At 38.9% G+C, this 286,790-nt stretch overlaps 7 protein-coding genes and 4 long non-coding RNA genes across 21 annotated transcripts; 3 read left to right on the forward strand and 8 right to left on the reverse strand.

Moving 5' to 3' along the window:
* Positions 1-6,121: 6,121 nt before the first annotated feature.
* Positions 6,122-33,142, reverse strand: jakmip2 (janus kinase and microtubule interacting protein 2). 2 transcript variants are annotated; one of them, XM_026181553.2, is made up of 24 exons: positions 33,003-33,142; positions 20,229-20,476; positions 18,285-18,539; positions 17,895-18,137; positions 16,443-16,652; positions 15,933-16,031; positions 15,636-15,782; positions 15,388-15,528; positions 13,802-13,858; positions 13,380-13,502; positions 13,016-13,144; positions 12,290-12,373; positions 12,106-12,168; positions 11,916-12,014; positions 10,782-10,883; positions 10,599-10,652; positions 10,450-10,515; positions 10,293-10,361; positions 9,696-9,773; positions 9,436-9,486; positions 8,860-9,012; positions 8,668-8,733; positions 8,276-8,352; positions 6,122-6,533 (listed from the first exon to the last, which is right to left on the reverse strand). In XM_026181553.2, the coding sequence occupies exons 2-23, from the start codon at positions 20,355-20,357 to the stop codon at positions 8,302-8,304; spliced, it is 2,469 nt and encodes an 822-aa protein (XP_026037338.1). In that variant the 5' UTR covers positions 20,358-20,476; positions 33,003-33,142; the 3' UTR covers positions 6,122-6,533; positions 8,276-8,301. The 2 variants fall into 2 exon arrangements, with proteins under 2 accessions (XP_026037338.1, XP_026037336.2); XM_026181551.2 differs by lacking the exon at positions 8,276-8,352.
* Positions 33,143-33,608: 466 nt separating this feature from the next.
* LOC145431450 (uncharacterized) lies at positions 33,609-35,736 on the forward strand. Its single transcript, XR_013911750.1, has 2 exons — positions 33,609-34,866; positions 34,950-35,736. It is a non-coding gene; the product is annotated as an uncharacterized LOC145431450 (long non-coding RNA).
* A 350-nt stretch (positions 35,737-36,086) lies between these two features.
* Positions 36,087-55,760, forward strand: LOC113030279 (sodium- and chloride-dependent GABA transporter 2-like). The gene is made up of 14 exons (XM_026181556.2): positions 36,087-36,494; positions 36,592-36,726; positions 37,315-37,455; positions 38,223-38,304; positions 38,606-38,738; positions 44,503-44,637; positions 44,738-44,841; positions 44,957-45,081; positions 46,071-46,183; positions 46,275-46,409; positions 53,236-53,338; positions 53,510-53,610; positions 53,735-53,905; positions 54,895-55,760. The coding sequence occupies exons 1-14, from the start codon at positions 36,293-36,295 to the stop codon at positions 55,027-55,029; spliced, it is 1,815 nt and encodes a 604-aa protein (XP_026037341.2). The 5' UTR covers positions 36,087-36,292; the 3' UTR covers positions 55,030-55,760.
* Positions 55,761-57,612: 1,852 nt separating this feature from the next.
* Positions 57,613-102,714, reverse strand: p4ha2 (procollagen-proline, 2-oxoglutarate 4-dioxygenase (proline 4-hydroxylase), alpha polypeptide 2). 7 transcript variants are annotated; one of them, XM_080307244.1, is made up of 16 exons: positions 102,507-102,714; positions 95,904-95,971; positions 73,031-73,130; positions 71,161-71,257; positions 70,854-71,005; positions 69,674-69,811; positions 69,206-69,445; positions 67,527-67,723; positions 66,595-66,771; positions 66,129-66,199; positions 65,633-65,732; positions 63,887-63,940; positions 62,272-62,337; positions 59,227-59,295; positions 58,754-58,850; positions 57,613-58,150 (listed from the first exon to the last, which is right to left on the reverse strand). In XM_080307244.1, exons 1-16 carry the CDS (start codon positions 102,565-102,567, stop codon positions 58,080-58,082), a joined length of 1,758 nt encoding a protein of 585 aa, XP_080163370.1. In that variant the 5' UTR covers positions 102,568-102,714; the 3' UTR covers positions 57,613-58,079. The 7 variants fall into 7 exon arrangements, 6 of the variants coding, with proteins under 6 accessions (XP_080163370.1, XP_080163371.1, XP_080163373.1 ...); XM_080307245.1 differs by lacking the exon at positions 62,272-62,337 and adding an exon at positions 62,399-62,458; XM_080307247.1 differs by lacking the exons at positions 62,272-62,337; positions 95,904-95,971; positions 102,507-102,714 and adding exons at positions 62,399-62,458; positions 78,729-78,892.
* Positions 102,706-149,668, forward strand: pdlim4 (PDZ and LIM domain 4). The gene is made up of 7 exons (XM_026183286.2): positions 102,706-103,048; positions 113,865-114,016; positions 123,814-123,895; positions 136,887-137,152; positions 139,062-139,219; positions 145,701-145,839; positions 147,331-149,668. Exons 1-7 carry the CDS (start codon positions 102,956-102,958, stop codon positions 147,533-147,535), a joined length of 1,095 nt encoding a protein of 364 aa, XP_026039071.2. The 5' UTR covers positions 102,706-102,955; the 3' UTR covers positions 147,536-149,668.
* A 10,768-nt stretch (positions 149,669-160,436) lies between these two features.
* Positions 160,437-162,900, reverse strand: LOC113030833 (uncharacterized). Its single transcript, XM_080307249.1, has 4 exons — positions 162,768-162,900; positions 162,499-162,558; positions 162,344-162,402; positions 160,437-162,237 (listed from the first exon to the last, which is right to left on the reverse strand). The coding sequence occupies exons 2-4, from the start codon at positions 162,511-162,513 to the stop codon at positions 160,476-160,478; spliced, it is 1,836 nt and encodes a 611-aa protein (XP_080163375.1). The 5' UTR covers positions 162,514-162,558; positions 162,768-162,900; the 3' UTR covers positions 160,437-160,475.
* A 1,744-nt stretch (positions 162,901-164,644) lies between these two features.
* On the reverse strand, positions 164,645-170,654 carry LOC145431452 (uncharacterized). 3 transcript variants are annotated; one of them, XR_013911753.1, is made up of 6 exons: positions 169,065-170,654; positions 168,784-168,841; positions 167,537-168,528; positions 166,891-167,157; positions 166,603-166,692; positions 164,645-166,326 (listed from the first exon to the last, which is right to left on the reverse strand). It is a non-coding gene; the product is annotated as an uncharacterized LOC145431452 (long non-coding RNA). The 3 variants fall into 3 exon arrangements; XR_013911754.1 differs by lacking the exon at positions 166,891-167,157; XR_013911752.1 differs by having other exon boundaries at positions 166,603-167,157.
* A 1,881-nt stretch (positions 170,655-172,535) lies between these two features.
* LOC113030660 (uncharacterized) lies at positions 172,536-180,985 on the reverse strand. Its single transcript, XM_026182299.2, has 10 exons — positions 180,928-180,985; positions 179,701-179,740; positions 179,455-179,515; positions 177,834-177,918; positions 177,602-177,659; positions 176,948-177,268; positions 176,345-176,611; positions 175,729-175,995; positions 175,039-175,170; positions 172,536-172,985 (listed from the first exon to the last, which is right to left on the reverse strand). The coding sequence occupies exons 1-10, from the start codon at positions 180,949-180,951 to the stop codon at positions 172,885-172,887; spliced, it is 1,356 nt and encodes a 451-aa protein (XP_026038084.2). The 5' UTR covers positions 180,952-180,985; the 3' UTR covers positions 172,536-172,884.
* Positions 180,986-192,013: 11,028 nt separating this feature from the next.
* On the reverse strand, positions 192,014-194,518 carry LOC145431630 (uncharacterized). The gene is made up of 2 exons (XR_013911970.1): positions 194,046-194,518; positions 192,014-192,509 (listed from the first exon to the last, which is right to left on the reverse strand). It is a non-coding gene; the product is annotated as an uncharacterized LOC145431630 (long non-coding RNA).
* Positions 194,519-239,029: 44,511 nt separating this feature from the next.
* On the reverse strand, positions 239,030-240,086 carry LOC113031030 (uncharacterized). Its single transcript, XR_013911971.1, has 4 exons — positions 239,690-240,086; positions 239,421-239,480; positions 239,266-239,324; positions 239,030-239,161 (listed from the first exon to the last, which is right to left on the reverse strand). It is a non-coding gene; the product is annotated as an uncharacterized LOC113031030 (long non-coding RNA).
* Positions 240,087-243,804: 3,718 nt separating this feature from the next.
* On the reverse strand, positions 243,805-251,488 carry LOC145431451 (uncharacterized). 2 transcript variants are annotated; one of them, XM_080307243.1, is made up of 7 exons: positions 251,210-251,488; positions 250,977-251,034; positions 250,050-250,370; positions 249,444-249,710; positions 248,850-249,116; positions 248,484-248,609; positions 243,805-245,327 (listed from the first exon to the last, which is right to left on the reverse strand). In XM_080307243.1, exons 2-7 carry the CDS (start codon positions 251,029-251,031, stop codon positions 245,227-245,229), a joined length of 1,137 nt encoding a protein of 378 aa, XP_080163369.1. In that variant the 5' UTR covers positions 251,032-251,034; positions 251,210-251,488; the 3' UTR covers positions 243,805-245,226. The 2 variants fall into 2 exon arrangements, with proteins under 2 accessions (XP_080163369.1, XP_080163368.1); XM_080307242.1 differs by having other exon boundaries at positions 250,977-251,488.
* Positions 251,489-286,790: the final 35,302 nt, after the last annotated feature.

The following is a 286,790-nucleotide window of genomic DNA, read 5'->3' on the forward strand; positions in this document are numbered from 1 at the left end:
GGTGACTTTGGCTTCACAGAGAGGTGAAAGGACTGGTGAAAACTTTCATCAAGTGGATTAGAAATAACACCGACCTGCCTAACCTGTGTGTGTGCGCGCGTGTGTGTGTGTGTGTGTGTGTGTGTGTGTGTGTGTGTGTAAAAGAGAGAGGTGAAGAAAAGAGCTCTTAGACTCCACAAATCTGAAAAAGACTTTCAAGGTCAGTCACACTGTGGGCTACAGTGAAGTCCAACAAGCCACGTCCTCAGGTCTCATCTAACAGGTTGTCATCAGTGAATTAAAGCCGTGGCTGTTTTCAGCCAAAGGGCCACTTCACTGGGGCAGCATCTGAAATTTCCAGGAGCTCCTGATAAAGAAACCGACTAAGGGCACAACAGACAAAATCAAACTCAAATGACTCAAGTGACCAAGCCTGAAAAATGAAAATGAGAAAATGTAATTGTGTGTTTATTTGTTTGAGTTGTTACCAAGGCAGCCTCTATTTTTGTGTGTGGATTAAAACCACAGGAGAAGATTTTATCTGTATAAACAGATAACAGACTAGTCAAAAGGTTTCACATTGGATAATTTACAACAGGGAAAAGTCTGCCTGCAGGGATGTGCAGACATGACCATCTTTTCTTTTTTTGCATGGAAACATGAAGAAACACAATCCTACAAATACAAAAGCATATCTAACACACTGCATGATCATAGAATGCACAGGAGAAAGAGGAAAATAATGATCAAGCACGATGCTTTTAAAAGATAGCAGAGTGTATTTTTTTTTCAGTGTACTGAAGCAAAATTAAACACAAGTAGCACTATTCTCTGCTGAGTTCCACTGTGGCAGTTTCCGTGGCTCTTTTGGCATCTAATGCAGTAACTTGACAAGGCAGAAGAAATTTCCCCTCACATGAATGTGATTAAAGCGTCAAGGTTTGCAGAGATGCCAAGAGCCTGCTAAAATTCCCTGTCTTGTGTTTCCTCCAGTATCTTACTCGGTTTAGACGGTGAATAATGCTGATGGAAGAGAGACAAATGACTAACAGCGTTCCTTGGAGTTTCAACCTTGTAACAAATTTGTGTTTTGGCCGGCCACACATTCATAAGCTGACACCGACCGCTTTGAGAATTAAACATAATGTGAGAGAACAAGGACAACGCTCTGAGGCCAGCGCAGAGTGTGTTTGTCTTTAAGTGTTCCCTGTGGTGTGGGGCATCAGCAGACTGACTGGGAGGCAACAGAGCCGTCAGCACGCAGTGTCTGGCTTTCAGTGTGTCACTGATGTTGTCATAGCTGCAAACCATAAAAACAAAACATTCAGTCGGTTGTTTACTTTACTGTCACTGTCAAAGAAAATTCCCCGTGATCACGAGCCCAATGAAAGACATTGTGTTACTTCCACACATTCTGAATTTCCTGCACAAACCCATATTTGGCACTAAGTCAATAAGTTCACAAACTAACATCATTCTGAATTAATGTGGCTTTTAAAGTAATGACTGCATCACTGGAGCAGAGCAGGAGACTCACTCAGTCATGATAGTAAACGTGGATGTAAGGTAAGCCAGCACCATACAACAATGGCCTTTATTCTGCTAGTGGGTTAAGTGCATGCTCATTCGGGCATGATTGAAGCATGGCAGGTAGGACAGAGTTTGGCAAATTCACGCCCAGTGGTCTTCATGGATTTGGCACAAGAGGCCTTACGGCGACTTAGACCTTTGAAGAAGTAGGTAAGTGGGCCACAGTTCCACAGATAAGTCGACAGGGCTCAATTCAAATGGTACACAAAAACACATAAAATCTCACATTCCACCACAGGTAGGTTTCTGGTTTGAGTTTGATTTAAAAAAGATCAAATATTCACTGTCAAGTTGTCTTGGTTATGTAGCAGCCATGCACGTCTGTTAAATCATGGGATTTTTTTTTCCTGCCACAAAATGTCATTCCTACGGCATTATTAGAACAGCAGCCTAAAATCAGAAGCAGCAGTAAACCATCAGCATTATACATCAACTTATATAAATGCCTACTGGCCTGATGTAGCCAAATAAAAAGGAATGGCAGCCCAGGGTACTGCAGAAGCTCACATCTCGGCTGTTTTTCTTGTTTTCACTTTGCTTGTGAATTTACCCAAAAATTGCTGAATTGTGCAAATCTAAATCTATAGTTTCAAAAAGTGAAAGCAAAAGCTTGAGGTGGCAATCTCACAGAAGTATGAACTATAATAATAATAACAACAACAGATTGCATTTTTATATAGCGCTTTTCTTGACCCCTCAAAGTGCTTAACAATACCACTATTCATTCACTCTCACATTCATACACTGGTGATGGCAAGCTACAGTTGTAGCCACAGCTGCCCTGGGGCAAACTGACAGAGGCGAGGCTGCCATATTGTGCCATCGGCCCCTCTGGTCAACACCAGTAGGTGGTAGGTGAAGTGTCTTGCCCAAGGACACAACGGCCGAGACTGCCCGAGCCGGGGCTCGAACCGGCAACCTTCCGATTACAAGACGAACTGTCAACTCTTTGAGCCACGATCGCCCCGATTGCCCCTTAGCAGTCCTGACTATGAAGTCAGGACTGCTAAGCAGCTGGGGACACCAGGCCAGGCAGCTGCATCCGCCTGGAATGGTTTGGCTGCTGACCAGCTGCGGCTGAAATGAGGTTAAAGAGCCTCCCAGGATGGATGTGTCAGACTTTTCAATCTTGTATCCCTAACAGTCAGGCCGGCTTCTTAGCACATGAACAACACTGAAGTGTTCGTGCTATCTGTAGTTTGACTTTTAAACAACCCACTCTTCCGACTTGTGTCAAATGTGCTAAAAAGGTTTGTGCTGGTAAAGCATTTATTGTGCAGAAGAAGCAGTTTTCATCTGCACCCAGCAAACGTGTCATCAAGGATTACGCTAGAAGGATAATTATCCGTCCATCCATCCAAACTTCCTCAACACAGTATCTCTTTGATGGCAAAAGTGACATTGTGACAAAACATACTTTTGGCAATAACTATTAATGGCAATATTTCACTTTTAAAAGTTTAGTCACATGAACTGATGCAGTGATGATAGGTTATACTATGTCATTATTTGACTATGATATCTTATAGCTTTTTTAAAGTAGCCACAGACTGTGACCATACAGTTGGTAGGATTCATAGTTAGTAACACTAACATCTGGGGACACCTATAACAGGTTCATATGATTTACCACATAAATCACATGAACCTGAACAGATCTGATTTCAACTGCAATTTGAGTGATTAGCAGAGGCATACAAGCACAAAGGGGAGTTTCATTTAACTTATTTAGTAGTGTTTTCCCCCTCTTTTATTCAGTTATAGGAGACAGTTGTTCAGTCAGACGATACACTAAATATAAAAGTGACCTCTGTGTAAGCGGTGAAAGGAGGACAGATAAAAGTGCTTTCATGACAGATGTACTTTGGCAGAACAAAGCCTGGCTCAGCCTCTGTTCTCATCAGGATTGTCAAGAACAGCCATGACTCCAATTTTTCTTTTTTAAAGCAGACTCCTAACCTGGACTGACTCTTCTCTTTGTACCATACAGCTTAGAATAAGCTTAGAGTATGAAAAGCCTACTATTTAGTAAACTAATGAGGAAACTGGAAAGCTGAAGCCTTCAGTGTCATCTTCTTTAAAGTAAGCAAATGACTCAGCAATGCTCAACCAGACTTTTTACCCTTTAATATTAAGCAACTTAGAGAAGCGCCAGTAAACACGATATTTCTGTCAAGGATTTCTGTCCGTTTTTGAGCGGTACATGCTCGGAGAACAAAGATGTGAGTAAGCCACCCACCAGCTACAGCTCAAAGCCTATGCTCTCTTTTTATGAAGGGGAAGGAAATCTTGTTACAAACAAAACCAGTGTGAGAAAAAGATGTTTGACACGATGATACGGGGAGATATAGAAATTACTGACTTTGGAAATAGTATGTAAAAAAACATCTTTTGCTAAACACTTAAATATTTGAAATACATAATAAAACAACAACTAATTGAGCGTGACAAAAGCAGATTACGTGTCATTAAAAAAGGAGTTTAAAAAAAAGCAACTGTTTTGCAGAAAGAAGACAAATTAGTCTTCAAGGTCATAGGCCATATTTTTTTATTTAATCTTTTTTTGTTTTTTACAGCATTACGTTTTTCTGTTTATCAAATAATCTAAATGAAATTAGGAGGGATTATATATTCTCCTTGGAAGACAGACAGAAGAAGGAGAAAAGAAAATCTCTGTAAAATAAAAATAAAAATGAATACACATTACATGTAATGTCACACATTACATTCTCGTAATGTATATTTGTGAGATACATAAATGACCCGAAAAAGAAAAAATAGATTAAACATGGAAATACAGGCAGAAAAAGGGGGGAAAGTGCATTTAAGGCAACTGCTGTTGAGTTTGCACAATATTTTCAGTCGCCCCCCTCGATAAGTTAAAGTGAATGTACTGGGCTGTAGTTACTGTCCGATGTGTAATGAGATCCAATGAGAAGGTACCCTCGGCCTTACAATAGGTGATTCAGTGGCAGATACAGTAGCTCGGGTAAAAAGGGGAGCAGGCAGAGTATTAGTAGTAAATATTTTAGGGACTGGGCAGAGTCAGCTTAGCGGGAGAGAAGTGAAGCAGGTGTTGTGTTGCATCCACTTTCTCCTGTTTCCTTTTGGGGGAAGTGGACACCTAAGTGGCCAGCAGAGTTTAGCAAAACAGGGCCATTAGTATCAAAGATGTTTTGGTTAGTAGAAAAAGAAGAGACCTGCAGTTTTCTTGGGATAAAGGAAGGTCTGATGTTGTAGTGTTGTTTTATAATTTTTTCCTTTCATCCTTACAAAATTCAGAGTATGGAGTGAAATTTTGCCCAACAAATACGGACAACATGACTGTTACATGTTGTTTTGTGACCAGAGCTCATCGGAAACCAGTCTGAAATATTTACAAGTTTGGTAAAAGGTCATGTTTCTTTAAAGGGCAAATTGGGAAAGTTGCACAGGTCGACAGCAGCACCCCCTGCTGGCCAGCTGGAGCAACATGATATAGACAGTAGAACAACAAATCCAATACACGGTATGTGATAAAGGATGGGGGGGGGAAGGAAAGGGGTGGCAAATATTTATATTATTCCACATTCATATTAAAATTATTTTTTTCATTTATAATTTTCAAGGAAACAATGTTCATCTTTGCAGCCATCACCACAATAAAACAGAGCAATTTACACCCTTGTCAAGTCATTTCTAAACTGCCAAGTACATCAACTGTTCAAGCTGCATCAGAGAATAAACAAAAGTTTCCACTATTCACAGAAAAAAGGGGAGACTACATGAAATTATTCAGACACATGTACATATTAACAATGTATATATTACAATACAGAATGGGGATGTTTTCTCTTGGGCTGTCAGTGGTAGGAGCTGTAAAAGAAAAACAGAAAGGAGGGGAAAAAAAGACAACCAGGGGGTAAAGCTTTTACAGTCTGCTGGCTTTTGAGAAAAAATGAAGATGCAGTTTGACAATCCGTATGTTTTCCTGTACAGATCCAGGCTGAGTGGAGCTGAGTGGATCCAAGTGTGGCATTTCTCCCAAAATCTATTTTCACCTTCCTTCACTCGAGTCTGTTATGTGTGTCCAGTGAAGACATGTCAACCTGAGTGTCCCGTATCTCCCATTAGTGTCTGTACACACCAGCTTCTGCAGTGTAGCTGTGTCCTTTTGCAGACGTGACCTCTGGAGAGTGCAAGCAGTGTGTAAGCACCATTCTCTGAACAGCAATGTCAGGGCAGTTGGTTGAAGAAACCAGGTCCCGAAAGTTCCTTGTTATAATCTGACCTGAGACCAGCACTGTTTAAATGGCCTCTGCGTGCGTAAGGCCCTGAGTTGGCTCGCTTCAGTTCACCGGGTGGTTGCATTCAAGAACTTCTTTTCAGGTTTGAACGCCAAAAGAACAGAGGGGGGAAAAGAAGAGCGGCCTGTGGTTTGTTTTCCTTGTTGTTTATGAGCTCTCTGTCTGTTTATATTCCCACTGGGGCTAAATGTTGGTCAGTGATATATTATTACCCTGCATGGCAGAGAGAACATATCCCAGGCTTTGGTTTTTAAATTGTCAAAGCATGTGTTTGCAACTGTGTGTGTGTGTGTGTGTGTGTGTGTGTGTGTGTGTGTGTGTGTGTGTGTGTGTGTACATGTCTGAATGCACTATATCTGTTTTCCCAATTGCCTGCCATTCCTTGCAGTCTGTATTCTCAGCTGCTTGGAGAGATATTTAATGTCCTAAAAATATCATCCTGGGCAGCAGGATGAGAACCAACCTCACCCGGTTAAAAAACAATATTAATAATAATAATAATAATAATAATAATAAATCTGAAGTGTGATCCGACCAGCACACAATACATCCAGCTATACCGACAGCAGTCACTGATGTTATGACACGAGCAGCCACTGCTACACACACCGTTTCACACTTGTCCAGAAAATAAATAACACTGCAGTCACAAACAAGATCCCCAAGCTGACATACCACCTGAGAGAAAGAGAGAGAGAAGTCATGAAAGATTAGATTAGAACACACAAAACGTGCAGCATGTGGCACATTTTTATCATCTTTAGATATCGGTATGCTCAGTCAGTAGCAGTAGAGTAGCCCCTATGTCAAAAGATTATAATCTCTGTACTCAGCTGTCACTCATGAGAATATTAGAATTTTACTACTATTTGTTTTTGCTTTACAGTCTACGACTAAACTCACTGGCCACTTTATTAGGTATGCGTTTCTAGAGCTGCACTGTGGTCATAAAAGGATGGATATGGTAAGCAGCGATATTTAGGGAGACTGTTGTGTTGAAACAATCCTCAGTTCGTACTACAAATCAGAAAGAGTGTCAAGAAAATATCCCCCTCATCATTACATCAAACAGCAGCAGCCTGTACTGTTGATATAACGCAGCATGGTATGGTTTCAAGTTGTTTACGCCAAATTTTGACCCGGACATCCAAATGTTGCAGCAGAAATCGAGTCTCATCAGATCAGGCAATCTTCTACTGTCTACGTTTGCTGAGAACGTGCAAGATGTAGCCTCAGTTTCCTGTTCTTAGCTGACAATAGTGGCATCTAGTGTGGTCTTCTGTTGCTTCGAAGTCCCTTAAATCACCTTTTTTCAGCATGCTGATGCTTGATTTGATCGTCAGCGTGCCGTCTTGAACATGTCTACAAACCTAAATGCAATAAGTTGCTGCCATGGGATTGGAACTAGTAACATATAAGGAGTTGTTTGTATCTAAACTATGTGTGACGTGTAAAGTACCAAAATAACACCTATATGAGACACATTTTTAGCTTCTAATGTTAGAGATTCTGCAGCTGGTTTTGGGCTGTGCAGGGCTCTCTCTTCCAGAAGATGATTGAATAAAGAATTATAAATGTTTTGACCACTCCTGAGTCGGGTTTTCTCTGTTCTATCATGGGGATCAAAGAATCGGGTTTAAGATAAGTCACTTGTGTTAATGAGTGATTGAAGAGGTGTGCCTAATAAAGCGGCCATTGAGTGTTCTTCCCAGTATTCTTTCCAGTCAAAGTGCTTTTGCTTGCTTTTACACCTCTTGTAAACCACCTGTAAAATTTCTAACCTTCCACGCACAAACAGCTGAGCAGCAGAGAACAAACCAGAGCAAAAAGGTTAGTGAACACTGGACTTGTTATCTTCAGCTAGATGGGAACATGAATTTTTTTCTCCATATATTGTTTTTACATCAGCCATAATAAATTATTTGGTAACTTTAGTTTTAGTCTATAAAAACACAAATTGCTGGGTGAAAAACAATCATCTAGAACAATTTCACAAACCTCAAAGGGTTTCTGCAATGCAGGTATAAACAATGGTAATAACCAAAGAGTTGACAATGAAGAAATATATAATGGATAGAAAGGTGCTCATGGTATCTGCTACCAAGACGGTAAAAATAGAATGTAAACATGGAGCGAAACACAGAAAACATGGAAAAAAATATCACGAAACTGTAACAAAACTGCATAGGTGGAAAGATGATGAGAGTACAAAGAAAAAGTAATGACAGATGAAGGAAGGTGGGAGAGTGTGCAGACCAGGGTCAAATCTTTTCTTGATTCTGAAAGACACAGAGCCACCCAGTGGTCAATTTGTAAAACTGTTTGAGGTTTATGGCTTTCCTCAGTAAAATATTTAACCAAGGTCAAAAAGAGGGATGGCAGTGATTTGAATTTTCTACCGAAAGCCTAACAGGACTCACCTCTGCTACAGGACACGCCAAAGACTTCAAGGCCAAAGGATAAAGGCAAGAGAAAAGAACAAGAACAGAAACAGAAACTATAGGAAGAAAGAAAGATGAAGGAGGGACAAAGGAAGAGAAGAAGAGAATTAGAGGAACACTTGAGACATGTTAGTCACAGAAGGGACAGGAACAGAGGTTCACTGTGCAGCGGGCGTGGCTCATTGTGAATTATGAAATCATATTTATGACTATCACATGATTTGAGACTGATTCCCTTTTTATCTTTTCTTCTAAACTATCAAAATTCAATTAGCGTTCCTTTATGAGTGTAAAGCCAAGCTGCTGATCATGAGAAATGAGATATTTCTGCATCCAATTGTTTTCACATTAGGCCATCAAACACATCCTACCTTTTCCTCCAGGTCTTTAATCTGCCTCCTCTGGATTTCTGTCTTATCTTCAAGATCACGAATTCTCTGCAATTATTTAGAGAGGGGAAAAAAACAATAACAATACCAGTATAAAGCATGTGACCTACAAACCTACTTCCACGCAAAGCTCTACTGTATCATCAGCAGCCACATTTACAGACAGCAACAGACCTGATGGGCCTGGTGCAGAAGTTCCATCCTCTCCTGGAGGATCTGGCAGTCGTACTCTCGACTCTTCCTCAGCATCTGCCTCCTCAGCTTCTCCACCGCCGTCCGCAGCTCGTCCCTCTGAAGCTCATCCAGAGGCTCGCCGTACTTTATCACCTGGTGAAAAGAAGACAGACGTGAAGCACAAATACTGGATTGTGATTGATCTGAAAGACTCCTTACACCTCCAGTGTTACTGCTCTTTATCAGCTGAGGCTTTATCAAATCATAAGAATCCTTGAGGGCTTGTAGAAGCCTTTTCTGTTTCTTTATCTCTGTTAATAATCTCACACCAGTCATTCGTTTACCAAGAACTAGCTGTGCCAACAGCTTCGATGATCCAAATTATTTGGGAGGAATTTGGCATTTCTTATCTTAATTAGATAAACCTCACCCACTGTATCAGATGACTGTGGTGACATTTCAAAAGATGGGTGAGACTCAACAAAGCTACAACTGTTTTTGTTTTCTTTAGCCTTTTTTTGGTAAAAATGTATGGCTGTACGGCAATGCATAAATGCATGATGGCAAATCAAAGACCTTGTCTTGCTGCAGGGCGTTGTATAAGGTTGCTTCCAACTCCTGGATTTGCTGTGAAGAGAAGCAATGTAGAAAAGTGTTGTTAGTTAAGTTTGTAAGAACTTATTCACTTTTCTTCAAACGGCTACACGCCTAACAATACTGTCATGATTCTAATCATAAGATTATGTGTCACCTTGGGAACTGAAATTTAGACCCCAAATAAAACGAGGCACTGTTTTCTCAGCCCCAGATGTACAAGAGACAAAAAACACACCCACCATGTATGCCTGATCCAGGGCCTGTTTTCTGTAGTCCAGCTCCTCTTCCAGATATCCTTTCTGTTTGCAAAACATCTCCTGTACACATGGAGCATATTAGGACCAGTGTTTAGCAGAGAAAGAAGTGATAACATAAACTTAAACCACTTCCTAACATGTGGTTTAACTGTTTGAAACTATAAGATATGGATCTGTGAAGAAAACCCAACATCAATGACAGATTTTTTGTTTGTTCGGTTTACTAGTCATAACTTCCAGGAAGGATCTGGGTACAACGTGGAATATTCAATAAACCATCGTCATTATTTCTCTTTTTTCCTTTCCTATCTATTCTTTTTTTTTTTTTTTTAACTGAGCCCAGTGCCACTAAGTAACATTTAACGCCTCCCTGTTAAAGTGTCACGGTGCAAGTCTAGAACTTAATGTGCAGCAGGCACATGGTGCTTCAAATACTGGTTATGGAGACTCTTTGGGTATGATGTGACTTTATCCAAGGAATGTTAATTAAATGTCTTAAAGGCAGAAGGTTAAGCAGAAGAATCAGTCATATCACAAATGATAATCATGAAACAAAGTCTGCCCCTTGTTGTGTCCCACCATCTCTATCTCCAGGTCCATCATCTTCTGGTGCAGTGCTGCCTCTGTCCCCTCAATCTGTTGAATCCACTGGAAAATAACAAGCAACAAAATATGATTTATTAAACAACAGAACAATCTGATGTTAATTTAAACACAATGTAGCTTCCAGCCTTACCTTTTCCGCAAGTGACAAAACAGTGCTAGCCTGAATAATAGCCACTTGCTCCTCATTCCTTAAGTTCTGCACAAAAAAGACATTTAAACCTTAATAATGTAAATGTTTTAGCGACGGAAAATGAAATGTTAAGTTCCGTATGAATTTACCCCGTTGTCTCCGAGGATATCCAGCAGTTTGATGAGATCTGGTATGCATACATCCTGTGGAAAGAAGACAATAAAGCTGATTAGGGCGTAAATACATATAAATTCCTTTAATATTTAATCTTTGCTGTTTTTAGCTACTTAACGATAAACTATGATAAAGCATCAGCCCGTCTCACTGCGCACCTTAACTCCTTCCTTCATACAGTAGATCTGCAGTGCACTGACTCCCTCAGAGAAAGGATGCATTCTCAAATGGTTGAATGGAGGAGACCTCCTCTCGCGCTCCTAAAACAGCAAAAAGAAACCCACTTTTTATTATGCAAAAAGTCTTCTGCAAGCCTCCTATGAATTATAACAGCATTATAACATAATCTCTATCATAGGAGCCTAAAATTAATATTTAAATCAGGAGAGAAAAAAACAGGACGAGTGACAGTCTTACCCGGAGTTCTAATGATGGATTATATCAGTCCCTATCAGTTTCTCTTTGCATGCTTGAGTTTTAGTACGCAGCACTGTCTTTGTTCAGCTACAAAGTTTCTAACTTGGTTCACAAGTTCATTGCAAACGCTGTCATCTGACTAGTGACATGCCAAACCTGACAGCAGCGCTGGAGGTTTTTAGTTTAAACCGAGGCTGAATCACTTTGATGTTGCCAGAGGTGAAATCAGGTGAATGTGCACGGCACGTCCGAGCAAGAACTTTTCCTCTGTGTTCACTAGGTGGCAGTTAAAGCCTTGGTAAGGTGCTGTCAGTCACTGCACCAGAGCGAAGCCAGAACACAGAAACTGCTGTCAGCTGGTTATCGAGCTTGGAAATCAGAGACTCTTGGAGCCATTCCAAGACACGAGGCATGCACCCTGTTAAACAACGATTCTGCTCTTCTCCACAGTCCTCGAGTTAAAGCAGGGATTGTGTTGTGTTGTTCTTTTAAAACCTCACTGTGTTCAACTCAAAGTTTACCTTGTACTTTTACGAAACGATATAATCCCCAGCCTTCAGAAAAAATTCGATAATTTCGGACACCACTTCTTTTCCCCTGTAAAGTGGCTACAGTCTCTCCTGATTTGCCATGAAATATTTCACTGTGGTTTAATTCACTTTAATAAAATCTATGAAATGTAAAACCAATGTGGCTGCTTTAATCACCAGAGTGTTGTTTGTGTAATAATTACACTAAAATCACTTTTTCTCAGCTCTTGGGAAAGCAAAACGTTTTTAACTCAGTAAAAAACACACAAGTTATTTAGGCTCACCTGATTATTAGGCGCACAGACAACCCTTATCTTACTTGGTAGAAAACCCTTTGTGACGTACCTCTAGCTCCAGTATCCTAAACTCTAACAGTTCATTTTGATCTTTGGAGTCTTGAAGCTCCTGCTGCAGCCGATTACAGTCTGACTCCAACTTTTCCACCTGGGTGCCACAAAGGATCAGAATGAATGTGTCTGTTTTCATTTCCACTATTTCATTGTTCACTGATTATCGAAAAAAATGTGAGTCCAACCTTTTCTAACAACTCCTGATTCCTTCTTAGGAACAGCTGCTTCTCTTCAACCCATTTGGAGTCCTGATTAGTGGAAAGGTACACATCATTTCATATATTTATTAAACAAATATGGTTATTTTTTCCAATCCCTTCATGCACACATGCAAACACCTTCATTCATACGTGTGTTTACGCATCCTACCTGTCCCTTCAGGGTTAGTTCCTTCTCCAAGTCCTCTATCTTGGCTTTATACCTGAGAACCTCTGCTTGGAGCTGTTCGTGAGCCTGAACCAGGAGCAAAACAGATATTCATTAGAATTTTTTACAAATCTTGCAAGATTTTAATTTTTGTCTGACATTCACTTCTGACTGCACTCAGGCTCTATAATGGGATCTGTTTAAGCCACACCTAAAACTCTCACAAATGTTGTTTTGGTTTTTTGAGGGTTTTTTGCAGCATTTCAACCCAACATACGACGTACATAATGTCGCTATATGCAGACATTAAAAGAGAACGACTGAAAAGTCTAAAAGAATGTTTTGTGTCCTGGTCAAGCATGGGACATTACCCAATCAATGACGGCAGCTGAACTAATTAAAAAGTACGTCTGACATCCACATGATGTGGCCACGCTCAAAATGACTCTTTTACAGCCTCATACGATAGAATAAATGTCAAAAAATGATTTTATAAATCGTGTGTTTAGATGAATACTTCAGACTAGTGGTAATAAAATTCTCAATAACTGAATTTCTCACTGCTAAGGCAGACAGACGTAACCTTGAATGAACCGTGTTGTACCTCCAACTTAAATAATCCTCGGGGGGACATTAGAATTTTTGGGGGATTGTAACTTTACAGTTTCAGACCAGATCAGAGGTTTCCAGACTGAGCAGTAACTAGTTAATTAATCTTTATACATGTACCTTAGCTTCGATTTCAGCATCCAGTAGGCCTCCTTTCTGTTCCTGCAGCAGGGCGTAAGCTCGCTGTAAGGCCTGGTATTCCCTGGTGAGCTGACGGAAACGTAGCTCTGACTCCTCGTTGGCTAGACTCTTGATTGATACACACAGGAAAAAGATCAAAGGTTATGATTCTAGGAGACAGCATCATTATACTGATACATCTGATGAGCTAACATTACCCAGCTGGTATGACTGAACAAATTTGATGTTGATAGCAGAAGTTTAAAAAGTAAAAACACAATTGAAGGCCCTGATGTGAATATAAATGAGATTACTGAGATTAATGCTAGACTATCTTTTGGATATGATAAATATAAGCTCATACATCATCCAGGTCTTCCTCAGGAGTAGCAGGAGTTCTGTCCATTCGAAATGAAGCCACTGAGGATGTCTCTGAGTCCATAGACTCTTCATCATACCCAAAGAAAGTATCAACCACGATATGCCTCTGCAGAAAATAAATACCAAAATCTTTCACGATAGAGCAATCAATACACTTTTTTTTCCTTTTGGTGCTTCACATTTAACAAAAAGCCATGTTTTGTGTTAAATACTGTCAATTTTTAGTTTTGTTTCTTGCATTATTAACAGGTCGAGTTTCTCCTTGCACTCATTTGTTTAACTACAGTTTACACTCTTATTGAAACAATCCGCTCAAACAGGACTGACTTCCATACTGTTTTTTAATGCACACTTTCTACACACACTTTAAATTAAGCAGCCATTAACAAATTGAATTTATCCTACCTTTATTGGCCTTGAACTTCTTTTATGCCGTTTCTTTCTTAGGAGTTTTTCTCGGTCCTGGAAAATCAGACAGATGAACAACACACTTTAACAATACGACTAAAGACACAGTTACTTTCTTTGATTTTCTTTCTTTAGGTTACATGATCAAATTTATAGAAGCAGCAAAATTACAAGAGCTACCCCATAGCAAAAATGCTATAGGTGTGCAAAAGTCATGAGCCACCCCTCAATTCTTTATATTTGTTTCCAAGGAAACAAAAAGTGGTCTAGAGCAATAGTTCTCCAGGCTTTCTGAATATCTGTGAATGTTTACACACTGGTTTTTAACTTAATTTCAGTCCAGTACTAATTATTTTCAGAGAAACATTTTGTTTGTTTGTTTAAACACGTAACACTGACCTAAGAATCATCCAAGCATAAAAAAGGAACCTAACTCAATAGACAAACCAGTGGTGCATTTCTTTAGTTGGATATAATAAAAAATGATGACGATAACACAGTTTGATATGTTTCAAGGTGATTCTCAAAGAGCTATTAGCAAAAAACCTAACATATCTCGCATGGTGTACCGACCGTGTATCCTTGAAAGAAATTAGGCAGCTGAACAAGTGAAGGACAAAAGAAGAAGTGGCAGGGCTAAAAAGGTTCCTGCAACAATATGTGAAAGTCATGACCTTTGAGAAACAGATCCATCAAAGACCTGACACCGGATCTGAGATCCAGCTAGTCCTTCAGTTGATCCATCAAGCCTCATCAGAGACGGTCTCAGTGGAGTAGCAGCTGTTTCCTTCTTAAGGAAGGGAAAGAGAAATTCCATCAATTTTGATTAAAAATTGGTGGAATTATATAACTTGAAAAGTATCATCCATATTTTTATTTACCACACAATACCACCTGGAAAGGCTCAGACTGGCAAGAGCTTCATTTTATTTTCAGCATGATGACGATCCCAAACACACTACCAGTGCAGTAAAAGCACATTTAGATAGAAATGTTGGCTTCCCCAGAGTCCGGACCTCAACATTACTCCAGCAGTGTGGCATCATTTTAACAGGTGAAGCAACAAAAGGCAGCCAAATCCATAAGAGATTTGGGGTGTCCTTCAAAAAGCCTGGAGAACTATTCCTGAAGACAAAATGATGGGTGGCTCGAGACTTTTGCAAAGTAGTGTACTACAGATGTAAACAACACATATGTGGTTTTAGAATATGTGTGATTGAAATACCATCAAAATGGATGATTGTAGACAAAAAACGTATAAACTGGGATATGCTCTATACTGTGCTTGATTTTCTAGTTTTCTAGTAAGGATAGTCATGGCAATACATTTTCACAAGATTAACAAGCATTACACCAATTTTCAGCAAACTATGTCCTGTTTGGAGCAGGTCCCTACTGTGGGTCATCTTGACCATGATGTCATAATAGCTCATTATCCTCTGAAATTACTTCCTTTTCATCTGAATCTATCTGACCTAAGCAGAAAGATTCAGTGTTGTATCAGGACTGTGTCAAAATGTCAGAGCATCACGGCAACAACATGGCTTACTTGATAAATTACTGAAACACTATAAGAAACATACTCTTGTCAGTTCATCAATCATGCTTTGCTGCTCCAAGACTTGAAGCTTGAGAAAGGCTATTTCCTGGTCATCATGGGCTTGGTCCAGGTCATTGAGAGACTTTAGCTTCTTCAGTGGAGGATGAGAGTTTATCCTCTCCTTCTGCAGATCCACAAAAAACACAGAGAAGTGTCCACTGAGATCACACTATTCAAGTGTAAGTCAGCGTGCGTATATACAGAATGAGGCTACTGATACTTTGTGCAGACCATCTCAAGGTTTTCTTTCATCAGGCTCTTCAGCTTCTCCTCCAGCTTCTGGATCGTCTGGGTCAAATCATCATTCCTCTTACTCAGCAGCTTGTTCTTGTCCAGCAGGGGCTTACACTGCTTCTCTGACTCTCGAACACGTTTCAGCTAGTGAGGGGAAAAAAATCATAAATTTAATTTAAATGGTGATTAAGGAAGACCCGTAAGAAAAGAGATGACAACGAAACAGCAGCTGGGAACTTTCAAGGAAAAGCAGAAACATTAAAAATGAATTAAGTTTCTTGAATTTCATCGTACCAGTTCATTCCTCTCATCCCCCAGCAGCGAGTTGCGGTCCTCCAGCTTGCGTATAGTCGCATTGAGTTCAGCCATACGCCTCTGGTTTCTCCTCATGTCCTGAAACAAACAAAATGCAATCCTTTATCATTTGACCAATCAAGTCACAAGGGAAGTGTGAAGAATACGTGATGTAATGGACTGCAAAACAGAACAGTCCATCCTGTCTTGTAGTGGTTTTGTTTTGCACTGATTAAAATTAAATTATAGCTTGGAGCTGATTCATGTGCGGACCGCCCCTCTCTTATAGTCTTTTATAGTTTGGCACTTACAGAAATGCCTGAGTGTGTACATGACATGGTTTCCATTTTGACTATTAGACTTTTAAAACAATCTAAACCAAGTGCACTCAAGTGCTTCAGCAAAAGTATTGAAGTGAATTCAAGAAGTAAGACAGTTTCTTTTAAATTAGCAGTTTAATATTATTTGTTTTAATTCCCTGAGCTGCTTCTCGATGGTTTCTCTACTTACTGGGCTGCCACAGTGCTCCGCACCATCTCCAGCTCTGCCTGGGATTTCTCTTTTTGGGCTTCCCAGGCCACACTCAGCCTCCTTAACAAGGAATAACTGTTCATCCAGGGCATCCTTCTGAAGCTGCAGCTTCTGTAAGTAACCCGATGTCGATTCCAGTTCTTTTTCCAGAGCGAAAATGGTGCGGTCCTTACCTTTGATTTCGTCCACCTGTGGTGTGGGAGAAGGAAATGGAAAAATCATTAAGTAATGGCTGAAAGGAAGGCGTTTTATTTCCGATGCTATCCGAATTGTTCCCATCACTCTTTATGACATTATGATCAGAATTAGGGTTTTAAATGTTAGAACAGAAAGTTTAATATGATTTTTGTTTGTATTTTCTTTTAATGTATTTCTAAAAAACTAACAAACAACTGTAAAGAAACCAGACCGACTTACACAAGTAGAGAGGAACAACAGACCCATAAATAGTTGACCCTAACCATGTTATGCTTGAACCATGAAGCAATTATGAGAAATTTTTTTGAAAGTGCAGTGTTTATTGAGCCTTCTGATTAAATTTTAAAATGACATAAATGTAATATAAAATTGAATATATGACGTTTAATTTGTATTATGTTTGCTACATCTGGCATTGTCGTGCAACCTATCACTTAAAGGATGTATTCCACAAATTATTTTGCAATTATTTTGTTATTTTCAGGGCTTGATCAGTATTTTTAAAGCTTGTTTTAAAGGTGTGAAAAGATTTTATGCAGATATTTTAATATCATGTTGTTGTTGTTTTTTTTATTGGCTAAATAAAAGCTAATTTTAGGCATTTCGACTGACCGATAAATTACAAAGACTGCCTTGATAGCAATTTGGAAGGAAATTTGCAGCATTAGATGTGTCCATAATTAAACTCTCTCAGCACCAGGTTTCTACGTTATGCAGGTTACAAATGAAAATGTTTTCCCTGCTGCTCTTTTGTTCTTACATAGGTTGCATTAAACACAAATGTAGCTCATTTAATTAGATAGAAATCTACCCCATTCTTCTCTATGCAACTCGCACTAAAGTGCGGACTACTGTATACTCTGTTGTAGACACAGGCTAGCTAGAGAAACTATTCAAGTAATGATTCCTGTTAAAATTCTTTGAATACTTCTCGAAGTCTCGTGAGAGAGTGAATCCATTATAGAGTTGTGTCTACTAAAGCTCAAACAATAAAAGATTTTAAAGAGTATACCAACACTTATTTTTGGTGATTTAAAAATCTGTTTTTTTTCTTTCAAACACATAAAACATAAATAGATTTCCCTAACATTTTTTATGTGTAGTTATTTATGAGTCCTAAGGTCACAGATTCATGGACGCAGAAATTTTGACATGCTCATTATTCATATGTTTAAGATACATGTGAAACCTGTTTCTAGTTTTATGGTGTTTATTTGCAGTGACTGTTCATACCAGTCTGCGGATGTCTTTCTCACAGTCCCATTTGATCTTAGAGATCTGCTCCTGGTGCTGCTGGTGCTCCACCCGCAGGTCCCCAGCCTTCATCTTGTCAGCCTGGATCATGTTGCTGAGAGCCTCGTCAGTCTGCTTTTTAGTAGACTTCAGCTCTGCTATCTCTTGCAGGAGTTTAACTCTCTCCTGGTCAAAGAAACGACGTGCGTCCTCCTTGGCTTCAAGAGTCAGTGCTGTGCGTACCTGAAAAAGTGAAGGCAGAAAGAAAAAGGTTGACTAGGTTGATAAGAGTTTTATTTATTTATTCTTTTTACATTTTTCTGAAACACAAGTAAGTGTAGGGTGGAATGAAAATCTTAAAATCTGTTTAACGGACATCTTTAAACTCACCTTCTCTCCACTGCCATCACGCATGGCATTCAGTGCTGCTTTCAGCCTCTGGTTTTCCTGGTCTTTGATTTTAGCATGGCGGGCCAGTTCTTGCTCGTGCTGCCGTGTCAGGTTTTCCCTGAGAGCCTGGAGCTCCTTTTGCTTTTCCTCATGCCACTTTGCCCGCTGCTCTGTTAGCATGGCAGTATGACGGTGCTGCTCCTGCTCTCGCACCCGCTTCACCTCTTGCACCTTGTCTCGCTCCAGTTTGCTCACCTTTAGAGGAACACGGAAGGAAGGGTTTGGTTATTTTTCATAAATACATACTATAAAAATTTCTCAAGCTGTCAGTGATGGTTCTGAACATTTTAACATTTAAACTTTATTAAGGTTTTAAAAATACTGTATTTACACAGAAAGTGGTCCAAGAGATAATAGTCCAGATATATATATACACTCAACAAAAATATAAATGCAACACCTTTGTTACTGCTCCCATTCCCCATGGGATGGACGTAGAGACCTAAAATTCATTCCAGATACACAATATAACCATCCCTCCCAAACAGTGGTCACAAATCAGTCCAAATGTGTGGTAGTGGGCACATCTGCTATATTGAGATAATCCATCCCACCTCACAGGTGTGCCACATCAGGATGCTGATCTGACATCATGAGTAGTGCACAGGTGTACCTCAGACTGCCCACAACAAAAGGCCACCCTGGAATGTGCAGTTTTGTCTCACAGCAAAATGCCACAGATGCCACAAGCAATGAGGGAGCGTGCAATTGGCATGCTGACAGCAGGAATGTCAACCAGATCTGTCGCCCGTGCATTGAATGTTCATTTCTCAACCATAAGCCGTCTCCACAGGCGTTTCAGAGAATATGGCAGCACATCCAACCGGCCTCACAACCGCAGACCTCGTGTAACCACACCAGCCCAGGACCTCCACATCCAGCAGGTTCACCTCCAAGATTGTCTGAGACCAGCCACCCAGACAGCTGCTGGAACAATTGGTTTGCACAACCAAACAATTTCTGCACAAACTGTCAGAAACCGTCTCTGGGACGCTCAACTGCATGCCCGTCGTCCTCATCGGGGTCTTGACCTGACTCCAGCTCGTCGCCGTAACAGACTTGTGTGGGCAAATGCTCACATTCGATGGCGTCTGGCACGTTGGAGAGGTGTGCGCTTCACGGATGAATCATGGTTCACATTGTTCAGGGCAGACGGCAGCTGAGAATGTCCCAGTTCTTGCATGGCCAGCATACTCACCGGACATGTCACCCATTGAGCATGTTCGGGATGTGCTTGACCGGCGTATACGACAGCGTGTACCAGTTCCCACGAATATCCAACAACCTCGCACAGCCATTGAAGTGGAGTGGACCAACATTCCACAGGCCACAATTGACAATCTGATAGACTCCATGCGACGATGTGTTGCACTGCATGAGGCAAATGGTGGTCACACCAGATACTGACCGGTTCTGGGTCCCCAGACCCCCAATAGCGCAAAAAACTGCACATTCCAGGGTGGCCTTTTGTTGTGGGCAGTCTGAGGTACACCTGTGCACTACTCATGATGTCAGATCAGCATCCTGATGTGGCACACCTGTGAGGTGGGATGGATTATCTCAATATGGCAGATGTGCCCACTACCACACATTTGGACTGATTTGTGACCACTGTTTGGGAGGGATGGTTATATTGTGTATCTGGAATGAATTTTAGGTCTCTACGTCCATCCCATGGGGAATGGGAGCAAAAACAAAAGTGTTGCGTTTATATTTTTGTTCAGTGTACATACTATAAAAATTTCTCAAGCTGTCAGTGATGGTTCTGAACGTTTTAACATTTAAACTTTATTAAGGTTTTAAAAATACTGTATTTACACAGAAAGTGGTCCAAGAGATAATAGTCCAGATATATATATATGTATATGAGATGTAGTACAGTACCTTGCATTTTTCTTGGTGCAGCTCTATCTGAATGTCAGTCAACTTGGACCTGAGATCTTCATTAGCTGCCTGTAAGGCAGAAATAAGGGCTTCGGGCTTCTCGCCCTTCGTACGCCCTTTCTTAGCCATTGATTCAAGAACTAGAGAGGCTGTTCTAATGCTTTCATTGAGACTTCATATAAGCGTTCCGAGGTGCTCCCAAGGTTTCCAGTTCCTCCTCTTCCTCATTCTCCTATTAGACACAAGGGCTTGGGGTAGGAGGAGAGACAAAAGAGTGACAGAGTTAGACAAAGCAAGTCCAGATTTACTTTAAACAGAGTATGATTAAGATTCTTGTACTTTGAAATAATAAATTCCTGGAAACATAGCAACAAAACTGATGTTTTGCCCCGTCAGACTTCAGACAAGCAAACCAAAAGGTATGAAACCACTGTAGGAATCACCGATTAGGGGAAATACAGTGTTTTAGCAAGCTTGTCCTGCTACACTGTATAAGCCCAGATAAAAAACACTGGTCTCACCCAGGATTAGGACAACCATGCATTGTTAACATCGCAAGAGCACATGGAAGAGAGACAAGGGTGGAGGTGTTAATGCTAGGCTATAACCTAGCTAAAACCTAGCCCTAACGCTAAGCTCCTCAAACCAATTTCCACCACCAGCTTGTTGGCTAACGAAGGCTATTTCATTTTTAGGTAATTATATAAAAATGATGAATGAAGTCTAATCTTATCTAATGTAATCTGAAATATGTAACTGAAAAATACAGTAACAAACTTGGGAATAGTGCATATTTGGGCTAAATGTTCATGCCAGTTAACAGGCTCAAAATGAAAACATGCACTACCTTAGTTTGGTAGAAAAGACAACATGCTCCAATTATTAAACGTCAGTATAAATGGTAAAAATATAAATACACTACAGTTTTGTTGGGCTTTTCAAGTATGATTGACCACTTGGGACTTTTTACCGTATCTATCTATCTGTATATATATGTTATCTGTTCAACATGCAGACACCACTGATACAGTTTTAAAACTACCAGCGTAGTAATTAGTGGTCAACCTCTACTTTCTGAGTAACAGTTACCCAAAAAGTCATGGACCTACTAAATTCATTAGGACTCCCCTTGGGGAGACCAGCTTTCTTGCAGTTTGGCCACATGCAGTTGAGAAGTTGTGGAATTAAAATGGTAATCCTTCAAAGCCACACTGCTAGCATGGCATAAAAAATGGAGATAAGGGTTTTTTGAAGAATTTAGTTCTAATTTGTTAATATTCAGATCTCCCAGCAACCCATTTAAGGTTAGGGATTAGGCTAATATTAGCCTCATGTTTATGGAATTTTGCACTTGGCTTACCTAAATGGAAAAGCTCATAATTATGACAATATTAACTCGGTTACTTTCTGATTTATTTGTTTGAAACCTCCTGTGAGCAGTTTCCTCTGCACTTATACAGATTTATCTCAGGAGCCCCTGCCTTTTTGCTTTCAAAACCATGTGAGACACCTTGTCCCGTCCATTAACTGGGACCTGTGAAAGGAAAGCCAGAGTTGGTCCCTGTTTTTTTTCCTCACTTTGTGGCATAAAGCAGTTTGATGCCACTTCCTAAAAGTATTTTGTTCTCAGCCTTATAGAATCTGTTATATTCAATATTTTTTTATGCCTGTAAATTCCGCATGTCCATAAAAAAGTTACATAAAACCTTTTAGAACTGTAGTTCTTTGTGACTGTTGCTCGGTCAGCTTCTTTCATGTGCATTCGATTTCTTGTTTGACTACAACTGTTACATGCCTAATTATAGTCACGCAAGAAATTATAGTCACTCATTAACATAACAAAAAAGCAGTAAACACAATGCACACAATAGAAACATCCTCATAATTTTTTACTATCAGTATGATGACCTACACATGCATGATGTTATGGTAAATCCCTAAGGTCATACAGATCCAGTGTGTCACAAGAAGCTTTGCCTAGACAGAAAGAAGCCAATAATGACAATTTCTGTGGCAAGAGATTTTCATTTGAGAAATTTTGCGGTGTAAATAAAACCTGAACAAGCAAGTAGGAAGTGAAATTGTCCTGATCATATTGGCTTATTATCAAACCAAAGTGGTTTTGGAACAGATGGTTGTCTGGATATGCCGAGTCAGTGGTAATCCTTCCTGCCCCACAATCTGACTTCTGTTTGTGCACAGCCTGAGGTCATCTGAAAGCCAACGACCTGCTAAAAGCCACAGATAGACTTGTGCAGCAAATATAGGACATTTGGGCTAAAATAAGACTACGAGAGACTTGTCCTATCAGTTTACTGAACCCAGTCTATTTTCACACATTCACACACTAGTCTGGGGTAAAATAATGCTCAGTTCATTTCAATATTATTTATATAGGACCAAATCACAACAACAGTCACCTCAAGAAGCTAAGGTCACCTAAAGATGGTAATGCAGGCCTACCGCACTTACTGCATCTGCGTGTAAGATGTACAGTAAGGCTTCAATGTCTTGCTCAGTGGTAGAGAAAAATAAATGGCAAACTCATGAGCCAAAAGGACAGCTTTTAGCTCATATATATGTTGCTTTACTGATTAAAACAGACATTGTTCTTATGGCAATCAAATTAATTACACAAGAAGGTAAATATAGGCTTTACCTTGACCAATCTGTCTAAAAAAAATAATAGATAAATAATAAATACTCAAATTACCATCTGGAGTTGCAGTCTAAAGATTACAGGTTTGGTGCCTTTTTTAATGTATTATGCATATGCTAACATGAAATATGTTAATTATGAAAAACAGAGTATGATGTATTGCGTGTGACTGTGTGTACAACACACATGTTGTATTTAATATTAGTCATAAAAATGTATTCTGCTGAAATTTTTAACTTTACTTTTAATACCTTATGAAGAACACAGAAATAGATAGTCCCTTGATGATTTGGATGATGAAGGTTAGCCATTACTAGGCTCTTGTAATGGCTGTGCTGCTAAAATTCTTCTTAAATGGCATATATATACATATAAATATGACTATCAGCTATTCGTGACTTTGCCTGTTCTATGCAGATTCAACCAAAGGTTTATAGATTAAACTGTTTCTAAACTCTTTGGAAACATTGTTACAAGGTCACTGTTTTAACACATTTGTAGAGACGTGCAGACTGTTTTCCTCTAATACACTACCCACAAAATGTTCATATGAAAGTGAAAAAGACTGTGCATTGTCACAATGACTCACAAGGAACTGGACTACGTCCCTCATAATCTGAAGTGGAATGACATAACATTGCTTAACAGATTTGACGATGCAGATTAGAGATGAAGTAATCATCACGTTTAGTCCACACGGGCTCCTTATTTTGCAGTTAGTTTACAGTGCGGCTTTTCAGAAGTACTGCTGACGTTATTAACCTCTGGGGGGTCCTAGAAAAATGCATACACTATTGGGCTTAGTGGCACAAAATGATCACGCCCTAAAAAGCGCTGTAAAAAATTTATATATTAATATTTTTTTCCACTTTAAATTAGCCAGTCTTTTAGACCTACTTCTCCTTGAAATATTCATATCAAGTTTTAATTACATTTCGCTGATTTTAACCCTTTATATCCCGGTTTCGTCACATGAGCGCACTGCTTTTTTTGCCCCAAAAAACAAAAAACTTGAATATTTTCCAAAAAAAAACATTTGAGGTAATATTCAATTGTTATTATAATTAGGCCTTTAGATGGACTAAAGATTGGCACTAACAATCATTTTGACCTGCCATTATTTTTCTTGCAGGAGCACATTAAAAAATGCATGAAAAATGCAAATTACCCAAAAGTGCAATAAAAATATTAAATATTAATTTTTTTTTTCACTTTAAATTGGTCAGTCTTTTAAAACTACTTCTCCTGAATATATTCATATAAAGTTTTAATTATATTTTCGTTGTTTTAACCCTTTAAATCCCAGTTGTATTACATGAGTGCCCTGTTTTATTGCCCCAAAAAACAAAAAACTAAATATTTTAAAAAAAAAAACATTTGAAATAATATTTGATTGTTATTATAATTAGGCCTTTAGATCGATCAAAGATTGGCACCAATATTTATTTCGATCGACTTTTAAATTTTTTTTTAGGACCAGAAAATGTTCCCCAGGGGGCGAAGCGTCTGCTGCTTCCCAGGAGGAGTGCCTCAATCGCGGGTGTGCCTCGCGCAGCCGCGGGGCATATTGTTCGGTCTTCGTATTTCCAGCACACACGTGCGATACCACGTGACAACAAATACGTCATTTCCTGTTGATTTAAAAAAAAATGGCACCGTCTAACTGATCTGGGGTCAGAAATTGTCCCAAACGAGGAGCGGCCCAAGCTGCTGCTGCATGCGGGGAATCAGTGTGCCTCTTCCGGGTGTCTGTCTCGAGCAGACCGCTGGAAAAGGTGGATGTTCGAGTAGGCGCCAAAGGTGGAGCAATGGCGCCACCCGGTGGCCAAATAAAAAAATTACAATTCTAAGGTCTCTAGTGCAAAATGAAACCGAAAGTTAAGCCATCGCCCGACGTCAATATTAAAAATTCTGCAATTAAAAAAAAGCGTTTATAATGGGTTTCAATGGGGCGCAACTCGACCACTAAGCACAATAGTGTGAGTTTTTCGCTAGCTTAGCCACTGAAGCTAATTTCCGGAAGTCATACTGAAATTTTAACAGTAAATGGGACCAAACTTTTTTTTGCAGACTTTCGCTATATTCCATTCAACACAGTGCAAATGGCGTGTAAACGAAAAATGAAAACAGCCGCAAATCGACCCAAGACCACCCAGAGGTTAAGCATCACTTCAGGAGGCTGTCCAAAGTAACACTAATGAAGTAGCAACAAGTAGCAACTTCAAAAATGATTTGCAATAAGAGTGCAGGACAGTTATGTCATGTACATTACCATTTTAACACCACTGTCTGTAATCTATGAACGAATTTGAAAATGTTTGCAGAGGAAACTTGAGCTTACTCGAGTTTGCATCTTCAGTAGATTTCTAAGTATGATGTGAAAGTATAACCAGATTTGCACCCTTAAACATGAAATATTTCAACAGATATTTTTCCTGCCAATTCAATTGTATATATATATATTTGTTTTCTTAATATTTAATTAATTAGATCGACTATTATGAAATAATTAAATATTTGGCCATATTAACAAGTCCCTATAACAATTTTTCCAGAGCCACAAGTGATGTGAAAAACACTTTTTGGAGGATTTATGTAGTTTTCATGTTGTTTTGAAGGCAAACCGGGTTGTTTCTTCACCCATCGCGTGTGTTTTTGAACACAGAAAAAGCAAATGTTGACTGGAAAATATACATTTGATATAAGTTTACATTGGTGTATTGTACACAAGTTTTTATAATATGGAAAATACTAAGGCAGTTGAGGTACTCTACATTTACAGGAACACTTCCTGTTTCTTTGATATTCATAATGTTGTTATACAATGTACAACACTCTCCTTTGTGGCATGAGTGCAATACCCATATATGAAAACTCTAATAATAGTAATGCTGATAATTCATTGACAAGTCATCTTATTTCATTTTGGTTAAACTGACTAGACCATCATCATGCAAAGCCAACCGCCTCACCATGACTACTAATACTGTATTAACCTACAAACCATCCGCAGAAGCCAGATACTGTTCTGGAGGAGTAGGCTAGATATGTATTTGCAATAAGCCTAAGTCAATCTGATTGCAGTTACGTTCCCCAGCAGGGAAATGATCTGTTGGCTAGCCAAATTAACATTATTCACCCACACAGAGGCATTATAGGTCCCACTGCTCAGTGCAACACAAGTACCCACTTTTTAACCTTACAGGCTTCTACTTCTAGTTTTCACTTTCAGTATCAGGCATCTTTGGTGACTCTCAACAAGATTTTTAGGGAAGGATTGTGATTCATATTTCCTTGCTTGTTAACAAATAGCAAAAAAATACTTCAGAGCTGTCATTTGTGATCTATATTTCCCTCAGGAACAGCCAAGTAATATTCTTACTCAGCACTGTCCTCTTTTCCAATGAGAGCCAGTTTAATATTTAAACATGGGGTTTTATAGCGGGAAGCCTTGCATATAAAGTAAGGAATTTTTTGGAAGCTGCTAAATGGCAGGTAATGGACAATTTAAGCTAGTCTGAGAGGCATCTCTCAGATATATTTTAGTATTATATTATGATAAAATTATAATGCTGTGATTGGGGATCATCATCATAAAAACTGTAGCTCACTAGAACACTAAACTCTAAACCTATATCTTATATTTGGACAAAGCTGACTGGTTACAAGCCATTTAGCAAATTATTCATGTTTCATTTGCATAAAAAGTTTAAATAGATTCAAATGAAGAAATAAATAAAACAATAAAGGATGCTAAGACAACACAAGACTCTTTTGTAAAGAGACAAATTTCAACCCTAATACTGCAAAAAATGACAACTTGCTATATTTTTAAAAAGTGCAATATACACTCAACATACTTCACACAACACAATCACTCAAAATCTTTACAACAATATTAGCAATCAACATCACACAAGACTAAGAAACTATATAAAAGAAAATCTTAGAGTATCAGTACCTTATACAAGCTTCCTGGTAGCCGTCGAAACTAACTGTAAGAAACCCGACAGCTACAGCAGCCTCTTGGATAAGAAATGACATAACTGGGTAACACTTTATGGACTCACAGACTAAGACAAGTTAATGAAAATGCATCTTTCATGCCAAGAAGGGTTTAGGGAACCAAATCTTTCAAACTCTGTTGACAGTATTCCTCTAAGAACTAGTGAGCACTCAGCAGATCAAGAAGATCAAGCATCCATCACAGCAGCATCACTTGAATAATACATTTTTAACTATAGAGATTTAACCATTATCTCTAAAATGTATAGCTCATGTGAGCAAACCAGGATGCTAATGCTATGAGATCAAATATATGTGGTGACCATACCTCTTTAATCCACAAAGACCACTATTTTATGCATTTGTGACCAATCACGTTCACCTTCAATTCAGTGCTGATATTTAAAACATGTTTCTTGGACTGCTGTCTATGTTCCCAGTGTTTATACCGTATACAAGGATATCTTTATAGGTCAGTACTGCATGGTAAGCAATCGACTTGAGTTATGTGGAGATGACAGGCAAAGAGATGCCAACCAAGTATAAAAATTAAAAAAAAAATACTCAACAGCAATTTCTCCAACAATTAAATGGTCCATAATTCTAATTCAACAATTGTTTAATTGCACTTGAACAAAGATGGACATTTATTTATTTATTGTCAGTTGATTATTTTGAAGTTTTTAACAGGGTCTTAAATATTGTTGATATAATAAACATACATGCATAATATCAATTAGAAATCCAACTTACCAAAATATTTTGTCTCACAGACAGATAGCAAAAGCAATTATTTTGTGTCATGGTACTACTGTACACCTGACAAGCAGAGGGTAAAGTGAGATTTGGCAGGCGTGAAAAGATTGTGTGTAGCAGTGTATGGGGAAAAGAACCACCTAGAAATAAGTCACAGTAATTTTCATTGTGAGATTTGTTATGTACAGGCTGTCATCGGCTGACCAGATTCTCTGCTCTTTGTGGATTTAGTCAACTGAATTCAAACAAATAAGCAAGGTTACACGAGCTACCGTGGCTGCTTTCCAACACCTAGACAGCATAAAGCTAGTGCAAAAGGAAGGATTTGGCAAGTGAATCTAATCAGTGTCATTACCTTAAATTTAAAGTGATGTCTGCAATCCTAGATGTAACCTAACACTGAACATGAACACCACAGCCACTCTGCATCCAGCATATAGTGGTGCATTACTGGAAACTTCACCGCAGTCTTTCAAGCTAGTGACTTCAGCCTGCTCTAAACGACACCCTCTGAAAAACACAAAGTTCTTATACTTCACTTTGTTTGGAATGACTTTCACAGTATAAAAAAAAGAAATTTGCAACATTATGTTTCGATCCAAACACTACAGAATCAATTAGGACATTACAAGAAGCTTTAAAATTCCAGTTTTTCAAATGTCCTTGCAGTTTCTACCTTTGAAAAATCTCTTATCTTTCTCGCCTTTCCTCACTTTCTTACATCTTTCTCCATCCCTGAAAATGTCACAGATGTTGTAATGTAATGGATTTCTTTTTCCACTCCCTGAAAAATAAACCGACTGTACGTCTACCTAGCAGACACGCTGTGGCAAGCTACATTAAAACATGTTTTTGTGTTTGGTGATATTTGCTTTTTTATTTTTTATTTTTTTATTACCTCACTGAAGAAAAACTCCTTTTACTGTATTATGCATAAATCCCCCTATCAGGTTTAGTTGCTCTTTAACTGAAGGTGCCAGAATGCCATTAATAACTATTAGCCCAAAATCCACTTTCCTTTTGGTATAATTTTCATCAATTCCTGAGAGAGAAAAAAAATCTACATCTCTAGTGTCTAAGTGCTTAACTATGGTTTCGAGTTAGTTGATATTTTTGTCGGCTATTCAGTCCTAAAAAAGTTCCAGGTGAGCTTGAAGCTTCACTAAGAAATGCATGTAAAACAGGAAAAAGTCACAGCTGTACTGAGTGACTGCTACTGCCTTTTGAAGCTGTATGGTAAATGTGACATCTTAAAGACTTCTGGTATTCATTTCGAGGCAGATTTTAGATCACCTAAAATAATAATATTGTAACTGTCCAATTTCTAATCCAATACTGAGAAACAATGTGTTGATCTAAATGTTAATGCAATTTGTTGCTGAGCAAGCAGAACAACAACCTTATCTGAGCTTTTCAATGATAGTAGGGGTCAGAAGCTTCAAACAGAGTTCATTAGAGTGTCACGACTAAGCCATGAAGTCAATACACTACAAAATACATTAGAATACACAGAACAGAGAGCTAAAATGTGAAAAAGCTCTAAGGAACTGCACAGCTGGACAATGACCTAGGAGTTTTAAAGTGTGATGGCATCATTCACATTATAAAATGTCCCTAAGTTAGGCTTCAACAACCACTGGTCAAACACACTAAAAACAAAACCATGTAAGTGGAACACGTTTTGTAGTAATAGTACTGTGATGACTGGGAGATATGATTGGTAAGTCTTAACTAAAACCATCCATGCTCACAGTAACTGATTTTTTTAATATGAAAAAAACAGCTAAGAATGAAAAAGAACTGATTTTCTCTTTGCACTCTGAATGAGTGTATGTGCATGTATCATGGTGTTGGTGTATCAATGTGAGCTTGTGTGCATTAAATACTACGACACGAAGCACACTGGCACCATGACCCACTTTTGACTCCTCAGACATTAAATTTGGTTGTTAGCGCTGGATTTTCCAGCAGACTATCAGAGGGAGCATTAGAAATACGAGCCGCAGCTTCAGTGTGACTGAAAATAGAGTTAAAACACAGAAATGATTGATGGTCACAAGGACGCATTTTTGCATTGTTTGAACAATTGCTAGTGATTTAATGTTAACCTGGACTACATGCTGATTCTGCATATAGCAGTGTGTGTTACAGTTTTGCCAAATGCATTTAAATCAATGGCAGCTAATTCACTGCCATTGATTTTATGTATCATAAAGAGATTACATACAATCTTTGCTCCAAAACGGGACCCTACTGATTTCTGCAAACATTTATTTATACAGTATGTGGTAAACAGTGGTCAAGCTTGAAGATGACTGAAATAACCCCTTTATATGTAAACTTACTCTTGTGGTAAGGGCATGTAAAACACCTTATCTTTTTCAGAAAACAGGCGTCAGCACTACTTGTAGGACTATACCTTTTACAGTAAGCTTTTTTTAAGTAAGCTTTAAGCTTTTTACAGATGCTAGAATTCTGTGGATAACATTCTGAAAAGGTTCATTTTCCCCATATCGGGATTTTCTCAAAGCCTAGCCATGCATTTTTTCCCTAACCCTGTCCAAACAGTCACATGGTTGGAAGTCTTTTGTTTAATATGTGCCACCACCAAGCCTTCCACCTATTGATGTGGATTTTTACACTGCTTTACTATGAACACTAGTAGTGCAAAACTGAAAACATACATGCCAGCCACTTTTTAGGTACACATTGCTAGTACCAGATTGGATCACAGTTTCATGCAGAAAATATCCCATTAGCGTCACACCACTAGCAGCAACCTGAACTGTTGAGGATGAATGGATGCATGCTTTTATTTTGTTTACATCAAATTCAAACATTCGACAGTTGCAGCAGGAATCGAGACTGATCTGACCAGGCAACGTTATTTCCAATCTTCTATGGTCCAATTTTGATGAGCACATATGGGTTGTAGCCTCAGTTTGCTGTTCTTAGCTGACAGAAGCAGCACCTGGTGTGGTCTTCTGCACCCACAACCCATCTGCTTCAAGGTCCAAGGTATTACATGTTCAGAAATGCTCTTCTGCATACCTTGGCTGCAACAAGTGTTTATTTGAGCTATAGTTGCCTTTGTTATTAGCTCTGTCTGGCCATTCTCCTCTCTAACTTCTGGTTCAGAGAACTGTGAATCTGATAATTCAACTGTCTGGACCATGTCTACATGCAGGTACAATGTGTTTCTTGTATACATAATTCTCTGCCAAATTCAAAGCACACAGGAATAAATACCCTACTGTATGTTCAGTCATTCAATATGATTCATAAATGTCACAATCCACCTAACAGTTATCACTTAAGGCTCACAGATATGATATGATATGTGTAATATGATTTTGTAAACACAGACTGAACACTGTTGGCAGCTCGTGTTCCAGATGTGAAGCAGAAATCCAACCTCCTCCCTAATACCAGACCTAGACGCACAGACTGATCTCTTTAGCACTGTTATGTCCACGTGTTTGTGACTGCTCAACCAACTGTCACTTTCAGCTTTATCTTTCTGTCATGTTCTTTTTTCAGCAAACACAATCTTGCATTTCAGGACTATTTTTGATTTAGTTAATCCCCATTATGCAACCCTCTCAGTAAAAGTTAGCCAGACCAATGCCAGTATTGCCCCAACATCGAGGGGCAAACTAAGTTTAATCAGTCTGGTATAGAGCTGTGACATAACCTGGTTCAACGTGCCATCACTTTGGCTGAAGTGAAGAAGAACTGTTCTTCTTGTTTTCGGATTACATTTCAGTCCTGACCAAAAGATGCTTTCTAATCCATTTGCCTGAGGTCAAAATACCAACCCTGTGTATAAGCAGAGCTCTGCTAATGCTGGAAATAGTGCAGGAAATGGATCTAAATGACTATGGTGTACATCTGCTCCATGTTTAAAATACTTGGTTTTCTTTTCATTTTTTTATTTAATAATTCATATTTAAACAAATTAAAGTTGAAAAAGTAAATATAATTCTAAAACAATAGTTTATTAATAAGAGTAGGAAATAAGGTGTATCTTGCAAGATTAACAAATTGAAAAATACATTTGTTGAAACAGGAAACAGAGATGGTGGTTTGCATTGTTGTTATTGCAAATTTTAATTTGTAATTTTTCCTGTATACCTGGCTAAATGTCCACAGACATTATAACATCTACAATATGGCTGTAATATGTAGTGATGGCTTGCAATTATAGTATGGCATTAGCATTGACTGTTATGTTAAAGCTGCAAGCTTTAGTAGTTGTTCAGGACGATAAATTCCTCTTTATACCCAAAGTAATCCTTGATGATGCATGGATAAGAACTGAAAATAGGATTCTAGACTTAATGATACAGGGATATATATAACTTCCTCACCTCTGCTCAGCTGGTTCTGACAACAGCAACATATTTAACATATTTATAAAGCATTATTATTAGTAATAAGCCCACAGGCCCAACCAAAGAAAAAAAGGTCTTATCTCATTTTTTTCGTGTTTTTGCCATCTCCTTTTGCCACATTTTGCAATTGGTGTTTTGTATTGGATGACTCTTGCATTTATAAAGCAATCTATAAACAATTAGCTTGTGGTCAGTTATTAGCCTGCATCTGCCCTGGCCATGAAACAATACTGTGACAAACACCTTCCCAGCTGGGGTGATGTCTGTTAAATCAGGCCAGTGTAACACCCCGAGGCAGTTGTAGGCTACAGACTCTGAGCCTCAATCTGGAGGCCTTGCCAACCCACTGTGGACTAGCATCCTCTTGCAGCATCACTGCAGCATCCTTTCCTTTTACGACACGGCCAGCAATGTGTAACGATCTGTCAAGCAGAAGAAGAAGGGAAAAAACAGAACTCATGTCCAGAAAAACCACACGTGCCTAATAATTATAGAAAAGGATGCTTATCTGTCTTTACCAAGAGGCACAAGCAACACCACCTGGGATCCACACAGCACAACAATCACGGCTACGAAAAGCTCGAAATATGCTCGATGTAGCGTGAGCATCCGGCTCTGCATGGCGAGGAAAATCCGGACTCAGGCTCCATCCTCGTCATCTTTAAAGGGTTTGCTGGTGTAGGCCGAGCTCTGCCACTTCCGACAGGCAGGCTAGATCTCTGCTGCCGGCTAAATAAGACACGCTTTAGGGTTTTATGCCACAGAACGCGATGGTGGCCTCTCCTCGCTCCAGTAGAGGTGAGATTAAAAAAACAAAACCAGTTTATATCTCTCGCTTCGCTTCTGGGCTGATCAATGTGAGTCAAGCCAACAGGCCCGCTAGTCTCAGGAACTCCCAGTTCAGACGGTGATAAACCTCAACTACAGCAGCCACACTGCCGACAGATTTCATCGCCTTACCTCACAACAGATTCCCATCCAATGTGAAGACCTAACGGGTGAGAAACCACATCCATGGCATGCTTCCGTTACTAACTAAGAGAAACACAATCGCCTGCTATGATCTCTGCATCAGCAGCAGCCCCGTACAATGAAGTGATGGCCGGTGGTGATGATGCTGGGAGCCCCGCCCTCCTGTCAGCGTAGCCAGAATGAGCTCACTGATTTTCAGCCCAGCCGGCTCCAGTACCGCTGCAGTCCACCAGTGCAACAGCACTGCTGTACAAAACCTGCAGCTTTTCTTTGCCTTTAATTTTTTCCCCCAGTAGTTTGTTTTCCCGTATTTGCCAGATGACATACAACGCTTAGTTAAATTACATGCACGTCTTAAACACACAAATATCTGTATGACTTCTAATTTTCTGCTTCTAAACTCAGTCAAAACGGAGGTTATTGCACTCAGCCCTAAAAATCTTAGAAGCATGGTGTCTAACCAGTCTAGATGCCATTACCTTGACCTCCAGGAACACTCTAATTAAACTTTGAGACATTTTTGATGTTCAGTTTGCATATTAAACAAATGTGCAGAACCAAAGTTTAATTTAATATCCTTCTCTTCAGTTACCAGGTCTTGAATAATCACACATCATTATATTTTAAAAACCTCATAGTACCTTATTGTTCTAAGTTCTTTGCTCTCAGACTGCTGACTTACTTGTGGTTCCTATAGTTTCTCAGTGTTGAGTTTGCAGCAGAGCCTTCAGCTTTCAGGCCCGTCTTCGGTGAAATCAGCTTGCAGTTTGGATTCAGGACACAGACACCTCCTTTACTTTTAAGATAAGGCTTAAAACTTTCCTTTTTGATAAAGCTTATAGTTAGGGCTGGATCCAGTGACACTGAATCGTCCCTAAGTTATGCTGTCGTAGACTTAGACTGCTGGGGGCTTAGAGTTTCTTCTTCGTTCATCTGTTTTTCACCTAGTGAATATTTTTTAACTCTTTTTTTTATAGTTTGTCCTTTCTCCAGTCTCCCTCTGCTCTGTTCTTTTCCCCTTCATCCCCAACCCAGCATGCCAAATGGCTACCCCTCCCTGAATCTACTTCTTGATTTCTTCCTGTTAAAAGGGAGTTTTTCCTTCCCACTGTCACCAAGTGCTTCAACATCTGTATTGACTGATATTTAGGGGTTCTCTCTAACATATTGGGATCTTTAACCTATTATATAAAAAGGTAACAGTTGAGGTGACAGCTGGTTTTACTTGTCACTATATAAATAAAACTGAATTAAATGAACTGACATTTTGCAAAAGTTCACATTTGGGGTGCTTCAGTGTCATCTTTCTGCCTTTGTATCATTTTCAGATCCTTGGTATTGAGTATTAGCGCAGTTTAAAGAGTATGACAACTTATCTCGATCAGAAACTGCCAACACATGATAATTCATGATAAATAATTATAATGCATAACAAATAATTCTGCCCTGCCTTAAACAGTGAATTAATTTTAAGGAGGCAAAGTTCTGAGGCTTATTGCTTTAGAGTGTTGCCCAAGCTTTTCTTCTGTTTGCAGGAGTAAACAGGAGTAGTTGCTGTCAGGGTCCTGGGACTGGGCGACCCAGGATCTCTGAGCAGTTATGAATTATATTATTATTATCATTATTATATGTATTTTGGTGTTGCTTCCCTTCTCTGTGCTTGTGTGTGTATATATGTGTGTGTGGCTGAGCACCCGTTTATAGGCGGCGTCAGGCCTGGAGGGTGTGGTCCTGCAAGGGGACTGGCCACACCCGAAGCCACACACCTGCTGCTGATCAGGCCTCGTCGGGGGAGCTACTTAAGAGAGTCTTGGAGCTCCCACCGACGCGGGATCATTGCATGAGACTCCACGTTAGTCGTCCTGTTACCGAGTTAGTGTGTGTATGCCCGCAAGTTGTATGTGTCCTGACGGCTGCGTCTTTTGTTTCCCGCAGGAGGAGCGTGGAAGACACGGGAGCAGCGAGCACCGGGGGGTGCTGACACGGGAGCGGAGAGCACAGAAACACTGACTATTCACGGGGAGACACGACACGGGAGTCTGGGAGAACACGGGGATTTATTGCTACGTTGTTTTTCACTTTGTAAATAAACACTGCCTATACATAGAGCACCGCGCCTGGGTCCTCCTTCCCCACTCCTTCCACGGTGTGCCATGCCATACCGTGACAGTTGCTTATTTTCTCTACAATAAATAAATAATGTGAAGATGCCTGTTAAAGTTCAAGGGCATGTCTATATCTTTACATTACTTTATTTATTAGTCAAACCAATAAAAATAAGCAGAAAATTAAATGCATATTATTCTCAGTGTGACATTTGGACTTTTTTGTTTTAAAGAGAGCTGTGTGGTACGAAAAATAATGTTATAAATAATGCCACCTAAAGGTCGATCTAAGAATTGTGCGTAATTGCCTGTTGTTATGCACAATTCTTAGGTCCGTTAGGAACTATTGGCTGGACGTCGATTTTCTTATACAGAAAAACAAGACATTTAATGCTAAACTAAATTAATATGATAAATGTCGCTAGACTCTTCAGCTGTCTGAATCAATTTTTGACATTTTTTTTGAGTCAAAACAGTTTTAAAGGTCTTCTCTGAGTTCGAGATCCAAGTAAAGCTAAAAACCTGTTGTTTTTTCTGCATTTATTTGTTTACCGTACTATGAGTTAAGATATATGAGGCTATATAAAATAATAAATAAATAAATAACCTCCTGAGAACCAGTCTATTCATTTATATCCTCTGTAATGGACATTTGTTTTTTGTCTTTATCTTTCGACTTATTTGAGCTACCCTATAAGTCCATAAATACTAAATAGAGGAAATCCCGGGATTTCCATTGGTATCTGATTTTGTGTCTTTTATCTCCAAAGAGGAAGGAAATAACAAAAGAAAAGGTTTAATTGAGAAGATTCTTTTTTTCCTTTATTCTCAGAAGGATGAATAATGTGTTGAAATGTTCAGTACCCCAGGCTTTGTTTTGCTGTCGGTGTCGGATGAATTAAGGCGGAGCAGTAGACCCCATCACAAGCTTCTTTCATCACTCTTTCCCCCCTGCACCCCAGAAAACACACATTTCTCTGCAGCTTAAGTAGGCGAGTACCCCTCTCAGCCAACACAAGTCACAGTAACAGGGCCAGCGTATCAGTGCCGTTGCCACATCAGTGGCATCTTTAGCTTCATATTCGTGTGATCAACCCCGTGTGAGTTTTAGTCCAGTGCGCGGGGAACTTTACACAGAAACAAAGGAAATCTGGCACCAAGTAAACTATTTAAATGGGGGAACAGATGACCACAAACGGCAAGAATGGCACCTCCACAGCTTGTGTGCCAAACAGTCACCCAGAGAAGGCTGAAGAGGTGGAAGGAAGGGGGCACTGGGGAACCAAAGCCGAGTTCATATTGACTGTGATGGGTGCGATCATTGGACCCGGGAATGTGTGGAGGTTCCCCTACCTGTGCTACAGAAACGGAGGAGGTGGGTGAAAGAAACGCTCTTAGTCGTCAAGCACATTTTGTCCACCAGTATTTTTTTCCTCCGTGCGTTAGAACGAAAAATTCCGCCTTTCTTACAGGTGTGTTTTTCATCCCATACATCTTGTTCATATTCACGTGCGGGATCCCCCTCTTTTTCCTTGAGACTGCCTTGGGACAGTACACTAGCCAGGGGGGAATTACTTGCTGGAGAAGGATTTGTCCGCTCTTTCAAGGTAATTAAAATAAACTCCCCCAAATTTTTCTCCGAAATGTCAGTCATACTTTATATATATTCAGTGAGTCCTTATATTTGTCAACGGGCTTGTATCCTAGTCTATTTTTTATGCGTGCTCGATTATTCCCCTAGAAACAGAGCTGAGACCGCCTCCGTGTCCAAAAATGGTCTCGGTCCAACAACAAACAGTGTTGAGGCAAGGTGCCAGAGGGAAGTTGTTTACACTTCCAGTAGGAAAGTAATCACTGCTACTGGAAGAGGAAGAATGATAAATTATTTATGCTCATGTAAAAGATTATTACACGCATGATTGTTAAGTGTAAGAACCACATGAATGCATTTCATAAATATGTTGGTTACGTTCCATTTATATTCCTGCTTCATTGCACAACGACCTTATTTATATAATTAGACCTCTGCAAAGAGAAAGTGTTTACACAGTGTTTCGACTGACATTGCACTTGTATATAGCTTACGTCTGCGGTGTTTCCTTTGCGCACCTCTTAGCTCTTAGGTGCTGTGCAAGAACAGAACAGTTTCAATAATTGGCCATTACCAATTTTATTTATGTGTTTGTTCATTTTAGGCATGGGCTATGCCAGTCACTTAATCATCGCATTCAGTGCAACATCTTATATTATAATCTTGGCATGGGCGTTCTTTTACCTGTTCCAGTCTTTCAGTGGGGATTTGCCTTGGGCCACATGTGGACACTACTGGAACACAGGTACTACAGTACTGGTATATTCTAAAAAGCAGTGACTATTGTATGCATTGCTTGTTGTGTGCTGTAATAGTTTTGAATATAGAATATATGAAATATAATTTGAAGGCAACACCTTTGACACTGTAAATGGGCATTTTTACTTTGCTGATGTTTTATTTCCACATCAGTCCAGCTCTGAGGTCCTTACACTGGCTGCCTGTCCGTCAGAGGATAGACTTTAAAGTTCTGATGCTGGCCTATAAAGCTCTGAATGGTTTAGGACCAAAATACATCAATGACCTCCTGACCCAGTATGAACCATCCAGATCCCTCAGGTCATCTGGATCCGGTCTTTTATCAGTTCCCAGAGTCAGAACCAGACACGGAGAAGCTGCATTCAGCTTTTATGCTCCTTATATCTGGAACAAACTCCCAGAAAGCCTCAGATCAGCTGAAACACTCAGTTTATTTAAATCCAGGTTGAAGACTCACCTGTTCTCAGCTGCATTTGAATAAAGCACCAAATCCACACTTTAAGCTTAAATTTCAAAACTTACATTTAACTACTGATTTTATCTACTGTTCTGATTTTATCTGTTTTGATTTTATATACTGTTGTTTGTTTGTTTGTTTGTTAATTAGTTAGTTAGTTTATTTGCTTGTTTTAATCAATTTTAAATCATGCTTTTTATTTGTTCTTGTTTCTAATGTCTCTGTAAAGCACTTTGAATCACCTTGTTGTTGAATTGTGCTATACAAATAAACTTGCCTTGCCTTCCCTATACCAGACTCATGCTTGGACTTAAGCCATCTGAATCTGAGTATGACGTCCAGACTGAACACTACTCTTCCTGTTGTGGAGTTCTGGCAGTAAGCATATAGTCAACTCACACAAGTTAAACAGAATGCTCCCCCCTCCTCCCCTTTTTCACTCCCCTCCCTCACTTGTCTCGTTCCCTCTCTCCTCCTTTCTTTATGATCATTTTCAGATGTTTTCTTTTAACTCTCCACTTCCTCCCACACTTTTTTTTCCCTCATTCGTCAGTCATCCAATCTAGCACTCAGTTTTCTTCCCTCCCAATTTCCACATGTCCTTCCCTTTCACCTGCCATTCATTTGTGGTCTCCTGGTCTCCCTCTCACCCACATTACTGCTCCCTTCATTTGACCAGGCGTCGGGTTTTAAAGGTCTCTGGTGGTATTGAGGAAGTTGGGGGCTTGCGATGGGAACTGGTCCTTTGTCTCATCCTCAGCTGGATTATCTGCTACTTTTGTGTTTGGAAGGGTATCAAGTCGACAGGAAAGGTTAGTAATTTAAAAACTGAACATCTTATTTTTTTTTTAAAATTTTTTCCTTTAAAAAAACAAACAAGAAAAGTTGTAATAGTATATCATAAAACCATTCTAAAAAGATTTTAAAAGTCCTGATAGTGTGGCCTTGTGAAAGAATGTACATTAAAAAAAATAACAGAGGATTTAATCTAGAGCCTTGTGGAACACCGTGCTTGTTGACAGCAAACAAGCAACAAAAAACAGTGACTCAGTACAAAAATCCAAGATGTCTGAATTAGCAATAAAAGAGCCTTTATTAAAAATCTAATCAATTTTTATTAGAGGGTTGCAGAATGTATGTATTTCCACATAAAATATGTATACATCATTGGGTTGTTTTATATTTGAAGGCTAAACCAAGGTTATTAGAGCTAATGTTACCGGCACCAGACCTAGGGGAATCTGGACCGGCAGCAAGCGGCACACAGGCTAGAGAGCACTGCGTAGCCAAATATGAGCAAACTGTGGATTAATAGAGAGGACACTGAAGTTAGCGTCTTGCTCAGGCCGGAGCTCATTTATTTCTGCACATATACACAATACAAATCACACTAGACCATGCATTCTTCCCATAAAATAACAGAGTTCATAAACAAAAATAAAGTTACAAAAAGCATTCTCTCAAAAGCAAAATAAACACAAACTAATTCAAAATGACTTTACATACTCACAACTTAAACAAAACACTCACAGTTAAAGCATAACAACATACCAAAATAACCCATCTCACATTCACACAACCTTTCCCCACATTCGCGCCATATACGCTATTACTTTTGAACATGGCGTCCCTTGAACGCAACACAACATGGCGGCAGACGACTGCAAACGTTGTTTCACCAACAAAAAGCTTTCCCCTTAATACATGTACTCAGTACTGCTTGGCTAACACTAAAACAACCACTACAACACATTTTCGGAAGTCGCAGGTTGCCACTGTCATAGCATATACTTATAGTGCTACGTAGCATTATAGCATTATGCCGATGATACACTAATACTCATTACAACGAAATACCACAAAACAACATCATCACTCTCATCTCAAAATATAGCCGAACAGTTGTTACTCAACTTACATGACATTTAGAACCAGTTCGGTAACATAAAAGTTTGTTTGTCAGTACCTGTGGATTAATAGAGAGGACACTGAAGTTAGCGTCTTGCTCAGGCCGGAGCTCATTTATTTCTGAGCTGCGCATGCGCAGAGCCGATAGCTAGAGTCTCTCTGGTAGTTCCACAGCAGTGCAAGAGCACCATCTACTGGCATAATGAAATATAACCAATATAACAACACATAACAATGTCAAAATAAGTCACAATAATAAACAAAAAATAAGGGGGTAATTGGTTTTCTTACAAAAATAAACATGTAGCTTTTTTCAACCTGCTACACTAACTCAAACTAAACTAAAAACTAACATGAGGCAGCTTAGTTAAATAAAATAAAAATAAATACTAGGCTTTTGAAAAAAAAAAAAAAAGAAAACAAAGTAAAATGTTTTGTGAAATTGGAAATAGAAATATAATAAAATATTGAGGGACTCACTTTTAGTATTTGTTCATTTTAAAATTTCAAACTAGCATAATAAGGATTTGATGTGCGTTTTTATTGAGACTTTGGATGTCTAAGACTGACTTTCTGAAATCTTGCTTGTGACCTATGCTTTCTATATAATCTTAAAAAGACTAAAACTAACACTAAACAAATACAAATAAACTGAAACAAACAGAACATTTTCAACATTTTCAAACAATAAAGACTAAACTGAAATCATCAAACCCATTCTAAAAACCAAATAAAAGGCAAGGCAAGGCAAGTTTATTTGTATAGCACAATTCAACAACAAGGTGATTCAAAGTGCTTTACAGAGACATTAGAAACAAGAACAAATAAAAAGCATGATTTAAAATTGATTAAAACAAGCAAATAAACTAACTAACTAATTAACAAACAACCAAACAACAGTATATAAAATCAAAACAGATAAAATCAGAACAATAGATAAAATCAGTAGTTAAATGTAAGTTTTGAAATTTAAGCTTAAAAGTGTGGATTTGGTGCTTTATTCAAATGCAGCTGAGAACAGGTGAGTCTTCAACCTGGATTTAAATAAACTGAGTGTTTCAGCTGATCTGAGGTTTTCTGGGAGTTTGTTCCAGATATAAGGAGCATAAAAGCTGAATGCAGCTTCTCCGTGTCTGGTTCTGACTCTGGGAACTGATAAAAGACCGGATCCAGATGACCTGAGGGATCTGGAAGGTTCATACTGGGTCAGGAGGTCATTGATGTATTTTGGTCCTAAACCATTCACAGCTTTATAGACCAGCATCAGGACTTTAAAGTCTATCCTCTGACGGACAGGCAGCCAGTGTAAAGACCTCAGAGCTGGACTGATGTGGTCCACTTTTTTGGTCTTAGTGAGGACTCGAGCAGCAGAGTTCTGAATGAGCTGTAGTTGTCTGACTGATTTTTTAGGTAGACCTGTAAAGATGCTGTTACAGTAATCAAGCCTACTAAAGATGAATGCATGGACTAGTTTTTCCAGGTCCTGTTGAGACATCAGATCTTTTATCCTTGAAATGCTATATATAAAAAAAAAATAGAAAATGCAAAACTATAATAACTCTGTGCTAAATGGGTATTGTGTTAGCTTGGGTAAAACTCTAACATCAGAAAAGCATAGTTTTATTCTCTGTTTTACTCATGCTTTAACATCTGGTCAAATTACACAGTAAGTATCAGCTGTATAATTGGCAATTAGAACCATTGATTCATGTATTTTTGAAGACATTTTCACATAGTTATAAAGCAAATAACTGCACTGTTGCACTGTTAAGACACTAACACAGGAGGTACAAGCAACCATTGAAAAAAAATTTTTTTTTTCTTCTGATTGTTGAAACTTTTGGCTAGTGGCTGCTGTAGCTTGCATGGTGCACGGGGTGAGTATTGCCCCATGACACAAACTGACGTCTGCAAACTCACATCCTACAATTCTCTATGTTAATGCATGCATTAGAAACACTAGAATAAAGGCACACAAACACAGTAGCTACTGGAGGGCACAGCACATTAAGTCAGTGTGTCATTACCCAGTCTTACATACCCATGCTTGATCAGGACTTGTTTTCATATTTTGATCTATACTGCTACCCCGTTATCCACATTTTTTCAATGTACAGTACAATTTGATAAATGTTGCTCAATAGGAGTTGCTCAGTATACATGATACAGCAGGGAAAAGCACTTTGCACATTCATCCAAAATTGAATGTGACAGATGTGACATCTGCAGCTGTTTCCTAACCCACTTATATGTCCAAGCACTGGTCCGTCTCCTGCTCCCAGTTTTCCTGTATACCTGTATTATAAGTGTCATTACTGCCTGATGTAATTGTCTGTCATAGCTACCCATCTCATGCCATTTATCTTGAATTTTGTTGCTAGCAATGCTTGTTGTGACACGTGCTGTTGTCCTTTTTTATGAAGAAGATGAAGGAAGTCTTTTTCTGGCTACATAAATGAATATACTCAGTCTCCAAATAGTCAAATGAATGTTCTTTGTTCTTTTAGGACACTGCTGAACATGCAGCAGCTATGTCTCCATCCTCTATTCAGTTTACATTTCAGATGCTTGCATGAAAACCATCTATGAACTCATTTGAATTAATCTGATACTGAAGTGTATGGTTTTCAAACTTGTCATTCATGAAATTTATGAGTAAAGGGGACAAGATTCAATGTTACAGTGGGGCAAAAAAGTATTTAGTCAGCCACCGATTGTGCAAGTTCCCCCACTTAAAATGATGACAGAGGTCAGTAATTTGCACCAGAGGTACACTTCAACTGTGAGAGACAGAATGTGAAAAAAAAATCCATGAATCCACATGGTAGGATTTGTAAAGAATTTATTCGTAAATTAGGGTGGAAAATAAGTATTTGGTCAATAACAAAAATACAACTCAATACTTTGTAACATAACCTTTGTTGGCAATAACAGAGGTCAAACGTTTACTATAGGTCTTTACCAGGTTTGCACACACAGTAGCTGGTATTTTGGCCCATTCCTCCATGCAGATCTTCTGGAGAGCAGTGATGTTTTGGGGCTGTCGCCAAAACATCAACTCCCGCCACAGATTTTCTATGGGGTTGAGGTCTGGAGACTGGCTAGGCCACTCCAGGACTTTCAAATGCTTCTTACGGAGCCACTCCTTTGTTGCCCGGGTGGTGTGTTTTGGATCATTGTCATGTTGGAAGACCCAGCCTCGTTTCATCTTCAAAGTTCTCACTGATGGAAGGAGGTTTTGGCTCAAAATCTCACGATACATGGCCCCATTCATTCTGTCCTTAACACGGATCAGTCGTCCTGTCCCCTTGGCAGAAAAACAGCCCCATAGCATGATGTTTCCACCCCCATGCTTCACAGTAGGTATGGTGTTCTTGGGATGCAACTCAGTATTCTTCGTCCTCCAAACACGACGAGTTGAGTTTATACCAAAAAGTTCTACTTTGGTTTCATCTGACCACATGACATTCTCCCAATCCTCTGCTGTATCATCCATGTGCTCTCTGGCAAACGTCAGACGGGCCTGGACATGCACTGGCTTCAGCAGCGGAACACGTCTGGCACTGCGGGATTTGATTCCCTGCCGTTGTAGTGTGTTACTGATGGTGACCTTTGTTACTTTGGTCCCAGCTCTCTGCAGGTCATTCACCAGGTCCCCCCGTGTGGTTCTGGGATCTTTGCTCACCGTTCTCATGATCATTTTGACCCCACGGGATGAGATCTTGCGTGGAGCCCCAGATCGAGGGAGATTATCAGTGGTCTTGTATGTCTTCCATTTTCTGATGATTGCTCCCACAGTTGATTTTTTCACACCATGGCGGAGTTTGGAGTCTGACTGTTTGAGGCTGTGGACAGGTGTCTTTTATACAGATGATGAGTTCAAACAGGTGCCATTCATACCGGTAACGAGTGGGGGACAGAAAAGCGTCTTACAGAAGACGTTACAGGTCTGTGAGAGCCAGAGATTTTCCATGTTTGAGGTGACCAAATACTTATTTTCCACCCTAATTTACGAATAAATTCTTTACAAATCCTACCATGTGAATTCATGGATTTTCTTTTCACATTCTGTCTCTCACAGTTGAAGTGTACCTCTGGTGCAAATTACTGACCTCTGTCATCATTTTAAGTGGGGGAACTTGCACAATTGGTGGCTGACTAAATACTTTTTTGCCCCACTGTATGTGTGCAGTGTGTGACAGGTTTCTTATTGTAAGATCTAAATGGTGCAAAATCGATACAAAGCATAACTTGGCTGGGGTCAGTTGAAGTTTCTTTCAACTTTCCAAAGAACAGTTTTGGCAAAGTATTTAGTAAGCTTTACACCATGTTTTAAAGCACTGATTAGTAATATCAGAAGAGCAGCTATAAAGAAAAGCTGTTGGTGTGATTTTTATCATTTCAAAAGGTAAGTAATATTCACGTTTAAGCTAAACATTACACTGGAAGTTATAGTGATCTGATTAACGTTGTGGGAACTGTTTATTTCAAGAGTAATACACCCAAGATGCTACTAATGTGCCACACCAAAGCTGGATTTAGGAAAGCAAGTGTGCAATACAGTAAAACTAAAGAAAAAAATATGAATAAAATAATGAAATGACAGGTCAAAACAAACTATAACTTTCTTTACCATCTCTTTTCTCTGTTTTTTTTTTTTTTTTTCAGGCAGCCTACTTTACAGCAACCTTCCCCTATGTCATGCTATTTGTTTTGCTTATACGTGGTGTTACCCTCCCAGGGGCAAAGGATGGGATCATTTATTACCTCTACCCTGACATTTCTCGCCTGTTAGATGCCCAGGTAAAGAAAATAGAGACCCGAGATCAAAAAAGCTAGATGTTTTACAGTGACATTCATGCACTACAGACACACACACGATGATTTTGTTTGACCTTTCCAGGTGTGGATGGATGCTGGCACTCAAATCTTCTTCTCTTATGCCATTGGCCTTGGTTTCCTCACTTCTCTTGGGAGTTATAACACTTACAACAACAACTGTTATAAGTAAGTCCAGTACTAACTGTCATAAAGATCATTATGATCATCTTTTAAGTTGAGCATCAGCATCTACAACATCTGTGTCTAAGTATTTCTACTTACCATATTCATTTTATTGCAGGGACTGTTTCTACTTGTGTCTGCTGAACAGTGCCACGAGCATTGTGGCAGGCTTTGCCATTTTCTCTGTGTTGGGTTTCATGACATATGAACAAGGAGTGGATATTTCTGAAGTAGCAGAATCAGGCATGTACTGTCTCGCTTCAGTTCAACTATATACTGGACATGAGAGTGGCAGTTTCATACATTTTCTTTGAGGCTTTCTGGTGTTGTAAAAATATTCAGGAAACCTGCATGGCAGCAAACTTTTCACCCTTTGGGAAGATCTTGTGATTCTTCTTTTCTTTCTTTCAATCATAAGAAGCTTTCTGGCAGAGCTCATATGTTGCTCTGCCATTTTATTTCTCTTTTGATATTTTGGCTTAAACTTGAATCATCTTAGTTAAGGTGAGTCTGATTAAAGCTAACCAGTGGATACTAGGAATGCAGAGGATAAAGTTGGCAACCCTGTATTATTATCAGCAGATAATAATACAGGGTTGCCAACTTTCAGGCCTTTTGGGAAGGTGGCTAATAGTTGAGGCATGTAACTATATTTATTATAGGCAATTAATTGGTATTAATTCATTTTTGGTATATATATATATATATATATATATATATATATATATATATATATATATATATATATATATATATATATATATATATATATATATATATATATATATATATATATATATATATATATATATATATATATATATATAAGTAATAATCTGGCTCATCAAACCTTAAAATTTTTCTTTTTGAGGGAATCAGTAAGACAATAATGCCAAATTAGTTTCCACAGCTAGTACACCAGTATGGCTAGGCAATAAAAGTCTATGACGCTAGAAACATGGTTGAGCAGCTGAACTAAAATAACAAGCAAAAACAGGAACTTTAAATGGATTGTACTGCAGACCACAAGGCAAACTGCTGTGGCTGACAAAACAATAACAACAAAAAAGGATGTTTTTGTAAAGAAATTGATGGATCCCTTGGCCTCTCCTTTAGCACCATAATAGAGATAAAAGCAATAAGACAGTATACTGAAGTATCCACACATAACGATTCCTGTCTGTGTCCTATAATTTACATCTTTGATCTGTCTTTACATTATTTGTTTGTAGGTCCAGGGTTGGCATTCATTGTTTACCCCCGTGCTGTAGCCATGATGCCAGTGCCCCAAGTGTGGTCGGTGTGTTTCTTCCTCATGATCATTCTGCTTGGGTTGGATAGTCAGGTACTAATCCACGTTAGAGTATGCATGAATGAAGAAATGGAATACTATGTGACTAATGAACAAACCGTGTGTTGCAATTGGTTCCTTACAGTTTGTTGGTCTGGAGTGTGTGATGACATCACTGGTTGATCTTTTTCCTTGCCTGCATCAAGGCTATAGACGTGAGCTGCTTCTGCTGGCTGTATGCTGTACCTGCTGTTTGCTGGGACTCTCCTTGGTCACTGAGGTACGTATTCAGTACAGACGGAGCTACACGATAAGAAAACATTAAGGACGTTTTTGATACTGTTTGACCGATATAGCTCTTAATGTGATTTGTAGTGAGACTGAAAGAACTATGTAAGGTATGTAGTCAACTACTAACTAAACCTTAGTTATTGACACTACATGTTTTAGTGTACAGGTAGAATCAAGGGAAGTGGCCTCTACTGGAGCACATTTAAAAAATAGGGATGAAACAGTGGGGTTAAATCCATGTATTCTGGGGGGCTAAGACAGATCTAATGAAAAATAAACGAACAGAATAAACTTATACTATAAATCTTATATCTAAACATTTAGTTTTACCTAAAAATGAGACCGCTATGGTGTGCTAACTAGAATACAGTTCATATTTAGGATTTTTTTCCCCAAGGATCCAATTTCCAAGTATGGAAAAATTCTTTTACATAGCAAGAACACGTATGTGCTCCAGATGTGAGTTTGATCAATTTTGGTTTTGGTGTAACACTATAACCCGCAACTGAAATCCTTTACTCTTGTCACTGTGCAAAACAAGTATTGCATGTTGCATTCTTGCTCTTTTATCTCCAGGATTACTGCTACTGTGGTGTATACTTTATGAATGATGCCTTTGAGTTGGGGGAGTTGTATCTGGGGATTGCGTGGGTTGCATTTGGCCACGGTTTCCATGCTAAGTAGAGCGGATGCAGCTGTCATGACTGGTGGTTGGGTATCACTTACCTTTGTAACACTGCCTTTTTATACTGGTTCCAACTTAGTATCTTAGCATGGTTCCCACTGCACTAGAGCCTCTATAGCTCCAGCTGTGACTGACGCTTCCTTCTTTTGACGTTCCAGCTCTAGAAAACAGCTGCATTTTAATTGTGTATTTGGGTCTTCTGCTCATCTAAGGTTTTTGAATATGTTGCTGTAGCTTCTCAGTACTTGCTCATATGTGTCTTGTTCTAGTAATGCACTTTAATCAGCATGTCCTGCTTGCCTGACATTCAATGCAAAGATTGTGGTTTGACGCTACAGCAATATTTCTCTTGCTCATGTTTCAGTGTAAGCTTGTGCATTAATCAATGCTTTGTTGTGTTCTTTAAATGAATTAATGGCTTTGCTGTAATATTTAACCTATTTAACACAAGCTAAAGTTAAATTTAAGGTGACAGTTAAATATATATGGCTGACATACATATGGTTTTTAATTATTTTAACTGGCAAAATAATATACACAAAATTTTGTGATTGGATACCATTTAATTATTGAAGTTCCAACCAAGATATAATAATTTATTTGATTCCAAATTACTATTAATAAGAAAAGACAAATTTAAGTTTATTTACCCCATATCAGTCACCTGAAGTAAAATAAAATTCACAATAATGCACCTCGATTGAATTTTCAAGTTTTAACACTTTCAAAATATCTATGTGGTTATTTTATTAAGGTTAAAATCATGTGCACTTAATTAACTAATTATCAGCAAGTGTGACCACGTCTATAATAGTGGATGTTTTGGCAGTTTGCTGGTCTGGAGCACTCAGGTGAGTGTTAACACTATGCCATGCTATTCTGGGAGTGGACATTTTTAAGATTAGGCCATACAATGCCCGGGAAAAAAAAACTCTAAGCCTCAGTTAGCATGTTGAAGTTTATAATAGAAAAAAAAAACTGAATAAGTAGGGCTTGCCTGGAAGGCTTACTAAGAGAAAACATTTTTTCCTCTAAAAAGAGTATGACAGATTCGGTTTAGCTTTGCAAAGCAGCATCTGAAGAAACCACAAGTATGCTGGAACAATGTCCTTTGGACAGACAAGATCAACGTGGAGATGATTAGCCATAATGCACAGAGTCACAGATGTCAAGCAACTCGTGAAGTTTACATTACTTGCTGGAGGAGGGGTGATGAATCAGGCTTGCTATGCAGCTTGCAGTCATTGAGCAGAACATGCCGTAGTATTTTAGAGTCAAATGTGAGACCAACTTGAAACTAAAGCTTGGCTGAAACTGGGCCGTGCAACAGGATAATGATTCCAAGCACAACAACAAATCCAAAACAGAATGGCTGACAAAGAAAAATAAAAATCAAGACGCTGCAATGGCCCAGACCTCAAACAGACTGAAATGCTGCAGTGGAGCCTTAACAGAGCTATGCATAAATAAATTGTTGTAGGGAAGACTTGGCTAAAGTTTCTCAGAATCAGAATATTTTATTAGTCATTGGGGAAGACTGGGCTAAAATTCTTCCACAATGACATTAGAAACCAATAAAGAAGTTATTGCTGCGAAAGGGGGTTTTATAAGGTGTTATATCATGGAGGTGCAGGCTTTTGGATTGAGCACTCATAACAAGCCAGATGATTCATTTCTTCTTTAGCCTGGAGCATGTGGTGTCTGTGTGTTCCAAAAATGTCAATTCATGACCACAGAGCAGTTTTTTACTCCATGTCCATGTTGAATGAGCTCTGGCACAGAGATACTGTAAGAGCAGTGTTTCTGGATTGTGTCCACATAAGGCTTTTTCTTTGCCTTCATCTGCATTTGTGGGTGACGTGGCAGACAATGATTTCTGGAAGTGATCCTGAGACTAGTAGTGCAGTGATTTCCATGACAGAATCATGCCTGTTTTTAATGAAGTGCTGTTTGAGAGCTTAGGGATCTCAGGCATCTAATATTAAGAATCAGCCTTGTCCATATTCAGTCTTGTTGACAGACAACATGTTATGTACACATAGATGATAAGTTGTTTACAGTCTTCACAATTTTACAATTTACAATTTGAAATTGTGAGATGGAACGGTTGGAAAAGTGAAGATGAAGTCACCTGTGTCCCAAATTTTCTTGTTGAATCGCTGCATATTGGAGAAGTGAAAATGTTTTTTAGCTGGAGGATCCGGTCTTTTAGAATCAGAATCAGAATACTTTATTAATCCCGAAGGAAATTATGGGTTACAGCAGGCAGCATGCTAATGGCGGATCCGCACTTACAAAGGAACCTTTATAAGTGTAGGGCAACTAAACTGGCCAAACGGAGCTCCAACACAAGCATAATGTAATTAGAGTACCATACCTGGAATGAATGTAGAAAAACATTAAAAGAGATGTCTTTTATCTCAAAAATCTCTTTAAAAACACCACAGAAGAGAAGTTTCTATGATGAAGCACAATGCAAAATCTGGTAGTTAAAACCACCAGCTTTACTAGATATATATATATATATTAGGAAATCAGAGTGTCATTACAGTTAGTTTGTATATATGTATATATGTATATATGTATACATATATATATATATATATATATATATATATATATATATATATATATATATATATATATATATATATATATATATATATATATATATATATATATATATATATATATATATATTACCACGGTGGTCTCCGTGGTAATCGGAGCACTAGGTGCGGTGACTCCCAAGCTAGGCGAGTGGCTCCAGCAGATCCCGGGAATAACATCGGAGATCTCTGTCCAGAAGAGCGCAGTCCTGGGAACAGCTAAGATACTGCGCAGGACCCTCAAGCTCCCAGGCCTCTGGTAGAGGACCCGAGCTTGAAGGATAAACCGCCCGCAGGGGCGTGCTGGGTGTATTATTTATTTATTTTTATATATATATATATATATATATATATATATATATAATAGGGTGCAACGATACTCGTATCGATATTGAACCGTTCGATACAGTGCTTTCGGTTTGGTACGCATATGTATCAAACAATACAAAATTTTTAATTTATTTTATCAAGTTTCCTTCTGCTGTCTGTGTTGAGCGCTCAGTGGATCTGTGCTCGACAGTGCAACCTAGGCGGAGTAGTTGAACACAGATTCACTGAGCGCAGCGCAAGCTAGCGAGACAGAAGTTGCAACATGGAAAATTGAACCTCCCCCACCCTCATTCAGATCTGGGGCCCGTTCTTCGTACGTCGTTTACTACATCCAAGATCAAATGACACATCCAAGACCAAATCATCGCGCTAACCGTGAGCTCGCTAATCCGGTTCTCCGAACACACCTGCTGTTGACGATTAGTACAGCTGGATGAAGTAATGTGAGATCACTGGGTGTCGTAAAAGGGGCTACCCATCGATAGTAGAAACATTGATCAGCAACCCTCTGATTGGTCGGCGAAAATGTCGAAGGAGCGCGCTCGGTATTTTTCGGCAGCAGAGCAAGAACTCTTGAGTGAGGGATTTCAGGAGTTTCAGAGTTTAATCAGAACACAAGGGAACACTGCAAAGGCTGCAAAAGCAAGGAGAGAGGGCTGGCAGAAAGTTGCTGACAAATTAAACTCGTAAGTGATTTAATAATAACAATAATAATGGATTGGATTTATATAGCGCTTTTCAAGGCACCCAAAGCACTTTACAATGCCACTATTCAGTCACTCTCACATTCACACACTGGTGGAGGCAGCTACGGTTGTAGCCACAGCTGCCCTGGGACAGACTGACAGAAGCGAGGCTGCCATATCGCACCATCGGCCCCTCTGGCCAACACCAGTAGGCGGTAGGGTAGATTTATTATATTACACTATATTATCCAATATTATATTACATTATATTATATTATGTTATATTATATCCCCTTACACATTAGAGCCACAACAGGACCCACTAGAACATGGGAACAAGTAAAAGTGAAATATAGGAATATTCTACAGAATGGTAATATTTATCACTTATATTGCTTTTCGTCTCTTGAAAAGAGACCCTGAAATAATCTGTTTGTTTGTTCATAACAGCAACCAAGAAAAGGGCAGAGCAAAAAAAAAAGACAGGTTGTGGTCCTGCACCCCCTCGTCAACAAGTTGGTTAAGTGAATAATACCCTCACGGGAATATTGATATCTCTCAATGAGCACACTGTCGCGCTGAGCTAAAGGATCCTGTCTATCCCGCAATATACGCTGAATTCTGAGGACTCTCCTTATCAATCTTGCACCTTCCGCAATGGGCGGCTCGCGTATACGGACAGGACATGGCTGCGACAGGCTTCCCAAATCCACCTTCGCTTTTATAGCCGTGGTCTCTCATCTTGATTACACAAAGTAATTTGCAATTACTACTCTGAAATATGACTTACATCTGTAATAATAGTACATTTCCCTTTTTTAGGAAATGACCTGTATGTATCTGTGTGAAATCAATAGAAGGATCAAGTGCTGCATTATCTTTAGTTACATTGATGTTATTTATTTATGGTGAAACAGTGGTGGAATATCGCTGTTGCTTTCGTATAAATGAAGCGGACATACCTGCGTGGCCGCGATCTAATCCTGTTTGCATAAAGTAAACCTGCTCCCGAGCAGGTTTACGCTTACGGCTCTGTTGCTATGGCAGCAAGTCCCGGATGAGCTTCGGGGAACCGAACGATCCAAGATCACGCGAAATCGTCAACAATCTAATCCAGCTAACTTACTTAGCGAGGTACGAAGAACGGGCCCCTGGCCTTTGGAACTATTTTGGTTTTCATGTGAAGTATGACCCTGAAGGTAAGCGCGTCATGGACTAAAGTAAAACAGTATGTCGGATGTGCCACACAATGCTCAATTACATGGGTGGGAACTAGTGGTTAGCGCATTTAGCTCGTTAACGTGTTGGCCGTCCAGCCCCACACATGGGGCGATCCGCGGTAGCTCGTTAATGGAGATTTGCCGTGTTGTGGCGTAAACATCACTCCAGATTAACGCTGACAGCACTAGTGGGAACACAACAAATATGACTGCACATTTACTCCGACATCATCCTAGTGCAAAGACAAGTGGAAACAGACAAAAACAACAAGCACGCATGCTACAAACTTTACCCGAGTCATTTAGACAGCCGTTAGCACATGATTCTCCTTATGGGGACCTGATATGTTTAATAATATGCTGCTGAGAATATAGCCCAGAAGAAGCGTATAGTATAGCTTTTATTTTGGAAAGAGCCATTTCTCTGTAATAAACTCTCTTTTCCAAAGATGAGTGATTTCTCGATCAGATAGATTTATTTTTTTCTTACTTTTTTGTTTCAGCAACATTAAATTTAAAAACTGCACTTTTGAGTTAAAATATATATTTATAATTTTAATAAATGACAAATTAAAAAAGCATGAACACTTTTTTGTATCGAAAAAATATCGAACTGTGACACCAAAGTATCGAACCGAACCGTGAATTTTGTGTATCATTGCACCCCTAATATATAACTGTAATGACGCTCTGATTTCCTAAATTTTAACAGAAAGAAAAAGACACTGATCAGAAGAGATTTCGTTTGATAAGGTGGATTTCAAGATTCTGGCAAAAGGCCTATAATAGTTACCCTTTTCTTGGAAAACACTTTTAATTTTAAAAACTTTGCACTGCAAAAGTTTTTAGATAACAGATCTGAGATCACTCTGGTTAAGTCTCAAAATGGCAAAGACATAATTAGGCAACATACACGGGAGCTACAACAACTTACTGTTTTCTGGTGTAATATACAATTTTACAGTATTACCATGGCAACCACAATTAGAATAAACATCAGAATTTTTATATAAGTTTTATAAGTTTGCATCTAATTGGTATAAAACCATCAAACTGCTTTAGTAAATTTTTAATTACTCTATTAAAATGTAAATTGCTCCAGTAAACCCTAAGGAAAAAAAATGCATTATAAAGTCATGCCAAGGGACATGACCAAGCATGCTTGTGTCAACTGTTGTGAGTGAGACTGAGTATGTCTGTGATTAGCTTTATTTCCTAACTTTCTTTTTATCATTGGATTTGAACGACTGTGTATTATTCCCCCTGTCCTTTTTTGTTTTTTTAGGGAGGAATGTATCTGCTCCAGCTGTTAGATCATCATGTCTGTAGTGGCACCACTCTGCTGCTTCTCTCTTTTTGCCAGTCTGTGAGCATTGGCTGGGTGTATGGTAAGTCAGACAAATAGCCAACCAATTACAGACTGTGTTGTGACAAAAAAAAAAGACGCTGCTCAGATTCAGAACAATTTTCATTGAGACAAAGACCAGCGTCTGCTTGTTTGGTATAGATTAGTTTGAAATAAATGGTTGGTCTTTCTAATAGCTCTCTTTTACCTAAAGGTGCTGATCGTTTTTATGGTAACATCTCAGACATGATTGGCTATCGTCCACACCCATTCATGAAGTACTGTTGGCGCTACATCACTCCTTTCACCTGTTTTGTAAGTCATGTCATATAATAATGTGTAATTTGTGTTTCCTTTTCCACAGTTTTGGCACTGCAGAGTATTCACACTTTTCAGTTTCACACTGAAGAATAATCCACTTTGTCTTATTTCATCACAGGGCACCTTTATCTTCTCCATTGTCAGATATTCCCCGCTGAAGTTCAGTAGCACTTATGTTTATCCACTCTGGGCCAACATCTTGGGCTGGTTCATTGCCACAGTCTCCCTCTCCCTCATTCCACTGTTTCTATTATATAAAATAATCCAGGGAAAGGGCACTCTTCGACAGGTGAGCCTTTTTTATCTCAAAAATTGTGGAATCAGTATGAGATGGCTTATATTTGATGGGGAAGGGATTCACTTTTAAGAACCATCACTGACAAAGAAAAACAATAACTTATGACATACATTGAGCATTCACTGTTTTTATTGTTTATCTATGCTTAGTTATTTTGGTGTATTAATAGACAGAATAGTTTTTATCAATGGGAAAAGCTGTTAAATGTATGAAAATGCAGTTAAAAGTCCAAAACCTATGACCCTGTTCACATTTTCCAAAGCAGTCCAGTCTGAGTTGGAGACTTTGGTTGGCTGATTCTGGCCCCTGGGTCTGAGAAAAGTGTTTGGATTTTCCCGCATTGTTAAATTCAGTGTTTGAACATTTTTAAAGAGTTTTGGGGGATGAATGACGTAATTGAATGTAGTTGTGCTTTTTTTTTGTTTAAATCTGGGCAATTATATAGAAACAGAGGTCTTAACCTGGGTATGTTCAAGAATTGTTAAATACAACTTGGACTGCATACACTGAATCCCTGCCTTTTACCAGGAGTATCAGCAGGAGATCTCAAATCAATTTACATAAGAATGGGTTTATGGAAAACACTTTTAGAATTAATACATGGAAAACAATGTATCTAGACTCTTTTTTTCTGTTTAATTAGCGAGCCTTACTCCACCATAATGTGACCGTGGCCTCTGAGTTTCATGTTAAGTCAGTTCTGTTCTACTGCTGCAAATACTTATCAGCACACTAAACGTATTTCACCTTTTTTGTGTTTTTATTACATCTTCATGAAATGTCAAATTATAATATTGTAATACTGAATTGTTCTTTTACAGGAAAACTGAATGCAATTCTTTCATTGGTTGTAAAGTTTCAAGATTGTATTTAATTGCGCCTCATATCTTCCAAAAATGTTAATCAAAAATCTATTTAAAGATGGCTTTTTTAAATCCTCAAAACAATTACAATCTACAATTTATCCTTTCTTTCCTCAGCGTTTCTTAGAGCTCTGCCAGCCTGTAGACGAACCGCTGTTTGATCAAAACCTCCATCTTGCTTTGGGACGAGATGGTACAGCAGACCACACAGACCTCGCTTCTTTATCATGCAATGGGGAAAACACTCAATGAACACAATAACATAACGGACATTGTAAATTACTCTCTGCTCTTCTGAGCTTTTATCCATCTAATGAAACTTAAAGAGTGCTTTGAAAAGAACAAACATGCCCTGAAATTTTTACCTACAGCTTTCACATTTGTACCTTACCTTAGTTTACCTTTATCTAATTATATTTCATCTTTAAGCTTTAATATCTTCAATAGCAATAAACATATATTATCAAAATATATTAGAACAAGCTTATATACTGTTTATATAGTTTGTCTTAAGCGAGCTGAATAATAGAACTGCACACACACACACACACACACACACACACACACACACACACACACACATATAATTTTAAGCTGCGTTACCATTTCATATGAATAAATAAATCCCATGTAGTGATGGGATCAAAATGCTGGCATTCTGATCCATGAGAAGGCAACTCTGTAGTCAGTACTACATTATTCCATGACTAAAGTACTCATGTAGTACCCATCTGTAAACTCAGGCGTAGTTTTGAACTCATCTGTTAATTCTTGTAACTGTATCTAGACCGTTTACCAAATCTGTCCAGACAATTGTTACTATTAATTCAATTATTATTTTTTATTATTTTGTATCGGTATTGTTTGTTTTGCTTAGTCACTTTGTTCATTTCATTTCAGTTTCAAATATTTAAAAGTGTTTGCTTCTTCATTTTTTCCATAACATGGAGGGTTTTGTATTAAATTCAGAATGTGATTTGCAATAATGACGTCCCAGTCTCAAAAAACACATTCTTCTTGTGGTGTTGTGTTGATAATTTTGACCAAAGGGACAGACTAAAGCTGAAGAAATTTTCTGTATATTATTATTTTAGCTTAGATTCAATACGATATGAAAAGTGGAAAAAGCAGCCAAAATCTACAGAAAGGCTGAAGACCACTTAAAAATTCTACAAGAATATTTTGCTCCTTGTAGGGTAGGTAACTGTATTGATCTGACAATGGAAATTGTTGTGTTACCGCAGCAATATAAAGAATAGGAAGCAAATGAAGAAATGAGGAGTGGCTTCCAACGTACTGTAAGTATTTCTGTTTCGCAATTTCTTGAATGAAAAAATTAACCCTAAATATTTTTTTGTGCAATAAAGCAGATTATTTAATTATTTTATTAAAGAGAAAGAGAAAATAAATATTTTCCACTTAGTGAACCAAACTATAATTTATATATATATATATAATTACAAAGTGTGTGTCTGTTGGTAAAATAAGTGTTGGACACGTCACCAGTTTTCAAAGTAAATATATTTCTAAAGGTGCTATTGACACGAAATTATCACTTGGTGCCAGTAACAACTCATCCAATCTACACATGCAAAGAAATAAAAACATAGAGGTCTATAAATTAAGTTATGTGTAATAAAAAAGTACTGAACTCACTTCGTGAAATGTATTTTCAAAAGCCTTTGTTGGTGATGATGTCTTCAAGATCCTGTATTGAGAAACTTGTCTCATGCATTCCCCCAAATGGATTTTGGTCCATTCTTCCACACAAACTATTTATACTTTTTTCCACTCCTGCACACTGGGCGTGGACCACCCATAATTTTGTTGTACATATAAAATGACAATAAAGGGCTACTCTATTCTATTCTAAATCCTGACTGTTCTGTGGATTCAGGTGACTGGCCAGCTTCCACCAGCTTTAATTCCTTCTCTGAAACCAAATGAGAGTTTCCTTGGGTGTGTTTGGTGAACTGATGTTCTTTTCACTTCCAGGATTATGGCCCCAACAGTGCTCACTGGAACCTTCAGTAGCTGAGAAATTAACCAATAACCAACACCATCAGTATGTTTTGCTACCATGAGGGTGCCAAGGTCTTGAGAGAACTCACTGGTTTAACCCATCATTAGATGCTTCTTGTGTGTGAAACATTGGTAATTTTCATAGCCCATCAGTTGGACTGAACCAGCTGATAATGATTTACACTGAGTGGCAGGATTGCTTTCTAATGCATGGATTAGATGGATTATTACTGACATCTGGTGAGAATCTAGTGAGAATTCCATGTCAAAAGCACCTTTTGAAATATACATTTACTTAGAAAACTGGTGATGTGTTCAATACTTTATTTCTATATATAAATTCCCGACTCATCTCTGTAGGCAGTCATTACCCTTTAAGCTCAGGTTCTCTACCCAAGGCCTGGGAAGTTGAGGGTCCTGCACTGTATCTTTGCTGTTCGTAGGACTGCGCTCTTCTGGACAGAGATCTCGAGTGGTCCAGTTATCCCTGAAACCACTTCTCTGGTGAGCCTGGTGAATGAAAGAGATGGGCTGGGGCTAGAGGTGCCCAACGTACAAATCTTATAGATCACTATTTTGAAACGCATCATGGCCTCCACACGCTGCATATCCTGCCTTCTTGGATGACCTGATCATCCACTGTGACACCTGGGTGGAGCATGTGCACTAGGTGGCCACGGTCCTGAGGCCGGCAAGAATCACGGCCAACCTATGCAGATTTTAAAGCAATTCTTAATTTAAACACTATAAAATATATAGGTGAAGTACATATACTGGAAAAAGCACCCAAAAAAATCGTACATAAAATACAGCTTTGTGTTTTTTCAGTGTTTATTTGTTAATTCCATTTCAGGACACAGTTTCTCATTCTTAATTTAAATTGCCCATTTAATGATGTGTGGGTGGCATGACCATGCACAACAAAGTTCTGAGTTATTTTTCAGTTTAAAAACAAAACAAAACAAAAAAAACCCCAAATACAAACAAACAAAACCAAAAAATCTCAAACTTCCCACTCAGACTTGTAAAAATCATCTTCTGGGACTGGATGATAAACAGAGCAGTGGACACACAGACTGGACTGACCAGCAAGTGAGCGGGTGAGTCAGTTCAGAAAATGCAATCCATGTATAGAACAAACAAACAAACACACAAAGCACACACAAACAAAAAACAAAGAAAGAAACAAAAAAAAGCAACATTTTACAACTTCAACCTAAAGCGCTCCATCTATGCAAGATAGCATGGGTGCTGTGTAGTTTCAGTCCACAAAGTCAGTTTCAGTCCACTTCTGTCAGGCCACAGGGTCTTCTGAACTCTTGACCTCGCTCATGAATCCACTTATTTGAGACTGATAAAAAGACAAGACAAATAAAATTAACCAAGTAAAGCAGCTTGAACATGCTGTCTAATAGCTTTTGACATTTTAAATCATATGAACACTTACTTTTTTGTAAATAAGCTTGCACATCTCAAGTACCTAAAGTAAACCACATTTAAGCCTGCTGGATTCTTCTCTTATTTATAATTAATTCAATATTTATACTTGTACAAATGGAAAAGCTAGAAATGATAAAATGTTATTTTTACATTGTATTAGGGAATTAGTTTTGCTTATTATAGTGCTGTTTTATCATTATTAGTTTCATTTCCTCTCTAATGCTGCCTCATGTTTTGCAATAACATCTTGAATTGTGAACCTGTTAATTCACATACTTGAAGTGATAGTGGTTGCAGAGTAGAGCACTTAAAAATTCTGTACAAACCAAAGCACACACCAGGACCAACTGGATTAAATATTAGATATCAAATATTTTATTTATTGTGCAGCTGTAATTGTCATTGACCTCCTGTTTTCTGTTTTCTTGTCTTTATGTTTAATGAGAACGTGGCCGTTTCCAAACCTATTTGATGAATCACAAATGTGGCTTTATAAATCTGAACTACAGCTTACCCCATTTGCTTCCTACTAGGACAGGACAGGCTGCATGTCTGGTCCTATAGTCTCCCTCGCCACTCCTGAACAAATTATACCAGAACACTGATGTTCCCTGTGGAAAAATAATTAGAAGGCAAATATGACGATAAAGTTGAGTGTCCAGTAAATAGGAGGTTTAAAAGTACTTGGAGTAAAAATGGCTTACAGCTCATGGTAGGGTAAAAAGTCAAGGGCACCAAAATAATTCTGGACTTGAATTAGCTTTAAAAATATATATATACATATAAAATCTTTTTTGTGTTTGTTCAGCTGTCTTTGTGAGATCGTGACTATTTCTGATTTTGTTAAAAAACAGTTTAACTATAAAGTAAACGCTAATAGCCTGAGGATAGCAGTAGTATAAAATAAAAAGACAATACAAAGGGAATAATAATGCAGGTCTTCACACAAGCTCGCTCACAATCAAAGAAACATAAAAATATCATCACCTTTCTTGGCCAGATTACTGCTCCAAAGTCAGGGAAGACTGTGGCACCTCCTGCCTCAACATCACTCATCTGAAAAAAGACAAGATCATTTATAATCACTAGTGGTCACTGGCTTCTCGTAAGACGCTATTCCATATTACGCCATGTCTCAATAAGCAGAGGTGCGGACTCGAGTCACATGACTTGGACTCGAGTCAGACTTGAGTCATTAATTTTATGACTTTAGACTTGACTTGAAAAAATGTTCTAAGACTTGTGACTTGACTTGGACTTTTACACCAATGACCTGGCACTTGAATCGGACTTGAACCGGTTTACTTGAAAAGACTTGATATTTCACCCCAAATATAAAATTTAACATGCATATTATATAGAAAGTGTGCACCATTAATTCAATTCATTGATTCATTTATTCAAACCACACTCTGTATGTATGTGTGCGTGAGCTGTAGCACAGCCAATCAAATTAAACAGATAAAAAAAAAAAAAAATGCTCACAAATGCTGCAAGGAGTTATTTTTTTCAGGTACATAAACTATGAAGTAGTCAACAAAAAACCGAATTGCAATATGCAAAACATGCAAGAAGAGAATCACAGACAGAGATGGAACAACTTCCAACTTTCTCCGACAGTTGAAGTTGCATAAAGAACGGTAGGTGGTGCTTCTCTCTTGCTACGATGAGATCATGACTTCATCTAACAAGCAAATCTTGTCCAGGCTATGTTGGTGATACAGTTTTTTTTAATGTGTATGATATTTTTGTCATGCGATTTTAAAGCCGGCCCTACAAGCGCATCCAAGAATAACATGCACCTTATCTCAGAACTGTCGGTGAAAATTATTCTTGGAGCTAAGTTTAATTGAGCTGCATTTTATAGAGGTGCAATTTCACAATTTGTGTATATTTTCTAAGTTCACTATTTCGTCATGTGTTGAGAAAAACACAGATTTTAAAATTATATGGTCTAATATTTACAGTTAGCATATAACTGCAACATTCCTTTTTCGTTTTTTTTTTTTTTTTTTTTAAAGACTCGAAAGGACTTGAAATTCAAAGTTTCAGACTTGTTACTTTACTCGGACTTTTACACCAGTGACTTGAGACTCGACTCTGACTTGCCTGACATTACTTGAGACTTGACTTGTGACTTGAGGATAAAGACTTGAGACTTACTTGAGACTTGCAAAACAATGATTTGGTCCCACCTCTGTCAATAAGTTACGTAAAAAATAAAAAGTGTGATTGTTCATGTTGTGAAGTTCTTCCCTCAATGCTGTTTTCTTTCATCCTTAAACTTGTTTACCAATTGTTACCAATTTACGGTATAGATTAGGGCTGGGCGATATGGCCTAAAATTCATATCGCGATATAATTTGAAGCATGTGCAGTAACGATATATATCGTGATATATTCTTTTCTTCTGTATAACGTATTTTCCACACTATAAGGCACACTTAAAATCCTTTAATTTTCTCAAAAATTGAGAGTGTTCCTTATGTATGAATTCTGGTTGTGCTTACTGACCTCGAACCGATTTGGGCTAGGAGAAATCTGTTAAAAAAATGTTTTAGTACAACTTTGGTAAGCTGCACTGCTTGATGGATTGTCAGAGCATTACGGCTGCTGTAGTGAGGAGCTTCAGAGTAATCTGGGTCCAAAACTCCGTCCGCTTCAGGTCCCAAAGTCAAACGAACACTGAGAGTTAAAAATGGTCTAAATTCTTTAATCTTTAATAAAATCATCAACGATGCTGCTTTACCAGGTGTAACAAGTAAGTTTAACATCCAGGCATCCATGAAAACAGAAGTTATTAAATTTAACGGAGTTAGAAGTTAACAGGAAGTTAGCTCGCTAGTTTCCACCTAAACATGACACCATGTTCTGGCTGAGAGATTTTTGAAACTAATTAAAACGTACAGCTCTGCTACCACTTCCAACATAAATGAAGACAGAAAACTAAACAGCAGTGGCGTTTGCAGGGTTACTGAAGTTGGACTACCTGGTATATAATGTTGTGCTACGTGATTGCTAGCGACACAGCTATGTTAGCATAATATTAGCACAGTGAAGCTGGAGGATGAACGTCAACTTTTTTTCCACTCGATAAAAGTTAACGTGAGGGATTCTGGTGGTTAGGGACAAATGCAATCGCATAGCAGGATGCTATACACGGGCCAAACTTCAATCAGGAGAACAACTGAGATTATTCATCCACAGTACAAGGTTAGTTATTAATATACTGCGACAACATGGGAATAGAGCAGCTGCGAGAGAATTCAACATTAATGAATCAATGTTACGGAAGTGGAGGAAGCACAGTTTTTGGCTTTCCCCATATTTCAAAAGTGCTTCATCTCTTTGCTATGATTGTCGGCATAATTTGCAGATGATAATGGTTGTAGCCGCTGCGATGCTTTTGACCAAAACAGGCGCAGCTTGATGACATCATCAACGTGCGCTATCGCGATAGAGCGGTATAGTCAAAATCTCTACCGTTGGCCAAATTTATATCGTTTCTATCGTATATCGTTTATATCGCCCACCCCATGTACATGTATGATGTATGAATTTAAACCGTGAACGGAGGTGGGGTGCAGCAATCCATACACTACATGCTCTACATCATTCAAAATTCAAATCTTGTCTCATAGACAGCTCAGTGTTAGCAAAGGCAAAAGAAAAAACAAAAAAACAAAACAAGGTTCTTTGTCGGCCTGTTAATGGCGCACGGATAACAAAACTCTCTACAATATGTACCAGAACTGATTGACAGGTAAACATAATTTTGCTATGTATTGATATTATTCAGTATTATTGCCAAAGAAATGTTACAACCTTTTGCACTAATTCTTGATTGTGAACTTAAAAATTCTGACAACACACTGCAGGTGAATTAATGTATGAAAGTCAATCAATCCAAGTCCAACATTGAGCCAGAGCTTTTGCTTATGCCCATGAAGCCGGAATGAAACGATGGAGAGTGGATGCCAGGAGACGGCCACCACTGCCTTCAATCAGCAGCGAACAGATACGTATACTTACGTAGTTTAAATAAGTCGCCAAACGATTTCCAGTGCCTAATCTTTTGAAAGCATCTGGCTCATCTTTCTATAAAGATAAAATTTAAGAGTGAAGATACATAATAACAAACTGCACACACATTACTTACGTAGTTTAGGAAGGTAGCAAGTCTATTTCCATCGACGTGGAGGTTGCTGTCAAAAGGACGCTGCAACAGATGTTTATTTAACCGATCACCAAATAGACTCAAAATTAGAGCCTGCCATTAAGGGCACAAACTACATTCAAATAAAATTTATTATTTATCTGTTATTTGTCAGATGTTTATGTTTTTTGCTTTAATTTGAGTTCAAGACAACTTTTTATATATTTATTGCATTGTGTCTTCAAGTGAATAGAAGAGAATCACTCTTATTATTTAGCGCATTATTACCCTCAACTACATAATTGGAAAAATAAAAAGGTATATATGCATATGGTAGGGTTGCAACTATACTCGTATTGATATTGAACCGTTCGATACAGTGCTTTCGGTTCGGTACGCATATGTATTGAACAATACAAAATTTATTTTATCAACTTTTCTTTTGACGATGCTGTCTGTGTTGAGCGCTTAGTGGATCTGCGTTCGACTACTCCGCCTAGGCTGCACTGCCAAGCGCAGATCCACTGAGCGCAGCGCAAGCTAGCAAGACAGAAGCTAAGCTCGTTGCAACATGGCAAATTTAACCTCCCCCCCCCACCCTCATTCAGATCTGGCCTTTGGAACTATTTTGGTCTTCATGTGAAGTATGACCCTGAAGGTAAGCGCATCATGGACTAAAGTAAAACAGTATGTCGGATGTGCCACGCAATGCTCAATTACATGGGTGGGAACTACTGTGTTAGAGCAGTTTGCTCGTTAACGTGTTGACGCTGTCCAGCCCCACGCACGGGGCGATCCGCGGTAGCTCTTTAACGGAGATTTGCCGTGTTGTGGCGTTAACATCATTTCAGATTAACGCTGACAGCACTAGTGGGAACACAATGAATATGACTGCACATTTATACTGACATCATCCTAGTGCAAAGACAAGTGGAAACAGACAAAAACAACAAGCACGCATGCTACAAACTTTACCCGAGTCATTTAGAAGAAGAAGCGTATAGTATAGCTTTTATTTTGGAAAGAGCCATTTCTCTGTAATAAACTCTCTTTTCCAAAGATGAGGGATTTCTCGATCAGATAGATTTATTATTTTATCCCTTTGTTGTTTCAGCAACATTAAATAAAAAAAAAAAAACTGTAGGTTTGAGTTAAAATATATATTTATAATTTTAAATAAATGACAAATTAAAAAAGCATGAACATTTTTTTGTTTCGAAAAAATATCGAACCGTGACACCAAAGTATCAAACCGAACCGAACCGTGAATTTTGTGTATCGTTGCACCCCTAGTATATGGATATATATATACACACACACATATATACACACACACACTCATGTATTAGTCATTCTGTAACGCAAGTAATTCTGTTCACAAGTAAGACATATTTAAGTTAAGCTTTGGAATGTGGGAAGCATGCCAAGACAAACCACAGCAGTTTTCACATCCACAGTGCACACAAACTTTCACCTAAAAAGTGAACTTACCCTGGAGAAGTCAAAATGTGGCTCATACTGTCCTCCCACGCCATAGTTTGCAACCTGGTCAGCCAATGACAAAAATGACCCTTAGATAGAGGTGATAAATAAACTCTCCTGTCCACTGAAAACTGAATTATTAACTCATGCTGTTGCTCTGTGTATCATTGAACTTGTGCAAAACAACTAAGCTACACTACATAAGACTACAAATCCAGAAGCCACAAATCTCAGTAATGGCAAAAATAATTAATTGATAAAGGGAAATCTTCCCAGCTAATTCTGCATCATTATTTCTAACAGACTTTTGAAAAAAAATTTTTTTATCAATTATTTATATCTCATCTTTTAACATTGCAAACTCCTTTACAATACTTTTAGTGAGTGAGAAACTTTTATTCATGCAACCTTGTCAAAGGTTGTCTTTATTTTTTACTTGATTCATTTGTTTGGTTATATTCACATTATGTGCCAGAGGGTTTTTTATTATTGTTTGTTTGTATTTAAAGCCATGTAAAGGTTATTATTAATTCATAATATTTATAGCTTGTATAAATATGAATTTTACTTTTAAAAGTACACGTCTTGTGTGTGAAGCTGTTGCATGTTTTCAGTATCGGTTTGATGGTTTCATGAGTAAGCTCTGACCACTGTCCTCTAGTGAATTTGGCACTTCAATCAGAATTGCTATACCTCCCTTAGAAACTATGAAAACAGAAAATATCCAACTTATGGAATAGCGATGGTTTGGATTCGTCTAATCATCTAAAGACACTCTTAAATAAACCAGATCAAATCACGTAAAAGTAACAGCATCATTATTTTTTCTTCCATTATTTAAGAGTTAGTATTTAATTTACAAGTTTAAAATAAAGTACAGTAAGTATATGTAAAATGTATGAGCAACTCAAAAGGAACCCCATAGAGTGAGCCCACAGGCTGCTGTGAGATAAAGCAGATGTACAATGTAAACATGGTCAAAGCTGTAAGTGATTATCTGGGGTTAATGCCTCGATTTGGCAAAGTCACCAGTCTTAGTGGAACCTTTAGGAGTACAGTTATCTCTGATTTCATATGGGACTGCACACTGATATGAAAAACTATATGATGAGATAAGAACATCTGAACTGGATAGGCATGCTTACCTGTTCCTCTTGAAAGAAAGTGACATTTCATTATAAAATTACTTCATATTATTCATCTGTGATTAATTTTCTGCACATGGGGACAACTAATCGCGCCCATCCACATATTACATGCAGTCACTTTAAGGCTCGCAGAAACTAAATGCTCCTGTGTGTGTAGAATTGGAGTAAATGTAAAAACTAGCTCTCAAAGAGACAGAGATGTTAGAAATAAAAGACATAACCGAAGTCTCCCGTTGGACTATTTCTTTGTAGTTTCGATAATCTCGGTTTCAGCTGGAAAAATGGATCCAAAGAAGTGATGGTGCACAGGCACATCTGAAGTGAAGACTTAATTATTTAGAGGCTATTCATATATCATTAACTCTACTTTGGGTTATTGAAATCTGGTTAAGAGAAATGCTGTAATTTAAAAAATAAATAAATAAACAAAACAAACAAAACAAAAACATATTCTGTCAAGTGAATGCACCAATCATTCATCTATTGAAGTTAAAGGGTAAAAACAGTATTTTTAAGTGTCTGAGTAGGATTTTTGACTTACTGAGTCAACACTCACTAGTTACACAGGTTAGGCTAAATATCAAATGTGTGAAATAAACTCCATTACCTGCAATAACTCTGCAGTTTCTACTGTGAGACCGGTGATGTCTTCTATTCTCTGATTGACTCTGTCAATGACGGGGTCCTCCTCTCCTTCTAACCACGCACTGAATAAACAACAAGTATTAAATGTGGCCCACACACACACACTTAAAAACAATTCGCAATTTAGAGAAACAAGACAGGATATACAACAAATGATGATACAGTTTTATTCTGACCTTGTTGTATAAAGTACTCTGAGTACACGAGTAGAGTAGAAAAGCACTATATAAGAACCAGTCCATTTAGTGAAGCTATTAAGATTTTGTCCTATTAAAATATGTTTGGACCATCAGCATCATTCACTTGACACATGCAGTATCGCTGGTTCAAGACCAGCAAGAGACCCAAATCCAGCCTCAGGAGGATACAAGCTACTGTATTCCTGGAATCCGTCATAACTAAAGAAACTAAAAACAACAAAACAAAACCAAAGGATCCTTTTTTCCTGGATGCGTTACCTTTTCGAGACTCTGTAGTTGGCTGTGGTCAGGACACCTGTTTTGGGATCACGGACAGTGGCTCTTGCAAGCTTGAAAAAAATAAATAAAACATAAGAACAGAAAGAAATAAAACATTAAACAGAAGAGTTAATCCAACCATTCCAGTTCTACGTTGTGGTACCACTCTTCTCATCCCCTCTTAACTGTTAATCTTAAATACTTTACAACTATTTCTTATTTATATATGCCGAGCAATAAAAGTTGTTTGTTTTTTTTAAAGTCCACGTTCTGCTCTGTACAGCTTAGCCTGAATGAGTTTTTAAACACAAAGAACGTGCACTCGATCAGCAGCTGTAAGAAGGTAATGTTCAAAAGCTTTCCTCCTGTGCATTAGTCTCATTAACCTTTAAAGTAATTAAATATTTTAATGGTGGTCAGCAAGAAAATATTCTGTTTCCATTTTATTATATGCTTCTTGTCTTACCCTGGGTTTTGCCAGTTCTTTGATCTTCTCAACCTCCTCATCTGACAACGAATCCAGGTAGCGCACAATGTGGGGGCTGTCCCACTCGTCCTCTTCTTTAACAGGCTTCAGCAGAAGACGAGGGTTTCTTTTCCCGTCATGGTAGCGACAAAACAAACGGCTCCTCCTCGCTTCAGTCTAGTAAAAATAACAAAGAAAATTTTTAATTTTGCCATTCTTTTCAATTTTATAACTAACTTTAATGGAAACAACGTGGAGTGCCATGCATTTATAATGCAGCCTCATAGTAGCACAGGTATCTGAGCTTGGTAGCAGGGTTGACTGACCTCTTCATCATTTTAAGCGTCTAAACTTAAATAGACTACAGAACTATCTCTGTTGTAAATGACTCTGTACTCCGTGCGTGTGGTTTTTCCTGTGTTCCTGTTTGTTTATACAGAGAGCGGCCTAATTTTGTTGTTTAAAGCAAGAGTTGTAGCTTAGGTACCAAAAGGGTTACTAAATCATACACTAGTAAAAACACTAATGGAATCCAGTTTCTTTTGATTCAGCCTGCTGACAATAAACACATCTAATTATGCAATAGGTTTCCAGTTGTTGTCTATAAATGTTTCTGTGCTCTTATTGTGCACAAATAATCACCATGTTTGGACAATTATACTTTAATCCTCCTTTATAGTTTGGTTATAGTTTGCACATAGAAAAATCTGCAACAGAGTCAAAATTAGTTTCTTATGTATTGCTTTTCAGGATTAAATACATCTTAAATCAGGGCTGACGTTTTTGGCTTGGCTAGTGCTGATTTTACATAGCATCAGAAAAACAGCCTAACAATGAATGTCCATAAAAATCAATGAAAACACATAAATATTCAATTTAGGATTTGGTTTCACAAAATAGCGACTCAAAATAGAGTCTGCAGGATGACTCGCCATTTGGATCCCCTCTCCTCTGCACAGAGCCTCATAGGACTCTCTCTCAGGGAGATGGTCTTTGGGTCTACTGTAGGTTCCCAGCTGAATGGGCTCCTCAGATGGAGGCTGGTAGTCTTGGTTCATCTCACGGAGCTGCTTCATCAGTAGCTGCTCAAAATAACGGAGGTTTCCTCCTGCCCTCTGGTGGCTGGGATCTGTCAATACAACAAAAGTGATTAGCAGAGGTAGAAGAACGTGATGATATGAAACACTTTGGAGCCGTATCCCGTGTGTGCTAATAACACATTTCAAACAGTAGTCATAGTAGGTAGACACTGAAAACAAACAAACAAACAAATAAATAACCCTGAAATCTGGCTGTTTTCTATTTTATTTTGTTAAGACTTTGTGATATAACTGCATTTACTCATTTGCCAGCAACAGAACAATTATGAGTATTTTTAACTTCAAATTTTTTTAATCTTGAAGATTTTCTTAGTGAATACAACACTAAGAAAACCTACTATTATCAAAAAACTTCTCCTTTGTGTCTTCTTCTTGTTATTTGTTGTTGAGTTACTAAAGTAACTGAGTTAAATAATGGAAAAAGTGCACCCTCTTGTGGAATTTGCAGGTAGTGCCTCTTCATTGAAGCCTAATTAATTTAGCAGCAAAGTCAGCTCATTTACAGAAACAAAGAAACTTTAAGTGTATTTTAGTTATTGTTTATCCTACATGTTGATTTTGTTGTGGTTCTTCTAGGGTGTTAATGTGTTTGCAGTTTGCTGGGTGTAGTTTTACACAGGACTGTAAGCATGTGCGCTTACAGCATTACACATTTAGTTAGGAAATTTCCAGAATGACTACAACCTCAGGATCTCCTGATAGAATTAATATTACTGCAGGTTATGAGACAGTGAGAATATCATGTTTCTCTCCTCCATTTCAGATGTGCTGTCTTGTATATAAATAGCCAGGTATGTGCTGGAAAATGTCCGAGAAATGTGTTTTCATGCTGTACATTTGCGTCCCACTTTTACGGGCGAGTCACATACTGGAGTATTTCTGTATGAGGTGCTATTTGCAGGATATTTTTGCCGCACTTGATGGCATACCGTTTCACCTCTACAACAGCTCGATTCATTTCACTTGACAAGTAAACAAGTATACCACAACTTAAAAATGCAGCTGTAGCCTGTGACCTATAGCTGTCAGAGCCTGTGATACAGAGGCTAAAATAACAGTTTAAACCCACAGGCCACTTTTTTTTTCTCGAATGGACAACTCCCAGCTACTGTGGTGAGCACAGAGCACCACAACAGTCAGAGAGGAGAGTGAACTGTAGTAACTAGTGAAACCAGAAGAAAGCAAACTATTAATTACAGCACAGTAGAGAAATTGAGTTGTAGAAGAAGGTGTAATTAGAAACAAATGAAAAAGACTTAAATCTTTAAACATATTTACATAAAACATTTGATCTAAACATGTGTCCCATGAACTCCATTCATCCAGTTTTTATATTTACAAGGAAGACTACATCTCTGTCCGACTCAGGCTGGAAATAGAGTGTGTGTGTGTGTGTGTGTGTGTGTGTGTGTGTGTGTGTGTGTGTGTGTGTGTGTGTGTGTGTGTGTGTGTGTGTGTAATGAGCGTTGGTGTGCAGGAAGAACGCTTCATTTGCCTATGTTGTGTCTTACCAATAGCTACAAGCCGTCGCGTCAGTTCAATGGCTCGAGGGAGGTCACCCATTTGGTAAACAGAGTAGCTGAGGTAGTCCAAAATGTCTGCCTTGGAAACCACAGCTTCCTCGCCATCGTCCAGCTGTTTCAAGGCCTGCTGCAGCCACAGCACGGCATGGTAATAGTCTGCATCGTTGTAAGCCGTCTTTCCCATGTCGAAGCAGTCATCCACGGTCAGTACAGCATTCGAGTGCACACCTGATGGAAACCACTCAGTAAGACTAAATGACTGAACAAAATGTACTTAAGACATACCACTTTTTTTTAAATGTGCACCATTTATTAAGTTATTAATTAATAACATAATAATTATTAAGTTATTTATTAACTTAATATTAATTACTTTTCCATGACATGCTTAAGTTACTCTGCCCTTTGTGATATTTTCATGCTTTTTTATATTCAACACACACACTTCTTGCTTACCTGGCAGCTTTCCTTTGGAGAAGGCTTCAGAATCCAGTTGGTACGTGTCCTGCAGGCGCATCAACGCCTTGGCTGCACCCGTCTCATCTTCCTCGTCTGGGAAATATTGTCTGTGTACGGACATGTTGGAGACGAACCCTGGACAGAAAGTGAGAATGTCTTTCTGTACATCTCATTTGCATGTATCACATGACACTCACAACACTCACATATAATTCAAATTTGGGTCATTTTTAACTTGTTGGTACTTAATCGTTTACTTACACATGCAGAACAGCAACATCATATTGATCTAGATGTACCAGCTCTAAAGGTGTAGCTGGAATGTGTCTTCGCCTTTTTAGTCAGTCTCTGTGTGTTTGCGTTTCTTCACAGACTGTACTACACAATAGCATCACAACCGTGCAATACACAGTTACTGAATTCTGTACACATATGCTAAGTTTATCTGCCTTACACAGATATGGTCCTGTGTCTAAACACGTACACACTTTCAGGTCCAAGTGCACAGAGACAAAGACACACACACTCTTCATTGCCAAAATATGCAGATATGAAGAACAGCTGCAGCTAAAACATGACAAGCTCTGTTCTTGATCACAGCATGTGGACAAAGCAGCACAGTAAACATTTCCACTCCCCAGCAAAAGCTGCATTCATTCTCCTCACATCCATTCTGGAGCTTATATTTGCTCTGTGCTGCTTGCCTTTTGGTTATGCTGAGAGATATATATTACTGTATATATTGTGTCATGGTGACAATACATAGAATAGGTGAATACGTGTTGCCAGGTAGAGTGGTTTGATTAGTCAGTAAAATTACAAAAAACTAGAAAAGTTTTTCCTGTTGGGTTTTGCTTTAAAAGCCATTAAAAGAATGCTATTGATTTGGGATTAATAAAGGGTAACATACAGATTTGGCCAAGAAAACATACACTGAGGTATTTCTCTATATTTTGCAACATGCAATAAGTAAAGTGGCAAATGAACTGCTCTAGACACAGAGGTAGGCACTATTTAAAAAACATTTCCCCTTTGTCTGATTGTAGCATGCACGTGATGATCTGCAAGATCTCACAGACCACACAGAAAACATCCTAATTTTTCCAAGCAGAGTTCAAATCAGGGCACTTCACGAGTGCTCCTTTAGTAAAATACTGCTTTGGAGATATATCCTTACCATCAGCGGGATTCTGAAGTACCAGGCTCTCCAGTTCAGACCACTCAGTGTTGAGTCTCTTCATCAGTTTATAGGCATTCACTGGGTGAGCCAGGTAGCCTTCTGGGTCAGCGGTGGACACTCGGGTCAGGGCATCAAGTTTATTGGCCCAGCTAAGAAACGGATACAGGGTGATTCTACTACACATTTTATAGAGAGACAATACACTTCATATCAACTTACCCTATAAATGTGAGAACGGATTAAAGGAAAAGTAACACACATAAACAGACTAATATGGGGTGATATCTGAGAGTTCAGAATGTACCTTTTTACAGCGGCCAGCTTGGACTCCTCTGCTTTGATGTACTCCCTCAGAGACTGAACCAGCTCCTTTTCTGTGTAGATCAGGTCTGTCATTTGGCCTGTAGGCACACACACAGATATGAAGGTAAATTAGACGTTTCACTGAGGATAAAGTCAACATCAGCTTGTTTATTATTACAATTTCAAGCAATTTGCAGGTTTAGTGTTTCTGAGACAAAATGACTCATTTCACATTAAAACTCCATCAAGCGATACTTGATGACATGTCGGTGCAGCGCTTAGCCTGCTGATCAGACGGTCGAGAGACCTTTCTGTTTGTTCAGCATGTTCTCCATGTGGGATTTTCCTCTGGGCACTCTTGTTTGCTCCCACAATGAACACAGGGATATTAGGTTAATGGGTAAATAAATATTAGCTGTAAGACAGGCACATTGGTTAGACTGTATTATAAAAAGCTGTATTAGTGTGCGTGGAAATATGTGAATACGTGTTGTCAGGTACTTTGGTTTGAGGAGTCAGTAAAAAAAAAACCCAAAAAGCTATAGAAATGTTTTTCTGTTGTATTTTGCTTTAAAAGCCAAAGAAAAAAATGAGTCTATTTCTGGTAACACTTTCTCCCCACCACTCCCCTCAGACTTAGGCTGAAAATAACTCTTCAGCCAAAAACTGCGGGGCTTTAATACTATAGAATTACTCAGCAAAATTACAGTTAAGCACCCACCCATGAGCCTTGGAAGAGATAGATGGGGTGTAGTGTGCTTAGTAAACATCCTCATTGGATTGCTTAGCTTAACAGAAGTTTTAAAAGACAGAGGATGACAAGTCTGCATTGTTTTTGCATGCAAACAGCATATCTGACCACCTAAGTGCATTAAATCAACAGAACAGCACATCAGTATACCTTTCCAAGCAATAAGAACTAACCAGTTGAGCGATGTGACACATATTGTATACAAAAAGCATTTTCTGTATGCCAGCAATGTCTCTGTGATTGCACAAATCAAGGGCATTGTGTAAGAAAAGCTTTTTTTCCCTTTTAAAGTGGTTCAAGAGATTAATTTCTACGGAAATCATGTTGAATATCTGAGCACTGATTTGAAAGAAAGAAAGAGGAATCTATGTACCACAACTATTTCTCTATAAAGTTATTATTAGTCCTCTTCTGGCCACATCCTCCATTTAATACAAAGTGAAAAGCACAGATGTACATTCTTGAGCAATTCAGCATCCTATTATTGTGGTCAAACGTGGCCGATTTGATTAAAAACAACACAGGTAACTGGTAAGGCATCAATCAAGATTGTTTTTTTTTTTTAAAATCCAGAGTAGCACTGAGCTCTTGACCCGTGGGCTTGGTTTGATTAATCAATTGAATGAATGATTGACTATTCATGCAAGTCCTGTAAATGAGTCCCAAGTAATTCCAAACACCTGATGACAGATTAAAGGCTCACTCACCAATGCTTTCTAGAGTTTCTGGATTCTAACACTAAATGTTTAAAGAACTGACAAAGTTTGCAAATCTGCTTGAGGATAATTGTTGGAACAGATACTAATATTTTATTTTCTATTTGTTCTCTTGACCTTTTATAGAACATATTGATTTTATTTTGATGCCTTCCAAAAGATGGGATTTTCCCCACAATTTTATTACCCATTGACTTATAATAGGACAAAAAGGAGGCAATACAGGTTAGCAGCAATGTCTGTCAAATTCTACCAGTCTCTCTCTCTCTCTCTCTCTCACACACACAGGACACCGATCGGCCTGACTCATTTTTAAGAGTCAGGCCCAAGGACACTTCAGTATGTGAAGGAGGCAGCGACACTGTGATAAGTGGACTAGCTGCCCTGACAACCAGTAAACCTACCAATGGATGTAAAGATCTCTGCCCGTGTGGTCCGGCAGCAACACAGCAGGACCGAGGAGACAAAAAGCAGGACTTTGCTCATTCTGCCTTGTTCAGTAACCTGCAATTACATTAAAAAAAAAACCCATAATCACATCATGTCACAGTGGCACGCAAAATAAACTAGTTATGCTGAACATTATAAAGCATATAAAACGATTTTTTTATCCACCGTTTTCTATAAATCTCTATGAATAAAGTGTCTTTTTTGAAGTATTCCTCCTTAAAGCCGTTTAACACAATTTGTAAGCGTATCATATATAAAAAGTTTCAAACTTTCAGTTTGTGTTACACCAAGTCTGACTCTGTGTTTCCAGACTAAATTTGCAGATCGCCAAACAATTCTCAAAAGTTTCCAGCACGTTTCCTACAAATGAGTCATGGTCTATTGTTCCCAGTTCTCACTGAGAAGGGAAAAATAGGGGACACAGCTGTAACTGAACAGTATATTTTTAATATGTTTATGTGTGTAATTTTCTCATTTCTCTTTCCATCAGGGTCGCGCCAGGTCGGCATAAGTTCATTTTCAGTCTCCTGCTCTACAATTCAACATGACAACCAGAAAATTTATTTTGGAAATGAGCTCGTGCACTGAAGATAATCTTATGTACCTATTTACTTACTTACGTGCCTTGCTTTTAAAAATATAACCTACATTTCCATGCAATTAGATGCATTTGACACACTAAATAAAACACAATAAGGCACAAAACCTCAGTGTTTATTAATGGCAGACTTTGCCACAATGCATTAGTAGTGTTATGAGGATTAAGTATCGGAGCCAGCTACAGGGCTGAGCAGAAAAAGTAGAAGTAACATCAGTCCAAGACTGTAAAAAGCAACTGTGTGCTACTTTCTCCTTTCCTTCTGTTTTTAAAACATCACTTGGCACTGATGACTGTTTACTACAGTATGTTTAAAACGTACACATCTATAATTCTAACTGCAAGCACAGACACATTGATGTTTGAATAAATTTGAGTAAAGAAATAGCTTAATAACCTCCTGGAAAGAGAAACTATTTGACTGACACCTTCTGGGCAAATTCAGTGATTTTCTACAGTGACAATAAGAAAGCAACTTGATGTCCAAAAGGAACAAGTATAACAAATTTACAGGAAATAAATGTCAGTGTGTAAGCACCATATCTGTCTGCCAGTGATGGTGTGACGCAAACACAGGTGGAATGTGGCTCATATGTGACATCCTGATTCTTCTGATGGGGTAAACATCTGACACAGACATGCCGATGCTAATCTACAGCAGGCGCGACTGAAGAAAGGCTGTGAAATCTCCTTAACGTGTATAGGAAAGAACTATTTTTCCTCATCTTCTCTTTTAACATTTACAATTACAGCTATTACACTGGAATGTACCACAGAGGGTGTAACTTTGTAGCCAAATGATCAAAAAAAATGATATGACTGGACCAAGATTCAGGAGAGACGAAGCAGCACACATTTAGCCGCACTGTTCATTTTGGGATTAAAAGAAAAAGTTCCACGTTTTTGAAACACAGAAAAAAAAAAAACTTTCACTGTCTCTTCCTGAATGTATGAGAGCTTTAAATCAGTTCACAAAGAATGTGACTAAATTTGCATTGTATGCAGAATAAATATATTTGCATTTGAGTGACACGACTGACAAAAAGCACAAGCCTTATGCTGAGCTGACAGATGTATATTGGCTGAAAACCTTTATGCTGAACTCAGAAAGAAGGCTAAGACATTCTTTAATGCAACTTTGTGTGCATTACTAAGACTATATATATTAATAAATATATTCCTTGCAGTATAAATTCAGCTTCTTGTGTGTTACGTTTAAGCATTTTGAGTTGGCTTAAACACTGGCTAGATAATCATCCCCAAAGTCTCAAACTAAAAAGTAAACGATTGCTTCTCTCGCCTTGTAATTTACAGCCAGTATCATTGCTCAGCTCAAACAGAGTCTGGCCTGTTTCTGCAGGTGGCAACATTCCTGAAAAAGAGGACTGGTACACTTACTACTCGAGTGGTGTCGGGTTTTTCTAGAAAGTAAAATGAGGGGGAGAGGACAGGCTAGGATGTCCAGAGAGGTCCCGAGAGTGCAGGTATGCACAGCTGCACTTTGTACACAGGCCAAAGTTGTGTGCATGCATCTCAGACCGAGGTAGGTAGGAGAAAGCAGGCAGATCTTCAACATTTTGCCATTGCATTAAGGAGCATCAGTTTTAATGTTGAGCATTTGCAAAACTGGCCTGAACTCAATGATAATAGCCTAAAAGTATCTCTGCCAGTTCATACTGAGGTTGAGTTTGTTCAGACTTTCCTGCTTTACATGGAGGAGTGGCTCTGTAAGTGAGATAAGGAACCAAAGCAACACAGTCTCTGGCAAAGACATCAGGATGCAAGGTCTGCAGTGGGGCAGGGGTTCCTATTAGGAGCAAATGTTTGCACTTAGAGTAAAACGTTCAACTTCTGTGGTCATCTTGTTCTACTCTTCTATGGGACTTTACATACTTGAGAAAAACTAAACACAACAAGCATGGCTGGTCTATGCAACATCTGTCCGACTGGTGAAAACACTAAAATAAATTTGAGTTTTAAGAGGAAGAAGATTAAACATATCAATGTGCAAAGATAAAATATCTTTCATTTAATATATGTTTATATAAACATTTCATTTCTAAGAAATACAAACAAGGGGGAAAAAAATTAAGCATTTATGACCTCGGGCTTGTGCAAAGAGGACGGAGCAGTCTGAATGATGCAATATTTCAACACTGCTGCAAAATACTTCTACCAAATTTTGTTTAGTTTTTCCCCTGAAGCCTAACCTTGAATCTGAATGGCTCATGTTTGCAGGACATATGCTCCATGACAGCACGGGTGGACATTCTAGCCAAAAGCCCATATGTTTGGATCACTTTAAAGGCAAAAAGTGCCACTTATTAATCTCTGCACCCTGTTTTTCACTCTGACTGTTGTGTGAATGTTGTGAATGTTTGTCCACTCACAGCTACTTCAAGTCTGGTACGCTAAATCTGTTATAACTCCAAGATGGAAAGTGTGTCCAATGAGCACCCCAACCATTTTGTAATCAGTCACACATTTAATTGGGTCACGCAAGGTAGATCACGTGTTGTTATTTATTTAATGATGACATCTGTACAATTCCTCTGGAAAATTATATTCCACAATGTTGAAAACAGTGACATCGCCCACCCAAACATAACAGAATAGTTTAAATAGAATTATGGATGAGGAAGAAAGAAGTTGAAGAGCCCAAAAGAAATTCATTTCTGAGTAGATTTTTGGCCCCAAACACCAAATTCCAGTGTTTGATAAACCTAGATGGGAGTAAATGCAGCTATCTTTGCATGTAAGCAAAAAAATGGAAGTTGCATGCCAGAAAACTAAAATCTGAAAAGAGAGAAGAAGAAAAAAAAGGCCTGGTACTTGCCAATTTTTTCCACTCTGGTGCACTAAGAAGAAAAGCAAGCAGTTGATGTTTAACAGATATTTTAACGACTGATGTAATCAGTAAATAGGATCAAACTCAACGGCCACACGCAGACATAGACACATAACCACGTCACATGCATGTTACACGGTGCACCGCATACAGCATCTGCACGTACCATACCCAGAACAGGTGAACGTGCCCAGGCAATCAATGGCCATCAGTCTTAAGACACAGAACTATCCTCCAGCAATGAACAAAAATTCCAGAGTCAACCTGGTGATCGTTGCTAATCTGTGCAGTTCAAATTACACTGTGGGCAGGAAAAAAAAAAAAGAGTTTGTGTTTTTTAAGATCCTTACTGACAAAGTACTAACAATTTGCTCAATTCTTCAGGGCTTTTAGTATAAGCGGGCAACCCCTTCATTCATTTTCATCTATAGCCACTCGCACTTTGACTTTCACTTCCACTAAACGTCACAGGATGAGGTCAGCAAAGTGGAGCAATTTTGTGGTTTTGTGTGGTCAGCAAATCAATGGAAATACTACTTATGACACATCCCCTACTTTGATATGGAAAGAGAGCATTCCTCATCCAAGATCCCAATCATGTTCTGCTGACCATGGAAACATTATCCAGAGGAAAAGCATGGAAAACTACTGACTTCTACTGTGGTTTATATTAAGGCAAGTTTGCTGGAGCTCAATAATAACCCAAATCACCCTAATTTAATAAGTTATTAAATAAAACAAAATATATTTTATCTTTGCATTTATTTGGGGATTTTACCTACTTGACAGCAAGACAGTTGTAGCATTCAGTTTAGTTGAAAACAGTTGGATCAGGACAGTGGCTGCAGCTTATTTAGTAAGAGTCACCTGTCTTCTGGGTTTATGCAGCTGGCAGATGTATTTATTTGTTACCTTCCATTTTTACACACTCCCATAACAGCCAGAGACAATTATTTGCATTCTACCATGCATAAATCACTGCAGGGCATCACGCTACCAGGCCAGTGTATTTAGTGACGCTGTGCCATTTGTTAAGGGAGAACAAAGCCCTTTTTTGGAGCTATGCAAGACCTAATCTTTTGAACCCAGTGAACAGTAGGCAGCCACAGTGAATTCACCCCCTTTAAAGGGAGTTAATTTATATTGCAATTACATATAACAGCCCTGTGTGACCTATTTCTACGAATCTAATGTGAGTATAATAAGCATTCAGCGGTTTTACATGATTTATTCGGATAACTAAATTTATTTAAGTTTTGATAACTAACAATTTTTCGTAATTTTCAAAGACACATATATATCTGATAGCTGCACGTTCCTTAGTGTCGTAAATTGATCTTTTTTATTACTCTAACATTAGATGAAACTAATATTTTTGGATTTTGTATAAGTACTTTAACTGCCACTGCTATCCCATTCGTTTTACATGGTTATTTGGCATATTAAAAGCCAATAGCGATCAAAATAATCGTTAGGTGCAGAGCTAGAGGTGATTTGTTTGCGGTACATGAAATAGAAACAATGTAACTCCGCGAGGCTGGAATATGTGTCGATAACTGCTAACATCAGACCAATCTTACGCTGCTTACGTGTCTGCGTGAGAGCAGAAATTAGGTAAAGATGAGCAAAACTCACTCTTCCCCCGCGACCGAGTGTGCAGACCATCTCCAGAGTAGAGGAGCCGTCCCAGTGACGTCAGCCCGGGACGGCTGTTTCTAGAAATTCCCAACACTTCCCTTTTTTTGGTCCCGTAAATGTCCTGTAGTCCGTGCTGTGTAGAGATTTTAATTCACTGTGCCGAAAAAAGCTACACTTTCCGATTCAAAGTATGTGTGTGAGTGTGTGTAAAACACAGAATGTCATCCACGCGTGAGATGCTCGGTCACGAAGTTTCGCGCAAACTTTCAAAACTTTCTCCTTGTCCGCTGTGGAACATTTGCTACTCAGCTGTGTCTCGCATTATAATGTAACCGGGAATGAACACAAACCTCACTGAATAACATGTTGTGTTTTCTTTAACCTTGGGAACCTGATAGTCTGTACAATCTGGTGCACTAAAAAAACAACAGAAGCCTGTTGGACCCACGATTGACAACCATCCCAGCATGTTCGGGAAGCATGCGAGCTCAAGGACTCTGCCGTGATGTAGTGCTACACAGCATTTTGTGCGATAGCTAATCCGAGACAGCATTTAATGTCAGCTTACCTTCATTCTCGTGGCTTTCAAACGGGATAGTCACGTTTGAGAATGTGGACGCAAATCCACTTGGCACCCAGGGGTTATGAAAAGTACGGAGAGGGGAGGAAAGCGCTGCCACGTACAGAACCTCCCGAAAGGCTCACCCTAATCCTTTGAATAGATGCGCAGAGACATTCCTGCGGCTTCTAAGCTGTAGGGTGGAGAATTGGCTCTTCTTATTTAGAAAGTAAGACCACAGTCTTATTTTTTAATAAAAAAAAATAGTGAGCGTGTATATACATATATGCGCATTTTTAACTTTACATGATTACGATTTTTTGTTTTATTTCAATCAGAATCAGAATCAGAAAGGGTTTTATTGCCAAATGTTGAGCGGGTTTACAACATTAGGAAATTGCTGCGGTCAATGTCATATTATATACAACTCCGTTTTATTTTACATTTTGCAATGGCAACTGTATTTATGTAGTCCATTTAATTACCTGCAAACTCAGTGTGCTCAGTACAGAAGAACATAAAAACCTGTGTAGGTTTAGAATAAAGGCTAAAGGCAACGATATATATATATATATATATATATATATATATATATATGAGCAAAATAAAGTCAATAAAACCAAAAAACTCTTATTGAGCCTGTTTCAATTTAAAAAAAAAAAAAAGTTTTTTAGTTTGTTTTTAAATGCACATATGCAATTGTTCTCAGGTCAGCAGGCAGCTTGTTCCAAAGAAAAGGACCCCAGTAAGTGAAAGCACCCTCAGTACACTGAGATCTAATTCTAGGAACAGCTAAAGGATTTGCACCTGGTGACCTTTGAGGGCTGACTGGACTGTAAACAGTGAGCAAGTCAGAGATTCCCTGGGGGGCTTATGAACTACTAAAATGATTTTAAAGGTTCTGTATTGCACTTGGAGCCAATGAAGTGCCTTCAATGCTTGGTTTGTGCTCAACTTTCCACATATATGTAATGATTTTGGCTGCTGCATTTTGAATCAGCTAAAGTGTTGATGGTTTGGATAATTTTGCCTTAAAATAATCTAACCTTCTTGATGTGAATGCATGGACCAGTTTCTCAGAGTCAGTTTGAGATAGAAATTTTCTAACCATGGATATGTCTTTTTAAGTGAGTGAAAGCAATTCTCGTAATTCTCGTATTGATGTAATTATCAAAAATGATCAAAACTGTGATCACTGTGCAGAATGATACCGAGTAATATGGCATTCAGTAGTTAATGTCATCAATGCAAATCATTAGTTTGTGAACAGAGGATAGCTCATCAGAGGAAAAAAATAAGTACAACTGTGTGTCATCTGCATAAGATTGGTAGGACATATTGTTATTCTTTATGGCAGTACTAAATAGGAGCATGTAAAGGTTAAACAGCAATGGAATAAGGACAGACCCTTGAGCCCCTAGTTAAATTTTGAGTTGTTCAAGTTGTAAATTGCCATTTGAAACATAAAAATTTCCACCCTTTAGATAAAATGAAAGCCAATCAAGAACCTGTTCTATTAAACCAACTGTGCCATGCAGCCTTTGAATTAAAATGTCAGGATAAACAGTGTTGAATTCAGGAGTGAGATCCAGAAAAGCTAAAATTCTTTGTGCGTCACTACTGATCTTTAGGTTATTGATAACATTGATGAGAAATTTAGAGGGTATGGTTTTGGAGGGGTTAAGTAGTTTGTTAGTGGATGAAACTACAAAAGCACAATTAGACTGGTTATTGTTAATGAACTGGAAGATGTAAGATTGTCTTGTTAATTTTATTTTACTGTAGTAAAGTGCATTTTTATGGCTAGATTATCCAGGTCATTTGTCACAATAATTCAGGGTTAAAAATATACATACTGGCTTAGATATATACATACACGCCAACTAATATTTGGTAAAATGACCTTTTGTAAATTACACCTCAGTGCTTTTGGTAGCCATCAACAAGCTTCTGGCATAATTCCGGCTGGATATTTGACTGCTCACCTTAGCAGAATTGCTAGAGTTCATCTGAATTTGTTTCCAGGCACTGATCCAGCTTTTAAGTATGGTCCATATGTTTTCAATAGGGTTGACATCAAGACATTGGGAAGGCTATTCTGGAAGCTTAATGTTTGCCTGCTCTATCCATTCAAAAACTACCTTTGATGTGTGTTTTGGATCATTATCTTGTTGGAGCATCCAACTGTGCTCAATCTTTATCTCATCTTATAATAAAACTTTATTTGGCTTGTCCACATGGGTAGATGCAAACGTCAGTCGAGCTTGGAACAGGAGCTTCTTTCTTGGTTGATGTAAAGGTTCCTTCACTGGTGTTCCAGCAACAGAACTGAGAAATCATTAAAAGCCCCAAATTGCCATGACATTCATGCCCGTACTGTGGAAGTGTACAGTATGTGAACGTTTGACTAGCTGTAAATACAAAGGTCACCTCATCCAAAGTAACAGGGTAATGTTACACTAAAGAACTAAACACACATACTGAACATACTAAATAGTTGTGTTATACAACTGTCTCAAAATAAGAGCACCAAGATACGTCATCGACAACTGCACTTCAGTTCAAAGGACAGCAACAGTAACACCTGCATTCACAATTCACTGGAAGCTCCCCATGAAGGAAACATTTTTCAATGCTATATATATATATATATATATATATATATATATATATATATATATATATACATATATATGTATATATATATATGAAGGAAAAGGAAATGAAGACATTTTCTTCCCCAAGGAATCCAATTACAATCAACTCTTTTAGAATATTTACGGTAATGTGATCCCTGCAATTCTGCACGTTTACAGTTGGGTCTGGGTTTCCACAGCTTGTTCGCTGGGTGGACTAAAAACCATCTGGAGTATTTTAGCACATTGCTTTTCAATTACCTGCTATTCTTGAAGTCTTTGCCTGTATTTTTCATTTTCCCTCGAACATTATGTTTGTGTATTATGTGCAAGAGAAATTCTCTTCAATAACATTTAATAGGCCTACCTTGTAATAAAACTTGTATAATTACAAGGCAAGCAATGGGATTGCAGAGGAATATACTGTAACACGTGGAAGACCTATGTGATGAAAGACTTGCTGAAATTGCAGCAGGCACTAGCACTAGTGTTGTTTCTGCAGTGAATAAGATGCTTTAATGTGCTTTGGCTGCTTGTATGAGAAAAATATAGCTTAGCTCAACTGTATCAGTGTAGTGTTTTTTTTAATACAATATACTACACTACAATGTGTAGATAGAAAGCAAAGCTACCTCTTTCTGCTATGTGACCTATTTTCTCCAGGTCTTCAACAAATCTTGTTTCTACACATCATGACTCATCATTACTCATACGAATAGGGTCTTTTAACCGAAGGAAGACAAAACTAACGTGTTCCGCATCCGTCTCTTTGTACTTTATGTAAAAAAAAAACCCCAAACAAACAGAGATTATTTTTAATTTCTACACAATTTCCACGGTAAAAACTGCAAAGAAGTGAAAAAAATCCAAACTGTTAACAGTTAACTTTTTAAAGTTGTGTTTTTTAACATTTAAATGTGAAGAAAGAATTACAGAGATGTGGTCTTAAATTAATGATTTTACAGCTTACATGTTTAATGACTTTAAGAAGCAAGAATTGGATACACATGTTTGAACTCGCCAAAATCTTTTAATAATGATGCTGAAGACTCTATGATGTCTTTTAGCTTCACAAGGCCAAAACCGATTAACTACTCATTAGTTGATTAGTTGATCATGATTGCATACATCTGGTTATTTTTCATCGGCAGCATAAAAAGGATTTGTTTGACAGCACTCATTGGATTGACCAATACTCAGAACAATGGGAAAGTCCAGTTGAATGGTGGTGGGTCGGAATTTGTATTTTTGGGGGGGTCGAGGGTTCAGAGGGAAGAGATGAATGCAGGTCTGAAATTCGTGTGTGTGAGAGCATGGAGTGAATTCAGCATCCTGACAGCCTGATGGACGAAGCTGTCTCTCAGTCTGATAGGTGGTTCTAGCCTGGAGGCTCTTCAGTCTCCTTCCTGATGGCAGCAAACTGAAGAAGCTGTTGGACGGATGAGTGGAGTCCCCTGTAATGCAGAGGCGGGTGCAGTAGATGTCCTGGAGGGAGGGAAGAGAAGTACCCACGATCCTCTCCGTTGCTCTCACTACTGTTGTAACTTTTTTCGGCAGGACCCAGTGCAGGAGCCATACCACACAGTGATGCAGCTGGTGAGGATACTTTCAATGGTGCCTCTGTAAAAGGTGCTCATAATGGGGGTTGAGGCTCTTGATCTCCTCAGTTTGCAGGGAAAGTAGAGTCACTGTTGGGCTTTGCTGACCAGTGATGCAGTGTTTTGGTTTTTTTGTTTTGACCAGGAGAGATCTTCTGAGATGTGCACACCCAGGAACTTGGTGCTGCTTACCCTCTCCACAGCAGCACCATTGATGGTTAGTGGGGCGTGCAGGGTCTCCTAAAGTCTATGATGGTCTTCTTAGTCTTCTCCACATTCAGGTACAAGGTGTTGTTGCTGCACCACTCGGCCAGATGTTTAACTTCACTCCTGTAGTAGGTCTCATCGTTGTTGCTGATGTGACCTCCCACAGTTGTCTGCAAACTTTATGAAAAGGCTGAAGCTGTGTGATGGTGTGCAGTCGTGCATCAGCAGAGTGAAGAGAAGGGGGCTCAACACACATCCTTGGGGAGCCGCTGTATTCAGTGTTCTTGTGCTGGAAGTGTTGCTGCCAACCCGTACTGTCTGCTTTCTTCCTGTCAGGAAATCCAGCAGCCAGTTACACAGTGAGGTGCTGATCCCCATCAGATCCAGTTTGTGAATGAGTTGCTGGGGAATCACCACAAACTGAAATGGGATGACCAATAAAGCCTCTGCTCCAAAATCAGCACATTCAAGCATGACTGAAATTTGCAGCTGCCTTCATGGCTGTGCAGACCAACTTTTGGACAAAAGTTTTAGAGTCAAATGAGACAAAGATTAAACTATCGGGCCACAGTGACAAGAGTTTGGAGGCGTAAAGGTGAGGCTTTTAAATCTAAGAATACTTTAGCAGCTTTTAAGGATGGTGATAGTAGCTTCATGATCTTGGGCTGCCAGTGGTCCTGGTATATTGCAAAATGAGAAGAAGTAGAACTACATCCAAATTGAAGAGCTAGATGGTTGAAACTTGGACACAGTTCAAACAGGACAATGATCCCCAGCACCAGCCTCAACCCAGGTCTGACACCAACTAATTTAAAGAACTTTGCCAATTCTGCCAAAAAAGTTAGTCAAATACCCAATCCTGGCTTCTTAATAGCTACCAAAATCATCTGGGTGAGGTACCACTTGCTTCACAAGTTGGATTTATTTTTTTTAAGTCATTAAAGGTGTATGCTGTAAATCACTCCCTGGGAAGGAAAATGAGTGTGTGTAAACTTTCAACCTCAGCTTTTTAACAACATTGATGCACTGTTCACTAAGATCCACTTGGTGTCAGCAGTGTTCAGTGGATGGATAAACAAACCTGCTTTCACAGCCTCAGGCCCCTTCACCAAGTTATTTTCTGCCTGCATAGCAGGAATTAGTGCAGACTGTCTCCCAGAAACCCTTTATGCAAGATTCAAGAGTCAAAACTTTAATTGTTATTTTGTTTTCTTGTGCAAGCGTAATAATATTGCAGTCATGCCAGCCTCACATGCTGTGCTAACATTGAACAACAAACAGTGGCACATTTTGGAAAATAAAAAAGTGTTAGTATTAAAAAAAAAGTAAAAAGTAATGAATAAGAAATATAAAATATATTAGACTATCATTGTCATTAAATGACACATGAGTTTGACTGTTTATGTTTTCATGCTAATACAGCCTTATCCGTTGCAACATATTTTGAATTCTTTGAAGGAGTAATGGTTAATTAGTTGAGCCAGTCACAGCTAGTAGAAATATCTAACCTGTGTCCTGGGCACAGGTTAAACAAGATTTGTGCAACCAATAAAACTGTTTTCTTGTTTGGTCAACAGGTGTTGGTCTTCAACTGCTTCGCATTGTGCTGGTTTTAGCACACAGAAGATGCTCTCTATTACATTTCCAATTAAAATACACATGAAACAGCTTATCTGACTGTTTACAGGATAATAATACAGATTGAAACTTGCCGATGACATAACAGGACTCTTTTATTGCTAGGAAATAATGACAGCAATTTCCCCATGCTGTCATGCTTCAGCAATGACAAACAAACCAGTCATTTTCATACCTCAACATACAGTTTGTTCCTGAAAAAAACAGACTGTGAAACTGATTCAGCAATTACACGAGAGGAAGTGAATGCTTGGCATGTCATATTGTCCAACAGAAACCCATCTGAGAGTATGAAGATTATGTCATTCCTTTTTGATTTACGTTTTTGAAGACACTATGTGGAAACATTTCCTCAAAATATGTTTTCTAGATCAATGCCAATGCCAATATGTCACCTGATGACAAAATAACCACAACAAGCCAATCATCTACTCTGATCTATTCATTTATTTGAGATCAAGGTTTTCCACATGTTTCTTAACATCAAAGTTCATCCTCTACTAGGCTCAAGCTGGTAAGTTGTGCATCAGAAAGGCCACAAGAAGCTCCCTTATTGTGTATGGGTGATTTAGAAAGGAAACACATTGAAAGAAAGCATAGCACTTGAGTGTGTGTGAGCTCTTTGTATGTGCTGTACGCCTTATCTCTGGTACGTACGTGTGTGGCAGAGTGTTTGAAAGCGAACACACAGAGAGTAAGTTTTGGGTTTCAGCAGCTGCAATCACTCATCATCAGCAGAGTTCAAGAGCTCAACAGTGAACAATCCTGTAAGAAACAGAAAAAAAAGTGTCTTCCTTGTATTTTTTTCCTCTATCTGGTAATGAGATTTTTTAATTTTTTTTTTTTACAACCAATGATGTCTGGCAAATCACTACCAATTTACATTAAAAAGCAGCATTGTGTGTACTTCAGCACAAAGTAATGACTCTGGACAGGTTGCAGTACCTGAGGATTGGATTACACAAGCTGTCTATCAACACAAACTAAATGAGCCCCCTCAGGACATGAGGGGTAATGCGTAAATGTCAAATAGTATTTGGAAGTAATCCCTAACATTTGTTTTTAGGAGCTAGGATTCCCAAATGGGTGGCGTTTGATACCAGATACCCTTAAAAAAAAATCACAGGAATCCATTGCAAAGTTGGCTTGACTGGTGTGTTATTGACAGCTTCTCTGACACAATGTGGACCTTTTTCCTCTTTGATACCCACTTATCTTGTCCAGGTCAGCAAAGGTCGCATGAGAGTTACACCCTGGACAGGCCTGGCTATCTGGCAGACAAACATAATTTTTACAACTATGGGTCATTTAAGGTCAAAAACAAGTCAGACCCATTAGGGGTGGGTGTCTTTTAACTGTGAAGACCATTCTGTCCAAGTCTGCAAATAATACCAATCAAAACAAAAAGTGGCCTCAAGGTGTTTTACTGAAAAGAACAGCAATAAATCAATAAAGGTTAAAGGGAGTGCCAGACTAAATACTGTTCAGCATGAGAATCAGTGATTAGTCAATAAAATACATCAGAAGAAGCAGTTAGAAGAACTCATATTAATTCAGACAACCCTAAATTAACCAATACACTTGAGGATAACAGGAAAAACTGGAAATAACCCTAGAAATTTGGGAATGGGCAGCATTCTGGTAAATCATACAAATAAAATGAAATAAAGGAACACTTTTTATTCATTGTATAGCATGAAGTCAGTTAAACTTCTGGGTTTTTTTATAAGGTCAGTTAAGTAGCAGAGGAGGTTGTTAATCAGTTGTCAATTAGCTGCTTTTGTGTTAATGAAATCAACCCCAGAAAGTTTGGTGTGTCTCCCAGCACAGTCTCAAGAGTGTGGAGGAGATTACAGGAGACAGGCAGTTACTCTAGGAGAGCTGGAAGGGGCTGTAGAAGGTCCTTAACGCATCAGCAGGACGGATATCTGCTCCTTTGTGCAAGGAGGAACAGGATGAGCACCGTCAAAGCATAACAAAATGATATCCTGCAGGGCACTGGTGTAAACTTCTCTATCAAATAATCAGAAACGGATGGACCTTTACAGGCTAGGCAGCAGCACCCTGACTGTCATTGACTATCGGGATGACATCCTTGAACCCACTGTCTGACCTTATGCTGGTGCAGTGGGTCCTGCAAACCTGTGGTACTTTTACTTTTAACAATGATGTTTTAATTGCTGATTATCTATCTATCTATCTTTCAATAATACAAATTTAGGAATAATCCCGAGAAACCACAGAGGTCACACGTTAAACACACATAGTGTTTCGTTCCTGTATAACTTTCTGTACATTTGTGTTTCTGTCTTTCTCTGTCCTTCCCCCTCCTTTATTGTGGGTACTGTACAAGCACGTAAGTGGTTTGCCAGTGAGTGCACTGAAGCATATGCGTCAGCACACACCTCATTTGACTCCTCAAATCCTCCTGTCATGGAAGCATTATCTAACCATTCAGCATAACAGTGAATTACAACTTCACTAATATTGACACAGCTCTTTCTAATGAAAGAACAGGCAGCTTAGGCAGATGCACCAACAGGTTGTAACTTATTGTGAAATACAAGAGGAAGGGCACGTGGGTTAGGTCTTCCTTGACCTACCAGGCTCTAGTGGATAATTTATTTTAAAGAGACTTCCTTCAAGATGCATGTTATATGACTCAATATATATTGCACTGACATTAATGGGAAATTTGACTCAAACTTATATTTTGTTGGGAAAAATAAAAAGAGACCTTTTTAATGGCATGGATGTGCAATAAAACACATTAGCTCTTATTTTAATTGATCTTTTTATGGCTTTAGAAACCATAAAGAAAATATGGCTATAATTTTAATATTTAAAAAAATTAAACAATTTCAAATTTTACCAGTTGGCCAAATGAAGAGCAAACTTTTCCAAAGGCCAGAGGATATTTGCAGAGCAAGGCAACTACTTTTTAGAAGTATTTTAGGCTATTTAGCTAATCATTTATACTCAAAAGTAAGAAGAATGATCAACATTAAAATAACATAAAAAGTCTTTAACGCTCGGCTGCATCTATTTTTAGTATAAATCTTTCATGTAAACTGTATTTTTTGTGTGCCTAGGATCATGGTCTGGACCCACACTGTAAAGAAAACATGAAAAAAAAAAGAAAAAAGAAATAAGCAAGAAAAAAGTCAAACAAAACAGATCATGTTTCTGCCAGTAAATAATCTGCTCCTTTTTTCATTAAAATAAAGTTTCTGTTAATGAAAAAAAATTATAAAAGTGAATTTGTGGTTAAAAAGCTTATATCCACAAAACATTACATGGTAAATTCTTCCATTTTAAAATGATGCACTGTTCTGTTATTTTATTTTTAATATTTAAATTCTTTTTACTGTGTAAGTTACTTTATTACATAAACAAAGCAGTCATCGTCTGGGGGAAGACCAAGTAAACCTTTACAAACATGACCCAAGAGGTTGTTTCTCCAGAGAGAACAACTCTTAGTCCACAGAGGGCCGTTGGTTGCACACTTAATACCGCACAAGGATTGGAAACCTCACTTCTGTCTGCTGTTTCATAAGTTCCCACAGCAATAAAAGACACAAATGAGAAAGGCAGATTAACAGACGCTGGCTGGCTCTTCTTTTTTTTTTTTTTTTTAACTTTCCTTCTTGTACTGGTAGGTGACTGGTGTTCCATGACCCAGTTGGCTGTGTTGCCTCTCCTGTGTTTGAGTATTTGTTTCATTTGTTATTAACATGTTTATTGTCTTTATCTCATTTTTCAAGTTCCATTAATTTAAAAAAAGGATACATTACACTCAGAACGTGAGTAATATACAGTCTTACGAGATCATCTTTGTGGCTCAAGACTACACAATTAAACTTGACTCACAGCTTGGCATTTAAAATGTTCCGAGTGAACAAGGTGGTCAGATCATCTCCAATGTGTAAATTATGAGACCACTAAATCCACAAAAGCATAGTTTTGCATGACCCTGGATTTGTAGCACTGCTGCTGGCTGTCAGGTTATACTGACATCCAGAGCACTTTGTTCTCATTTAGAAAAGGGTGCTTGACTGGTAACAGCACAGAAAATCATAGAAAAATACACTCCCTCAAACATGTGCTCAAGTAATCAAGGAGCAGAGGGAGGATGGCAACCTTTCAAAGAGTAGCTTGCGCAGAGAGTAAGACAGCAGGCCCCTAGGTGTTCTTCAGATTTCATGCAAAACCAAACTGCTCACTTGAGTCCAAAAAACTGCGTGTGCCTAAAACTACAGCCAGTTGAAGAAAGTACGGCAGATTTCTGGGAGAATGACAGCGATAGAGTTAGGCAGAAGTGAAAGAGAAAGAAAAATGTTTGAATTGTCCCAATCAGATATCTCATTCAGCCAGTTATATTTAGGTACTTTCTAGTGTTTCTCTATGAATAAACCCTTAGAAGCAGAACTGAAATTATTGTGTCTGTCTGCAGTCCTGATTTTTTCTTTCTTTCAGAGTTTTAAACCAGGGCAGACATGATGTCACCAAAATCAGCAGAACCATCTGAAAGAGCTAACAACCCAGAGGGCAAACAGCGCACCTGTAAATGAGTTAGCTTTTCAACATAGAGAGAGTGGAGATTCAGTTATATCATTACATCTCACTAGAAGCCTGCAATGGACCTAAAGTGGCCCGAGTGTTGGGATCTAGCTATTGAGTGATTTCCAAAAATTTTCAGTCAGTGTGAGCATTTTCCATTTTTGCATTTATGTATGAAGCCCTTTTTTGGGGGGGGGGGGGGGGGGGGGGGTGAGGGGTCGTTTGGGAAATATATTTGACTTTACTGGAACTTACTTAAATTTTAAAGTTTTATCCCTCCCGGGGAATGGTGCAAAAAGAATGGGTTGTTACTCTTGGCAGGGGCTGATCCGCCACAATACCCAAAACTCAGCTGGCCCTTTTTACTCGTAAGTGCTGACTTTGACTGACAAAATGCTGACTTACTCATCAGAAAGGAAGCAGGTTCTGTACACTCTGCGTGTAAGCCGGAGAAACATCATTATTATCAGATTATAGGAAAAAAACGAATATGTATTTGGAAAATGTGAGCACTGGAGAGTGTTTTACTCTACACAATAAGTTTTTTGAACTACGGGAGGAAGATGGGGTAATGTTCACAAAATAACAATTTTTGTAATAGCACAACCTCATCTTATCTCATTTATCTATCCATTTTCTTGAGGTTTTATCTGATTCAGCGTTGCAGGCTGGCTGGAGCCTATCCCAGCTGCCACAGGGCAAAAAGCGTGGTTTGTTCCCATCTCCTGGAAAAATAAAGTTAGCTGTGCATGATCTTCAAGCATGAAGAAATTAAAATACATACATGAATTCTCTGTTTTCTTGATCCACCATGAAAAGCTTTAACAATAACATTTTCTGAATGTATCCGATGTATCTGTACGGTCTTGCTCTTTCTTTTCTAGTAAGCCAAGCAGTTTTGTCTGAGACATAAATCAGTCAAACCCCAAATCTGTGCCATAAAACGTTTGTCTCACAGAGGGATAAACTTGTTGATGGACCCTGACAGGGGTATGCAGCATAAAAGAGAAGCAACACGCGATAGTCTGGAAGTCATTATGCAAAGGAGTTTAACTCTCCCTCTTTCAGTCTTCCTAAAGCCACCAAAGTCCCTGAAGCCCCCAGAAGACTATAAACAGGTTCTAAGAGCATTCTTCAGGGATGTCTGTTCAGCTCCCCCCTCATCTAAACAATTCACACATCCCGCAAGCATGTGCGGAAGCTTTAAACATACACTTTTACCTGCATAGTGAATGAAACGTTTGCTATGGTACCTTGTAAATATATTGGAAGAGCTCCCTTTCCATTCTACAGCCTGGTTCAGCACAGGTAATGGATTAAGTGCAAAGAGATGAATGCAGATAAAGAAGCTTTTAGGACATAAACTGAAACAAAAGCAAGACTGGTTAATTTCCTGAGAGTTTGTGGGTATATGGCTTTAGAGTGTCTGTGCACTGTTTGGTCATCTCTTTCATGTTTCTTTCTCACTACCGCTATTTGGCATTCCTGCAAAGAGTTAGGCTAAAGTAGTCAAAAAAAGGGAAGAACACATATAGTAGGAAGGCTAGGAGGTACATTGTTTATGCAGTCACATTTATATCAACAATTTAGTTTCCAGGGTTTTAATCATAGACCACACAGATCCTTTCTTTTTGTTTTAGCGTGTTTTTGCCTGGATGTTTTTGGGAAGCCAGGCGGCTCATCTAAACAAGAACTCACTCAGTGTACCACTATGGTCTGCTTGTTAGTAGGTCTTGTTATTGTGTGTTTGTGTGTAGTGTGTGGGTGATGAAGGTGGGTTTTAAAAAGCAGCTGCTGACCAGTAGCTGTAATTCATCCCACAGACAAGCATTCCTCATAAACTACAGCACTGACTGGGCTGTTCCCCTCACTTACATGTTGAATGTATACATTTGTTAAAATATGAGTCATTAACTGGTCTTTTAGGGCATGCTCATTTTCCACAACGTGACCAGAAAAGGTTTAGCTAGAGTTCAGTCACAAAAGTTCAACAAAGGAACACTTTTATTCTGCACAACAAATTAAATACGTTATATCATGTATGTTTTATTCAAATATATATGTATGGCCAGTTGTTTAAATCAAAACAGATTTTTTCTCTCTTTTTTTGCCTTTGTAACAATTTAATTTTTACTCATTACACACTTTCTCTAGATTGTTAAGAGTCTGTGGAGGATTCTGTTTGAACTTACACTACTGTGCAAAAGCATTGAGCCACTCTCTCTTCTTTATATTTTTCTAGGAAACTGGGAAATAGGTACAAACACAAACTAACAGTAAATAAGGCAAAAACAGAGCTTAAAAAATAATATTTTGCATGGCCAACTTTATTCTTCAACACAGTCTGAACTCTCCTAAACAAATCGTAATTTTTTTGAATAGTCTTTGGGAATACTTCTCCGGTCTCCTTGAAGGAGTTTCAAATCTCTTCTTTTGATATTGCCAACCTTTTGTTCTGCTTTCTGTCAAGATCATCCCACACTGCTTCATTAATGTTGAGTTGGGAGACCAGTCCATGACTGATGGTGTTCCTATGTGTGTTTTTCTTTCCAGGTATGCTTTGACTGTACTGGCATGTGTTTGGAATCACTTTCATTGCTAATCAGATGCTTTCAAGAAGAAAAATCTAACTGTACTTTTCTGCATTTACAGTTCTATCTACTCATAGTGTTTTGCTTAATCTTGACCCTCTCTCCTGACGTCCTCTGTATATACTGACGATCATTTCAACCAAAATCATCACCCCATAAGACCCGTTGCTACTGAATTCTAGTCCAATTTCTGTGTATTTGGCAGACCTCAATGTTTTTTCCACGTTTCCCTTTACAGCCTCTTGACAGCTGCCCTTCCACTGACTCCATTTATGATCATGTTTCAGCGAAAAGTAGATGGATCACCTGAAGGCCAAGACCAGGCCCAGCATCTTTCATGTTCTGTGTCTCATCTTTGCTGGATTTTTGCTCCCGATTTCTTGTGGACATGATTTTTAGATGCTGTTGATCTGCTGCAGTTTTCTTTTTAGGTCTGTCATATCTTCTGCTATCCTCCATTTGCCCAGTTTCCTCAAAGTTTTTAAGGACACACTGCACACTATCCTAAAATATAATAGCTAATAGCTCTTACAGAATCACCTTTCTGGTGCAAAATATATATATAGTTTTATACCCAGCAGGACCAACTCCTCATAACACAGTCTCGAAAGAGGTAGAACAGGAACTGCTATAAATAACTGACTGTTGGTGTCAGTGCCTCGTGGGAAAAACAAATTGTGTGTGTGTGTGTGTGTGTGTGTGTGTGTGTGTGTGTGTGTGTGTGTGTGTGTGTGTGTGTGTGTGTGTGTGTGTGCGCGCGCAGATCTATCCATGTGAAAGTTGCTCCGGCATCCAGGTCTTGTTGTAAAGTCTACCATACAATTGCTTATCTGATATTCCTGACCCGACTTGCCGAGAAAAGTGGAGGCGTGTGTGTGCGCAGATTTGTTTGTGTGGGTGGTCACGCACTGTTGAGCTGCACTAGTGTTGTGATGAAATCAGACCCTGGTGTTTAGAAGCGCTCTGCTTGCTGAGTGGGCTGCTAGATCATTAACATCAAAAATATCAACTCCTACATAAAACTCGTCAAATGAGAATTACAGAGGACGTTTGGTTTAACCTTTAAAAGAAGGATGAATGTTTAAGGTGTCGAGGTTCCAGACTCATATTACAGTGTTGATCATTCATATACCACATTTCCAAGACAATGAACTGTCCAGTTTCTAAATGGAACTATAGCAGCCCTCGTGAGAAATCTTTGACAAGTGACTTCATAAAAGCTAAGCTGTATTCAGCTGCAACACAGGTGACACAGACTAAGCTCTCTCTCTATAGGAGTGTCTTCAGAGAGCTTATCTTTGATTCATGTTTTTCCTTTTCATCCTACTTTATAATGCGTACTCACTCAAATGTGCAATCCTATTTATCCCTATTATATATTCTTTATTTATATATGTGTATATGTATATATATGGTATATTTATGCTTATATCCTTACTCTCATTCTCCTTATTGTATCTGTAACATGCAACTTCTGTCGGTGCTGTGCTACTGGAAACTGAATTTCCCGGCGGAACCCACCCGAGGGATTAATAAAGTTTCATCTAATCTAAAGAACATTTTCAGAATTATTACAAAACACTGTCTTAGGAATACAAACAGTCAAACCAATATCTCTTGTGCACAGTTAAAGAGTGAGTTTGGCATCATTCCCACCCGCACACCAAAATTTCCAATTCACTTCCACAGCTAACCAAGTGATTAAAGAGTGATTGGAGCTTTGAGGTTGTAAAATTTTTGTTTGTAAAATTTATTACCAGGGAACAAACAGCAGTAGAATGAAGCATATTTAAGATAAATCAGTAACTTTCTGTATTATTTAAACTTTACTATTGCACTGTTTAATGCTTAATAATACAAAGGTATATCTTTATTTTGAATTATAAAGTTATCATAAAGTAATTATAAAGATCCACACATGTACACACACTTTGCATCAGACAACTGTATCATTATTTGATTGCATTAATTTATGTTGATTATTTAATGAGTCAAAATGTTGTATGTAGTGTTATGTTATGCATTATATGTGTGTCATATATTCATCTTAGTATGCAGTTGGTATACATGCTCATATACAACATTAGAAGTCACGCTAAATATGTACATAGACAGACGGACAGTCAAAAAAGCAGGTTTGCCAGCTGGGATCAATAGCTCACTCTGCAGTATTGTCCTACTGGAAGTACAAACAAAGCCGTGAATGTGCTGAACTCAGTTGTCAACAGCTGGCACGTGCACACATGGAAAACATGTGTTTGTCTTTCCCAGATCAGAAACGTCCAGCACAGGACAAAGAAGGCATTGTTAGAGTGTTGATCGGGTCTAATATCTGCATGTGGGGCATTTGCTAATGATTCATTTAGAGCGGAACCAGGATCAGATGATTTAAAAGGCTAACTAGAGGCCCGGAGCAGAGTTTCCCTTCATTTAATTTATCTTTATCTCAACCAGCAGGGGTCTAGTTCCTGGTTTTAAGTGAATTTTACTTTGTTCCGGAGAAAGCCATCTTCCACATGGAACCACAACTGCATTCAATTATTTGTGTAGTAAATAAAATCTGACATTGAGATGCAAACTGTTTATCTCTGTAGGTAGTTTGTTTTCCTTAATGTCTTTTCAAGACTACTCAGATAAACTTTACTCATAAACTGGGGCTGGTTGTATAAACAGAACTCTGGTTTAAGTCTAATAAACAGCCAAACTACACACAAATATGTGTGAATTGACATTTACAGACAGCACGCATACTCCTGAAAATTAAAATTAAATTAAGTAGTGCTAGCTAAAATGTAAAAGTTTTTAACAGCACAAGGGAGAAAATGACTCTTTTTTTTTTTTTTTTAAATTGAGCCACAGCACAAATCATTTCTATGCAATGATGTGCTGCAACATTGTGATCTTGAAGGAAACCTCAAGGAAACCTCAAGAACCTTCTTTCGACATGACAGAGCACGCTTACTTCACTTCTGGTGAAAACCTACCTCCAGAAGACTTAAATGACCATTACTGAATGGCCTGCACAAAGCCCTGACTCGAATCTCATTGAAAATGTGACGGGTGAATTTAAGACCAAGGCCCAGGCCTGAAGACCAATACAGGTGGAGGAGCTCAAAAGATCTGCCAAAGAAGAATGGGCTGGTATTATTCAGAGGAGACACGTGTGAGACTTGTTAAAAACTACAACAACAAACAGCTAAAAGGATACAAAATTGATTATTAGCATCAGGAGCGCTAATAATTTTGACTAATTTTGATTTTTGTGAAATAATTTGCTGTCGGGCTCAACTATACCAGCTGTGCTAACTGTGCATAGGAATTTATAGCACTGTCTGATGAGTAGTTTAGATTGGCTCATTTAGGTACAAAGAGTCGTCTTGGTGTCAATTTGTGTTTTTTTCTTTGTGACTTTGTAGGTAAGTTATCTGAAACTCATTTCAGTGGATAGTTGACTGTAAGCATATACATGTGTATGTTCATCAGATACTCTGTATGTGAGAAAAAGAAAGTCTGTGCCGTCCACATTTGCAAATCATCACTGAAAAAACAAAACAGTTCAATGAGTTGCCACATGATTCATGGACAGCTCCAATACAAATATAACAATGATTTGGATTAAAGTTATTTATTTACTGTCGAGCTAAGTAATAACAACATGATTAAAGAAGGGGAACAAAACTGTATGGAAAAATGCAAAATGGTCTGGTGTTTGCAAATGCTTAAAAAGGGTAACAATTTTTCCTCCTGTCTACATAAGGTAAACGCCCCCATCTCATCAAACTTTTCTAATAGCCAGCTTTAGTATCATCTAAAATCATGGTTATTGTTTTTCATCCAACTAAAACTAAACAATAACATAAACTAATCCACATGTGAACACCCCATTAACACGCTGCCATACTGTTAATATTTATGCTTGGTTTTGTAATAAGCTTAAAGTATCTGACTACCCACAATTAGTGGCTCAGGTCCTGATCTTCCATATTCCTTTGACTGCTTTACACCCAGCTGTTGCACCCCGCCTGTAAAGGAAAAAGCATGGAATTAGTTACCAAGAACTTTTCATTTGATTGTCAAATGCTGAGCAAGACAAATAAATGCTACAGGATTAGATATAAAGGAATCAAACTATTATACCGCAATACAAATATTATAATAAATGTTAGAATAAAACATTACAGAATTATAATTTATTGTTTAACTGAAAGGTCGTTTGTCAAACTTGGCCTCTCTTGCTTTCGTGCCAGCACATTGGCGGATGTACGATCCTTGTTCACTTGTAACTCAGAATTTTGGACAATCCTTTCAAAGATCCATTCGCATCTGTTTGTTATTTCCAACAACAGCAATGCACCAGATCAATTATTCATTGCCAGCATCTGGTCAGTGTGCATGTGTGTGTCCAGTAAATGTAGCCAGTTTGATGATGAATTACTTTGTAACATATCCTTTAACAACTTTCTCACGAGCTCGGCAAATTAAAACCTCAATACCGAAATGCTTTTCCAAAATGAAGTTGCATGAATTTGAGTTCAATCTGATATCCATCATATCACATTTTAGCAGCATTTTATATAAACGCTAACACCTGCTCACAATTAGCCTCTCAATCCGAACATATAGGGTTTAAAATTTTGATGTAGGAGTACTCGTGGAATAGGCATGTATGTACATCTTCAGATATAGGTAAACATAAATGTATTTTCTGTATGTTCATATCATCTTAGGTGTATAGGTCTGCAGCATTCTTTTGAGGCAGCCATGGGGCCACGGTGGTCTTTTGTTATAGCGTCATCTGTTTTTCATTTCTGACTCAGCAATATTGTTGCCACATGAATTAAGCTTCATGATTTCCTTGCAGCTTTTTGCTTCCCCATGAGGTGCTCCAGCACTGTACGTGTCACCATTGTTTCCAGCATTTGCCATTACAAAGCTCTAACCATTTTCAATGCAGGGACATACAGCTACCAAATGTGGTGTAATCTGAAAAGCAGGGTCAAACTTTTTCCCGTGAATGCGTTAAATCTGTTACCAATCAGGAGCTACATCTGCTGCAAGATTTGCTTGCAGGGATTTTTAAAATTGTGGTTTTTCTTTTAAAGCTTGCCTCATGAGATTCTGGTATTAAAATGATACATGCAGGATTTTTTTAATGAGTGCTAAGTAACTCCTAAAAAAATAGAGAACAAATCAAAGTAATGAATGCTGAAGAATATGGGGTGAAAGTAGAGGGCAGATAGTTAAGGGTTCCCTAAACAATGCGAAGACAAAGACAAGAAAAACCACCAAAAGAGAAAGAATACTCCTCCTCCTGTAGAAAGGAAAGGATAATATGGGTAACACGAACCGTCATTCACTGACAGTGATTGCTTTTATTTTTCTAGCTCTCATTCACCTTCTCCATGGTGGGAAGGGCTGGGTGTAGGTGACGTTTTTTTGGCAATCTTGGGGAAAAAAAGAACCCTCCAGCCTTTCAGTGTATGTAATTCAAGTGGTCTAACAGGAAACTAGACTCCTGCACCTCCTCCCCTAGGCACTTTATTCAGGGTATAGAAAATCGAGGCCATGACGTAAGATTTTGGCCACTCACAGAGCGTAAGATTTTGTGGCGCAATGGTTTAAACCAAGGACTTTCCCCTTGGGAGAGCTGAGCTTGAATTCAAAGTCAGCCTCGACTTATTAGGATGTGCCCTCGCTCATCTGGGGGGGAAAGGCCTATTATTAGCTTTGATTTTCACTTTGATCCACTTTTCTAACAAAATCTAACATTTGTTTTCATGTTAGCCCTGTTTGTTGTCCATCAGCTCCTGGGGAAAACATCTGGCTCTTTAGCCGCTAATTGCTCCACTATGTCCACCAGTTACATATTAACTGTCCTTTTACTGTGTGGTGTTGGGCAGGTTATGTTCTTTTGGTTTCTCAAGCTTTTCATTGCCAAAATCAGCTGTGCTGTGGATGCTGCATTTAGGAAAATAGTGAGATTGAGCCAAAGAGGAATAAAATAGTCCCTAGATTTAAAGAAAACAACTAATTTGGTTGATGATTTGTCTTATGCATGACTTGTCTCACATTACTTAAAGTCAGATCTTAGATTGAGTTATTATAATAGCTGCTAGTTGACGACATAATATCAGATATCATTAATCCAACCTCTGGTTTTGTTGTGTTTTAAAGTTTAAATACAATTCACAGAGTTATTTTCTTTGGACATTCACACCAGTGAAAACATTCTAAGATGTGTTCTGTTAAAAAAACAACAATGATAAGAATAACAACACCTAGGGCAAAAAAAACCCTTGTTTACTAGATGTATTTATCACTTCAGAAGAACATATTTACTGGACATCTGTAGATATTTTCTGATAATAATCATAATTATTATGCTCTAACTATTAATAATGAAGGAGCTGTGTGATTGTGTAATAGCACAGATGACAAAAATCTCCCAGACTGCAGAGAAAAAAAAACAGGTGGAGGAAAACAGCTCATGATTGCATCACTGCTCATCTTACCTGCTTCCCCTCAGGTACTTCTTAGCTTTGTAAAGAAAATAAGAGAGTAAATAGATTTGCAGTGATTTGAAAAGGCTTCTTTGACTCTGCAGTGGGTACATCAAAATGATGACCATCCAGGGAGGAAAGAACAGAGAGATGGCAGGTCTTTGTAGTTTGACTCAGATTTACTGCAGACGGGCTTTGAAGAAGATGTCAGCCTGCTGATTTGCTCAATAAATCTACAGCCGTCTCGGCCTTTCTTGGTTTTTGGTTAGTCATCCTTTGATGTGCCCTTGATAGCAAGTAAAGAGCAGTCTGTGAATGCTGTTTGGTCAAACATTTCAGAATATCAGTACTCTGTTTACAAATGTATGGACATGTATTGGTGATAACCATGAATGGCTATCACCAATACATGGTTTGATTTTTTTTGTGAAACCAATGAGTACAATATCTTAGGAATACCTTGATTCAGATTTGCCATAAAATGATGGATGAACTGATTCAAACTCGGTGGTTCAAGGGTCAAAATTCAAGGTTGTTATCACTTCACAAAACACACTGTGGCCTTAACTCAAAAATTCTCTCATCATTATAATAAAGAAGCAGAAGGTTATTATGATCTCATATCTGCTCTTGTCTTTTGAATCTGTCATATAAGGTGAACCTGCAGGAAATACTGTCTGGCTCTAATATCCGCCTGGATTCAGGAATGAACTGGTCAGAATTTTGTTAAAAGCAGTATTTTGTAATTAGGTTTTGTTTTGACTCATTCTGACTTTTTGTTTCTACTTTTACTTTTTACTTTTAGTTTTCTTTTTAATTTGTTTCAGTCTGAGTTTAGAACTTTTGAAGTTTTACTGTATTTGGGGCATATGCCAGATGCAAGATTTAGGAAAATCAGTATAAATACTCCATTAAAAACACAGAAGTTCTTAAGAGCAGTTGACTTGCAGACTTATAGACATCCAAACTCTCAGTAAACATGTGAACAAAGCCTCATCAGGCAATTTAAGATGATACATTTTTACCAAATTACCATATAGTAAAACTATTTCCTGTATTTACAATTTTCAGTTTTTTTGTTTTTTCCATGTTGACAAACTCCAGACAGTTTTCAGATGTTTAAATTATTTATTTATCAGTTAACTGTAACTAAAAGTAAAGGTTCACAAAATGTGTTTATAGCTTTAACTCAAAATCCATATGTTATACAGTTACTAGGTCACTGTGACCTTAGATCTGTGCCTCTCCTGAGAATGTCAGACATTATTGTAGGAAATTGTGTGTGGGACAAATGTCTGACGGGACTCAATAATGAAGTAATTATTTTGACTAAGATGTTTGGCCTTAAATAATTTGCATGTTAGTTATGCTCAAAAGTTTCTTAAATAATTCTTTAAATCTCAATAGAATAATATATTCAAATGTTCTGTGAAACATAATAGCAATCAATCAAAATACCTTCCTTTTCTCAAGGAAGTCCAATGAATTCATGTTTCTTTAACGTTCCTCTCACGCGCTCTCACGCGTTCTCCTGTTCTCTCTTGTTAAAACAATCACACACCTTGCATCATTACGATCTGCATACATTCAGGTTTTCACAACTCTGTTACATCACAGCAGCTCATTGTGCAAAGTTTACACAGGCTTGCAGAAACAGTCACAAAATACCTGATGCTGAGCTGCATTTGTGCTGACATCAGTGCCACTTTGTTACACAGTAACCAGGATAGGCTGGTGTCTGATTCAAGGTGACTCAGATTTTCAGACAGAGCTCCACATGTCTACAGTTGTCTAAAACACACATTCCCAGGAATGTCTATGAGATCATCCCCTCTGCAGCAGAAAAATCATAGTCTAGCTCAGTGACTCACTTTGTAATTGGCTGGGGACATGAACGAATCAGAAAGTGGGGCAGAGAGGATACTAGTATATCCATTGACAGATGGGAGAGATCCTTTCCGCTAGTGAGGCATTCAAGTTACAGCATAACATCTTTTCTTGCTACTCTATGACACTCAGGCTACACAGAATTTTTTGGAGGACCCAGATAAGCAAGTTATTGGCTGGTCTTAGTTTTAGGTGCACGCACAGATTATCCTTCAACGACCTAAAGGCAAGGATATTTTGTGAACTTCCCCAAAAGCTGTTTTGTTTTGCCAGCAAATATCAACAGATGCCTACCTCAACCATATCAAATCAAACAGCTCTTGGATGGATTATCTTAAAAATCTTTTCCTTGGCATCAGATCCAAACATCAGTCTATCCAATATTTTGGTTAACATGTTACCTGTTAAGAATTTGGTTTTTAATAACTGTGAAAATTACAGTTACACTCTGATATGTTAAGCTCAAGCGTATCCTAATAGATAGCTTCTCACAGGTTTAGACATTTTAAACAGAGTTTCTAGACTGACTTGGTTATTGTGTATTTTTAAGCATGTATGTTCAAAGTAACTGAAAGATTATATGCATGAAAAAGCAAATCATTTACAGTAGCAATTACTTAGAGCAATGCTAACGTTAAAGCTTGGTACAGTTATAACTATAATTTGTTGGACAAAGATACATTTTTGTTTGTTTGTGTCTCTGTGAACCAACACAGAAGATTTTAAATCAAAGATGTCTATATGTGATCAAAGAGCAGACTTTCAGCTTAAATTCGAGGGGTTTTATTTTTTAAAAAGTCCTTTAATTGTTAAGGAATTACAGCCATTTTTACACACACAGTGTCCTTTTCAGGGGCTCAAAATGAATTGGACAATTGACTGACTGCGTGACAGCACGACCAGGTGAGGCTCAATCCCTTTTTATTTCAATGGCAAATGAAGAAGACATAATATCAGAAGTTTATTGAAACTGCTGAATTTGCATTTTATAGCTTTTAATTTCAAGTGATGTCAATGCAAATTAGGGAGGCCATTAAAATATTACAAAGTAAACCTATCAGAGAAACAGCAAAATATTTAGGAGTGGTTAAATGAAATATGGTATATTTGTAAAAAGAATGATTGCAGTGACCAGCTCAGTAACACCAAAAGCCCCGAAAGGCCACAGAAGACAACCAAAGTGCATAATCCTATTCAAGTGGTTAAGAAAAACAACTTCATAACATCTAACCAAGTGAAGTGGAGGAGGTAGGCGAATTGTGGTCAAGGTGAACAATCATGAGACGCCCTCCTAAATGTAAATACAGAGAGTTTACAACGAGGTAGAAACCACTGTTTACACTCAAGAATAACAACACCAGATTAGACCAAGCCAGAAAACATATGAAAGAGTCTGCACAGTCTCTCTCTTTGTGTAAATGAAGCCCAGACCTTGTACCAGACTGATATAAAAGTTTGGAGGAGAGAAACAGTCTGCCAAACATGGTGGAGACAATGTTACGGGCATGTGCATGTAAGGCATGCCTTCCTCTCCACTCAGATTCAGCCACATGCTGCACGACTGATCAGACGATGCTTCACAGTGTTAAAGGATAATGACGGAGAGCGTAAACGCAACCCAAAAATTTCTCAAGGCAAAGAAATGGGATATTCTTCAATGGTCAAGTCAGTCACCTGATCTCAACTCAGCAGAGCATGCTTTTAGTTATTAAATCCAAAACTGAATGCTGAGAGACCCACAAACAAGTAAAAGAAACAGTAAAGCCTTGGTAGGTTGTAGGATTCAGGTAGTCACAACGCAAAGACTGCAAATGAAGAAACTAAAACTAAGAATGAAAAACAATCCTTAAATTAAAAATGACGTTAGTTTGTTCAGTTAATCTGACAATTGGAGCCTGTGTATAAAAAGGGCTGTAATTCCTAAACAGTTAGTGGAAAATGTTTGTTAAACCCCCTAACTTGAAGCTGAAAGTTTGCACACATATTGACTGATTTAAAATCCTCTGTGGTGGGATACAGAGGCAATACAAAATGTGTCTTTGTCCAACAAATTATGCCTTAAACTAGTGTACTAAGAATGGCATGTATAACTGTAACTCATACAAATGGAAAAGAGTCCCTACTAAAGAAGCAGTTGAGAACAGAAAGTGGCAGATGAATAAAGACTTACCTTTTGTTACTTTCATTGAGGTAGAGGGAGTAGAAGTGAATGAATGACAAGTCAAACACATTTAGCTGATAATGGCATGCACACTATATTCACCCCATTAACATTTGCACAAACACTGCCTCGTATGTGACATATCACCACTGGAAGTCTCCACACGCAGCAGCCACGACACCCAGCATCGTCCCCTCCCACTCTCTCTGCTATGGACCGGGCGAAGGCGGGCACGGCAGCCCGTCGTCCTACGTCAGAAGCGGCTTTGTTATTTAAACCTGAATCAAGCGAAGAGGAAAGTTTTCAGAGCCGGGGCAGCGTTGCCTAGCAGCTAGGCATAGGACTGTGGCTAGTTCACGTTCCCTGTTTTCATCCGTATATCGAGGAACCACGGACACTTCCCCGTCTCAGCCTGCCTGTCATTTATCTGATATTCTCTCACAGTCTTTTTGGCAATCATGACCCAGACCGTGACACTCAAGGGACCCTCACCGTGGGGTTTTCGGCTGGTTGGAGGACGGGATTTCAGCACCCCGTTAACTGTCTCCAGGGTAGGTAGTAATTTTGTCGTCTCTTGCGTCTGCGTGTTTATCCATTCATTGAGCTGTGGGAACAGACAGGGGATATTTGGCTGCTTTAAGTGAAGTAGGAAAATAAATAAATAAATATATATAAACTGAGTCAGGTTGGAAGTTGCTCAATGAATTAATCTTAACAGGTCTCAGAGGTCTGCTAGCCCTAACGCCAGTGTATAAACGGGAGCTTTACTCTCAAAGCAGACAGATGGGGGCGTCTAATTTCTGGCAGCTGAAATTGCCAGTACGGTTTAGTGAGTCATTGCAGTTGGCCGAACAACACTTATCGACGTTCAAAATCATCAGTCTCAACATAAACAGAACGACACAACACAGGGATATATTTATATAGTTTAGAAAAAGTGTTTTATAATTTGAATGAAACTAAGGCTAACTAATGCTAGTGAACCTATCCTTCATAGTAATATAAACTCTGTGACTTAAATACTTAATACTTATAAATAATTATAAACTATTCTACATTTGGATAACCTGGCAACAACTCAACTGGTTTTAGTTTTTTTTTTTTCTTTTATTAACTTTTTTTTTTTTTTTAAAGAAATGGCATTTGTGTTAGTTTTAAAATATATAATATTACACTATATTAATAAATCTTAATTAATCACTATTAATATTATTTATGGTAGTACCAGAACCAGTAGATGTATTGTTGATAGTAATCACAAAACCTCCTGAACTTTCCTGACCTTCACAATATGGGTCAGGAGTCAGTGTGCTGGCAGTTTGATCTGGCAGTAGCCAAAGGTTCTTCTCGGCCAGGATAAACACAGCCCGGTCCTGCTGCAGGCCTTACAGAAGGGACGGAGGGGAGGCGCTGACATTTGTTTTTCATCAGAGCTCATTGGTGTTGCTGAGGGATTCCAGGTGTTGTGCTCAGCTGTACCACCAGGCCTAAAACTACCCTTTAACTACAGACCTGCAGCACCTCAGACAAGAGGTTCACCTTTTAGATTTATGACGGCTGATAAACAACTTTGAGAGAAGAAGATGAACTCCCGAAGGTGACCCAAAGCGCTCTTTTTAAACCTAATAAAATATTATGTTTTTAAAAAAAAAGTTGTAATACAATGATGTGGCATGCTTCGACTCAGAGGGTGTCGTAAAACCTCGAGAGGTTTACTTGCTAACTTGACGCTTTTGACTCTGCAAACAACCTTAAAAGGTAGTTGAACTCTGCAGCTTAAACAAAAAATAGACATCAATCATGATATCAGCCTATATATCAAATATATAATATCTTCAGGAATCATCAAGTTTACTGTCTCTTTGTCTCTTTTCAAACTAGTGTAGTGGCCAAGGCAATAATTGTTTTGGGAAGAATGAGAGTTAACAAGCCTGTTGCAACCTCCTTGAGTTGTTTAGAATATTTCAATGGCATCTCAGGCTTTCCGATGCATGCCTAACTTCTTAAATAATTTGTTCAGCAAGCAAGTTGTGGTTTCAGGGTAATTAATCACACAATTTCTCACCAGATTAATCTGTGCGTGTATATGTGGGTGCCAGTGTTAAAAGCATGGCATGCATTGTGAAAGAGTTTCATAACTCTGCGGTGATGGCATCAGTAAAATTAATTGCAGGTTATATTTTACAGAAAGAGATGGCAATAAAAAACTGTGCTCACATGGAAGAGCTGCAGCAACAGCAATAGGGGATTTTTGAGTAACTCCAAAAACTTGGCTTGATATTTAGACAAGGAAGCAGCTGCTGAGATGTAAGCATATTTAGCCAAATATGTAATATCAGAGGCCTAAATACAAAGTGATTTGGCTGAAAGTCTCGTCATTACACTGCCACTTAAAGACCTTTATTTGCTTCTTGCCGGTCATTACAAACTCCTTCAATGTCCAATTGACACTGGCTTTAAACATAAGGAAAAAAAAGTGTTTTAATAACAGAACTTGATCCTTCAAATTCAGAGTGATGTAAAAACCAGAAAATATGTGACACTGATTCTCTGGTGCGGAAGTGTGTGAAGTGATTTATTGTTGCTGAAGTGCAGGAGTATCTCGTAAACCTGCAGTTCATCACATACTTGTTGCATTCTTGCTGTACGGTGCATGCCCAAGACAGCAGTTTGAATGCACTGAATGGTGACGCAGAAAGAGTTATAGAGGAAGAGCATGTTTGTGTGTGTCAGAGAAAGATACTTCATGTAGTACAGTAACTAGAATGCCTCCTCAGAGGGTATTTAAGCACCATGTAAGCATTACACAGGCTGGACTATTCAGATAGTTCTTAGTATGTTGGCTTATCCAAGAAAAGAAGAGAAGGCCGAAGATGAGAACTAAATATTAGGAGTTTTTGAGTGTTAGATTACTTTACACAGCCCTCCCCTCATCTAATGTCTTTCAGCAAGCATAAAAGTGAATGTCATGCAACACCTGCACACTGAAAGTTGTAAATACCAGAAAGCAAGTTATGATGGCAGCAGCTGGGTCTTTGCGTAAGGTGATAATCTTCCTGGATAAGCTGATTAGTCCCCTGCCAGCCCTTTAGGACTTCAGCTCGTTAATGGGATATGTTTATTTGACACTAGAAACATTTGTCCAGATGGCATGTGTAGGCATGGTGGGTCTGGTTGTCAAATGGCTTGGTGTGGATGAGAGACATTAAATAGCTGAAAAAACATTCCTTGATATCTCTGTAGAAGCATTTAAAGAGAACATGTTGAATGTGAAAGCTGTGATATTAGCCATTTTGTTAAAGTTACTTCCAGACAGAAGGTGATGCAGGACACTTGTCAGATTTGCCAGCTGGAAAACAGTCACCTTCCTGGACAGGAATTCACAACTGAGCGTTGGGTGAATAATGATCCAAGCAGTACACAGTGTCTCTGCGTTCCTTCTTTTTCGCTCAACCTGCTGCATGGCCTCTGCAAGATGAAGTTTTCAGACAAGTCACAGTAGGGATTTAGTTTTTGTTTATGAATGTAAAGGCCAGTTATTCACACATCAAATTCTTCTTTTAGTTGTCACAAAAATACAGATCTCCAAGTTAAGACTCTTTAATCTTCTAATGTCTAAGCCTTTATAGGTTAAAGTTAGGCAACCATAACCCTAATCCAGCCTTAAACTCTATTTTTGGAAAAAGGCAAAGTTTGTGATCATTATTTGTTCCTGACTGGGATAAGATTATAATACCAATAAAAATGACATATTCTGACTGTCAAAGATGGGTTAGAGTTGGTGTTAAATCATAGTCCACTCGCAGGAAAACTAATATGAACTGCAGCTAGTCACTTTCTGTCTTTGTGGCTGGTGTTTGCAGGACTTTACAAGATAAGGAGCACAAAGAGAAAATCAGTTATACCATGCGTCATTGCTCACGTTCTGCAACACTATCACAATCCTTTAATCAGCTGTTTTTCATGGAATATGATCGAGTACATCTTTAGTCTCAGTGGACTAAATGACTCAACCAAGTCATGTCATCCCACAATTGTTATTCTGCTTGTATTAGGATACTGGAATTACTGAAAATGAATTAAGAGCAAATGCAATTTCGGTGCATTGCAGGTATATATCACAGAACCTCAACACCACTGTACATCTGTCATATAGCAGAGACAGGATATTCAACCTACAGCCACATGGGTTATTTCTCAGACACTGCTGTGTATAATAATCAGCTTCAAGTTGCTGTCTGGGAGCCTTTTTTTCTCTCTAGGCTAGAATTACAGATGCTGCATTTCCACAACAAACTGAGCAAAATATAACAGATGGGTACCCTTGAAGAACTTCCTGTTGTCAGTGAAGCTGCTGAGCTCTTGAAACAGTACAGGGCAGAGGGAACAATGAAAGTCCTTGGGTGGTTTCTAAGTTTTTCCTGTTCATCTGGTTATCTGATGTATGAAAGTGGATTTCAGTGATTGTTGTTATTATGATATCCATGCTGCAGTTAGACTTCAAGTGTTCTCTAGGGGGAAAGAATTGGGCGACTGCTCATATTCTCAGAAAACATGTTTGTTTCAGTATATTTGCTGCGAAACTTGCAAAAGAATCTTCTGGTGGTCTCATGATCTTGTACAACATGTTCAAGCATCACATGGTGAAAGGAAATTTCAGGGAAAGCACAGCACATGTGCAAAAAAAACAGAAGACAAAACAGTCAGTTATTCTGCTAATCTGATTACAAATCAGATTGACTGGAACATCTCTGCCATTCTAGATGCACTTGAATGCAACTGTAATTACTTCAACAGGGCACTCCCATTTACTTGGGTTCTCATTTATGTCTGACCTTGCATCTTTAATCATCAACTTCAGTGTTGCTTATTGGTCTTGGCAGATTGAGCCTCTTTGTTTGAGCGTGAATAACACAAACCAGTTGGAGCCTCACACTCCAGGCGATGTATTGGGTTTTCAAGGTCATAACCATGGTTCTTATCTCAGGTCCAACAAGAAAACAAAGGCCTGAGACATTGCCAGAAAATTATTCTCTCTGTTGCTAAGATGTGCAACTCGGCGCTCCCACCCAGCTCTAAGTCTCTCTGTGGACTTTATACACGAGTACAACATCTGAAAATGACAGGCTCTTCTCATTTAAGTGTCGATCTTGTGATTTGCAGGTGAGGAGACATTTAGATAGAAAGCTCTGGTTGAAACTTCCCAGAATAAACAACTGTTGCTTTAGCAGTTTTTAAATAGCTGTAATTCATTGTGAGTCACATCTTAATTACACAGCTTTTTAAAAGTTGGTGGAACAATACAGCAGTCTTGTGTAAACTATTGTCTGTGTACTAGCTCTCTGATCAGTAATCCTGTAGGTTCCTGTAGGCCACCACTCCTTATTATCTGTGAATCTTTATTCTACTTCTTTATTCTACTACCTGGTCTGAAAAGACTTGTGATTGGCCCAAGTAAGTTTTCCAAAGACTGAACTTGAATGAGAATATGATAAAAGGGTATTATTTGTGACACCCACTCACTCCAAACAGTTTTGCGTACTGCAGCTTTAAGTATCACTGCAGAGCAAATAGGAACTTTTCAGGAACTAAGACAAACACCAAAGGACATTTTAAAGTCCCTGTGTTACCTTGAAAAAACAAAATACAAAAATAACGTATAACCTGTCAGATTACTTCTGTGTAGATGATGTCACACTTGAATGAGTTTTGATGCAGCACATGCAGCGCGTAATGTGCAAACACACATAATCAAACATTTACACATTTACTCTTTTCTTTCCTGTGTTCTCAGCCTCGTTGCTTCTCTCGAGTACACGTCCACAGCGAAACCGCACTCCAGCATACTCACCAAACCTCAGCGTGCCACATGATGACTCTGTGTGACATGAGGCTGTCATTTGCTAACCGCTGTATCTGTTAGCATTTAACTGTGTCACTGTTTGTGGAGTAGCTTCTTACGGGAATGGGGATGAATGTTTGGATTGCCTAATAACCAGTTGCTAAAGTTTCTTTATGCACTGTTGATGCTTCCCTGCCATCATGACTGCCTGTCTTATGCTTGAACACCTTAAGTGACCTTGCCGCAATAACAAGTGCCAGGTTTCTCTCTACTTGACATATATCGTACCACTCTTTTTAGGTTAAATCTAAGTTCTTCTTTACAGATGATAAATAAAAACATACTGAGGAAAAAAAAATACGATGACTTGATTGTGATTCAATCAAATAGCAATTTGATGTATTTCCAGTTCACTCACTACCTGGGTAGTGGGCAATGTTCCCTCTAAGCTGCGCACGTGCGCAATTGCGCACTGCTGGCACGGTCTCTGCGCACAGAAAATCTGTGTTGCGCACAAAAGAAAAAAATCTAACCTGCATTGAAATTAAAATGAATACTTTAACAATTCTGTTTTGCAGTGTTAGTCAGTAAGTGACTGGCTGCTCCAGTATGGGATTAGAACGATGCCACCTTATCCCATAGTCCAGCCAATAATGCGATTCACATTCGTATACGCAGCTAATCAACGTCGTTGACAGGCTATGACAGCGTCCTTATGTGCCGACACCAGTGTTTTAACTAGCAAAGCTGCGTGGCTGATGTGGAGTGAAGCCACGTTAATGACAACGTGTACAACCATCGGAGATGTGAGCAGGACAGACGGAACTGACGTCAGTAAATTGTGTTGATTGGCCACGTAAAACCAGAGTTGTGATTTAAAAAAAAAAAAAAAAAAAATGCAATGTTTGGTTTTCTTCCTGAATACTGTCGTTGTTTATATTTACTGCGGAATAAACGGTAAAAACTGCGTTTTATAAGAAAAAAGGCTCGAAAGCGCTCTCCGCCTGTGAGCAAAAACAAACTCCACCCCCCTCTCCCTTTCCTCCAAAAAAGTACCATGTCAACCAATCAAAAAATGATATGGCAACGTGGCATCTAGTTGTTAAGAAACGGGGGGAAGTTTTAGGAGTGACGGCGGTGTTTTGAGATGTGAGAGATTTGCGACTTTTAGCGCAAATCTTGTGTAGTTAGTGTGTAGTGTAGTTTTGTTGTGTGTGTCAGAACAATGAGGCGACTGCTGAATGTTACAGGAGTGATACATCTCCTGTTGTCAGGCCTGCAGGTATCAGGCTGTTGTTCTCCTTTATCTCATAGTGGACAGAAATAATTTTTTGGAGTGGCACAAATAATTTGTGTGGCATCAAATTTGACGCAGAACAGCTGATTGTTCTGTAAATAGTTTGAAATGTTTATTTAAAAATGCGTTGGCTGCATTTTAAAAAAAAAAAAATAGCTGCAAAAAACTTTGTTGTTTGGCAAACTGAGTTACTTTTTTGAAGAAGTAACTATATAATTAATTGCCCAGCATTGGTCATTATATACTGTATTTTGCAGACAGAGAGCTACAGGACTTCCAATAGTGTTACCATACTACACAGGTCAATGACTAGATTTTTTTTTTTTTTAAATTTTCATTGTTAGTGGGCTAAAGTAGTTAATTAAAAGTAGTCTAACATAAATGTAAATGCTGTAATTTGATTATTTTAATAAACCATGTAACTTGGATGTATTAGATGCTGGCGTGACCACAGTGCCCACGTCTGATGTCGCTCACAGTGGTCCATGGGATCGCTCAGGGAGTTTGTGTGTTTGCTCAGACACATGAAAAATTAGAGGGAACATTGGTAGTGGGTAACCGTGCATCATTAACAGCCCCACGCAGGAAGGGTTTTGTTAAGATAATGCAGATTTTTGTAGACTTTGTTTTAGCACTAGCCTCATTGCAGCAACATATGTCAAAGTAATCCATTGAGGTCATAACAGTTTTTTCTTAGCTCAGCTTTCCCCTTTAAGGATGATAGCATTGTAGATAACTCATGTGACTGTGACATTATTCTCTACCAGAAAGGTTCTAACAGTTGGTTAGTGTTATGGTTTCTTTCTAAATGTAACCAAGTGGTTTTGTTGCCTGTAAGTTACAAACCTGTGAAAGAAAAGGAAAAATTATAATAAAAAAGAAGTCCTGATCATGTTATGTCAACACTGATTTTTTGGTCTCACTTGCAATATAAACCTCAGTCTCCTGGGTGAATATCCTGCATTTGATCCATATGTCACACACTCCACTTCCTAATGGCTTCACCCAACTTTCTAAAGCCTATATGACCGTTAATTGATACATTTAGCATAATCTACGGAAACTAAACTCTAGCAGCCAGAAAAACAACACGATTGCTGTTGTTTTTAATTAAATCCTTAGATATCTGTGGGACAGGAAAGTAGGTTTACTGGGTGAAAGTTAGATTTGAATTCACACCGAATGATATAAAGCCTCTAAGTCAGGTCATTTTGTTTAAATGTCTTTTCTCCCCCTCCAGATTGTACAGGAAACCCCGTTTCATTGTTGACAACAAATTTAGTCACATCATTTTTGAGGAGATTGATGCTTTTCATCCTTGAGTTACATTTTTTTATTATTATTTTTGCCAACATATGAAGCAATAGGAAATGGATCACCTAACTTGTGGTATGCTGTTGTGAGTAAAAAGACCACAATGATATGACATAGATAAACAAAATATCCATTTGTTATTTAAAAGCTGTTTCGCAATCGTGTAAACTTTAACGCTCTGTAGATCTAAGTAATTACATCACACACAGAGTTAATATAGCACATTATGCGTATGCGTGAACTGTGTAGCTCTACATCATCCTTACATTTCCTTGCAGATGGGAATCTTTTTCTGTTAGTCACTCCATAGTCATGCTATTGTGGTGCTTGGCATACTACTATATGTATTTGTTTTTAGGTGTACTAGTAAATGTATTGGAATAATTCGCTATGCTGCATGGCCTGACGCTGAGGTGATCTTACTCTGTTGCTATTGCATGTCCTTCATTCCACTTTGACACAATCCAGACATAAAGCAAAGACACACACAGACATCTGACATGCATTCTCACAGGGGAGGTTGTGCTAAATGACAGGGGCAAACTATAACCTCCAGTTAGTGTCTGTGAAAACAGGCACTGACAAACAAGAATCCACTATGTTTCCAACTCCAAGAAAAGCTTTGTTTGTGCCTCTGCTCCTTTGAAAGGATCTATCTTGAATTTACAGAACTTAGATTACACTTGCTCAGTTGTTTATGCCAGGCTTCTACAAGAAGCAGCTTATAAACAGTGCAAGCTTAGGTGGGTTTGCATTTCCCAGGGACTCACCGAAACACACAAACCTACTCATACTCCCCACAGTTTACCGGAACTGAGTCAGGGACATTGGGCGGTCAGAGGCTGTAAATTAGGAATTCCACATTTGAACCACACGACTCAGCTATTAGTGCTTCGTGGAGCGTGAACTTGTATGCCTTTGCTCTTGAAAGGCTCCTCCCAGTTAGTGAGTCTGCTTCTCTTTTACATGCAACTGTCTTTGGATTCTGTTTATTTTTCCAGACTTTCAACCAATCATATCTTTATTTAGCTTTAATTAGATTACTGAAAAGTGCTTGTGAAAATGTGTTAGATCATGGTTTTTCAGCCTCCAGAGACAGTATATCTTAAGGTTTAGCTGTCATTGCAGTAGACATTATAAGAGGGTGTGGAGTTCGGCAGAGAGTAGTCTGGTATGAAGATGAATGAGCTCAAAGAGTGATGCATTTACCAGCTCGCATGATGAAACAAAGATTAGTCACAGACCCTTGATGTACAGGAGTAATAACAGGATGCTCTCCAAAACCATCAGTTTCCTTATCTTCTTATCCTGATAAATGAAAAGCAGGTTTCTGCTTTTTAGGTTGCCTCATAATTTCTTTAGGATAATAGGGCTAGCAGGCTAGTGTGCAGTCATGCGCTGTAGCTTTTTTCTTTTAGTTAATTTAGAGGAAACAGACCATTTCTCCACCCCCCCACCACCCCAGGGACCAATCTTTTGGTTTAAGAGAAATAATGATTTCAGTCAACCAAGATTTTGATTGGTTGAGTACAGCCCTTGTGACCAACTGGAAAAAGCAAGTCCAGATGATATAAAAATGTAACATATTATTGCTTAATATTCCCCCCAAAATGGTGCAACTACACAAATCATCATCGAGCTGCAGGAATCTCACATTTAATGGCTGGGAAAATACAGACAAACTAATAGCCATGCAGGTCACTGTTCACAGCACATTACACATGCAAAAAAGACTAGAGACATGATGACAACTGTTCACTTTGCATCATGATTTTTGTTTCACTGCTATAAAAGACTTTTTTTGCTCTGCAGCCTGCCAGATGACAGCGACTTGTTTTACTGCGGAGGAAATAAGCTGCAGTTTCTTCTTATTAATGTCAGACAAAACCATATGATCAGTCAGAGGCACATGTTTGTGTATGTGTAATAATGCAAAATTGATATCACATGTGACTGCCCTCCCCCTTACTCTCCGTTGGGGCTCAAATATCCACTGGCCAGGAGAGTTTTTCGGAAAGAGAGATCACAGAGAAGAACCTGCTCTCTCTAACTCTTGAAAGAAAATCCACATTAAAGAGGTGGGGACATGCTGTGCAGAAATAAAAAAAGACAAAAGGAAATGCATTAATTATATAAAGAACTTATTGCACAGATGCCTGGAAACGAGTCTAACATTACACAGATACATTGTTGTTCAAGGTTCATGTGCATGCCTGGTTCAAAAGTAACATACTCCCCAGACTTGAAACTTCACTGTTTCAACTTGAGCTGATTATAAAATTACACATGCATAGCCTCAGTGAGGTATTGGAAATTTCTTTTTTTTTTTTTTTTTTGGCAAAAGCTACAACCATTAGGTTAGTTAATGTAGCATACACCGAATTATCTGCTTATTGGCCTGCTGTTTAACCATTCTACACATATGAAAAAAGGGGGAATAAAGAACCAAATCAAATACTCTTAGCCATTTGTTTCATCTTGTGCACATAGATGGTTATATTGCATGGATGGTGCTACATAACTGGAGTTCATTAAATTCCCCCAACCCACACACACGGCATAGCAACTTTTCTGATGAAAACCCCTGATATGGATTTACTGAATTTGAAAAGACCGGGTATATAAAGTGTTACCCTTCCTTCCAGGTATTTCACCACCTTTAAAAGTGAGAAGACGATTCACCTGGGTCATTGTTGAAGGCTTTTGACAGTGTAAACCTGGAGTGCTGCCCCAGGTGCTGTGACATAAATCAAAGACTGGCTTCTCTGTGATGACGCTCCCAGGCTAATTCTCTTTTTCTCACCAACATTTTGAAACCACTTATAATGGCTCTTTATTTTCTCTTTTCTTTTCTTGGGTGTGCTTGGATTGTTGTGTGTGTCTGTGCATATCCGGTATGTGTGAATATTGTTAGGTGACACCTGGCAGCAAGGCAGCCCAAGGTGACCTGTGTCCAGGCGACACCATTCTGGCTATCAACGGTGACGCGACAGAACACATGACTCACATGGAGGCTCAGAACAAGATCAAAACCTGCACTCAGCAGCTTACGCTCAGCATCAGCAGGTATGGAAACATGAGACTACCCTCACTGGAAAACTGGTGTGTTTAAACCATAAATTGACCTGTAATCACACTCTTTCAGTTGAGGGAATGGTTATATTTAGCGCCGCAAAACATTGCAGAAAAGAAAAGAAAGCGAATCTTTGAAGAAACACTATGTACACAGCTGTTGTACCAGCTGAATAGTAGTTTACTATTAGCCAGCTAGCTGTGTGGCATCTGTGAGTTGTATTCATGTGACACACTGTAGATTAACCATATTTTCCATGAAGGGTGACCTCACTGGAATTTTAAGGTTCAGAATAATTGGATATCAGGAAATGCTGAGCTTTCTAATCAGTCGTCAGCTTATGAGTTTTGCTCTGAGGCTCATTAAGAAAATTGAGTTGAAAACCTTGACAGATTTTTTTTTTTTTTTTTTTTTTTTTGTATGACTCGGGTCATTTATTGCCTCTCATCCAGAAAAACATGTTGGTGATTCGTCTGTTCTGCCTGGCACCGTCGAGTTACAGTGACAAGTGACGAGTTTACAAGAGTTAAAATGATCGAGTCACTTCACCTACAAAGCGCTGTCAAAATCAATGAGGCTTGTACATACAGTGAGTCAAACTGTAGTCAAATGGTATTCCCGGGTCGATATTGTGCATTGGTGCGCTTCATGAGTTGGAAAATGATCATCGTTTTCGACCTGGTATGTGAAGATGTATGAACTGACCTCAAGTGAAGGTCAGGAACAACAAGTTTCTGTCAACATAGCAGAAAAAAGATCATCCATCTAAACATTTAATGAAGGAGTGGGGTGGGAGACGGGTAGGTCAGGGGTGGTTGGAGGTTAAAACCAAGGAAAATCTGAAATGTCAGTCACTTCCCACATTTCTGTTAGATGGTTGCTTTGGGTTGCCAGAGTACTGGAAAGTGCAGAGCGAATCTGGCAATCTCTAAATCCCATCCCCTCAGATGGAGAACACTGTGTGGTTTCAGCCTCAGTTACAAGTGACAACTGCCAACTGGTGCTTCAGCGTTCTCCTTTTAGGGCAGAAGACAACGCAGTCTCTCTCCCTCTCTTTCCCTTTGTCTGGTTAGAAACATGATGGTTACTCGCAGATTGGAGTGTGAACAAGAATTATTTCTGAAGTAGTAAGACCCATCAGATCAAAAAAGACACAAAGGAACTCTAAATTCAGATTTTTTTTGTTCTGTTTCTGTATTTGTGTTTTACAGTATCCACTCTAGCATAACAACTCCTCCTCCACCCCCACAGCCTGTAGTAGGAACCATCTACCCATATATCAAGCTGAGCAACTGAGCGTTAAGTGGTTTGTCCACAAAGGGATTGTAAATTTATTTGAGGATACATGAAATAGCATACTGCACAAAGACTAACAGAGATCATCTGTAGGTGTGGGAGCAAAAACAGGCCACTCTCGCTGTTTTACTGGCACCCTAATGTTCCTAAATTCAGCTTAAACTTGCCCTAAAGTAGCCAAACGTGTTTAACAAATTAAGGAAGTAAGAAGTAATTTAGTCATTTAGCTTGATAAACAGCAGGAGCATTTGAGAGTGATGACTGAGACCCAGCATAAGGAAGAATAGATTCTATTAGTTGAATCTTTGCCTCATGCTCCTTCTTTTTTCTGTTTGTTTTACCACATTGGCCCAGCTACAGGATGTTTACAGTGGCTATCAAATTTTAGGTGTCATTTTTTTGTGGCAGTAAATAAGAGAATTTTTTTTTTTTTTTTTTTGTACACATTCCCAATGTTTTGTAGAATGCATTTAGCCATAATTTAAATAGGTGTAGTGCTTAAACATTGTAATGGGTTGGATTGAGGTTAAAATTATTTGAAATGAATGTGTCGCATTGTCGTTTTAAGAGTATCAGAATCAATTTAACTTAAATTCAGTTTAGTTTTGTAGATCTATTATAAAAGCAAAAGGTTTGAGCGACAAGATTTTTTTTTTTTTTTGTTTGACTGTTTTTAACTAACTTACTTTTAAACTAAACCCACAAGTGAACCACAAGATACAGCCATGTTTGCTCATCATTCCTCCTTAATACCCCTTTGAACTGATAAGATAGCATTTGGACTCAGAGCAATATAATAAGAGGCTGGACGAGACTAGCTGCTGGAATGTGACCTTTGTGCTGTTATTGGTTAAATAATTACAATGTAAGCTGCACTTTGGTGAACAGGAGGAGGGCAAAGCAAGTATGAGAGATAGGCATGCACCCTTGGCTGCGGTGCACAGAGCTGAAATGAGCTGCTGGTGAAGTGGAGGCATTAGGGGTTCCAGCAGAAGAACAAATACTGTAAAAAATCATGTGAAAGTTTAGGATTGTGAGATAGAGACTTGATAAGAGACGAGAAGCGGTGTTAAAAGTTAAGATTGCTGGAAAAGATAGTGAGAATTTGAAAAACAGAAAGAGACGATGCAACAATAAGCTTGGAAGTTAAAGCCAAAAAGAAGAGCAGTGAATCAGTGAGAACAAGAGAGAACTGCCTCTACGCTTCCAAGGATGCTGTTTGACAACCAGTACTTTTTGCTTCATGTATTTCTGGTAAACGCAGTTTAAACGCAGTTTAGCTCAGAGAACCTAAAACCAGAATTATACTTCCGATTTTTTTTCTTTTGTTCTTTTCATCTGAGAGAATGACACTGCAATCAGTTATTTAGTTGGCAATTCTTTTTTTTCTTTTTCTTTATTTTTATCTTTATCTGAAAGCTGTCATTTCCCACCATGCATTTCTCTACTGGTAGGTTAAAAAGGTGGCTCTCGTGGTGGTCCACAATATCATTCAACTGCTTCATGAAGCTGCAGTTTCAATACAAGATGAGGGGCTCATTGGAGAGGTAGCTGATTATTATTACGTTATTCATTTCCCTCAAAGTAGACCTATAATTGCATGAATTATTCATGTGTGCTGAGCTTGTGCATCACCACTGTTTCCCATGAAAAATTTTGTAAAAGGCGTCATGTTAATAAGCAGCATCTGTCACTATGGCAACAAACAAAATAGCCATGCCTTTAAAAAAATAAACCAAAAAAATCAACAGGCAAAAATGAGAGATTTTGCCAAAACTACTAAGAAACCAATCAAAGTAAACAATACAGAACAAATCACAAATATTGGACTGAAAAAATTCCCAGATTTAGTGAGCTATAAAAATCAGCCACATGGTAGCCTGTTTTCTGGCTGGTGAAGAAGGTCAAAGTGGTTAGTCAAAATGTATCCTTCAATGGGGGTGTAATGTTCATATGTAAAAGATGTCTGTCATTTATTGCAAGAGATTTGAAATATGGACCTTTTCTGTTTATTGGAAACACTCCTCAGTTGTGGGCTACAGAAATAACTAGGGATTATTTAATTGTAACCATTCATTTTGGAGTCAATAGCTGCAAATGGGAGTGACTCAAAGAACCCATGCTGACTCACTAGAAAATAATATTTTTTAGAGGACAGCAATTCTTAGCCCTCATTAAAAGACTTCTCCATAAAATACTCCAAACAGTCACGAGAAACAGGAGACCTGTAATTTTGTGCTGCTGCCGATGGACAAATATATGAGTCTACACGTCTGCTGTGAACCAAAATTACAGTACGCCGCGCTGATCTGAGCTTGAGGTCTCGTGTAACACAAGAACGTTTCCTTCTAATGTGTTCACGTTTATAACTTTCTTAACCCCCATTTATCACAATTTCTATTATGGAGCCTTTTTAAAAGCACTCAGCTTCAGGGAGTTTCTTGGTAGGTGCCTCTGGGGACTCAGAAAAGCTAAATAAGATTTAAAGGGTGATTATAGAAAAGAGATTAGAAGCTCTGGTTGTGCAGAATTTCTTTACAGTTTGTGGTAAATTAAATGTTTGAATTTGTGCTTTTATCTTGATTAATATCTACTTTTAATGCAGATAGTAATTTGATATATATAGATATATCTATCTAGCTATCTATCTAAGTTTCCCTTAAGTATAACTAAATGTGCTACAGGTAACCTTGGACATCTCCTGATTTCATTTAGTGTCATTATCATGTAATTCTTAATGTCAACTAATGCTTTTGCATTTACCTCGGAAGTCAAATGAGTTGGGAGTGGCATTACTTCTGAGTTGAGCTTGTTAGAGTAATAAGACTCAGAAAAGCGGAAAAAAGCAGGGTGAGTTTTCCTTCTTGGCAAGGTAGAACCATTCATATATCACTAGCAATACAGCACAATGGTTTTTTTGCACACAAATGTAGCATGTTCATGGCTAGAACCTGGTCAGTGCATTGCATATAGCTTGTTTAGCGAATCACAAATATGCAATACTGGCAATACTGATGAAAAGTTTGACGGTTTTGTGATGATTTCCGTTCACAGCTGCCACTTTCGATTGTTAAGACAGGATTGCTGAGGTTACTCCGACTTTCCAAGTTGGAAATCCAACTTGAAGGGGGGTTTCAGTTGAAAATCTTGACAAATAAAAGCAAGCCATGCAAATTTTATAGCTTAGTTGTGTTTTAGCCTTTCAACACTGATATATTTATCAGTTACTTTGGGCTAAACCATCAACTCTTGCATGTTAACAGGTTTAACCGTGCTTCACTGTGGTTTTACTGGCATAGTCTACATTATTTTCTCTTCATACAGCAAGTGGGTGCTGCAGCTCTGTTCTCTTAGAAAGGATGTGTTCTTAAAAAACAAAATTTTATGTAGATTTTAACATATGTGTAAAAATTAATTTCAAAAGAGTTTCACTTGTGGCTGCTTGTCTGTATATTCCAAGGGTGTCAAGTACTACAGTTTGGTCAAACCTGCTCATGTCATAAATATGCACTTGGTTCATGGTACTAGTTACTTAGTTTCTCATTCTTAAAGAATTCTTGTAAGAGACTCCTTAAAATGGCTACTGGTTAAGTGTAACTTTCGAGCATACAAGATTAATGTTTTAAAGTGGCAGATTTAAACCCAGACCTTACTTTGCCTGGATGGTGGTGGAAAGCACCGGCTCAGACAAATCTCTCACTGTTGTCGAGCTGCATCAAGATGATTGCCATGAAGGCTGTAGCAAGCGGATGTTTTACATAATTTTCATACTTATCGAAACTTTCATTCACCTCCCATATTCTGGATGTGTCCACATTTATTACATCACTGCAATATTTTACTGAGATGTTTTGAGCCATCTACCCACTGAAGAAAAGAATTACACTGCATTGGAATGTAGCCTAAAATGAATGTGTGCTCTTGTGTGTATTTCTGGCATCATATTGGAAGAACTATCAGTTAAACAGGAGGAAAGATTATTGAGATTGAATGAAGTGGACAAAGTGGTGAGAAGAAAAAAGAACAGAGGGAAAATTAGGAATTTAAAAAAAGGTAATACGTGGACGAGGAAGCAAGGAAGGTAATTCGAGGTCAACACTTACACACAGCTTTCCATTTTCCAGCAGGCCTGTCAACGCTCTGCTGTGAGGCAAAACACCCTTGCAAGTTTTTCTCAGTTCCTTGTGTTCATATGGAGTCGTGTCATCTCAGGGTAGAGGAAAAATGGCTTATATCGCCTCCACAGACACGCAGTGTCCAAGTTCATGTAACGTCAGAGGACCTGGCTGACTCATGAGGCCCATTTTGGAGTTTGTCATGTCTGCTTTGACCAGACATAAATAGAATCTGCGAATACATGAACCAGCTGTGGAAGAAAGCTTCTCCTGGAAAAATGAGCATGAGAAAATCATGCTCATTCTTCTTCTAACCTCTCCACGTCTTACCATCCTTGTCCATGACCTCTTGTTACCATGCTGTTATCTCCCTCTCCAAACCTAAATCCCATTCAACTAAACCACTTTTTTTATTTCTTCACTTTGGTTTTTCCTTCTCTGTCGCTTCCACGGAGCCGCCTTCTCCCTGCAGTTTCCCTCTTTTTGCCAGAGCTTATTGGAGAGAACACTTTCTCTTCAGATGCCTGGGAGACAGATGATGGTGGTTGGGATTTGTGTTTTCCACTATTGGTCAGGCTATTCGGAAAGAGTCATGCTGGGATGGCAAGTTAAATGTGCTGAAAAATGAGTCATGATTCCTGGGCTGCACGTGTAATTCTTGTTTTGCTATTGTAAAACATCTGAAATATATATGGCCTGTTGCACTTATTTTGAACTGTCAGTGTTAGAAATGGGTCCGGGTGCAAAGAAAAGTTGCACCACTGATGGTTTAGACCTTTAAAAGTCAGTTCTTCCAAATAACATAAAAGCAGCATTTCCAAATGTGTATATAGTTTCAGCTCGTTCATCTCTGGGGTTTGGCTTCCACTTCCAACAATTGTGGTCAATTCAGTTTCACTTGTGACAGAAAAGTTGCAGCACCAGCTGAAAGAAAAATATCCTGGTTACTGAGAAAATACTTTATACAGAGAATCATAAATACATTATGTTGATCTTCTTTTTATTGACATAGCTGCAGAAAATTCCAGGGCCAAGTTACAAAGGGTTTTTTTTTTAATCTTGTCAATACTTTGGTTCGCATACACTTGTCAGAAAAAGAGTTGTAGCGAGTGATGGTTGATTAAATAGGTCCAGGATTCACTTACTGGGTTTTTAAAAGCTTACAGGCACACTAGACATGCACCATCAATGACTTCCACTCATGCTTTGATGCTTTTGGATGTGGTTAGACATGCAATGGTGTCATATAAGGCTATGATTAGGGGAATAAGATGGGTAACGCATGTAGTATGAGTGCATATCTCAGCCCTACAGATGCAATTAGATGTGTATATATATGTAATTCTGATCATGATCTGAAGAGTAAAACCAAAACAAGAAAGAGTATTTGAATTCAAACAGAGAAATCAGGCAGAGAAAAGACAGAGAGTGAGGTCCCTTTGGTGTAGAATTTGCCTCTTGCTTCTCACTTTGACTTAATGACCCGTGATTCACAGATGAAGAATTATGCACAAGGCTGCATGGGACCAAAGAAGCACAGGACTCCAGCAGGGACAAAAACAAAAAGAAACCTCCAAAGGAACCAACTTGTCTACACCCCTCCACTACCAGGGCTGTTTTCTCCTGTTTCTTCATCTCATCATTCCTCTCACACTCTCCAAAGGTCTCCTTTTTTGTGGTTACAACTGTAACATCAGTGGAGTTTGGGAGACTGTGTTGCACAAGAGGTCGAAGGGACGATTGTTCCTCCCTTTCCCCCTCTTCCATTGATCTTGTCGGCGCACAGATGGAGATTTTTTTGAAGTGTCCCTTTGAGATCTGCCAATGAGACCTCTAAAGCTGCACTTTAGACAGTTATTGCCTCGTCTTAAATGCTACAGAAACAACCCCCACTTAAGTACGGGCAGGTCCAGTGATGACCAAAACAACTTAAAATTGTCCTTTTTCAGATGGCTTTGATAATGGAGTAAGACTCTAAGTGAACCCTGAAATGATCAGTTATCAGCCTTGTCTTAATTTGAGGGTTTGCAGCCGTCTGCCCCATGCTCCTTTTTGAACATTGTGGTCATGTGCAGCCAAAGTAAACTCATCTGCTGTTCCAAGATCCAGATCTCTCCAATCAGGAAATTAAACCTGGCAGGGGGAGGTCAGGCAAGGGAAAATATGATCATAGGAAAATCATTGTGATGACTTTTTTTTTTTTTTTTTCTGGTTTCTGTGTGTTTCCATTTCCGCCTTTCTTTCATTTTTTTTCTCTTTCACTTTTATCTCTTTTTATCATGAATTTTTATCTAACATCTAAATCTTCATTTTTAGGGGGATTTCATGGGTTTCATGTTTTCTTTTTAAATTCTAATCCTATGAAAATAAATCCATGGGATCTAAAAATTCTTTGCCTTTGTATTGAAGTTGATATATTAGAGGTAGGAGTATTCACCCCTATGCTTTGACATCATGGTGCTGTTGTGACGATGAGTTTATTTCAAAGAATATTTCCAGACACATTTTACTATCCAGGCCTGGATCAGACAGACGCATGCGCACAATCAAGTGGAAAGTTAGAGTTAGAGAGACAATCGACTAATTAATGAATGTTTAGCAGAAGTTTTTTGGATGTAGGATCCTCATGGCCCTGGGTAATCTGGGTGTCCTCATCACATCACACTTGTTTGCAACAGATTGTGTGGCTATTTTTTTTTATATTACATAACATACATTATGTTGAATTTGACATTGCCAAAATTGTTTCCAGATGACAAAACGACAGCTGTGGCACAGTTTTGTTTCAAGTGCAGTGCATATTTTTTAACTAGATGGTTACATGATTTTGACATCCCTCTTCAGAGTGACCTCCTAGTATAATGACCACTGTCTGCCTCTCATACTTTCCACTTACGCCTCTGCATTCAAAACTGTTAAGATGTATGTTCGGTAAATTCCTTGTCTTTGGTTTTCACCAAATACCAATTTAAATGGGCCACTTCAGACTGAACTCCTTTCAATAGGGTGTTTGTATGGTAGCCATCGCAACCAAACATTCTGGATACATGAAGGCTTTCAATTTCTGAAACGTGGAGGAATTGGCGGAGGAGGGGGGTGCAGGGTTCATCCTACGCAGTAGCGCTTGTCCATCTGCAGACACTCGGCGCCTTATAAGAGCGTCCTTGATAGCAACACCTCCATGGTTCATATCTGAAGCACTGGCTTAGCTCATACATTGATGTGCCAGCTGCCAGCCCAATGACCTCACCTCTTTAGACGTCAACCCTCCCCCATGTGGGGGTCAACAATGCATTCATGCACTCGCACTACTTCTGTTAATGGTTTTTATGTCTTTGCAGATGAATAGGAAAGTGAAGAAAAGCACACACACACACACTGCTGTCCTTCAGCGTCATGTCCGGGTGTTTTCCCACTTGACGGCCAACACTATAGCAACAAAAGCCAGATGAACCAAAGAATTCCCCTTGATTCTTTTATGTGACCGGAAAACTTCCTCTAGTTGAATGTGAAACTTGAAAGTTAAATAGCATTCCTAGTGAACCATTACTAATGCCGTTGGAAATGAATAGCACCAGTTTATCAGCTGGAAAGATAAGTTACACGCCCTTATTTTCACCAGGGTATTTTATTTTGGGTCTTTCAAAAAAAGAAAAATTGCTCTGTGCCCCTGCTTACCGTGTGCTTTCATAGAGGCTCATTCAGCAGTGCTATAAGTAATGTGTTTTATCATTGCTGTCAGACTGTAAGTCCTTTTACTTTTATGTAAGAATATGCAACTGGAGTCAATTACTGACAATCTAAACATGAGAGGGGTAAGCCTCAGATTCCAGTAATTCAGCTATCGCTACTTATGACAAATCCACAGCCCAAGATACAATGTGCTCTTCTAGTGATAGTTCAAACAGTGGATTTATGATATAATGATGATGACATTATCTTGGTATCAGTGGGAGGAAAGTAGCTTCATCCCATTAAAAATGTGAAAGCTGCCAACTATACATAAAAATCCACATATACATGCATGTTCATGCCCAGACTTTACCTTGAGTACTGTGAGTGTTTTGGCACAGAGGCATCTTGCACTGCTAATATTCAGTAACAGTTATGGGATTTTGCGTGATCCTAAAGCTGACATCTTTCCCAGTTTACATCAGTTCTAAAACGATTAGAGCATACAGACTACTTTCATTTTTCTGGGTTCATTTTCAGACATTCACAAATACTTTATAGGTTCCTTGGGGGGAAAAATAAAAAGATGTCGGCAAAGAAAAATCCATACTCTCAGCAGAAATCATTGCTTCAGCTTGGGTGTCAGATGGCATTGGATTTATCTGAGACTCTCTTTTTTTCTCTCTCTCATGGGTATTGTCTTTCAGATCAGGATCGGGAGACAGAGTGTGGTCACCAACAGTTAGTGAAGATGGCAAGACAAGCCCTTACATGGAGCCCGACTCACAGGTAACCACTGTTTACAGTGGATTTCCCCAAGCACAAGTCACATGCATTTCTTAAGATTTGAATTCACATGAGGTGGGATGCGGTCAGGTTTCTCGTTGAATTTGTCATGCTGCCAACCAGAGCGATGGCTATAACTGCATCATGACTTTGAAGTACAGTTTCCTGGGTGTGAGACGCAATTCTCCTCAGTGACAGAATCCATGGAAACAGGCACAACAATCAATCTTGAAATTGCATGTGTGCTATCATTCACATGATTATAAATGAGATAATGCATCCCACTGTTCACTGGAATAGTTTTGAAATAGTATCTTGATTGTTCTCCAAATGTATGAGCTGCCAAAAGGACATTCAAGGCATGATGAACTCTAGCAGATGATCTTTTCCAAGTTTTCCATTGCTGGCAGGCTAGCAGGTTTCTGAGCATGGAGGAAACAGGAGGTGTGTGAGTGTGTGCGCACATAAGCTGTGAGTATGGATATTGTGGGACTGAGGCAGACAGACAATGGGAATATTGTGCTTCGGATATGTGAGAGATGTCCATTCGTCAAGTATTGTGTTGTTGTATTTATGGAGTTGCGATTGATCTGTCTCAGCCCTTGTTGTGGCAGCATATCCGTGCTTAAAAGGGTGGGACAGGCATACAAAGAGCCGAAGTGAAATCTATCTGCCCCCTCATGATGGAGTGTCTCGTTTATTACAAAAAAAGTGTTGTTTTTTTGGGGTAAGAGCCAGTAGTTACGGATGCAATTTATCAGCTTGGGTTTTGGTTCTATTCTAATTTCTTTATCTAGGATTTTGATAGTTTATTGGAAATAGACTTTCCAAAAGGCTGGTTTGCTTGGTAAGTCTAACCTAAAACCGAATTAAATAATTTCTCAGTTACATTTCCTAATGTGTTAAATGTTTTCGGTGAGTGACCGTTCTGGACTGCAGGCGGGCCAATGAAACGCCCAGACTGTTTTACTAATGAGCCACATTGTTGGAATACACCCAGAATTTGGTTTGGCATTCTCTTGCTCAAATAAGCAGTCTTTCCTTGAAGATGTTGCCTGAATGGCAGGGCATGTTGCCCTATGCCATATGTGCTTTCACAAATGTGATCATGCACCTCCATACTATCATGAATGAGGCTTTAGAACTGCACTGATACGCTAATTTTTCTAACATTTTAATTGTTGATTTTAATTTGTCACCAAAGAACAATTTTCCACTTTAATTCCATCCATCTTGAAAGATCTGAGATAAGGCAACTCAGAAGGTTTTATATGTATGGTGTTAGTCAGAACCTCCCTGACATCACGTTGGAGCGCACCCTCCTACTCAAAGTGTCATAGCTTTTAATCCAAACCATTATATTCAACTCAAGCAAGTAGTTTTAATGCCTTAAACTAACCAAATAAAAACTCCATACTGAATCAAAGCACTCCCATGCAGGATACAAAAGTTCAAAAAGAAAACTCCCACATGGAAAAATGATGCTGCAATACTTGATACTGCAAAGGAAAGAAGTCATCCAGCTGAATCAGAGCAAGTCATACTGGCTTCAGAAAAAGTTGGCTGATGTTTGAAAGCACAGCCTAATATGGTAAATGGACTGGTTCTTATTAGAGATGGCACGATACCACTTTTTTATGTCCGATACCGATACCGATATCATAAATTTGGATATCTGCCGATACCGATATGAATCCGATATAGTGTTTTTTAATCAACAAAACTGTTTTTTAAAATATCTTGCTGCATTTTGCAAGTCTGCAAGTTCATACTAAAGTTTAAAACAACAACTACACTAAAGCTATTCTGTTATACCTGTATACAAAAAAAATATTTCATAGTTCAGCAATACTGATCAATCTAATAAACTTAGACCTACACCATCCTCCCTATTCTGGTATTTTAAAGAGTACTTAGCGTAAATATTAAGCAACCTAACTAATAGGGTTCCAACTCCCAGCAACAACAAACATAAATAAATAAAAAATAAGGAACCACCCCTCACGCGCCACCTCATGATGCTTAATCGACGTAATCAACCTTAATTTGATGCAGTGTGAAAAAAAAAATGCATAGAAATCAATTATTTTTCAAGAAATATTAAATAGATTCAACATCTTTCTTCAACAAAATTGCAGACTGCACAGATGGTACCTTCCCAAAGTAAAAAGTACTATAGCTTACTAGGGTGTATATATTAGACTTAATAGTCACTATATACAGTAATTGACTTCTATTCATTTTACATCAAATTAAAACTTTGGGTGTCAGATAATTATTTATTAAAAGCTCGACATTTTAAATGAGAATAAGAAAGAAAAGTATGTCTTTGTGCCCCCTTTTCCCTGTTAATGCCCTATCGGCCCCCCTGGCTAAACTTTGCTAGATCCGCCCCTGCACAGTTACCAGCGTCAGCTACGTAGAAAAAGATCCTGGTGTAGAAAGAAATATTAAATAAATTCTAACAACAGCTTATCAAGCTTAAACGTTCTGCTGTTGTTCAGCCGCTGGTTTCCTCTTTCTGGTGCAAAGTGGGCCAAAAACAAACAAGAGAGACGGACTCGCGACAGAAAAGCCGATCAGCTGATCATTTAAGCAGTTTCACGATTGAAGTAGCAGCCGGAGAGCGAGAGGCAGTCGCTTGTTAAGCTTAACGTGGGAATGCTTTACAAACATTCAGAGATGGACTTACACACTTGCTTTACTTCTCTCGGGATAACTTTGTCGGAGATGAAATGCCAGGTTGCTAGCGAAGCTCCACATGCTATCCAGACCACCGACAGGTCCGGCATGCCACAGCTGCTCTATCACGTGATGCATACTGCTCCGACTGCTAACGTTCTGAGGTGAGTTACGGCGTGTTGCAAGTTTTGCGAGGTGCTTTCGTGATATTTAATGGATCGGATTACATTTTTTATTTTTCTCCGATATCCGATCCAGTAATTTAGGTCAGTATCGGACCGATACCGATACGTAATATCGGATCGGTCCATCTCTAGTTCTTATATAGCGCTTTTCTACTCATCTGAGCACTCAAAGCGCTTTACACAACTTGTGCATTCACCCATTCACACAGCACATCTTTCTAAGTGCTTCATAGCTAACATTCACACACATTCATACTCCGATGGATGCATCGGAGAGCAATTTGGGGTTAGTATCTTGCCCAAGGATATTTGGCATGTAGACTAGGGGAAGCCAGGAATCGAACCACCAACCTTCCGATCAGTGGATGACCTGCTCTACCACCTGAGGCTTTAAGATATCTTAGAAAAGCATTAGGTCCATATTGTCCTTGTGTCTACATTCTGTTATTTTGTATATCTGAAAAACTAACCAGAGATTGTGGCTTGTTGTACATTTAAATTCATAGACAGATCAAATTTCATGTTTTCAGCACCACAGGTAGAACTCTATGGCAACCTTTTAACAGTGTGGCTATTAGCTCAGGTCTTGCTATGATTAAAATAAGAAAATACGAAGTTGGAGTGAGAGGAACCAACAGCTACAGGAATTTCTACAAACACAGACATGAATGACAGGAGGGCTTTGCGTGAGGGTAATATGAGAGCGGCAAATCTGTCTTCCTCATGCTTTTTCTCTCTGTTTATCTCTTCTCTCCATCTCTCTTTACATCTTTTCCAGTCCTTCTTTTCTTCCTTACTGAAGTCTAAAAATGTTCTCTGGCATCTCATTTTATGAAGTAAACGCGGACAGCTGGAAACCTCCAAGTGAGGGCCACGTTATTGTCACGCTCAGGTGGAACCTTCTGTGCTTTACAAGAGGAAACATCCACTCCCTAGAGTCACATAAAGAACTCACTCTTTCTTTGTTTCCTTCTTTCTGTATTCTGATTCAGTTTGCCCACGTGACATTGCTGATTGTTCACAAGATACTTTAGAAACAGTGTATATACCACTCTTTCTGTCCTGACAGATCCAGCTTCTGTGACGTGATGCTTGAGCTAGTGTGGACAGCAAGCTGAAAGTCACTGTTTCAGATTGTGTTGCTTAAGGCTTGAAGCAGTGAATCCATCATTCAAAACCTACCTTACAGCATGACACTTAACTTGCAGCATATTTTATGCTGAAGCAGTATGTTTTGGGGTGAAAAATGAAACCAAAGAAGAACACTTAGGCTCACATATTGTAATAAAAAAAAAAAAGAAAGAAAAATCACCACATGCCTCAGTTAACTAAGAATGTTTCAAAAGAAGCGCTATAACTTTAACCCAGTTAAGTTCACCAAATCCAGTGATGGCATCCTTCAGGCCTTTTGAAATTGAACATTTTCCTTTTCATTCATGAACTCCTTGACCAACTGGCTTTGTTGGAAACTCCAGTCCCACCAGTGGGAATTTTCTGCTGAGCAGGAAGTGACACATGGAAGGAATGAAGTGTTTCCTTTCACCTTGGGAACACGGGAGATTGTCATAAAAGTCGGTGTGCAAATGATGTATTTTTGGATATGCGCTAAGCAAGCATATGACTTAATACTGTTGTATGATGGGACTGTTTTGGGAATTTTGGAGGGTTTCTTTTACTAGTTTCAGTGGGACAGGGGAGTGTTTCCAGGGAGTGCTCATGTCTTTGCAAGAGTGTCTACAAACTACCGGATACCATACACAACTTCCTGAAATAGAAATGATTGTGATAAAGAGTGGAGAGAAAGATAAAGCAGTGATGAGGTAACTGTCATAACAGAAGAAATAACACGAGTAACTATGACAACCAGTTTTTACCTAAGCTTTTACTGTACAGTTCTGGGAAGGTTAGTGAACTATAATCAGATATTTGGCACAACTTCCAAATTTCATGCAAAACAAAAGGATTAATATAATAATCTGGATACAAATCAAGCTCCATACATGGAAAAAGTAATAAAAAATACCTTTTTAATTCATCTTCAGGGTGCCAGAAGAATCTCAGTCCTCCATGTCAAGGTAGTCTTAAGTGCTTTACAATATTTCACTTCTCATCCAAGAGGCTTCTTCAATTCTAAAAGCTAACCAAGTGCCAGATATTTTATACCCTATACCCTCACTATCAAAAGCCTACCAGCACTTTAGCCAAGATGTCTTATAGCATCTTTTTTTCTTGTCAGAAACCCATAAATCTCTAATTAACATTATTTCCTGCCCCAGATCTTGATAGCCCAGAACCACTTTGATTATTTCTTCTTCATGTACAATATTGAGTACAAAAGTACTCAGGTACAGGGCACCAATTTAGCTCTGAATGTTTGTTTGAGCAGGCACCTATATGCCCTGTGGCTAAAATTGAGCACTTAGGTTTGAGTCCAGCCTCCTGTCTAGTCTTCACTCCTGAACTATTAAATAAAGACAAAAAACCCCCACTATAAATCTAAAATAAATATTGCCACACATTGCAGCCAGAGGAGGTGCTCGACCATGGAAACCTGTACCATGAAGCTCCTGGAGCATGGTGTTGGTGCTGATGTTAATGCCAGAGGAGATTTTGAACCCTGCAGTTTATGAGTCAGCGGAGAGTTGGCGACTTTTATGCACCATCTGTCTCAGCACTTGGCGACCACGCTCTGTAACTTTATGTGGGCTGCCATTTCGTGGCTGAGTTGCTGTGGTTGCTAAATGCTTCCACTTTGCAATGGTACCATTTACAGCTGATCATGAAATATCTAGGAGAGAAGAAATTTCACAAACTGGTTGCAATGATGGCATCCGCTTAAAATCAGCGACCTCTTAAGAACGACCCATATTTCACATGTGTTTGTACAGGGAGACTGCGTAGCTGGAGACTTTATTTTGTCCACCTGTGGCAATTGGACTAAAAACACCTGAATTCAGAGTAAACAGTCCATCCAATATCCAATGTATCTTCAGTAGTGCAGGTATTTATTGTCTGGCTCAAGCCCAGCTTTACTTTTAATCCAACTGAACTGAAGACAATTTGATTTGATGGCAAGTAAGATAATTAATGAAGCCAAATTTGATGTAAAAGCAATATAATAACAGATTTACATACAAAAATTCAATCACCTTTTCCAAAAGAAAAAATGCCTCTTGTAAATGGTTATCTAACCGTACGTCTGAATTTTAGCACTTGATTGCCAGTTTTACTGTTGGAATGGTTTAGTGGAGGAGTAATGCAATACCATGGGTTACTGACATTTTGGGTTTTCAAAATTCCATGCCTTAAATTACACAGTGGCAGCTTCAAGTAGGTGGGAATGGCTCGCACTCAATGTTCGTCTAACAGTATTATTTGGCAGGGCAGTATGTAAATGCCATTCATGGCAACTGGCCTATTATTATAGCGATGGCTATTGTGGCTGAGTGCTGTGGCCCTGTGGAAAGAATGAGGCTCCACAATGCGGAAGCTGAGAGGTCTGGATCACACGTCACTCGAGCTTCCAGTCTCAGCCCAGGAGCTGGCTGCTGAAATTGAAGTCTCCAAGTTAACATTAACAGTGGCTGACAGATAGAGACCTTGTATGACTAATTCCTTCTTGGTTTGGATCTGATTTTACTCTTAAAACAAAAGTATATGAATATTTTTTTTTTCTAATGAATGGCACAAGGCTACTGTTCTCCAATTAAGAAGCATTAAGAACAATTTGCCTTTTTAAAAACCCAAATATAGTTTAAATGTTAAACTCTTCACATTTGTACTCCGGTAAAACAGATGGTGAGCTACTAGATTGATATATTTTGTTAACACAAAGTAGATTGGCATTTACCGCATAAACATTCTGATTGTGTTTTAACAACATGGAGTTATTACTTGATTTCAGCTATTCTCATGAGTTACCAAAGCATGTTGAATGGGTCAGGTTTTACTTGATCCCCTGTCGGAAAAACTCAGATCAGCAGACCAGTAAAGCATTAAGAGAAAGTCATTTTAGCAGCTCTACAGGCATTTTAGATGTCAGACCTGTGACCCCACCTATTTGGTTGTTTGTGTTCACTAATCAACCAGTCATCCCCAGAAATGTCAAATCAGCCTCCAGGTTTTCTTAATGGAGCCTTTCCTGCCCCGCTTGGCTGCCATCATATTGAGGGAGTGAAGTCGTTAAGCCCTCTTTGCTTATGGTCCAGAGAGACTGCAGGAGTCTGGGCTCATTCATATTTAGAAAATTGAAACTGTATCAACTTTGTCAGGGAATAGAGCAACGTACCTGTGTGTGTTTATTTTTAGTTTTTCAATTTTCTGCTGCTTTTTCAAGGCCTCAAACTGATATCAGGATAAGTACGTAGCTTTTATATTGAGGTCATTTGATGAACTTTGATCTGTAATTAGTTAGCCATGAAAAGTACTAAACTCCAAATGGCAACCAAAATGAGCAAAACAATCAACAGTGATAAACCTGTTGGTCCTTTTTTTTAAATTAGTTTGATCATGTGATCATATGAAGTCCAAAAATAACATCTTTTAAAATAACATCAACTATTTTAATGATTAAAAAACAAACAAACAAACCAAGTATATCTTCTGTAAAGCATTTTGTTGTATGGAACAAGTCTCTTACAGCTTACTGCCTTCACAGCTGCCTGCGCGTTACGCAACAAAGTTAGTTTCCTTACTTAAATCATTTGACTTTCTCTACGAGATAAACTTATTCCAAACCAAATAGTAATGTTCCCCTAAATGCTCACATTTGAAATAAGCTGATATTTCTGTCATGCATTACAATGCTAAAGATAGCTACTTCATAACAAATTTAATTTCAACCCAGTGTGCACTGCACAGAAGTTAACGTGGACATGACATTATCTCAATAGTTTAATTTAATAGCACAAAATTGGTAAAAAAAATAAAATAATAAATCACATTTTTGTGATTAGAGCCTTACATTCCACCATCTTTTAAAATCTTTCTCCATGCTCTCCCACTCACCTCCTGCTCCCTGATACCTCCTCTCGGGCTTGCCTTCCTCCCCTCCCAGTGAGGCACCCACAACCAGGACAAGGGAGCCATTAAAGGGCTGGTTTGTGTCTGACTAGTGGTGCAGAGCGCCATGTGAAAAGCTTAATTTTAAATGTCCAGGGGGATTAAACCTTGCAGGAGGGAAGCAGTACGCCTGTGTGTGTGTGTGTGTGTGTGTGTGTGTGTGTGTGTGTGTGTGTGTGTGTGTGTGTGTGTGTGTGTGTGTGTGTGTGTGTGTGTGTGTGTGTGTGTGTGTGTGTGTGTGTGTGTGTGTGTGTGTGTGTGTGTGTGTGTGTGTGTGTGTGTGTGTGTGTGTGTGTGTGTGTGTGTGTGTGTGTGTGTGTGTGTTATCAGGAATTTGAGCATGTGTGACTGGCCTCGGCCCTCAGTTAAAGACATATGATTTCAATTAAGGCCCACAACCTTTTTCTCTTCCTCGACCCATCCCCCTCTCGTGTGTCTACCACTTTCTAGCTAATATATGGTTGGGACAGGAGGTAAAACCTCTATCATCTCCCATTCAGTTTCTTATTAATCACAGTAACTTTTAATAGCAGTAACAAATAGCAGAACCCAGCAGTGTTCTGCTATCTTTATGCTTTCTTTACTTTTTTGGCACATATGCTCTTACATGGCCAGCCTTCCTGAAGCATTAGCCATGCTTGGTTACCACTGAAAAACAGGTCAGTAAAATCAGATGGCACCCTAAATTTATGAGCATACAGCGATAGATGATATTGGTTCTTACAAATAGTTACTGCTATTTGTTCCTTATCTGCATTCTGTGTTCCTGTGATTTCTCTTCCTCTTAGGCAAGAGGAATGTAGTCAAGCCTTAGGAGAAAGTGTGGCTACTCTCAAGAGAGAAAAATTTCATTCAGTAAATGTATGTTGTTGAGGTCTAAAGATGAAGAAGAAAGTTGCTCATATTAATTTTAAATTGTTATGACTATATTTGAAAAGTAAGAATGGAGAATGAGCAGAACTGGGGTGATTAGGCATTCAGAAGATTAATGCAGCTATCACTTTAAGGCAAAATCTCCATTAAACCTCTAGTACACCTTTGAAATAGAAGAATAAATCGCTGTAATGGGGAAGTTGGCTTAAATCTGATATTTGTAATAAAAATGAAAATCAAGGCACTATACTTTTAGAGCAACATGAAAGCACTAAAAGGTTCTGAATGTTACCAAACTGGCATTTTTATAAGGCAAGTCCCAGATGTGCAGCCTTATAAATCTACCATCCATCCAAAGGAAATATCTGTGTAACAGACGTGCACAACCAGAGAGGAAAGAGTGTTATGAGGAGAACAAAAAAAGACAAAAGGAATGGCTGGAGTATGTGGTTCAGTTCCCTTTGAAACAAAAGGAAGCAGACCATATCATACAGGGTGTTAGGGTGAAAATGGGTAAATCTGTACTTGCTTCTGACAAGAAAGAAATCTAACTAAACAAGACTTTTTAAGAACTTTGGCATTGGTTTTACTCATTTCTTTTCACCGCGGAAATGTTATGACCCATGTGGGACTGGTTTTAAGTTTCTGATCCCCCTTTTCACTGAGATAGTATTCTCTTGGAAATTATACATCTTAGCTTGATACTGAGCTGGACAAAACCAGCTCATTTTACATCCACACATTTGCATGATGTCAAGAGTTTCGGGCATCTGTTAAGATGTCTCCTGGGCACCTCCCTTTGGAGTTTTTCTGGGCACACCCAACTGGGAGGAGACCCCAGGGTAGAGTCACAACCTGCATGAGAGATTATATATCTCATCTGTCCTATTTATTAATGTTTGGAATGGATTATACACACCTTCTGGCCTATTACTAGGTGTGCTGTGCTTAATTTGAAGATAATTATAGGGGTGGCGATGACTGACAATGGGTCTTTAATGGGCTGATACCATTTGAAGAAGGTGATTCTTTTAATCTCCAGTATTGTTATTTTGTGTCAAAATGCAGTGCACGAAGCACGCACCATGCAACTCGACTGTTGATAATTTCTGATAATTAAAAGATATTTGCTAACTCCATATTCACATTTTTTCGGAACATTAGATTTGCCGATTTTGACTCAGTTGGCTTTATCAGAATTTGCAGTCGTACTTCCCAAAACCTGTTACGTTCTCAGATGTGAAAAAGCAGTTGAGTATTTCTTGTCCTTAGGCCAGAGGTTGTTTTGTGCTGCACAGATTACTTATCTGTGACAAGATTGATATCTGAAGTCAGTTAAATATCCATCTATCCATCTATCCATCTCATCTCATCTGTGTCATAACTGTAATGCCTTTACTGTCATTCTACTGCAGGGGCATGTAACGTAATACACTCTCAGGGATTTTCCTTTACGTTTTTTGTTTTTTAATTTCCTGAATCACCTACATGAATGAGCTTGCTTGTTGAAAGTTATTGTTCTGATTTTTATCTACAGATTTAGCCCCTGAATAAATATGAGAAATGAATAATGAGTGCTAAAAAAGACATGTAGCAACAGTGACTTCTGAAGAACTTCACCTTCGTAGCGCTTGGTATGTTCTTAAGGAACAGTAAGTTCTCGAAGGGTTGAAATAAAAAGAAAGCCGGCAGTAAATCATCGTATTGGAAATTAAAAAGAAAACCTGTCAAAGTGGAAGGAAGGAAGTGATTCGAGCAGCCGTGTGATACTGTAAACCATTAAACAATATTTGCAGTCATCGAAACCAGTGTTATGACTATATTTTTAGCTGACCTCTCTCTTGCCATACTGTAAATAGAACTGAGTGTAAGTACTGCAAATAGTAATTTTTTTTCCAAGGGAGTCTTCATTTTTGTCAGAAATACAGAACCTTTGGAGAAAGTGTGTTACTGTACCCCCGCACCCCCATTCCTTTTGGATGACGATGGGGCTTGCAGCACTGTACATTTCTGATTGGTTGAGTGTCAACAAGGGTTTATCTATATCATGGTCATTCCTCAGATGACCTCGTAAAAATGGTTTGCTCACCATAAGTTTAGCCTTTTTTGTGTTTTGAAATCCCTTTGCTTTCAGTTGACTGTTTACCAGCAGCCACATTATTTAAGTAATAAAGTATGGTAAAGAGCACAAGTGTAGGACTCTTCTCCATGCTTACTTGCACTGTCGCCTGTCTGTTGACAGTCATCTCTACCTACTGGATTGGACTGGTCTACGGTTAGGGTTAGGGTTTGAGCACTTCAAAAATGATGTGGAGTTTGCCTCCTCTTCGCAGTTTTTTTTAGACCACTGTGGATAGACAGACAACCAACGATCTGAAGGAACCTTTTAGTTTGAGCTAAGGCGAATGAGGGTAACTTTGATTAAATTCCCATGAAGTCCCCCATCTGTACAAACAGGGCTAAAGATAACGACTGGAATCTGGTTTGGCTATTCCACTCAGTGGTAAGAATCAGGCTTCGGCTTGTCTCGTTTGCTTGAAGAGAGAGCCGCAGAGAACTGGGTGTTTCTGACATCCTGACCAAAGAGGGTTTGGCTCTCGGTTTCTAAGAGTGCTGAATCTCCTGTCTGCTTGTCTCAACTTTACCATGAATGGCTATCTGCTAGCACTTTGCCCAGAGAGTTACTGTGAGAGTTATATTTGTCTTTATTGTCCATGGTTGTTGGGGGAGTCAGATGAGATGTTTTAAATTTCTTGAAAGTCATCAGTCTTGACTGCAGGAGGGAATGACGAAGTGTTTTTCCAAGACCAGGATGTGGGGTTGTTGGTGTTGAAGAGGCGCTATGAAGTAGTAATTAAAGTGTGTGTGTGTGTGTGTGTGTGTGTGTGTGTGTGTGTGTGTGTGTGTGTGTGTGTGTGTGTGTGTGTGTGTGTGTGTGTGTGTGTGGTCCAGGCGAGGGCAGAGAACAGGATGACATCCAGCAGGACCCTTCTGTTGAAATGACAGGTGTCCTGTCTGCAGAGGCGGTGAACCTCCACCACCTGTGGCTAAGGCCCTTTAAACTAGGCCAGACATAGCCACACATACACTTGCACGCACTCAAACTCCTTCTAGTGTCTCACACTCAACAATGATCTGACTGTCTCCCTTACTGGTGCATTGCTTAACTTGTAAACAAGTCATTTTATTCTTAGCTGAAATGTGTATAGTCTAAATTCATGCGTATGCGTGGGCCTCGTCTTTAGTAATTCAAGCTTGCTATTTAGCTCTCATATTCAAAGCACTAAAACACCATGAGAAGTGGTGACATCATTGCAAATGTTGAAATAAAACCTTATCTGTAAAGTTCACTGTCTGATATGGATGAGCCAAGCTGGCAGTGGGTGTTATCACTGAAGCGTGCTGATAAACACAGAGTGTCTCACTGTTGTCAGTGTTGTGTTGGTGCAAATTCATGATAAGGCCGTTGACCCAGCCATAAACACACTTACTGCGCATACAGTGGTGTAATTGTAGATTGTAATTGTCTCTGCATCTGCCCTGCATTAGTCCGGCACATTCTTCCAAACACGTTGAACACAGAAATTATATGGCAAGAGTCTAGAAAGTCTGCTGCAGCATGTCAGAAAGATAATAATTTAATCTTCTGCAGTATCTCAGCTCTGTCATCAACCATGAAGGCTTCAGCTCACAGAAGTAGCCAAAAAGCAGTACTTAAAATACACAAGTTAATCTGTTTTGACAGAAACATCTGCAGGAAATCTAATGCGAGCTCCTTCTTAATAAGCCTTGGTATTAAACAGGGAACAACACAAATGAAGTGGAAAAAGTTTTTCATTTAAACCTCATTGCTGCAAAGCCTCATTCGCAAACAACTGTTCATTTTCTCTCTGACGACTTGTGGTTTTCTAGTCAGGACACCACCGGGTTTGTTTTCTCTTTCATGTTCTCTTTTTATTCTCATTTCCTGAACCAGAACATAATGTTGTATGAGCTATAAAAGCTCATTATCCTTTTTTCCTTCCTTATTACATTAGCAATTCTCCCTTAATGTAGGAAACTTACCAAAGAATCAAAGTTTCTCTGTAACTGCATACATTTTCAACCATAAAATTGTGATGTTTTCCTGTGATGCTGGCATCTGCTCTTCCTGTTTGGTAAACGTGTCTCCTCTTTTCTTTCCTTGGTTTTAGAATTTTCGTCCGATCACTAGCGGATATGCCAGTTACACCCGTAAACCTTCATATACCGCTGAACCCCAGTCACCTCAGGTTCCTCAGCCCGCTAACCTGAATAACGGACACTCCAGACCCAACAACGGACACAGCTATGGGTATGGCAATGGAACCGGGCACTCTCAGTACAACAACCCTGCAGGACTATATGCTCACAATGGAAGCAATGGGGACAGATCACTGCCGAGCAAGATGGGAGGTCTCAGCATCAGTGCCACACACAGGTGAGACAGCAATACCGTGTGCTTTCCAGGACTGTAAATCATAAGCATCCAGCCACACCTTACTTGCACTTTTGACAGGTTAATCTACAGTTACTGTAGCGCTTGTTATTTTCAAATATTTACCCTCCTCTTTAAAAGAAATGCAGAAGCAACACCAGTTTTTATTCTGAATGTTCTAAAATCCAATAAGTATAAGTAAATAAGTATTAAAAAAAATCTTCAAATATAGTTTAAAGTCTATTATTTTAATGCAACAACATTTTCTTTTACTTATCTTGTGCACTTATCCCAAGTTTCTGGTTACTTCGCTAGCTAGAAATCCAATTTGTTGTTGTGTTTACCTTAACAAAAAAAAAAGAAATCAATGAACCACGTGTATGTAATAGCTGTTTATATCAGATTTCAAAATATCCCCCTCATGAGTTTTCATGGACCTTTTTACACACATATCTGTGGGAAAATCACACGAGGAAATAGCTTTACCTTTCCCTCCACTGCTTCTAAAAACAATCATCCTATCTATTATTAAAGCCTCACCAGTTTCCTTGCAGGTCCCTGTGCAGACACTTAACACAGAGACACAGAAACAAACACACTGGATGTCTTTTGATACAGCTGCACAGATAGCCTTGTGGACTGTAAAAGGCATTTGCTGTCTTGTATCCCCTCAAGTGGGCAATAAATGTGCATGTTCAGTCTCCCAGTGAAGATGCTTTTGAGCACTCCTAGACACAGCCCCCACATACGCACACAAAGTTGCACTCAAGTGTTTTAACACTATCTTTGTTGCCTGCTGTCAGTCAGTTTCTCTTACACACGTATTACACAATTCTGTCTGCTCTCGCTTTCTCTCAATCACTCTCACTTTCATGACAGCTCAGGCTTTTCCTCTCAGACACACAGTCAGACTCCTGAAAGGGCATCTGGAGACAGACTTGTATTTAAGTGTGTCTGGACTTGCACACATCTGTCAGCAGTCCTAGTCATCTTCCAGAAGTTAGAATGTTTAAACTTTTCCAAATGAAGGGAAGCACTGGGAATAATTTGATAGATGACATAAGGAATAGAAGTATAATACAAAGCTGTTTTGATTAAGACTTCATGCGTTGAGACAGAAATACAAAAAAATGATGCACCGATGCGCTCTATATATGCAGTTTTAATTAGAAAAGAAAAATACTGTAGTTCTTCCTTACTCTTTCTCCTTACCTCATATGGCTGCAGCCATCTGAAACTTTTATTCCTCCCTTGGTCCCAAAACACATTTTGACATTACAAAAATATGAAGTGGCTATATTTGACATCTGCTTAAAAACAAAAATAGTATTCCCAGGATTCACAACTTTGTCCTTTTAGGGAATACTTATTGTTTTTGTTTTTTTTTTTTGTTTTTTTGTTTTATCCTCTTATTTAGAAGATGGAATCTCCATATCTGTAAATTTAAGCCAAAGCAGTAGTGGCCTGGGGAAAATCAAGAAAAATGCTACTTCTCACTTCATTTGTCACCTCAATAAACAGCAATCTGTTATTTCAGCTTGTTTTTTTTATTGTACATTCTCTTCTGATGTTGCATTCCGAAAAAAAAAAAAATTATTAGGGTATAATTTCATTATTGGATAACTTATAAATAAATTATAAGTGTGTAGTATCCTTGTTTTTTTTTTTTTCATCCGATTCCTTACCTTACTCATTATGTTTGGTTTCAAAGAGAAATCATGCTAATGCACCATGCAGAGGGCTTCAAAACAAAAGCCAACAAAACAGTAGGTGACGTCATGGTGGCGATGTCCTATTTTTATGTATAGTCTACAGTCTTGATGGATCACTAAAATAAATTTATGTTTCATGTCTTGTCACGGTTGAATTTAAAATGGGTTATACTGAATATTGGTTTCATTGAATCTTTCAGCCCAGAGCCTCCCATACAGTCTCCTGTGAGCCGTAACGGATTTGACATGGAGTCAGACGTCTACAAGATGCTGCAGGACTATGAGGAACCTGTCTCAGAACCCAAACAGTCTGGCTCCTTCAAATACCTCCAGGGAATCCTGGAGGCTGAGGATGGAGGTATGGATTCATGTGTTTGCATATTTGTGTGTCTGCTTATCATGTGTGCAAAAATTAGGCAGAAAAAAGCATGTGAGAGTTCACTCACTGAACCTTTTAAACTTTATTTGGAGAGATCACCCATTGCTGCTAAAGATTCTTGTTGACATTATTGCACCAATTAACTTTATTGTGAAAGTAAAGTCATTTTATCTTGCTGAGTAACCATTTTGCCCACTAAATTTCCAAAAATAGCCCAAGCAATTCAGTTAGACTTGTTGTTCAACACTTCAAAGCAAAAAAACTATACATATATATTGCTTTTAAAAGCTTGAAAAAGAGTAGATAATTTTATGTTAGAGAAGAAATTAAGCTTTAAAACTGCCAGTTTTAAATTTGTTTTAAGTTATAAGTTTGTGTATATTTTCTCTATTTATGACAAGCTGTCATAAAGAAACCAAACAAACAACACTATATTTATACTTTACAACAATGATAATATCAGCTGTCAGAATAATTGTCGGTGCCACATACCAAACAGGTATAATGCACAAAGTATCTGCACATCTGCACAAATATAAATGTAAACGGTGGAAATTTCTGAGTAACTATTTCCTCTAATGCAGATGAGTCTTGTGATTCCAGTTAAAGGGACTTCTTGCACAGGCATTCGTTCACTGACTGTTATGAACTCCTCTGTCTAAGTAGCATAGTTTTCCTTTTATAGAAATACACAGACAGCAAGGTTAGGGGACAGATAGGAAGACATGGGGAGGAAAGCGAGATAGAAAGTAAAAAACAAAAACAAAACAAACACAAGACAAAGGAAGCAGGAGAAAGATTAAGTGTTTTAAATAGCTTGCATGCAGATTGGCAGGGGGAGTTTTTGTAGGGCAATTTACTGCAAAAACAACTTTACAAAGGACAATAAAGTGAGAAATATGGTTTTCCCGTCTGCCTTCTGACCGCCTGGAATTCCAGCTTTTAAGAAGGGAGTCATATGATGCTGACAGCAGCAGGGAAAAGCTAATCCCTGGAACTAAAACCTTCTCTTCACGTTCCATGTTTACTGTTAACGCAGCGCAAGCCCGTTGGTATGTTCAAACACAAATAGCATGGGCCTCAGAGAAAATGATCTGTCACCAGTGACTAAAGATTTTCTAAACCTCAGATACTAACATTGACACATCTTTAAAAAAAAAAAAAAAAGTCCTTTAACCCTAATTGCATGTAAAACAAACCAAAAAAACCCCAAAAAACACTATATAAACTTCTCCACTGCTATAAAAAGGCTCTAATGAGTAAGTACGTAATCTTTGTAATGCTAATTCTTACTCAAATATCCGTCCCCCATCCAAAGAGGGTATACAAACTGACAATACATATACTACATACTGACTATACTTACTATTACATCAGCTTTTGATATACGCCAGTTATCCAAGATTTGGGAAATTTATTTGTTATCACAGTTAATATATTAGTAGTAGTAGTAGTAGTGTTGTTATTGTTTTTGTTATAGTAAATATATATGTACATAAATAAATAATTGTATTTTTTCAGGATCTACAAATCAAAACAGAAATTAAAATGGCAATGAAACGTTAAAATAAAAGAACAAACAATTCTCTGCTAATCAGATGTGCTGGGTTGTAGAGAGTTATTGCTTGAGGTAAGTATGGAGTATTATTTAATTGTTATGTTAATATTTTTATTCAACAAACTGAAAAAAATCTGTATGGATATAGATTTCAATTCATTTGTACCATGAAAATGTCTTCTGTTTGGGTTTTTTGGGGGTTTTTTTTTGTGTTTTTCATCAAATGTAACTCCATGTTTACTACACAAGATTACATAACTCACAACTGCTGCCTTTAATGTGCAGGGTAAATGATGTTGAGGGCCGTGTTCTAACCAAAACAGGATCATTTCCACCTAAGTAGTTTTTGGTGCCTGAATTTATACAGGAAGTGTAATCAAATAAGAATGAAAAAGTAAGCTAATGAGCAAAACACAAAACTCCTGAATGAGACACAAACCTCTTTTAGCTGGCGTGCAAACTCGTGACTTATTCATTTGCCAATCCTCCAACTTCCAAATGTGGACGTTTTTAATCTTTAAAAGAAGATTATCTCACCTTAATGCCAGGGCTAGCACAAAAGGGCACCAAATCCGAAGTAAAACTTATCAGGACAGCAGTATGCACTGCATATTTACTACAAATAAAACACAAAATAGTTTTTAAAAAAAATCAAGTCTCTGAACTGGCATTATATAATGTTTAAGAGTTTTAGATAATTTAGAGTAGCATGATTTAAAGGTTTTCTTTCCCTGTAGAATACTCCGTTGTCTGGTTATTACATCTCAGGATCAGCCTTTGATGTGAGAGCTGACAGGATAATTAACAGCACAGGGAACAATGTAAACTTCTTCTGTGGGGAGACCTGGATCAGAGCCAAACCAGACTGTTTTCATAATTTGTCACTTCTTATAGCAGTTAAAGCAATAAGATGCTAACAACAGATGAAAGAGGTTGGATGAAAATGCAGATTTTAGGACTGATGGATTAAAGAGATTAAAGGGACCTCTTTTGTCTGCTCTCATCTGCCTTTCAGCTTGAGTGACTGACAGGTTGATTGACAGACTAAATCCTCGATGAAACAGAGACTCTAAGTTTCATCAAGCTATCTGTGCCTTTGTTGATTCAAAAGCTACCTGTGTTAGAGAATTAAATCCTTCTCCAGATGCTGCTTGTTTCCATTTCTTTTTTTTATTGTGAAACAAGTAAAAAAAAATACTGCATTTGAATGAATGTCTTAAATTGCTGGAGGTGGTTCCTTTTTGGAGGCTAAAGCCAGTGTAGAGGTCGTGTTGACTTTTAAGGGCTTTTAAAGTTAAAGCAAACAAAAGTGTCAGTTTACCAAGAATTCCACAGAGTCTTCCATGGTTTGGTTGCAATGTGGATGGAGCGGTGGTGTGACTGTTAAATAGGAAAGTTGGGGTGTTTTAGGAAATACTGCAACAACATTACACTTGAGTACATATCCTGTTTTCCACAAGAGGACATTGTTTTAGCAGCAAGGAAACATACAAACACAAAGATGTGAAATGTGAAAAGGTAAAAGCAAGGAAAACAGCAACATGAAGAATTAAAGATAAGAACACTCAAATGCTAAGCTGTGCCACAAACCAAAATTCAATCTGCACTGTTGCAGATTGAATTTTATAATTTTCACCTTTACTGCTGATCGTTTGAGGCAAATTTTGAAGGAACACAGACCGGGGAGTGTTTTGTTTCTTTAACAGTTGGAAAAAGAAATAAACACAGTGCCAGTGACCCCTGAAAAATACTCCAGACTCAAATGTTGTTTGTTTAAAGAAATTTCCAAGATGGGTTCAGGCTGTGTCCTTTCTCAGAAAAGACCTCTAAAGAGCACATCAATCAGCAGGACTGTTTTACTTTCAAAGTATAACATTCATCACATTTCTGATTGCCTCTTGGGTTACACCACTAATACTTTTACTTAACATGTGGGATATTTAAAGGATCTCTCCAAAATGGGGGTGAAAGAGAAGCAAAATGCATCTAAAAAAGAGGGTTTCTAGGTGTCTAACATGTGATTCTAGCAGTGTGAAGCGATTTCACGGTGATGTGACATGAAAAAAGACGTAATTGATATTTGGTGTTAACAGCCCGTTGTAATTTGTTATGCTTCTGTCAGTTGGCTTACATTTAATTATACTTTTTTTTTTTTCATCTGCATGTGTGGCCCCATATTAAAAACAGCAAATCTTTCTAAAACATTTCATCAGATCTTTCTCGTCATATTTTTCTTGGCATTATTTTTGACAGATTATTTTTGATAGAATCCTTCCTTTTAAACATCTTGGATGGAACCAAACCAACACAACACATGTTTCAGGAACAAATCAAGATGTCCTTGAAGAGTTGTAGAAACAGTACCTCTCAGTAGCTGTCGAAAACGACACTGATTCCCACTGCCTTAAATTCTGTGAAGCTTCGCACTCTGCGTTTGACATGGATGGTGGGCACAAGTGTGCCTGTCTGTTTTACAGTGCGTCTGCTTGACATTAGTCACAGATTATAGTGTGAATGTTACATGGGGTGAGATATGTGCTGCAAATGGACAACTTGTCACTGTCGATCAAACGATACATTCGTGTGTTTGGCAGCAAAATATAGCAGGCCTGTGTGGAATGGCTTTTTTTTCTTTTTTTTTTAGGTAAAGCAAGAGCTGAAAAGCCCCCTTTTGCACTTATTTATGACTGTGGTACAAAAAATGCATTAGCTTTCCCGTTTGTTAGAAAGTCATGGTTCCATTAGAGTGCCTTAATGGGCAACTGAGGCATTCATCCCAGAAATAACATGGTCTGATAATATCATCTCTTAAACACACTATGGAGCAGTCAGAGGCTAACTGACACTGAGGGACAGAAATCACTTTGAGGAAGGTGCCAGATGTACGGTAATTACACTGTGGTTACTGGTAGTCATAGGTGGCCTGTTTGGCTGAACGGCCTCTGCTGGCACATCATCAGCAAAGGGAAGTCATGTAGTGGCTGTGCTCTACTGATTTACTCGGCTGCGCTTGGATGCATTGTACTGGCTCCAGATACCCACTATAAAATATCCCCTTTAATGCGTTCCAGTCAGGCATGACTAAATACCTGATTGTCTTAGAATTCACTTCTAATAAGAAATGACAACCATGGGAAGGTAGTAACACGCATCTACCACAGTACCACCATTTAAACAACCTAAAATCTGTTTTAAAAAATCATAACATAAATTAGCATTAAGCTTTATCTTGAAAGAAGACAATTCAAAGCATGCATCCATGGAAGATTTCTGAATCTCAGTATTTTTTAATATCAATACCAATTATGCCAGAGCTGCCCTAAATGACTGTATTGTTGATTAACAAAAAATATTTTATTATGTTTCTTTACTTATTCACCAGCGTGCAAATGCTCTTTGATCAAAATAATATTTTTTTTTTAATGCTAAAATATAATTATTGTGATTGTCCATGATTCTTAAAATTCACTGTTTTACAGTATTTACTTGCACTCCTGAACAGGAAAAGTAGTTTTAGTAGTTAAAAATGTTGTTCTTAAATAACTTTTTTTGTATAAAAAGACAAATTCAGTTTGTTACTTGCATAATAAATAACAGTAATTTTAAACAATTTTTAACAGTATTTTTAGAAAGATTTGCAGGTTTTGTTTTTTCTGTAACAGATGGTTTGATAAATTTGTTAAGCCGTTTGTAAGCAGTATGATGAATCTCTTTACAAACCATTTTGCGTCTTTCACATGCGTCGTGTGATTGTAGCATATCGATGTGATGTGATGAGGTTCCATGAGGTACTTTCCTTGCTTGGTGTCGAGCCAGGCTGACTGATGCATTCCTCCCAGCAAAGGCACTACAGAATGTGACACTTGAATAGGGATCACGGGAAGGTGCCAGAGACACAGAAGAGGCACACAAAATGGAAAGAAAAGAAGGAATTCTGTGAATGTGATTTAAGGAGAACAGACAAGCAGAGCCCATATTAGGAAAAAAAAAAAAACATAGAAAAACTGGCAAATGTTCCTATCAGTAAGTCTTGTAGGATTACTGTGTACATCGGTACTACAGTTTTTGCAGTTTCAATAGAACGAGGCTGAAGAAGAGCAAGAATGTTACTGTTATTTTTTAATTAAAGCTTTACCATGACTTGTCCCCTGGTTCCTGCAACCATGAACCAGGAGTTCAGGGCAGTTGCTGGGTCTTTCCTGTTTGGTTAATGCAGTGAATGTTGTTCATTTCAGTGTTAAAGTGTAATAATATTAGTTGGATGTTTTGCTTGAAGTCCTCACTTGCATGTACTTGGACAAACCAGCAGAAACATCTTCATATCCAACAGACACTATGTGTATTTCATATGTGTTGCTAATAATATAATAACACAACCATTGATTAGTAACAGTGTGCTTGTTGTGCTAACAGCTGAGAAAAAGAAACCATCTCAGTCACACTTCTTCCAAGTGTATCTCACAAAGGCGCTTGAGAGTCACACAAAGTGAAAAATGGTTGAGTGGTGAACAGAAACTACAGACAACTCATGTAGCATTCCCTTTCAGGAACCTATGTGACTTTTCACCTTCATTTAACAGAGTAGCGCTAACTTAACTTTAATTGAGAGAAATATGGAGACATACAGTCTGAAGAGATAAAAAAGATGGCAACTGGACTTTCTTAAACTTTAACTTAAAGAAGTTCAATCGCTTTCTTTTTCAAGCTCCCAAAACTACCATGACCTGAATGAGTGAGAACCTACAAACACATGGAGACATATATAAAATACGCTTACCAGAGGGATACAGAGGAAGTGTTGTGATATCTCAGTGTCTAGAATCCCTGGAGCATGATGTACTTGCCTTTTTTTTTTTGTTTTTTTTTCAAGTATGTCTCTTAACGACATATCGTTTTTCATAGGTGTGTCACCAACGGAGAGAATGAGAAACTTAAAGTCTCCCGTCAGATCTCCAATCCCCAAGTTGGGAAGCCCCATCCCCAGCCCTATGTCTGGTCTTCAGAAACTACCCCAGTGCACACGGTGCTGTAACGGTATTGTGTAAGTATTGTGCAAATTCTGACTTGTATATCCTAAGATGACAATAATATGTAAATAATGGGGTCATATTGGCGAGGGACTCTTTGGGCTGTGTGTAATATAAAAACATGTGCATAAAATATAAAAAAATGTACTTTTACATTTCAAGAAGCCATAAAAGTGATTAACTTGAAAATTTGCTGCGGTACAGTACAGACAAAATAAACATGACATTGGAGATATAATCGATTTTCTGTTGAAATGCTTGTGAGGGTCAGCAGGAAGTTATACATCTCCCACTTATTTTATCATTCTGTCTGCTGCCATAAAGTTTAAGAGTATGCGAGGTGAGTCAAGGTTCTTCCCCCGATTTTGAAAACAAAGAAGTGATCTTTCACTGGTCGACATGCACAGACAGGCCTTTCAATAAGTCCTCAGAAAGCTCTGCTCACATTTATCATTTTAATGATTAAACCAAGCCATCCTCCACACCCTTTCCCATGCACACATTCTTCATACACGTATTGTGAATTGAACACACCTTTTGACAAACTAACCACATACACCGGTAATCCCCTCTCTAAAAAAGCAGCGGAGGTTAAAGAAATGTTAAAAAAATGATGTCATAAGCTTATTTTCAGTGTTAACAAGAGAACATTGTGGAAGCTTGTGCAGTATAATACGGCTGCTGTGACCTAAAGGCTTTTTACAGTCTTTAAAGATGTATTGAACACTGTGTCAGGAGTTTATCCTGCGAGTCATGCGGCCACTTTGGAAAAGCAAAGCACCAAGTTTATGATTTAATGGTTGTTGGCCCCAATCTCAAGGCCAGACAGGAAAATCTAATTGGAAACTATGAATGAACAACGTCCCTAACACTCTTGTCACCGTGCAGCTAACCAAAGTTCTTCTAAATTCACTGGTGCCAGTAAGTAGCCATGCAGCGGAATAAATGTGTACTGTTTAACAGCGTGTAACCTTTCTGCCACCTGAAGCTGACACACGACATGTGATGAGCTGTATTCAAATGCTTGCATAGGTACAGTGGCTATAAAGTATAATTCCTGATTTGCATAGATAATGCAACATTTGATGAACAACTGTGAGTCATTCATTTTTGCTTAACGTCTACTGTGATGAGGACATCTTTTTTTTAAACTGGCCTTCAAAAAGTCAGACAGCCTTTAAAGGAAAACTGCATTTTGCAATTTGCTTATCTGTCCAGTTTCCGATCACGTTTTTATGTATTCATATCTTCCTCTATTGCTAAAAAGGTGAAATATAAGTCTTGAACACAGTGTGCACTCTTATTTATCACATTAATAAATGTTAAAGAGCAGGACTGAATAACAGGCTTAACCAAACTACGTAATCAGTGTTTATCATGATCCAGTAGAAGCTGCAGTAATATTTGCAGTAATTCACTTCTGCAGCTGCAGGATTTTATAACTTGTTACATTTATTTACAGTATAGTAAACTCTTTTGTTGTCCTCTTTTGTCTCTACATGTAGTGGCACCATCGTGAAGGCCCGGGACAAGCTCTACCATCCTGACTGCTTCATTTGCGACGACTGCGGCATCAACCTAAAGCAGAGAGGCTACTTCTTTATCGAAGACAATCTGTACTGCGAGACCCACGCAAAGGCCCGCGTCCAGCCTCCCGAGGGCTACGATGTTGTTGCTGTGTACCCCAACTCCAAGGTGGAGCTGGTCTGAGATAAAAGAGGGGGGGCTATACTGTAATACAACTGGTAACCAAAATATTGTAGAATGCGGCTACTGAGTTTACTCGCCTAAACTAATCAGGGTCTGTCAAGCAGGAATGCTTATCTTGGGTCAGTTTTGACTTTAGGAGAGTGAAATTTGCAGTTGAGTGATCCCAGATCAGTGCTTCCACACTGACAGACTTGATGAATGCTTTTTATATTGAGCATATCGAAATCTGTTGACAGAATACAGCTTTGGTAAGATAAGCATCGCAAATCTCCAGACTATTAAAAGGTTAGCGTTGTATGTTATAGTATTTAAACTGGCAGCCCTAAGCTCGAAACACATGGCAAAACTCATAAGAAAACAGATATGACTACTCTTGCTTTTTTACTGATCAGGTTATTACAAACGTAATCTCCCACTTAAGCCTTACACTAACTTTAAGACACCATGTGCATTATCACAAAATATTTTTGAGCTGATTTGCTGGGATGTGATGTGATGAGCTGTGCCGAGGATGTGGTTATTAGCTTTGAGGACTAATTTTCACAGTTCTCTTCTCACCACATAATATTCCAAGTCCTGTAAGGTATTCTGATATATTGTTCAAGTCCTGGTTATGGGTTAAAAGGCTTTTTTCTTCTCCTTCGCTATAATTCAATAATATACTTATTTTTGGATGGATTTTAGCATTTCTAACTCACATTTATGCAATTTACCTTTTCTGTTGCAAAACCGGGGAACATTTCTGTTTAGTTTCCACGTTTTTCTTCTGCTCACTTGTCAGTTATGCAAACAAAATAAGCAATAGTTCACTTGAAGCATATCTCTAACAATGTCTGGAATGTGTCAGTATGTTTTGGTGACTGGGTTTGCTGAACCTCTGCTTGTAATAAATGCCTCCGTTTGCAGCTATGCAAGCACCACCTTCTGAAAGGTAAACAAATCCCTGCTGGAAACATCCTGAAAACTCTGTGAGAAACTCTAGAACTTGTTGGGAGTCAACTTCAAAAAATGATTCCCCCCAGATGTGAAGAAATGCGACTTAAATGCTAAAGTAAATTAGTTGAATGCAGTGCATCCATTTGGACATTTTAAGCGGGTGTGATGCACATCTGCGAATACAGTGTAGGTAGGTGGTGCTTCTGGCTTATGCACCTGACTACGAGAGGAATTTCACTTCTCACACTGAAGAATTCCTGTTCACAAGAGCACAGAGTTCACTGGGCGCTGAGCCTTCAGGTTGACATCAGAATTCTCTCCACCTCTCATGACAGCTTTTAAAAACGATTGTGTGCATTTGAGACTGGAGACATAGCCACAGAAATCTGTTAGGACCGTGTAAACTGGGACTTCACAACCTACAACATGTGGGAACAATACTCACTTTATTTCTTTCTTCATTTTTTTTGTGACCCCACTATATACTGTAAATTCACACAGTTACTTTTTGGAAGAGAGCAAAAGACAGAAGTTCCCGCAGTGGCTTCAGATTTCTACAGCCAAGCCCTTAAGGCTAATGAAATATATTTCTACGTTTCCTCAGAGGGAAGGGGGGGAAATAAATTTAGGGACTGAGGTAGGGTGAGAAAGAGAAATGAGGGGACGACATGTATTTTGTTTTCTTGACAGAAAAACTTTCTGTAAGAAACGTGTAGCAATCAGTCTTAGCTTATTGTGAAATAATGTAATGTGTGGTGGAGTCAACGTGGTGCAGAGGAGCGATGATGTCCTTAATTTTAGAAATATTGCTAACAAAAATACTTCTGTAATTTGAAATGGGAATAAATTTTTGCATCGCTGATTTCCATTCTGTTTTCCAGATAGTAGCAGTGATGTTTAGCTGCTGGTATCTACCCAAGCTAGTTACGTGTAAATTATGAGAAAAATATATTGCTACCACATTGTGTCTTTGGTATTGTACATATTTGTTTCATTGTGATTGCTTTAACACACAGTATAGATCATGTCACTTGCGTGCCTTCGCAAACCCTGTGTCTAGTCTTTAAATAATTTCTGAGACACGAATCCTCTCCTTGTATTTAACTTATTGTTCTACCAACACATGTTTTTGTTCTGGATCTTCTTATTTGCTCTTTTTTTTTTTTCTAGGTTCTAAATAAAATGAAAAGTGCTTTATGATGGCATGATCTTTCACATTCTTTCCTGGGCTTAACTGCTGGATTTTACCACAAAAATGTACAAAAACACAAGAGACTCAATTTGTCTTAATTTTACACCCTAGCTCTGGCATGGTCCTTTCTTCATATTGCATGTTAGACCACAAGACCGCAATATGTGTGCTTTCTAACCAAGACCACATTACAAAACCCTTAAATGGAATAAAAAGAAGAAGAAAGTCTTGATTTAGAAAGGCACTTTTACTTTTGTGTGATTTTCTGAGAAATTTGGTAAGAGAAGCAACTTCTTAATATAATTTCAAATGGATATTTTGCAAGGATGAACTACACTTGCTGACTGGACACACCTAAGAGGATATTTCCTGTGGTTATATGCCTAGTTCGTTGCTTTAGTAAGCCTCCATCATTGACACCTAATATGAATAGCATTGGTCATTTCATTACAGTGCTGATACTGCAGAGAAACTTTGGCTGTTAGCATTCATGTGGAAAATACTTTCTCAAAACCCTCCTAAATCCCCAACAGGTGCCTGACTGTGTCCTGTGTCCATAGCTCAGTGGTCAATTTTGGTGTCATAAGGGAGACCTACAGAATGTAAGGCAGGTGGTTCTAATGTTGCGGCTGATCAGTGTACTTAAAGCACAAGCATGTAGCTAAACAGATTAATGAAGCCCCTTTATATGTATACATAATGGCTCCCAGGGTGCCTCAAGCAGCTGAAGACAGACAGTGATGAGGAACGGGAAGCAGAACTATCATGGAAGACCAACCCCTCATGGGGTATACCATAAACAAATAGGGGAAGTGATGGACATCAAGAGATCCTATCCCTGGGTAGAAAAAGGGCAGTAGAGCGGATCTGAACATGTCACAAAAACAGACCTTAACCAGCATATCCATACAGGCAGAGATCTACCACAGCCAGCAGGACCCCAGTTGCAGACTGTGCAAAAGTGCCCAGAGAATGTCAACACATAGCAGGATGTAGGATGAAAGTTGGGACGGCGTACACTTTAAAGCACAACCAAGTGGGACAGGAACATTTGTGCCACATATGGACTAAAAGTCCCCAAGTCCCAATAGGAGACATCAATAAAGGTCAGTGAGAACAACACAGTTCTAAACAGACAAGCTGATGATGGCCAACAAACCAGACACTGGTGGTTGACAAAGAGCAGAAGATCACAGTTGGGATAGCTGTGGCAATACCATTAGACAGCAATGTGAGAAAATAGTCCCAGGGCTGAAGGAACAGCTGGAGCAGATCTGGAAGTCCAAAGTGGTCCCAGTGGTAGGAACATTAGGAACCCCCAAACAATGAGAGTGGATCCAGTAGATTCCAGGTACAACAACAGGGGTCTCCACCCAGCAGAATAAGAACAGCTAAAACCTAATATATGTGTATAATATATATATATTATATATATATATAATTGGTTATTAGAATTAGTTAAACTTCAGTAAGTGAAAGAGAAATCAATATTTGAAGGACAGTACGAATCTAAAAGAATGATAGAAGGTGAAGCAAAGGGCTAAGTTCACTCCTACTTCACAGCTGCTAATGCTTCAGACACCCGTAACACTCATGTTTACTTTATCCTTATCTTTTTTTATTTTACTACTATACTACAAATATACTATACAAATATATTTGTGCCACTGCAAGGGTTCAGACACAGAGAAATTTATGAAATAAAAATTAAAATGACCTCAATTTTGGTGCAGATTCCCTTCACACTAAAAAACTTCCCAGACCCACACAGTGAGGTGTAATGAAAACAGGCAGTGAGATATACAGCTGTTGCGTGCTAAGAGTTCTGCTTCAGCAATAAACATTCTTAAAGATAAACATTTCAAGTTGCTCAGAAACACAGCTTGCTTTGCTCTGCAGGCTGCAGCATCGCAAACTAAGCAACTAAGACTGTGAAAGCTGACTAAGTAATTTTATTACTTACCAGATCAGCAATCTAGCCAGTGTCGGCCAAGTTTATTGTGTTGAACTTCATGGAAAACGCTTCCACATACAGTATAGACATCTCACAATAAGTTTGTGGATAAATCAGAATAGACTCGGTGTACTTTTTTATGGTGGAACAATAAATCAGAGTTTAATGACACGCCCAATGCAATATATTTAATCCTTGGCTGCAATAGTTAGGGGCTATGTCATTCTGGAGCCCTCTGGTAGAAGTACTTGCTTGACAGCTCTTTCTGTATATATAGAGAAGCTAATCATTATGCAGGATCTACGTCATACATCAAGTTGCCAATTTTCATTCTTTACTCGTTCTCATATAGATCCATTCTACCCTGTTGTTTTCTATACTATGTTAGAGATATCAATGAATTTCCATCACACGCTTACCTACAGATGATTAGGTTTTACATTAGGTTTCAGAAAGTTAATAATACAGTGCATCCTTTGTGTTTACAGACAACATCTGTTTGCTTTATCTTCTCTTTTATAATCTGTGCACTTCATTCCCTTTTTATTGAGCACAGTGTTCATTCCAGGTTTGTGCTCCACAAATATGACTCTGTTGCTTGTGCCAGCCACGATTTGCAGAGTCTCTCTGGACGAGTACCCAAGCTGCATTTGGCTTTAAGTGACTGCACATGCAGCAGAACAGCATTCTAGCCATTCCTTTTCACAGAGAAACTGAAGATGTTCCATAATTCAAAAACGCATACAAAGAGCACACAATAACTTAATTTATTAAAGTTTGGCTTTGGTGGAAGACTAGAGTGTGATGAAGGAGTCGGTAACTTTATGAAAACACATGCACTTTGGTGTCTAATAAAGCACTCAAAGCTTTGTTACTGAAGCTGATGCAGCGATATTAAGACACATGACTGTTTTTGCACTGCAACAGAAAGGTTTACTGTTGACCACTTTAAAACGTGAGGAGAACTTTACAGTCAGAGCTGGGACTCTGCAGCATTTCTTTTATTTTGATGTCCGACCACTTGCTGGCCACATTGCACACGTTGCGTTACTGTCTGTATAGCGCACACAATTCTTTTAGAAGAAAATCTGCTGCTCTGTGAAAAAGCAGTTTTTACACCAGTTTCTAGACTTCCATGTTTGTTTGCACAAAGTAATTACTAGTAACTTGCAAACTTCTTTGAATGTAGTTGTTTTAATTCAGACTTGGAGAAAACTGTGTGCCTCAGTATGGATAGACTTCAGGACCAATTTTGTTACTCGTAAAGGTATTTGAGGGTTGTTTTTTTTTTTAATAGGGTATAAAAAGAATAGAAGGATAGTAGTGATAAAAATCTTCACAAAAGCATGAAAAAGCCACACAGTTTGTGTACACCCATGGTTTGTTTGCAGAGATTCTTGTGCATGGAAGCCTCTCAATCCTCTTAATGTTTAAGTTGGCCCTGAAAAGATATTGAAGCTTGGATTACGCTTTGCTTTGATTCTCATTAAAAGGGGATTTAGAAAGAGACAGTCACTGATCTTGAGACAGCAACACCATGACCTCACTGTCACTTAGCTACTAGATGAGAAATAAGTCTGGACTTCACACTCAAGTGAGACTGAAAAGATCCTCCTGAACCAAACCTCAGGAGGATCTTTTCAGTCATACAGCTTAGCAAAATAATGTAAACTGTTTTGATAGCTCTTAGTAAAACGTGGTAGAAAGTAACCAAGTAACACATGCTTCACTTTTGAACACTTGTTTTTTTTCACATGAACTCACTCAAATAAAAAAGTTTGGCATGTGTTTCATGGATGTTTCTGATTTGAAATAGATTAAATGTATCAAGTTTGGTCATTTGTGTAGCCTTTGTCAGATGTACCTTATGTGCTCTCTGACTTATAGTTACTTAAGCTAAATTGCCTAATCATATGTCACCCCGCCCTGAACTAAACTGCTTATACTGAACTGAGCTAACACTTGACATTTAAACAAAACAAGAGTGACAAATTAATTTTGCAGCAAAGAAACATAAGGTACTTGGAAATCGTGTCAACAGCATGTCATTTGTGTTTAAAGATTTGGACTAACTTGACTGGAGGGTAACAGAATCCACAGTGTACTGCAAACAGATGACATAAGGTGGCATTCGAAGACAGATCGGGAATTAGCCGATATTTGTTCATAGTGTTAAAGATGTGCAGGCCATATGCTACATGTAACGAATACCCTGTGAGGTTTTTGTTTATTCTGAAGAATATAAATGGCCAGAGGAGCTGTCATGCAGTTGCCAAGAGGGCTTTGCTAGAAGATCTTTTGTTTTTCAGAAAAGTGCAAAAATATCTGCCCTGTTGAGTCTGTTTAAAAAAAAAGTGAACATAAAAAGCAAACAGATGGCTCTATGTTTTGGATACTCTCACCAAAACCTGACTCTGGATGAGGTGTATTTACGACAGATGGAGGCAGTGGATCGGTTTCCACATCAAGAGTCTTTCTTCATTAAAAGAGAGTCGGGGATTTTTTCAGATATCAGGATTGCCTAAATTTGTATTTTGTCTTCTGACTTTTGTTTATGGATGAAACTAAGCTGAAACCATCACTTGCAATCCAAAAATGTCACGTTAACGTGTGTTAAAATGAGCTGTATACATGTGAATTTAGCAATAACTGTCTTGTGATAGACTGGTATGCAATGATATTCATCAGATTCTACTTAATTTCAGACTGGTTCAAGGTGCATACAGCCTCTCACTTTATTTGTTTAATCTTTTGATCACTTGCCATGCTTGCAGTGTGATTGCATCTTTTTTTCTTATCCCTCTGAGTTAAAAAGACAAAGATGCTTTCAGGTTACATACTGGTCCATGCCATCAATGTATCAGGGATTTCATATTTCGAACGAAATGTGAGAATATGAATTTCAAAAATCAAGAAAAAAAAAAAAGAATTATAAATAAAAACTATGAACAAAAGACTGCACAAAGAGGTGATTGGCAATGATATGGGTGGAAAGGGCAAGTCTGAGCAGAGATGGAAGAGAGACAAAGTAGATACACAAGTTCAGCAACTCAAAATAATACATCACGTACCTGAGAAGGTAGACTAGAAAAAAAATGGAAATCTGATGAATGGATCAAGGTGAATGTGGTAAAATGAGGTCATCCAGCCTCGCAAGAATCCTTATCTATTTAGAAAAAAAATCTTATAATAGTGTACTCTGTGCCTCATTTGACTTGGAATAAATTTGCATTCACTCTATCATCCCCCCCAAAAAATGGCTTTATTTCCCAAAAGACAATTTTGGAGATATGGCTGTATTGTATCTTCATAAAAAGAAGAACTTTTAGTACAACATATGGTTACGTTTTGACTATAGGAGTCAATCAAACAATGATATTCATCCGATTTTACTTAATTTCAAAACTTTTTTTCCTTAACCAGAAACAGGAGCCTTTGGGCAATATTTCTATAAAGACTGACAAAAAAATGTTTTTTCAAAGTTAAAGGCCACACTGTGAACAGCTTATCGAAGAATTACACTGAGAAACTCCAAAACCACCCGCTCTCACACACTGAGTTTACTCCATTCCAATGCCAATGACTGGGATTGTGTAATTATAGTTGTGCTAATATGACATAATGTTTGATAGATCCACAGATGTGCAGAGGTTTTCTGCAGACTGCCTTGATGAAACCAATGAGTTAGACCATGTCGCTAACAAACATGAGCTCATCCCCACGTTCAGACTTATGACTCAAACTTACCACAAAGTTTGATTCATGTGCATTCAAGAGTGAATATTTCATGCCGGACTTCCAGTTCACTTCAGCACATTAAATAAAGATTTGCAGTGGGAAACTCTATTAACCTACTGGGAATAATGTGTATGAGACTCACAAAAAGATACGGACAGAAATGGAACTAATTAACTTGATGAGCTTTCTCATTTGCAATATGATAAAACAAATATAAAGACATGTTTTAACCTTGTTACCTGAAGTCAGTAAGGAATCTTTTGGTGAAAGAATAAAAATCGCCAGGTTTTCCAGCTATTATTGCATTGCCAATGTGGGCCCTGCCCTGAGGAGCTGGCAGCCACCCAGGCAAAAGAATGGCATTAATATTGATTAGTTTCAGGACAAAGGTTAATGTTACCTCATCTAAATGTTATTTGGAGGTCATCCTACATAGGGAGCACAGCCCTCAAAACTTCATTTTAATGTTCTCTGGTGAAAGGTTACAATGGACACACAATGGATGCAATGTAACTGAAGGGAAAGAGGGTTCATGTGGAACTCTTCTGTAAACTAGGATATTTGTGATACTAGATGAGAAGAGTACTAAAAGATGGGTTATTGTCCAGTGCACGGGTAGAGAAGCTCACAGGAAAGATACATTAAAAGACATTTGCTGTGAAAAAAAGATCTAAAGATTTTATATGAATAATCCTGCAAAAAATACACAGGTGTAATAAATTGTACAGTTCCCACTTTAATGCCTACCATGAAAGTGGCACAAAGTTTTACTACAACTGCCGACCAGTTTCATCCTTGGTTATAAATGTACTGAGTGTGAATGGGAAAAGGATCTGTTGCCCAGATGCACTGAAGCGCTCTGCTGACTGATTGATGCCCTAAAGAAGAAGAACAGAAACACACAGCATATTGCTGCCTTTTCTTTTCAAGTCATATTCACTTCAAAGGTGATTTATACATCAAACACAACATTACGTTACCAGAGGGAAGATTTATGTGCAGGATTTCTTGAACTAACTCGAGTTATTGAATAAAGTGGTATCCATTAAAGTAGGCCGAGGAGCAGCACACAGAATATACTGTAGCGCTGTAGAAGCCTTTCCAAATACACCCCCATTGCTCTAAGATTGGTATTCACTGTTCACCTGCTGGTGAAGGGGTTCAGCTCTCCCCAGTTGGGCTATCAATATCTCAGGTTTCTGTCATCAGGGTCTTTGGACACATGGGCACACATGGGTGAGGTGTGGTCTGCAGCTCCACAACAGGGAAGAGATAGTGTGCTGGGGTTGGGGGCACTGCCAAGGATGCTGGCAGGACACCTGGGATCGATCAACTAATCGTGCTTTCCCTGTTTTTACTGGCCTGCTGGGACCAGAGAAGAGGTGAGAACTGAGCCAGAGGCAATATGGCTGAAAAGCTGCAAAGCACAAGTATGCTGTCATCGCCCTGAGCTTCCTAGTTTTCACCAGCTAGATAGCAAGACAAGCGAGATAAGGTATTTTTCTTTTTTGTGTTTTTGAAGAATGGCCTCTGACCTTCTATTTGACGATTGTTAAACTGAAATCATATAAAATATTGTAATAGCTAACTAACATTGTAAACTAGCTTGATACACGCTTACAGCAAGCTTGCAAAATAACACGTTCATACTCAATTAAATGTACAAATTATCATACCATTTTAAACAAAAGAAAGAGACAACAAAGCAACAACATTTTAAGGTCCATATCCGCTTAGAACAATAATACTTCGCCATTACGTTCAGCCATGTCGGAATTTTCGCTTTCTCTATTTTGCTTTTTTCAAAGTAATCAAACAATAATACAAAGCAGCCAGTAGAGGGAGCTCTCGGGCAGTTTACGAAACTGTAACTTCTAAAACAACAAGCGTGAATTATTGCTGAAAAAAATATCCACCTACACCTACCCAGCATTGTATGTGTGTGTTGTACTGGGGTCCAGCTGCTCAACCAATTCAGGTTTCCAGGGCCCAGAGTCCAACATTTTTCCAATCATTCTTCATATGTGGTACAAGTAACCTGGCTATTTAGATGTGATCATCTGCAAACAAAAAAACAAAAACACCAACAACAAAAAAAGATGTGACCATCTGCAGCAGTCAAAGAGAAAAAACAAGAGAGAGAGAGAAAATAAGCACTAATTTCAAGACCATGCTCTTTCCTAAAAGCCAACATTAGTCCTATTACCAAGAATTATACCATAATTATTATACCGCCACATTTCTCATCCACAATCATCATGTCAAGCTTTGCCTCAAGTCATCTTATATAACCAAAAACAATCAACAGCTGACAACAATAATAGAAATTAAAATGCTTCAAATAGCCTCCCTCCAACAATGATGTTGTAATTTTGCAGCAGACACTAAGAAATTTGGTTTGTGATGTTATAGAATAAGAGAGCATGCTAAAACTAGACAACAAAGTATGAAAATAGCCCAATTAAACCCTGTGACCCTTAAACACAACATAACAGTGCATGGATGTGAGCGATCAGCTCAACCCAGCTCAGAAATGTAGTTAATTGTAAGCACATGCATTCCTCGTCGACAGACCCAACAAACTTGCATCAAGGACAATGTTAGATACCCAAAACACTTACGTTTAATACTTGCCTTGACAAAAATACAGATCTCCCCATCTCAATTTTTCATTTAATAAAGTACCTATAAGGTAAGTGGATCAATTTAAGTTAACTTTGCGCCCATGAATGAAGTAATGAATTTTAATGGTTGAATTGGGCTTGTATGGTGTCCCATCACACATCTGACACAGTGACTTGGTGCAGACACAGGCCAACAAGCTGCCTGCCAGCCGCTGGGCAGCCAAATGAGAGCGCTTGTTTGCTTGGCATCTCCATGGTTTCCATGGTCAGAAAGGAGGTCTTTGTGTGTATTTGTGTGTGTGTGTGAGTGAGTGAGTGAGTGAGATTGATAGTGTACAAAATGACTGAAACTGGATTTGGGGCCTATATTCATATCACGCATGTATATAAGCATGTACATGTGTTTTGTTTCTCCTGTGTGCATTTGCGAGTCTGTGCATGCACTGTGCTTGTGTGGGCTTATCCAACTGACTATTTCATCTGGCCTACTGTGCCAACGATTTGGAACATGGGTTCAAGCGCTGGTTCATTACTGTGAAATTCCAGATGACACTTTCTGGAAGGGTCTGCTTGTGCACTAAAACAGGGTTCCATTTTTGGACAGAGATTACACTGGATTTATTGTGTTCCACACTGGCATGAATGCTTACTTGACCAGTTAATTAATTTGCTATTCAGGATGGATAGTGACCACGAAAAGTTATCAAAGCTGCAAAGCTGTGCAGTGTTTCTGACAAACTTAAAGCAACCTTATTTCACTGAGTATTTCCCTAAAGCTATTTTTGTATAATTCATTTAATTCAGTTATATTTTAGATTTGAATCTTGAAGTAGCTTTAGCTGTGTGTCTCATTGTGTTTACTTACTTCATTAACTAAGGAGGCTTTGTTTGAAGATAAGAGCCTTCATTGTTTGACTGACCCTGAGAATTTGACTGAGACTAAGCAGGCCCAGCTGCTGCTTATTCCAAAAATGAATGAGTTCACATTAATTACACTGCTCAGAGACCTTGACCTTCCTTTATCCTATTCCCAGCTGAAAAGAAACCAACAGCTACTGGGTTCTAAATGGGAAATGGGAGGAGGGCTGGAAAAGGTTTGGTCTGTTTTGATTGGTGGAAAAGTTTTGGATAAAGAAGACAGATGGCATGAGGAAACCTTGCCACAGTTCATAAGGTTCAACTTGTGGTAACAGACACGCAGAAAGGATCTGATAATATCTGCTGACCGGTTTCTGCACCTTGGCCTCTGATGGTCCTTATATGCAACGGTCCAATCAGCAGACAAAGTTTGTTGCCAGGTGACCATGAAAACAAAATAATGTTCCTTTTTAATGCCCTGGAGGGAAGGTTTACTAATGCATTAGCTATTGTTTAAACAGCAGACAGAACATGTTATTAATGAACGTTTTCTCCCTGTCATAAACACACATTCAAGTCCAGTTCTTTCATTATGGCAGTCCTGGGCATATTCATGAATCATGAAGGGTTAAATGAGACTCATGTCTAATCTAATTCATCATATTTTAGTCTAAATGTAGTGTGATTTAGTGTTTAGTGAGTCACATTTTTAAAAATTTAAAAACTTCATCACTGGTGACCATCAGAACACTGTTCTTTTGTTTTGTTGTAGAGTAGAAAGAAGTCACTTTGTAAGACCTTCTTGGACTTCAGGGGCACTAAAATAACTACAGGTGTGAAAAGATGATGTTTGAACTTTAAAAATGGAATTGAGACAAAGTGATGCTTTAATAATTGAATACATGTAAAATATTTAGAAATAGGGTAGTCCTGTATACTAATGCTCAGTCTGTGTTCCACTCTCACATCTGGCTGCCTGCCAGGCATATACAGTAAAATCTTGATCCTGAATAGAGGATAAAAGGTGCAGCTGTGGGAGCAGCAGGCAGTCAGACAAAAGTAAATGGAGTCATTCTCCAAATCAAGGCCAACTCGTTGGTCTGCTGCAGTTGTAACCCAATTATTCCCAGGCCACATGTTTTCAAAGAAGGGGTGTAAGGCAGAGGGGAAAGCCCTCCTTTTTTCTCCTGCAGTCACCCCATAAAACACAGAGGGTAGAGAAGCAAGGAGAGAAAGTTGGGACATCTTAAACATTATTCCACATGACCTAAGGAAAAAGTCGGTATCCGATATTGTCTGTGGGTAAATGCTGGCATGTAGTCATTTTTTCCCATCTGTGCACTCCACTAATGCCTGCTTTATTTAAGTGGTTCATGTTGAGGTAACTTGTTAATGAGTATCTGGTAGAAATGGATTTATTCCTTGTTCAGATGTAGCTATATACTCTACTGAGAATAAGCATATTTAATAATAATGTGAATGGATCTTCAAAATAGACATCTAAATAGCTCATGGAGAAAATGAGTAGAAAAAGTTTATCAGCAATAATGCTGTTTGAATAATTATAACCATCATAAGTAACCAAATCATCTCAACATGTATTTGCTCAAAAATTATTTTATTACAACAAACACATCTTTAATCATCCAGACAAAGGAAAGCAACAGTAGATAAGTTGAGGCATCTCTTCTCTGAAAGGTGTGGAAATTCATAAAGTGGACGTGGTGAAACATCAAGAGCGGTTACACCAGGAGGCTTTTCTGTGGGACACATGAAAAAGGCCACTTCATCGTCCAGGGAAGAACGGTCATATTTTAGATCTGGATGCAGGACCTTATGAGTGTCCTTTGACTGAGGCAAGGCATCAGCAGGTGGAGGACTTGGTGGCAGTGGAACCTCATGAGGCAGTGGGCTGATACACCTTGAGTCACTGTATTCAGAAAACACAGGGGACAGTGGAGGACTTGGAGGCAGTGGTACCTCATGAGGCAGTGGGCTGATACACCTTGAATCAGTGTATTCAGAAAACACAGGGGACAGTGGAGGACTTGGAGGCAGTGGAACCTCATGAGGCAGTGGGCTGATACACCTTGAATCACTGTATTCAGCAAACACAGGGGACAGTGGAGGACTTGGAAGCAGTGGAACCTCATGAGGCAGTGGGCTGATACACCTTGAATCACTGTATTCAGAAAACACAGGGGACAGTGGAGGACTTGGAGGCAGTGGTACCTCATGAGGCAGTGGGCTGATACACCTTGAATCAGTGTATTCAGAAAACACAGGGGACAGTGGAGGACTTGGAGGCAGTGGAACCTCATGAGGCAGTGGGCTGATACACCTTGAATCAGTGTATTCAGAAAACACAGGGGACAGTGGAGGACTTGGAGGCAGTGGAACCTCATGAGGCAGTGGGCTGATACACCTTGAATCACTGTATTCAGCAAACACAGGGGACAGTGGAGGACTTGGAGGCAGTGGAACCTCATGAGGCAGTGGGCTGATACACCTTGAATCACTGTATTCAGCAAACACAGGGGACAGTGGAGGACTTGGAAGCAGTGGAACCTCATGAGGCAGTGGGCTGATACACCTTGAATCACTGTATTCAGAAAACACAGGGGACAGTGGAGGACTTGGAGGCAGTGGAACCTCATGAGGCAGTGGGCTGATACACCTTGAATCACTGTATTCAGCAAACACAGAGGACAGTGGAGGACTTGGAGGCAGTGGAACCTCATGAGGCAGTGGGCTGATACACCTTGAATCACTGTATTCAGCAAACACAGGGGACGGTGGAGGACTTGGAAGCAGTGGAATATTAGCCAGGAGGCTGAGAGGCATCAAATCAGACCTCTTGTGTTTTAGAGAAAGAGGTGAAGCGTATTTCTTTTCAAACGGTGGAGGACGTGGAAGCAGTGGAACATCATGAAGCGTCAGCCTGATGAGCTTAAGCATTAACTCTTCCTCTTCATCACCTACAGACCACACTGTTGAACTTGGATTCTTTCCACTGGGACCAAAAGCTTCAACAGGTGGAGGACTTGGAGGGAGTGGAACCTCATGAGGCAGAGGGCTGACACACTTTGGATTCGTGTATTCAGCACACACAGGGGATAGTGGAGGACTTGGAGGCAGTGGAATATTAGCCAGGACACTGAGAGGCATCAAATAAGACCTCTCGTGTTCAAGGGAACGAAGGGAAGCATACTTCTTTTCAGAAGGTGGAGGACGCGGAGGCAATGGAACATCATAAGGCAGCCCGCTGATACACTTTTGATCAGTATTGTCATCATTTACAGGGGATGATGGAGGACTTGGAGGCAGGGAAAGATCCCACGTCATCAGCCTCATACGTTTAGGAGGCGGTAAGATCCCCACATCCTGGAAGCAGTACTTGCTGCACACATAACAAGAAAAGTCAGCAGCTGATTATTTTTGCAACATATGATGGAAACAGATGTTTTAATGTCCTTTTTTTTTTTTTTATTGTAAAGCAAACATACCTGTCACTGCTGACATCTGAGCTGCTTTGTGAGTTAAACCTCTTAAGATGTGGATTTTCCTTTAAAAAGTTAAATATTATTATTGTTGTTGTATTTTTCATTAAGAATTCACATGATTTAATGTTTAGAAACAGACACAGTGAAGAGTAACTTACCACAGCTCGAGCCATTTTAGGCGTCTGTCAGGAGAAAGATCCACGCAGGATTTGGTTTCTCTGTGTAACATTACAGGACAGTTGTCATACATTTTCAAGTCAGTTTCAACAATGTATATCCAATCAAACTGTATCATTACAGCATTGTTTAGGTGATTAAATACAAAAGAAATGAAGATAAAAACAGTAACAGCTGGCAATCAAGGTAAAACAACCTTATGATCAGGTCTTAATCATTATTGTTTAAAAGTAAATCTTTCAATCCTTACTTCAGTGACTTGTTTGAAGTTTCTGTGCTTGCTGTCGCAGTTTTGTGTCAAATAGTTGTAGTTTTTGAACAAAGTTTGCAAATGTTGTGTCTGTTCAGAACCAGTGTAATGAGGAGACTGAGTGCAGGTTTGGAATTGTCAGTTACAGAAGAATGCAGCAATGTTTGAATTTGAATTTGTTATTCTTATTGTTTTAACAACAATAACTACCAGGATCATGCCATAGCAACACAGTGATGCCCAATCAAATGTCAGATACAAGGGATCTGACATTACACATCCAACAGGACAGTAAAGCAATGGGCATCAATGCAACAAGTCAGGCCTTAAAAAATACCTGAGTTATATAACAGCACACTGACAGTGTCTCATAAACATGATATTCACTTCAATTTAATTTTAATTAGATGGGCAGATCTGTCCAGAGCAATATCCCAGCAATTTAACTGACTTGATGCTATACTCTGATCAGGAAGTGATTTTTTTTTCTTTTTTAAATTAAATAATCTTTCATTTAAAAACATAATAATTTTTGAGCAGTGTATTTAAATTCCTAATAATAATGTAATTTCAAAAAATTACATTATTATTTAATTTTTGCATTTTTGATTATTTTTTCTCCTTCAGTACTGTTTTCATATTTCACTTTGCTCTCACTCATGCTTGATTATATTTATGTGCATGTCATCTGTATATGGTAAAGTGCTTTGTTACGTCCTACAGAGCAGGAGCTTTTCTGGGGGCTTGTCTTCTCCTGTTTTTTTGCTTATTTGTTGGCTTGTTTTGTTTTTTCCTATAAGCTACAGTCCAATTAGCCGGTCTTGAATCAGTGGAAGCTTGAGAAGTGACAAAACCCCATCCTTCACCTCTGTCTCAGCCAGTGGAAGCTGGTAGAAATCATGCTGGACGTTAGCGAGAACGAGAACCCCCCAATGCATTGCAATGTTTTGCTTATCCTCAGAAAATGTCTTTGTAAAAAGTAAATAAAAAATCTTCTAATTCAATCTTCTAATCCTTTTCCATGGCAGATATGTTGAATTCTCAGTCAACAGGTACAAAGAATTTAAGGGAGATGCTGATTTTTTGCAGACTAGGTCCCTTCATGGAATGTACAGATGAGTGTGAATGAAATATAATAGTTTTGTAAATTGTATTTTACATTTAAACACATGAAAAAACAGAAAAGTACTGAGGGATACTCTGATATACATGAGAAGTGAGAAAATGTACGTGTATTGAAGAAAATGAAAAACTATATTAAGAAAACCTGGACAAAACAAAGAAATGAACAACCAAAAAAAAAGAGAGTGCTGGCTCAATATAGACAAGATGACTTAACATCTGGGGAATAAAAGGATGTGGTTTCAACTGTAGTGTTCTGTGGTGTAAATAATGATGTGAGAGTGAGTTTGAAGAAATTATGTACGCTAAATTTTCACCCATTAAACTCTGCCGTCCTGTCCATTTTCTTTCTCAGTTACTTCCTTCAACCCGACAAGTGACAGATGACAGTTTTCCTTCATGAACTTGAAAGAAAAAAAAATGTGGTAAATATTTTACTCCACTGGAAAAAAAAAACTGACATGAAGAGCTGTCACTGATGGTTGATGCCATTTAAGCCTTTAAAAAAATAGTTATCAACTAGAATATCTATTTTTTACAGGAACAGCACACTTTACCCAAATGTATTTAAGGCCATGTTGCACTAAAGATGAAAAAAACAGGCAAATGTAAAACACACTGTCAGTTTATCATTACTGTTTGTATCTAATATGAAACTTTCACACTGTTAGTTAATAGAAATGCTTTTGGCCCCATCATGTGGTCAGTGCTGATCACTGCATTAAATGCAAATCAAGCTTCGTCTTGTCTCAGAATCAGAATCAGAAAGGGTTTTATTGCCAAATGTTGAGCGGGTTTACAACATTAGGAAATTGCTGCGGTGCTTCAGTGCAAACATACTGTTATAAATTAAGCTTAAATAGACATGAAAATAAAAATGAGAATAAGAATTAAAAGTGCTAAGTAGATAGATAGATATATACATGATATATACATGAGTGCAGGTGGTGATCAGTGCCAAACATGGAATGATGCAGTGAACACAGCGTAGGGTCATGTGTTAGTGGTGGGAACAGTCATACGGTTATTGTTCGTGTGTCCAACAGCAGAGGGGAAGAAACTGTTCTTATGGCGAGAGGTTCTGGTGCGAATGGACCGGAGCCTCCTGCCTGAGGGGAGCAGGTCAAACAGACTGTGTCCAGGGTGAGAAGGGTCCAGATGCTGCAGGATGAAGTGTAGGGCCATGTTGATGGCGTCATCTACAGACCTGTTGGCTCTGTATGCAAACTGCAGGGGGTCCAGGAGGGGGGCCGTGAGGGTCTTGAGATAGGAGAGAACCAGGCGCTCAAAAGACTTCATGACCACAGATGTCAGAGCCACGGGTCTGTAGTCATTTAGTCCAGTGATCCTAGGTTTCTTGGGGACAGGGATTATGGTAGAGGACTTGAAGCAGGCAGGCACATGACATGCCTGCAGTGAGGAGTTGAAAATGCCAGAAAACACTGGGGCCAGCTCGTTTGCACAGTGTCTGAGGGTGGCAGGAGACACACCGTCTGGGCCGGGAGCTTTTCGAGCACTGTTCTTTCCCTGTACTAGCCAACATTACAGATTGTCACAGACCAATTGATAATGATAAAGTAATACAAATAAAGAAAATGTAAAAAAGAAAGAAAAATCAACTTGTGCATTAAGTAAAATGCAGCATTATTTCTCTTATCTGTTATGCTTGCTTTTGTTGTAATAACGTTTATGGATAAAACAACCAACAAACATTCCTATCAGTGCTGCATTTGTGTCACATAAAATATTTTAATTAAAATGTTACTTAGTCAATTAGAGTTCTTTCTACAATGAAACAGGATAATGTGTAAATTCATTGCCAGCTGCCTCGTGTGCCCTTCATGTTTTTCTTATTGTTGCTTCATAAGAATGAGTGAGCATTTATTATTATGGATCATCTACTATGATTTGTAATAATGAACAAACAAGCCATTGTTATGCATGATACCGATTCTGTAGTTGCACACTGACCTCTGTGCAGCTACAGCAGTGGTGGTTTAGCAGCTCAGTGAAAACAGGATATAGTTTGTGGTTTCTAAGGTCACATTGTGAAGAGTAGCTGTGATGCTTGAGGCACGGCTCACATTTCCTAAACAAAACACAATGTAAGCAAAGCACCAACACTGCTGACCAGAGCCTTGTTTTAATATCCAAGGATATCTCATATGAACTATATTTTATCATACACATCAAAACATACACTACCAAGCAAAATTGTAAAACATTATTAAAAGAATAAAAATTATAAATGTGCAGACTTGTAAATAAGTAATAATGTATGGGCAGGTCGACGCAGCATGGTGGCGTGGTGGTTCGCACTGTTTCCTCCAAATAAGAAAGCCCTCAGACTGACTCCCTCATCTGGCTGTGGCCTTTGTGTGAGTGATGTTTTCTTCATATACAATTTTGGAGTAAAAAATGTTATTTACAGCAACATCTGAAAGAAGTAACAACAGAAATGTAAATGTGGTGTCGTCACATCATGTTAATGATGCATTAAAAGCTTGTAAAAACAGTCCAAGTGTTAAAGTATCATACCGCACAGTAGTGATGTAACAGAAATAATTCATCAAACATAATTTTCCTGCTTTACTATATTACTTTCTTTAATGTTTAATATACTGTATATGTGCATACATACTGATTTGACAAAGTTTTTGTTAATTTTCAGAATTCAGAGAGACAAATAAAGACATGAGATAACATCTCTTACCTTTATTAACAGTAAAAAGTAAAGTGAGAAGTAGAGCGGCAACACTTGTTAGTACAACCACAATCACCACAGAAACTGGAGAATTTGTACCTAGAAAAATCAAATATGAATGCTTTAAGAGTTGAGATCATGTAAATGCTGGATGGTACATAAAGAGTTACAACAATTCGCTGTACTAGATTTGTCCTTGCTTTTAATACAGCAGACTGTTAAATTTCTGAAAGCCAACCTATCCATACAGGTGGAAGCTATAGATAAAAACTTTTTATATTTCCATGAAATACAAACCTGTACAGCTTATAAGGTGGATGACGGTTTGTTCTCTGCTTATATTGTTTTGAACGATACACATCAGCTTTCCCATCAGTTCACCATGTAAGCTGATGGTAACATTTGAAATGCTGTGGTTTTCTGCAATCTTGGGTTGGGTTTTTATCAACAGGTTATCATCTAAAAGCAAGATGAACTCTACTTCATCTCCTTCAGAGGAAAAACTGACTGTCTTTTGTTCTGGTGACAAACAGACCTGAGATACAGCAGGTTTTGACACAAGAGCTGAAAGACAAATATAGTCAGCAGTGTCAGTTGCAATATAACATTCACTGACAGCACTGCAAACTGTAAGGCCTATGTACACCTAAATGAGAGATACATGTAGATACTAGGTATTATGTATGTGTCTGAAAAAATACAATAAATAACCAGCAATACTGCATGAAAGAATATATATCAAGATCCATTATGAATATAATCCAGGAAGTTTGTTCATATAGGTCTCCACAAAATGTATTTAAAAAATGCAGATTGCAAATTTTGCAAAATCTTCAGACATTTTGCTCAACAAAATGACAAAATAAATATAGCGTGTTTTTCAATTTTGAAGATATTTTCTTTCTTAACTTTTAATTTGATAAAATACATTAAAGAACACTACCTGCACAGCTTGTAAGGTGGATGATTGTTTGTTCTCTGCTGACAATGTTTTGAGCAACACATGTCAGGTTTCCCATCAGCTGACCAGGTAAGTGGATGGTGACATTTGAAATGTTGTTGTTTTCTTTACCGTTGGCTGTAGGCTGTATCAACAAGTTATCATCCAAAAACAAGGTGAACTCTACTTCATCTCCTTCAGAGGAGCAGCTGACTGTCATCTGTTTGCGTGACAAACACACCTGAGATACAGCTGGTTCTGACACAGGAGCTGAAAGACAAACATATAGTCACTTACAGAGGCAGTACCAGTTGCAACACAAGATCAACTGCCAGATCATCTCTTGCTATATAATCTTTATAAGTGCGTACACATGTGTTTGAAATGTGTGCACAAAAATCAATATTTGACAACTCATATAATGTACAGCCACCAGCAATAACAATGATCAGCATAATCTGAAAACTCTGTTCATGTACGTATTTGCAAAAACTGTCTAACAAACTACAGGTTTTGAATTTTGGACCTGACACACACTGCTTAACACCTTCATCCTTTTTCAAGATGAATAAAATGTATTTTTCTTTTTTTAAATTTCTGGTTTTAGATCTGTAACACATTTTGTTTTTATGTTACTGCACATAAATTTGAAGAGAATATGTTTTTAGTCTTACCGAGTATATGTAGATGGATGTTAACTGTGTACAATAACACACCGTCAGTAGAACTGTATGTTTCCATGCTGTACTCTCCAGAGTCATGTTTTGTTGCTTTGTTGAGCTTCAATGTTCCATTTGTGGAGACTGTAGTACGATTCTTGTAATTTTCATTGAGACTAATTAATGTATCATTTATTAAGGTTAAAATTTTTTCTGTACTCTTTTTCAAGCTTGTCTTCATATGTGGTTTAGTAGGTATGTAAAAAACGAGTGGTTCTCCTAAAACTCCAAAACACGTCTGGGGTCCAGGTTCAGTTAGATTGCATTCTGAAGACCCTGGTAAGAAAATGAATAAATAAAGACATGCAAAAATAGAAATTAATAATGTCATTTGTTTAATAAATAGAAATTGCTGTATATAAAACATTTGTGTTTATCATTATTGACAAAACTTATATCCCTAAAAACACCAGACCACATATTAAATAATAAGCTAAAATGACAAAAATTCCATTATTCCATTGTTTAATAAAATTGTTTTATGAATGACTTCAAAATATGCGCTTAGTTTATTAAAAGGTTGATGCGTACTTTGTCCCACAGCAGTCACTGCCAAAGCTACTGTGATCACGTAGATCGAAATCATTTTCTGTTGAGACAGAATCAGAATATCAGAAACAACAAAGACATTTATTATTTCGTGTTGTGCATGTGTAGTGTACAGCCAAATTCAGTTGTATCTAGAAATAGACACTTTAATAAACACTTCACTTGGATAATATAGATTATGTGTGTATGGATTATCTACATAGTAGATCAACAGGAGTTTATACGTGCATATAGGCCAACTGTTTAACAAAGAAGTCACTCACCACATTTAAAATATGTCTCTTTTGCAGTTTGTTGCCTGTGAATTCCTCACTGGCACCTGGGTGATACGCTCTTGTGTTTTTCAGTTGTGCGGCGAGAATGATGGAAGAAGTTATTTGCATTGAGTATTAATGAAGCTTATGCGTAATAAGGAAGATCTGTAACTATACATCTGTCTACTACCTGAGTGTTCACTGGCTAGTATTTGCTTTTCACCACTTCCACTTTGTCACGCTATCAAGCTCATTGCTGACATCACTGGTCTGTACCAATAATCTCTCTGCCCTCCATCTTTAAGCCAATCAGCCTCCAGTCTACGTGTTTTAAATCTCACTCCATATTTGTCATACTCCCTTCCAGACTCCTTTACTCAAAACACTTCCTCCCAATCTTCGCCTCTTTCACGTTACTCAGAGCTCTATCCAAGCTCAGAGGAGTCGTGCGTAATTCCTATGACACTGGGAATTCATTTATAATTGGCAATCAGAGTCAAATTGCCAATTGAACTATGTTGATCAAAAGAATCATGTTGAATTCATTGTTAGAATCTCTCTTTACTTAACTAAAGTACTAGAAGTACTAGACTTATTGTGAATGCAGTTACTGAGCATTACATTGATTTCAATTGATATTTATGTTGATTTAACAATATGCTTTGCTATACCCTTTCTCTCATATTATTAAAAAATGTTCATTCTTATTTTTTGTGTACTTTTCATTTACATGTACCAGGACAAGGAGCCACAATAACCTGAGCAATAGATGAGAACTGGATGTAAAAAATGCAGATAAACCACTTAATTCTTAATATCCGATTAGCCTGTAGTGCTCGCTATGAACAGCTGGTGGTGCATGCCAACATTTGTGTGTGTGTGTCACGTGCGGCTGGACCAGACAAATTGACACTAAGAGTCCTGAAAGCCTCCAGAGTTTTTCAACTCTTCAACAGCAAGTACAACTAAATCATCCCTTGTTATATCAGTTCCTCAAAAAAGAAACACAATCACAACAAATTACTTCAGAGTTGCAGCGTTTGGTGATTCTCAGGTCCATAAAGGCTGCTCTGACCTTATACAGTTTGAACCAAACACCAAAACAGATTCGTGGATGAAGCAGTGGCCCTGGTGTGTAGCTCTGCATTGACACTATGAACATACTATGTGCACTTTCTTATTTATCATGGAAATGTGTAACTATCTATCACTATAGCTCCCTGTTATATTCTGAACTGTCCAGATACTCCTTTTCCAAGTTGTGTTAAGAATATTATTTTGAGGATTTTTTATTTGTTTGTTTGTTCTTTTAAAACAAAGATATAGCACTAGATACTTATGTAAACCCCTAAAAGTTGAATATCATATCATTTATCTCATCAAGTATGTCTGTCTGTGCCTGCCTGACACAAACTGCACTGAGTAGCGGATGTCTTAAAATAGGCTTAACTTACTGTTGATGCCACGACCTGGTGCTATATACTAAAGAACAGCGTGGCAGACAGCCTGAACCTGTGCTCTTTATCTCAGGATTAATGTCAACTGTTTATTTTATGTTTTTAGTTTTTCTATATCGTGCAATGTACATTTATCACTATAGTCTGCATTACAAACATTTATGAAAAGAAGCAAAAGGAAGTATCAGTTAAACCAGTTAACACCCTGGTGTGAAAACCACATTAGTTTAAAGTCACAACTCTTTCCTTTTTCAGTTTCTCTGCTACAGACACACTAATGTCTGAATGTTCTGAAGTACTGCGTGGCAGACAGCACGAACTGGATTTATGTCAAGAGATAAAGAAAAGTCTGTTCACACACATTTATGTATAAACATTTGAGTGAAGCAAAACTCATATGTAAAACTGAGAGCCAGTATAATGAATGGGCAAGTTGCAACTGATGGCTTGTCTTTATTCTCAGCAGTTTCAGAAAAACATTCATTGTCTTATAAATAACACCTTTCTGTGCACATAGTTACAGATTTGTCTCCATGTTTACAAATCAAACTTTTAAATCTTAGTGAATTTCACAAGATCTTGCAGATCACGTGCTCTGCATTTTATTGCTTTTAGTTAACTGTAAAAACTTTGGCTCCACCATGTGATGAGTGCTGATACTATGCGTTTTTACATTTACTACTAAAGGCTACAGCTTTTACTAGATCATCACAAGAATTATCACTAATCACCAACTAATACACGTAAAGGAATGCAAGGTTATTACAGCGTTGTCCCTTTCTACATTATGCTTGACTTAAACGTAATGGTTTGTATGGCTGAGATACATACAGAGAATAAATGTAACACTTTGAGACAGATTTATGTAAAACATGAGGAGAGCACAGATTTTATTGTACTATTGTACAAATATTACTGGAAATCTAAATGTTGGTCAACAAGCTTCAAAGCATTTATTATCATTGCATTTGAAAATACAACAAAATTTTAATTGCATCACCAGGTTGCCGACCAAACGCACACAGTTATACGTGTCTCACAAAGTCCACTTACTGACTTTTTCATACATGTCAAGCATATAACATAAATTATTGATGGATTTATGTCACCTTACACAATATACTGAAACTATATTAAAATACTGCTTAGAAGAACTGCCTGCAGGGGAGTTTGTGCCCTTCATGTTTTTGTATTGCTTGATGTCTCTGTTGGTTCTCAGTCATCCAAAACACAAGCCGAGCAACAAAGCATATGCTGTGCAGTACAGAGAACTCTACATTGGAGAAGCCGCATAGCCACTCGACAAATACGTGACACAACATAGAAGAGCCACCACGACAGGTCAAGACTCAGCTGTACCTCTGCACCTAAAGGACAAAGTCACTCTTTCAGGGATACCAATGTTCATATTTTGGACTGAAAAGACAGATGGTTGGTTTGAAAGAGGAGCTAAATAGACCATCTATGTCCACTGTGAACGGCCACCTTTGAACAGAGTGAGCAGCTTATGACACCAACTGTCAGCTACCCACAATGCAGTCCTGAGATCCCTCAATAGGTCACATGATAGGGTAAAGGTCTTACAGTGGTTTCATCCAAAACCTCTGATGGTAATGGCCCACGCCTTTTTACACACTATGGCTAATGTCATGTCGCAGATGATTAATAGTGGGTCAATGATCACCTCCTAAGGGATAGCCCCTACTAGGGACTGGGACTTTCCACCTGATGAGAGGTAAAACGTCTTCAAAAAAATTGATCTCTTAATTCTCTACTATGATCAACAGCTGTGAACAAACAAGCCAGTGTTTTATGCATAATACAGTTTTTTCCCCTTTCTCACTGACAACTGTGACGCTTAGGTAATGTCACATGGTTTAGAGGTTTAGCAGCTCAGTGAAAACAGGATATAGTTTGTGGTTTTAATGTCATGACAACACAGGAAAAAGTAGCCCTGATGTTTTTATCTCAAACAAAATGAACAGCCCACGTCTGCTTAACACAACACAAGGAAAGCACCATCACTGATCAAAGCCTTTTATTTAATCTCCAAGGTTAAATGTTGGTTAGAACCTTTACAAGGTTGATGTAGTTTATTTAAATTATGTCAAATAAAATGTAGTTCAAATATAAAGCATTTATAAATAAGTATAAATAAGTATTTCATGTATATCAAATGCCTTCTAAATAACTTTCCCCCCCTTTATGTTTCCTTCAAAATTAATAATCCAGTGAGTACTTGTTAAATATGTTTACCTTCACGTTCACTGCAAAGATGGAATTGCTAAAGTGCCATAGTTTTATTAGACAGTTGACTGAAAGTCAACATGTTAGGGTTTAGGTTTCAGAATGTCAGACTGTTTAGGAGAACGTTAACTTTCATCTTGATTTGAAATAGGCGGTGTTTCTCTTGATTCTCTTGTAAGCTGCTTCAGTCTAATATCTGAGTAGACAACGTCCTCTTCAGCTTCATCTGAAAGAAGTAGAAACAGAAAACTGTGTCTTGTGTAATCAAAAGACGCTGATGTTGTACATTGAAAACAAGAAAGTTTTCACAAAGATTCACAATGACACAATATTTCTATTTTTTGCTCTGTACATCACCACAGTGGATTTCAAATAAAACAAATATGTGTGATTGAAGGAAAGACTTCAGTTTTAATTAGCTTTAATTCAAGGCTTAAAAAAATAGACCCTCAATTTCAGAGGCTCAAAACTGGATATTTAGACAATTGATTAACAAGCTGCATTAAGGCCAAGTTCTGTTTCCTTTTTATTTCCTGAAAAATGAAGCCGACATCATATCTAAAATCATACAAAAGCTCTAAATTTGTAATTGAAGCTTTTTGCTGTACATTTTAAATGTGAGTATAAGGAAGAGTGCCCAAAAAGTAAAGTACCTTTCGGGGTGGAAATGGACAACATAAGTTCATTACAAGCTGCAAACCAATAGTTACACTCCAGCAGAGTAAGGTGAGGCTTGATCTAAAAAGAGCCTGCACATTTCTGAAATCAATTTTCTGGACAGATGAAACCAATATTAACTTGTATCAGAAGGGAGGAGAAAAGTATGGAAAAGGAGTGAAATCGCTCATGAGCCCAAGGATACCAGACTGTATTACTAGGTGAAAGTAATGTTATGTGTACAAACTACACCCTTTTTGGCTCCTACCCCAAAGCACACTGTGGGGTAGGAGCACGTGCTGCACAATAATGTTTAATATTTAGTATTTACTGTCATATTCCCATATATCATTGTGATGTTATTTATTCTATTACTCTTGTTTACTTCTGCTTGTTTTCTTTTTTCTTTCTCAACAGGTGATCCAGGTGATCGATATATGCATTTTCTTTTTCTGCCCATTCTGTTGGTTTTTGTTTTTTGCCCTTCTCCCCCGTCCCTCTTCTCAGCTGTTTCTCTTTCCCTCTTTCTTTCCCCCAGCCAAGTCTGTCCCGTATTCAGCAAGTGAAAATAAAATAAACAATAAAAGGTGAATCAAATGGACCATTACTGCAAGGCTGGGATGGTCAACTTGGTAAAGTAAATCCGTTGGGCATCTTTCTTTGCCTTTAGACAATAATTCTGATGGCAAAAGAGCCAAACGGGACAGGCAAAAAAAAGAAAAAAAAAAAAGAAAAAAAAGAAAAGAAAGTAATGTTATGGGCAAATGGGTCAATCATGCTTGCTGATGATGTGACTGCTGATAGAAGTAGAATGATCATGAAGCAACCCCATCTCTGCCGGGATTCAACTATTAAATACATAATTAAATTGATAAGCTGCAAACTAGCAACACGTGGCTTGTGGCAACACAAGGAAAGAAAAAGTAGCATTGTAAGCTCTATGGGTTGTAGGCAGTCATACTGCAAGATTGAATTAGATCATGTTAGTTTCTCCAGTAAAATTTTATTCCTTTGAAAACTGGAGACTGAAATAAAAAAAATACTGGTGGTGGCCAGTGTTACCCTCAGTGTCCACGTAGAAAAAAGCCTATCATATCACTTTCAAAATCCCACGTCGCTTTGTTCTCACAAGCACATTCACAAGATTTTCAGAAAACTTGATCTCTGATTTTGAGGTCTATTTCACTGAGATTCGAACTCACCCAAGATTTTTTGTAGATATGACTTTAATTAACTTTTGATACATTTGCTACGTTTCTTTATTCTCAAATTATCACATTCACAAACTTGGGTGTCCCGCCTGCCCATCTGCTTAACAAGGTGAAGACAATAACCCATCAGCCTTTTACAAATGAGGGGTAAATATTACTAAATATTTAATGAAAAACTTTTATAAAATTCTTTGAATTAAAGGTGAAAGTCAGCATTTCAATCACATATTGACTGTTTGTGTTGAAATCAATTGTGGTCCTGTACAGAAGTTGCTACAACGCTACAAAAATATCCTTTTGTCCAACAAATTATTGCCACTAACTGTTTTATAACAATTTAGCATATACTTCTGTGTGGTGATCATTGAGACAAAATTGATAAAGACAACACATTTAATATAAAAATCTTACCTTCATTAACAGTCATAATGCCAGTTGTGTTTTTGAATTTCCGGATACCAAGAAACACAGCCAGAATGAGTAGAATGGCAACAGCGCTTACTACCACAGCCACAGTCACAATGCAGTGGTCAGAAATATTACCTAGAAATTAAAACCATTAAGAAGAAATTACTGAAATAATGTAAATATAGTTTACTGGGCTACAATGTTCAATTCAATTCAATAAAACTTTATTGATCCCGAAGGTTGACCCCAAAGGAAATTGGGTTAAGGCTGCCGACCTTTGCCAGGGCCATCTTACCCTTCCGACCATACATACATTACACTACATCACATGGGGAAGACAGGTCAGAGGGGTATAACAATGCAAAATGCACAACATGAGGAAAGACAAGGAGAAAAAAGAACCCCAGACTGCGCTCCAACAGGGAGATCAGATTGAGAACAGAAAAAACACCTCAGACATGAGAAGCCAAGCAGGAAAGATAAGGGAGAGGGAGAAGGAGAAAGTGCGACCGGCTCCGTCAAGAGCCAAGAGTCTTCAAGTCATACGTACTTCCAATTTATGCTTCAGCATTTAAAATAAATAAAATAAATCATTTAAAATGAGAAAAACTCCTATAAATACCTATACTAAATAAAATAATAAAATAAATCACTATTTAAATATAACAGAACGTAATATTTTTTTTATATTACCTGTGCAGCTTATAAGGTGGATGATGGTTTGTTCTCTGCTTATATTGTTTTGGACGATACACATCAGCTTTCCCAGCAGCTGACCATGTAAGCTGATGGTAACATTTGAAATGTTGCGGTTTTCTGCAATGCTGGGTTGGGTTTTTATCAACAAGTTATCATCCAAAAACAAGGTGAACTCTACTTCATCTCCTTCAGAGGAGCAGCTGACTGTCATCTGTTGTGGTGACAAACACATCTGCAAAACAGCTGGTTCTGACACAGGAGCTGAAAGACAAACATATAGTCAACATATAGTCACATATGGATGCAATACAAACTGCAATTTAACATCCACTGTCAGCTCTGCAGTGGTCGATATCTACAGACACTCTGTTTCTCTTTGTACCTGCTAAATTATTATTGTTAAAAAAAACTGCATCTTGCAATTTTTGTGATCTTTGGGAGAGTTTGTCAACATAGATATTTTTTTAAAACAAAATCCTAAAACAGATCTATACTGCTTTTAAAAAAAAAACAACTTACAAGTTAGTAATGTTTTTGATTATCCAAAGATATATTTTAGCTTTACAACACATTTAACATGTTCATTTCTATTACATATATTTTACATTACCTGTGCAGCTTGTAAGGTGGGTGATAGTTTGTTTTCTGCTGACATTGTTTTGAGCAACACATGTCAGGTTTCCCATTAGCTGACCAGGTAAGTTGATGGTAACATTTGAAACGCTGTTGTTTTCTGTACCGTTGGCTGTAGTCTGTATCAACAACTTATCATCCAAAGACAAAATGAGCTCTACTTCATCTCCTTCAGAGAAACAGCTGACTGTCATCTGTTTTGGTGACAAACACATCTGCATAACAGCTGGTTCTGACACAGGAGCTGAAAAAAACAAACATATAGTCACATATAGACACAGTATCAACTGCAATAAGACATTCACTGCTACTCTAAGGAGTGTAAATACATATCAATACAGGCTTTATGTAAGTGCTTACTCATAGCTTACTTATATAAAATGTGTGCATAAAATGAATGATAATTTGATAACTCTCTTATAATATATAACCAGCAATACGAACAACGATAAATACAAACTGTTCATGTAACTACCTGCTTTTTAAATTTCCAGTTTTAGCATTTTTTTTAGCACATTTTGACATGTACATTGTTATTACACAGATGTTATTCAATAAGTCAATAAGTTGTTGGTCTTACCAAGTATATGTAGATGGATGTTAACTGTGTGCAATAACACACCGTCAGTAGAACTGTGTGTTTCCATGCTGTACTCTCCAGAGTCATGTTTTGTTGATTTTTCGAGTTTCAATGTTCCATTTGGGAAAAATATAGTACGATTCTTGTATTTTTCATTGAGACTAATTAATGTATCATTTATTAAGGTTAAAATTTTTTCTGTACTCTTTATCAAGCTTGTCTTCATATGTGGTTTAGTAGGTATGTAAAAAACGAGTGGTTCTCCTAAAACTCCAAAACACGTCTGGGGTCCAGGTTCAGTTAGATTGCATTCTGAAGACCCTGGTAAGAAAATGAATAAATAATTTTATACAAAGAGGGAAATTAATAACTATCATTTATTTGCACTAAATAAATGAAAACCATAAACTTTGTATATATGTAACCAATTAATTGTTACTGACAAAATTCATGTGTATGAAACTTGAGTAATACTATTAATGGCACCGTTATCTGTACAGCACTATATCAAACAGAAATGTTCTCTCACCAGACTAAACAATAAATCATCTAAGTAATAACAAATAATAAGATAAAACATTAAAATGTTTAATGTGGATTAACAATATGGATTCATTTTGTTCTTCTAGGTACTGTTTACTGGCTGAAGCGTACCTTGTGGCACAGCGGTCATTGCTGGAGTTGCGATGATGATGTAGATCAAAATCATCTTCTGTTTGGACAGAATCAGATTATTTTGCATGTGTAGTGTACTATCAAATGTGTGAATTATCTACACAATGAATCAATAGAAACTGTTCTTACTTTGGAAAATAATGCAACAACTACTGACATACTAGACATTTTTTCCTTTTTAACTAATGTCGCCATGACAACAGTCACTCACCATATTTAAAATAAGATGTCTTCTTACTCTCTGGCATGTGAATTCACCACTGGCACCTGGATGGTATATTTCTGGTCTTTTTTCCCTTTCATGAAGAAAATGGAGGAAGACATTATTTGCCTTCATCACAACCAGAGCACGAGACTCACTGTAAATATAAAATCATTTGGTACACTACATTACTCTGTTTGGGTCGGGGGACCCGATCCTTGGGGTGGACCAATTTTTTGTGTGTGGGGTTTAAAAGCCACCAAGGCACGGTGTTTAGAAAAAATGCGTCTCAGCTGTTCTGATGCTCCTGACACATACGGGATCACTATGGGTTTTTGCTTAGGCAGCAGTTGTCCTTCTTCCTGGATTGGCTAGAGCTTTCTTTAGGTGTCTTACCAGCTTTGACAAATGTCCAGGTGGGATGACCACATTTACTAAGGGCCTTCTTGATGTGATGTTCTTCTGCCTCCCTGGCCGCTGTGTCTGTGGGGATGGTGTTGGCTCTATGTTGTAGCGTCCTGATGACACCCACTTTATGCTCCAGTGGATGATGAGAGTCAAACCTTAAATACTGATCCGTATGCGTAGGTTTACGGTACACATCAGCTTTTAGATGTCCCCCATTACTGATGGAAATCTCACAGTCTAAGAAGGCTAACCTGCCAATTTTCATATCCTCCCTGGTGAATTTGATGTGTCGGTCCACCGAGTTAATGTTATCCATGAATTGTGGTATGTCCTGGGACATTCCAGGGTAGGATACCAAAGCCCTCTTTTCCACTTCTTCCATGTACAAATTGGCCACGATGGGTGAAACTGGGGAACCCATGACCCACCCATGTTTCTGCCTGTAGTACTGACCCTTGTATGTGAAATAGGTGGAATTAAGATACAGTTCCAAAAGCAAACACACTTGGTCGAAGCTGAGAGTGGCAATGACCTCCCAGTGGAAATTTCCTTCAGTGGTGCCGGTTTCAGTCATTATGCTAATGTACTGTTTATAAGATTGGGGCAACCTACAGTCAGCTGAGACTAAAGAAGTCACTTGGATGAGTGACAAACGTTTCTCCCACTGAAAACACTACGTCCAGATGAACAGAATCAACTTTTGGGGATTTACTTACTTGGATGATTGAGCATGCATCAAGACGATGTACGACGTTTAGTTAAAGTTCTGTGTGCATATGTGTGGGTTGTACCTGTATGTCAGATATTTTCTAAAAATACCATTTTTTTGTTGGAAGCACTCACAGTATAAGACTTCCCATTACTTTAACAAGTCTAGTAACTCTCATTTTAATTGTTATATTAATTGTTATATGGCTGATCAAACAAATTATAACTATCAATGAATATTTTGCAGCAATAATTACATGTGAAAACAGTTTTCAAATTGCTACTTTAAGCTTAAATTTTACTGTTGTCGTCAACACATCAGCACTATTTATGACATATTTGTCTGAACTGTGGACACCAAAGCTATGGTGACCAATCAAAAGGGTTTCATAACATTTTTTGTGTTATCTAGTATTTTTTACAATCATAATCAATCAATCAATGTTTACATTTTTTAGATTGTTTTTATAGTACAGTAATTTCACCGATTAGAATTAAGTTTAGCATTACTTACCAGCAACTGCAGTTCTTCTCTGTGGCGGCAGTTATGACGGGCTTTGGGCTGCTGTGTTTGTCTTGTGGTTTGGACAGAAATGAGTAAGCATGTATTTAAAGTCATGTTAGTCTTACTCAAGCAATTAAGTGTCTCATTATACTTGTCTTTACTTATACAAACATGTAAATGCAGTAGTTAGACAAATTAGAGTATCACTAGTCATGTTTGAGCTGCTATGTGGATGGAAAGAGTATCTTTACTTACAGTTACTAAGTGTAGCCCAGAAAATCATCTCGGGGTTAAACTGTTGATAATAGAAGAGAATCTTTTAAGGTGTGTTTTGCAATATATGCAAAAAGACAGCATTGAGGGTTCCTTTAAATCATGGAAATGTCCCATTATATTACTATAGCATCACAAAAGTTTAGATAAGTTAATTCATCAAGACACCCAACACAGATAATCCCATGTTCTACTCTCACTAGACTGACTGTGATACCGCATGCTTCTCTGAATCTCTGTAAACATACCAATGAAGCACTATATGCCTTTAAAAGGATTTTATTCTCACGTCCTGTGAACTCATCAACATGGTCTACAGCAAGTATCGGTTGACACCCTAATGTGGGATGCTAAAACTATGTTAGGTTAAAACCACAGCTCTTTCCATTTTAAATTTGTTGCAGATGCACTGACTGATTGAAGTTTATATTTAAAGATACAAAGAAAGTACACCCACACAAAGTGTGAGAGAGAGGGGTACAATATCATATAAACTGCAGGGAGAGAAATGTGATTATAATATATTAAGGTTAGTTAAATGATCTGGTATAAAAGTAATAGAATAATGTTCGTGTATTAAGAGTGGTTTATACTTTGGAGACATTACTTCACAAAGACACAGTGAAGCTCCTTCTGATCGTCTCTATACTTGTCCATCAACACCCTGAAAACAAACACTGTATCAGTAGCACTCTTTCTTGGCATTAAGCTATACTGCTGCTCACTCGTCACTTTCTCTCTTATTAACCTAGCTTCAACACTTTCCTTTCTCTTCATGGTATGGCTCATCCACTGTAAATCACTCATGTTCGTAAAAACTAGTACCAGTGCAATTCCCCATTCCTCAGCCATCTCACTCTCCAAGACTGAGTTAAAATAAATCAAGTTAAAAAGCCAACTCTATTTTTTTTTTAAATCTATCTTAGACAGACAGATAGATGGTGATGTAGTTTTATGATAAGCCAAAGCCAGCTTGGCTCAAAACTAACTCAAATGATCTCCAACACACTGCTGTAAGGTTACTATTAGTTTCAGGTGCATCACTCTGGTGCTGAACCCACCAGTTAGCTCATTTCTGTCACTTGGTGTATGGGTTTGATAGCTGAAGCATAAACCGAGCTAGCATAGTTGTTGTATTAACAATAACATTTCAGTTTTTACAAAGCTACACTATACTTAGATTAAAAAATGACATAAACATGTACTTACAGCATACATGTGTAGTCTCTCCATGTAAGTCTGCTTTATATGTATGCAACTAGCACTTGCAGTATACTAGGCAGCTGGTGGCTAAAATCACTGGTACTGGCGCCACCTGGTGGTGAGCCTGTAATGCTTCATCCCAGGGTTAATATTAACAGACAGTCTGTTAAAAGAAGCTGTAACTCAGGAGTTTTCGGTCTTTTCAGTGCTTTGAGAAGAACACATGTCAGTTGTAAATCATTCATTTCTATGCATGCATCAGAGTCAACACATTTACGTTTATATTTGAGAACATTTTACACATTTACAAAGCTTTCACAAATCTCTGTTTAAATTTCGATATTTGTTTACACATTTACAAATCTGATCTCTCACATATGGTTGTAAATAGGAAAACATGGATTGAGGTACAAATATACAACTATCCACTCAAATTTACAAAACAATTACTGCAGTAATAGCCTTTACAATCACAATTAAACAAGATCTTGCAGGTGTTCTGCATTTTATTGCACTGGATCCATCACCACCTGGTATGGCAACAGCACTGCCTACAACTTCAAAGCTCTCCAGAGAGTGGAGCAAAGATACAGTAATTGGAGGTGAGCTTCCCTCCCTCCAGCACATCTACAGGAAGCGGTGCCTGAGGAAAGCGGGGAGGATCCTCAAAGACTCCAGTCACCCCAGTCACACACTGTTCAAACTACTTCAGTCCAGCAGGATGTATGATAGTGTCCGGTCCTGAACCAGCAGACTGAGGGACAGCTTTTTCTATCAGGGCATCAGACTGCTCAACATTGACCACTAACATAGACACTTCACTGTCACTTACCGAAACTTCGACACTTATGCACTCCATATTGCACATAAATGCCATTTCTTTTGCACAATATTCATACTGCTGACTTCTCTATATGTTATATATATATAAAAACACCCAGCACGCCCCTGCGGGCGGTTTATCCTTCAAGCTCAGGTCCTCTACCAGAGGCCTGGGAGATTGAGGGTCCTGCACAGTATCTTAGCTGTTCCCAGGACTGCGCTCTTCTGGACAGAGATCTCCGATGTTATTCCCGGGATCTGCTGGAGCCACTCGCCTAGCTTGGGAGTCACCGCACCTAGTGCTCCGATTACCACGGGGACCACCGTTACCTTCAAGGACCATGACATGTTGCTTGTGAAGCTTTGACACAAGAATTTCTCTCGCATGTGCTGTACCAGTGTGCCAATAATGTGTTGTGACAATAAAAGTGATTTGATTTGATTATAAAAGAAAACAATAATTCTTGTTCACAAGTTACAGAGTGAGTTTATTACACTCTTGTCTCTTTCCACTTTATGTCTGGCTTTGGTTTATAGTTTGTACTGCAAAACACAGAAAATAAATGCAACATTTTGAGAATGTTGGGATTAATACTGGGATTAATAAAGTATGCTGATTGAGAAGGAATTGTGTGGAACACGAGGAAAACACGTTTTATTATACTTTCAAAATGTCACATGACCACAAAACATGACATATAATACTGAGACTCTAAGCTGCAGGCAAAAAGCTGTATGCACTGAGAATACATGACTAAAATAACAAACTGTAACAGGAGAAGTATTTCTAGAGTGAGCCTTTCATGTTTTTTGTATTGTTACATAGAATAAGTGGGCATTTTGATATCTGCTATGATTCCTAATAGTAATATCAGGCCAGTGTTACGCAAGATACATGTATAGTATACACTTTCTCAGCGTGTGCTGTGCAACTAAGTTGGGTTTCATTGTTTTACAGTCATGACAGACACAGTGAATATTAGCTAAAATGTTTAAGCTATGAGATGATGGTTGATGCTTGACTCAGCTGTTGTCTTAGAGAGGCACAGCTCACCTTTGCTGTTATTTGCTATATATACAAAGAAGAGCACAAGAAACACACAAACACTAATGACCACAGCTTTTTAAATCTCCAGTGTTATATGTAAGATGTTGGTGAGAGCTTCTAACTGAAACTGCTAACTTGGCATGAACAGGTTTAAGACTGGTGCTAGGTCAGAATGTATTAGGGGAAAGCTAACTTGCATCTTGATTTGAACGTGGTGTTGCTTTTCTTGTACGCTGTTTCACTTTAACATCTGAGTAGATGATGTCATCTTCAGCATCATCTGAAAGACATAGAAACAGAAATTGATTTTTAGGTAGTCAAAAGATTTTACAATTATATATGAAAGACTTGTAACAATAATGTTAGGATACTGTCAGATTCAGGTAGTTTGTGCTATGTGCACCACTGCAATGGATTTTGAAAGAAACAACCAAAATATGATTGAATTCCAGACTTAGGGAATTTAACAAAAGTGTTGCATTAGCTGTTTATGAGTTGGATCTATTGAACCCTGATGTTAGATTGCATCCCAAAGACCCAAATTGATGCAGACCATCAAAACTTTAGGAGAACTTTAGAAGTCAGTAAACTGGTACATTCTTTTAAAAAAGGATTTCACTGGCTGGCTCAGCAATGCCATTCTTCTTCTTCCCATGCAAACCTCCACCTCAGAGGCTCTTTGAGATCCCTCATGTAATCCCACCCCCACCTTGACCTCCTTCCTCACACTACACTACTGTCTCACTGTCTTCATACATGTCCTGCACCACCCTCATATAGTTCTTGGACACTCTTCTTTCTCATATAGTGCCCTGTTTTCTCTTCTCCACCCAGGCACAGTGCAACTCCTTCTGGCCTTCTCTATACTTCTCTATCAAAACTGTCTCATTAACATATGACTCTCTCATCCCTCCTTAACCTAATGTTAAAAAAACCTTCCCACAGCTTCAGGGAATGGTTCAGTCTGTTTTGCAAGTATCTTCCCTGTATCTTGTATCATATCTTCACAGGTATGTAATCTGGAGTTCAACGCTTCCGTACAGATCCTTTGCACTTCCTTCTTCACTATCTTCACTCCATTTGAGGCCTTCCTCTCTGAAGATGGTCCTTAAAATACTCACTGTAACTTACTGCACATCCTTTCCAGCTCATTTTTTTTTAAAATAACAAGTCAATACAAGGCACTTCCTCCTTCTTCAGTATCCAGCCTCACATACACGTCAGTTTAACCCTTTTTCCTTTGTCACCTCTCTCTTCGCTGTACACTAGATGCCAAGTGCTCCTGACCTTTTGACTTTTTCTTTCCCAGCCTTGTACTTTCTGGTGCTTACTCATTCCAACACCAAATCTCCTTGTCTTCTTCCCTCTGTTCATTAATTAAACCAAATACCATCTTGGCAGTCTTCTTCACCACCACAGACTGTATTTCAATCACATATTGATTACTTTATTTAAAATACATTGTTGTGGTATACAGAGACAAAACAACAAAAACTGTGTCTTTGGGCAACAAGCCATGGCTCTAACTGTAAGGTGAATAACTTACTTAACTAGATGAATTTCATATTTTCCAAAATTATTTTCAGGAATGTCGAGACACCTGCATTGTTTTATATTAATTTGGGAAGTGATTGTGTAATTTTAGTGTGGTACTCAATGAGACTGAACTGACAAAGGCAGTAGAGTTAATTTAACATGTACAGCAAATCTTACCTTCATTAACAGTCATGATACCAGTTGTGTTTTTGAAATGCCGAGTACCAAAGAACATAGCCAAAATAAGCAGAATGGCAACACCTCCTACTACAGCCACAGTCACAACGCAGAGGGAAGACTTAGTACCTAGAAAATAAAATCATTAAGAAGAATATATTGAGATAATACATTCTTGTAGATGAAGATATAGTTTAAAGGGCTACAATTACCTCAAGTCACACATACAGTTAGGTCCATATATATTTGGACATTGACACAAGTTTTGTTTTTTTACCTGTTTACTAAAACACTTCCAATTAGAGTTATATGATGGACATAGACAGAATTTGTAGACACTCAGCTTGTATTTGAGGTTATCCACATACAAATTGGATGGAAGGTTTAAGAGTTTCAGCTCCTTAACATGTACCACCTTTTTTTAAAAGGGACCAAAAGTAATTGGACAACTGACTCGAAGATTATTTCTTGGGCAAGTGTGGGCAATTCCTTCGTTATGTCATTATCAATTAAGAAGATAAAAGGACTGAAGTTGATCTGAGGTGTGGTACTTGCATTTGGAAGATTTCACTGTAAACAGACAACAAAATAAGCTCTCCATGCAGCTCAAAAGCTGCCAGCTGAGAAAAGAGAAAAAAAAACATCCAAGAAATCACTACAGAGGCAAAATCTACAGTTTGGCAGATTTGTTCAACCCACTGAATTAAAGCTGAAAGTCTGCACTTTAACTGCATCAGAGCTGTTTAATTTAAAATTCATTGTGGGGTTAGGGTTTACTTCTATTTATGCTTCAAACTCTAAAACCTCTTTAGCAATGATATTTATTATTATTAGTAGTAGTAGTAGTAGTAAACACTAAACAAAAGAACTTAAAAAAAACAACAACTGTAATACCTGAACAGCCTGTAAGATGAATGGTGGTTTGTTCTCTGCTGACATTGTTTTGGACAATCATACACATCAGCTTTCCCATCAGTTGCCCATGTAAGCTCATGGTAGCATTTGAAATGCTCTGTTTTTCTGGACTATTTGCTCGTGTCTGTATCAGCACGTTAGTGTCCAAAGAGAAAATGAACTCCAGGTCATATTGTTCAGAGGAGCAGCTGACTGTCAGGCGGTCTGGTGACAACACAAACACACAGTCACATATAGATGCAACAACAATTATAATATGTCATTGACAGCTCTACAACCTGTTATCTGTTTCTAAAGCCTTTATATACATACTTATGTTTGAAATATGTATGAATATGAACAATAATTTGATTTGATTATAATTGGAAGTCTTTTATAATATATAACTGCCAATTATAATAAAATAAAATAACATGTATTAAATACTATAATTATAATCCTGAAACTCGTATGTACCTGCAAAACTGACTAAAAAAAACCTGCAGGTTTTGAATTTTGTGACCTTTCAGACATAAAGTCCTCAGTTTGAAAAAGTTATTTTTCCCTCTGTTTTTAGCTTCATAACACATTCTGACATTTACTTTAGTATTGCACATACGTTATTTGAAGACAGTGATTGTTTGGTTTTACCTAGTATAGCCAGATAGATGTGAACTGTGTGCAATAACACACCATCAGTAGAATTGTATTGTTCCATCGTGTACTCTCCAGAGTCATTTTTTGTTGCTTTTGTTAGATTGAATATTCCATTTCCAAAGAATGTACGACTCTTGAAGTTTTCATTTATATTAACTAATGAATTATTTTTTAATCTTAAAATGACATCTTTATTCTTTGTCAAGCTTGTCCTTGTATACGGAATAGTAGGTAAGTAAAAAATGAGTGGTTCTCCTAAAAATCCAAAACACGTCGGGGGTCGAGGTTCAGTTAGATTGCATTTCAATAACCCTAATGAGAAAATTAAGAAAAGGAGAAATTAACCATTGTCATTCATTTTTACAACAGTGAAAACCATATACTTTGAATATTATACATTTCAAATGGTTTATTTTTACAGTTACTAACACATCTCATATCCCTGAAATGACTTGTTAATGACTATTTCAATGCAACAACTAATGAAACCATTATCTAATGTAATGTTATACAGCATTTATATATATATATATATATATATATATATATATATATATATATATATATATATATAGTTATGTATGCTTTTATGACATCAGACCACACAATGAATAATACAATCAAATATTTAAATGCTTTTGTGAATTAATTGAAAAGCTGTATGAATTTTTTATCTACATAAATAATTGAAGCGTACCTTGTGCCACAGCAATGATTGCTGGAGCTGTGACAATCATGTAGATCAAAATCATTTTCTGTTGAGATACAATTAGAATATTGTTTCTACTGCACATATGACATAACACAACTAATATGTGTTTCCAAAATAGAAGGAAAGAACATGAGGACATAAGAAGTTGTAAAAAGATTTCTTGCATGAATTTTCAAGGTTGTTTTTTTTAAAAATATATTTTAGAATTCTTTGTTGTTTTTTCGAAGTACAGTTGTTTCACTACATTTCTTGAGACATAAGTTTAGCACAACTGACCTGCAGCAGAAGTCCTTCTCTGTGGCAGCAGGGTGGGACAAGCTATGGTGTTTTGGTTTGGACAGAAATAAGGAAGCATCTATTTAAAGTCACTGATGTCATATTAAGGCACTTAGTGTTGTATCATATTTTTTTCTGTACTTGTACAAATATGTACATATACTGTAGTAGCTGGCTAATTTAGAGCTATACATTTTTTAAATATGCATTTTCAAGCTGCTGTATTGAGTACAAGTATAGAGGCACAGAAATTATCTCCAGATTAAACTGTTAATAATAATTCACAGGAAAGACTGTTCAACGGTACGTTTTACACTACGTACAAAGCAAGATCTGATATCCTGTGTTAGTATTGTTCCTACGTCTTCATAACAAGATTGGTCCAAGATCAGCATTGCAACTGACCAGTGCTGTCAGTGTTGTCTGAGCATTTATTTAGCATTATATAATGCTGCTCCTCCAAACAATATAAATCTGTCTGTCTGACATTGCAGGCTAAAAAGTCAGAATGGTCCACAAAGTCTGGATCTTTGTAGACATACCATTAAATTACTTATCCATTTTTCTTTTTCATTTACGCTCTTGCAATGTAGATGATGTCAACATACACCGCATTATGAGAGTTTGTGAAAAGAGTTAACTCCTTAATGTGGGATGTTAAAACCAGATTACGCTAAAACCACAGCGCTTTCTATTTTAAGTGTCTCAGCTGAAGATACACTAACTGACTCGTGTATATTTTAAGACACAAAGAAAGAACAAAAAAGAAAAGTAAAAGAAGTAAAACTTGAGAGAAAAAGCTCTGGTAGTTCAGGGAGTTCTTATAAATTTGCATACCATGTCAGTAGAGTGGGGCTGGAGTCTTTGCGGTCTGATTTTGGCCCCAGGCCCAAGTTCCAGTTTGGGACTTTGGCCCCATCATGTGGCTAGTACGGATCATTACATTATTTGCAATTCAACTCTTGTGTTTCACATCAAGGGTTTTTACAATCAGGCAGTCCTGCCTGTGCCCCTGAACAATAACAGTTAACTACACATTGTTAAGTTGTCTTGCTGCAATTGAAGAATTAAAACAAAACAAATGCTGTGTGTGTAACAGTGCAACAAAACGTTACCTGTCCTTTTACTAACTGCTTAAGTAGTGATGGTTTTTAGCCGCTAGCTAACTGGGTAAGGGTGTCATGAGTCTGTAGCTCTGCCCACCATTTTGGGGAACATATTTTGTTTTAAAGTAAGTTACAGGGCTTTTCCCCTGCCTTTCTGGTGGGCTTGTATTTCACTTAAACTATCTAATATGCATATCCACATAATCATGGATTGTTATAATTATGATGTTAAAAAAACCCCACACACTGTATTTTAAAGGAAAATAGCTTACAAAACAGATTATATTCGATTTACCTTTTAAATATGACAAAAATGCTGATTTTACAGTTGCGAAATTATTGTATCACTAGAGTTAAAACATTTAATAAGCTTTCTGCCTTGCTCTGTATCTCACTGTACAACTATATACTGACAATAAAGGCATTCCATTCTATTCTATGATGCAAACCTTTCTCCATAGTATATACAGTATTTTGGAGAAGTTATAAAATTTCACTGTGTGTGTGTGTGTGTGTGTGTGTGTCTGTGTGCGCATGTTTTATGTGTATAGATTCTTTTCTTACATTCCTACCCTACCATGACAACCCCTTTCTTTTGCCTTTCTAATATTCCGGTTTCAGTTTAGTTCCCACAGTTTTTTTCATCTACCATATGGACTTTTTAAATGTCTACAGTCAACACAGCCCTGTCCTCCAGCACTTTGTACCCCATCAGGTGCATTGCACTGTCCCCACCTGGTGACAGTGATATGATTTGATATGATTTACTTCAAAAATCTGTTACAATTACTGCTAAAGGTTACAGATGTTTTAGGCAGGTGCCTAGTTTAGTTTAAATAACTAAACTAGGCACCTGCACCCTTGTCATTTTATTGATTTGAATACTTTTAGCACTAATTATTGGAACACAAAATTTGTTTGGTAAGCTCATTGACCCTTGACCTACATACACAGGTAAATCCAAACATGAGAAAGGTTATTTAAGGTGGCCAATTGCAAGTGTTTCTCCTATTTGTATCTTTTCTGAAGAGTGGCAACATGGGAGCTTCAAAAAAACTCTAAAATGACCTGAAAACAAAGTTTTTTCAAGATCACGGTTTAGGGGAAGGATACAAAAAGCTATCTCTGAGATTTCAGCTGTCAGTTTCCACTGTGAGGAACATAGTGAGGAAATGGAAGACGACAGGCACAGTTCTAGTTAAAGCCCAAAGTGGCAGGTCAAGAAAAATACTCAACCCACAGACCAGCTCATAATCTACAACATAATCTTACTGCAGATGGTGTCACTGTGCATCGTTCAACTATTCAGCGCACTTTGCAGAAGGAGATGCTGTATGGGAGAGTAATGCAGAAGAAGCCTTTTCTGCACACATGCCACAAACAGAGTCGCTTGAGGTGTGATTAAGCACATTTGGACAAGCCAGCTTCATTTTGAAATAAGGTGCTGTGGACTGATGAAACTAAAATTGAGTTATTTGGACATAACAACAGACAGTATGCATTCTAAGAAAAACACACGCTACCCACAGTAAAATGTGGTGACAGTTCCATCATGCTGTGGGGCTGTGTGGCCAGTGCACGTACTGGGAATCTTGTTAAAGTTGAAGGTTCATGGATTCCAGTCAATATCAGGAGATTCTTGAGAACAATGTTCAAGAATCAGTGACCAAGTTGAAGTTGCTCTGGGGCTGGATATTTCAACAAGACAAGTACCCTAAGCACTGGCATTCATGTGGAGCAACAAAACACCCTTATGTTTGAACCTGTTCACTTTGGCCAAACTGTTGTTTTCTGCAGTCCAGTAAGGGAACACCATTCGGGTTCAGATCAGGTGGTCCTAATCATGCCTCTCCATGTCTCACTGTCGTTGTCCACGTGAGTGTTGAAGTCCCCCAGTAAGAGTATCCAGGTGCAGCACCCTTGAGCACCCCTCCCAAGAACTCCAAGAAGGCTGAGTATTCAAGATGATTTCTATCTTTACTGTAATTTATATTTTAAAAGTCAATGTTTTAAATTTTATTTTTATTAGTGCAAATGATTGCCTTCTGCCGCAGTCTCAATCAGTGTGTCTTTATTGAAACCCAGGTAATATATCTTACTTTACAGTGAATACCTTTTGCCAAAGCCGTTGTTGTCAGAACTGCAATACTCATGTAGAAGGAATTCATTGTTTCTATTAGGGGTGGGCGATATAAACAATATACGATAGAAACCATATAAATTTGGCCAACGATAGAGATTTTGACTATACCGCTCTACCGCAATAGCGCATGTTGATGATGTCATCAAGCTGCGCCTGTTTTGGTCGAAAGCATTGCAGCGGCTACAACCATTATCATCTGCAAATGATTGCGTGCGACAGTCATAGCAAAGAGATGAAGCACTTTTGAAATATGGGGAAAGCCAAAAACTGCGCTTCCTCCACTTCCGTAACATTGATTCATTAATGTTGAATTCTCTATTCCCATGTTGTTGCAGTATATTAATAACTAACCTCATATTGTGGATGAATAATCTTAGTTGTTCTCCTGATTGAAGTTTGGCCCGTGTATAGCATTCGGCTATGCGATTGCATTTGTCCCTAACCACCAGAATCCCTCACATTAACTTTTATCGAGTGGAAAAAAAGTTGGCGTTCATCCTCCAGCTTCACTGTGCTAATGTTATGCAACATTGCTGTGTCACTAGCAATCACGTAGCACAACATTATATACCAGGTAGTCCAACTTCAGTAACCCTGCAAACGTCACTGCTGTTTAGTTTTCTGTCTTCATTTATGTTGGAAGTGGTAGCAGAGCTGTACGTTTGAATTAGTTTCAAAAATCTCTCAGTCAGAACATGCTATATCATGTTTAGGTGGAAACTAGCGAGCTAACTTCCTGTTAACTTCTAACTCCATTAAATTTAATAAATTCTGTTTTCATGGATGCCTGGATGTTAAACTTAATTGTTACACCTGGTAAAGCAGCAACGCTAATGATTTTATTATAGATGAAAGAATTTAGACCGTTTTTAACTCTCAGTGTTCATTTGACTTCAATTATACCGCGATATGGATTTTAGGCCATATCGCCCAGCCCTAGTTTCTATAACACAGCAGTAAAAATTTGTTTACTGGTAGTAATTCTCTTACTTTGAAGTCTAGTTCTTAAGTTTTTTTCATGTGCCTTGGTGTTTAGCACAGTCTTCATGTCTTTTGTTTTGTTCCCCCAGTCAGTTGTGTCTCATGTCATTCCTGCCCCTGTGGCCGTGTTCTAGTTCGAGTTTTGTGAACATTTTGAGTTTTGAGAACATGAGATATGTGGTGTGCAGTAAGAGCTCATTTCCTGTTATTGAACTGTGTTCTCAGAATTGTGGTGGACATATGCTTAAAGCACTTTTTCCATGTCTTGTATGGTATACCAAACTCTGTTAAGACTCTAACAGGAAGTTTAAAATAAGACATAAGAACCAAACATGCACTAGTGTGTTTAGACCACAACTTTTTCCATTCTAACAGTCTCTGCTTCAGGCAAGTAACGACTAGGATGTTTATTTTTATCTACAAAGATACAATAAAACAGAGAGACACACTAATATACTGAAAGGGAAAGAGATTTTTTTAATGTAGTCATTATTTATATATATATATATATATAGCTGTAAATAAATGTGTGTGTTGTCAATGTGTATGACAAAGTACACAAACTTGCCATTTTCCTAAAAGGAGCTACTTTAAACACAGAACATACTGTATCGTGCAATGTGGTTACCTTTGTCTCCATCTTGAGTTTAAAAATGATCAGGGTCTTTCAGTTTGTCCTCTTCTAACATGTTCCTCACAGCAATAACAAAATTGTTTTTTGGTTATCATTCATGTTAGTCCTTTTGATTGCTGAATCTTTGAGTAATTAGGATAACTCAATAATGAAAAAAAAAACTAATAACAAATAATAATAACAAATAATCAATAACAAAAAAAATGTACACAAGCAAAAAAATTCATCCATTCATCTTCTTCATGGCTGATCCACTTCAGAGTCAACGTCAGTGCTGGAACCTATCCCAGCTGATTCTCCTGAGTTGATTTTGTTTAATTTGTTAGGACTTATCACTCTAACATCTGTGTAGATAATGTCACTGTCAACATCATCTGTGGAGGGAAAAATATACAAAAAAGTGTATTGTGTTTTGGAGGAAGCTATATTGTTTTAAAAGTCTTTTTTTTTTTCAAGCAATGTGTAAGTATTTCACTTACCCTCATCAACAGTTGTTGGTCTTGTTTTTTTACAAAACTGTTTTACAGCCAAACTCAAAGCCACAACGATAAAGAGCGTGATGACAGTTGCTATCACAGCCACTGTCAAGGTTTTAACAGAATCTGAAATTAAAAAGCAAATGTCAGACAATATTGAATATCTTGACAAAATGAAAGATACCAAAATGCTTCTCAGATATTTATTTATATTTTATTCCATTGCTCCATCCACCTGATGTTGAATATACAGTAAGATCATAGGGCATGTAAAAGGTAAATGGCCTGTATTTGTATAGCGCTTTACTAGTCCCTAGGAACCCCAAAGCGCTTTACACATCCAGTCATCCACCCATTCACAAACACATTCACACAGGTGATGGCAAGCTACATTGTAGCCACAGCTGCCCTGGGGCGCACTGACAGAGGCGAGGCTGCCGGACACTGGCGCCACCAGTAGGCAAGTATGTATAGTATGTAAAATAATTTGTAACCACAAGAATTCATAAGTGACATCCAATACCACAATTTGAAGACACTGAGGCTGAAATGTAATCTGTTTTTGTCATAACCACCTGTGTGGCAGGCAGAGGTTGTCCAGCAAATTGCAGGACTTAAATACAAAAGGATGAACTAAAGGGGGCAGCTTTTTTGCTGTAACACCAAAAACTCAGGAACACTAAATACAAGTAAACAAAACTGAAACAGGAAAATAAGAACTTGGAACTTGGAGCTAAGAGTAACCAGAAATAATGAAGTACCTCGGGGAAACACACAGCAACTAGGGTGACGCAACAAAGAGCAGAGGAAGACAGTGGGCCTAAATACACACCGTATCACAAGGCCATGGGAAAGACTAGGGAACACAGCTGGAACTAATACAATACACTGAGACGTACACTGTATAAATATCAGAAACAGAATGACCGAGGGACACGACTTGAAAACAGATGAATAAAAATGGAGACAAAACTATACATGATAGAAAACACAGAGAAGCAAAAATCAGTAACACAGGAGATACAAACTCAAGACCAGGCAACTGGGCGTGAAAGGGAACTTACTAAAAGAACAAGTGACTTTTTTTTTCTTCTTTTTTTTTTTTACTATTTAATTTGTAAAAATGTGTATACACACACACACACACACACACACACACACACACACACACACACACACGTAGGAAAATATTTAGTATACACATCCAGAAATGCATACACTATTATATATTGTACATATATTTATTAGTTTCAGGTTGGCCATTCTTATATTTTGCTCATTTGTGTTATTGTGTTTGCACATCTCTGTTGCTTGTGGGGCTCGCACACAAGAATTTCACTCGCATGTGCTGTGCCAGTGTGCCTGCACATGTGATGTGACAATAAAAGTGATTTGATTTGATTTGATTTGATTTGAAGTGACTAAGAACCAGAAATACAAGTGATTAAACGAGGAAACTGAAAAAAAAAGACTAAGAAACAATTTCTATCATCATAAGAACAAAAGGTCAAAAAGTCCAAAAAAACATAAATGCTGGGTTACAGACCCAGCACAATGACAATTTTATCACATATATATTTAAATTCCTTTAAAGTAAAATATGTAATGATATATCAGAAAATATTATTGAAATGGTAAGCAATAGATTTTAAAATACTCTACCTTTGCAGGCTGCCAGGTGAATAACTGTTTCATTTCTGCTAATATTATTCCAAACTTGGCAACTAAGGTTTCCAATCTGCTTCACATGTAAGTCAACAGTAAGATATGAAAACTGGGATGTCCCGATGTATGGAGATTGGTTGTTGTCTTTGCTTTGTGTAAGTATCTGACCATCCAAATTCAAAATGAATTGTACTCCATCTCCTTCAGAGAAGCAGCTGATCTTCATATGTTCTGATGACAAGCATTTCTGAGACAGGCCTGGCTTTGACACTGGAGCTAGAAGAGACGAAAAAAAGGACAAAGAAAAAAGAAAAGAAATATAGGTAACAAATTTCAGAGTAAGCATTCGTTTTTGTTTGTCTAGGTAATTTATATCTGTTTGAGAGCTATATACTTTTAAATCCCATCAGATATGATATGTTACTGTATTTGGTCCAATTCAGCCTTTGTCAGGATTCGGCATGGGAATCGAGAACTCATTCTTGTAGAGAACCGGTTCCCAGTACTCAAATTCCTTGGAATGTCTGTTAATCTGAATTATTGGTTCCAGTTGCACTTGTGCTTCAGTCAGCTGATTTCAGTTTTTGTGTGGAGGAGGAAAATAGCGGTGCAGTCTACAGCGGGTATATCTAGAGTGAAATCTGAGTGAAATGCTGACCCCAGCCCAGCCAGACCCTGAACTTCAACAAATAACAAACTGATGAGCATTTAGGCTGCACTCTGTTCATACCTCTTCATGTTTTTAAAGTAGAATCACTGTGCTCTGAAGTCTTTTTGTACTGGTTTTCATTTTTGCGTTGTGATTTTGGCTTTATATGAAGAAGTATTAGCGCCACATTAAGAACATTTTTTTTGGATCATTTTGAAAAAAAAAGTCAAAATTCATATAATAATGTAAAAAGTCAAACAGTAAAGTGTTTTGTGTAATATGTGTAATTATTACTTTTTTGAGTAATGACCCCAACACTGATCGCAAAAAGACAACATGGACAAACATTTGACCAACAGCATGCAATTAATTTGTACAAATGTAATATATTTGACAAGCTGCTTAGTGATGGTGGTCACTCACAAAGTGGCGCCAATGAGAACGCAATGAGAATCTATAGGGAATCAAATCCATAACTGATAATAATAATGCAATCCAAATCGCTAAGCCTTAAACAGATTATACCTCAAGATATTCTTGTTTGCCAAGTCATAAAATAAATTAAACTGTTTGTTTTTTAACTGAAGTACATATTTGTGACCTGAACATCTTCATTAATATTAAAAAAGGTAAGTTCACTGAATTTGTCGACAGTAACGAAACAGCACATTTTGCTTGACTTAATCAAACTTTTCTTTAAAAAAAGTTTTTTAATTTTCTTGACTGAGAGCAAATGCATACTAGTAGAGTTTATGTATTTATGCATTTTTGCATCTGCAAGCAAACGTACCAAAACATTCTTGCATTTGCAGATTTAAAGGTTAAAAATTAAAATTAATTATTAGCCCTAACACCCAGTGAGCTTATGGCATGGCTAGTTGACTATCATCCTTCTACAATATTGGTGAGAATTGAATCAAACTTGCTCATAGTGATTACCTAATCTGCCTTTTAGTGAAATTTGCCCAAAACTACCACCTAAGTAGACACCAAATTGTCCTCTATGTCAAAATCAGATTTGTCATTTTACAGATAATAACTTTGATGAACTGTGAGCTACTCCATCACTGGCATTCTGGTTCTAAATTGTTAATCAGTGTTAACTTTCCAATTTACAGTCCATCATCAAACACAAGCACATTGCTGCAGTTCCTAAAATTAACTAAAATTCATACAACTTATGAAAGATGTCTATTTAAGGCTGAAATATTGTCTATTACATGTCTAACATTTATTATGATTTTTAAGTAATACTCAGACATGTTTTTAATTTACTAGGTTTGCAATGTGTGCATTTATAAATCTTTTAATAAAACATAACAGTTTGTATATCTTAACATTAAACATAATTTTGAGTTTAAAACAAAACAAACAAACAAACAAAAAAACAACTTACCTTGTATTTTTAGATATACATTCATTTTTTTCAGTAACTTTCCATCATGATCATGTTCTTCCAACTGGTAATGTCCAGAATGTTTCTTCGAGGCTTCACCTACTTTGAGTATTACAGTGTCTATGCTGTCTGATTGATTTACATATTCCTTATCTAATGTAACTTTCCCTTGATTGCTTATTTTCAAAATCCTGTGTTTGTCATCCTTCGTGGTTACAATCGAAGTACCACGTTTATATGACAGATGAAAAATTACCGGCTGTCCTGTAGCGCCAAAACAAGTTGCAGAAGATTCAGAGAAAATGCATTCACCTGAACCTAAAAGAAAAAAACAAACATATTATGTAAAATATATATTGAAATGAAACCAAATATATAAATAAAATAAAACTGACAAATTATATATTTTAATTTTAGGCTCATCCAGTATAATTACTACCTGCACTGTAAGTACTATAAGTAATCCTCAAATATAAATCTTTAACTATAATAAATAATTTTTTAATTATAGGTCATTCAATCAATATTTGTGTATTGAAAGCTGAGTACAACATACTATTAAACTGAGTACCTTTTGCCAGGGCTGTTGTTGCCAGAACTGCAATGCTAATGTAGATGATAATCATTGTTTCTGTAACACAGACGTCAACATTTTGAAACATGTCACACTATGTTTAAAGTTGTGCTCGCCCTAGTTTATTCAAACATTTACAAGGTTACATACAAAGCTCTTTTTGTATAAATGAAAAAAAGGTTAAATAATATCTAAAGAATAGCATACATGTGTGATTATTAATACTTTTGTGAAATAAAACTTTAAAGGCTCTATCTTGTTTTAATCAGTATCAACCTGCATAAATTCAAATTAAAAGCTTTCACTCACCATTTAAGGAGGGCATGTGTTCTATGTGGTAGTGTGAGACTGCACTGTGAATTTTTAATAGACTGAAGGTTGTCTTATGGTCATCCTCCTTGCTGCTAAAGAAAGCAGCTACTGCACCCACAGATGTACAAATTGGTCTAGCTAGCAAGCAAGCAATTTATTTATATAGCACTTTCAGACAACTCCCAGCTGAAAACAAAGTGCTGTACAGTTGACGTGAGAAAAAACAACAACAATACATTAAATTAAATTTAAAAAATAAACTCTAATAATTGAAATTAAATTAAAACAATAAAATCAGTGCATTAGATTAAATTAAAAAGTAATATCAGGGTCAAACTGTGTCATAAAGGAATAAAAATGCATTCTATGACTTCCGTGCAGAGGCCTTTTGAACCAGCTGCAGACAAGAGAGAAGACACTAACTCCAAAATACAGTGTAAAATGAATTACACTTTCAAAATGCGGCCTGGATAAAATAGGTCTTACCTTTGCAAAGCGTCTTAAATGATAAAAACTGGACTTGACAGTAGCCCTAATTTGAGTGTCTAATTTAAAATCACTGTCCATCTTAAAACCCAATGATCAGCTGTGAATTGTTAGAAACCACATAATTTTCCATTTACAAAATTAATTTACAAAAATTGACAATCCCGATAATGTAATGTTTACTTTATTGCTCCCCATGGGGAAATTACTCTCTCTGAATTTAATAAAGTCACTCAGTGAAGCAGTGGGCAGCCACAAATCAGGTGCCCGGGGAGCAGTGTGTAAGGACGATATCTTGCTCAGGGGTACCTCAGGGTAGCTGTTCAGTGGATTTGATCTGATCATGTGGCAACGTGCTTCTTTGAGGGATAGCTCAGTAGGTAGCATCTACTGAGCTATCCCTCAAAGAAGCACGATGGCCCTGTGGTTACCACTGTTGCCGCACAGCAAGAATTTATATGCGTTCAATTCCACCACCAAGCTGGGGTCTTTCTGTGTGGAGTTTGCATGTTCTCCTCGTCTTTCCATGTCTTCCCTCTGGGTACTCCGACTTCCTCCCACTGTCCAAAGACATGCAGCTTGTGGGGTTGGGTTAATTGATTAGTCTAAACTGCCCACAGGTGTGAATGCGGGAGTGACATGTGAGCACGAATGGTTGTCTGTCTCTGTGTGTTAGCCCTGTGACAGACTGGTGACCTGTCCACAGTGTACCCCACCTCTTGCTCTATGATAGCTGGGATAGGCTCCAGCACCCCCTGCAACTTTGAAAAGGATAAGTGAATAGATGGATGGATGGATGGATGAAATTAACAACCATTTTCCTTTTTTCATATTTGCACAGTGTATTCAGAAACTGGTGCATGTTAAGGGGATATTTAAAGGGATATTGTTAGGGTGTATGTTTTCTTCTTTTTAAGGTTTGGTATTTGTATATGATAACCATGTTATTCTTGGTGAATAGCTTGCCTCTTGATGCCACTGTTCTGACCATTATTTTATTAATTCCTAATGGTTGATAAAATGCCAGAAAAAAGTTTTAAAACCATCACTCATACAGTTGCTTGCCTTTTTAGAGACAACTAATATAATAACAAATTAAGCCAAGAGTGAGACTGACAGTTACAAACCACAGTTTCTTTCTTTTTCTGTCACTGTCTCATCTGCAGCATTAATGTGAAACTAACAGGCCCATAAGAAACTTGTCTAACCTCTGGCTTAAAATCAGTTAGACAGAACTTTGAAGACTTTAACCAAGTACTTTACATTTGATCTCACAACAAAGCAGAATGGTGGAAACTTGGATTACTTTTGAGATTAATTTGGTCATTAAATAAAACAACAATAACAACAACTGCTACACACATTAGGTGAACCAACATTACTGTTTTTGATATTCTTGCACTGTAGCACTGCGTTATAAAATCAGAGGACAGATTTTCTATAGGTAATGTCTTTGGACAACAGTCCGAATTCATGGTTGTTTGGTTAACTCCAGATTCTAAATTGGGGCAAGGTCTGTGTATGTCTCTGTCTATCTGTTACTCTATTGTGATGGATATTCTTCATACCTCACTCTACACAATGTACAGTACTTTTTACTTTAGCTTATTTAGCTGAATGAACAAGATGGCGCCGAGTATGGCAGCCTTGTCGCGAGCTCCCCCAAGCAACAGCTTTTTTCTGTGTTTAATTTTACTTTTCCTTCATTTTTTCGCGAGTAGCACATGTCTCCTTGTGTACGACCGACAAACCTTACTGGACATAAAAGACAGTCTTTCTTATAACTTTCCGGAGTTCAAGTTTTGCAACACGGACGCTCCGTTTGCAGACCCCCCATTCATCTCACCTGAGACGCCTTTGTTCTCTGGCCCTGGAGGCCGCAAACGCCGACGCACAGGGAGAAGATCTGGCGTTCTGGTTCGACTGAGACGGCGCACTAACAGACCACCGTTACCCAGTTTATTACTGGCTAATGTGCAGTCTCTGGAGAACAAGCTGTGCGAGCTTCGGGCACGGATCTCATTCCAGCGAGAGATGCGGGACTGCTGCGTGATCTGCCTCACAGAAACCTGGCTATCGGACAAGGTACCGGACTCCGCAATACAACTACCGGGGTTCTCCGTGCATCGCGCGGACAGGTCACAGGATCTTACTGGGAAAAGCAGAGGCGGTGGTGTGTGTTTCATGATCAACAACAGCTGGTGTGATTATGCGAACGTGCACCCGGTCAAATCCTTCTGCTCACCGGACCTGGAGTACCTGATGATTAAGTGCCGGCCATTCTGGCTACCGAGGGAATTTACAGCAGTGATTATTATGGCTGTTTACATTCCCCCACAAGCCGACACTGACCGAGCACTCAGGGAACTGTACAGCGCGATCAGCAGCGAGGAAACCGCACACCCAGAGGCAGCGTTTATCACAGCCGGAGACTTTAATAAGGGAAACCTGAAGAAAGTCTCACCCAAACTCCACCAACACATCCATTTTAACACTCGTGGAGATCGGCTACTCGACCACTGCTACACCTCTTTCCGGGATGCGTACAAAGCCCTCCCCCGCGCCCCATTCGGCCAATCAGATCACCGCTCCATCCTGCTCCTGCCCGCCTACAGGCAGAAGCTGAAACAGGAAGCTCCAACCCGGAGGGCGGTGCACTGTTGGACGGACCAATCGGAGTCTGCGCTGCGGGACTGTTTTGATCACGCGGACTGGGAAATGTTTCACGTGGCTGCTAGAGACATTGATGAGTACACAGACTCAGTCTGCGGATTTATCAGGAAATGCGTGGAAGATGTCGTCCCATCAAGAACAGATAAATCCTTCCCAAATCAAAAACCCTGGATTAACGGAGATGTTCGGGCGGCACTGGCGGCACGGAGCACCGCCTTTGCCTCCGCGAACACATCGGACTACAAACACGCACATTACCAACTCCGGAAGACGATCAAAGCAGCCAAACGTGAGTACAGGGACAGGGTGGAGCAACAGTTTGACAACCCTCGGAGTATGTGGCAGGGACTAAACACGATCGCAGACTTTAGAGGGAAAACCAGCACACCGCAGACCACGGCCTCTCTGTGTGAGGATCTAAACGTATTCTACGCTAGATTCGACACAGCGAACACCATGAGACCGGACAGTGTGCGCACCGCGGATGACGTCAGTGCGCACACTGTGTCTGAGGAGGATGTGCGGAGGTGCTTCAGGAAGGTGAACGCACGCAAAGCTACTGGTCCGGACGGGATTCCCGGCCGTGTCCTCAAGTCATGCGCGGCTCAGCTGGCTGGAGTGTTCACGCACATCTTCAACCTTTCCCTCTCTCTGTCTGTAGTCCCAGCCTGCTTCAAAATGGCCACCATCGTCCCTGTACCCAAATCCTCCACCATCTCCTCATTGAACGACTGGCGACCTGTAGCCCTGACCCCCATCGTAAGCAAATGCTTCAAGAAGCTGGTCAGGGACTTCATCTGCTCTGCACTACCCGACTCACTGGACCCTCTACAGTTCGCATACCGCCACAACAGGTCCACTGATGATGCCATAGCCCTGACACTACATACTGCCTTGTCACACCTGGAGAAGAGAGACACGTATGTGAGAATGCTGTTTGTAGATTACAGCTCAGCATTCAATACCATCGTTCCCTCGAAGCTGGACAGGAAACTGCAGGATCTAGGACTGAGCAGCTCCCTCTGCAGCTGGATCCTTAGCTTCTTGTCTGACAGACGCCAAGTGGTCAGACTGGGCAGCATCACCTCATCCCCCGTCACACTGAACACTGGTGCTCCACAGGGGTGTGTACTGAGCCCTCTCCTGTACTCACTCCACACCTACGACTGCACGGCCACTAACAACTCCAACATCATTGTGAAGTTTGCGGACGACACTACAGTGGTGGGTCTTATCACCAACAGTGATGAGACGGCTTACAGGGAGGAGGTCAGCACCCTGACCCACTGGTGTCAAGACAACCATCTCACCCTCAACGTCGCAAAGACAAAGGAGTTGATAGTGGACTTCCGGAGGTGCAGAGAAGTACACACCCCCATCACCATCAACGGCGCTGCTGTGGAGAGAGTGAGCAGCTTCCGGTTCCTTGGTGTACATCTGGCTGAGGATCTTACGTGGTCAGTACACACAAACAAAACAGTGAAGAAGGCGCAGCAGCGCCTCTTCTTTCTCAGGAGACTGAAAAGATTCGGCATGAGCCCCCGCATCCTCAGGACCTTCTATCACTGTGCCATTGAGAGCATCCTCACTGGATGCATCACCACCTGGTATGGCAACAGCACCGCCTACAACTGCAAAGCTCTCCAGCGAGTAGTGCGGTGCTCTGAACGGATAATTGGAGGTGAGCTTCCCTCCCTCCAAGACATCTACAGGAAGCGGTGCCTGAGGAAAGCGAGGAGGATCATCAAGGACTCCAGTCACCCCAGCCATAAACTGTTCAGACTACTTCCATCAGGAAGGAGGTTCTGCAGCATCCGGTCCCGTACCAGCAGACTGAGAGACAGCTTTTTCCATCAGGCCATCAGACTGCTGAACACTTCATAGACACCTCAGCTTCACTACTGGAACTTTAACATTATGCACTCCATACTGTACAGTAACGCCACTGTTTTGCACATGTCTCACTCTGTATATTTTATTTTATATATTTTATTTATTGTTTACTCTATTTAATTTGTAAAATATGTGTACACACACACACACACACACACACACACACACACACACACACACACACACACACACACGTAGAAAAATATTTAGTATACACATCCAGAAATGCATATACTATTATATATTGTACATATATTTATTAGTTTCAGATGTAGCCATTCTTGTATTTTCCTTGTTTACATTATTGTATTTTGCACAACTCTGTTGCTTGTGAAGCTCGCACACAAGAATTTCACTCACATGTGCTGTACCAATGTACCTGCACATGTGATGTGACAATAAAAGTGATTTGATTTTTGATTTGATTTACATAAAAGCGTTATTTATTAGCTATTGCCATTTACTTTGCAAGCACACCAGGTGCCTTAAATTCAAGTTGGTCTCCAAACAGCTTAGTGAATATAGGTCCAAACAATGTTGTTGGCTCTAATTTTGAGAATTAAGAGTTTAAAAAATATAACAAAATATGGAATACTCTTTGTCATAAAATGGAAAATTTAAAAGTGCAAATTTAAAGCCTATCATATTTAATTGGAAATGCAACAAAGACAATATACCAAATGTTTGACTCGATCCCTGCATCCTTCAGTTAGCATGTTGTGGTATCTTTGAGCAAATACTGATCCCTAAGTTACAAATGATACCGTGCATCCATTGGGTTACATTGGATTTAGTGTGCGCGTGTGCGTGTGTGTGTGTGTGTGTGTGTGTGTGTGTGTGTGTGTGTGTGTGTGTGTGTGTGTGTGTGTGTGTGTGTGAGAGAGAGAGAGAGAGAGAGGTAGAGAGAGAGAGAGAATGTTGTTTGGCTTTCCACTGACATGTTGCTTATTATTTTGTTTGTATTGTTTGCCTCATTACATTCATTACAAGTCAAAACACTCAAAATTGCTCAATCCTCTTTGTTTTGTACAGCTTTCATCAGTCTCTGGGTTCTCGCAGTTCTGCTTCAGTTTATCTCGTCTCTCAGGGTTTTCTGTAATTCTCTCCAATGATGACTATCATTACTTTTAAAAAGCAGCCTTGAAGCAAAAACTAAGGACAGAAAAAAATGTTAACATACACATTGAAGAATTGGCTGCAACTGAAAGTAATATAGTTGAGATGATAGTACGATGATAGTAGTTGCAGATATATTTGTGTTCCCTTGTACTACAAAGTCATTCTGGTGATGAGGTCATCCAGTCATGTTTGTTGGTCAAAGGGCAAACTGTCAGGTCTGCGTACCTGAAAAATGTTAAATGTTGCAATGAATATAATCATAATGGCTGGTACCCCAATCCCTGTAATCGCCTTCCAGTAAGAAATGGAGAGGAAAGATGAGAGAATGCAGTAGCAGAAAGCAGAAGAGGAGGTACAAGACAGCAAACCAGCGGCACCTGAACAGGTGCGCGTTATTTGTTTTTTCAGTTGTTTTTTGTTTTTTAGTGTCTGGTATGGGATACCACAGCAGGTTACCAATGAGGTTTAAGAAAAACAAATATATATCAAAAAAGACCACTGAAAGAATGTGGAAAAGGAGACCAATTAGAGGAAAAGCAGCAAACAACTAAAACCCGTGCAACTGAAATAACAAAGGGTATTTTTTCAGGAAAATGTGACACCAGTAGTTTCCTGTCGGACATTTCCTAACATGACCTCACTGAGGGTTTAGACTTAATTCTTTCCATTTTTTCAAATGTGAGGATCACACATTTAATTTTAACTTTCAGAATTTGCTTAAGGAGTAGCACACTGTGCCCAGGAATGCTCTTAAAAAGATCCTCTCTCAGGAGAACTGACATAAATTATTCAGTGTTTAACTGACAATGCTCAGTTATTCATGCTCAAGGGATTCAAACTAGGAAAATACTGTATGTCAGTTGCTGGATGGAAAATAATAAGCCAAAACACACAAAAAAGAAGATCAATGGCTCATACACATTTTTAGAACTACTTCTCTTAATCAAACCATCAATGGCAGATCTTTTGCAGTAAACAATAGACTGGTAAAACTGGAGCCTCTCAAGTGTATTGACTGAAACACAAAAGAAAAAGTGATGACAGAGAGAGAAAAAATGTAAAGGCAGCCTAATGTTATAGAAACAGGCCTGCAAATAATGATAAGCAGATGATAGGTGAACAGTTGAGAGCTGTTAGTTTTACAGAATATATGAGTTTATATGAGTAGTTTTAAAATGAGTGAACTATAATTAAAGACTGTCTGTTTGTTGAAGAATAGTAACCGCATTCTCTTGTTAGTAATGGTAAAGGCGTTGTAACAATATAGTAATTAGTAATTTGTTAGTTGCTACTGAAAAACGTAACGCCGTTAGTAACGCTGTTACTTGTAACTCTGTTATTCCCATCACTGGTTATGTATGGTTCTATGACATCAGACCTCACAATAAATAATACCTGCAGAAGTAGTCCTTCTCTGTGGCAGCAGGGTGGGACAAGCTATGGTGTTTTGGTTTGGACAGAAATGAGGAAGCATCTATTTAAAGTCACTGATGTCATATTAAGGCACTTAGTGCTGTATCATACTTTTCTTTACTTGTACAAATATGTACATATACTGTAGTAGCTGGCTAATTTAGACCTATACGTTTTTTAAATATGCATTTCCAAGCTGCTGTATTGAGTACAAGTATAGAGGCACCGAAAATCATCTCAGGATTAAACTGTTGATAATAATGTATAGGAAAGACTGTTCAAAGGTACGTTTTACACTACGTACAAAGCAAGATCTGATATCTTGTGTTAGTATTGTTCCTACGTCTTCATAACAAGATTGGTCCAAGATCAGCATTGCAACTGACCAGTGCTGTCAGTGTTGTCTGAGCATTTAATTTAGCATTATATAATAAATAATTAAAAACTATCACTAGAAAATCAACATGAAAACGTAACTTGATAACATGATTATTATATTGCATAAATTATTAAATAAACCAAAACAATTGAAATGCTTACTATTTGTTTCGGAAGACAGTTTTAAATAAACAAGACTATTTTTTTTTCTTTTTCCCCACATTGCAAAGCTATGACATCACAACTTCATGATTTGTCAGTTGCAAAGTTGATCCCGGACCAGTGTTATAATGGTGATACAGGAACAAGTGTCCCATTATATCACTCTAAGATATAGGAATATGAATATATTACAATTTTTCATTTTAAAGATTTTGAAGAAAAACAACCCATGGGGTCATTTTTGACCCCATGTGTGCATCTAGGTGTTAAGACACAAAGAAAGAACAAAAAAGAAAAGTAAAAGAAGTAAAACTTGAGAGAAAAAGTTCTGGTAGTTCAGGGAGTTCTTATAAATTTGCATACCATGTCAGTAGAGTGGGACTGGAGTCTTTGCGGTCTGATTTTGGCCCCAGGCCCAAGTTCCAGTTTGGGACTTTGGCCCCATCATGTGGCTAGTACGGATCATTACATTATTTGCAATTCAACTCTTGTGTTTCACATCATCAAGGGTTTTTACAATCAGGCAGTCCTGCCTGTGCTCCTGAACAATAACAGTTAACTACACATTGTTAAGTTGTCTTGTTGCAACTGAAGAATTAAAACAAAACAAATGCTGTGTGTGTGTAACAGCGCAACAAAACGTTACCTGTACTTTTACTAACTGCTTAAGTAGTGATGGTTATTAGACGCTAACTAACTGGGTGAGGGTGCCGTGAGTCTGTAGCTCTGCCCACCATTTTGGGGAACATATTTTGTTTTAAAGTAAGTTACAGGGCTTTTCCCCTGCCTTTCTGGTGGGCTTGTATTTCACTTAACCCTCAGATGCGCCGGCGCGTCAAAATCACATGACCAATTTAAGACGACACAGCTACAAGATGCAGCGACTCAGAGTCCCCATTTCAAATTGGGTGAAACGCGTGGAGGTCAAACTATATACCAGTTTTTAAATTGTGTCCTAGGCCACGTAAAACCTAGTAACTATAAACTATCTAATATGCATATCCACATAATTATGGATTGTTATAATTACGATATTAAAAAAACCCACACACATGTATTTTAAAAGAAAATACATTAAGACACAGATTATGTTAGATTTATATTTCAAATATGACAAAAATGCTGCTTTTACAGTAGCAAAATTATTGTATCGCCAGAGTTTAAACATTTAATAAGCTTTCTGCCTTGCACAGTGGATATTCTGAAATACTGAATCATCATAAATAAATTATTTTATAGTTATTACTTATTGTTTATTGTTAGTGCTATAATAATAAAATAATAAGAATAAAAAAATAAGGGAAGGATTCTGGATCAGCAACATGATTTATACCTTCTCCGGTGTTCTCCAGTATTGCGGAGAAAATGGACCTCACAGTACGACTGCAGTACATTTTCCAGTTTCATAAACTACTCCTGCATTTGGGGAATACTGAATGAAATGAGAATATACACTTATTGTACCTTTTCACTTGTTGCTTTGCAGACTTTTACACTGAGAGTAACATCATGAAGTGTAAATGATGTTTTAAAACATCATATAAAAATTTCATATATTTATTATTCTACTGATACTGATAACAAAATCCTAAAAATATAACGACAAAGCATCAGCTGTCTGCCATGCAGTAAGACGTCTTTTCTGTAAAGTGCTTCTCAGAAAAGCAGTGAACATACCATTATAGTTTTTTTTTTCTTCCATCCACTTGGTACACTCATCAACATAGTCAGTATTACCAAAGGTTTTTTTTTAAAGAAACAAACAGGAAGTTTCACATAAGACATGAAAACCAGAGTGTGTTCAAACCACAGCTTGTTCTATTCTCTGCTTAAGCCATAGTAACAACCTAGGGTGTTTATTTTCATCTACAAAGATGAAATACAGCAATGAGATACATTGACAGAATCAAAGAGAATGAGATGTGGCCACATATACAGAGTATTTAGCATTTAAGTTCCTTAAGTGGTGGGAAGTAGCATTTTCACATTCATAAGAATTGCTGTCACTGGGGAGTTTAGTCATTTGCACAGGAGACATTGACTTTTAGGTTGAAAACAGTGCAATGTACAAGTCTGGTGACTACAGTAAAGAAAAAGACAAAAAAAACTACAGGAAAATGCAGTAAAATCACAAAATTGAACAGTCATTGAGAATCATTACGTAGCATCTAGGAAATAATAATAAAGAAATAAATGATCCTACACACCTTCAATAAAAACATCACTCATACTTCATTTTTAATGGCCATTGAATTAGAAACCAGGATCTAGGGTAAAGAAAATTATTTTCTCCCTTTTCCAAGTATTTAAAAAGTTCTAAAATAGTTTCAAACATTCAAATACAGGTTTAGTAAAAATGTCATATAGCTGCACAATTCAACGTAAATCGCAAAAACTCTCAAGTGCTATAACGTTAGCCCTAATATCAATTATATTGTGATTTTAAAAAGTGATCTTCTGTGTGTGTGTTTGTGTATGGTTGCTAAAATTTGAACTTTTTTTAATCAACTACAAAGCAAAATTCGACATTAAAGCAAAACAAATAAATAAAAATAAAAAAACCCAGGTTAGAACAATCATATATGACATAGTTTCCTGGAGTTCGATGCTGATTTTAGTATGTATTTACTGATCCATCCATCTATCTTAATAGCTGCTTATCCGCCTAAAGATCAAGTTCAGGGCTGGAACTTTTATCATGTTGATTTTTCTGCATTGGGTTTCAGTGCAGAAAATGCAGTTTCAATTGGCCTCTCTTATCACTCTAACATCTGTGTAGATAATTTCATCATCCAAATTACCTGTGGGAGAAAAGCAAGCAAAAAGAGTGTTTTGTGTTTTGAAGGAAACTATGTTCTTTAAATAATCGTTTTCCTGACTATATTTCCTATTTTATTTTTTCTTTATTTTATTTTACTTACCCTCATTAGCCTTTGCGGGACTTCTTTTTTTGCAAAACTTTTTTATAACCATACTCAAAATCACAATGACAAAGAGCATGATGACATTTGTGATCACAGCCACTGTCAAAGTTGTAACAGAACCTAGAATGCAAAAGCAAATGTCAAACAATATTGAATATCAGGACTCTGTTTGAAAGCTGACGTGTTTAATTTAATTTGCTTTAATACTTTAATTCAGCGGTCCCCAATCCCTGAGTCCGTGAGTCGTTTGGTATCGGGCCGCAAGAGTTGAGGCTCAGGTGTGAAATGTATGGTTTTCAGGGTTTTTATCGGTTTTCAGCATTATTTTGTTATTGTTTTTATCGTTAACTCGGTTTTTCTGGGTCTTTTCACGTGTGTTATGAATAAATCTTCTTTTTTTCGGTACCGGTACTAGTTTTATTTTGTTGTATTTATCCGCGACACCTTAAAGGCCGGTCCATGAAAATATTGTCGGGCATAAACCGGTCCGTGGCACAAAAAAGGTTGGGGACCGCTGCTTTAATTTAACCTGTTTAAATTCCTTGAAAAGAAAGTGTGTAGTGATATGTCAAAAAATTTTATTAATCTGTTAACCAAATGTACTACCTTTGCAGGCTACCAGGTGAATAGTTGTTTCATCTCTGCTGACATTGTTCCAAACTCGACACATAAGGTTTCCTGTCAGCATCCCATGCAAGTTGATGGTAACCTTTGAAACAATGGATTTCTCAGCTGTCCAGTTGCTCATTGATTGGTCTTTGCTTTGTATCAGAAAGTGATTGTCCAGAGTCAAAATTAATTGTACATCTCCCTCAGAGAAGCAGCTGACATTCATCTGTTCTGGTGGCCAGCATGTTTGAGACAGTGTTGGCTTTGACACTGGAGCTGAAAGATTCGTAAGTAAGTAAGTAAGTAAGTAAGTAAGTAAGTAAGTAAGTAAGAAAGAAAGAAAGAAAGAAAGAAAGAAAGAAAGAAAGAAAGAAAGAAAGAAAGAAGAAAGAAAGAAAACATGTTCCAGAGGAACTATTCTTTTTTGTTAATCAGAAAAACAATGAGAATTATTTAATAATTTAAGTTGTCTCATAGCTAATTACATTATTATTAAATCCTGTTAAAATGTAAAACTATTAATTTGTTTTGTCATACTAGTTGAAAGTCTAAGATGAAAATTATAATGTAATCATGAATCCTGTTTGGTCAGTGTATCTTATTTTTGAATTTTTATTCAATTTTCCACTTTTCTGTTTAAATATTAATTCACAGTACATTGTACATGGATGTTTCAATATCTTCTGAAACAACAAAATAAATATTGCAAATCATTTGAAAGGTTAAAGTGGTAATCAGTAGTTTTAACCTAAAAATTAGTTATTTTTCAAATTATTCTTCAGTAGTAACTGCAAGTACGCTGCTGTAGTTGTTGATACAAATTAAAGCGTAGACATCATTAAGTTTCATTTCTGACATTTGTTTATCTTAAGTCATTCGCCACCAATACTTTTTCACCTTTTTTTGTTTTGTTTTTTTTTACAATTTGTGCATTCAGTGTTTTGTTAATAACATAACCTAAAAAACCTGAGATTGAACAAAATCTTGATTTAAAAAAATAAATAAACAAATAAATAATAATAATGATAATAAACTTACCTTGTACTTTCAAATACACTTTCACATTTTTTAGTAATATTCCATGATGATCGAATTCCTCCAACACGTAATATCCTGAGTGTTTCTTCATAGCTTTACCTAACTTAAGCATTTCATTGCTTATGCTTTGTGACTGATCTGCATATTCCTCATTTAATTTTATTTTCCCCTGATATTTTTTTGATAAAATCCAGTGTTTGTCATCCTTCATGATTAAAAGTGAAGAGTTAGGTTTAAATGGCAGATGAAAAATTAGCAGCTGTCCTGCAGCTCCGAAACAATGATGACTTCCAGGAGATTCTGAAAAATGGCACACAATTGAATCTAAAACAACAAAAAAGAACACATCTTTAAAACATTTACACCGACTGGAAAACATTATTTATTATATTAATTTATTGCCTTTCACATCCGTTTTCTATGGCATGTATAATTCAGGGTAGCGGGGGAGGTGGGGGGGGGGGGGGGGGGAGGAGGAGCCTATCTGAAGTACCACGGGGTGAGATACATCCTTAATTTCTTATATTAAAAAAAAATTCATGTAAATTTAACATTAAAGTTGATCCAAGATGATTTCTATCTTTTGTTTTAAGTCAATTTTTTTGAATGTGCGAATGATTGCCTTCTGCGTTACTCTCTCATTCAGTGTGTCTTTATTGAAACCCAGGTAAAATATCTTACTTTACAGTAAATACCTTTTGCCAAAGCCGTTGTTGCCAGAACTGCAATACTCATGTAGAAGGAAATCATTGTTTCTATAACACAGCAGTAAAAATTTTGATTATAATAACGTATTACTTTTAATGCTAGAAGAAAATATATATAAGGTTAAAAGGTTATGTTTAGCTAATCTTACTCAAGTAATTGTGAGGCTAAGTTAAAAAAAATGCATTTGATAAAAAATAACACAATAGTAATAATCATAATATTCATAATAAATTAAAAAAGATATGGGCAATCAAAGTGAAATAGCATATATGGATTATTGATCCAAAAGGCTAAATTAATTATCAGCTTACATAGATTCAAATTCCAGGCTGTCACTCACCACATTTAAAAGTTGGTCACGTATTGTTCGCTGCTGTGTAAGACTCAGTGACTGATTTTTCACTGGCAGAGGGTTGGTTTTATGGTCTTCCTTGCTGTTTGCCTTCTCTTATGATAAGAACGGAAGCAGTTATATTCACACCCAGTTTACTAAGAACTCTATTCTTACTAAGAGCTCTGTTCTTCTACTTTACGTTCTGTAAACTATTTTGGTTAGTTCATCTTACATCTGGCAAGTATGCAATGTAACAAGTTAAAAGGCACAATAAGTTTATGTTCTCATTATTATTATTTAATTGTTAACAAAAAGATTTGGGAAGAATTACACTTACTTTACACTTTTTTTCTCTTTAAACGAGGCAACGTTTGCATGTACTGAAACGTAACTAAAGAGAGAAAACTGAAAATGAAACACATTTAAAATTTACATTCACAAATTTGTGTAAAAAGCAATTGAGATACAGCTATATTCAGCAACTTTATTTTACAAACATTTCTCCTTAAAAAATAGTTATTTACAGGTCAATGCATCAAAATATGGATAATTACTGATACAAACTAAAAATAAAAAATTAAACAAAGACAGAAATAATAAGAATTAAATTCCTTAATATCTTGATTGATCACTTGAGAACCTCGGTTTCTTGTTAAAATAAACAACAACTTTGCCGGAAAAGATGTTTTTCTTGCTAGGGGCATATTTATCTAAACACCCCATATACCTTTAAACACTGATGGTGAATTTCATTAATTCTTACAAATGTACTAAATTCTTTATATAAACAGATTTGAGATATGTATTTGCAGACTCATACACATGAGAACATTGAGCATTGTTCAGAGTGTGACAAATCTAATTACTTACACATGGACTGAGTTAAGCATATACAGCTTTTAACTTATAAGTGCAGATATTGCAATTGTGCATACATTTATTGCCCATAATATCGTACAGACCATATGGTCTGTATTTTATTGCTTCTAATTACTTGTGAAAAGCATTGGCGCCATCATGTGGCAAGTGCTGATTACTGCATTATTTAGTCACTCAAAAGGCTTGCATGGAATGATAACACTAATTCTAGTTCACAAGTTTGATGTAAAGGTGAATAAATGATTTTAATGATTTTTTATCAGAAAACGGATTTGTTTATCAAGAATATAACAGGAATTATTATTCATCCCTGTCCTTACAGTATCCCTACCTGGCAGCTCCATATTCAAAACCCGTTGTCCAGTGTATCCAGCATCCCTCCTCCAATGCATCTCAAACTCACACCTTGTGTAATTTGTTTTATATATTCTAATCTTGTTCATCTTGTTCACTCCCAATGAAAATTCTTTAGCTTTGCTACCATTAGCCAGTCTTTTTGTCAGTGCCACCAATGAACTATCTCACTACCAACTTGTATTTTTACCCTGACATAAATCATGCTTGATACTCGTCTCCACCCACTCCAGCCTGCCTACAGTCTCTTCACCACTCGTGTACTGTCCAGTGCTTTGGTTGACTCCAGGTATTTAAACTCATCGACCCTCATGCACCCTGAACACCAAAGTCCACATAGACCTTGGACTCATCTGTCACTCCTACTGCACACCTTATCACTGTTTTGCTGTTCTCTTACATCTCCTGCACCACCATCACATACTTCTGACTTCCTCATCCAGTACCACAGTTCCTCTCATGGCACTCTGCCATTAGACAAAAAGGAAAAACACACACACACACATGAAGTAAGCTCTCAAAATATGTGAAAATCCCAGTGGGACCTTCATCAAATCAGTGAAACTGTACAGGAAAGAAGGTCAGAAATAAACTAGGGAGAAACAAAATGTAAAAAATGGACAAATTTGTCATTTGTTATGTAGCAGGTTTGTCAGAGAAACATTCTCCAATATAAATATGTATAAAAGCACTTTGAGTGGACAGTGTTTGAGGAGAAAAGCACAATTTAATGTAGGAACCAGATCATTTACCTTAGCAAATGATCCCAGGCCTGTGACTCCTGTCCTCTGTTATAAACTGCATCGACAACCCCACCACCACCACCACCACCACCACCATCTAAGCAGCTGGTGGGTTAAATCACCGGTACTGCTGCGACCTGGTGGTATGTTCTGTGTTAAATACTACTTGCTCTCTACAGCATGGTAGAGAGCACGGGTGTAGTAAAACTCATATTTACAGATTTCTCTACACATTTACATATTTGAAATTAGAGCTCCCTCCTACATGGTTCTGAATATACAGACATCGACTGAGGTACAAGTATACAGCTCTGCATTCATGTTTTAAACAAGAATGCTACAATAATAGCCTGTACATATATTTTTACAATATCTTGTAGATTAAGTAGTTAGCATTGTATTGCTTCTTGTCACACCCTCCATGTGCTGATCACTGTATTACTTGCAAGTCAAATGTATCTCTCATACCAAGTATTTTTACAGTTGCTTCTACAGGTTACATAAAGGTTAGATTATTCCAGAACAATCACTCATCACAAAACAATAGATGTAATGAAAAACAATTTTTCTTGTAGTAGAAGCAGAAGGACGTAAACTGACGTCTACATGGGCAAAGATTTTTGCGTGGTACAGAGATGAGATCATTTCAATGGCCAAGTCAGTATCTAAGTTGTCATGGTCCCCGTGTCTGCCCAGCTGACCCAGGTTGGCTACATATGTTTCTTGTTTCCCTTTCCCTCTCCTTCTCCTTCGCGCTCACCGTGTGTCGCCTGGGTGGAGCTCATCGCGGGCTCCCGCCCCTGGCCCTTGCACCTGTGAATCATCACGCACCTGTGGCTCATCTCTTCACCAGTGTCCACTACTTAAGGCAGTGGCTGGAAACATGTCATCGCTGGACTATTGAGTAACCTCGGTAGTAAGTTTGTTTTTTCTCGCTGGATTAACCGCTTGTTCCTGTGTGCAGGATTGTCTTTCCCTTGGCGCCCTGGGCAAGCTGAGTTGCTGGTGTGTTGTGTTTTTGGAATTGTGTGACGATTTCCTTGTGTGTGAAGAGCCCCTGTTTCCAGACCTCCCCTCCCCTTACGCAGCAGGAAATTAGGGGGAAAGTCATGTATTTTTGCACAAAATCAAAATTCATATATTTTGTATATATTTGAACTTGTTTATTTTTAAAATTACTGACGTATACCTGACATGAATGATTTTTAAAGATTCTGTCAATTTAGCTTGAGTAGTAGTATTAATGACATATTTATCTGTTGCAATGTTATACAGCACTGTATTAAATATACACATTTAGAAGATTTCTGACATCCGGCCTCGTAATAAATAATATGAAAAATGTTCAGATATCTTCTTTGACCATCTTTGACCACAAATTTCAGCCAGTTCTGCTGCAATCCTATGAGTAAACATAATAAAATACTCGATTTTAGTTCATAATGCTTTAAGGTCAAAGGGCAGAGTCACACAAATTAGGAAAAGTTTCCATTAGATCATCTTCAAGCATTTAAAAAATATTTTTTCAGAACATTATATGGCTTTACAATGACACCCTGCCTGTTGTGGGGAGTTCTCTCAGTGCTATTGTACCTATTGGTTTAGCTTATTAGTTAAAGTTTTTAAATTCAATGTACTATGTACTTATCATTTCTGCCACTCTGCCCTCCCTCATGGACATTTTAATTCCCACAAGATATAAGGAAAAGGCCTGAGACTTCACCTTAAGCATCGCTGGTGACCACTCCCACCTTTCACCCTCCCTCTTCAGCTTCCCTGGGGGAAGGACAACATCTAGGCTCAGTCCAATAGACTGCTGAGTAGCTTTATCCACCAGGCAATTTGCACCATGGTCATACCTGTTGCTTTTGGTCATTTGCACTAATGTTCTTGTACATGTCACAAGCTGCTCTATTCATTTATTTTATTCATATCTTGCACATATCTTCTACAGAGGTTTGATTTTTATACATCACCTAGAGCATTTTGATTCTCCTGTATGTCCTGTACATGTAGAAAATTGACAATAAAAGAATCGTTGAATCTTTATTACTCCTAAAAGTAACGTAAACAAGTACTTAAAGCATCTATATCATACACTCTTGCTTGCATTGTATCTGGACAGCGACCATCTTAAATCATGCTAAATATTATATGGATACTACCATGACACCTGGTGGTATATCTTGAGGTACAGCATAGCAGACACAAGCCTATGTCAGGATTAAGGATAATCTTGACTAATAGAAAACACTTTAGTTTTGCACTGTTGCTTTTGGTTACTTGTAAAGACGTTTTCCCCACCATGTGGTGAGTGCTGATCACTGCATTACTTGCAACTCAAATTGTCTCTCATACCAATTGTTTTTACAGTTTCTAAATGTTACCAGATATTCAAGATTATCACAGAACAATGAGTAATCACAAACTGATGAATGTAAAGGAAAACACTTATTTTCATTTACAAGTTTTATGGTAAGATTAGTCCAAATTTAGCACTTTCTACATTGTGACTATCTTTGTTCTTTGTTTGAAAGCTTTGTATAGCCAAACAGTTATTACTATATACAAGACAGTGCAAAAGATATGTGTCAAAGATTAGAACAGACTTTTTTATTATATTTCCAAAATGCCACATGATCACAAACCTTGACAAATGATTACTGAGCTATATGTATGTCATGATTTTAACAACATCTAAAGTATAGTATACCACTTTCTATTAACTTCTTTGTCATTTTGGCAGTATCATATGGTTTAGCAGGTCACTGAAAGCGGGATACAGTGGTTGTCACAACCGGATCCGTACCAGAAACTCGATCCGTACCGTACCGATCCGTCCCCCTTCTCTCAACGGAGAGCTTCCCCCGATTGAACAACAGCGCTGTAAAATAAGAAGAATGGCACCTAATTACAGACTTAAACAAAACAGAAGAAGAGAACATCTGCACATGCGCAGTAAGGATCGGGGAGTCCTGATCCATAACTAGCTTTTTATTTTTCATTTATGTCTACATTATATTGAAATGTTTCATTATTGCAAACATTTTAAGAGATATTTATTATTGTTAACATCTTAACAGATACTCTGACCCATAACTATCATAAAATGCTTCAAGCGGAAGTAGACGCCTTTCGCACATGTGTGGTACGGATCGGGTTTCCAGTACAGATCAGGTAGTGACAATGGTCCCTCGTTTATTGTTACATTCGAAAAATAACCCACAATAGGTGAAATCCGCGAAGTAGCCAACTTTTACAATTGTTATAGATGTTTTAGGCTGTAAAACCCCTCACTACATACACTTTATACACTTTTCTCAGACAGGCATGAACATTTTCACACTTTTCTTTCTTGTTTAAACACTCTCAAAGTTTAAACCTTCTTAGAAGAATAAGTCTAGTATTATAGAATTAAGCCAAAGGCACTTTGGTTTTGGTTTGCCTTTGACGGTGCAAAGCGTTTTGTCGACATTGTTGTGTTTGTCGGGGAGAAAACTTACAAACATACAGTACAGCACTTCAGAGTCACACTGCTAGGGATTGAAGATTTATGTAAATTTGACAACCTGAACGCATTCTGTACTGGACAGGAGACAGGGCACGAAATTGATTGACAATGGCCTACAGCCAATAAGGACGCAGAACACAATGCGCTGTTCAAAAAAGAAAAAAAAATACATGGAAAATTGCACAAAAAAAGGGATCACTGTATAGTTTGTGGATCTAAAAGTCGCGACAATCCACGCAGTGAAGATTACTGACCTAAAACAAGAACCACAACTCACATTTGCTGTGAGCACCCATACCCCAAATCACAAGCAAATCAGCAATTTGAGCACATGTATGAAAGTATTACTGACCAGTAAACTTTATTGAGTCTCCAAGATTAGACAGGTTTAGATTCTGGTCAAAATTCTAACAGAATTAAAGTTTATGATTCAGGTCAGTAGGTTAAAAGAAATGGGACAAAGATTATCACGGAAAACAGAGCACAATAAAGGCAGTCTTGCATTTAAACAGAGAGAGCATAATGCTGAGGCAAGGTCAGAAAAAATATTTGATGACAACATTCATTTGCGTGTTAATCGGATGCTGTTTTTCTTGCATGCTGTTTGACTCTAACATCTGAGTAGATGATATTGTCTTCACTATGATCTGAAAAATTTAAAAAACAAAAAAAGATGGTGAAATAAGGTAAATATTCCCACCGCACATATTTATGATTTGCAAAAGTATTTTTATGATTATCAAGTAAACTGATTTTTTTTCTTTTTTTGTAAACTGAATGAAAAAAAATTAAGTGAAAATTAAGTGCGGTGTTTCTTTTACCTTTATTGACAGTCATGGGGTCAGTTTTCTTATTGAAATGCTTTACACCAAGAAAAACAGCCAAAACAAGAAGTAGAGTGCCAATGCTTCCTACCACAGCCACAGTCACAACAGTACCTAGAAAATATATAAATATATAAATATATTGTATATATTTAAAAGTTTTGTATATATTGTATGTTATTTAAGGGTTACATGACCTGAAGTCATAGTCTTTAGATATGTATTTAATATTGATACATCAGACTGCATATTTCCAGAACATTTTTTTCAGTAAAGGGAATGAAAACACACTCATACACAAGATAGCTATGACATAATTACAATAATCAAATTAATAGATTTTTTTTAAAATTGTGATATAAAATCAAATTAAATAATTTAATGTAATTAATTACCCGTGCAGCTTGTAATGAGGATGATCTTTTGGCGTCTGCTGACATTGTTTTGAACAATACATGCCAGTTTTCCCATCAGTTGAGCATGTAAGGTGACGGTAACCTTTGAAATGCTGTGTTTTTCTGTACTCTTAGTTGTGGTCTGTAACAATAGGTTATCGTCCAAAAACAACATAAACTCTACTTCATCTCCCTCAGAAGAGCAGCTGATTATCTTCTCTTCTGGTGACAAACACAACTGAGATGTAGCTGGCTCTAACACAGGAGCTGAAAGACATAGATATATTTGCAAATATAGTCATGCATGTAGATGCAGTGCTGTTTGAAATTCAAAAGATCCAGTGCCAGTCCTGCAAACTATCATCATTATGCTTGTGTAAGTTTTTTTTTTTCAGTTTGAAAGTGAAAATGGGAGTATGCAACTAAAAACACAACATTTTTATAAATAATTCAATTTAAGTTATTTATTTTTAAAGCAAACTTTATAATACAACCTGCGACTAAGGCATAACTACCCTGTGATTACTTGTAATTTCAGGTAACAAGTCGGGTAAAAATTAAAAGACTTTGATCATTTCTATTTATCTTTACACCACATTTCTAAAGTGTACATTGCTGTTAAATGTTATTTGAAAAAAAATATTATTCAAACCTACCTTGTATATCCAGATAGATGTTTTTGGTGTGCAATAATGAACCATTAGTAGAGCTGTGTATTTCCACCATATACTCTCCAGAGTCATTTTTTGTTGACTTGTTGATCTTAAATGTCCCATTTTTGAAGACTGTAATATGATTCTTGTATTTTTTATTTATTACATTTAATGAATAACTTGACAATGTTAAAATGTTACATGCATTCTTTTTCAAACTTATCTTTGTGTGTGTATTAGTAGGTAGGTAAAACATGAGCGGTTCGTCAAGTACTCCAAAACACTTTTGTGGTCCAGGTTGAGTTAAATTGCATTCCAAAGCTCCTAAAAGGGAAAAAAGAAGTGGGTTTTTTTGTTTTGTTTTTTTTAAAGTAAAAATCTTACATGTGATGTACCCTTATGAATACAGTAACTAATTAAGAATTCTAGAAAATAGTTGCTTCAAAACCCTGCCTCTCTGTGTCTAAGACAATTTACATCATATTATATAATGCAACACTGTAATAAAGTTAATAAATATTATTGTAAAATACTTGCTGTGAATCTTAATATCAAAATTATAAACATAGCAATTTTGTTCAACTCTATACAGCAATTGCTAAAATGTACCTTGCGCCAGAGCAGTCCACGCCAGAGCTGTGATGATCATGTATACCAAAATCATTTTCTGTGGTGATAGAATTAAAGTATTACCAACTGTTAACAGTGGACATAAATGGCCTCTTTTATTCCTCTTTTAAACCAAATATCTTCTCAGTCAAAATCTGAACACTGGCATCTTCAAAAGAGGGAACTTTATCCTTTAGGTGCAGATGTACAGCTCTGTATTGACCTTGCGAAGTAAACAACAAAATTCAGTTTTATTTTAAAATGAAGAAGAAAAAAATAAAAATAAATTTCATAAATGTTACACTCAGATAATATAGATATATGATGATTATCTATATAATTGGAAGACAGTTTTAGAGATACAAATATACATATTTAAAAAGGTTATACCTTTCAAAATTGTAAAAAAACAAAAAAATGTCACTCACCACATTTACAATACAGGCTCTTCTTTTGTAGTTCATCGATTGGCTTGTTTCTGGTCTTTTTGTCTTGTGTGGAGAGAATTGAGGAGGCAGTTACACTAGTACTGTAGTCATTATCGGGTCAAATACTAGGCTGCATGTAGTATTCAGAAACAACAGGTATATATTCTATGCTACCACCAGTACCTTTGGCAAATGCTTTTATTAAAAACACAGCCTTTTCTTCCTTTTTTTGTATTCTTTTCCATCAAACCAAGAAGAAGAGCTAAAATATTCCAAACTACAGGCAGATTAGAATTAGAATCTGGAAAACACAAATATCCAGATGGCATAGTAAGATATGGTTGATATGTATATCAAAGATATCAAAGATACATACTCTTGTACATGGTTGTATTCTACTGGGCATTCAACATAAAATGTTTGCAGAGTGGCACATAAATAGCAAGATTTAACTTCAGATTAAAAAGATAATTTAGTAAACCTGTGCTGTCTTTTGCATTATTTCTTATTATCTCTTCTGTTTTGGAACATTTTAAAATTAAAAGTATCGTAGCTGTTGTGCATTTTTTAAAATCATAAGCGTAGGATTACTCACATGCACCTTCCTCTTAGTGGCAGCAGGATAGTTTGAGCAATCTACTCTATTTGTCTTGTGGTTTTCTTAGAATGTAGGAAGTATGTAGAATCATTGAACTACTCAGAAACTTGGGGCGTTATTTTATTTGTTCTCATTTTAACGACAATACAAGTTGCCAACTAAATATGTCATATATTAGTTGGATAAAGACTGCTGGTGTAAGTTAGAATAATTTTTCAAACTGTGTAGATGTTTGAGTTTAAAGTTCTAAGTATAAATTATGTGAGCTGTAATGTCCTTAATTTAATTCTACTATTAACTTTTCAGTTGCACTAACAACTTAAATTATAACAAAGAAAATGATCTGAGATGATTAAACTGAAGTGGAAAAGACTTTTTCTGTCGGGGAACCCATTCTCTTAAATAATTTCCCTGAGGAGATCAGATTGGTGAGCTCACGTTTATCCTTTCAATCGCTCTTAAAGGCATGTGTGTAGCCTTTTTCTTTGTCTCCATTATAGTTATTTCTCTTTAAAAAGTGTTTCACCACCTTCTCCAATAACTAACATTGTTTCACCTTTATCTCCTCCAAAATGTTTCTTATGGGGTTTTTTCTATCTTATCTTGAAAGGACTTTTTAACTTCAATAGCCCATCTTTTAAAAGTGCTACATAAATAAGTATTATTATTGTTAGTGTTGTTGCTGTTTTTGTTAAATTATTTAGTTGAATCAGAATTGCATTTATTGGCCAAGTAAACGATAATGTCTCTCAAGCACAACGATGTAAAACACGCAATATATAAGTGAGACAATGAACAATATACATAAACCACAATAAAAACAAACAATCGAAATCCTTATATAGAAAAAATACAGGATTACAAATATGAATACCACAGAATGTACATAAAGTGCAGTTGCAGTTTGGCAGTGTGAAGCAATGTGACAGTTCAACTATTCAGGAGGGAAATAGCAAGGTGTTTAGTATTTAAATTATTTAGTAGTATGCTCCACAGAATATGAAAGATTATTCATATTAAACTATTCATCCTTCATTTATGGAGAGTGTCCCAGGCGATCACTGTGTGAATGTGGAGAAGAGGAAGACAGGACCCAAATGCAGGACTCGCAGGCTGGTGTAGGATGTGGACAGGCAGGGTGACCAGAATTTAAAAGATAGACTAATGCTGACTGAAACACTAAATTGCTGGCTAACTGAACTGAAAAACACAAACGCGGATTAGGCGATGACAAGACAAGGAACTGAGGGAAACTGAGGGCTTAAATACAATGGATAACAATGATGATTAGACACAGGTAAGAACACAGCTGAACTGAATCTAACTAAAGACACACAGGAAACAGACATTCACATTACTCACACTCTCATTACACATACATATAGGATCTTGGGGGTGGGCACAATACACGGAATCCAAAGTACCATCAGGGTGTACACCCCACCCCTGGCGTCGTTGTCCACCTCTCAATGTTAAATACACGTAGACATTGAGGGCCAGCAGGAGGGACCATGCGCTTACCTGCTGCTCTCTGGCAGGTAGCTCCGCAGGGAAAAGGGTAACACCACCTGGGTCTGGGTGCAGTTCCCCCCCTCCAGGGGCAAGGGTACCTAGACCCGGGGCTTAGAGTACGCTTGGGGAGTGTGATCGTGTGTACAGCGTCTCTTTATGTCTGTCTCCACGTTGGTTGAGTGTGGAGTAAGTGCATATGAGAGCATGAGGGTGGGAATGGATGTTTGTATATGTGTGTGCCTGTATTTCTGTGTCTATATGTCAGGTTGGGTGTCAGGCGCCACCTCTCTGGGGACATCTTAGGCCCTCCAAGGTATGGAGGCCTATCTCCCCCTACCACCACTTCCCCTGCCAGTGGCGGACTCCCTCAGACATCGGTGCGTTGGTGGTTCTTTGTGTCTGGGGATGGGCGTCCAGGTACACACCGGCTCACTCCTTGGCGGCCGCTTATCGGGGCCTGGAGCCTGGGGCTTGCTCGGGCCACTTCGGAGGTGGGGTGCCCCCGGCCTCTCGGCCTGGGGCTCGGTCACTCAGGCACGGCTCACGGGCGCGTCACTGCAACTCCCCCTGGCTTCTGCTCCGCGGCTGCTGAGTGAGCCCTCATCTGGGACTCTCCTCAGCTCTCTCTGGGACAGTGGCGCAGCTGCCCCTCTGTTGGTCTTCCTTGGTCTCTTGTGTTCTGGGGGCCTCTGGATGTCTGGAGTTTTGATCTCCTCCATACCTGCTTCATGCCCTGGAGGACGGGGCTGTGGCCCCCCCACACTCTCTAGCAGATCATTACATGAAGGAACCTTTTAAAAAAAAACAAAAAAACAAACGCGTCCATGCTCACAGGTGTACACACGGGTGATCACACCCACAAACTACACCCTTTTTGGCTCCTACCTCATAGCACACTGTGTTCTGTTGATCTTATGTGCTGCACAATAATGTTTAATATTTAGTATTTACTGTCATATTCCCATATATCATCGTGATGTTGTTTATTCTATTACTCTTGTTCTCTTCTGCTTGTTTTCTTTTTTCTTTCTCAGCAGGTGACCCAGGTGATTGATATATGCATTTTTTTTCTTTTTTTCTTCTTTTTTTTCTGCTCATTCTGTTGGTTTTTGGTTTTTGCCCTTCTCCCCCGTCCCCCTTCTCAGCTGTTTCTCTTTCCCTCTTTCTTTCTCCCCTTCTTTCCCCCAGTCAAGTCTGTCCCATATTCAGTAAGTGAAAATAAAATAAACAATAAAAGGTGAATCAAATGGACCATTACGGCAAGGCTGGGATGGTCAATTTGGTAAAGTAAATCCGTTGGGCATCTTTCTTTGCCTTTAGACAACAATTCTGATGGCAAAAGAGCCAAACGGGACAGGCAAAAAAACAAACAAAAAAAAAAAAAAGACACACAGGAAATAGAACGGAACATAAGGCACGGAGACAGATGACAAACACAATAAAACTGGAAACATGAACATGTGGAACAATTCAATTCAATTCAATTTTATTTATATAGCACCAAATCACAACAAAAGTCGCCTCAAGGCGCTTCATAGATACAGAGAAAAACCCAACAATCATATGACCCCCTGTGAGCAAGCACTTTGGGACAGTGGGAAAGAAAAACTCCCTTTTAACAGGAAGAAACCTCCGGCAGAACCAGGCTCAGGGAGGGGCGGCCATCTGCTGCGACCGGTTGGGGTTAGAGAAGGAACATAAACAGAGAACGTGAACAAACTGAAAACATTGGGTCAACGACCCAGGAGCCCTGACACCCAGCGCTGGACAATTCAGCTCTAGAGTAAGATAGTACCTGACACAGCAAGCAAGGGTTAAGATCACCAGTGGTGTACAGCGGTCATATAAAAATTTTGTCTTTTTTTTTACATATAGAACCTGTATGGTGAGGGATTACTAAATATAAACATGAAGTTATAGTGCTATTTAAAGTTTTATTTTACAGGCTTTTAAAACAACAGTAATTCAGACAATAAGTCTGATTTCTACAGTGCCAAATGGGACAGTCAATAATAATAATAATAATAATAATAATAATAATAATAATGATGATGATGATGATGATGATGATGATGATGATAATAATAATAATAATAATAATAATAATAATAATAATAATAATTACATTTATTATAAATTAAAAAAAAAGCTTGAAAAAGACTTTCATTAATTAAAGGCAATCTGTTTTTTTAATGTCATCAAGTGTGGACTGTATTTTTAAAACCTACATTAATGGTACAATCATGTATTTATTATTCAGACCAAAGTAGCAGTATAAATAATAGAATCTCAAAATATTACAATGAAGTATCTGCCCTCTGCCATGCAGTCAGACGTCTTTTCATGGTATTGATTTCTTTTTCATGCCCTGCATAGGACACTCAGCAACATAGTGTGAATTATCAAAGCTTGTTCGATGAAGCTAACAGGAAGTTTCACATTAGATATGAAAACCAAATGAACAATAGAGTGTATTTACACCACAAGTTGTTCCATTCTCACTGTCTCACTAGGTTGATTATTTTTATCTACAAAGATAAAATACAACACAGAGATACACTGATAAAATGGAAGAAAAACAAATGTAGTTACAGTACCCTCAGTTTGATTGAATTATTCCCCCAAAAAGTTTCAATACATATGTAGTGTTACACTATATTTTTGAACACTTACATATAGGACCGAAAACAGTGCTGTATGTATAACTGAAAACTAATTTTGTTTACTATATATGTATATTCCCTGAAATAAAATATGCAGTTATATGTCAGAAAACATTATTAATCTAGTAAACAAAATCTTGTAAAAACGTTACCTCTGCAGCCAGGTGCCAAAATTAGTACATAAAATTTGAAGTTAGCTTATGTTTATGGGAACATTTGAAACACTGGATTTCTCCACTGTCCAGTTGCTTGATGATTGGTTGTGATCTTTGCTTTGTATGAGAATTGAAACAAAATTAAATTATCTTTTACAGAAAAAAATGCTATCATTTTGATTTTTGTATCATTATTATTGAGTTTTGATGCAGCTCCTAACCCTACTCAAGTAAATTTAAATAAAGTCAGTATTTTTTTTAATTTACTTCTAAAAGTACTTTTATTGCACCATGTTCATTCACTCATGAGCTGCTGTAACATGGAGCAACTGGCTGAATTGCCACCTCAACATGCAGTCAAGTTCTATTGAGTCTAGCTAATGGCCTACTAATTTTATTCAGGTGTGTTGCAGCACGGACACATTTAAAGGTTTCAGTAAACCAGCCCTTGAGGACTGTAGTTTGACATCCCTGATGTAGAATCACCTTATTGCATGTGATCAGGTGGTTAAGACATTTAGACCTTCCAATAACCACTTTATTTCCCATTCCTGACATTTTATTGCCAGTTATGATCCCACTGAAAGTAGTTAAACACATGTTGGTGGTGAGGCTCATCCCTCAGGCCCTTGGTTATATAACGTGTGCGAGTAGCACCTGCAGTATGTCCATGGTGAGAAATTCCTAAATTAAATGAAACCATATACTTATCGGGTGTTTACAGACCTTTACACTGACAGTCATCTCATTAACTGTGAATTATATTTTTAAAGCATACGTTAATGCACTGTGATACATTTATTGGTGATAGCAAAATCATGAAATTATAGTAACAGAACATGAGATATGTAGGGTGCAGTAAGAGCTCATTTCCTGTTATTGAACTGTGCTTCTCAGAATTGTGGTGGACATACGATTGAAGCACTTTTTTTTCCATGTCTTGTATGGTATACCAAACTTTGTTAAGACGCTAACAGGAAGTTTCAAATAAGACATAAGAATCAAACATGCGCTAGTGTGTTTAGACCACACCTTTTTCCATTCTAACAGTCTCTGCTTCAGACAAGTAACGACTAGGGTGTTTATTTTTATCTACAAAGATACAATAAAACAGTGAGACAGTAATCTAATGAAAGAGAAAGAGATGTGGTTACAGTACACGAAATTAGACTAATTAAAAAAAAATGTAGAGTTAACTTTTGAATATTACTTTTGAATATTACTTCCTTATGTGATGGACAGAAGCATTTTTTTTCTTCTGTCCATATATATATATGGACAGATATATATATATATATCTGTCCATACATATATATATATATATATATATATATATATATATATATATATATATATATATATATATATACATAAAAAAAAACACCCAGCACGCCCATGCGGGCGGTTTATCCTTCAAGCTCGGGTCCTCTACCAGAGGCCTGGGAGCTTGAGGGTCCTGCGCAGTATCTTAGCTGTTCCCAGGACTGCGCTCTTCTGGACAGAGATCTCCGATGTTATTCCCGGGATCTGCTGGAGCCACTTGCCTAGCTTGGGAGTCACCGCACCCAGTGCTCCGATTACCACGGGGACCACCGTTACCTTCACCCTCCACATCCTCTCGAGCTCTTCTCTGAGCCCTTGGTATTTCTCCAGCTTCTCGTGTTCCTTCTTCCTGATATTGCTGTCATTCGGAACCGCTACATCGATCACTACGGCCATCTTCTTCTGTTTGTCTACCACCACTATGTCCGGTTGGTTAGCCACCACCATTTTGTCCGTCTGTATCTGGAAGTCCCACAGGATCTTAGCTCGGTCATTCTCCACCACCCTTGGGGGCATCTCCCATTTTGACCTAGGGACTTCCAGGTTATACTCGGCACAGATGTTCCTGTACACTATGCCGGCCACTTGGTTATGGCGTTCCATGTATGCCTTGCCTGCTAGCATCTTGCACCCTGCTGTTATGTGCTGGATTGTCTCTGGGGCATCTTTACACAGCCTGCACCTGGGGTCTTGCCTGGTGTGATAGACCCCAGCCTCTATGGATCTTGTGCTCAGAGCTTGTTCTTGTGCTGCCATGATTAGTGCCTCTGTGCTGTCTTTCAGTCCAGCTTTGTCCAGCCACTGGTAGGATTTCTGGATATCAGCCACCTCCTCTATCTGCCGGTGGTACATACCGTGCAGGGGCCTGTCCTTCCATGATGGTTCCTCGTCTCCCTCCTCTTTCTTGGGTTTCTGCTGCCTGAGGTATTCACTGAGCACTCGGTCAGTTGGGGCCATCTTCCCAATGTATTCTTGGATGTTCGTTGTCTCATCCTGGACTGTGGTGCTGACACTCACCAGTCCCCGGCCCCCTTCCTTCCGCTTAGCGTACAGCCTCAGGGTGCTGGACTTGGGGTGAAACCCTCCATGCATGGTAAGGAGCTTTCTTGTCTTTATGTCAGTGGCTTCTATCTCCCCTTTGGCCAGCCTATTACCCCAGCAGGGTACCTGATCACGGGCAGGGCGTACGTGTTGATGGCCCGGATCTTGTTCTTACCATTCAGCTGACTCCTCAGGACTTGCCTGACCCTCTGCAGGTACTTGGTGGTTGCAGCTTTTCTAGCGGCCTCTTCATGGTTCCCATTCGCCTGCGGGATCCCCAGGTACTTGTAACTGTCCTTTATGTCTGCAATGTTGCCTTCTGGTAGTTCAATCCCCTCAGTTCTGACTACCTTCCCTCTCTTTGTTACCATCCGACTACACTTCTCCAGTCCGAACGACATTCCAATGTCATTGCTGTATAGCCTGGTAGTGTGGATCAGTGAATCGATGTCTCGTTCACTCTTGGCATACAGCTTGATGTCATCCATGTACAGGAGGTGGCTGACAACTGCTCCGTTCCGTAGTCGGTATCCGTAGCCAGTCTTGTTAATGATCTCACTGAGGGGGTTCAGGCCTATGCAGAACAGCAGTGGGGACAGAGCATCTCCTTGGTAGATCCCGCACTTGATGGTGACTTGTGCTATGGGCTTGGAGTTGGCCTCTAGTGTTGTACGCCACATCCCCATTGAGTTCCTGATGAAGGCTCTTAGGGTCCCGTTGATCTTGTACAATTCTAGGCATTCCAGTATCCAGCTGTGGGGCATTGAGTCATAGGCCTTCTTGTAATCAATCCAGGCAGTGCACAGGTTGGTCAGTCTGGTCTTGCAGTCTCGGCTGATTGTTCTGTCTACCAGTAGCTGGTGTTTTGCACCTCTGGTATTCTTGCCAATTCCTTTCTGTGTCCCGCTCATGTATAGACCCATGTGCCTGTTCATCTTAGCCGATATGATGCCTGACAGGAGCTTCCATGTAGTACTGAGGCAGGTTATTGGTCGGTAGTTGGAGGGGACCAGTCCCTTCTTGGGGTCCTTGGGGATCAGGACCGTCCGGCCTTCAGTTAGCCATTCCGGGTGTCTCTCGTTAACTAGCAGCTGGTTCATTTGTGCTGCCAGACGCTCGTGGAGTGCAGTCAGCTTCTTCAGCCAGTAGGCGTGAACCATGTCGGGCCCTGGTGCTGTCCAACTCTTCATACTGGAGACCCTTTCTTGGATATCTGCCACTGTGATGGTTACTGGACCCTGTTCAGGGAGGTCGCTGTGGTCTGCCCTCAGATCCTCTAGCCACTGAGCATTGCCGTTATGGGTTGCATCCTTCTCCCATATGCTCTTCCAGTATTGCTCCGTCTCCAGCCTTGGTGGTGCTGTTCTCTTATTGTTCCCTTGCCACTGAGAGTACACCTTTGCTGGTTCTGTGGAGAACAGCTGGTTCATTCTCCTGCCTTCTATCTCTCTGGTGTACCTCCTCAAGCGGCTGGCTAAGGCTGTGAGTCTTTGCTTGGCAGTTTCCAAGGTATGGACAGCTTGCTGTATTTCTTATGCACCTTCTTTGTCGCACCTTTCTGCAACTCCGTTAGTTGGCTAACCTCCCTCCGTGCTACTTTGATCTTGCCCTCTAGCCTCCTTCTCCATGGAGGGTACTGCCCCTTGTGGCTGTTCAACTTGTAGCCAAGCATCTCACTGATCACTGCTGCCGTACTGTAGATCAGCTTGTTAGTGTCGGTAATCGTGGTTGTAGGTATTGCCCGTAGTGCTGCATTAACATCATCTAGCAGACCTTCTGAGGGTACTTCATGTAATCTTGGTAACCGGCTACGGGGGATCCAGGTTTCAAGCTTGGCCATGATCCTATTTTTCAGGTCAGTTCCTCTCGCACTCAACGATCCTTCTCCTATCGCACTTGGGGCTATGTACCCAATCTCGGGTGGGGGTGATGATATTTCCCCCCTGACCTGGCATCCTGACTCCTCCTTGCCGTAGCATTTGTGTTGTACCTCGTCAATCTCTAGCTGTGAGAGCAGTCCCTTCTTTCGAATGTTGGAACACTGAGCTACTAGTTGTTTCGCCGTCATTGTGGATGTTGGGTATCGAAGAATCCATAGGTCCCTCATCCTATTCATGTAGCCCCTTCCGCCGGGGTTACTTGCGTAGTAGCATTCCAACAACGCCCTGTTTTCGTCCCTTGCCCACCGATGCCTTCTTGTTCCAGTAGCCCACTTTTCGTCAGGGTGCCCTGGTTCCTCAACACCTGACGCGGACCTTGTTGATCCGGGCGACGTCCGAGCCGGCATGCCTTCATATTTATCTGTCTCGCTCATGTCTGCGGTAGGCTTGCTTAGCATAGGGGGTCTAGCCTTAGGACCCTTACTGGATACAGACGCCCCAGGCAGGAATCGAACTTGCGATCCTCTGTTCCAAAGGCGTGTAGTCTAACCAGCTGCTATTGGCAGACAGTACCAGGAATAAAATGCTTTAAGTGCATATGATTATGCATAACAGATGTTGACAGATGTTTGATATCTCTGCCTCTGCTGATCTGACTTTTGCACACGTTACATATCAGTTTGGTTTCATCTGCAGCGCTGAGTGTAAAATGCTTTCACACAGAACTTGATCAAGTTGTTTTGGCTGGGGGAGGACCAAGAGGTTGCAGCAGGAGCACTCTTTTCCATTTGGTTGGCCAAATCCATGTGGGGAGTTTCAGCTAAGCTAATGATTTAATGGACAACGGGAAGCTCTGCTAAGGTTAACTAGCCTATAGCCTATATCTTGCTGTCTGCAAAAGACAGAGCAACCTATATGTACCGTATAACTCCCACACTTGCATACAATTCGACACAACTACACAAGCATTGTTTTATCCTTTTGAACCGAACTTTAACGTTAGTCTGTCAACAGCCTATTGTCTAAATCCGGTCCCCAATCTTTTTTGCGCCACGGACCGGTTTATGTCAGACAATATTTTTACGGACCGGCCTTTAAGCTGTCGCGGATAAATACAACAAAGTAAAACCAGTACCGGTACCAAAAAAAAAAAAATTTATTCATAACACACAGGAAAAGACACAGGGAAACTGATGTAATGATAAAAACAATAAATATTAACAATAAAAACGAATAAAAACCCTGAAAACCATAAATTTCACACCCGAACCTCAACACTCGCGGCCCGGTACCAAACAACTCACAGACCAGTACCGGTCCATGGCCCCGGGGGTTGGGAACCGCTGGTCTAAATTACAGAGCTAACAGAGCTACGTAAACAGAGCGAACATGAGAGCACCCGACTGCAGACGTCAAAAATGCAGCGTAATTGATTAATCTCCCTATCCTCGCGAAAATAATAAACTGCCTCCGGAACCCAGTTACAAAAAAATCTATTCAACAAAAATAGTGATAGAGATAGGTCTCCATCTTGTGTTTAAAAATGATCAGGGGCTTTCAGTTTGTCCTCTGTTAACATGTTACTCACAGCAATAACAAAATAGTTTTGCTTGTCATTCATGTTAGTCCTTTTGATTGCTGAATCATTGAGTAATTAGGATAACTCGACAGTGAAAAACATAATAACAAATAATCAATAACAAACATTTTTGGAATACAAGCAAAAAAATTCATCAATCCATCTTCTTCATGGCTGATCCACTTCATAGACAACATTAGTGCTGTAACCTATCCCAGCTGATTCTCTTGAGTTAATTATGTTTAATTTGTTATCATTTGTCACTTTAACATCTCTGTAGATTATGTCACTGTCGACATCATCTGAGGGGGAAAATTAAACAAAACAGTGTATTGCGTTTTAGAGGAAGGTATATTGTTTTAAAAATCTTTTTTCCCAAGTAATGTTTAACTATTTAACTTACCCTCATCAACAGTTGTTGGTCTTGTTTTTTTACAAAACTGTTTTACAGCCGAACTCAAAGCTACAACGATAAAGAGCGTGATGACAGTTGCTATCACTGTCAAGGTTGTAACAGAATCTGAAATTGAAAAGCAAATGTTAGACAATATTGAATATCTTGACAAAATGAAAGATACCAAAATGCTTCTCAGATATTTATTTATATTTTGTTCCATGGTTCCATCCACCTGATGTTGAACATACAGTAAGATCCTAGGGCATGTATAATAACTTGTACCCACAAGAATTCATAAGTGACATCCAATACCGCAATTTGAAGACACTGAGGCTGAAACTGTTTTTGTCATAACCGTCTGCGTGGCAGGCAGAGGTTGGGACACCAATTGTAGGAATACTTAAGTAGGAATACTTACAAATACTTAAGGATGAACTAAAGGGGGCGGCTTTTTTGCTGTAACACCAAAAACTCAGGAACACTAAATACAAGAAAACGAAACCGAAACAGGAAACTAAGAACTTGGAACTGGGAGCTAACCAGGAATAACGAAGTACCTCAGGGAAACACACAGGAACCAGGACAATGCAACAATGAGCAGAGGAAGACAGTGGGCCTAAATACACACCTGATGATGATGCCATGGGAAACACTAGGGAACACAGCTGGAACTAATACAGAAAAGCGAGACTGAAAAGGAAAACTGAATGCGATTTACACACAAACAGAGACTGTCAGAATCCAACAGGAAGCACACACTGACACGTACACTGACTTAATATCGGGAAGAGAATGACCGAGGGACACGACTTGGAAACAGATGAATAAACATGGAGACAGAACTATACATGATAGAAAACACAGAGAAGCAAAAATCAGTAACACAGGAGATACAAAGGCAAGACCAGGCAACTGGGCGTGAAAGGGAATTTACTAAAAGAACAAGTGACTAAGAACCAGAAATTATAGTGATTAAACGAGGAAATTAAACAATAACAGAAAAAGACTAAGAAACAATTACTACCATCATAAGAACACAAAGTCAAAAAGCCCAAAAACATAAACGCTGGGTTACAGACCCAGCACAATGACAATTTTATCACATATATACTTAAATTCCTTTAAAGTAAAATATGTAATGATATACAGTACTGCACGGCTATTCAATTAAAAAGTTAGTTGGGCCAGATTTTCAAACTGAGGAATTTATCTGGGCCAGGTATGTTTTTGCAGCCAGCAAGCAGCAGATCATGATATATTCTTTTTTCCCTGTAAATCTGGTGACTTCTCACAAATGCACACCAAATGGTCCATTTTAAAAAAGGTAGCTATAACTAAACTTTTTAGCACATTTAAAATAATGAACGTTTTCATAATTCCTTTTCAAAACGAAATAAATAATTTGCTCACCCAGACACATTTTAAAGGACAATGGTCACATCTGCTGTTTCTGGAGGTTTTTTGCCTGCTGTTGCAGAGGAAAATGTGATCTCCTCTTTGAGATCACAGAAATGCTCCAGTGTCCTGCCTTTGGACAGCCACCTGACACTGTGCAATAGCAGGTCATGGTGCTCAGCAGACTTTTCTGAGAGCAGCATACGGAATAAGCGGTGCTGGAGGCTTGATGTGGAGCGAATAAAATTAATTGTAGTCATGACGCTGTCCATTGTCGTTTTGAGCTCTGTACTTAGTTTTGCGCACAACACCGTCTGATGCACAATGAAGTGTAAGGTTCTCAACTGAGGTGCAACAGCCAACCACCGCGCTGCCAAACCACTCACTTTACCTGCCATGGATGGAGCCCCAACCGTCACATGCATACAGACACGCTTCATATGCAGACCACTTTCCTCAAAAAAGCTGAAATCTTCTCTAACATTATTTCGCCAGCTGTGTGTCGGTAGCAAGCCGAACAATTTGCCATCGAAAAACGATATTTGCACAATTTCATTTTTTTCTTTTTTTAAATTAATTTATTTATTTATGTATTGCGTTTTCTCTGCGTTTCTGCCATGACCACAGGTAGGGCCACTCGCAGGTTACTTCTGGGAACATGTGGCCCACGGGCCACCATTTGAATAGGTTTACAGTACTGTATCAGATAATGTTATTGAACTGTTAAACAATAGTTTTTAAATACTCTACCTTTGCAGGCTGCCAGGTGAATAACTGTTTCATTTCTGCTAATATTATTCCAAACTTGGCAACTAAGGTTTCCATTCAGCTTCCCATGTAAGTCGACAGTAAGATATGAAAACTGGGATGTACTGATGTTTAGAGACTGGTTGTGATTGTTGCTTTGTGTAAGTATCTGACCATCCAAAGTCAAAATAAATTGTACTCCATCTCCTTCAGAGAAGCAGCTGACCTCCATCTGTTCTGATGACAAGCATTTCTGAGACAGTCCTGGCTTTGACACTCGAGCTAGAAGAGAGAATGAAAAGGACAAAGAAAAAAAAAAGAAAAGAAACATAGACGTGACAAATTTCAGAGCAATGAGAAAACACATTTTGTTAGCTTGACTAAAAAATAAACCTGTTTTAATTTTCTTGACTGAGATAAAATACCATTAGTGTTTATGCTTGTACATGTTTTCCTTATCAGGAAGTAATTCAAAGTTCGTGTCAATTAAATTACTGAAAGAAAAATAAGATTTCAAACATGAACCTTCCGTGTTTGCATTTAGTTTTTTCCCATATGAATGAATGAATCAAGGCTTTATTGGCCACATGCAGGTTGCCCCGCAGTGGAATAGAACCCCCCCCCGACTTACACACACAACATAGACATCACATGGGAATACAGGTCGGAGATCGGCAGCGTTACAGAAAAACACTGAAAAAGTACACAACAATGGGAAAGTAGAAGAGGAAAAAGAGATCTCTACTCATGCTGGGCTCCTATGGCAGGACAGCATGAGAACAGGAAACAAAAAAACTCCTCTGCACGGCGAGCACAACACAACATTATGGAGCACGTGACAAGCCATAGGGTTGGGTAGGGGGTGAGGAGTAATCTGAAGGAAGCACAGCAGTCATCCTGCCCTGCACTATTATTCCATCGTGGGCCCAGACCCGCCGTGGTCTCCAGGAGGGGACAAGCATCGAAGGCGTTTGGAGAGGGAGGGGGGATGAGTGAGTGCGTATCCTTAGTTCAGCTGAGACGGTGTCCTCTGCCCTATCAGGCTAAGTAAACAGTCTGCCAGCCAACCCAGGTGGCCTTGCATGGAATGGGAAGAACCGTAAACACACAGTCTTTATCAGGGAGTTTTCGTTCGGCTCCAGCCTTGAGCCCACAGCTGGCGCCGAGGAGGTATCCGCATTATGATGTTGATGATATTCAGTGTAACTGACAATTCTCAAACTTCAATTCAGTTTTTAGCTTTTCCCTTAAATATCTGTTTAACTGTACACTGCATATGTGCATAATTTTAAAATCTGGAAAGCAAACATACTAAAAGTATACTTGCATTTGCAGATTTGAAGGTTAAAAATTAAAATAAATTATTAGCCCATCAAGCCTAACACTCAATGAGCTTATGGTACGGCTAGGTGCCCATCATCCTTCTACAATATTGGTGAGAATTGAATCAAACTTGCACATAATGGATTGCATTTATATAGCGCTTTTCGAGACCCTCAAAGCGCTTTACATTACAATTCCACTATTCATTCACTCTCACATTCACTCACTGGTACAGTTGTAGCCACAGCTGCCCTGGGGCAGACTGACAGAAGCGAGGCTGCCATATTTCGCCATCGGCCCCTCTGGCCAACACCAGTAGGCGGTAGGTGAAGTGTCTTGCCCAAGGACACAAGGACCAGGACAGACAGACAGAGCTGGGGATCGAACCGGGAACCTTCCGATTACAAGATGAGCTTCCCAACTCCCTGAACCACGATCGCCACATAGTGATTACCTAATCAACCTTTAAGTGAAATTTGCAAAAAAAATAAAATAAAATAAAAAATCACCTAAGTTGACACCAAATTGTGCTCTATGTCAAGATCAGATTTGTCATTTTACAGATAATAACATGAATTGTGATGGACTGTGAGCTACTCCATCACTGGTGTTCTGGTTCTAAATTGTTATTCAGTGTTAACTTTCCAATTTACAGTCCACTAGCATACACAAGCACGTTGCTGCAGTTCCTGATATTAACAAAAATTCATGTAACTTATGATAGATGTATTGTTAAGTCTGAAATATTGTCTATTACATGTCTAACATCTATTGACTTTTTAACATTTATTAGGTTTTCAACGTCTGCATTTATTAATCTTTTAATAAAACGTAAAAGTTTGTATATCTTAACAAAAACAACAAAATTTGAGTTTAAAACAAAACAAACAAACAAATGAACAAAAAACAACTTACCTTGTATTTTTAGATATACATTAATTTTTTTCAGTAACTTTCCATCATGATCATGTTCTTCCAACTGGTAATGTCCAGAATGTTTCTTCGAGGCTTCACCTACTTTGAGTATTACAGTGTCTATGCTGTCTGACTGATTTACATATTCCTTATCTAATGTAACTTTCCCTTGATTGCTTATTTTCAAAATCCTGTGTTTGTCATCCTTCGTGGTTACAATCGAAGTACCACGTTTATATGACAGATGAAAAATTACCGGCTGTCCTGTAGCGCCAAAACAAGTTGCAGAAGATTCAGAGAAAATGCATTCACCTGAACCTAAAAGAAAAAACAAACAAACATATTATGTAAAATATAGATTGAAAGAAAACCAAATATATAAATAAAATAAAACTGACAAATTATATATTTTAATATTAGGCTAATCCAGTATAATTGCTACCTGCACTGTAAGTACTATGCGTAATCCTCAAATATAAATCTTTAACTATAATAAATAATTTTTTAATTATAGGTCATTCAATCAATATTTGTGTATTGAAAGCTGAGTACAACATACTATTAAACTGAGTACCTTTTGCCAGGGCTGTTGTTGCCAGAACTGCAATGCTAATGTAGATGATAATCATTGTTTCTGTAACACAGACGTCAACATTTTGAAACATGTCACACTATATTTAAAGTTGTGCTCGCCCTAGTTTATTCAAACATTTACAAGGTTACATACAAAGTTGTTTCCATATAAATGAAAAAAAAGGTTAAATAATATCTAAAGAATAGCATACATGTGTGATTATTAATACTTTTGTGAAATAAAACTTTAAAGGCTCTATCTTGTTTTAATCAGTATCAACCTGCATAAATTCAAATTAAAAGCTTTCACTCACCATTTAAGGAGGGCATGTGTTCTATGTGGTAGCGTGAGACTGCACTGTGAATTTTTAATAGACTGAAGGTTGGCCTATGGTCATCCTCTTTGCTTCTAAAGAAAGCAGCTACTGCACCCACAGATGTACAAATTGGTCTAGCTAGCAAGCTAGCAATTTATTTATATAGCACTTTCAGACAACTCACAGCTGAAAACAAAGTGCTATACACTTTACATGAGATAAAACCAATACATTAAATTACGTTTTAAAAATAAACTAATAATTGAAATTAAATTAAAACAATAAAATCAGTTAATTAAAACCTAAGTTAGTAACAACAAGTTTGAAATACTCTGCTGGGTTCCTAAATCAATAGAGGCAGAATCACAAGGTCTGCTTGGACTAAACACGATCACCTTTGTTTTGCTTGAATTACATTTTAAAAGGTTTTGGGCACATCCAAGTTTCAATATCTTCTAGACATGACAGAAGCGATTTAATACAGAAGGCATCTTTCTGCTTCAGAGGCAGATAAATCTGGCAGTTGTCGACATAACAGTGGAAGGATATTCCATGCCTTCTAATGATGGTTCCCAAGGGCCATAAATATAATAAAAAAAGAATCCTACAATCGAGGCCTGAGCAGGTCCTGAGGGCAGCTGCGTGGAAGACTCCTCCAGCGGAGGCAGAAGGCTGAACGGGCCCCTCGGACCATCCAGCAGATTTAGACAAAGGCTGGCACGGTTCTCCAGAACCCCCAGCAGGAACAGACGAAGGCTGATGCGGTTCTCCAGAACACCCAGCGGGAACAAACGAAGGCTGGACGGGCCCCTTGGACCCTCCAGCAGAGGCAGACACAGGGTCAGCAGGTATGGAGACCCTTGACTGAACAGATAAGTGAGCTGCGGGCAGAGCTAATGGCAGCTGGTGAGTGGGCTACAGGCTGAGCCAGTGAGTGGGCTAACGGTTGAGCTGCAGGCTGTGCCACGAGCTGAGCTGAGCTGCTGACAGGGTAGGTGACCAAACTGCAGGCTGAGCAGATAACTGAACAGATAACAAAATGGATGACTGAGTCAGAGGAGCTGGTGACTCAGCAACAATAACAATAACACTGAACCGAAGGCATCACAGCAGGTAACTGAACTGCAGACTGTGCAGAAAACTGGGCCGGTGACTGAGCCACTTTTTTAATGTTCACAAAACTCACTAAACAGGGAGTGCAGGACAGGAAGCTGTCAAAGAGCACCACCTGTATGTGCTGCTTGCAATTGTCTGCGGCATGGATTATGCTCCTGCAGTAGTCCCATAGCTGCGCAACCTATTCCTCCTCCGAGGCAAACCGTGAGTCTGCTGGGTCCATGTTGTGGTCATGTCGTTCTGTCCTGGTCTGTGTGCAGGCGGGCAGGAAATGGACCCAATGTGCAGATTCACAGAGGCACAGATATTTAAAGGGATATTGTTAGGGTGTATGTTTTCTTCTTTTTAAGGTTTGGTATTTGTATATGATAACCATGTTATTCTTGGTGAATAGCTTGCCTCTTGATGCCACTGTTCTGACCATTATTTTATTAAAACTCCCCATGGAATTCCTAATGGTTGATAAAAATTTATGGCTTGTAGGCATGACATTTTTCACCTTCTACTATAAAGGGGCAGTAGGAATGTTTGGGGCATCATACAGTTGCTTGCCTTTCTTACAAACAAATATAATAACGAATTAAGCCAAGAGTGAGATTGACAGTTAAAAACCACAGTTTCTTTCTTTTTCTGCCACTGTCTCATCTGCAGCATTAATGTGAAACTAACAGGCCCATAAGAAACTTGTCTAACCTCTGGCTTAAAATCAGTTAGACAGAACTTTGAAGACTTTAACCAAGTACTTCAAAGTTCTTACAGGTAAGAGGAAGACAGCTTCAACCGTCTGTGTGTTGAAAAATAGTAACACACCTGCACCATATTTTCTTGTTAGTAATGTTAACAGCATTGTAACAATAGAAATAGTAATTAGTTAGATTACTCGATACTAAAAAAAAGTAAAGCCTTTAGTAACATTGTTACTCTTAATCACCATTACTTTTAACTGTTACTTTTTGTCACCTCATATCCTGAATGTGGGTTAGTCCTGTATATTAATGCTCAGTAAAATCTTGATCCTGAATAGAGGATAAAAGGTGCAGCTGTGGGAGCAGCAGGCAGTCAGACAAAAGTAAATGGAGTCATTCTCCAAATCAAGGCCAACTCATTGGTCTGCTGCAGTTGTAACCCAATTATTCCCAGGCCACATGTTTTCAAAGAAGGGGTGTAAGGCAGAAGGGAAAGCCCTCCTTTTTTCTCCTGCAGTCACCCCATAAAACACAGAGGGTAGAGAAGCAAGGAGAGAAAGTAAATGCTGGCATGTAGTCGTTTTTTCCCATCTGTGCACTCCACTAATGCCTGCTTTATTTAAGTGGTTCATGTTGAGGTAACTTGTTAATGAGTATCTGGTGGAAATTAATTTATTCCTTGTTCAGATGTAGCTATATACTCTACTGAGAATAAGCATATTTAATAATAATGTGAGTGGATCTTCAAAATAGACATCTAAATAGCTCATGGAGAAAATGAGTAGAAAAAGTTTATCAGCAATAATGCTGTTTGAATAATTATAACCATCATAAGTAACCAAATCATCTCAACATGTATTTGCTCAAAAATTATTTTATTACAACAAACACATCTTTAATCATCCAGACAAAGGAAAGCAACAGTAGATAAGTTGAGGCATCTCTTCTCTGAAAGGTGTGGAAATTCATAAAGTGGACGTGGTGAAACGTCAAGAGCGGTTACACCAGGAGGCTTTTCTGTGGGACACATGAAAAAGGCCACTTCATCGTCCAGGGAAGAACGGTCATATTTTAGATCTGGATGCAGGACCTTATGAGTGTCCTTTGACTGAGGCAAGGCATCAGCAGGTGGAGGACTTGGTGGCAGTGGAACCTCATGAGGCAGTGGGCTGATACACCTTGAATCACTGTATTCAGAAAACACAGGGGATGGTGGAGGACTTGGAGGCAGTGGAACCTCATGAGGCAGTGGGCTGATACACCTTGAATCACTGTATTCAGAAAACACAGGGGACAGTGGAGGACTTGGAGGCAGTGGTACCTCATGAGGCAGTGGGCTGATACACCTTGAATCACTGTATTCAGAAAACACAGGGGACGGTGGAGGACTTGGAGGCAGTGGAACCTCATGAGGCAGTGGGCTGATACACCTTGAATCAGTGTATTCAGCAAACACAGGGGACGGTGGAGGACTTGGAGGCAGTGGAACCTCATGAGGCAGTGGGCTGATACACCTTGAATCACTGTATTCAGCAAACACAGGGGACGGTGGAGGACTTGGAAGCAGTGGAATATTAGCCAGGAGGCTGAGAGGCATCAAATAAGACCTCTCGTGTTCAAGGAAACGAAGGGAAGCATACTTCTTTTCAGAAGGTGGAGGACGCGGAGGCAATGGAACATCATAAGGCAGCCCGCTGATACACTTTTGATCAGTATTGTCATCATTTACAGGGGATGATGGAGGACTTGGAGGCAGGGAAAGATCCCACGTCATCAGCCTCATACGTTTAGGAGGCGGTAAGATCCCCACATCCTGGAAGCAGTACTTGCTGCACACATAACAAGAAAAGTCAGCAGCTGATTATTTTTGCAACATATGATGGAAACAGATGTTTTAATGTCCTTTTTTTTTTAAATTGAAAAGCAAACATACCTGTCACTGCTGACATCTGAGCTGCTTTGTGAGTTAAACCTCTTAAGATGTGGATTTTCCTTTAAAAAGTTACATATTATTATTGTTGTTGTATTTTTCATTAAGAATTCACATGATTTAATGTTTAGAAACAGACACAGTGAAGAGTAACTTACCACAGCTCGAGCCATTTTAGGCGTCTGTCAGGAGAAAGATCCACACAGGATTTGGTTTCTCTGTGTAACATTACAGGACAGTTGTCATACATTTTCAAGTCAGTTTCAACAATGTATATCCAATCAAACTGTATCATTACAGCATTGTTTAGGTGATTAAATACAAAAGAAATGAAGATAAAAACAGGAACAGCTGGCAATCAAGGTAAAACAACCTTATGATCAGGTCTTAATCATTAATGTTTAACAGTAAATCTTTCGATCCTTACTTCAGTGACTTGTTTGAAGTTTCTGTGCTTGCTGTCGCAGTTTTGTGTCAAATAGTTGTAGTTTTTGAACAAAGTTTGCAAAGACTCCAATGTTGTGTCTGTTCAGAACCAGTGTAATGAGGAGACTGAGTGCAGGTTTGGAATTGTCAGTTACAGAAGAATGCAGCAATGTTTGAATTTGAATTTGTTATTCTTATTGTTTTAACAACAATAACTACCAGGATCATGCCATAGCAACACAGTGATGCCCAATCAAATGTCAGATACAAGGGATCTGACATTACACATCCAACAGGACAGTAAAGCAATGGGCATCAATGCAACAAGTCAGGCCTTAAAAAATACCTGAGTTATATAACAGCACACTGACAGTGTCTCATACAAATGATACTCTGATCAGGAAGTGATTTTTTTTTCTTTTTTAAATTAAATAATCTTTCATTTAAAAACATAATAATTTTTGAGCAGTGTATTTAAATTTCTAATAATAATGTAATTTTAAAAATTACATTATTATTTTAATTTTTGCATTTTTGATTATTTTTTCTCCTTCAGTACTGTTTTCATATTTCACTTTGCTCTCACTCATGCTTGGTTATATTTATGTGCATGTCATCTGTATATGGTAAAGTGCTTTGTTACGTCCTACAGAGCAGGAGCTTTTCTGGGGGCCTGTCTTCTCCTGTTTTTTTGCTTATTTGTTGGCTTGTTTTGTTTTTTCCTATAAGCTACAGTCCAATTAGCCCGTCTTGAATCAGTGGAAGCTTGAGAAGTGACAAAAAAACCCATCCTTCACCTCTGTCTCAGCCAGTGGAAGCTGGTAGAAATCATGCTGGACGTTAGAGAGAACGAGAACCCCCCAATGCATTGCAATGTTTTGCTTATCCTCAGAAAATGTCTTTGGAAAAATTTAATAAAAATTATTTTAATTATATCTTCTAATCCTTTTCCATGGCAGATAGGTTGAATTCTCAGTCAACAGGTACAAAGAATTTAAGGGAGATGCTGATTTTTTGCGGACTAGGTCCCTTCATGGAATGTACAGATGAGTGTGAATGAAATATAATAGTTTTGTAAATTGTATTTTACATTTAAACACATGAAAAAACAGAAAAGTGCTGAGGGATACTCTGATATTCATGAGAAGTGAGAAAATGTACGTGTATTGAAGAAAATGAAAAACTATATTAAGAAAACCTGGACAAAACAAAGAAATGAACAACCAAAAAAAAGAGTGCTGGCTCAATATAGATGAGATTACATAACTTCTGGGGAATAAAAGGATGTGGTTTCAACTACAGTGTTCTGTGGTCTAAGTAATGTTGTGAGAGTGAGTTTGAAGAAATTATGTGCAAGTAAAATCTTCACCCATTAAACTCTGCTGTTCTATTTCTTTTCTTTCTCAGTTACTTCCTTCAACCCAACAAGTGACAGATGACAGTTTTCCTTCATGAACTTGAAAGAAAAAAAATGTGGTAATTTTTTTATTCCACTGATAAACAAAAACTGACATGAAGAGCTGTCACTGATGGTTGATGCCATTTAAGTCTTTAAAGAATTAGTTATCAACTGGAATATCTATTTTTATACAGGAAAAGCACACTTTACCAAAATGTACTTAAGGCCATGTTGCACTAAAGATGGAAAAAACAGGCAAATGTAAAACACACTGTCAGTTTATCATTACTGTTTGTATCTAATATGAAACCTTCACACTGTTAGTTAATAGAAATGCCTTTGGCCCCATCATGTGGTCAGTGCTGATCACTGCATTAAATGCAAATCAAGCTTCATCTTGTCTCAAATTGTTCTTTCCCTGTACTATCCAACATTATAGATGTCGACATATTGACACAGAGAAATTGATAATAATAAAGTAATACAAATAAAGAAGAAGAAGACGAAAAAATCAACTTGTGTATTAAGGAAAAGGCAGCATTATTCTGTTTATCTCTTGTGCTTGCTTTTGTTGTAATGTTTTTTATGGTAAAACACACAAACACAGCATGAGGAAAACAAAATCTTTATTGTACTTCAAAAATGGGACATAATGACAAATGTCACTTTTCAAATGTCTTTTTTATACATATCAACAAATATTCTTATTACTGCTGCATTTGTGTCACATAGAATATTTTAAAATGTTACTTAGTCAATTAGAGCTATTTCCACAATGAAACAGGCTAATGTGTAAAGTCATTACAAGCTGCCTCATGTGCCCTTCATGTTTTTTGTATTGTTGCTTGATAAGAATATGTGAGCATTTACTATTATGGATCATCTACTATGATTCGTAATAGTGAACAAACAAGCCATTGTTATGCATGGTACCGATACTGTAGTTGCACACTGACCTCTGTGCAACGGCAGCAGTTGTTTAGCAGTTTAGCAGCTCAGTGACCACACGACCTTGTGGTTTCTAAGGTTGTGACAATCAACGCAGTGAAGACCAGCTATGATGCTTGAGGCACAGCTCACATCTTCTCAACAAAACACAATGTAAGCAAAGCACCAACACTATTGAAAAAAGGCTTTGTTTAATCCGAAATTTTGATTGGGGCTTTTACAATATTGTCAATATTGTTGTTGTTATTTACTTGATATATGTCAGTATGCTTAAAAAAGGTGAATGAAGATGAGCCCAGAGAAAAGAAGGCAATACCTTTCTTATTACATGAAGAATACCTCTTCATGTAATAAGAAAGTAACATCAATTGCAGATGTCTTACTTTGATAGGAATCATCATTGTAGAGTTTCAGCTAAGTTGAGGTCAGATATAATGTTTTGCACAAAAGTTAAAGTTTTCCTGTGACTTGAGTGATGTTTTCTTTGTATAGAAGTTTAGAGTTAAAAATGTTATCTGCAGCAACATCTGAAAGAAGTAACACAAGGAATGTAAATGTGGTGTAGTCACATACTGTTACTATTGCATTTATCTGGGAGCTTCTCGAATGCCAGGTGAAACGTCTTCAAGCAACTTACAGAAGTCCAGAAGCTTTTCTTTCCAAGCTCCTTAGACTATCTATCACTATAGCTGACTGCTAGATACTGAATCCAGACGCTCCTGTTCCAGTTGTGTTAAGAATGTTATTTTGAGGACTTTTTATTTGTTTGTTTGTTTTTTAAACAAAGATATACCACTGGATACTTATGAACACACCTAAAAATTGAATACCATATGATTTATCCCATGTAGCATGTCTGTCTGTGTCTGCCTGACACCAACTGCACTGGGTAGTGGATGTCTTAAAATAGGCTTAAGTTACTGTTACTCGACCTGGTGATATATACTGAAGAACAGCGTGGCAGACAGCCTGAACCTGTGCTCTTCATCACAGGATTAATGTCAACTGTTTATTTTGCTTTTTTATGTCCTGCAATGTACATTTGTCAATATAATCTGCATCACAAAAGTTTGTGAAAAGAAGCAAAAGGAAGTATCAGTTAACAGCCTGGTGTGAAAACCACATTAGATTAAAGTCACAACTCTTTCTTTTTTTAGTGTGTCGGCTAAAGACACACTGACATGTATGTTCTGATGTACTGCGTGGGAGACAGCACGAACCTGTGATCTTCATCTCACGATTTAGGTCAAAAGATAGAGAAAAGTCTGTTCACACACATTTATGTATAAACATTTGCTACCACAGGAGTGAAACAAAAATCACATGTAAAATGTGACAGCTGCAACTGATGGCTTGTCTTTTTTCTCAGCAGCTTCAGAAAATCAGCCATTTCTGTGCACATAGTTACAGATTTGTCTCCACATTTACAAATCATTTACTTTTAAATCTGAGTGAATTTCACAAGATCTTGCAGATCACGTGCTCTGCATTTTCCTGCTTTTAGTTAACTATAAAAACGTTGGCTCCACCATGTGATGAGTGCTGATACTATGCGTTTTTACATTTACTACTAAAGGTTACAGCTTTTACTAGATCATCACAAGAATTATCACTAATCACCAAATAATACATGTAAAGGAAAACACCGATTCTTGTTTAATGTAAGGGTTATTATAGCGTTGTCCCTTTCTACATTATGCTTGACTTAAACGTAATGGTTTGTATGATTGAGATACATACAGAGAATAAATGTAACACTTTGAGACAGATTTATGTAAAACATGAGGAAAGCACAGATTTTATTGTAGTTAAAAATTGGCATGGGATCACAAGACCTGACAAATATTACTGGAAATCTAAATGTTGGTCAACAAGCTTCAAAGCATTTATTATCATTGCATTTGAAAATACAACAAAATTTTAATTGCATCACCAGGTTGCCGACCAAACGCACACAGTTATACGTGTCTCACAAAGTCCACTTACTGACTTTTTCATACATGTCAAGCATATAACATTAATTATTGATGGATTTATGTCACCTTACACAAGATATTCATATCAATCACACTTTTCATTAAAATACTGCTTAGAAGAGCTGCCTGCAGGGGAGTTTGTGCCCTTCATGTTTTTGTATTGTTGCTTGATGTCTCTGTTGGTTCTCAGTCATCCAAAACACAAGCCGAGCAACAAAGCATATGCTGTGCAGTGCAGAGAGCTCTTCACTGGAGAAAACGCATAGAAAAGACAGATGGTTGGTTTGAAAGAGGAGCAAAAGAGACCATCTATGTCCACTGTGAACGACCACCTTTTCAACAGAGCGAGCAGCTTATGACACCAACTGTCAGCTACCCACAATGCAGTCCTGAGATCCTTCAATAGGTCACATGATAGGGTAAAGGTCTTACAGTGGTTTCATCCAAAACCTCTGATGGTAATAGCCCACGCCTTTTTACACACTATGGCTAATGTCATGTCGCAGATGATTAATAGTGGGTCAATGATCACCTCCTAGGGGTTAGATAACTGGGAATTTCCACCTGATGAGAGGTAAAACGTCTTCAAAAAAATTTAAAGCTTCTTTTCATGATCTTAGATCTCTTAAGTCTCTACTATGATTAACAGCTGTGAACAAACAAGCCAGTGTTTTATGCATTATACAGTTTTCCTTTCTCGATGACGTCTGTGCAGCTTAGGTAATGTCACATGGTTTAGAGGTTTAGCAGCTCAGTGAATACAGGATGTAGTTTGTGGTTTTAATGTCATGACAACACAGAAAAAAGTAACCATGGTGCTTCACTGTGTTTTTATCTCAAACAAAAGGCACAGCCCACGTCTGCTAAACACAACACAAGGAAAGCATCATCACTGACCAAAGCCTTTTATTCAATCTCCAAGGTTAAATGTAAAATGTTGGTTGGAACTTTTACAGGGTTGTTGTAGTTTATTTAAATTATGTGAAATAAAATGTAGTTCGAATATTAAGTATTAAGTATTTAATTTAATTTAATTTAATATAATATCTCATTATATTAAATGCCTTCTAAATTCCTTTTTTATCCCTTTATGTTTTCTTCAAAATTAAAGTAATCCAGTGAGTACTTGTAAAATATGTTTACCTTTACATTAACTGCACAGCTGGAACTGCTAAACTGGCATAGTTTTATTAGCTACTTGACCAAAAGTCAACGTTAACTTTCATCTTGATTTGAAATAGGTGGTGTTTCTCTTGTTTCTCTTCCATCCTGCTTCAGTCTAACCTCTGAGTAGACAACATCCACTTCAGCATCATCTGAATGAAGTAGAAAGAGAAATCTGTGTCTTGTGTAATCAAGGGAGATTAATATTGTACATCAAAAACTTGTAGCAAGAAAGTTTTCACAAACATTCACCATGACACAATATTTGTAGCTTTGGCTCTGTACATTACCACAGTGGATTTTAAATCAAATAAAAAACTGTGATTGAAATAAAGCATTTAGTTTTAATTACCTTTAATTTAAGGCATTAGGCCCAAAATTGGATAATTATTAGGGGTGGCAAATTAACGCGATAATTGTGATTAATTAATTAGAAAAAAAAGGGGGGAAAACGTATTTATTCACACTTTGCATTTCAAGCAAAGAGGAACTTTTGTTAATGTTGGATTTCCTGGTATACCAATTACACTGATGCACACATCAGAGCTGCGAGGAATCAGAAGAAAGCATGTTGCTGGGACTGATCGGAGGCAAATTTCATTTCAAAAGACTACCTGACAGAAGCCTTGAAAAAAAGCGTGGTTTTGTGCAAACTGTGCAAAAACCTTATGGTACCATCTAAATGCAAAATATGTTGCAGCGAGCACAGAAACTGTGCAAGTCAACATCAGACAAACTTACAAGTTCTCTCGCAAAATGGCTTGCTCTGGACTGTAGACCACTATCAGTGGTAGAAGATAGGGGGTTAGAAAATTTGCTACAGTTAGCATCAGGTGATCTAACTTTCCAGCTACTTTTACTTGAAGACTATTTCAAGTAAAATTCAACAGCTTCATGACACTGAAAATCAAACAAAATTAGATGCATTACAGACAGCCCTGCTAATGTGGAGGAACTACACCAGGAGCAAACAAGACTGGGGCAACAGAAAGAGCCACTTATACAGGATGTTTCCACACGGTGGAATTCAACAGTGGATATGGTTTCTTGTCTACTAAAAAATCAAGAGGCTGTTTTTGCCGCTTTGGACAAACAAAAGCACAAGCTAGTGATTTTAACTCCATCAGAGCTGGTAAACCACAGTCCTTGAGCCATGCAGGTAAATAAAACTATTTTTTAACTTATTGTTACTGTTTCTTCAAAAAGATCCATAGTTAACAGTTATTGTGTAGATTAATAATTACTTTCTTGAGCTGTCTACTACAGATTTGTGACTGAGCTTCTTGGAGGTGAGACATATGTCTCATGTTCAGTGGTTTTACCTGCTTTCTGCCACCTGCATCACACCGTGGAGGTCTCCAATTATGACTCAAACTACATGGTGAAATTTAAGACTGCCTTCACAAAGGACCTATCCCAACGTGTAGCTACACTCAACCATCAGTGGCTCAAGATAGCTACTGTGCTTGACCCACGCTTTAAGGATTTCAAGTGTGTTGCGAGGGGAGAGTGAGAAGAGGTTTGAACCAGCCTTGAGGCCCTGCTGCAGGAATAGTGTAAAGATGCCACCACAAAGGAGCCAGCAAAGACAAAGTGCCTCCTCCTCTCTTCATTGTCTTTAGACTCTGATTCAGATGAAGAAGCCCTGAGTAACAGGGCCCTGAGTCTGTACAGAGCAGAATCCACCATCAGCGACAGAAAGACTGCCTGCTGCAGTGGTGGTCAGTCAAGCAGGGACCCACCCACAGCTGTCTGTCCTGGCCTACAAGTATCCTGCCACTTCTGTCCCATGTGAGAGACTGTTCTCACTTGCAGGTCACACGTTTCTACCTTATTTTTTTAAGAAGAAAAACTGCACTTTATCTTGAAATTTTTATTATTATTATTATTTAAAGACAATACCACTTTGAAAATGTATGTAAAGGACTTAAAATAGCACTTTCTTTTTAAGTCTGCCCAATTTTGGCCAGGGATATTATTTTTTGTTTCTCTGTTTTGAATTTAAATGCAGTTTAAACCCTATTTTTTCTTTCCAGAAATTAAAAGAGGTGGAGTTTACAATGTTAATGTCCATGTCTATTATTTGATTTGGTCACCTAATAAAACCCCTTTAAATGAAAAAGTATGGCGCCTTGGGGCAAATTTTCTTGTGCAATTAAATGCGATTAATCAAGATTAATTACAAAGCCTCTAATCAATGAATTACACAATAGATGGAAAAGTAGCATCATGACCAAGTTCTGTTTCTATTTTATTTCTGGAAAAATGAAGCAGACATCATATCTAAAGTCATAACAAAGCTCTAAATTTGTATTTTATAGCTTTTTGATGTAATTTTAAATATAATGCTCAAGTAGATGTCAGTATAAGTAAAGGAGGCCATCATTCTGTGGAAAAAGCACAGAAATAAACCAGAGAGATGGCAAAACATTTAGGAGTGGCCAAACAACTTTGTACATTCTTAAAAATGTACAAGGTTGAGCTGCAGTTGCCATCTCAAATATACCATTCTTCTTCTATCCAAGAGATATTCTCTGACCCCCACCTTGATCCCATCTGTGATGTGTCACTCCAAAGAACACGTCCCTGCTCTAGAGTTCAATGGTGGTGTGCTTTACACAACTGCTTGCAACACTTTGCATCAACACTTTGCACTGGGGCTTGGAAACCCATTCCATGAAGCTCTCTATGCACTTTTCCTGAGCTAAGCTAAAGGCCATGGGTTGAAGGCAGTCTTACTGCAAGACTGAAGTATAAAACTGATCCTTACACTTTAAATCATTTTAGTTTTCTAGTAAATTTTGGTTCTCTGAAAACGAGAGACTGGAAAAAAAAAAAACCTCCACTGGCCAGTGGTACCCTCAGCGTCAAGGTAGATAGACCTATGTTCTAACTTTCCAAACACGTCACTTTGTTCTCAAAAGTTATGATTTTTTTTGTAGATACACGAAAGATATCAATTGCTTTATTCTCGAGTTATCACAATGATAAACCCACCTGCCCACTGCTTGTCAGGATGACAACAATAACCCATCAGCCTTTTACAGCTGAGGAGAAAATGACTGTAATTACTAAACATTTAATAAAAAGTTTTGTAAAACTCATTGAATTAAAGGTGAAAATCAGCATTTCAATCACATATTGATTATTTTACTAAAATTTTACTAAAATCCCTTGTGGTCCTGTACAGAAGCAATACAAATAATGGCGCTTACTGTAAAGGTTTTATAACAATTTGACATACATTCATGTGTGGTACTCACTGAGATAAAATTGATAGCAGCAATATAGTTAATTTAAAATATTACCTTCATTAACAGTCATAGTGCCAGTCTTTTGGAATTTCCGGACACCAAGAAACACAGCCAGAATGAGTAGAATGGCAATGCTTCCCACCACAGCCACAGTCACGACACAGTGGTCAGAAATATTACCTAGAAATTGAATACATTAAGAAGAATGTACTGAGATAATGGGGATATAATGGCCTCAAGTCACTTGCAATTTATGCTTCAGTATCTATAAGGTAATTGGTCTATAGACATATAAGATTGATTTTTTTTAACTCAAATAAATAACTTAATTAGAACAATGCCTATGAATACATAAACTAAACAAAATAATTAAAAATATAAAATAAATGAATATCTAAGTAGAACATTTTTTTATATTACCTGTACATCTTATAAGGTGGATGATGGTTTGTTGTCTGCTTATATTGTTCTGGACAATACACATCAGCTTTCCCAGCAGTTGACCATGTAAGCTGATGGTAACATTTGAAATGTTGTGGTTTTCTGAAATGTTGGGTTGGGTTTTTATCAACAAGTTATCATCTAATAAAAAGATGAACTCTACGTCATCTCCTTCAGAGGAGCAGCTGACTTTCCTTTGTTCTGGCGACGAACACACCTGAGATACAGCTGGTTTTGACACAGGAGCTGAAAGACAAACATGTGGTCACATATGTATGCAGTACGAATTGCAATTTAACATCCACTGCCAGCTCTGCAAACTATCATATATGTCTTCAGAAACTCTGTTTTTAGTGGTACCTGGTAAGTTATTCTAGTTTTTACAAAACTGAATTTTGCAAAAAAAAGAATTATCTTTGGGAGACTTTGTCAGCATAGATAACTTTTAAAAACAGATCTATGCTACTTTTGAAAAATGTTACAGGTTATTAATGTCTTTGATTATCCAAAGATATATTTTAGCTTTACAACACATTTAACATGTTCATTTCTATTACATATATTTTACATTACCTGTACAGCTTGTAAGGTGGGTGATATTTTGTTTTCTGCTGACATTGTTTTGAGCAACACATGTCAGGTTTTTCATCAGTTGACCAGGTAAGTTAATGGTAACATTTGAAACGCTGTTGTTTTCTGTACCGTTGGCTGTAGTCTGTATCAACAACTTATCATCCAAAGACAAAATGAACTCTACTTCATCTCCTTCAGAGAAACAGCTGACTGTCATCTGGTTTGGTGACAAACACATCTGCGTAACAGCTGGTTCTGACACAGGAGCTGAAAAAACAAACGCATAGTCACATATAGACACAGTATCAACTGCAATATGACATTCACTGCTACTCTAAGGAGTGTAAATACATATCAATACAGGCTTTATGTAAGTGCTTACTCATAGCTTACTTATATAAAATGTGTGCATAAAATGAATGATAATTTTATAACTCACTTACTAATATATAACCAGCAATAAGAACAACAATAAATGCAATCTATAAACTGTTCATGTAACTACCTGCTTTTTAAATTTCTGGTTTTAGCTCTAAACCACATTTTGACATGTACATTGTTATTACACAGATGTTATTCAATAAGTCAATAAGTTGTTGGTCTTACCGAGTATATGTAGATGGATGTTAACTGTCTGCAATAACACACCGTCAGTAGAACTGTGTGTTTCCATGCTGTACTCTCCAGAGTCATGTTTTGTTGCTTTGTTGAGCTTCAATGTTCCATTTGTGGAGACTGTAGTACGATTCTTGTATTTTTCATTGAGACTAATTAATGTATCATTTATTAAGGTTAAAATTTTTTCTGTACTCTTTTTCAAGCTTGTCTTCATATGTGGTTTAGTAGGTATGTAAAAAACGAGTGGTTCTCCTAAAACTCCAAAACACGTCTGGGGTCCAGGTTCAGTTAGATTGCATTCTGAAGACCCTGGTAAGAAAATGAATAAACAAATGTATACAAAGAGGGAAATTAATAACTATCATGTAATTGTACTAAACAGAAATCCATAAACTTTGTATCTATGTAACCGATTAATAGTTACTGACAAAATCCACGTGTATGGAATTTGAGAAATAGTATTAATGACACTGTTGTCTGATGTACTGTTGTACAGCACTATATCAAAGAGAAATGTTCTCTCATCAGACAAAACATTTAAATGCTTTAACCTCGTAGGACCTGGTCCACATATGTGGACATCATTCAACATTTGGGTTGTCTAGACCAAAATGCTGAATTTTACTCTACAAGGCCTGATATCCACTTACGAGGACATTAGACTGCCACTGAACTATTAAAATTTAAAACGAATGTCCTCATCTGTGGATCTCATTTTTCTCAAAAAAAAAAAATCAGGTAAAAAATAAAAATCTGGTAATTCTTTGTTTTTACATTCATCGGGTCCCAATCAGCCCAAATAGCAAAGAGAAATTAAAAATGCATGCCATGAAAGAGTTCTTAGGAGGTTAATAATGACTTAACATTGTAGATTTGTTTTGTTCTTCTATGTACTGTTTAATAGTTGAAGCGTACCTTGTGCCACAGCGGTCATTGCTGGAGTTGCGATGATGATGTAGATCAAAATCATCTTCTGTTTGGACAGAATCAGATTATTTTGCATGTGTAGTGTACTATCAAACGTGTGGATTATCTACATAATGGATAAATAGAAACTATTCTTACTTTGGAAAATAATGCAACAACTATTGACATACTAGACATTTGCATGCTTTTTAACTAATGTCGCCATAACAACAGTCACTCACCACATTTAAAAGAAGATCACTTCTTACTCTCTGGCATGTGAATTCACCACTGGCACCTGGATGGTATATTTCTGGTCTTTTTTCCCTTTCATGAAGAAAATCGAGGAAGACATTATTTGCCTTCAGCACAACCAGACGACTAGACTCAACGTAAATATTAAATAAACTTGTTTTTATATAGCACTTTTCCACTTGAGCACTCAAAGAACTTTACAACATGTTTCATACACACACAATTTTTACTATCTTACAGTTGCACACACATTCCAACTCTGACAAACACACTGGGAGAAACTTGGGGTTCGGTATCTTGTCCAAGGATACTCTGCAGACTGGAGCATTCACCAATGTTCCAATTAGGAGATGGCCTGTGCTACAGCTAATCCCGTGAGAGCAGTTACCAAGCTTTATGTCACATTCAATGGGTGTTCATGTTAGCCCACAATGAATTAACAGGAGTCACTCTCTGACATTAATCAACAATGCTGCTTCTTGCTTTTGTTTGTGCACTTTTTATTTGCATGTACCAAGACAAGAATGCACATGAACATGATGATGAGAACTGGATGATTAAAAATGCAAATATCCAAATTAGATTATAAGATATAGTTGACATGTTCATCAAAGATCTTCCTGAAACATTTCCACAACATAAAGTAATTTAGCAAATATGTAGTTACAAAACAGAAGGATAAGAACAACATGACATGTTTAGAATCAAGTGCTAACTGTAAATACCCAGCGGTACAACAGTACAACGTTTAGTTAAAGTTCTGTGTGCATATGTGTGGGTTGTACCTGTATGTCAGACACCCACAGTATAAAACTTCCTATTATTTTAATAAGTCAACAAATATAATTGTTATATTAATTGTTATATGGCTGATAATTATAAATATCTAGCTTAGAAAAACATTTTTATTCTTTACTTTGGGTTTTTTCTGTGCTCGCTGGTTGAGGCCACATTTCTTTTTTTGAACACCATATTAGGGCTATCCTATCAAACAAAATATTACTACTTTTAAAATCTTAGTCTGTTTTCAAATCGCTACTTTAAGCTTAAATTTTGTAGTTCTGGTCAACAGATTTATGACATATTGTTTGAACTGTGGACACCAAAGCTATGGTGTCCAATCAAAAGGGTTTCGTAACATTTCTTCTTCTATTATCTAGTATTTTTTACAATCATAATCAATGGATCTTTGAAATCTTTTTAAAATTGTTTTTATAGTACAGTAATTTCACCGATGAGAATTAAGTTTAGCATTACTTACCAGCACCTGGAGTTCTTCTCTGTGGCGGCAGGCATGATGGGCTTTGGGCTGCTGTTTTTGTCTTGTGGTTTGGACAGAAATGAGTAAGCATGTATTTAAAGTCATGTTAGTCAAGCATTTAGTGTCTCATCATACTTGTCTTTAATTATGCAAACATGTCAATATAGTAATTAGACAAATTAGAGTATTACTTTTGATGATATTCAGACATTTTATTTCTCATGTTCTTAATATCAAGCATTTTTGAGCTGCTATATGGATGGAATTTAAAAAGAGTAACTTTAACTGTAGCCCAGAAAATCATCTCAAGGTTAAACTGTTGGTAACAGAAGAGAATGCTTTAAGGTGTGCTTTAAAATGTATGCAAAAAGACAGCATTGAGGGTTCATTTAAATCATGGAAAATCATGGAATATGTCCCAGATAATCCCATATTATATTCTCATTAGACAGACTGTGATACCGCATGCTTCTCTGAATCTCTGTAAACATACCAATGAAGCACTATATGCCTTTAAAGGGATTTTATTGTCACGTCCTGCAATTTGAACTCATCAACATGGTCTACAGCAAGTATCGGTTGACACCCTAATGTGGGATGCTAAAACTATGTTAGGTTAAAACCACAGCTCTTTCTATTTTATATTTGTTGCAGATGCACTGACTGATTGAAGTTTATGTTTAAAAATACAAAGAAAATCTGCTAGCACACCCACACAGAGTGAGAAAGAGAGGGGTACAATATCATATAAACTACAAGGAGAGAGATCTGATTATAATATATTAAGGTTAGTTAAATGAGCGGGTATAAAAGTAATAGAATAATATTAGTGTAGTTAGAGTTGTTTATACTTTTTGGGAAATTACTTCACAAAGACACAGTGAAGCTCCTTCCGATCGTCTCTATACTTTTACATCAACTCCCTGAATGCAAACTGTATCTGTAGTGCTCTTTCTTGGCATTGCGCTTAACTGTTGCTCACTCGTCATTTTCTCTCTTATTAACCTAGCTTCAAAACTTTCCTTTATCATCATGGTATGGCTCATCCACTTCATCCTTCTGTACGTTACTAGATTTATTAAAAGACGGTACCAGTGCAATTCTCCATTCCTCAGCCATCCTCTCACTCTACAAGATTGAGTTAAAAAAAAAAAAAATCTAGTTAAAAAGTCTATTTTTTTCTGTCTGTCTTACACGGATAGAATCAAATTATCTGCAACACACTGCTTTAATGTTTTACTATCAGTTTCAGGTGCATCACGCTGGCTGCTAGATAGGTGCTGAACCTACCAGTTAGCTCATTTCTGTCACTTTGTATATGTGTTTGATAGCTGAAGCATAAACTGAGCTAGCAGTTGTTGCATTAACAATAAGAGTCCAGTTTTTACAAAGCTACACTATACTTAGACTAAAAAATGACATAAACATGTACTTACAGCATACATGTGTAGTCTCTCCATGTAAGTCTGCTTTGTATGTATGCAACTAGCACTTGGTGCATACTAGGCAGCTGGTGGCTAAAGTCACTGGTACTGGCGCCACCTGGTGGTGAGCCTGTAATGCTTCATCCCAGGGTTAATATTAACAGACAGTCTGTTGAAAGAAGCTGTAACTCAGGAGTTTTCATGTGTTTTCAGTGCTTTGATGTCATGTCAGCTAGTAAATTATTAATTTCCATTTTATTTTATTGCTTCCAGTTATTTGTACATAACACTGGATTCATGAGTTGAGTGCTGATCCCTGCATTTCTTGCAGCTCAAACTTCTCAAACTGTTTTTACATTTACTACTAAAGTTTACAGATTGTTCCAGAATATGACAGAACCACTAATCAGAAGCTAATATAAGTAAAGGAAAACAATCATTCTTATTCACAAGTTGCAGGCTGATACATACAATACTGAGACTCTAAGCTGCAAGCAAAAAGCTGTATGCACTGAAAATACATGACTTAAATAACAAACTGTAATAGAAGCACAACTACAACTATTTCTAGAGTAAATCTTTCATGTTTTTTGTATTGTTAGATATAATAAGTGGACATTTTGTCATCTGCTGTGATTCTTAATAGTAAAAAAAACAAGCCAGTGTTATGCAAGACACATGTATAGTATGCACTTTCTCACCGTGTGCAACTAAGTTAGTATCACATGGTTTCATTGTTTTACGGTCATGACAGACACAGTGAATATTAGCTTAAATGCTCAAGCTATGAGATGATGGTTGATGCTTGACTCAGCTGTTGTCTTAGAGAGGCACAGCTCACCTTTGCTGTTATCTGCTATATATACAAAGCACAGCACAAGAAAAGCACAAACACTAATGACCACAGCTTTTTAAATCTCCAGTGTTATATGTAAGATGTTGGTGAGAGCTTCTAACTGAAACTGCTAACTTGGCATGAACAGGTTTAAGACTGGTGCTAGGTCAGAATGCATTAGGGACAAGCTAACTTGCATCTTGATTTGAACGTGGTGTTGCTTTTCTTGTACGCTGTTTCACTTTAACATCTGAGTAGATGATGTCATCTTCAGCATCATCTGAAAGACATAGAAACAGAAATTGATTTTTTTAGGTAGTCAAAAGATTTTACAATTATATATGAAAGACTTAACAATAATGTTAAGATACTGTCAGATTCAAAATCTTTTGGACAAACAGTTTGTGCTGTGTGCACCACCACAATGGATTCTAACAAAACAATCAAAATATGACTGAAGTCTAGATTTAAACTCAAGGGATTTAACAAAAGTGTTGCATCAACTTTTTTATGAGTTGGATCTATTTAACCCTGATGTTAGATGGCATCCCAAAGACCCTGATGACAGTATAAGTGATGCATACCTCCACCTCAGAGGCTCAGAGAGATCCCTCATGTAATCCCACCCCCACTTTGACCTCCTTCCTCACACTGCACTACTGTCTCACTGTCTTCGTACATGTCCTGCACCACCCTCATGTAGTTCTTGGGCACTCTTCTTCCTCATACAGTGCCCTGTTTTCTCTTGATCCACCAAGGTGCAGTGCACCTCCTTCTGGCCATCTCTATACTTCTCCATCAATATTGTCTCATTGGCTGTATCCCAATTCAGGGTCTGCAGCCTTAAAGTACGCAGCCTCAACGGTCCTCAAGGGCCGCGTACTCAAAGACCGCTAAGGCCGGAAGTGTGAGGCTTGTGAAATGGGACGGTCTAGCCTCCGTCTCGCTGCCCAGGTTGCCTAGCAACCATGATAGCGGGAAACGTGTGGTTGACAGAAATGAAGGAGAACATATTTTGTTCGTTTGTTTCTACATGGGCTTTGTGTGATTCAATAAGTATCTGAGGCTGAGACCACAGGACTGTAAAACATGATTGTTGGGCTTCATTTCTGTACTAGTAAATAACAAATAGTTAATGTTGTTCATGAGACTAAAGTCAGTGTAAATATGATATGACCAATATTATAGTTATTATATTAATCATTATTAGTTATTACAGCAGTGAGTTTGAACTCTCAAATCAAATGTGCAGGTCTTTCCTGCAGCTGCTTTCAGTTGCTGTTTGTTTGTGGGCCTTTCTTTCTGAAGTTTCATCATCAACAAGTGACATGTATGCTCAACTGGGTTAAGGTCAGGTGACTGACTTGGCTATACAAGAATATTCTACTTCGTTGCTTTAATAAGGGCCTGGGTTGCATTGACTATATGTTTTGAGTCATTGTTCATCTGTATTATGAAACGCTGGCGAATCGATTTGATTGCATTTATCTGGATTTGAGCAGACAGGACATATATGGGGGTTGCAGTCATGGTGCTCTCTGTCTGACTTGGCCTTTTGTATCTCGTTTTAAATACACTGTTCTCTGACAGGAACAACCGATAATCATTTTGTGTTTAAATTTCAATTTTGAATTAAAAAAACACATTGCAGTGCCATCCTTTCATGTTCAGAAACACGTTCTGCAGTAACCACAGAATTCAAGTGTCACTTGTTTCCTGCCATATCTTGCTTGTGCAGTGTGCACAACCTCTGTTGTTATATTTATAGAAACCCTGGTTAATGCAAAAACATGCATGGATATATGTGTAGAAAGGTGTAAGTGAATGAACTTCCATTAACACTGCGTCCCCTGTGTATATATATAAATATAAAGCAGAAAGTTTTTGTTACCAAAAACAGAAAAAATGTCCTGTGTTATTTATTTATTTATTCACTTTACTGTGTACACATTGTTTTTTTTTTTTTTTGGGGGGGGGGGGGGGGGGGGGGGTTAAAGACATTTCTATTGTAAATAGGGAAAAATAGTAAAAAAACAAAAACAACAACAACAAAAACAAACAAACAAAAACAAGGTAAATGTGCTGGTTCTTATATAGCACTTTTCTACTCTATCACATCACTTTATACAAGTTGCCTCATTCACACACAGCACTTTCCATTCACAAGATTCATACTACGATGCATCACAGAGCACCTTGGGGTTAGCATTTCACCCAGTGATATTTTGCATGTAAAGGAGAGAAGCCAGGGTTTAACCTTAAGCATTTGCTATGTACAGAGAAAATATATGTAATTTAATTTTCTCATGTTTCATTAGAAAATTAATTTGCATTTTGATGTGAAGTGGTTGTTGTTTTCTTTGTTTGTTGCTTCACTCTGACATCTGAGTAGACTACCTCCTCTTCTGCATCAACTGAAAGAAGTAAAAAAAAAAAAAAAGACATTTTAACTGTGCATAGTTAAAGAATAATAATATTGTTTTGTTGTTTTTTATATTATACAGAATGGTAAAATAAGGTACATATTCCCAATACATAAATGCACACTTTCCAATTTCTATTTTTTTTTCAAATATTTGTATTAATTATTATTGTTTTCAGAAATGTCAAGGTTTTTATACTAGTTTATAAAGACAAGAACATTAAGTGAACATGTATATTTTACCTTCATTAACGGTGATGGGGTTAGTTGTCTTATTGAAACATTTCATACCAAGAAATAGGGCCAAAACCAGAAGTAGAATGGAAATGCTTGTCACCACAACCACATTCACAACAGAGAGGTGAGAAACTGTATCTAGAAGATATAAAAAACAACATTAATACGGAACTGAGATAATGCACTCTCATTTAGAGGGCTACACGACCTCAAGCCCAAGATGCATACTTGAATTTGGTGCATAGTAAGTGAAAATAAAATAAACTAAAATAAACAAAAAAAAAAAAAAAAAAAAAGAATTTGGTGCATAATACTGTAAACATCTATAAACTAAAAATGGAAGCTAGATCATTTTCTTTCTTTTTTTCTGTAAAATGAATCAAAGCACACACTTATACCAAATAGCTACAACAAAATACACAAACCAAAAAAATATACATTTTAAAAGATATTCAGATAAAATAAAATGTCATGACTCTACCTGTACAGCTTCTAAGGCGGATGACTCTTTGTTCTCTGCTGACGTTGTTTTGAACAATACATGTCAAGTTTCCCATCAGCTGACCATGTAAGCTGATGGTAATGTTTAAAACGTTGTGTTTGTCTGTTTTCTTGGGTCTGGTCTGTATCAATGAGTTATCATGCAACGACAAGGTGAACTCTACTTCATCTCCTTCAGAGAAGCAGCTCACTGTCTTCTGTTCTGGTGACAAACATGTCTGTGATATAGCTGGTTCTGACACAGGGGCTGAAAAAAAAAATATAGTCACTTAAAAATGTGATGCCAACTGGAAACTGTTGCCTAGAAGAACTAGAAACTATTAAACAAATTACTTCTTTAGAGACATTAGTTGATAAATGTACTGCATAACTGTAGTTTACAAAGTATGTTTAAGAGCTGTCTACAGTAAAAGATGCAACACAGCAGTTGTATATGTCATCTATGCAACTAGTTATTAAGTGTATAAAAAAATAAAGAGTAGTATTACATCAAAATAATTGATATAAAAATACTATAGAAACTCTGCTTCCAGGGACTTTGAAAACTCACTAAAGAAAATGCAGGTGGCAAATTTTAATTTTTAGACAAACTGCTTGAAAACAAACATTTTTAATCTAGGCAGGAAACATTTAAAACGAATGGGGATTTGTAATGTACCCCAAAGGGTTGATTCTGTTCATCTGGACGGAACGTTTTCAAATGTTTCTCCCACTGAAAACGGTGAGCATGCATCAAGACATTTGTAATGAAATTTGTTTATTTTCTCCTTTACAGTAAATCTATATCATATGCATTATTGCTGTTACACATATATTATATGAAGAAAATGGGAATTGTTGTCTTACCTAGTATGTCCAATTCTACAATTATTTTGTGCAATGACAAACCATTAGATGAGTGTTTTTCCATCGTGTACTCTCCAGAATCATTTTTTGTTGCACTGCTGAGCATAAATGTTCCATTTGTGAAGAATGTAGAACGACTCTTGTATTCTTCATTTATATTTAGTAAGGAGTAATTTTTTAAGCTTAAAATAATATCCGTATTCTTCTTCAATCCGGTCATTGTGTTTAGACTAGTAGGTAAGTAAAAACTGAGTGGTTGTCCCAATATTCCAAAACACTTATGGGATCTAGGCTGAGTTAGATTACACTCTGAAAACCCTATAGAGAGAAAAAAGAAAAATATTAAAGAAAAGTAAAAACCTAAAAATACAAAAAGGGAAAACTGTTGTTTTTAGTTACTTGTGATATACTTTATGAATACCAGCAACTATTCACTAAATTGAAAACCAGATACTTTGGATAACTTTTAAAAAATGAATAACAGCAACTGCAAATGAAAGTTATTTATTTATGTATGTATTAATTTTTGCATTCATTCGTTCGTTATATTTTAAATGCCTGAGGCAATGCTGCGTGAGTATCAGTATTAAAGACATAGTTATCTGGCGTTACATAATACAGCACTGTATTAAATATTGGTATCTTTTTTTAATGTTTATAGTAATTTTGATGAATGACATAGTAGTTTGAAATTGTTGAAGCATACCTTGTGCCAGAGGAGCAGTTGTCAGAGCTGCAATGATCATGCTGGTCAATATCATTTTCTGTCATGGCAGAATCAAACTCTTATCAATAGTGACATGTATATCGGACAAACTACGAGCGTTAGGACCACATTAAAAAAAATATATTACTGATAATTTTGAGAATAAGTTGCAATTCTATTTTGATTAAAGAGTCGAAATACTATTGCAAGAAAAAAATCAAAATGTGGAGAAAACAGTTGTTTTTCAAGACAAATTGCTACAGCTGCCATACCTCTACAAAACATCTTGTGTAGATGAGTTTGAGTTTGTAACAATCAGCCGATATATTGTGTCTTGTGATATAACATACATCCTTGGTCATTTTCCAGCCAACTCTTCCACATTTGTATATGTTTTCCCTTTTCCCCCTTAGTAATTCAACTTTTTTTTTCTCAATATACTACTTGGACTTTTTTCTTGACATTTCGACTTTATTCTTAAAATGATCAATACATTTTTTTTTCTTAATGTGGCCCTAATACTCAGTCAACCAGATTCAGGTTTACTTTTGTCTAAAAAACCACTTTCATATTTGCAATAATAATATAGAAATATGGATAATGTTATTCATAATTTGTGGATTATCTCCATAATTAGCATTTTTGAAATACTAGAATTTTGTTTGTTTGTTAATTGATGTTGTAATTGGAACAGTCAAAACTGTAAAAGGTACTCACCATATTTAAAGTACGAGGTCCTTTTTGTTGCTAGAACGGACAGTGAATTTCCCACTGACAGCTGGGTGGTATATATGTCTTCTCACTGTCTTGTGTAGAGATAATTGAGGAAGCAGCTATTTTCGTGCAGTTCTACTAAAGTCCTGAATGTGTTACTGTCATTATGGTGACAGTGGGCTGTTGTAATATTCATGTAGTATTCAGAAACAGTGGGTAATCATTTTATAGTATCACAACTTTACAAAAGCCTTGTGAAATGGTTCTCTCTCTTTATTATCAGTTTTGCAAAATTATTATTAAAGTTATTTTCCAACAGCATCTTTATGTTTTCTTTTATTCTTTCTGCAAAGAAAAATAGCCGAAGGACTCTGAGCCATGAGCAAATGAGAAAAACACAGATATCCAAATCAGATAGTAAGATATTCCTGATATGGTTATCAAAGATATTTTTGAAACAAGATCATGTCCATTCTTGTTTTTACTGGGAATTCAACTTGACATAATGTTGCTAGCATGTATTTACAAAACAGAGACAAGGGAATGACTGGATGAACAAGCATTTTTAACAAAACTTTGTTTAGTTTGTAAAATATGATTTAACAATAAAAAAAAATAAATTTAAGACTTGTTTGTAGTTGATGTAATACTTGGTCCACACTATCAAGTAAATGATATTATGGCAACATAATTAGATATACATTTAGAAACATATAGATTATGAAATGAGCTAGTTGTTTGTTTAATTGAGATTGTGTTGAAAGTGTGTTAAGTAAGCTGTTATAACTACTTATTTGTAATAAGTATTTGTAATTCTTGGTTAAATATTTTGTGACCACATTTAAAGTCAGGATCTTCCATGCCTCAATAAAATTGAAAACTAAATAGGACCTCAAGACTTAAAGTTTTACCTGTCTTCACAAGAGAGTGTTACTTGATCAAAGTATCAGCTGACCTGAAAGAGAAGATCATGGCTAATGTAGTACAGGAACATTTCTAAGCACAAGATCCATACAGTCTGGGGTCTACCACACAGACAAGACCCCAGGTGCAGGCTATGCAAAGGTGCCCCTGAAACAATCCAGCACATAACAGCAGGATACAAGATTGTAGCAGGCATGGCATACATGGAACATCATAACTAACTGGCGGGCATGGTATACAGGAAAAATACCATGGCGAGTATGGCCTAGAAGACCAAAGGTCAAAATGGGATGCGCCCTTAGGGTGGTTGAGAATACCCATCTAAGATCCTGTGGGATTGGGGACTTCCAGATACAGACAGAAAAATTGGTGATCACTAACCAACTGGACATAGTTTTACTAACACAAATTATTGGGACAGAAACCAATATTAACTTAGAAGAAGAAAAATGTATGGAGAGAAAAGATGATCAAAACCATGCTACCCTGAGTCTGTGCTTGATTGCATATTAGTATATTAAATATAACAACAAAGCATCAACTGTGTGTTGTGCAGTAAGAGTTGTCTTATGCTCTAGGTGTATAAGAGGGGGTTCATGTCCTGCATGTAAACTCAGCAACATTAACAAAGTTTGCTAAAACAAACAAACAGGAAGTAGACAGTAGAAAAAACAATGCATGATAGGATCTATTTAAGCCACAACTTGTTCCATTCTTACTGTCCTACAACGGTAACAAACGACGGTGTTTATTTTTATCTACATAGATACAAAAACAACAGAACCGCTACACAGGATGAAAGAGAAAGAGATGTGGTTACAGTCCCTTATATAGAATACTTTTTAGCATGTATGTTCCTTATGTGCTGGACATCATTTTCAGATGTACTCATTTAGACTGTCAAGGTAGGCATTAGCGATACTGACTTTTAGATTTGAAGCAGTGCTATGTACAAGTCTAGTATCTAAAGGAAAAAAACACCATTATAAAAGGGGAAACAGGCTGTAAATTCACAAAACTGCCTTTGTTTTATTATTACAAGATCAGGCTTTATGATAGGTAGTAATATATGGCCTGTATTTATATAGCGCTTTACTCGTCCCTAAGGACCCCAAAGCGCTTTACATATCCAGTCATCCACCCATTCACACACACATTCACACACTGGTGATGGCAAGCTACATTGTAGCCACAGCCACCCTGGGGCGCACTGATAGAGGCGAGGCTGCCGGTCACTGGCGCCACCAGGCCCTCTGACCACCACCAGTAGGCAACGGGTGAAGTGTCTTGCCCAAGGACACAACGACCGAGACTGTCCAAGCCGGGGCTCGAACCGGCAACCTTCCGGTTACAAGGCGAACTCCCAACTCTTGAGCCACCGCTCCAAGTGGCTATATATGAGAAATAAACATGATTTTTAACCCTTTCATTAAAAATTATCCTTCTCGTTTTTCACTTTCATCTCCATTTTTTTATTAGCCACAGCAAGTTTCCTTCAAAGCTTTGTTTTAGGACATTAGCACTATGATTAATGATAAAATCGATGCAGACACTAAAAATCGCTCATTACTCATTAACAGCATCAGCGACAACAACAATAAACTGCATTTTGGCTATTAGTAGAGGTGTTAGCTAAGTACACTGATTAATATGAAGTCTAGTCTTACTCAGCCAACATGGGTAAAGCAACATTTAGGTACTATGCTAAAAGGAAATTATATCAACTACTGTACATGTTATGCATGTAGTTGATATAAATTGGTTTGATAGTTAATGGATAATCCATTAACAATCCGGGAGAAAGACATGCTTGGTGGAACAAGACAGACTGGGGAGACAAAGGGAGGAGACACATAGAATTGGGAATAGGAATTTATAAAGGTTATTTTTAGAAAATAAATAAATAAATAAACACAATTTCCTCCTCATGTAAAAATGTAAAAGTCATTTACCACATTTAACAAGGTTACTGGCTGGCTTTTGAATTTAGCATTTAGATGTGGGTGTTTCTGGTCTCTTTTGTTTTGTGTTAAGAGTATTAAGAAATCAGTCCATTCACTAGTACTAGGGCAATTGTCAGGACAAATAATAGGTTTTATGTAGTGTTTAGCAACAATGAGTAAAATGAGAAAATTCCTTCTACTCCGCTGAGGGTGCCTGTGGCCTGGCCTTAGGTCTTTGGGCCAGGCATGAAAATTGCAAGCCCTCCTGTAAGCTTCAGTCACAGAAGAGAATGTAGGTCTTCAGTGCTTTGTAGATCTGTCAGGGTCCATGTGGTCCAAATCGCAAATATTTTTATAGGGACATGGAATGTCGCAATGATTGCTATACAAAAAACACGTTGCACTGCAGCATGTGACAATGATTAAAAGCTACACTTTGAAGGCATGGTTATGGCGCTGAACTGAACATCCATATGTTCCATATGTGTTCCGTATATTCACTTTTTGTGAGCTCCTGAAAATCTCTACTCTAACTCCAGAAAGAGTAGAAATTTAACACCTGTGGAGATTTATTATTGTAACCTGCGAGAATATGCTGGCGAAGAAGGCACATAACAAAGTTAAACTAACTTTTCTCCAAATGAGGAAGACGGCGTCTTGTATGCTAGCAGCCAAGCTAACTCAGCAGATGATGCTAGTCCCAATGTTACTCTGCCACTCGACTAGATCAGAAATGACTTTTCCAATTGATGTGGTCTTGAAAGCAATTCAAGATGTTAAGAGGGATGTGCAGGACTTCTCGGCACGCATGGATGAAGCTGAAGTGCAAATTAGCAACGCAGTAGACACAATTAACTCAGAGAAAAACAAGTCTGATGCGCTAGTTAAACACACAAATAAACTTGACAAGCTCGAAAACCGCTCTCGCTGATCCAAAGTGCCGGCGAAAATGCAAGGACATGATGCGGTGGCTTTCCTGGAGAAGTGGCTCCCTGAGGTTCTGGGACCTGAAACATTTCCGACACCACTCTACATTGAAAGAGCACATAGGTTGCCCGACTGGACACATTCTAATCGACCCAACACTGGGATAAAGTCCGAATGATGCGAGCAGCCAGGCCCATAGGCAAAGTTACGCATGACAGGCGGGAGATTTTGTTTTTCTGTGATCTATCGGCAGAGCTACACCACAGAAGGAGGTTTTTCGACAGGGTAAAACAACAGCTGAGTTCGATGAACATACGCTACAGAATAACTTATCCAGCTAAACTCAGAGTGCTGTCTGATGGACAAATACGTGAGTTTGAAACCACAGCAGAGGCTGAGAAGTTTGTCCAAGGATTAAAGAGTGTAGCGGTATCACAAGGTGAACTGATGACTTCTTGAATGTCCGTCAGTATCCGCTAGAATTGGTTATCATGGGGATTATGAGCCAATGACATATTTGCTGAGGGGTTATAATATTGTAACGATGGTTAAGTGTTATTGTACAGTGACATGTTGGTGATCTCTGCACACTGTTGTGTTCCTTTAAGATTCATGTTTGGTTGTGGTACAGGAAGGGGAGGGGGGACCTGGTTTTTTTTGTGTGTGTGTGCCAGGCTGGAGAGAGGAGCTGTACGAGGGCGCTCTCCCCGGAGTTAGCAACCCGCTTGCTTTTGTGCCAAATAAACGGACAACCTGAGACCCAACCGTCTGGTTCTTGTGAATGCTACATTGGTGTCAGAAGTGAAGAAAGAAAAAAGAACCCCAGAACGCCCGACACCCTGTTGCTGGCGACGCTTGCCGTTACGAGACGAGGATGTTGCCGGGCAGGATTAAGAAGGAGACGGAGGAGAGGGAGGTTCGTCCGCGCTCGCCCGCCCATGGAGTGAGGGAAACGGCGCTGCGGCTGTCTGCCGAGGCTGGATTTTCTCCAGGTTTGACTAGGCTCGGGAACTGTTCGCACGGCGGCCGCGATTCCGGCGGGAAGGAGTCGACCTCGCTTGGCGCGCCGTCACGTGATGTAAACAAACATGGCGGCGCCCAGCAAGCTGCAGCGCATATAAAAACGCCTAAGTTCAGCGGCAAGACGCCATGGGAAGTGTTTATCGCACAGTTCGAGCTGTTAGCTGTTGCAGCTGGCTGGTCTGAGGAACATAAAGCTCTCCAGTTGGCTTTGTGCCTGTGTGAGGATGCAGCTGCATGCCTGCTGCTGCTAACCGAGGAGCAGAGGGGAGATTATAATGCTCTGGTCGGAGCACTTCAGAGGCGCTTCGGGCAGTATAACCAACCAGTGCTGCTGAGGTCGGAGTTCCACAACAGACGCAGATTGCCAGGTGAGCCCCTCCGCATTTTGGCCCATGAAGTCGAGTGCCTTTGCCGGAGGGCGTATGACAGCATGCCACCATCAGTGCAGGCGGAGTTAGCTCGGGACCAGTTCCTGCAGGCCCTGAGCCCTAAAGAGCTCCGTATGCAAACTCAGCTTGCTCGTCCGGCCACACTCAGTGCAGCCCTGGAGCTAGCGTTGGAGAGGGAGATGCTTGCGGGATCCTCTGGGGGCGCTGATGACGCACACGTGGTGAGGGCTGTATCAGCACCTGTGGAACAGACGGAGACGCCAGCGGGCCTGTGCAGTTTGGTGCAGGCGGCTTCGCTGCAGTCGCCTTCCCCTCGGGCTGGCCCACACCGCCGACCGCAGAGCTGCTGGGGATGTGGACAAGTCGGACACCTCATCAGGCAGTGCCCCAAGCTTGCAGCGGTTCAGGGAAACGCCCATGGGCCCGTGTAGGCGGGAGTACACGGGCCTGGGAGAACGACATCCCCACTCCACCGCCACCTCCACCTGGTGCGGCCATCGCTGTGGGCTGGACCCAGGTTGGCGGCTTTTGCCATGTTCCAGTGACGATTGCGGGGGTGTCCTGTACGGCCCTGCTGGACACGGGGTCCAATGCAACGCTGGTCCGACCCGATGTTGTCCCACCCGGAGCTGCTGTGCAACCGACTAATGTGCAACTTAAGACTGTGACCGGTGATCTGGCCCCAATGAGAGGGAGGGGAGTGTTCCAGTTCAAGGTGGGGGACCTCGGTGTGTCTTATGCTGCCTGGGTGGCTGACGTGCAGGACGCCTGCATCCTTGGGCTGGATTTTTTACGAGCCATTGGTGGTGTACTGGACCTAGGCAAAGGCTTCCTCGCACTCCCTGATGGGAAGAAGGTGCCGCTTATTCCCCCCCCGGTCTGCACAGCATCTGCCGCGGCGTCCACCTCCACCGCAGAGACCCCTGCAGACCCGCCAGCAGAACAGCGAGCGGAGGAGGAGGAGAGGCTCTCAGCAGTGAGGAGTATCTGGTCAAAGAACTGTGAGGGGCTGACTCCACAGCAGCAAGAGAGTCTATGGCAGGTACTAAAAGAGTTTAGTGACATTTTTGCCCTGAAAGAAAGTGATGTTGGCTTGACACACTTGGTAGAGCACGTCATTGAGACCGGGGATGCCCAGCCTATTAAAGTGCGCCCCCGCCGCCTGCCCCTGGCTCATCAGGAGGCTGCAGACAGAGAGTTGTGTGAAATGATGAAGGCGGGCATCATAGAGCCATCTGATAGCCCGTGGGCCTCCGCGGTGGTGATGGTGCCTAAGAAAAAAAGTCCTAGGATGCGTTTCTGTGTGGACTACAGACCACTCAACAAAGTGACGAAGAAGGACTCTTACCCCCTTCCCAGGATTGATGAGTCTCTCGACTTAGTAGCCGGGTCCTCCTGGTTCTCCACCCTGGACCTGCGGAGTGGCTACTGGCAGGTGCCACTGTCCCCGGAATCCAGACCGAAGACAGCCTTCTGCACTAACAGGGGACTATGGCAGTTCAAAGTCCTGAGCTTTGGTCTTTGCAACGCTCCTGCGACCTTCGAGAGGCTTATGGACAGTGTGCTGGCTGGCGTCCCACGGCAACAGTGTCTGGTTTACCTGGATGATCTTCTAGTGCACGGGAGCTCCTTTGATGCTGCCCTGGATGCCCTGAGACAAGTGTTGGAGAGGGTGGCGGCTGCAGGCCTGAAGCTGCATCCCGACAAGTGCCACTTCATGAGGAGGGAGGTGGAGTTTCTGGGCCACAAGCTGGGTTGTGAGGGCATCAGCACTTTGGAGGAAAAAATTCACACCATTACCGAGTGGCCCACACCAGCAGACCAGAAACAGCTCAAAAGCTTCCTAGGACTGGCGTCTTATTACAGGAGGTTTGTGAAGGGCTTTTCCTCCATAGCCGCACCACTCTTCCACCTGCTGCAGAAGGACCGTGACTTCATCTGGACCCGGGACTGTCAGCAGGCGTTCGACACCCTCCGCAGATCGCTGACAGAGTCCCCAGTCCTTGCCCCCCCTGACCCCGCCCTGCCTTTTGTCCTGGACACTGACGCAAGTAATGTGGGGCTGGGAGCGGTGTTGTCGCAGGTTGGGCCGGAAGGGGAGAAGGTGGTGGCGTACTTCAGCCGGGTCCTGAACAGGAGTGAGCGGCGCTACTGTGTCACACGACGAGAGCTGTTGGCTGTGGTGGCGGGGGTGAGACACTTTAAGTACTACCTGTGCGGCACAGCATTTGTTATCAGAACTGATCATGCTGCCCTTCAGTGGCTGATGTCTTTCAGGGAGCCAGAGGGACAGGTGGCTCGCTGGCTGGAGGAGCTCCAAGCCTTCAATTTCACTGTGGAGCACAGAGCAGGGACGCACCATTCTAACGCAGACGCCCTCTCTCGCCGCCCATGTGCTGCAGCTGGCTGCCGTTACTGTGAGAAGCGAGAGGAAATAGAGCGGGAACTCACGACAATAGACGGAGCAGCACAGCTCGCCTGCAGGGCTCTTCTGGTGGTGGATGCAGCGGAGTGGAGGGCACGGCAGGAACAAGACACGGACCTGCTGCCGGTCCTGCAGTGGCTGGAGAAGGGGGAGCAACCCCTTTGGGATGAGGTCACTGGGTTTTCCATCTGTACCAGGGGGCTATGGGCCAAGTTTGCAGCTCTCAGGCTGAAGGAGGGGGTGTTGGAGCGTGCCTGGAAGGATCCTGCCACGGGGGAGGAGAGGTGGCAGGTTGTGGTGCCAAGGTCGCTGAGGTCAGCTGTGCTGGAAGCCTGCCATGGGAGCACTGGCTCCGGCCACTTTGGGGTCTCCAAGACTCTCCGCCGCCTCCACCAGGGCTATTGTCAAGTGTTCCTCTGACTGTGAGGTGTCCACACTTGAAAAAGACCAGACTTTGAATTTCACTCAACTTTATTTAGACCAACTAGTTTGATAGCTGGTAGGTAGCAGCAGGTAAAAAACCTTTCAACACAAAAATAAAGAACATTTCATTAATCATGCAGATAAATTACACAGAAGACAGATGAAATAACAAAATACACTTCAGTAAAGCCATTTACCATGTAATTAACTGTGTTAATTTAACTGTGGTTCTTAAATAAATATACACAATGTGTCTTCTTTGCATTTAACACTTTTTTATAAACAATTGTATTTTAAAGTATACATTTTAGAGTTCAAACATTTTAATAGACTTTAACTAAGGATTTTCTTTACAAAGAATTATTTTCTTTAAATCAAAACCAAACATTTATTCACTAGTTTTACGATCCACCCAAGGATTTGGGGTAACTATTTTTAATATTAATTAACATAAATATGTGGGAACACTAACTGCACAAACAATTTATTCAAACTTAAACATTCATTTTTGTCAATATAATTAAACTTAAATGCAGCAACTATTTCCCTAAGCGTAAACATTTGCACAACTGAGCTTCCATAGTCCCAGATACATCTGCAAAAGCAAAATGTGAACTCAAGAGCTTACCGATAGCCTGTCTTGTTCAAAGTCTTCCTCACAGTGGAAAAGTGCTTTGTTTGCCGTCCTCTCAGTATGTTGCACCCGGGTCAAATGACTGCTGCATGCATTTAAAGGTTTACTCGGCACGCCCACCCTTGATTGCTCTAATGTGGCTCACCTGGCAGGGCGGCGCACACCAGGCCGTGCTTAGTTGTTGATTGCACCCAAGGTCTAATCAGCGGCCATGGGTAAGCAGCAGCACCGAACAGGTAGAGGGCAGGAGGAGGAAAAGAGGAATAACAGCCACACCTACTAGGTCAGCGCGACACCTCCCACTCGATCTTTGCTCAGCACTGTCTGGAAAGATCGCACTCAGGTGGGCTGGTCCCTTACTTGATCTTCCACCGGTAAAAGGACCACAAGACGCCGGATGTCCCGATGTAAGGTGGTGCCCAGCTCAGGACTTGTGGTAGCGGGTTTTGGACTCTTGATCGCAATGCTGGAACTTGGAGAGACCCTCACATGCACATCTCGAACGATCCCTTTGGAATCAGGATTCACGCTAATGACTTTTGCGAGTCTGAACTGCCCTCTAAGGGCATTTTGGTCGCAGAGCCAAACTATGTCTCCAACAGCAATGTTTCTCTCTGCAGTATGCCATTTACTGCGGATGAACAGGTTTGGTCCAGCGAGTTGGCTCCAGGACCTCCAGAAGTTGTTGACTATGGTTTGTATTTCCTTCAGCCTTTTGAAAGGATAATTTGTGAAGTCAACAGTTTTGAAGTCCCCACTTTGTGTGGCTCGACCAAGCAACAGATTATTCGGCGTGATGTAGTCAATGCGATCTTCTCGGCTCTGAAATCTGGCATCAATGGGTCTCTCATTTGCAAGGTTGGCGGCTAGCTGGAGTGCTGTCAGAAACTCACTAAAGGTAAGAGCCTCTGTATTGCCGAGAGTATGGAGGGCTCTCTTGGTAACTCTGACAGCAGCTTCGGCGGCCCCATTTCGGTGAGGTGAGTCAGCGGGAAGAATCTTCCATGCCCAGATGGTCTCATTTTTGGCAGAGTATTCTTCAAGCGACTCCTTGTTTTGTCGTCTCAGGTAAGCATACATTTCTTCCAAGACAGGTTTGGCGCCGACAAAGTTTGTACCAGGATCTGACCAGATTTTTCGGGGATGGCCTCGGACAGAAGTGAACCTCTGGTAGGCAAGCAGGAAGCTCTCTGTTGATAGTGTGCTCGCTAGTTCGACATGAATGGCTCGGCTTGCCATACAGCAAAACACAACTCCCCAAACTTTCATGGTCGCTCTTCTCTTGACATCATCCCTCACATGATAGGGTCCAAACAGGTCAACAGATGTAAATTCGAATGGTGCAGCAGGATTTGACCTCTCTTCAGGTAAGTCTCCCATTACTTGCTTACAGGTTCTTGCCTTTGCCTTCTTGCAGATGATGCACTGGTCAACGACCTTTTGGGCAATAATTCTTCCTCTGACAACCCAAGCCTTCATTCTCATCCGCAGTAAGGTTTCTGCCACTCCGCCATGTCCCTCGCTGTGTGCTTCTCTGGCAAGGAGGGTGGATAGCCAGGCTTGGAATGGTAGAAGGGGAACGGCTTTGCGGTCTTTTTTGAAGGTTTGGATTCTGCCACCACAAACTAGAAGTCCACTTGTTTGGTCTCTGTAAACGACTAGTCTGTCTGTTGTGGTGCTTGGGAAGTTGACGCCCTCTTGTGCTGCTAGGCAAAGGTCTCGAAAAGCATCTTGTCTCTCGCAGACTGTGAGGACACCCGAAGATGGTACTACCTCCCACTTTTCTTGGTCTCTGGTCTTTGATCTCATGAACTTTTTGGCAACCCTCCAGACCCACGCCACGGTCCCAATCAGCCTTCTCAGGTTGCTGAATCGCCTTTCATCGATTAGCTGTTGGGATGCTACTCCTGCCAGTGGCCTTCTTGACTCTACGTGTACTGAGTCCTGAGCCGCCTTGATGTGCATTCTGGTAAGGACCGCAACAAAAGTCTTTTTCTGTAGCTTTGTGACCGTTTCTCGAGCTTGGGCAGCGACTTCTCCGGCGGATTTCTTCAGCCACTCATCTTCAGGAAGTTGGAGAAACTTTGGACCCGGCTGCCACTCGGAGTCCTCGGTTAGGGCATTCGGACTGGCCCCTCTGGTGAGGATGTCTGCAATGTTTGCTGACCCAGGAATCCACCACCAATCTTGGACATCAGTGCTACTCTGGATTTCACCAACGCGGTTTGCAAAGAAGGTCTGGAAACCGTAGCTCTCATGCTGGATTGCACCCAAGACTGTCTGGCTGTCGACGAGGTGGTACCATTTTTTGACCTGGATTCTGCAGTGTCTCTCGAAGTAGGTCTTCAGACGGGCAGCAAAGACTGCGCCACACATCTCTGCTTTAACAGGATCGCCTTTGTGATTGAGAGGCGTCAGTTTGGCTTTGGACTCTACTAGTCTCACAATGACACTATGGCTGCAGCTCCAGCGAAGGTACATCACTGCACCATATGCATGTTCACTGCCATCAGAGAACGTGATGGCACTGGGCTCTGCACAAGGATCTGGTGGAGTCAGGGCTCTAGTGAAATGCAGTTTCTTCAGGTCAGCATACTCTTCCAGAAGCTTTATAGCGTCTGCTCGGAGACCTTCAGACAAGGCTGCGTCCCATGTGTCTTCGAGGCAGTGCTTTACTTTTGCTTCTTGGAAAGCTCTCCTTACCAGGATGGCACCCTTTTGTTTGACGGGAGTCACTAGACCGAGTGGGTCGTATAGGCCGGAGACTTGGCTTAGCAGTTCTCGCCTGGTGAGTGGATCAGGTGTTTGCTCTCTGACTTCTTCTCTGAGCAGGTCTTGACCAAGGCGCATTTTCCTCCTTTTCTTTGAGAAGTTCACTGCGACCATGACATGAAGCTTGTCATCATTGATGGTGTAGCCAAGGCCAAGGGCTTTGTTGTCATCTTCCGTCAGCTGGTTTGGCAGGATCATAGTCTTTGGCTCTGATCGAGGCAACTCTGTCTTTGACTCCTCCCTCCCACTTTGACTGGAGTAGACCCAAGGCTTCATGTAGAATCCTCCAGCTCTCAGGATGTGCTCGATGTTGGCTGTTAGGCGTCTCAAATGGTCGAGGTCATTGTGTGATGTCAGGATGTCATCGACATAAGCATCTTCTTCCAGCACACGTTTCTCCTCTGTGAAGTGACTGAATGAAGGTAGGTTTGCAGTTTCTCTCATGGCGACTTGGGCTATGCAACCAGCAGGTTTGTCTCCAATGTTGACTCTTGTTATGGCATAGTCTTCTATGTCTGCATCTTCTGTGTCACGCCACAAGAATCTGTGCAAGTGGACTTCTCGATCTTCCAGCCAGACGGAGTTGTACATCTTGCGGACGTCACCAAGGGCGGCGTAGACACCAGCTCGGAACCTCAGCAGGACAGCTCTTATCGGGTTCAGGACATCAGGACCTTTGATGAGGATGTCATTCAGGCTGAGGCCTCTGTACTTCTGGCTGCTGTTCCACACCAACCTCACTGGGGTAGAGACAGAGTGTGGATTTGGCGCGATGAGGTGGCTTATATACCATACTGGCCCAGTCCAACTCTGCAGGACTTCTTTGGACAGCTTCACTGCAGCTCTGCGGTTTACCATCTCATGAACTTGTGCAGCATAGGCCTTCTTCCATTCAGGTTCTTTAGATAGCTTCATCTCGGTTCTGATGAATGTTGCTTCTACTGCTTTCCTGTTATTTGGCAAGGTTGCTGGATCTTCTACCCATGGGTATTTAGCATGCCAATGCGGTTCACTGTTGTGGTCATCTCCAGTTGAGTAAGTCAGGCCATTCCTCACGATCTCCATCTCCCTCTCTTCTGCAAGCGTCATTTCTTTACCCCCTGGCTGGCAGCTCCCACAACAACACCCTCCACATCTCGGCTGGCAAGCGGCTCCGATGCTTTCCCACCTCCACCACTTCAGAAAGTCTCTGCTGCTGGTAGCTGTGGTGGATAGAGTCTCAGGGTGATCAGGGTGCTGACAGGAAGCTAGGTCTTTAGTGAACTCTTGGTACTTGAGTGCAGCAGCTCTCATTGATCTTGCGAAGTGAGTTTTGGAGGCGTGGGCCATCAAAGTGACTTCCTCAAAGAGGTCTGGATGCACGCCCCCAATTGTCTTGCCAAGTGGACCGTCCCAGAGAACCAGGTCACCGATGGAACGGATCTTTTGGGGCACCAGCTGGCCTTCTTTATGGCTGATTAGAAGCTGGATCTCTCTGGGTCTGATGAGGTCTTGGAGAGGGATGTCAGGGAAGATCTTTTGTAGCTTCTGAGGTGGAACATGTCTTTCCACTTCAGCAATCTTGTCAAGACCATAGCAGACTAACTGGTGAGGCTTTAAAGTTCCTTTTGAGGTGTTGACACGGATCTTGAGAAGGTAGCGCTTGGTTGCCACAGACACCTTCATACCTCCGATACCCTGGATGACGAGCATGACGTCTTCACTGCGAAGGTTGAGCTTACTTGCAGCTTTATGGGTTATGTAGTTTGTGTCAGATGCTAGATCAATTAATGTCCCAATTCTCTGCCCATCATTGGCGATGACATCCAGGAGCATCAGGATCACAGGGTACTCTTTTAGACCAGTCTCCTCCAGTAGACCTCTCTCTGCTGCCATGGAGTTGAAGGCTCGTGATGAGACGTTGCAGAAAGCTTTCCGACACTCCTGCGCTAGCTCTGGTGATAGTTTAGAGATGAACTCTTCTTGAACCTCTGTATACCTCCTCCCCTCAGCTCTCGCCGGACCAGACTTGGGCCTTTGTGATAAGGGTCGTGGCAAGGGACAAAGAAGGTAATGATGCTGGTCTTTGCACTCTGGTTTTCCACACAGGTAAGTAGTCTTTCTGCAGGGTTCATCGTGGATCTCGAGGCATCTCTTGCAGGCTCCAAGTTGCTGCACTGCATCCTCTTTCTCCTGTAACTTTGTGTTGGTTCGAAACCGTCTGCAGATGTAGAGCTTTCTCTTGTGCTTTGGGTCCCCACAGATGATGCAGCCTGCTGGATCAGTACTAGATTTAACTGACTTGGTACGGGCGTACTTCACTGGGAACTTTATTCTCTCCTTGGCAGGGTCGATGTCTCTCAGCTGGTCTAACTGCTCGTAGATGGACTCTTGGGATTGGAGGTATGCGAGCAGCTTGTCAAACCGGTTCTGATGAGTCACAGCATTCTTTGGATCAGCAGCGTGTGTAAGCCAGTCTTTCTTTAGGGACTCAGGCAGCTTGCTTTCAATAGACTTTATTACTAAGAGGTTCTTTATGGCATTTGCTTCATCCAGCTCACTCAAATCATAGAGGGCCTTTTCAACTGCGTGGATAAGCTCTATAATTCTTCTAGGCTGGTTGCTACAAACAGGAGGGATAGCTTGAAGCTCCTCAATGATTTCAATGGCGATGGTGGCTTGATTTCCATAGCGGTTCTCGAGGACTCTGAGGATCTCATCGGCTGAGGTGTATGTGGACAGGCGCAGATCTTTGGCCACTTTATCATCGAGGCTATCGAGAAGTTGGAATTTCTTTACTTCCACGGACCCGGTTGGTTCACCTTGCTTTTGCAGAGCCTCCCATTCCTTCCGCCATCTGTAGAACTCACGCTGGCTGCCGGTGAACTTTGGTAAAGCTGTGGCTTTCAGTTTTATGGCTGCGACCGAGGCTGCGTTGCGGACTGTGACAACTGCTTGGTCGGCATCTCTTTTAATCCTCTCTGCTTTGATAACGGCGGCCTTCCCTGACACCAGCTTTGGAAGGCAGGTTTCGAGCTCCATCAGTCGACGATCACAATCTCGCCTCTCAGCAGGTGGAGCCCAGCGGTTCCATGTCTGGTGTGCCTGCTTAGCTTTCTTCACCAGTTCTTCTAGATGGTGGAGCATAAAATCATATGCCTCCAGGGGTGTATCAGGCTGAGTGGATGTGACGTTCTCACACGCCATTTCTGCTGATTTTAGAGCAAGGGTCAGTTCTTTTTCACCATATGATGTCCACAGTGTCTCTCTGATCAGGTGCTTCACCTCCTTCAACTTCTGCTCACATTCTTTCTCCGTTTTTTCGACGTCTGCTCTCTTTTGGCCCATCAGCTCCGGTGTGCCCTCTGCTTCACACTGCGTGATGTAGGCGGCCTCAAGCTCCTCGTTCGCGTCAATCACTTTGGAGCCCTCTACTGTGAGTCTCTTGAAGGAATCCTGCAGCTCCTCTACAGACATATCCATGTGGGTCCTTATTATATGGTTGGTGAGTCTGGAAAACAGTCTCTTTGCAGTGGTTCGCTCTATTTTCAGCTCTTCGAGTGACTTGGACTCAGCCATTCTGTTTTCTCGGTTGTTGATTGGACAGGCAAACGGTGTGCAATTTCCTCCAGGCCCCCAGGTGGAGTCTTCTCCGTCTTTGTGGTGAGCTTTTGTGGAGTCTTCACTGGTCAAGGCCGGTTTCTCTACTGGCCAGGCCGGTTTTTTACTGTCAAGTGTTCCTCTGACTGTGAGGTGTCCACACTTGAAAAAGACCAGACTTTGAATTTCACTCAACTTTATTTAGACCAACTAGTTTGATAGCTGGTAGGTAGCAGCAGGTAAAAAACCTTTCAACACAAAAATAAAGAACATTTCATTAATCATGCAGATAAATTACACAGAAGACAGATGAAATAACAAAATACACTTCAGTAAAGCCATTTACCATGTAATTAACTGTGTTAATTTAACTGTGGTTCTTAAATAAATATACACAATGTGTCTTCTTTGCATTTAACACTTTTTTATAAACAATTGTATTTTAAAGTATACATTTTAGAGTTCAAACATTTTAATAGACTTTAACTAAGGATTTTCTTTACAAAGAATTATTTTCTTTAAATCAAAACCAAACATTTATTCACTAGTTTTACGATCCACCCAAGGATTTGGGGTAACTATTTTTAATATTAATTAACATAAATATGTGGGAACACTAACTGCACAAACAATTTATTCAAACTTAAACATTCATTTTTGTCAATATAATTAAACTTAAATGCAGCAACTATTTCCCTAAGCGTAAACATTTGCACAACTGAGCTTCCATAGTCCCAGATACATCTGCAAAAGCAAAATGTGAACTCAAGAGCTTACCGATAGCCTGTCTTGTTCAAAGTCTTCCTCACAGTGGAAAAGTGCTTTGTTTGCCGTCCTCTCAGTATGTTGCACCCGGGTCAAATGACTGCTGCATGCATTTAAAGGTTTACTCGGCACGCCCACCCTTGATTGCTCTAATGTGGCTCACCTGGCAGGGCGGCGCACACCAGGCCGTGCTTAGTTGTTGATTGCACCCAAGGTCTAATCAGCGGCCATGGGTAAGCAGCAGCACCGAACAGGTAGAGGGCAGGAGGAGGAAAAGAGGAATAACAGCCACACCTACTAGGTCAGCGCGACAGCTATTACTGGGGTCAACTGCGGAGGGACGTGGAGGACTTTTGCCGCAGCTGTGATGCATGTTCCTCACACAAAGGGCCACAGGACCAGTCCCGGGCTCAGCTTCAGCAGCAACCAGCAGGAGCCCCAATGGAGCGAGTAGCTGTGGACGTCATGGGCCCATTTCCTCGCACAGACAGAGGAAACCGCTATGTTCTTGTGGCAATGGACTATTTTACCAAGTGGCCGGAAGCATACGCCATCCCAGATCAGGAGGCTGAGACTGTCGCTGATGTATTAGTGGAGGGGATGTTCAGCCGCTTTGGAACAGCAGAGACCCTCCACAGTGACCAGGGGCGTAACTTTGAGTCCAAGGTATTTGCTGCCATGTGTGGACGCCTTGGGATTAAGAAGACCCGCACCACCCCACTTCACCCCCAAAGCGATGGACTGGTGGAAAGGTTTAACAGGACGCTGGCCCAGCAGCTAGCCATCCTTACCTCAGAACACCAACGGGACTGGGATTACCATCTTCCCCTTACCCTCATGGCCTACAGGTCGGCAGTACAGGACTCCACCCAATGTACGCCTGCCCTGCTCATGTTAGGGAGAGAGCTGAGAACTCCTGCAGAGTTGGCTTTTGGGAAGCCCCCGGACGCGCCAGAGGCACCACCGGGCCGGGACTACGCAAGGAAGCTGCAGGACCGGCTGGATTCTGCACATTCCTACGCCCGAGAGCAGCTGGCGAAGGCAGGCCTGCGCCAAAAGAGGAATTATGACATCACCACTAAGGGGAGGCACTTCCATGCTGGGGAGCTGGTGTGGGTCTACAGCCCAAAGAGGAAGAAGGGACGGTGTCCTAAACTGGATAGCAGCTGGGTGGGGCCTTGCAGCGTCCTAGAGCGAGTAGGGGAGGTTGTTTACAGGGTGCAGTTGCCTCCTAGGGGGAGGATAGTAGCGCTGCACAGAGACCGGATGGCCCCCTACAGAGGGCAGTCCCTCCCCTCCTTTCCAGAGGGACGTGTACAGAGTGTCCGTGTCCCTGCTCAGAGGGACCCCCGACCGGGGCTGCGTTCCCCTCCCTCGGACTCTCCACCCCAAAGCCCCGAAGCTCCGCGTCCACCTCAGGGGCTCAGGAGGTCAAGGAGGGAACGTAGGCTACCACCCCGCCTCAGAGACTGTGTCGTTCCCTCGGGGACGAGGAACTTATTGCTGGGGGGGCAGTGTAACGATGGTTAAGTGTTATTGTACAGTGACATGTTGGTGATCTCTGCACACTGTTGTGTTCCTTTAAGATTCATGTTTGGTTGTGGTACAGGAAGGGGAGGGGGGACCTGGTTTTTTTTGTGTGTGTGTGCCAGGCTGGAGAGAGGAGCTGTACGAGGGCGCTCTCCCCGGAGTTAGCAACCCGCTTGCTTTTGTGCCAAATAAACGGACAACCTGAGACCCAACCGTCTGGTTCTTGTGAATGCTACAATGTGTTGTCAATTCAGAGGGACATTTCAATGATCAGGCAGTTGTATGACCTTCTCCATTTGATTTGAAAGACACTGATTTTGGGCTAAAACGATACGAGAGAGCTCAGGGTCATTGGGGTTGACTTGGGAGTAAATGTGCTGATGCCCAGTGGGGTGAAGGGGATGAGGTGGCTCCCACATGTTTCAAGGGCCGTGGAGACTGTTCTGAAACCAGGGTAGTGTGAGATTATTCTGTTATCATATGCTATCTTATATCTGTAGTTAAAGTAGTTGAATTATGTTCTGACTTAAAAGAGTGTGAAAATCATTATATCTATTGGATTGACCTGTATTATTTGACACTGTTGAATGTGTTACACTGTTTCTTGACATTTCATACTGCTGAATCATGAAGAGAATGTTGTGTGCAGAGGACCTTGTGCCGATAATAGAAGAGACAGACCACATTCCATACCCCCACCTTTACAGAGAGCAGAAAGACAGGGAGCCGAGGTCATAACTTAGGCGCCGTAACAGAGAAAGAATGTGAATGTTTAGGCTTTTACGACTAGGTGGGGGCCACTAGAGGGTATAAGAAGCTGTGAAATCTGCCACCATGTTGAGAAATGCGGCTAACCCTCTGTCAGCATCTCTCCCGTCCAGACGTTTTAATGCTCTTTGTGTTGAATTGTATGGAAATAAATGATTGTTGATTGAGCATTTATACACCGAGTATTGTCCTTCCTTCAGCCCAAAGATTAAAAGAATTGGGAGATTTCAACAACTTGGTGCCTGGTGACCCGGATCTTTGGTGTGCTGAGGAGGGGCAGATTTGGCCTGCGGTGAGATCGTGAGGCGAGACGAACAGAGGACCGGTCCAAATATAAAAAGGTAAGCACAGCCTGTTGTATTATAAATACCAAATGTGCATATTGGGCTTTCCAAATTAATCTGTTCGCTGAGTTACACGTATTTTCACATTAAATTTGTCGGTGTCTGGTTTTTGGCGCAAGATACTAACAACATAAGTTGAGGCTGAATTCCAGTGTGTTAAGATAAACTGCTTCTACTAAGAATACTAATAATACACTACGTTGAGCTAGTTGCAGCCCACTTTACCTTCCACATTTAACTTTGTCTAAGACTGGCTTCTGTAGCAATAATACATTAGAATCTCTTTTGGAGATGCGGTCATAAGTCCAGTACATTGAATAGAGGTTTTGAAGTTGGTTTATGGCGTCGGTTGAGTCTTCGTTGATGCGGTCATAAAATAAGTATAGAATTAAGGAAAAGCAGATGCTGGCTTACGGTGCGGTTAAGCGCTGGCAACGCGTAAAGCGAAACACGTCCGTAGGTTTTGGTTTATGATACGGCCGTGTTCTGGTGATGCGGCCGTAAGTGCAGCAGTGAGGGGTTGCTGAGTTCAGCACATTGAATAGAGGTTTGACGGTGATTTATGGTGTCGGTTTGTGCATCGAGGGCTGCGGTCATGAAATTAATAAGTAAAAATTTTTACTTGGTATGAAATAAAAGTAAAGCAGACGCTGGCTTATGGTGTCGGTTTTGAGCATCGGGGACGTGCATCACTTTTACGATGCGACTTTGCCCCGTTGTGGCGGTCATAAGCGCAGTGAAAAGGGTACCTGGTGTATGGTTGTGCTTCGGAAGAGTTCTAACAGTTGAGCTTAGAGGTTTCTGTGTAACTTTCCGCCGATGAAAAGCGCTCTCTGTGGGTCTCACTGTTGGTGAAACGCGCTGTGTGTGGGAGGCGCGCTTTGGGTGTGTTTTTGTGTGTGAAGCGTGAACACAGTCACAGTGACGGTTGATGTGTGAATAGGGGGACATTAGTGCGAAGAAAATGCTTTAAGATCAAAGGTTGACGCCTAGTGTACCTGTGGAAATTAAGTTTGTTCATGGTGTGGCAACCCCCCTGGGTGCCAAGGTGGTGACTTGGGGATGTGAGAACCCCCGCATAGCTACAGAATAACACTGGAACGGCCGTGTAATCACAGGTTCACATTTATTCTGGAATAGAACAAGAAAATGCTTTCACATCTAAGGTTGAGTTCTATCATAGGTGAAATATAAAAAGGTTGAATTCCTCGCTTCAGTGGTTGAAATTGCTGTTTGCCTGTCCCCTGACGAGTGTGAAATTAAATAAAGAGGGAATTTGGAGCCACATAGAGATAGACGGGCAGAATTGGGTGTATTACTCTGTGGTGTAATTAAAAAAAAAAAGAAAAAGAGGAGTCAAAGCAGTAAGAGGTGAGTAGTGGTGTGAAATATGTTGGGTTTTAAATCTGACGTAAAGAAAGGTGAAATGGAGGGAGAGTGGAGAATTATTGAGAAGCAGAGAGAGGAGTGTGTTGGGAGACTGGCATGCAGTCTGCACTGAAAAGCTGGGCGTGTTGCCTGCTGGTCTATTTAACAGTGATGAAAATGATATTAAATAAATCTCTTAGTGTGTTAATACAGGTGGCTACGGGCCTGGACCAACTGCCCCCACAAGCACAGCGGCTGAAGCAAAAGTATAGTAGTGGTAACCACACCCAGCAAGAATCAGCAGCTGTGGAGAAGACAGCAGCGAGGAGAGAATTAGAGGAGAAATTAAGAGAAGTTTTAACACATAAAATTGGGGCCAACAGACTTGTGGAGGTTGGGAAGGCGTCCGGAGCATCACAACAAAAGGTGAAACAAAAACACACACAAGCAGAGAAATGTAAGAGAAAGGCTCCTTGTAAGGTAATGCCTTGTTTGAAGAAAAAAAAAAAGGGGTGGGGGGGTGGGGGGGGGGGGGGGGGGAGAGAGAAGGCTGACACAGGGCCTGTCCCGGTGTTTCTCCCCTCTCTTTGTAACACAGCCAACACAACATCATTTTCCTGTTCGTTTGTTTTTGTTTTGTTTTTTGTTCTTTCTCTTTATGTTTAATTACAGGCTGCTTTGCCAGCCCTGGAAGCCGAGGCTTACCTGGACTCCTGCTCTCCCCTCTACCATCTTCGACGTGACCCTGACCAAATGCCGCAGCAGCTAGACACACCACAACAACCTGAAAATGTCAACAATGCTGCAGGAAAGCGATCTCATGCAGCAGAGACGGAGAGCGTTAAAACCAAGGCCCATTTCACTACACGGGGGAAAATTCTCAGACAGCTTCAGCTGACAGAGCTGTGACGAGACGCCCGCCAAGCCCGAATGAAAAGTAAGGCCGAGCAAAGGAATGCTGACCTTAACAACTCTACCTTAACATGGTGCAGGACAGTGATGGACCAACACGGATGATCGGACAGCAAAAAGGGCGTGACCGAGACAGGAGGAGCAACTGAGGTCAGAAGGCACCTCAGAATGAACAAAAACACAGAAGAAGATGCAGGTTTCACCTGCGGTGAGCATGGACACTGGAGAAAGGACTGCCCCAATTGGGGTCAGAACCAGGATGGACAGAACTTTGAGCAGCAGCAGCAGCAATGGTCGCAAACAGACTGAAAAGGAGGAGGGCAGGACCCCAGGGCACGCTTCTGGTGTCTTGTTTTACCCAAGACACCAGAACAGGGAAGTGATGAACACACACACACACGTCTACACACACACCGATTCAGAATGAAGTGAAATACACACATGAACACATGTGCACTCGTTGATTGAGTGAGAAATGACACACACACACACACACACCTAAATTGAAATGCTGAGTCACTGAGAAGTGATGCACACACATATACATGCACACGCTTGTGCAATGAAGAGTGATGCACACACACACACACACACACACACACACACACACACACACATGCTGATGCAATGAAGAATGCTTTGCTAACAAATGCTTATGCTGATATGCAAAATGCTGCACACAAACATCCCAATACATAATTTTTATGAGGAGCCATTGATTACTTAGAATGTGTTTTATGACACCCAGAGGACATTTATGTAGATTTAAGGAATAAGGTCTAAAACAGTTTGGTTATGAAAACAGTGTCTGTGCGTGGTGTCTGTTTATGGCTCAAGGCCTTGATTGAATTGTTTATTGTGCTTCACATAGCCCTGGGGAGGAACAGTGGCACAGAGTGAAAATGATGAATTAATAGAGTAAGTTTTAGGTCGGAGTACGGCATTTTCTGTGATTGAGATTTAATTCAAGGAGGAACGAAAGGTGTTACGGCACCTGAGGTTCTTGTTCCCATATTGTCCCAGGAGAAGCAAAAAATTTTCTGTGAATTTCTGGTTGATTTTTGGGTTTTTGCTTGGCGCTAGCTTGATTTTATCAGTGAGCTTTGGGTTGTGTTCTTTCTCTAAGAGAGAGACATGTCCCGTTCTCTAAGAGACGGGACATGTCCAAGCATGGCCCTAGTATGTGTTATTTTAGTAGTATTTTGTTGGTTACGTCTGTTTTCGTTTTTGTTACAGTGCACTGAGATAAGAAAATCTGAGAGGTGTGATCCACCGGTGATAAATGTTGATATTTTGTGAGTCCATGATTGAACAATCAGCTCTTTAAACCAGGCCTGGAAGATTGAAATTTAAAGCGCTATGAAATATTCTTACGGAAAACAGTTGCAAAGTGTGTTTCTCCATGATTATAATGGGCTTGGGAGAAATTCACTTATATGGGACACTGATCACATGAGAAGTCCTGAGTCTAAAAGGATTGCAGCGAGTCAATCCAGAACAAAAGAACAAAGAATTGTTTCCTTTTAAAATGATGACATCATCTTGCTGTGTACCACCACATGGACTATTTGGCAGGTTCCTCTGCCAATGCAGACATTGCAGGCCGAGCTACAATGTTCAGTGCATTATTTCAGAATATTCTTTTCATTACAGCCACTTACGCAATTTTTATTGACTTTATATTTTTTAAGAATCTTGATCATCAATGTTCTAGGTGACTAAATTTTATTGTTGTATCATACAGGTTAAGAAATCAATGGAAGATGCCACTTCTGTGGCCTTTTGCTATTTTATTGTAAATGTGTTCAGTGGCATTAGTAAGTTTAGCCTCCTACTTCAGAGGAATGATATTATCCTACCACAGGTAAGGGAGATGAAGTAGGATGTGTAAATTAGAATTGTGTTTGTGGTCATCTTCAACTGTTTTAATAATACTGCACTGTTATACCTAAACTGGCTGTTTTCAACCTGGAACAACTGCTGGTGACCACAGAGGAGATGGTTGCAAGAACAAGACTGTCTGTCGGGAACTGTTTTTATCATTTAATATTTCAAAACTCAGACTAATGGTGTCAAAGTCTGAACTTATTCATGCTTTTATTTCTTCCCGTTTAGACTACTGTAATAGTCTTTTTACTTGTTTTAACAAATCATCCTTAAATCGTCTTCAGACTGTGCAGAATGCTGCAGCACGTCTCTTAATCAAGCACCAAGAGAAGGTCTCATATTACTCCAGTTTTAGCCTCATTTCACTGGTTGCCTGTAAGTTTTAGGTTTAATTTTAAAATTTTAGTTCTAACCTTTAGGGCCGTACATGGTCAAGCTCCCCAATATTTATCTGACCTACTGAAATCGCATTCATTTTCCCGAGCTTTATGGTCGCGCACTCGTTTTAAAACTCGTGGTGATTGGGCCTTTCAGACAAGGCAAGGCAAGGCAAGTTTATTTGTATAGCACAATTCAACAACAAGGTGATTCAAAGTGCTTATAGACAGTGGTACTACGGTTGTGGAATTCTCTTCCACTGTCTCTACGCTGTACAAACTCCATTGGTTCTTTTAAAAACAGCTGAAGACATTTTTATATAGAAAAGCTTTTGATTAATTTGTTCTTACGTTGTTGATTTTTTTTATAGAGGAGGCAGCAGCATGAAGAGGGTGAAATGGCAATCTACAAATTCCAGGTAGGCCTACATGTGGCTGTGTCTTTTATATAAACAGAGAACACTATTTATTACTTTATTATTATTTTTGTCTATTTGTACAAATATTTCTAATATCAAACTCACAATCCCTATTCATGGTTTATGCATTGCACAGACAATAACACTCAAAGGTGGCAAAAGATGGTGTTACTTCCACTAAACTTAAAAAAGTAATGGATGCAACAATCTAATCCACTGTGAAAAATCTCAAAGCAAGATTCAGTAGTCTCCTAGGCAAATGTATTAAATACATGTAGATAAGAAATGTTGTTATTATTGTTAACAGGATTGTTATGTTGTTATTTTCATTTACTAAAATGTATTCGTTCTGACAACAGAGAGTGCTTCTGAGTCAGCCACAACCAAAGCTGTCACTTGCTTCAACATTTTCAATCATGATAGCTGCCCAGAGAACCAAGAGATTTAGTGGACCATGGTGCTGATGACCTTGCATTTCTCCTGGATCACTTCTCCACAGTCAAGAAAAGGTAGCTGGTGGATTACTACAATATCATGTGTGCTGGTTGTAGATATTTTGTTCATGTGAACACTGATTAGCTGTGTAATCCACATCATTTTCAGAAATGGTGTAAACACAGAGCTTGCAAAAGAAGAGTTTATAAGTTTGAAGCTGTTAATTGCCAGGATGTTTTGGGAGCTCATGTTGAGCAGAGAGCCGTACTGCTCAGAGTACAAGGTCAGTTTTTGTTGGTGTTCTTTCCTAAGATTGTGTGAGTTTTGCTGTGTAACACACTGCTTAAATAAATCTCTTGAATTTATTTTTCTCTCTGATCCTGCATCTTGTAAACATTATGCTGGCCCTACCTGTCTCAGCTTCGGTATGTGAAAGAGGGTTCTCTGCACAGAAGAATTAAATCAGACACAAGAACATCCCTTCATTCAGAGACAGTGGATGACCTGATAAGAATAAGTGTGGAGGGGCCAAGTCTGAAAGATTTTGAAGCTAGAGAGAGTGTGGCAAGCTGGTTCACCCAAGGCGAAAGATCAAGAAGGTCAAATTACAGGAGTTGGCCATCTGAGGGGCATGTGGCTGCAATGGAAGAGAGTCCATAAGATATCAAGCTGTTCAGATATTGAAATGTTCAGTGTGAAGCCTTTGACACTTTGAGGGACTTTTGATTTTTTTTTTTCAATTGAATATATCTTGCGATGTTTTAAGTTTAAATTTCAGCTCAGTGAAGCACTTTAAGCACAAGCACATTTAAAGTTATCTTTCTTGTAGAACTTTGCTACAAATAAAGAGCTTTGTGTTGAAAGGTTGTTAGTTAATCATTTACAAATCAATATTGTCTGTATGGACAGCAAATTTTCTCATCTCGACCTCCTTCTCCAGCCAGCTGTGCAAGTCAAGGACACGGTGGTTGCTCCACGGCCCTCCCCCAGGGAGCCGGAATGGGTGTGGGCTCCTGCTGGGCACCAGGCACTTCCACCCTGTCATGGTCTCCGTGGCAGGCCATGGCAATGTGGAGAATGTTAATACAATAAATCCCAGTGCGTTCCCTCAACTCCTGTGTTGTGTCTTCTGCCAAAAGTCCGTGTTTTGTGCTCTCCACTTCTTTGTTTCCGCACGCCAGTGAGAGTGGTGGCGGTGTCGGCCAGGACCGGATCTGAGCTGCCAGACTCGCAATCCACTGCATCCAGCGTCATAACATAACAAAAATAACCCCAAAAACAGTCCTATTGAGCTCAATATTTCAGTTGTCCTTTTTTGGTCATTATTCAGGTCAGGATTCCTTATTAGTCCAGTTCTTTTTTTTCCTTGGTTTTGTGATTTGTGTGTTACCACTTTGATGCCTCTCTTAAGGGAGAAGAATGAGTTCTTCAGCAACAGTTCAGTCTGGGCACAGGTGATTAGGAAAAGACCTTCAGAATTTTTTGACATTTGGAAGATGTTTTTTGGAACTATTAAAAAATGGGGAAGTTGACGAAGTGGAGATAGAGTGAGGTAATGAAAACTATGTAACTAAATTTGGGAATGTACGCAGTAACCTGTACTGTTTTTGGTTTTTTTGTTTGTTTGTTTTTTGAGTGTCTTGTGTTTTTATTGCTTTTATCCTGCCATATGTGCCATGGAATGTATATGAATACAAAATCCAATGAAAAAGGTGTTTGTTTTTTTTAAAGCTACACTTTAGCTGTTTGACGTGGCTCATGGACCAAGTAGCCATCCATTTTACCTGAATCCTTGAATCTCTCCCTTCCTAATTATGTGACTCCCTCTATTCAGTGGCCAGGGTTCCTATGGGTCATTCAGTGGGTTGTTCAGCAGGTTGTAAAAGTGGGCCCATTCATTTCTTATGGCGGTCATGTTGAACCGGAAACACCACAGATGTAACAAAGTTGAGTGAAACACTCAAAATTCAACGAAAGAGGTGCTCATCACTTTTATATGTTCAAGTGCACAGTTTGGAGGATGTCGTAAGGCTTTGAGGCAATCGGATATAAAACACTATAATTATGAGTTTTGTTAATTTGTCAGTCAGATTTGACCCTAAAATTGTTTCTTTACAGACCTTTACAGTAATGTCATTACTTGTGAATCAAAAAATTGCAAAATCCTGAAAACATAACAAAGCTATGTGGCATGCTGTACCAGCTAGTGTACCAAAGTTTGGTAGAAGATGCTAACAGGAAGTTTCACATTAGACATGAAAACCAAAGACGTGTTTGTGTGCGATGTGTGCTTAAACCACAACTTGTTCCATTCACACTATCTCTGCTTCAGGTGTTTATTTTGATCTACGATGAAACAATACAACACAGATCTACTGATAGAATGTAAGAGAAAGAGATGTGGTTACAGCAAAATCTCCAGTGTTAAATTAACACTAGAGAGTGTCTATATGGGTCCACACCTCTGAGTGTTAAATACAACACTGTTGAGTGTTAAATTAACACTTTTGACAGTGTTATATGTTTAAAAGTAACCTAGTCAGTTTTGAAGATTAACAATGGCTAACACTGAGCAGTGCTGGTTTTCTAACACTGGAAAATAACTCAAAATGTTAGAAATATTCCAGTGTTAGAAAATCAGCACTGCTCAGTGTTAGTCTTTGTTAATCTTCAAAACTGACTAGGTTACTTTTAAACATATAACACTGTCAAAAGTGTTAATTTAACACTCAACAGTGTTGTATTTTACACTCAGAGGTGTGGACCCATATAGACACT

This window comes from Astatotilapia calliptera, chromosome 10, assembly GCF_964374335.1.
Source record: "Astatotilapia calliptera chromosome 10, fAstCal68.1, whole genome shotgun sequence".
NCBI classification, from domain to species: Eukaryota; Metazoa; Chordata; class Actinopteri; order Cichliformes; family Cichlidae; genus Astatotilapia; species Astatotilapia calliptera.

Coding starts and splice junctions, on each gene's coding strand:
- LOC145431451 (XM_080307242.1), bottom strand. CDS start 251,064: ATGCAAAATAATCTGATTCTGTCCAAACAGAAGATGATTTTGATCTAC. Junction 248,610..248,849: donor CCACCTTATAAGATGTACAG/GTAATATAAAAA, acceptor TTCAATTTCTAG/GTAATATTTCTGACCACTGT. Junction 245,328..248,483: donor CACTATGACTGTTAATGAAG/GTAATATTTTAA, acceptor TACTTCATTCAG/ATGATGCTGAAGTGGATGTT.
- p4ha2 (XM_080307244.1), bottom strand. CDS start 102,567: ATGTGTTTGACTTGTCATTCATTCACTTCTACTCCCTCTACCTCAATG. Junction 71,258..73,030: donor AGAGATCTTTACATCCATTG/GTAGGTTTACTG, acceptor GTGTGCCTACAG/GCCAAATGACAGACCTGATC. Junction 66,200..66,594: donor AAGAACTGGCAAAACCCAGG/GTAAGACAAGAA, acceptor ATTTTTTTCAAG/CTTGCAAGAGCCACTGTCCG.
- jakmip2 (XM_026181551.2), bottom strand. CDS start 20,357: ATGGCTAAGAAAGGGCGTACGAAGGGCGAGAAGCCCGAAGCCCTTATT. Junction 9,487..9,695: donor CCCTGGATCAGGCATACATG/GTGGGTGTGTTT, acceptor TTCTCTTCACAG/CAAATCCAGGAGTTGGAAGC. Junction 9,013..9,435: donor ACGCCCTGCAGCAAGACAAG/GTCTTTGATTTG, acceptor TCTTTTCACCAG/GTGATAAAGTACGGCGAGCC.
- LOC113030660 (XM_026182299.2), bottom strand. CDS start 180,951: ATGGAGAGACTACACATGTATGCT. Junction 177,919..179,454: donor GAGAAGAACTGCAGTTGCTG/GTAAGTAATGCT, acceptor TCTTCATGAAAG/GGAAAAAAGACCAGAAATAT. Junction 176,612..176,947: donor CATCCATCTACATATACTTG/GTAAGACCAACA, acceptor TGTTTTTTTCAG/CTCCTGTGTCAGAACCAGCT.
- pdlim4 (XM_026183286.2), top strand. CDS start 102,956: ATGACCCAGACCGTGACACTCAAGGGACCCTCACCGTGGGGTTTTCGG. Junction 123,896..136,886: donor ACATGGAGCCCGACTCACAG/GTAACCACTGTT, acceptor CCTTGGTTTTAG/AATTTTCGTCCGATCACTAG. Junction 137,153..139,061: donor AGCATCAGTGCCACACACAG/GTGAGACAGCAA, acceptor TGAATCTTTCAG/CCCAGAGCCTCCCATACAGT.
- LOC113030833 (XM_080307249.1), bottom strand. Junction 162,238..162,343: donor TCAGATGTCAGCAGTGACAG/GTATGTTTGCTT, acceptor TTATGTGTGCAG/CAAGTACTGCTTCCAGGATG.
- LOC113030279 (XM_026181556.2), top strand. CDS start 36,293: ATGGGGGAACAGATGACCACAAACGGCAAGAATGGCACCTCCACAGCT. Junction 46,184..46,274: donor TGCTTGGGTTGGATAGTCAG/GTACTAATCCAC, acceptor GGTTCCTTACAG/TTTGTTGGTCTGGAGTGTGT. Junction 46,410..53,235: donor GACTCTCCTTGGTCACTGAG/GTACGTATTCAG, acceptor TTGTTTTTTTAG/GGAGGAATGTATCTGCTCCA.